The 288,358-nt window shown below is 38.9% G+C and overlaps 8 protein-coding genes and 2 long non-coding RNA genes across 11 annotated transcripts; 4 read left to right on the forward strand and 6 right to left on the reverse strand.

Moving 5' to 3' along the window:
- Window positions 1-209: 209 nt before the first annotated feature.
- On the forward strand, window positions 210-23,134 carry LOC135084615 (thioredoxin-2). 2 transcript variants are annotated; one of them, XM_063979387.1, is made up of 3 exons: window positions 210-299; window positions 6,396-6,571; window positions 22,230-23,134. In XM_063979387.1, the coding sequence occupies exons 2-3, from the start codon at window positions 6,401-6,403 to the stop codon at window positions 22,377-22,379; spliced, it is 321 nt and encodes a 106-aa protein (XP_063835457.1). In that variant the 5' UTR covers window positions 210-299; window positions 6,396-6,400; the 3' UTR covers window positions 22,380-23,134. The 2 variants fall into 2 exon arrangements, with proteins under 2 accessions (XP_063835457.1, XP_063835455.1); XM_063979385.1 differs by lacking the exon at window positions 210-299 and adding an exon at window positions 4,070-4,180.
- On the reverse strand, window positions 22,550-26,017 carry LOC135084621 (uncharacterized). The gene is made up of 2 exons (XR_010259906.1): window positions 25,785-26,017; window positions 22,550-24,159 (listed from the first exon to the last, which is right to left on the reverse strand). It is a non-coding gene; the product is annotated as an uncharacterized LOC135084621 (long non-coding RNA).
- A 1,137-nt stretch (window positions 26,018-27,154) lies between these two features.
- Window positions 27,155-44,100, reverse strand: LOC135084618 (puff-specific protein Bx42). Its single transcript, XM_063979390.1, has 12 exons — window positions 44,031-44,100; window positions 43,560-43,711; window positions 42,909-43,066; window positions 41,878-42,060; window positions 41,184-41,263; window positions 39,262-39,443; window positions 32,884-33,117; window positions 32,142-32,286; window positions 30,699-30,832; window positions 29,995-30,136; window positions 29,313-29,412; window positions 27,155-27,331 (listed from the first exon to the last, which is right to left on the reverse strand). Exons 1-12 carry the CDS (start codon window positions 44,045-44,047, stop codon window positions 27,191-27,193), a joined length of 1,668 nt encoding a protein of 555 aa, XP_063835460.1. The 5' UTR covers window positions 44,048-44,100; the 3' UTR covers window positions 27,155-27,190.
- A 392-nt stretch (window positions 44,101-44,492) lies between these two features.
- LOC135084600 (uncharacterized) lies at window positions 44,493-57,451 on the forward strand. The gene is made up of 5 exons (XM_063979372.1): window positions 44,493-44,663; window positions 44,771-44,843; window positions 53,408-53,550; window positions 54,045-54,121; window positions 54,784-57,451. Exons 1-5 carry the CDS (start codon window positions 44,622-44,624, stop codon window positions 55,481-55,483), a joined length of 1,035 nt encoding a protein of 344 aa, XP_063835442.1. The 5' UTR covers window positions 44,493-44,621; the 3' UTR covers window positions 55,484-57,451.
- A 7,046-nt stretch (window positions 57,452-64,497) lies between these two features.
- On the reverse strand, window positions 64,498-67,702 carry LOC135084623 (protein lines-like). The gene is made up of 2 exons (XM_063979391.1): window positions 67,528-67,702; window positions 64,498-67,295 (listed from the first exon to the last, which is right to left on the reverse strand). The coding sequence occupies exon 2, from the start codon at window positions 67,208-67,210 to the stop codon at window positions 64,742-64,744; it is 2,469 nt and encodes an 822-aa protein (XP_063835461.1). The 5' UTR covers window positions 67,211-67,295; window positions 67,528-67,702; the 3' UTR covers window positions 64,498-64,741.
- A 607-nt stretch (window positions 67,703-68,309) lies between these two features.
- LOC135084438 (serine/threonine-protein kinase MRCK alpha) lies at window positions 68,310-159,777 on the forward strand. The gene is made up of 58 exons (XM_063979221.1): window positions 68,310-68,412; window positions 69,894-70,138; window positions 81,496-81,672; window positions 83,392-83,517; window positions 84,296-84,336; window positions 84,849-84,953; window positions 86,128-86,276; window positions 87,381-87,474; window positions 87,965-88,021; window positions 88,106-88,160; window positions 88,518-88,648; window positions 89,239-89,325; window positions 89,642-89,763; window positions 90,537-90,685; window positions 90,776-90,822; window positions 92,023-92,140; window positions 92,920-93,029; window positions 93,679-93,810; window positions 94,585-94,698; window positions 96,943-97,077; window positions 98,260-98,367; window positions 99,272-99,385; window positions 99,941-100,054; window positions 100,706-100,810; window positions 107,556-107,658; window positions 111,454-111,649; window positions 115,701-115,819; window positions 116,814-116,909; window positions 119,837-119,890; window positions 123,228-123,334; window positions 123,911-123,961; window positions 124,462-124,581; window positions 125,574-125,678; window positions 126,434-126,604; window positions 126,949-127,043; window positions 129,903-130,029; window positions 130,508-130,648; window positions 132,227-132,440; window positions 132,732-132,869; window positions 136,271-136,437; window positions 136,491-136,577; window positions 136,627-136,713; window positions 136,767-136,853; window positions 136,907-136,993; window positions 137,047-137,133; window positions 137,187-137,273; window positions 137,327-137,413; window positions 138,445-140,047; window positions 140,984-141,175; window positions 141,278-141,406; window positions 147,085-147,177; window positions 148,280-148,405; window positions 152,822-152,924; window positions 153,922-154,060; window positions 154,517-154,589; window positions 156,367-156,460; window positions 159,247-159,346; window positions 159,739-159,777. Exons 2-58 carry the CDS (start codon window positions 70,078-70,080, stop codon window positions 159,775-159,777), a joined length of 7,755 nt encoding a protein of 2,584 aa, XP_063835291.1. The 5' UTR covers window positions 68,310-68,412; window positions 69,894-70,077.
- On the forward strand, window positions 107,959-109,596 carry LOC135084576 (uncharacterized). Its single transcript, XM_063979347.1, has 4 exons — window positions 107,959-108,420; window positions 108,519-108,605; window positions 108,775-108,894; window positions 109,190-109,596. The coding sequence occupies exons 1-4, from the start codon at window positions 108,024-108,026 to the stop codon at window positions 109,492-109,494; spliced, it is 909 nt and encodes a 302-aa protein (XP_063835417.1). The 5' UTR covers window positions 107,959-108,023; the 3' UTR covers window positions 109,495-109,596.
- LOC135084580 (uncharacterized) lies at window positions 149,854-150,722 on the reverse strand. The gene is made up of 2 exons (XR_010259895.1): window positions 150,339-150,722; window positions 149,854-150,070 (listed from the first exon to the last, which is right to left on the reverse strand). It is a non-coding gene; the product is annotated as an uncharacterized LOC135084580 (long non-coding RNA).
- Window positions 159,778-168,376: 8,599 nt separating the features above from the next.
- Window positions 168,377-179,844, reverse strand: LOC135084608 (thioredoxin-related transmembrane protein 1-like). Its single transcript, XM_063979377.1, has 7 exons — window positions 179,675-179,844; window positions 177,540-177,707; window positions 173,307-173,481; window positions 171,863-171,964; window positions 170,633-170,752; window positions 170,098-170,172; window positions 168,377-168,732 (listed from the first exon to the last, which is right to left on the reverse strand). Exons 1-7 carry the CDS (start codon window positions 179,824-179,826, stop codon window positions 168,643-168,645), a joined length of 882 nt encoding a protein of 293 aa, XP_063835447.1. The 5' UTR covers window positions 179,827-179,844; the 3' UTR covers window positions 168,377-168,642.
- Window positions 179,845-215,996: 36,152 nt separating this feature from the next.
- Window positions 215,997-283,446, reverse strand: LOC135084565 (homeobox protein OTX1). Its single transcript, XM_063979327.1, has 5 exons — window positions 283,151-283,446; window positions 252,111-252,476; window positions 225,038-225,192; window positions 218,179-218,964; window positions 215,997-217,765 (listed from the first exon to the last, which is right to left on the reverse strand). The coding sequence occupies exons 2-5, from the start codon at window positions 252,361-252,363 to the stop codon at window positions 217,475-217,477; spliced, it is 1,485 nt and encodes a 494-aa protein (XP_063835397.1). The 5' UTR covers window positions 252,364-252,476; window positions 283,151-283,446; the 3' UTR covers window positions 215,997-217,474.
- Window positions 283,447-288,358: the final 4,912 nt, after the last annotated feature.

Consider the following 288,358-nt stretch of genomic DNA (forward strand, 5'->3'; position numbering starts at 1 on the left):
CGACTTCAAGAAACAACTGCTTGAAATGAAACGTGTTTTTTCTCTGATTGGGCAATACTTGACATTCAAAATAACCTTGAAATTATCTGTTCACTGATTGGCTGAAATAAAGATGCCTTGTGTTTGTTGACCAATCCGAATCATGAACGACGATTACAACGGCAGAGAAAATACATCATTCATTCGTTCGTTGTGTCATTTTTGGTGTAAGTAACAGTAAGTGTGTAACTTAAAACTTTGCTTGCCGCGTGCTCTGCCGGTTTCGTGAATCGTGATTGATTTATTCATCTTCTAATCACGTAAGTAATTTTCTTTTACGTATTTTGCATTTATCAATGTCTTATGCACAAATTTCATCCAATACAGTATGCAATAATGGCAAATAAGCCATGGTTCACATCGACTCTTCGAGTGTCATTGATTTTTCAAGTACGCTTAACTCAATATTTTTTTGCGTTTCACATCATTTACCTACCATTCACTGGTTATAAATCGTGTTTTAGTCGTCAGAATGATGGATGAGTCATTGTAGGTGGTAATTTATTGATTATTGGTGCATAATTAGTATAGTATGTACCTATGTTTTGAGTAGATTGTTACGCTATGTTCCACGTTTGTAGATGTTAATCTGTAATTACTAACCTACTGCACTACTAAGTGCCGTTGAAAACGCGCAAATGTCTGGAAAACGACGCATTATGATAAGTATAAGTACATTAGTAGGTACACCATTGGAATTTAGGTCGCCAGGGTCCAGTGGGCCCGGTACTTAGGTATTAGGGGGGATTACAGAGTTCAATGACTTTTGGTTTGGACTACATTATTAACAAGTTGCTAGGCCTTGAGTGAGTTTATTAATAATTATTCTTCATAAATGGAATTAAATTATTATACATGTATTATAGTATTTTCCGTATCTAATTTGATCTACCGTCTAACCTTGATAATCCTACATAGGTAATGTGTCAATTTTCTTAGCTGTATTTCATTCTTTAAAGCTTTAAATTATGATGATTATTGTCATAGGCAAATGCAGTAATTTCTTCATAAAATCAGTAGGTAGGTATGTTGCTTTTCTATATCACCCAATTTTTCAGCAAAGATAATAAAAAAAACTAGAGAAAAAAGGATTCTACATCAGCTGTTCAGTAAAATAATGTATAAATAAATAAAATAAAAATGATAAAATAAAGATAATAAAATTGACCAAGTAAGTAATGACTGTAAAATCATTGCTCAATTTAGCTTTAGGTAACAGTTATTAAGTTAATAAAAATATTCAATGTTTCTTACCAGTTACTATGTTTGTGGATTGTGAAAGTTATAGAAATATTAATTGTCCTGAGAATCTAGTAGTTAGTACAAGTACCAATTAAAACTTTTTTATTAGATATAAAACCTATTTAACCTAATTTTTTCCTTCATTAAACTCTTAAAACCCTTATGTTAAGGCAATAAAGCACAGAGTTGAAGCTATTACTGATAACAATTTTATCCAGTACAAGAAGTATAGCCAAAATTTTCTCATGTCTACTGTTATTAATTTTATTGTGGGAGTTAATCTTAATTTAAAATTCAAGGCCATAAAGTGTACAGACAACATGCACATTAGACTACAAATGTATGTTGCAAAATCGTCCTTATTGAATGGACATAAGATGCTACAGTGTTGGTTTAGCTTGTACAGTCAGCACACAAGACGTTTTTGCTGTAAAATCGCACTTATAACAACTTGAGCACTTATGCGTGGGATAAAAACTGTCACAAAACAGACCGACATTTGACCGACACGCGGGAAAAGCCACCCCATAGACAATAAGAGGCACTTTTTGGTCGCTCCGAAAATCCTATCCCTTCGAAGTTCTTTCGTTTCAGTGACGTCCACTGCTGGACAAAAGCCTCCCCCAAGGATTTCCACAACAACCGGTCCTGCGCTGCCCGCATCGTCGGTTCACCTGGTGGAGGCACACTACGTTTTCCGGCCCGTGGTCGCCACTCGAGAACTTTTCTGCCCCAGCGGCCATCAGCTCTGCGAGCTATGTGCCCCCTGCCCCGCCCACTGCCACTTGATTTTAGCAATTCTTCGGGCTATGTCGGTCATTTTGGTTCTCCTGCGGATCCCCGCATTTCTGATTCGATCACAGCATATCACGCTGCATCGAACTTTGGGTGACCTTGAGCCTTCTTAAGAGGCCCATATTAAGCAACCACCTCTCAGAAGTCAGAACTTGCCCCGGAGCGAAGTCCTTTTGAAATTACAGGTGTCAAGTTTTGCCACTTGTCTAAGGAAGATACTTAGTCGAATATACCTCGATCGGGAACATCAGTCCAACACTCCTTCTAGGCCAGTAGAATTAAACACAAAAATGAATTAAATCGGAAATAATTCCAACTAAAGATTTTAGTGTTTTAATGGCTTCATTAGTTGCCCATAAAGATTCTCCTAGGTTTTCGACTTCGACGGAGTTGTGCTTAAGTGGTGGGGGCCCTCGAAAGGGGCGCTTTTTCGGTTTTCCGGTTATACCGCGTAAAGGACTTAACCTATCGAAAAGTGGTCTTTCTGAAGGTTGAAGGGCATTTAATCCTGCATTAAATAAGACCAAATTCATATGTTTTGAACAAACCGTTCTCGTGCAAATGTTCGGCAAAGTAGAAAACATGTGTATAATTAATGACCCTCTCCACGTCCAATGGCTCGTTACCCGCAGGCTTCCAAGTCTTGAAAAGGAGCGCCTCAACTAGTGTAACCCTATCAAAGCTTACGAGCTGGATGCGCCTATCTTTGTTCGTCCCAGCCGTTCCTTAACTGCGGTTGCTGCACCTCTTCCTGGCACTCACCTGAACGACTCTGTGTTACCTACTGTGGCTGTCCCTCTTCCTTGTATCCTCCTGCACGACTACGTTTCCTAGCAGTATGCCTGGTCTAAGGTTCGACGCCAAAAATCAACAACAACAAGTTCATATTAAAACGCTGAAGAGTTTTTTGTTTGTTTGTTTGAACGCGCTAATCTCAAGAATTACTAGTTTGATTGAAATAATTATTTTTGTGTTGAATAGCTTATAAATTGAGGAAGGCTATAGGATATATACAATCACTCTACGACTAATAGAGGCGAAGCAGTAAAGAAAAATGTTGCAAGCACGGAAAATAGTATTTAAACTATTTTCACGCGTACGAAGTTGATTTTGTGGCGTCGAACCTTGGACCAGGCATATGGCTAAGCAATGCAATCGTACAGGAGGGTACAAGAAAGAGGGGCAGCCACATTAGGTAACACAGAGTCGTTCAGGAGAGTGCCAGGAAGAGGTGCAGCAACCGCAGTTTAGGAATGGCTGGGACGAACAAACATAAGCGAATCCTACTCGTGAGCCTTGACAGGGATACGCTGGTTAAGGCGACCCTTTAGAAGGCTTGGGAGCCTACGGGTGACGAGCTATTGGACGTGGAGAGGGTCATTAATTATACACATATTTTCTACTTTGCCGAACATTTGCACGAGAACGGTTTGTCCAAAACATATGAATTTGGTCTTATTTAATGCAGGATTAAATGCCCTTCAACCGTCACGAAGACCACTTTTCGATAGGGTAAGTCCTTCACGCGGTATAACCGGAAAACCTAAAAAGCGCCCCTCTCGGGGGCCCCCACCACTTAAGCACAACTCCGTCGAAGTCGAAAACCTAGGAGAGTCTTAATGGGCAACCAATGAAGCCATTAAAGCAATAAAATCTTTTGTAGGAATTATTTCCGATTTAAAATCTAATTCTACTGGACTATTCAGTTGCTGTCTACATGAGCACCTTCCTAGGGCCTACCAAATACAAATTTTGGGCATATTGACTCGGCTAGTTTCGCAGCGACACGTCATAGTCAAATGGGTATTTTACTCAATGAAACAACTAGGAAGTTATTTAGCTCCTTCATCAATTGTATCACGATTAATTCAGTATAGGAATCTACGAAATCATCGTTACGATTCTTGGATATCTCGTCACCGCGACGATTGTGATTCACAAGTCATGTCGTGCATGACGTCATGGCTCCATAATGGCCGTGTGCCAAGTCAACATTGAACAGAGTCGAGTTGTTTGGTGCCGGCAGTCATAGGCGGAACGTCGTTGCCTCAACACGTTAAAAAGTTAACGTATTGTCTGTGATATTTTTTAGTTTTAAATACCGGTAAGTGTTGTGCTAATCATTTTTTTACGGTCGCATAAAACCTTGACTTTTTTTGCGAACTGGCTGGTGAGATTCGTTGAATTCTTTTTTATGTTTTTTTATTGTTTATTATCTCGTTCTTTCGCTAATGTAGGACAGAGAGGTGTATTGATTACTCGGTTTCGCTGTTTGTTGTAAGTCATTACAAGAAACAAGGAAAAATCTTTACCGCGCGTTAGTTTCTTTGGATACCTAACCATAAATAATATTCCTCGATAGAGTTGTAACTCAAACAATACAGAATTTACTCAATAGATTGCTTCAAACTTCTTGTTTTAGGTATTTAATCTTCTAAAAGAGTTCCAAACTTCCACATTAGCAATTGTAATCTATTATAATAAGAATATAAATTGACTTGAACTACTATTTTTTTTCGTGTATGTATGTTGAATAACCGGTAAATCATCTGATTGTGTAGATATTTCCTCCAATTGTGAAACAATAATTTTCTCATACCTACTTTATGCGGAAAAAGTACAGTTATTTATAATTTATTTTCCCTGTAATATTATTACAGATGACAGAAAATACTTTTAATATCCTATCTTTGGATCTTGAATCGTATTATCGTGACATTGAAACATGTTAAAGAAATAAAAACTATGTTATAAACAAGGCAAACAAAAACTTTAATTAGGTAGGTCACTTTGCTTATAATCTACTAGCTTTTGCCCGCGTGAAATTTAGTGCCACAGATTCGCATAAATTATATCCTATAATATGTTAATCTGGGTTACAAATAATAATACTGTAAAGTTTCAACCCAATCCATTCAGTAGTTTTTGCATGAAAGAGTAACAAACATCCACACAAACTTTCACCTTTATAATATTAGTAGGATTTTATTCTCTACACAGCTATGTGATGATTAATAGCTTAATTTACTTCATTTAAGTTCAATTCTAAATAACACAATAAATTCAATTAGTTCAGAATACCTACCTAAAGAAACATACCAATCTAATCTACTAGTATAAAAAATTGTAGTAGGTACCTATAATAAAATCAGACAGTATCGTAGTTGCTATGATAGGATACCTTCAAACGCCAAAGTTCCAGGTTTGATACCCTGTAGGGTCTGTCAACTTGACACTTGACAGTTCCAAGTGTCTGGATAGGTACAGTCAGCGTCAAATAGTTCGTGACACCCAAAGTGGCCGAAAAGTTGACAACACAAGCTTAATCCAACTTGGTACCCCTGGCGATTGACAGGACCTTACTCTACAGTGGCGCCATCTTGATGAGTGCAAATGCGATAGTCCTCCTACCACTTTAGCGCTCACCAGTTGGCGCTACTGTCTTCGCTACTAGCAAGTGACAGGACCTTACTCTACAGTGGCGCTAACTGGTGAGCGCTAAAACGATAGCCCTCATTGCAATAAAGTCGTGTTGCGAACTTTCTGGCTACTTTGGGTGTCACGAACTATTTGACGCTAACTGTACCTACTTTGAAATGGAAAATTCTCGATGTTGTTGGTGTTTTTCGTGCGTGTATTTATGTTGATAATTAATTATGTTAAACAGACGTAGTTTTACCATAATTAGTACAAACAAGCCATGACATCATAAAACTAGTAGATGTATTCTGTAAGAACATTCATAGCTATAAACTTTGAGTACTCCAGTGACTTGCGACAAAAGATTTCAACCTTAAGTCCTGAGTAATAACGGTCAATTGGAACCGTTGATCTTGTATTGTATCGATTTCCCATTATCGTTTTGTTATCAACACACGCCAGTCCTGCCCCATAGACCACAGTACATAACGGGTTTATGGCAGTAACTCAACTTTGTATTTGTCACCATAAAGTTGTAAATTCCGTCAGATGAAATCTGTAGTTAGATTACAATGTAACCTAATCCACTGATAGTTTACAATAATGACGCGATGTATTATAAACTGACCGAGTTCACAATTTCACGTTGACATAATTCACTTCGATCGATTTTGTCAAATAGAGATTTATTTATCGTACCTGCCTGTTTTCATGGTGTCGCTATATCTGAGGATTTTTTTTTTCAAAGTCAAAGTCAAATTCCCTTAGAACTGAAGAGTCTAAACCTTTTCATTGAAAGAGTCGCAGATTGGTGATCCCAGCTGCTGCTAGCCTTTATGCCTACCATTATATCGTTTTATCCAGGCATTGTATCCTAAATAAAGTATTTTTAATTCCAGTAAACATGTCGATCCACATCAAGGACTCCGAAGACCTAAAGAACAGGCTGGCCGAGGCTGGCGAGAAGCTGGTGGTGATCGACTTCATGGCCACCTGGTGCGGGCCGTGCAAGATGATCGGGCCCAAACTAGACGAGATGGCTACGGAAATGGCTGACAGCCTGGTCGTCCTCAAGGTAAGCCTTCTTCCCTACATTTTTTTGCAGGAAAATGCTATAAAATTATTTAAATGAGCACTTTTATTGCGTGTATTTGTAATAATACACATGCACTGTTGAAAACTAGGGATTTGACCTACACTCCTCCGCGTTGACCAGACGGCTTCATGAGATCTAATGTACGCATAGTCCCTTAGGCCCATTTTCCACCAAAGTGAAGAGAGGACAGATGTACATATTTGAATGACCAACTAGTTCTCGTTACCAGGTAATGTGGAAATCCACATTACCTCTCCTCTTAGTTTCGGTTCTGAAATCAAATTGATGAACACACATCTCTTCGCTTTGGTAAAAAATGGGTCTCAGTCGTCTTTTACGACATCCAGATCGGTCACTGATCTACCAATTTTACTGTCTCAATCTCCAAAAGTGGCCAAGCATAATATAACACGAATGATAGACAATCAAGATAATTATACAGTCGTGTCTTAGGGGCTTCGAACTGGTTATCTAACAGAAATAACTTGAAAATTACTATAATAGCTTGGACCTTGCGTAGGAAGATCGTCACAGTTCACACGTACTCGTTTTAACATAAAACTCGTTTAGTTCGCTATATCTATTTGTCATACTTGTTATTACATTTGAAATACTTGGATGTCACTATTTTTACATGTTTAGGTAAATATTCAAATATTAATACTGCTAACGCTCAACAATTAATTAACAAAAGTTGAACATCTTTAAGTAAATATCATTTTAAAATAGTGTTCAACGTGCGTCTAACGGAAATTTTACTCTATAGGTCTAGCGCTTAAATGAGTCTAGAGCAGCGGTTCCCGAATGGTGGTCCGCGGAACCCTGGGGTTCCGTGGAAAGGCCGCAAGGGTTCCGTAAAAAATATTATCCCACGTTTCGTGACCGACGTTGTCCGCTCGCACCGACTTGTTTACGCACAAGGGAGGGGCAGGGCGTGCGGGCGGAGTAGTACGGGGGTTCCGCTAGGAAAAGTATAATCAATTAGGGTTCCTTGGCAAAAAAAAATTGGTAAACCCTGGTCTAGAGAATGGGAATGGCACGAGAGGGGTGACATTGACATTATTATTTCGTGACTGAACATATAGTTCCAAAATACTGGACTGTCCTGTCGATGACATTGACAGTGGGGCGCCACCGTCAATACCGGATCGCTGGTTCAGATTTTTGCCATGTTGGAAACCATATAGTTGAACGATGGTAGCGCCCCCCTGTCATTGAGTTTGGTGGGACAGTTCAGCGTGGGTCATCTATACAAATCTGAAAAATCTGAAGTCTCGTTGACATTTGACGTCTCAAAAACACCCTCTCGTGCCGCTCCCATACCTCAAGCACTGTCCCAGTTAAGCGCAGATCTATAATATCACCATAGATTTGTGTAATAGAAATGGGACAAATGTCAATAGGTGACTAATGCCCGTTTTCACCATCAATTCCTAATTTTTAAGTGAACCCTATGGTAACAAATAACAGGAATTTTGTTTACATAGGGGTCACTTAAAAATTAGGGATTGATGGTGAAAACGGGCATAATTCTTATATGCGTTTAAATAGGTCACTAATTTGTAAGATAAGCACTTACTGACATACCGGATCTATACGTTCTCTTCTACAAATTATCCAATTTACATAGTTGGTGCGATGCGTATGCGCACGATTATGATTTATCTTTTGTAAGAATATTTAATTTTTATCTAAAACATCCAAATACCACGAACCTATGCTACTCATTTCACTGTATCTATTTGAATAACAAAATCAATATTAAAAATAATCTCGGTTATGTTTTTGTATAAAATTATGTGCCATGTAACATCATCTTCCATTTGCCTCTGGTAAACTAGAGGGTCGTGCTCCTTCACTGGAGACTAAATGACCTGATGAGGATAATAAGTTTAATTTTAGAACCAAATCCCAAAGTAAATAAAATAGTAGATGTCATTCTGCTAAATATTTACTAGGTATGCTATGACCAACGACCGTATTTAGGCAACTTCGTAGACATGACGTCACTAACCGCAGTGTACAGTCAGCATCAAATCGTTCGTGACACCCAAAGTAGCCAATAAGTTCCCAACACGTTTTTGTTATAATTGGAATAAGGTTGTGTTGTCACCTTTTTGGCCACTTTAGGTGTCTCGAACTATTTGACGCTGACTGTCTACACTCAACCTACAGACATAAAATGAAACAAATGTAATAATAACCTTATCAAAGTTATCCTTATCAAACGCATGGGGAGTGTTATCAACACGTTTGCTAATTGTGGTTTGCTATCACAACTTGTGGTACATAATTTTGTTGGCAAACTTAAAATAAATATGTTGTCATATTTTATTGACACAAAACCATACCGATGGCTCCTACGTATACTGGCGTAAGTGAAAAAAGTAAATTTTACAGGAGAGCCATTTTAGTGGCCAGAACCATATTTTTGGGTCATATCTTCTGACCTACTAAAACGAATTTAATGAAATTTCACATTTAGCCTTAACATGTAATGCTTTTGCTACTGCTGTTATCAATTTTTATATTTTTCTTATATATTTTGAGATTTTACGCATTGCCCTTTTACGTCGGCATATTTCTATAATTTCATGTATATTGTTCAACGTAAAGAGACTTAAATGACAACGTAAATATAATATTTTAAGCGATTACTCTCTTTATTTATGCATGTAATTATTATAATTGTTATCATGTGCTATATCAATAATAAATCAGTTAGAAAAAGTCGTTTAATGTACCGTTTTACGTGTTAACGCAAATACGCCCATATACTGTGCTCGAGATTTAGTTAGGTCTTTTAACATGATGTGTCATATTTTTAAAAAATATAAATAACTTGAAAAAATCGAATTGCCTAAGGCGGGAATTGAACCCACGATGCCTTAGGCAGTTCGATTTTTTCAAGTTATTTATAATTTTCAAATTAGTTTGAGTTGCGACTCTTAACGCTAAAAATTAAATAACTATATAATGTGTCATAATTTATAAATAAAACAATTTGCTAAATATTTTCATGGCTTTATTTAAGATTTGGATTATAAAAAATATATGTTTATGTAAGCAACTACTCGTATAGATTGACGAATCGTATGATTGGGCTTTATACGTGGCGTAGTTTTGCACATACGCCTATTTGCCTAAAATTTTATTTTGTATCGAATGGAAAAAAAATTTTTTTTTCTTACTGATGTTATAGATTAGAGCAAAGTGAAATCATTGCTTAAATAATTGGAAAAAGGCGTAAGCGGCAGTTTCGCCCTTATACGTAGGAGCCATCGATACTGGTTTGTTGCAAGTTCGATCTTATTACAATACAGCAACCCCAGAGAGATCTTGATGTGCTCTCGTCTACGGGATGATAAACATGCAGTAGAGTGCAGGTTGTTGCAATATAGCACCTATTACTAGGTAGCTAAAGTAGCGTCAGTGAGCAGGATGCTGGATGACGCTTAAAAACAAACCTATTGCTCTAAAAATTACCCCTATTAATTGACTTGCATAAAACATGACTGCCATACCCTGCATGTATCAATGGGTAATCCCTGGCCATTCCCCCACACCTGTTTGTACGCAACAGCACATCAAGCTGAACATAGTGGCACAAGTGTCTTATCTCCTTGTAATACAGGCTATTTTTCAACCAAAATGATGTTGGTGACTATGCAATCTTATTCGCTGATAAGTTGCTCATATCAGCAGACAGAACTGTGTTTGTCTAACGATTATGCCGTGTGTAATGTCGGCAAGTCCTTAGATTACACGCTTTTCACACTATTATTAAATACTACAAAACTGTCATTCAAGTATCTACCTAATTTAGAGATAATCTAGTTTCAAAATCCGTCATAGTCTGCAGCATTGCCGAACTCAAGAGGGAATAGCTCGTAGAACTGTTGACCGTTCTCGAAAAGATCTTAGTGGCAACCACGAGCGGAGACGAATTGTAGGTGTGCCACTGGATAGTTGGGGGAACAACTAGCCTTTGTCCTAACTAACTAACCCCAACCAATAAAGGGCTTGAACTTTTGTTCAGTTGTGAACATGTTTTAGTTGGAAGGCGTTGAAACTGATTTAAAACCAGCCAGTTTTTTCACTCACAAACTTGAATTTTTGATGGTTAGATGACCACACCAGAACCCAAGTAGCGTCTTTGAAAATCACTAAACTACTTCATAAATAAGTGTCCCCACATCAGCTGTTTACTCATATATCACGGGTACTAGCCAAAGTGTAACTCGAAGATGATATTGGTTCCAAAAATAAACGTGAAAAAAACAGTGCTACATTATGCACTACTAAATGACATAAAAGTCAGGTATTTCACAAATATGTTCACTATTATGCGGGTCATATTGTTAAAATATAGAAGCTGAGTTTGTTTTAGTCATTATTTCGATTCAGCCAAGTCCATGGTAGACTCGTGGGAAATAAAATAAATCACAGTGATAAATGACGTAAGATATAGAGAGAATGAGGACAATAGAAAGAAAAATATCGCTAGATACAACCCGTGCCATCACATTGTTGTTGAAAAATCTCTCTTATAGATGTCCTACACTGAACCGTTCCAGCCCAGCTATGACAATGTCAGGAGGGAGCTGTTATCAATACTGGATTCTTTCTGGCCACTTTGTGTTACGAACTATTTTTACTGTAGTAGTAGGTACTTTAGTATAATCTCGAACTATGTTTTTCCATCTAGGCTAAATAAAATACTGAAACTAGGACAATTCCCTTATTATTGTAAGTACCTAGAGTCCTAGACTGTCGGCGACTGCTTATTATACAAGTCAAATTATCATGACCAGAATAAATTTCAACAACCATTACTACGATAACCGAATAGAAAATATTTTATTTTCAGCTCAAAACAACATGATAAATGATATTTTTGTCCCAATGACATCATTCGCGATAGTTTGTAATTAATTACTTAAGCCTGCAGTATGAAATGGGCGTCTATATTTGGGTCATTTTAGTGCCCTAAAAAGACCTAGGTATCAAAAGCAGGGCCACAGATTACCGTTGTTACTGCCACTGACCTGTATTATGCTGGTGGACTGGCTGCTGTCATAATATTTCTGTGCCTATTCGAGTTTCGCCATTTTAGCGCTGTAGGCCATACTGTAGGCTGTACGTTTTTTCATGGAACTAAAATTAGCGATGTCTTACTCGCTTACTCCTATGCTCACTCCTTGCAACGTACGTTAAAATTAGTTCTCGGGACAATCGTAGAGGCGCTTCAAAATTAGCTGTCATTTGTATGGACTTATGGAGACAGCCTGACCAGTGTGTAATAATACAGGTCAGTGGTTACTGCTCGAACTTTTTTTTACTGTGACGTGACGCCCTTCTGAACTTGCCATCTTTGCGGCTTTTAATTTTGATTTTTTTTACGACTGACTGGTATAATGGTGGTTCGCGTGCAGACGGTGACCACAACGTCTGGCGATTCGAATCCCACCGGGTTCATGTTAATTTATTCACTTTGCAATGTAACAGTTCAAATGTGCGTTTGCATAGTATAGTATTTCTATGTTTTATTCGCCGTTGAACCAGCTCTACTTAATTTTTTTCACTATGACGGACATTAGAAATATGTTCCATCAAAACAATATCCAGTTATCGCATTGTAAAAGTTGGCACAAACAATAGGCTTTTCGCCCAAATTTCAATAATTAGTTAATAATATACCTTGATGCCTATTTTATACAAATGCGCTCTTATTTTGGAAAAAAATCTCATCTCCAAGGATTATTTTGCATTTTCAATAATATTTGACACTAGCTTTCCGCCCGCGGCTTCGCCCGCGTGGAATTTTGTCTGTCACAGAAAAACTTTATCGCGCGCGTCCCTGTTTCAAAAACCGGGATAAAAACTATCCTATGTTCTTTCCCGGGACTCAAACTATCTCTATGCCAAATTTCATCAAAATCGGTTGCGAGGTTTAAGCGGGAAAGCGTAACAGACAGACAGACAGACAGAGTTACTTTCGCATTTATAATATTAGTTGGGATATAGCCCTTAAAAACGCTCACGACCGTCATGGCGTCTTGAATGACGTCACGCCTTGCAAAACACAGCTGTTTTAGTACGGAAATTGTAAAGTTAAATTAATTACAAATGGATCCATCGTATTTCAAGTCCTGTATAGTGCCCCAATGTACATGCACAAGAATAAAAACGCCAAACAAGTTATTTATAGGTATACGTACCAAACAATCAGCAGATACGTAAAATATGATGTCCATTGTTTATCAACAAAATCAAGGATGTATTTTTGTGAAGATCATTTCAATGTAAGTTAGATATTTCACACAACATAATCTGATATCATGTACCTACATATTATAATGAAATTGTTGAACTTTGTTTAAGAATAATGATAACAACAAAATGAGGTTAGGAACTATTCATGACATATTTACCAACAAACTTCACATTTTTTTTTAATATAGAAATTCACGGCTCTGGGTGTCTGGGTCAAGACTTCACATGAAGAAAAGTGTTGCCAGTCGGGTCTTGTCAGAAATTACCAGAAATATAAAAAAATGTAACCTATTTTTAAAATGTACTCTCTCATCTTATTCATAAATGGGAAACTATAGTATTATTATATTATTTATATCACTTAGTTGTATTGTACAGTACCTATATCTAACATTATTTGCCAAAACTCGAGACATAATGTAAAATTATTTGTTGAGCCCTATAAAGGAAAAATATCTACAAATTTCGAAAAATCACCTAAAAGGTTACAAATATAACCTTCTAGCAACACTCAAATGTTGGCAATTACAATCTGGCCTAAAAGGGCTTGCACCCAGAGCCGTAAAAAACTATATTTAAAAAGATAGAAAAAATGACGTAACGCTTTCTGATTGGTGTTTGCTGTCACGTGACTTATGGGCCATTTTTTCCGAATTTATTTGCTAAAAATATAAATAATCTATAATTATTATTTTATGTAGTTTCGTTTTTCATTAATTATACGACTATCTTAATAGTTATACAATCTTATACTGCAGATTTATTCACTGTGGATACAAGCCTATTCAAAGAAGTACAGATGAGCACATCAAGCTTCACACTGCAGCTTCTTATGCAGTTGTAATAGATGTTAGTTTGCTTTCATCAAAATGTGTACTCTGATTTGCTGTTTTCTGTACATATTTTTTCCCAGTCTATTTTAATAATTTATATCATATTATTCGTAAGAAGTAAGCGTGTCGGTCGTTGGAAATCCCATCTGCTATGACTGTCAAGTAAAAATACATCTTTATAGTACTTTTAATCAACAGTAGTGAAGTGATTTGATTGAAGCTATAAGTGCCTAATTCCGTGATGATGCGGATTTAGGCATGACGCGTGCGGATCAGAGGTGAAATTGTGTAAAACAATCGTAATCATTTGACAGTTCATAACGTACGATTATTCTGTCAAACGCTTTGTTTAACTGACTTTATCGTAGGTACGTTATGAACTGTCAAATGATTACGATTGCTATACACAATTCCACCTCTGGTCCGAATTTCATTATTTCATACAAACAAGACATGTTTTTCCTATTACACGGGATACACGCACGCAACTCAAACCTTAAAATAATAAATCCTAGATGGATAGTCTTCACACAAACGCTTCGTCAAAAGTGAGGCAAAAATCTTATTTACTATCAAAACGGTGTTAACGTGTAGCGATTTTTACGAAATTCAGAGGTTTTTATTCACATTTATCGTAATAAAATGACATAATTTGTTATTTAATAATTGTTTAATAAGACATTTGATTAAAACAAAAAAGTTTCAATTTTCAAGTGGACCAGAATGGTCTACTAAAAGTTGCCTCACTTTTCGTGCGCTTACTATCTGTCTAGGTTTTATTATGACTCAAACATAGATTAGAGATAAAGAAACAAGATCCGCACGAGAAAAAGGCACTAAAGTTGGGTTGCACCATCTTACTTTATCTTTAACAAACGTCAAAAATCTGTCAAACTTCATCCAAAAAACGCCGGTTATCGTTAAAGTTAGGTGGTGCAACTCAGCCGTTTTAACGGCATTTTCACGCCGCCATATTACGTCAGCCGTCCTATATGTAACCTTGGCTTCATTGCGGATTCCTATGACATGACCTTGAGGGCACGGTCACCTCAGTCACATTGCGGTCAACCAAAATAAGATTTATTTAGGCATCAGGCAAGTAAATTAAATCAAAATCACTAGCACTAGTTGTCTTTTCGTTACGACAGAGTAAAATAAGACCACTTTCACCCTTCTCGTAGATGTCGTAAAGGCGACTAAGAGCCAAACAGACAGTGGTGCCTGAGTTTGTTGCGGCGCTTATTCTCAGTACTTGCTAAATGTGTGTCTCGAAGCGCTGGTAGAGCAAAAAGTATGAGACATGTATAGGCTCCTTAAGAGCGTTTGATGATTTGTAAGTATTAATTTAATTAGTCTATACAAATAAAGATAATTTAGATTTTGAAAATGCGGACATCAGGCTTCCTGAACCCGTCTGGCCAGCGTGGGGAGTGTAGACCAAATCCCCCATTTGCCTCTGGTAAATTAGAGAGGGTCGTGCTCCTGCATTGGAGACTAAATGACCTGACGATGATGAACTAGCACTGACTGGTTCATATTTGATATTAGTTCAATCGGCCGTTTGGTGTAGTGGTTCGAAACGGACTACTATTCCGGAGGTTGCGGGTTCGATTCCCGCTCAGTACAAACATTTGTGTGCAAGAACATATTTGTTTGTATTGGACTGGGTGTTTTCTATGTATAATATGTATGTATTTACAAAAAAAAAAGTATTTAAGTATGTTTATATCCGTTGTCTAGTACCCATAGTACAAGCTTTGCTTAGTTTGGGACTAGAAGCGCAGTGTAAAATGTCAAAGGATATTTATTATTTATATTTATTTATATAGTTTACAGAAATGGATGGTACAGCAATGGTTGTACAATATATTTCAAAGTCTTGCGATATTCACAACCCCACTTCTAACGCCCATATTCACAAACGATGCCTGCTTAAGTGAAGCAGCAAATCGAACGCACAGCGTTGAATAGAGCTTTTTGATTAGTTCGTGTGTCACCCTGTGCGTCCACCTCCACGCGCAGTGAGACCTCATAGTAATGTTTGTGAATACGGACGTTAGTTAACAGGAGCTAAAACTTGATTGTCGATAAAAAACTGAAGGCTAACATTACACTTGAGTCATACTATGAAATTGCTTAGTTAGAAGGATCTGAATTCTTTAAACCCGTACTGATACAGGTTTGTAAGCGCATTTTGCTTTTGCTCTACCTATTAATATCATACTCCTAGCGGCCGCCCGCGACTTCGTACGCGTGGATCCCGTTTTACCCCCTTAGGGGTGGAGTTTCGTAAAATCCGTTCTTAGTGAGCACCTACGTTCTAAAAGGAACCCCCATGCAAAATTTGAGACTCTTAGCACTTGTAGTTTCTGAGATTTTTTGATGAGTGAGTCAGTCAATGAGTGACCTTTCGCTTTTTTTTCATATAGATTTAAATTATTTCAAATATTATTTCATTTTCCTGTTTCAATATCCTTTCCCTGTTCTTTCCTGTTAGTCATACTATTAAGAGCCTAAATTAAACATGACCAACGAGTTAATAAATCATACTGCATCGGTTTCTAAATGAGGATAAAACTTTTATAAGCTTGTTTTCAATTTAATTTAGCTTCAGTGCTAACAAGTGTGGCGTTTTCCCATCCTCTGAATAACATAAGATGTAATATGACGTAATCATTTGATGGTAGATAAGTCTTAGAATCAGACGTTTTATAAAGTTTACCTTTTATAGTTAGGTTCTTGTCCATTACTTTTTTATGAATACGAGCCAGTTATGGGATAAGTACTTTTATTTATTTTTTCATCTATACTAATACATATTATAAAGCTGAAGAGTTTGTTTGTTTACTTGAACGCGCTAATCTCCGGAACTACTGGTCCGATTTAAAAAATTCTTTCAGTGTTAGATAGCCCATTTATCGCGGAAGGCTAACATTATGGCTAGGCAAGGCTAAATGTTGCGAAAACGGGTTTTCACGCGTACGAAGTCGCGGGCACAGCTAGTTTGTTATATTATGGGCTACTTTTATTTATTTGTATTTCAATGCTCCTGCATTTAACTTTTTTCCTTTTTAATCTACTAATATCTTTACAATCTTTGGTAACCCGTAAGTCTTCTTAAGTAGAAAATATTACCTACTGCTTACTTGGAACGACCCTGAAAAAGTTCAAATATTATCACTTAAAAGACCTCGCTTACGTAACTCAGCCCTATGATAACATTATGAATATAAATAAAGCAGTCTCGATTCCACATTTGAACATTCAAATCGATTAAATGACGCATCGGTAACAACAGCGAATCGATAAGCTGCAATCGATTATGGTTCACAAGGGCATGTCTGTTGTCCATTGCATTGTATTGAACATTTGTATGGACGACGTCATATCAAACTGAACACTGGACTTTATCTAGTTGTGATTAGTGCTTTTTTTTATTTACTGTACTTTAATGACATAAAAAACGGGACTATTCCCACCTCTCGTTGCCACCACTGCAACTCCTGTGTGGCCAGGATCTACAGCTTGACCGCCACAAAAACCCAACCAATGAAGGTCATAATGACAGAATGGTTGGGTGCTGGGTACATAGATAAATCTAAAATGGATTGGAAATCAAAATTAAAAATAATGTATATTGATGTAGGTTGAGTCTGAGTTGCAACTAAAAAGTTTCATTATTTCTGTGAGAATCGTTATGAATTATCTCAGCAATATAAAAGTTTGTTATAAAATAACATGTAACCTTTTTATCACAGTATTACAATAACATAACTTATCAAATAGACCAAGTTTATAATTACATAATAGTTACACGAAGGAACATAGAGGAAACTGGATCCGACCTTCAAGGATTGCGGTTTATGTAACTTGTCTGAGTAGACTATAACTAAAGTAACGTATGATAATGTAAAGCACATACAATGTTAAAAGATGTCATACATTGTGTCCCGTAAAGGGCGTGCCAGCCGAACTTATGGAGATAACTAGCTTGTGCCCGCGGCTTCACCCGCGTGAAATTTTGTTTGTCACAAATCGTCATAAATTATGGCCTATATGTTATTCTGGGTTATAAACAATAATACTGTAAAGTTTCATCAAAATCCGTTCAGTAGTTTTTGCGTGAAAGAGTAACAAACATCCAGACATCCAAACTTTCGAATTTATAATATTAGTAGGATAGATAAAAAAAATACGGGACAGCCTGTATATATCATCATCATATCATATAATCGCTAAATCGTCTCGACTCTCTGGATTTGTCAATCGTCAGATGAAGTTGTTCAACCAGCCTTCTCTGACGATTAAGATATTCGTCGCCCTGATACGAGGTATTCTTGAATATTGCAGTGTTGTCTGGAGCCCCTGTTATCAAGTCCATATTGATCGATTGGAAAGAGTTCAAAGACGTTTTCTATACCACCTTGCGTATTCTGACAACAAATGCCGTAATTTAACGTCCTACACTCAACGCCTTTCGCACTATAAATTGGAGCCACTGTACATTCGACGTAAGAAGTCTGACGTAGTTTTTGCCTGCAAGTTGCTTCGTGGATCTTTGGAGTCTTCTTGCACCCTCGAGCGACTGTCACTCTCCGTCCCACGCCCAAGCAGCCGCCTACTGAATCGGAAAACTTTCGAAAATCCTCTATGCAAAACCAATCTCGGTCAGCATTCACCACTCTATCGCATTGCGTCGGGCTGTAATTCTGTTCGCACCGAAGTTGATATTTTTCACGGTTCTATCGCCTCTATCAAAAACAACCTAAGTAAATTTTATTGCTGCTCTAATGTTAAATGAAACTTTAGGTACTATCGGGGACTCGGACGCCTTGACACCTTAAGGGCCTAAATTGTTTGCACACACACGCTCGATTATGCTACGCCCCCATTCATTCATGTTTCGGGTCTAAGCAGCGTCGGCGCACCACTGTAGATGTTTGCCCTAGCAAACCAAGCTCTATGTAAAGCGTTTAGGATTGAGTATTGCTTAGCTTACCCGCATCCGTAGCGCTCGTTTGGCAACGTCGCATTTTAGTAAATTTGAAACCAGGGTTCGAAAATATCCTTATGATATATATCCGATATATATCGGATATATATCTGATATTATGATATATATCCGATATATATCGGATATATATCATAAATATCGGATATATATCGGATATTTTCGAACCTAGGGTTCGAAAATATCCTTATGATATATATCAGATATGTATCTGATAAATATCATAAATATCGGATATTTATGATATATATCCGATATATATCGGATATATATCATAAATATCGGATATTTTCGAACCCTGTTTGAAACCCAATAAAGAATCGCTACAAAATATTATATGGGGCTTCGTGTAAAAATTGAACTAGCGATTGCCCGCTCGGGTCACAAAATTGCTATCGCACATTCCGAGGTAACTGTGCAATTTCCTGAGAAAAAAGTAGCCCTTTCTATAATTATTGTTGATATTAAGATTGTAAATCTCATGATATTAGTTTAGCTAGTTAAGGCGAGAAATGCAAAATCATACAGTCACTTTCGAATTTTACTTGTTTAATAGGTATTTAATTTATTCGGAACTTATAATTTATAAACTATATGTTATTGAATTAATTAGGAAATAGTTAAGGAATATTTGTGGCTTAAAAACAATTATTGTAAGATCTGGCTACATAATAACTTTCTTAAATCCTTGAATGTAAATAAAAACCTATAATAGGTTTCTATTTATTTTTAATACATTAGCAACTTTTGTTTTCCGTTTAAAAGAAACACTTATCTACGTTATTACAATTTAATACAAATATTGTAACTAGGTAGCAATGATCCAGGTAATTGGTTATTATAAATATTATAATATTAAGTTAGTTTTATTTCAAATTAATTTTTTTATTGCACATTAAGTGTCTTTACACAAGGTTTTAAATCAATAAAAATTAAACTTCAAACTAAATAATACTTAAACAGTTAACAATGTATAGATAGATAAGTTTGTAATTAAATATAAGAATTAAGAATTATTTTGAAAGGCCATGATTCAGTAATCGCGCGGAGGTCAATAAAAAGGCAATCAAACAGTCCAATTACTAGCACGGGTCAACACAAAACAAAATCAATCGGTTAGGGATCACAAAACTTCACAAAAAACAAAGGAGAGAATATGTCGACAGTTCGCCAAAGCAAAAAGCAGACAGACCTCGTATAAAAATACAATATTAAAAAAATACATATTGTCTATTTGTTTGTAACCAAATTCTATTATTAAAATTCTAAAGCTGAGTTGCACCATCTTACTTTAACTTTGACAAACGTCAAAAATCTGTTAAACTCCATACAAAAAGCACCGGTTACCGTTATAGCTACGGTCAAAGTTAGGTGGTGCAACTCAGCCTAAAACTAAGAAAGATTGAAGAAAAAGAAAAATTTCGTTTTAAACCTTAACCGTATGACAATAAAGTGCACAATGGTATTTCGTATTGCAACCTAAGCCCTGATTGTCTCTTATTGGTCGTAGTAAAAATATAGTAAAATGCGTAACCAATTAGAGACGGGGTGAGCACGTGACCGGAGCGATGCGCTTACGCTAAAATTTCTACAAAGTGGTCAGGCGGAAGAGTCCCCGATAGTACATAGGCTAATAACTTTTTTGCTAACATTTTCTGTTTACACAATATTATTATATGCATGCGGTGTTTGCATCTAGGAGGTTTTACATTATTAATGCCAACTAAGTTAAGTTTATTATATGTATGTAACTTTGTAAAACCAGTTTTGCAGACCTAATAAAAAAATAAAAAAAAATTTTTTTTTTTCGGCGCCAATAGAATTTGTAAATCTTGTTATGAGTATCATCTCAACAAAAACAAGATATTTCAAAGTAATCAAACGAGTGACAACTAAGTTAAACGATTTCACTTGAAAGCCCGCGTACGACGAGGAAAATGTTAATCGATATTAGTCAACTTTACTTGTTTATTTGTGAAAGATGCCGGTTTTTATAGGAGTCGGCTTAAGGCCACTATCACACTGGTGCTTATTAAGTACTTGTTGTATAAATTGTCAGCAGTCTTTTCCGAACACTATAACGCGGACCTTTTCAAGGCGAGAGTGAATAGGCACTTACAGGACAGATTTATGTGCCATCCTAGACTGCATCTCACTTAACATCAGGTGCGATAAGGGTCATATACCTTCCCTTAGCCTTTAGCTTGACATGCTATCATCTGTTCTCTGTGTTGCGTCTGTCTCACACTTAAGTGAAATGTCTATATTCAATATTTTGTGATGTCCACTGTAATAAATGTATCTTTCTTTCTTTCTTTTCTTTCAATATTCACCAAGATTTGGCCCTTCAAAAAAAGTGGCCCTTAGGTTATAAACTCTTTACATGTCTTAGAAAAGGGACTTGTAAAAAAATGTCATTTAAGTATTGCCTTGATCACACGTACCGAGCAAACGGGCTAAACAGTGCTCTCGTCCGAGTACTCGGTGTGTATGAACATTACGCCGAGTGCTCGGCCGAGCGCTCGAGTATGTGACTCGCTCACCCAACTGTCTCGACCGAGTAAACATTTTACTGACTCGCCCGTTTACTCGGTACGTGTGATCAAGGCTTTAGTGTGAGTTTATATCAAACGTATTCGAAATTGACTGCGTAAAAAAATGGCATTAAATGTATGACGCATTGTACACACAAGCGTTGTGCGTTTTCTAAAACATAAGGTTTTAGAAAACGCACAACGCTTGTGTGACCAGGGCCTTACAGAGTGGGCGGCCCGTCTGTAATCACATTAGTGCCAGACAGTGTGATAGGCGCCTGACAGGCTGATGTGACGCAATTTATCTAAGTACCTAATCAATTAGGGAAAAGATGGTGCTACAGTTTGATTAACTACGGAATTTATTGTGGTGTCTGTATTTTATTGTCTTTTATGTTACACACACAATAAAGACTTACTTTTAGACTTTTTGAGGAACCAAAAACTTAAGAAAACAATGTTACAGGATTATTATTGTTTTTAGTATCTCACTGTTTAGTCGGTTATAAATTTATTCAAATTCATTATTACTTTTATGTGCCTTTGCAATCAGTTCCCAAATATACCAATAACTTGCTCCCACCACTTTGTAGGCACACACAGATGTGGTGCTTATGACATTAATGTCCGTTTTCAACATCAATCCCTAATTTTTAAGTGACCCCTATGAAAACAAAATTCCTGATAAGTGTTACCATAGGGGTCACTTAAAAATTAGGGATTGATGGTGAAGACGGGCGTAAGTAGTCTTAATCCGGCACTGATTAGGCTTTGATGGAAGAGCAGTCGCCCGGCAAGCAAACTTACAAGGCAGATATTTTATGTACCATCCTAGACTGCATCCCACTTAACATCAGGTGCGATTGTGGGCAAATACCTTGATTTTTGAGGCCTTGTTATGCATAAAAAAGGGTCGTGGCTTCGATTCCCTCTTAGGCAACTCTTAAGATATTTAAAACTTATATTTTTCTCATTCTTTCCAGGTCGACGTGGACGAGTGCGAGGACATCGCCACCGAATACAACATCAACTCGATGCCCACCTTCGTCTTCGTCAAGAGCAGCAAGAAACTCGAGGAGTTCTCCGGAGCGAACGTGGACAAGCTCAGAAACACCATCCTCAAGCACAAGTAGACGTTTGGTGTACAACGCGCTGCCCCAGGCGTATGACACCACCATCAATGGGACTTGAAAGCATTTAACATGACTGGTTCATTCCCCTAATGTCCCCAGGTACAGCCAGCGTCAAATAATTCCTGACACCCAAAGCAGCCAAAAAGTTCGCAACACGTCCTTGTTGCAAATGGAATAAGGTTGTGTTGACTTTCTGGCCACTTTAGGTGTCACGAACTTTTTGACGCTGACTGTAAAACTGCACGTAACAACAGTCGATGGGTGGTGTCATATTCCAATATACGTCATAATAAATAATACTAGTACATCATGCTGGCATATACTGTAATAAATTTAACATTTTTATCTCCTTAAATTATTAACTATTCAAGTTCAGTATTTATTACACTGTAACGACGTTTTGTATGGAAAACTTGTGTTCAGATCAGCCTTCTCACTATGGGTTTTGATGACACTAACGCACTTATTGAAATTTAATGAAGATGTATATTTTTAGCAACGTTTTTGGTGTGTGGTGTCCTTCGTCACGGTGTGACACTTGAGTATTGGCCTAGGATTCCAATGAAGGTTCACAATTTTTGTTGTCACCGTAGAAGCGTATTTTTGTATGTCCAACGGGTGTCCAAAAGTAGTTGTCGCCTGCCTAGATAGTTGGTGGCGCGCGTACAGCCTTCTCGTATTAATTTTCGCATATTTTTCACATTTATGTATGTTACGAAGTATTGTTATTCCAATAAATATTGTCAAAATGTAAACCTGCCTTTTTATTAAAAAACCACTGACACACTACAAATTGCTATGGGAATTTACACTTTTATAGGAAAAGTTGAGCAATAAAATACAATATTGATTACACATAACTTTATTAACTAAAATTATTCTTACAAGCTCTTTTCAGCTGAAACGCATATAGTACAAAATACCTAGACATCATATACCTACTATACATTTAATTATATCCTAAGGAAAAACAACCTACCATTCACAATTTCATTCCGCTCACTCCATTATTGTTCTGTACGTTAGCAACAATAAAATAGTAACTGTAATAGTAGCTTGTAATAAATTGTAATTATTAATGTATTGTAGTACAGTTGAGTGCTGTCAGCCGTTATGGTGTAATGGAGTTTAGGAAAATGAACAATACATTTTTTCAGAGAAAATCTTAAGAAACAAATATTTACAATTAACAAGGCATGTAAAAGACTGCACAGTTCTTTAAATTAAAATTAATTAACTATGTCTAAAGAAACTTGGATTTATTAACGTCATTCTTATTTTATCATAACCTTAAACCTTCGCCTCATGCAGTTTATGTCATTTTTATTGATAAGCGTATTCTAAATAAATTATTGAATACAATATTAGTTAAATATCGAATACCTTCAATTGAAATAAGTTTATCCTTATTACAAAGTTTCATAACATTTTGTAATTTGTTTATTCCAAAAAACATCATCTAACTGTTCTAAAATGTGCTGTCATTGTTTAAATTTTTACTTGTTCCCAAAAAGTCACACCAAAACGAGTAACACTGTTTGTTACCCGTTAGGAAAAAAAATACCATCAAGTCACACTGCAATTAACTCTTTAGGACATTTCTTTATCTTTACTCATTTACCTTTTTACGAATGAGTAAATAATTCTTTAACGTCTATCTTATACTGTCTTTCAATTCCTAGAATTTGTAACACGCTTTCAAATTTATAAAGAAACACTTATGAATAAAGTAACAAACGTTGTGCGAGACGATAAGGCAAACAATGATTCTGTACACCATCTGAAACAAAAAGAAAACATTTCATTATTATCAAACGAGACTCGTTATTTGACCGCAGAAATCAGTTAGAATAAATTATTTGTAGGAATGATGATAAGTAGATGACTGGTGTAACCTATCGACCGCTTGGGATCTCTAGTTTCTACTGAAAATTGTTTATGATCCGCGCTAATAGACAATAGCAATTTTTCAAACCAATCGGTCAATACGGAAATCAGCAGTGGATGTCCTGTGGCTGAAATGATGATGATTAATTTTTCAAACATATTTAATTTTTGAGATTGGCCGGTAGATAGGGGCCTGCGTCCAGCGCCTTCCTGCTACCTTTTTGAGGTACATAGTCTATCCTCCTTGTTGATGAACGTCACACGCTGCGCTCGTAATAGGCCTCCATACCAGAACCTTACTGCCCCTTTGACCGTCAGTTCGTTTCGTTCGTCAGTCATTGGCTAGAACGCTGCAGGACTACTTCAAAACTCTATTTACGTAGTTACGGATCTGTCTGTTACTGTCGCACCGGCGAGATGCCAACCATCTCGCTCTGCGTGAAAGGGATGACAATATCTCGAATCTACGGATAACGTTTTTAGGTGTTACTCAGCTGATGCTCGCTTCTTGCTGTGGTGGTCGTTTCTTAGTTAGTGCCTGAGGTATGGAAGAGGCACGGGAGGGGAGGAGCATACAAGTATGAAGGAAGCACATCTGAAGTCTTGCTCACGTTTGACGTCACAAAAACACCCGCCCTTGCTGTTCCCATACCTCAGGCATTGCCTCGGTTATCTAGACCTAGTCTACATCAGGGATGGCGAACCAATGGCACGCGTGCCATCGATGGCACGCGCCACAATATTGAGGGCACGCCACCAATCACAAAATTCACTATAAAATAAAATAGTAAATAAGTCGTCCGTTAGTGCCACTGTAAAGTAAGGCTGTGGTAAGGCCTTGTCACTCGCCAGTGGCGCCACTTGTACTATACTCCTCATTGATAGCATTAGGTGTTATTTGATGGCACGTCTATGACTATATCAAACATTTTTTTCTGAAAAGTGGCACGTTGAGATATAAAGGTTCGCCATCCCTGGTCTACATTAAAAGATGAAGCTTACCTTAGTATCCGTTGCTAGTCGCGTCGCTTCTTGTTGAGATAGTCGTGGTATTACCCATAAGATAGGAAACGCTGGTCTAGCTAGAATAATGTGGCCCTGTAGGCCGTCTTTAATTTACTGGGGTCCTCTTGAGTGCCCAGTGAGAAAAGGAGCCTAGTGCCCGTTTTCACCATTAATACGTAATTTTTAAGTGATCCCTTTGAAAACAAAATTCCTGCTAGACGTTACCATAGGGGTCACTTAAAAATTAGGGATTGATCGCGCCGCTTTTATTACGGTGGTCGTGTCGATCATGACTTGATGGCCCGGTACCATATCGCTACCTGTCAGATAGGTACCTAACGCTGATCTAGATTCATTGTGCTTGCTTAGTTCACCTCAGTAGCTGCTGCTAGTCGCGGCGCTTCTTGTAATGGTGCGTCCACACGTCAAATCTGGACGCACCATTATATTATTAGATGAAATTCTATCCGCTCGGCGACCGGACTTTAGCAGATCATACCTCTAGAAACTCACCCAGTTATTATCCTCTGCTAGTCGCGTCGCTTCTTGTTGTGGTGGTCGTGGCGGTCGTGGTGGTCGCGCTTGCGGCCCGACTTGTCGGCGCGCTTGGTCTTGCTCAAGAACCGATCGTGTTTTAGGCGATAAGCCCATACATTTGTCGTCTGACATCGACGATAAGATTATATCGTGGCGCACGTTCTAGGTATATCATTCTAGATGCTCCCTTCACCTTGCTGCTCCATCGGCTGTCAGGTCTACGTGCGTGCTATTCAAGCAAGATGATATCCCATTGGTAGTGGTCATAGCGCTTGTGATATTTTTACTCACCAGATGGGAAACGTTGGAGTAAAATGATAGTGCTTATAGGGACGTCTTTAACTTACTGGCCCTGGACCTTGCGTGGCTTGCGAGTGAGATAAACACCCAGTTTATCTCACCTTAGTAGCCGTAGCTATAGTCTCAGCTCACCATGAGACAATGGTTGAAAACGCTGGTCTAGAATGATAGTGCCTTGCTCACCTCGCTAATCGCGCCGCATTTTGTTGTGGTCGATCATAATATGGCCTGATACCGGATCGGTATCCACCTGGTGAGACAAGCTAGACTAGAATCTTGGTCGTTAACTCACCTTATCGGCTGCTACTAATTACGCCGCTTCTTGTAATGGTGGTTGTGGCGATCATGATGGGAAACGCTGGTCTAGAATGATAGTGCCTAGTTTACCTCATAAGCCGCTTCTTATTACGGTGTTTATTATGGGAAAGATGGTACCAGGTCGCTACCTATCAGATGAGAAATGCTCAGCAGATGGAATTTCGTCCAATGACCCCAAGCTACCCATCCTTATCGCTCGCGCGTAATTATATTGCTGTCGCGACTGTGCGACGGGCGCCCGCAGTGAGTGTGCGAGCGCGAGCGATAAGGATGGGTAGCTTAGGGTCATTGGACGAAATTCTATGTGCTCGGCGACCGGATTTTAGCAGATCATACCTCTAGAAACTCACCCAGTTATTATCCTCTGCTAGTCGCGTCGCTTCTTGTTGTGGTGGTCGTGGCGTCAATCAAGACTTGATGGCCCAGTATCATGTCGCCATTTATCAAATAGGTAAAACTAGTCTATAATCTTGGTTATTAACTCACCCAGTTATTATCCTCCGCTAGTCGCGCCGCTTCTTGTTGTGGTGGTAGTGGCGTCAATCAAGACTTGATGGCCCAGTTTCATGTCGCCATTTATCAAATAGGTAAAACTAATCTATAATCTTGGTTATTAACTCACCCAGTTATGATTATCCTCTGTTAGTCGCGTCGCTTCTTGTTGTCGTGGTCGTGGCGTCAATCAAGACTCATGGCGCCATTTATCAAATAGGTAAAACTAGTCTATAATCTTGGTTATTAACTCACCCAATCAGTATCCTCCGCTAGTCGCGGCGCTTCTTGTTGTGGTGGTCGTGGCGGTCGTGGTGGTCGCGCTTGCGGCCCGACTTGTCGGCGCGCTTGGCCTCGCTCAGGAACCGGTCCAGACCGAACGGGTCGAAGTCTGCGTCGGGTTGGGTTCGGGACTGTGGACAAATATAGTCACGTTAATAAATACATAGTTACGCATAACCGATTTAATTAAACCCGCTTATTAATAAATACATAGTTACGCATAACCTTCAGTGATTTCATTAAACCGCTTAGGCCCAATTCGACCAAACTTTTATCCGAGAATAACTCCAAGTGACCATACGTCTACACTTAAGTGACCATACGTCCCGCTTTGGGCGGGACTGTCCCGCTTTCAGACTGTCTGTCCCGCTGTCCCCCGCAAGAGCAAAAACGTCCCGATTTAGCTTTAAGAATGCATCTATCGTTTTTAAATGTAACAACAGCGGGGGCGACACAGGGAAGAGGTACAAAAAGTGCTGCATTTACTGATCACGCAAGGGTTTATTAGCAGTGGTCAAGATACGAAAGTCTTTGACGAGTTTGCACTTATTTCTAACTTTATAACAGACGAAAAGATCTCTGGCTGGAATGTCGAGAATGTTTCTACTGAAAACCGTTGGCTCGAATTATTCCAGCACTTTAGTACCAACACTCTTGATGTAACAAACTTTTCCATACGACTTATCGAGTACGTTATGTGTCTGCCAGGAAGTAACGCACCAATCGAAAGAGCTTTTTCTCAAATGAACAAAATGTGGACGAGTGATAAAACCCAGCTAAGTGTAGCAGTACTAATGAAAGCTATGTTGATTACGAAAATAAATATAAATAAATCATGCACTTCCATAGTTATCTAAAAACAAGATACGATATTCTAAAACAAATTTGTTCCGCCGAAAAATACAAAAATACGACTTAGAAGTCACCCCACTACATAACTGTTTTGTGTTTAGTGCTTTGATTTGTGTTATTCAATCTTCTATAAACTTGTAAAACTCCAAAAACTTTGTTTTGTTTTATTTTATAATTCCGCAGGTTTTTTTTAGAACTATTCCTCAGTTGTCCCGCTCTGGCACAAAAAATAAATGGTCACGTTAGGTATATAGTTCCAAAATACTGGACTGTCCTGTCGATGACATTGACAGTGGGGCGCCACCGTCAATACCGGATCGCTGGTTCAGATTTTTGCCATGTTGGAAACCATATAGTTGAACGATGGTAGCGCCCCCCTGTCATTGAGTTTGGCGGGACAGTTCAGCGTGGGTCATCATCATGGGCACATTGACAGTTTCAGTATGGTAAATATGTCAAAATGTAAAATAACGAACGATTTATTCTGAGATTAATATTTACTCTTGATTGGTCGAATCCACCCTTAATAGAGCAACGAAACTGCAACTTTTTGATGATTCTGATGAATGAAACTGAAACTGAAAGTTTCAAACTGGTCGCGTCATGTGTGGTCTCTTAACGGACGCTATGGCAGAAACTTAGATGCAACTCAAAAGTAACAAGCAGTTGCAGTTTCGTTTCACCGTCTGTTCTGGGCCTTAGTTACAGGATGTGGTATAATGTAGTTACTTAAACCTATCACGAATGTTATTTTGCAGACAGCCTTAGTCAAAAATCAAAATGTCATACTTGTGTTATTTTGTGTTCAAAAGTGTAGTGAAGTGATATTTATAAAAACATTTCATAAACACTTCACTACACTTTTAAACACAAACAGCTTTGGCGGCTCCAAAGCGTCTTGAAACCTTACGGGAACACTTGTTTTCATGAATTCCATGAAAAATCAATAGAATTATAAAACATCTGTGTTCTATTGTTCGAGTTATATCAATTTTCCACTTGACAAAGGCACAAATAAACCTTACGGCCGGTTCACACACTGTTCTCCGTTTTACTGTTCCGTTTTATCGTATACGTTTTTTTTCGTCGATGGCGTGTAGTTGTATGAGCGACTTCACACATGACACAGTATTCTGTTTACAGTAATACATACATCGACGAAAAAAAAACGTACACGATAAAACGGAACAGTAAAACGGAGACATGTGTGAACCGGCCGTTAGAGGTATGTTTCCCATTAAATAAAAGAACTATACAGACCGGTTCTTCCCTCGGCGCGGGCGCGTCTTTCTCAAACTGCACGGGCCCGGCGCGAGCGTTTCCACTGCTGGTGCCCGCAAACTCTTTGTCTGCCACGAACCTGTAGCAAAAGTTAACTAAATTAGACAGATAAATAAATGTCCATTTAATGTGGATGACTCTCTTGATTGGCAATAATATTTAAGGCGAATTGGCATCCAAGAAATATGAAATGTTACTACTATTGGAATGGGACCCAAGTAGGTTAGTTTTTATCCCGTTTTTGGAAGGGTGCGATAAAGAACTTCTGTGAGAAACAGAAAAAATATCAAATAATAATATTCTTTCTGGATCTTTAATTTTGGGCACGAAATTAGTCCATCATATAAGTTTAGCTTCACGGCGCAACTATATGATGATTATTGTCAGGTATAACTGGTAGTAGAAATATTTTCTCAGAAAATATAGATCCTTTACCCAATACCGGACAGAACAAACGATCCACGAAACAATAATCTAAGTACGTCTAATTTATGTAAAAACTAGCCTGAAAGAAGCAAGCCAAAGGTAATATTAAATAATTCTGTTGTCTTGAAAACAGTCTATACGAAGACTAGTCCAATACGGTACCCCTGTTAAAAAGGTGGGAACTAGAGGTAAGATTAGTTCTATCAACAAAAACAAATACAATAAAAATACAAACCTTCTAGTATTGACAATAGAGTCGATATCTCCATAGTTGTCCTTGTCAGCATTCCGCGACGGCCGGTAGATGTGCGAGCCCACGTTGTCCTGGTTGCGCCAAGGCTTATCGTACACGTTGTACGCTTCGTCGTCGCCGTAACCTGGAAATTTAAGTAAATAATAAATTATACAGCTTAAAGTATCAGTGTGGAATGGATCTACACTGGACTTAAGGTCGTGTAAAGTTTAGTCAAAGTGAAAGAGATTAGCCAAGGATCGGGCTGTGGCATGATGCATAAACTGGGCTGATAAATAAATAAAGTAGTACACAACATCAATAAATCATTTCGAATTTTCGAAGCACGATTTCTCAAAACACATAAACAATTTTTTTTTTACAATTTTTGCTTTCTGCTACAATCTACAATTTGAAGTAAGAAAAACGACTAAACCATGGGAATTATAAAGATTCAAAGATCTTAAATATTTGCGGAAACAAGTTGGTACGAAAGTTGTGTTACAATAGAGAAAGGTGCAGCTTATCACATGGTATAATAGTGCATGATGTCGGAACCCTCGTACAGTCAGTGTCAACTAGTTCATGACACCAAAAGTGACCAAAAAGTTCGCAACACGTCTTTGTTACAATTGGAATGAGGTTGTGTTGTCGACTTTTGATTCTGACTGTACAAGCCGACTCACGCTTGACCAGTATTTACTCACCGCTGTCCATGCCCTTGCTGTTGTTAAACAGGCGCTGGTCGAACATGCCCTCGCCGCCTTGTGTGTTCTTGGCCGGGAGCCCTAGAGCGATCTGTTCAGAGATGTCACGTTCGCGGTCCTTGGCCATTTTGTTTCTGGAAGGAATATAAAATTATGGTTAGAGAGGTGGAAATATGGAAATACGGCTAATCATGAGTTCCTAAAAGTATGGAAGATTACGAAGAAAAAAAATGCCAGAAGTCTAGAAATGCAACCAAGATGGCAAGTTGGTTATGTGGGAATCTCCCCGCCAGAAAATCAGAACCTACCCAATAAAAACCGTCTGTGTCCTCCTGAGACCAATGAAACGGAGCCGCGAGTTAATGTGCTAACCTAGACATTTGTCTGCGGCTACCTATGGCTCCATCTGGAGCGGTGAACATCTCTGGCTTCGAGGAGAATAGTGGAACTGCTTTCTTTCTTTCTTCTCTTATCTCTTATTTGCTCGGCACGCAACATGGTCCTTCGAGCCGGATATTTTCTCATCTTACCTCTTGTCCGGCGCAGCCCTAGCCAGATTTCGCTCTCGCTGTCTCTCTTTATGCCGCTCAGCACGCAGTTTGTCTCTCTCTGCCACGGTGAGGCCGAATACAGAAAGAAAGCTGGAAACTTACCAGCGCTTGTCAGCGCTGGTCCGTTCGTTAACAAAGGAAGCAAGTTGAATGGCATTTTATACAGCAGCGTCCAGCGCTGACCAGCGCGTGTTGAAACTTTTTGGCGCCGTTCAGTGCTTATCGGCGCGCGTTCATATATTTTCCTGCGCGGGTTAGCGCTGTCAAGCGCCAGTAAGCGCTTATAAGTTTTCAGCTTTCTTTCTGTATACGGCCTTAGGCCGGACTCGTGCACTTCTGGGTATTCTGGTTAAAATGGTCCTTCGAGCCTTATTTTCAAATTTTGTCTGATCTTACCTCTTGTCTGGGCAGCTCTAGCCAAGTTCCTTTCTCGCTGTCTCTCTTTATGCCGCTCAGCTCGCAGTTTGTCTCTCTGCCACGGTGAGGCCGGACTCGTCGACTTCTGGTCTAGTCAGCATGGTCCTTCGAGCCGGTTTTTCCAATTTTGTCTGATCTTACCTCTTGTCCGGCGCAGCTCTAGCCAGATTCCACTCACGCTGTCTCTCTTTATGCCGCTCAGCACGCAATCTGTCTCTCTCTGCCACGGTGAGGCCGGACTCGTCTACTTCTGGTCTAGTCAGCATGGTCCTTCGAGCCGGATTTTCGAATTTTGTCTGATCTTACCTCTTGTCCGGCGCAGCCCTAGCCAGGTTCCTTTCTCGCCGTCTTTCTTTATGCCGCTCAGTACGTAGTTTGTCTCTCTCTGCCACAGTGAGGCCGGACTCTTCGACTCCTGGCTGTCCTGGTTAACATGGTCCTTCGAGCCGGATTTTCGAATTTTGTCTGATCTTACCTCTTGTCCGGCGCAGCTCTAGCCAGGTTCCTTTCTCGCTGTCTCTCTTTATGCCGCTCAGCACGCAGTTTGTCTCTCTCTGCCACGGTGAGGCCGGACTCGTCGACTTCTGGTGGTGCTTCCTCGTCCTCCGGCGCTCGGATACCTGGATAGAGGACGCTGTTAGACTAGGGTAGAATATGTTCCTTTTCTTGATGAAAAGGTTGCTCTTATTCTTACTGTTATTAAAATGTCCCCTAATGCTGGTAATATGGTCTACCTACAGTGAAGCGATTATGCTCAGTAGATGCTCTGTCTAATAAAAATTAAAAAGCAATCAAATGAATGTGTAAAATTGAAACGAGATTTTTACGCGTGGTCTTAGAAGTGAGTTAACATTTTCTTGAACTACTTTTCTATACCTAATCCTGTAACGCTTTGTAGGTCTGTATAAATATAGTTGCTACAATATTTTTATGTGACTCATTTAGTGTCTCAATGCAGTTCACCCTGACTAAATAGTATCTGAATAAGCTCTGTGGTCTCTGGTCTTTTAGCAATTGTTAGGATCCCATACACAAAGGGTAAAAACGGGACCCTAATATTAACGTCGCTCTGTTTGTCGCCAGGCTGTATCTCATAAACCGTGATAACTACACAGTTGAAATTTTCACAGATGATGTATTTCTGTTGCCGCTATAACAAAAACTAAGCCCTGTGTGCCCTATAGCTGCTTTCAGACGATAACATAACAAATTCTCACCAGCTCTGTGATCCCTGGCCCTCTGCGCGAGAACCCTCAAATGTTCTTCTTTTTTCTCCTTCTCTCTTTGCGCTAATCTCCTTTCCAGCTGTGCTCTGGCTTCCACAGCTTCCCTGGCCTTTCTGTCAGCGATGTACAACGCATCGGCGAGCTTGGAGAAGTTCTCGTTGATTCGCACTTGCTGTAACCCTCGGCCGTCCGCTGCGAGCCGCTTGTCGAGCGGGATTGTGTAACCTGGGAGCAATGAGCACTGATTAAGACATTGGATAAGTAGACTTGGTGATTAGTAATCATACCCGTTGGTAACCATACTAACCATCGTCGGCGATGGAGTTTTCCTGCGTGAGCAAATCAAAAATATAGACCAGGTTATCAGATATATCGCGCAGAATTCGGTATTTGACAACATTCCCCAATAATTCTAAAGCACAACTTTTATAGAAATATACTTTATTCTGATCATAAAAACTTAATTTATTTAAATTACCAGTAAAGGATGATGGGCACTTTTCTATGGAATCTGGGCGTAAAACCAACAGAAACGTAACTACTATTATTTGTTAGGACTTAATAATAACTACCAAAAACTCCCGGGTTTGCTTGGAAATTGACATAATGTGTAATAGTAATAGGTGCTTTATTGCGATAGATAAAAACTTTATAGATATTTTGAAAGCATGTCCCATATAAATGAATCAGACATTTATACATCCGAAACAAACAAATAAACGTTTGTTTATGTAAAAAAAAATATTAATATACTTATCTACTTACATTTTAAATACATTAAGTTATTTATCCATTATTATGTCCAACAGTTCAGGAGTGGGGCCAACAAATGGTATATTTAAACCATGTTCTACATTATAAGCGTAGGACCATAATACCTAGGTAGGTACCATTTAGAGAAGGGACATGAACACAGTCATGTTTCAAGAGGATTTCTACCAGTTAAGTTGTAGTGTTGTCGCATAATCGATCACGGATCGATTATTAATCGATATTGCCAAATATCGATGTATCGATTAACAATTCGATTAATCGATTTTATTGATTACCATCATTACTATCATTTGATTGTTAATTCAATTCCTTATTTTCAGAAATATAATCGATTATTGCAATCGAATAATCGATTATAATTTATTCGGTATACATACTTACTAAATCGATAGAATCGATAGTAAGATATGATACAATACTCTCAATATGATCGATAAAAGCAATCTAATTGACCTAATACTATTTTTATTACCCTAATGTGATGTGAAATACTATGGAAACTTTGCATATTCAACGACCTCTATCTCCGTATCCCCGCGTATTTCAGGTTTGTTGTCATACTATGTAATGAAGTACTAGTATTAAGCTTTAATTTAGTATACTTTTTGTTTCTGTTGGTTTAACCTTAATCCTTTAGATTTTTAGTTGCATTGTAATTGAAAAAAGTAGTTTAACCCACTTACTCCTACCAGGCGTTATAACACCGCTAAAAAGTAGTTCGGAATATTCTCAGATAAATTATAAAAATATCGAGAATTTGTTTACTGTTCCTTGTATTTTCTTTTCATTACGAATCAAGCTGTAATTGAGTATGTTCGATATCGCATATTTGCTTTATTTTGTTAGTTTTTTATTATTTTGAATTCTGTTGTTTAGTTTTGTGCAAAAACGTCTAATAAAAGGTAAGATATTTCATAAACTTGCTAGTAATGCCTCAGATTATACTAGTTATTATTTTGTGTACTACTGTTAGCTATAAAACTATAAACATATGTTTTTGAAAAGTTTTACATTTTTGAGACTTTTTATGACAAAATTACAATCGGTGTTTTAACACCTGGTCGCATAATCGACGTCTAACCTGTATATTAATTAAAAGTTTAGGCCACGATATAAAAGACCGCTGAATTAAAAAATTAAAAGACGAATTGTAGACGTATTAGAAAACATTGACGACGATGCTCAGATACCGAATTACATAGCAATTTTACCACCAGAAAATGCTAATATAGAACCAACGGATGAATATTCTGGTGAAGAAGACCACGTTACCTTACAAAATCTTCCAGGTTAGCCTGGTTCCGTTTATCTAACCTGGAAGATTTTGTAAGGTAACGTGGTCTTCTTCACCAGAATATTCATCCGTTGCTTCTGCATTACTACTTATAGCGTGTAAGTTTTCTATTGCTATTTTTCGTGAACTCCAAGTTTTCAACTTAGAGCCGAGGCAGAAGTACAGTACGACAAGTCTTCTTCAGATAAAGATGATAACAGTCCGATCTCTGAATTTTTTAAAGTAAGACGAAATGAATCTAATGATGTCACCAATGCAATTAGTTTTTCTGCCATGAAAGTAACTACCGCAATCACAATTACAACAATGAAATATAGTGCAAGTATCTTCTGTGAAAGTTCTGTGCCAAAGTCATACTCCAAAACAATATTTATGAAGAATGGCGCCACAACCAGGGTCCACGTAGCTTACATCCCTATGTACTACTTTACTTACAAGTACTACACGCAACTGACATGTAAAATTCGCAAGAAAAAATCAATTTGGTGTAAAATATGCGCCACGTATTAAAGCATCCTAGGCTATGATTTATGTCTCTACCATCCTCCTACCTCCTCTGAATAAGATTTTGGTATTTTTTTAATAAATGAGTATAACTTACAACTCGTTTTTAACTCTTGAACCTAACAAAATCATAGTATAATTTTTTGTCGTAGTAGTAGTCCATTCTCCGACCAGGTGATAAAACACCACCCATTTTCCGGCTTTTCCAGTTGACCAAGAATTTTTCTAATATTTTTCTGTGGACACTTGACCTCTATTTAGAAACATACTAAAAATTTATAAAAATTGACAAGTATAAAAAGTTTCAGGAGTATCTGGGTTAAATTGCATTGACAAAGGCTAGTCAAACAAAATCTATAGGAGTCTCGTTTTGACAGTTTTAGTACGTTAATCGTGTCAAATAACCCTATTGAAGAGGATCGTATGACTTGCCCTCCTCCCCCTAGTTAGTCCAGAAGCTAGGTATGACTTGCCCCCCCCCCCCTCCCTATAGAAGTCGCTTTGAAGGATCTAAGTCACTTGAGGGCATCGAATCAAGGACTCACCTTTAGCGTTCTTTCTTCCTTCGATCTCTCTTCCTATCCTTCCTTTGATCTTTACTGTCAATGTGTCACTTTAAAGGAGCTGTCCCTTGAAGCATCGAATCAAGGACTCACCTTTAGCGTTCTTCCAGTGGCTGTGGCGGCACCTTACAGTTCCGCTGCTGCTTCTTATCGACCTATACACTGTCAACGTGTCACAAGCGGGCATCTTTTTTCCTTCGAGTCTTCCTGTCCTTCTTTTATTCTTCACTGTCAATGTATCACTTTAAAGGAGCTGTCCCTTGAAGGCACTTACCTTTAGCGTTCTTCCAGTGGCTGACACACGGCGGCACCTTCCAGTCGCGCTGCTGCTTGACGGACACGCGGCGCGGCGGCGAGTGCAGCACGGGCGCGGGCGGCGACGGCGCCGCGCGCGGGATCTTCTTGTTGGGGGACGAGGCTCTCTTATGATCCCTTATAACGTAGCCATTGAGGCAGAAGTTCTTAAGATTGGAGCAAGCAGTATTGATGGACCTCTCGGTGGACCGACTAAATCTTTGGGGAAGTCTTTATCCTACAGTCTTTTGGTTGGAACAGCGAAATAGGGAAGGTCGCGTTCCTGCCGCGCCAGAAACTAAAATGACCTGATGATATGGGCGTACCCAAGGAGAGGAACCCTGAAATTCGCTTTGAAGGATCTAAAGCATCGAACCAGGAACTCGCCTTTAACATTCTTCCAGTGACTGTGGCACCTTACAGTTCCGCTGCTGCTTCTTATCGACCTGTCAATATCTCACTTGAAGGCATCGAATCAAGGACCCACCTTTAGCGTTCTTCCAGTAACTGACGCACGATGACACCTTCGAATCCCGCTGCTGCTTCTTATCGACCTATACACTGTCATTTGAGGGCATTCTATGTTCAACAGTGGACGTCCTTTCGCTGAAATGATGATTTTCTTCTTGGTCTCTTCGCTGCGCCTCGTCAGGAATGCGCTGGCCTGCCTGTCACTATCGGGCATCGAATCAAGGACTTACCTTTAGCGTTCTTCCTTCCTTCGATCTGTCTTCTTGTCTTTCCCTTGATCTACACTGTCAATGTCAACTCACCTTTGGCGTTCTTCCAGTGGCTGACACACGGCGGCACCTTCCAGTCGCGCTGCTGCTTGACGGACACGCGGCGCGGCGGCGAGTGCAGCACGGGCGCGGGCGGCGACGGCGCCGCGCGCGGGATCTTCTTGTTGGGGGCGAGGGGCTCTCTTATGATCCCTTATAACGTAGCCATTGAGGCAGAAGTTCTTAAGATTGGAGCAAGCAGTATTGACAGACCTCTCGGTGGACCGACTAAATCTTTGGGGAAGCCTTTATCCTACAGTCTTTTGGTTGGAACAGCGAAATAGGGAAGGTCATGTTCCTGCAGCGCCAGACACTAAAATGACCTGATGACATGGGTGTACCCAAAGGGGGGCAGGGGCGATAGGAGGGGAAGTCGCTTTGAAGGAGCTAAATCACTTGAAGGTGTCGAATCAGGGACTAACAGAAAGGCCGCATTCCTGCCGCGCCAGAAACCTAAAATGACCTGATGATATAGGCGTACCCAAGGAGAGGAACCCACGAAGAAGTCGCTTTGAAGGAGCTAAAGCATCGAACCAGGAACTTGCCTTTAGCATTCTTCCAGTGACTGTGGCACCTTACAGTTCCGCTGCTGCTTCTTATCGACCTGTCAATATCTCACTTGAAGGCATCGAATCAAGGACCCACCTTTAGCGTTCTTCCAGTGGCTGACACACGGCGGCACCTTCCAGTCGCGCTGCTGCTTGACGGACACGCGGCGCGGCGGCGAGTGCAGCACGGGCGCGGGCGGCGACGGCGCCGCGCGCGGGATCTTCTTGTTGGGGGACGAGGCTCTCTTATGATCCCTTATAACGTAGCCATTGAGGCAGAAGTTCTTAAGATTGGAGCAAGCAGTATTGACAGACCTCTCGGTGGACCGACTAAATCTTTGGGGAAGCCTTTATCCTACAGTCTTTTGGTTGGAACAGCGAAATAGGGAAGGTCATGTTCCTGCAGCGCCAGACACTAAAATGACCTGATGACATGGGCGTACCTAAAGGGGAGCAGGGAGCGGCAGGAAGGGAAGTCGCTTTGAAGGAGCTATATCAAACTATCTGACCTCGAAACCTGACTTACCCCTCCCTAGTCTAGAAGCTAGATATGACTGCCCCCACCCCCCCTTCCTAGTTAGTCCAGATGCTAGATATGACCTCCCCCTTCTTGGAAGTCGCTTTGAAGGACTTAAGTCACTTGAGGGCATCGAATCAAGGACTCACCTTTAGCATTCTTCCAGTGACTGTGGCACCTTACAGTTCCGCTGCTGCTTCTTATCGGCCTGTCAATATGTCACTATCGGACATCGAATCAAGGACTTACCTTTAGCATTCTTCCAATGACTGACACACGGTGGCACATTCCAATCCCGCTGCTGCTTCTTATCGACCTATACACTGTCATTTGAGGGCATTCTATGTTCAACACTGGACGTCCTATCGCTGAAATGATGATGATTTTCTTCTTGGTCTCTTCGCCGCCTCGTCAGGACTGTGTTGGACCTACAACCTGTCACCATCGGGCATCGAATCAAGGACTTACCTTTGGCGTTCTTCCAGTGGCTGACGCAGGGCGGCACCTTCCAATCCCGCTGCTGCTTGACGGACACGCGGCGCGGCGGCGAGTGCAGCACGGGCGCGGGCGGCGACGGCGCCGCGCGCGGGATCTTCTTGTTGGGAGACGAGGCTCTCTGATGAGCCTTTATGAACTGATGGCCGTTGGGGCAGAAGTTCTTAAGAGGCGACCACGGATTGTCGCTTTGAAGGAGAAAGAGTCGCTTAGAAGGATCAAACTATTTGTCCAAAAAACCGGATTTGCCCCCCCCCCCCCCCATCCTAGGCCAGAAGCTAGGTATAACTTGCCCCCCTCTCTTAGTGCAGAAGCCAGGTATGACTGCCCCCCCCCCCCTTTCCTGGAAGTCGCTTTGAAGGATCTAAGTCACTTGAGGGCATCGAATCAAGGACTTACCTTTAGCATTCTTCCAGGCACATTCCAATTCCGCTGTTGCTTCTTATCGACCTATACACTGTCATTTGAGGGCATGCTATGTTCAACAGTGGACGTCCTGTCGCTGAAATGATGATGACTTTCTTCTGGTCTCTTCTCCACGCCTTGTCAAGACTGCGCTGGCCCTATAACTGTCACTATCGGGCATCGAACCCGCACTCACCCTTGGCGTTCTTCCAGTGGCTGACGCAGGGCGGCACCTTCCAATCCCGCTGCTGCTTGACGGACACGCGGCGCGGCGGCGAGTGCAGCACGGGCGCGGGCGGCGACGGCGCCGCGCGCGGGATCTTCTTGTTGATTTGGAAACGCGGCGGCTCCATCGGGTCCGATTGGGCTTCTACCATCCTGGAGGAGAAGAACGATGGTTATGAAGTCTTAGGCCTCAGCCTCGAGTTTAGCGGGCAGCGGCGCGGGAGCGGCAGGATCTTATGCGTAAAATCAAATAAATAAATAAATAAATAAATCTTTGGACAATTTCACACAGCGCCAGCTAGCCCCAAAGTAAGCAACTCAATGCTTGTGTTATGGGTGCTAGCTTAACGGATATACTACTTATATACTTTTTTTTTTTATTAAATACATACATATTATAAATATTTACACCCAGACCCGTCACAGAAATTAAAATTCATAATTTCAATTTCTGTCCGGCCGGGAATCGAACCCGGGACCTCTCGGCATAGTAGTCCGTTCTGAACCACTACACCAAACGGCCGACTAAATAGATAGACCGGTTCTCGAAAACAGCGGCGCGGGAGCGGGCAACGAGCGGGCAGCGCACTCCTTCTTTTGCCCACAATAAATCGAGCGTTAGGAATAAATTTGAATCGAAATAAAATTGTCGCCGTTGTTCAGACATTTCGTTTGCGAATAAAAACAAATATCTCGACAACACAACCCCGAACACAACACTTCGCCGCTAAAGCGCCGCGCGAGCTGCCCGCTTGTTTCGAGAACGGGTCTGCGTTGCCCGCCCCGCTCCCGCGCCGCCGCCGCTCCCACGCCGCTGCCCGCTAAATTCGAGACTGTACCGGTCAATGTGAATCCTGCCTAAGGTTGTAACCTTAAGTAAGTAAGTGTAAGGCGCGAGTCGGCGCCTAGCGCAGCGTAAAAATGCAGTGGAATGCGCGCATCTGAGCGCGTATCCGCTGAAATACGCTCGGAGCTGACCGGCTTCCGACGCGTGCTCGCGCATCCATCCAGATTAAAATATCAGTTAATCAGTTGTAAACAATGAGGGTTTTGGCGAATGAAAAATCCGCCAGATGGCAACACGTAGACGCGAGGTCCAAATGCTGCACGATTGGTTATTTTTGACATGACATTGACAGATATGTCAAAATCCACCAATCACGCAGCAGTCAGACCCCACATCCACGTCCCGCCATCTAGCGGATCTTTCATTCGCGAAAACCCTCATTACGACTCTAAGAACTGTTAATAAAATACTATTTTCTTTAGGCCGTATAAGTGCGTTAATCATAACAGGGAAGTTTTTGCCCAGTGGCGTAACTATACCATCCGAGCCCCGTGGCAAATTCTAGGGTTTTTTTCAGGGCAAGACCATCGCCCTGAAAAACGGTGAGGGGGGAGGGTGCGATTAGGAACTTGGGCCGAGCCCCCTCAGATCGGGGCCCGTGGCATTTTGCCAGCCCTGCCACCCTGTAGTTACGCCACTGCTTTTGCCCTGTATCTCACTTAATAAGATGACCAGACTGAAAGTAGAAGCACAGAGGAACTGGCCACTTAGATAGGTAATACAACAATGCTGTTCAAATAAGATTGTTGTTATGGCCACAAACTTATATCATTATGTAAGATACTTAACACAGAGGTGGATCGTAATAAAATCAATGGTTGTCAACCTCTGATGTTTTCCAAATCATATCTGTTAACCTAGAACACACCATTATATCGTTTTACCGAGAGATTTTATCGATTTTGAACAATATACCCAAACATTTATCGTCGTAAATAGACGATAAGATTATATTGCAGCGCGAATCCGTTTGCAAGAAAATATAAGGTTACAAATATATTAAATAATACTAATATAATAATTATTTTTATTACTCCATAACATACCTAATGACCCGCTGCTTAGCTCCGGAGTTGAAAGCGCCGCCTTGCTGCGCGGGCGTGTAGCGGATGTATTGCGCGGGCGCCTGCCAAGGAAAGGTACTATCAACGCGCGTAAATAATGGCTGTTCTCCGCTTATAGCAGAGATGGACTTACATCTAAACCCTCACTAATAAAAGGGCCGAATGATTTTTATTGGATGGGGGAACACGGACGGGAAGAGAAGAAATCCCCTCTTAAAAAAGGCAACAATAGCCCAAAGATGTCAAAGATGCCCAAATTACAAAACTTATTTGGTTAGGCCATATTCTGCTTAGAGCCCAAGTTTAACGGATCTTTTTTTTTGTCAAGAAATGCATGAATTTGCATACCCACTGGCCCGGGGGAACCAGTGGGTTATGTGAGGCTCTCCCTGCCAGATGGGCAGGGCCTACACACTAAAACCTGACGGTGTCCTCCTGAAGTCTTTGGGACAGAGCCGCGAGTTATTGTCCGAGCTAGACGGCCTAGAAATTCTTGGGCCCAGACACAGTAAGCTTAAAAAAAAAACTTATTTCAGTATCATCATCATTTCAGTCACAGGACGTCCAACTGTTGAACATATAAATAAATAATAATAAAGCACTATTTCAGTATGGTAACTGGTAAGTATTAAATATCTAGATTAATTAAAAATCTAACTCAAAATATCCAACTCACAGCTTTAGGGGCAGCTTTCACGGGCATAGCAGCAGATATCTTAGCGTTTGTCAACTTCTCCAGGGCAAGCTTGGTCTTCTCCGTAATATCTTGTATGTCATCATCGGTCGGTTTCTGGAGCGTGGGGTCATCTTCCGCCAGTACCTCGGACGGCAGCAGGTCCGTAAGTTTGGAGTAGATTATCTGTTGACAAATAAAAATGTTATTTTTTTAAAGATAAAGATAAATTTATTTGTTCAAACATGTGTACATAAGGTGTCAAGTCAGCATTTCAAATGGTATCAACATGTTGTACCTTTGCGGTGTACAAATTAAATTAAAATTTAATTTATTAAACAAATGTCTTAGGAAAAGCTATTAGTCTCCACAATTAATTGGCTACATAAAATGAAAATGCACAAGATTATGAGGATCTAAGCCATTGGCATATTTATTTATACTTCTTGCAGATAAGTACTGTACAGTGGCGGACTTAATACCAGGTGACATTCTCTGCTAGCCAACCACAGGTCAAGCTGAGAAAGTAAGGAAGTGCAAATTATAATATCTATGGTTATTTTACAGAGGAGCCATGATCCTCACATGAAGCAGCACTGGGGTTTAGTAACGTAGTGGTGGGCAAAACATAAACTTTAAATTAAGATTGACTTGTCTGTAATATCTGTTTTAAATAATCCCACCTGTTCGCGCCTTGCAGACGCGATGGAATTTTATAAATAAAACTCGGAAACTGCTTACTTCGTTGTATTCTTGAGACGTTACAATTTTGATGTTGTTCAAAACAAAAGTTATGTGACATTTACATTTGAAGTAGGTAGATATTGATATTGGAAAATGATTAGGCGCGAGTAGGGCCGCAACACCACCAATCATTTATTTGTATTTATAATTTATTTGCATAATATATTAGCAATATACAATTTCCTAACAGCTAACTACAACACAAACTACTAAACACATAGATTATGCATCATAATTACATTGATTGATTAAGTCATTACTACTTGTTAGATGCACATTCCAATACCAACCTTATCAGCGCTATGCCCCTGCCTAGCAATAGCAGAGTACTTGACGCGGCCCGTCTCATCCAGCTGCACGGCCAGGGCGTTTGACGTGCTTTCCTTGCCTCGCGCACCCATGCCCAGGGGATACTGGGCCACATGGATCTCGGGGAACGCACCTCCATCTAGAATTAGAACAAAAAATTCTTGTTTAATTTTTAATTTGCAAATATTATGGCACTTTTATAACACATTTGAGTGTCATGCGATTCATTGGTGAACCTCAAATAATAATCTATTATGCCTAGTGTCTAGGCAGTCAACGACTCAATAACGTAAGTATGCTCATATAAAAGTAACATTCAAAATTGAATGTATAAGTTTGTTTACTGTTTAGGTGATGTAAAAAGAGTATCTAGTTATTAGAAATGGCTTTTATTAATATACTTAAATAGTACAATCAACGGCACATCAGACTATAGAATAAGTTGCAAAATTTCAGCTATTGCAACTTATGAAGTCAGTGTTTAGATGTGCTGTTATTTGCAATTTACAACTGCAATCACTGCTATTTGTCGATACACAACTTTGTCTTTGAATTAACTGGTATTTTGGTGAAAATATAAGCATCGTACTTGGAACCAATAGAGTTCCTAACCCTTGAAATTGCTAAATTACCTCCAAAGTCCTCCTCTGCCCGCGGCACCCATCCTTTCCTCTGTCCATAAGGTGGCACACTTGTTTGGGACACAACCAACGCGCTGCCGACTCGTTTTGCCTTCAATTCATCATCTCGATCCCACACTTGCTGTGTCGGAGCTGGCAATAAGCTGAAATATAAAGTTTCTTAAGATTATATTTCAGTGCGCCAGTTTAGTAAATCCTTTATCACTGAACTTGTTACTCTTTATTATGACGGGTTATCGTCACATGAAAAGAGATAAACAAGGATAAAAGCTAATAAATTCAGAAGAACAACAATGTGATGCATGGTGATTTCCAGGTTTTATCTGCAGAGCTTGTGCTCTAAATCGTTTACCGAAACTATTACCAAATTTTCATATACAAATAAAGTAACTCAAAACCAATTTATTTAAAGCAAATAATGGTTAAAATTAAAACAATTTACAGAAAATAAAATACACACACCTCGTCAACGACGCCATTTTGGTGACTGCCGTATTGTCGTTCAGAAACTTTACAAAATTTTGATAATTGGTGTTCTGTGGGTGGACGAATGAAATTAATAAAAATTAAATCTCATATTTACCCTAGCATTTTGTTAGGTTAGTGAAAAGAGGAATTAATAGACTATTAATTAGCGACAAGAGATTTATTATAACATTTTTTTCAGCCATGGCCATAATTTTAATGATTGATTTCTAAACGAATGTAGATTTTTAAATAATACCGAAGAGCAAAGAAAACAAGAAATATACATCCTTTTCATAATGTTTTTAAAAAAAATATTATTTTATCATAAATTATTGAATTATTTTAAAAACCCTTCATTATCATCTAAATTTTATTTCAAATATTTTTTAAATTTATTTTCATAATAATTGAGGTGTTAATTGGCGTGTGAAAATGAAAGAGAAATTGACAGATTCGTATATAAATGAAGTAGGCTGCGAACGTCCCCCTTTTATAACCTCAAAAATGCGCGAGAAGTACCAAGTCTGATGGTGTAGGAAGCTAATTTAATATTTTAATTGGTGATAAAGTGCACAGTATTCCGCCATGCCGTCAAAAAAGAGAAAATACAACGCCAGATTCCCAGCGGTAAGCCGAAATTTGCATTTGAATGTTTGCAAAATTGTCAAAATTATTGTTGTTTTCATGTAGGATTTTGAGGGGATTGGTGATATCATGACATTGTTTATTTGTAGGGGCGAATCAAGAAGATCATGCAGACTGACGAGGAAGTGGGGAAAGTGGCGCAGGCGGTGCCTATCATAATTTATATCCTTTTCAATGTACACCTAATAATAGAATGCATAAAATGATTTGACAATGCCAAACAATCAGCAATACTGATACATCCCGTCCAATAAGAACTCTAGGTCTTATTAATTAGCCAATATATACCAGTTTTGGTTTTCTACCTGAGCCAATCTTCTGTTTGCCTTATAAACATCACCAAGTTTGTTATGTAAAAGCTCTTAGTTTTTTGTTTATGTAATATCCAATGGCATCTTTTTGATTATTTCAATTTCATGTTATTGCCATTAGCACTAAACTTGCCCCTAGATTAACTAAGAATAGATTCTTTAAATTGAAGTGATTTTAAGTTATCTTAAAATTCAGACATACAACACTCTTTCTTGGTACTACTATTTCAACTATACAAAAGTAAATTTTGTTAAAGTTAATAATGACAATTGAAGGTAGAATGGAAAATATTAGAACCAATTGTCTGGAAATTAAAATGTTTTTAAACAGTTAATTAACTTGCCCGCAGGGCAATGCCCTAGGCTGTTTGTTTATTATTTATTGACTTATGTTTTATTGAATAAGGAATACAATACAACAAGTAAGATAGAAAATTAACATAAATATTCAATGTTTTCATCCAAAACAATACAAATTTGCACATTTTTACATAGAGATTCTATTGAATTGGATAATGCAAATTTTTACTTTGTTGTTTTTAATAATTCCTAACAAGTTAATGTCAAGTTTTATCAGTTATGATTATAATGTTGTTAACTATTTCATTAATGTTGGAATGAGTTATGTTTGGAAATTACAAAATGTTGAGTAGATATTTTATTTGTTATCACAATGAAGAAAACCCAAATTAACATGTCATTTATCAAAACCAATGACATGTTTGTTGAGACTATTCAGTATTTATTAGTAAAAGAATTTTATAAACAGAAATAAGTCTAACTTATTTAAAGTTGACATTATTGAAGCTTAAAGTATTTACCAAAAAGAATTCTGAAAAGAAGTTGATTATTATTACAGTTTTATCAGGATTAACTTAACCATAGTGAATTATCCCTAAACTACAGTTTTACTTATCTAAATACACAAAATTAAATCTGGGTTATCTTATCTCTGATAAATGGACAGATACATCTTCCGCTCCAAAGTCCTCATGTACTAGTTTCTTGACCTGGCTTGACATGGATTTATGATCAATCTTTATTACAGGGCTTCGTACCATTTTGTGGTCATGGACCATAATAGGTTTTGAAAAAGACTTATTTATTACTCACAGAGATTGTTTCTAGCAATAAGACTGCCCAAATTGTGCTTTTTATCTTATGGTTTACTGGTAATTGACATTTTTAAGTAAACAATAAAAAGTGTCTTTGAAGACAAAGGACAGACACACACAATGCAGCTACTTCAGTCCAGTAGAAATCATTACATATTATGTGACATGGACTTCTAGTACTCATTCTATGGGGTTCCATGAATATGTAAATTCTATATAATAAACCATGCTTCTTTAGTTAAGCAGTCAAAGCAGAATGAAAACCTGTTTGTGCAGTGTCACAATGTATTTTTAACTAAAGCATTATGTTCTAGGCTGGCTAAAAATATTTTCAGTACCTAATTGTTAAAAAGTTTCACTTCTGAAGGATAATTTAATAGGTATGTGTTGTTTATTATGATAACATTATGATTATTTTTGCAGTGTTTAAACTTAATTGATTAACACGCAATTTTGTGAACGTATTTCGAGTATTTACAATATAATAATAATTTGTATCATATTTATTACTCTTCTGACTCCTTTCACTTCTAATTCAGCTAGGTCAAAATTTTTTGTAAAGAATATTATTATTAACAGTTCCGTTAACCCCTCGTGGTAAGCTAAAAATGCTTGTGTTACGAGTGGATCCACCGCAATAGTCCATGGGGGTTCGAATCCGCGTTCATCGGATCTCGATTCGAACAGTCCGGCATGCACCCACACCATTGGGTTATTGTTGCTTCAAAATTAGTTTCACGATAAACTAATTTTACTTAAAAGGATTTTGGGTCGAAACAGCTTCATTAGATGTCTAGTTCTGGACTAAATCCCGGTTTCCACCAAAGTATAGAAGAGAGAAGATGTGTTTCCCTTAGATTAGGTGTTTCCTATTTATGGCCAGCGAGCCGGGGGCGTGGGGGCACCCTCGCCTGCATTGCACAGGCCACCACCACTGTCGGACGGGAACAGATGTGTGCTCCTAGCTGCTGCTCCCGTCGCCCCCCGTCCTGGGGGGCCTGTAGGGCCCGCCGTGTAGGCGGGCAATCGCCGGGAGAGACTGTGGTAGTGAAGGCTTTGTCCGGAATCCCACAGTTCCTTCCCACTTAAGGAGAATGACGGAGCACCGGGGTCTTTTTAGTGGGTATGCCTTTGTCCTTCTGACTTGGTGAGCCCCACATAACCTACCCTGTCCCCACAGGTAGGTATGCAATTCAATGCATTTTTTCTCCGAAAAAATAAAAGTGTTTCCTATTTCCACAACACCTCTCCGCTCATCTTCGGAGCGGATATCTGATTGGTTATTCCATCTCCTCTTCTCTCCGCTTTGGTGGAAACCGGCCTTAGATGCATAATAGTTGCCGACTAAAATAGTCTGTTGATATGATAATAAACCAATGATAATAATTTTGACTCATGTTCTCAATAACGTTATCGGAATGAGATGAAATACGTACAGACAGGCGATAGAACATCAGAGCAAATACTATGACTCTTATGCTAGTCGAAATAGGCGCTGTTTTGCAACAAAAATGTTTAGTCTGACGTGCTGTAGACTGTCTACAACCTGATAAGTTAACAGATTCGCCTTTGTGCTCGACTTATTTATATTTATGATTTTTGTGTGCGTCAGAGCAGAGCTAATATTGGAGAGATGCGTTTGCGCAAAATTGCGTAGAGATCTTTGGTATAATACAAGTGGATGTAGTAGGCTAACTTTGATAATAATGCAACATACATCTTACATAATAATAGATAGATACTCTTTATTAAACACGCCCCGGCTTTTTCTGATGAACATTATCATCAGAAAAAAATTGTGAAAGAATTTTTCAAATCGGTCCAATCGTTTTTGAGTTTATTAGTTACAAACATACAAAAATAGAAATCTTTGGTCTTTACAATATTAAGTCTACACAAAACTGACAAATAAAAGAAACATTATATTGAAACACTGCACAATATATTTTAACCTCGTAAGTCCTGTGTTTTTTCAACAGCAGTATTCATATCTGCCGAATGTACTATACCAAGTACAAACTAAGAAATGTGCTTCAGACCGAGAGAAAATGTTGACGGTTTTACATAGTTTTTTAAGTGTTACTTTATGTTTTGTATTTTTTACTGTAAGTTTAGCATCTTTAGCACCTGTTTTAAAAGAAAAATATTGAAAATAGTTTGTACTCCTGTAAGTACGTTAGGCTTTTTATACAGTGTAAAAAAATAATATTATTAAGATAAAGGTTTTATTAATGTATTAAAAATAAATCACATTTTTCTTCTAAACGTCACTTAAGTAAGCAATAATTATAAAATTCAGTCTTTAAGACAAAATTATTTAGCTTTAGCGTTTTGTATGGAGAATTTCACCAAAATTATTTTTTCCATACTAATATTTTTGTGATTTTCTAAAAAGCCATAAATTCAAATTTTATGAAATTTTGTAGGTAGATTGAAACAACATTAAAATATAAAAAAAAATAGGATTTTTTTTGAAAATTAGTATCTGTATAAAAATATATTTATTTTTGTTTAATGGAAACTGACGACAATTAGGACGAGCTGTCTTTGAAGATTAAATTCTAATTAAAAAAATAAAATTATGTTTAACATTTTATACGTAAAAGTAAGCCCTTGAAGTCCAATTCCAAATAAAAAAATAAAGATGAACATAGCTATACTATGAAAGAAATTACATAGTAATGAGCATTGAAGAACAAAAAAAGCGCTAATTTCATACCTAATACAAATTTCATACAATTATTTGTGTAACAAACGCCTAACGTACTATATCAAGTACAAATTATTTTGACCGATCATGAACCTCCTAAAATACTAAGTTTCTTTTTAAATTTTGTTTAATTTACAAAAACTATAATTTATATTTACTGATACATTTAAAAAACAAGACAAAAAACAAAAGATTACTTTGATATAAACAGATAAACTATCCTCGTGCCGGCCGGCAATCCGACCGCGTAACCATTTTGAAAAAAAATTACACTGACACTGACAGTTGACGTTACCTGTCTAACATCACGGAATTGACCATAGAGTATTGAATGAGTATGGTCGTATCATTTTTGCCATTGTAAAAAAACTACCCGGTAAATGGGGAAAGAAAAATTTGTACTTGGGTAAGTACATTAGGCAGTTACTCTTGCTATGTAGTTTAAATGTCAGGTCTGAACTACTATGCTTAATATGTACTTGTACAAGTACGCGGGGACTTACGAGGATAGGCGATCTTATCGCTAGGAAGCGATGTCATCCGGGAGAGGATAGTTGTCGTAGATAAATGGAAAAGGAAATAAATATGTGAATTTACAGAATTTTTTTAATTCGTGCATATTTATTTTGTTGAAACAAAAATGGGATTAGACGAATGGTTATAATTTCTCAATCTCTCCTAGTAACTTCTATTCTAACAAAGGTTATGGAACATGCAATAGGTTGAGTTCGAGTTCGCCTTATGTACCCTGTTTATTGTGCAAATAAGTTAAATTAAATGAAAAAAGATAATGTCTATCTTTTATCGACTCTACTTCTAAGCTTGCAGCGGTCTTACTGCATTTTTCTCCGCTGTGCAGTGTCATTGATGATCAATGCAATGACTGAGACTCATTGTATTATGATTTAAACGATTGAGAGACCCACTTTGTTGGTTTTATGGCGGTGCTACATCGAGGTTGAATTTTAATAGGTTTATTACAATTTATAAAGCCAACGAGTGCGAATAAATCCATGCACAAGAGGTTTGGTGGTACTATGATCTCATTTTGTCTAAATTATTTATCATATGTTTGGTTTTTTTAAACTCTGATGTGATTGTCGGCCGATAGTTGGGACCGATTCTAATTTTATGTAGAATCGGCCGATACCAAAACATTCGTGATAATCATTATATTTCGTCGCTTCATTCTTTGATATAATTATTTACAAAGTAGTCCCTTTATCCTACAGGCAACATCGCACGACTTTAGAGAATATCTCAATTGACTTAAAAAACATCATTCGTTCGGTTCACTCGTTCGGCCGTTAGCGCCCAGGTTCTCATAAGTATCTGCTCCAATCCGCTTTCAGGAAGCACCATCCGCTGCATCCAAAACTTACCCTGGGTGCCGCGAGGCTCTGCGGGCGGCGTTCGCACGCCGCGGCGCACCATCAAATGCTCTCCAATTAATGCTCGCGTCACTGTCAGACAATACCATCAAACAGTACAGCGTCACTTTGAAGCTTTGGTGGGAATTTTGTACGCTTAATAACATTCCGGTTTTCGAAAATTCCAAAACATTAGTTCTGTCTTTTCTAACACAACAATTCAATTCTGGTTGCTCTTATGGCTCTCTTAACAGCCACCGTTCAGCATTGTCACTTTTCTTAGACGACAATATAGGCTCTGATGAATGTATTAGACGTTTATTAAAAGGGGCATACAAACTTAACCCAAGTCGCCCTAAATATACCACAACTTGGGACCCACAATTGGTCCTTAATCACATTTCTAATTGGTACCCTAACTTAGAACTGAACATGGAAAAAATAACTAAAAAACTTACCATTTTACTAGCACTCTGTACGGCACATAGGGTTCAAACCCTTTCTCTTATTAAAATCGACAATATTTCTATAACTCAGACCGGTGTTAAGATAGCCATAACTGATATAATTAAGACTTCCGGCCCCGGCCGGGATCAACCCATCTTATTCTTACCATATTTCCAAGAGAATATAAACATATGCCCTGCTTCAGCCCTCAAAGATTACATTTTTGTCACAAAAAATATGAGGACCTCGAACGCAGACAAATTGTTATTAACGTACAAAAAGCCCCACAAAGCTGCAAGTTCCCAATCCATCAGTAGATGGATCAAGCAGTTATTAGCCGAATGTGGTATTGACGTGAACACGTTCACCGCGCATAACACGCGTCACGCCGCTTCCTCGACCGCCCGCGCCGCGGGGCTCAGTATAGACACGATTTGTAAGACGGCTGGCTGGACCAGTACTTCTACGGCGTTTGCTCGCTTCTATAATAGACCAATCTCAGATCATAGAAGGGAATAGATGTGAAACGGGGGCGTGGCGCGTGTCTCCGCGATATGCCCAGAAACGAACATCGGCCGCGTAGCTAGGTTAGTCGCGATTCAGTCGTACTAAGGAAATGTTCTCCGAATTTTTTGGATAATGCGTCGTTACGTGCAATAAAACAAGTGAAACGAAGAACTACAGGAACAATGGAGTCATTTACTACATGTAAGTATTGCAAATCCATTGGTATTTTGGTTATAAATAAAAAAAACTTAACATTTTTACGAACGAATTCAGTGCCGTAACAGTTACTGCGATATCGAAATTAGTGGTGATAAAAATTCTAACACACTTGTACATTGACGATTTAGTTAGCAACCACTTTATGTCATGCTCAACAACTGCGCGATGTATTTAATTTCTTCCGATATCCACTGTCGTGTGAAAATACACAGTACGGCCGCATGTGCCGGTCGTAACATAGTGCCGTGCTCGTGTTCTAATGCGGTTTCCTATTATCGATAAATAGAAGTAAATTATAATTTTCTATTTTGTAATTTTACATAAAAAAATTATGTGTTACTTGCGATTATAAGATTTTACAAAAAAAATAATAACAGTAGAAGTAATTAGTAACTGTCAACTATGTAATTACTATAAGAGCTAGTTGAAAGCCTAATATAGGCATTATTTTTGATAAACATATGCGGTACGCAGATCGCCATAATAAATCCTTCAAGGCCCGCGAATCTAGACACAATAGATAATCAATTGTTATGACATTAATTAATGCCGTCTGGCACTCAAGCGGTTAAAAAGTAAATGCGTGATAGTAGTTAATAATAACGTATAATAATAAAAAGATTTTCATACATAAGCATTTTGTGAAACCAGTTTCGAGCCTTGCCCCAAGCGATTTAAAGTATCGATATCTTGTCGACTTCATTTTATCTTTGTTCTCTCACTAGTTTTCAAAGTGTGCGTCACGTCACGCGGCCATTGATTGGCCATAAGGCACGCCTTCTGGCCAATCACAGCACTTTTAAGCCGGTTGCACATGTTGTCGTAGACTCTCAGTCGCTTTGTTTTTACACAGTTGAATGTGTGTGTGGGAGCTGTGGTGGGGGAAATGTGGGGACACTGGTTCTCGTTGTAGTTACGCGCGACTTCATATCTATTCTCTTTCTATGATCTGAGAGACCAATATTAAGCGAAGGTGATTTTGCAAACGCCGTAATGCGGCATACATATAGTAATTAGTCATATAATACTGAAGTCTTATTTATTATTTTTGGTTTTCATTGTATGGATACAATATTTTTTGTTAGTTAAATTATCACAAATATAGTAAGTACTTAATTTAATTTAAGTTTGGTTATTATTTTAGAAACTTACCTTGCACTTTATTAGAACAAAACTTTTGTCTCTGAACATCTACTTTGTAAATAATTATATCAAAGAATGAAGCGACGAAATATAATAGATGATCAAACTAACTTGCAAGTGAAGTTCGATCGCTATTATATGAGTCGCTTCATTCGAAGATATACGAACCCTCCCACCCGTTAACCACACACGCAAGTGTGGTGTAACCCAAGGAAAAGTTTTGTTCTTTATTTACACTCTAAACATAATGAGAACCTGGGCGCTAACGGCCGAACGAGTGAACCGAACGAATGATGTTTTTTAAGTCAATTGAGATATTCTCTAAAGTCGTGCGATGTTGCCTGTAGGATAAAGGGACTACTTTGTAAATAATTATATCTTCGAATGAAGCGACTCATATAATAGCGATCGAACTTCACTTGCAAGTTCGTTTGATCATCTATAAAACTCATTTATTTTTGCAAGTAGGCTTTTAAAAAGCCCTTTACACTTCCCAGTATTAACCCTACCACTGCTTCGGGACAATAAATGGGCCAGTGCTGAAAAGAAGCAGCGCAAGAAACTCAGTCACTATTGTCTACAAACGAACGTAGTTATCACATTACCCATGCCCCTTTTCGCACGGGACTAGGCACGTGCCTTTTTGAGAGGTGCCCTGACAGCTGTATGTAATCCTTTCTTATTTTAGCGTAGAGTCTCCTTGATCCTTAAGTGTCCAGGGCCCTTAATACGTAAAAACGGCCCTGACATTTAAGGTACGACCAAACCAACGCGTGCAGCCCGCTTGCACGATGGTGATAGCAATCCTACTGATTTTTACTGATCGCCATCGCCGCCGAACCTTTAGACATATACAGACTTTAGACTTTTAAGTTCCTTAACTCAGAGCTGTTCGATGGTACACCGCGAACCCTGGAGCTCTTCGTGGAGTCGCTCCTCAGCAAGGCGATGCAAGTCACGATGGCGCGCAACGCCAAGACGCTCAGCCCGAGCCACGTCAAGCAGTGCATCCTGGGCGAGTCGCGGTTCGACTTCCTGAGGGATCTGGTGAGTTAATTCACAGGTTTTGTAGCTGATCCAAGTGGAGAAACAATCTTACAAAGCCTGAAGGAACGTTAACCACCCCAACCATGTTGAACAGTGCATCCTGGATAAGCCAACTTCTTTCTCTCTCTCTGGTAAGCATCTAAATCATTACAGGTCAGGTCTCTTAATACGTTGCATAAAACGTCACTTCATCTTCTTGGATCAGATAAAAATCCAAGTGACGTTGCAACCTGATGGAATCATACTCATTTAAACTCTCTAGTTACGTCAAGCAGTGCCATTGTATAGTATAGTTCACAAGTCTTTATTAGAGACTTAATTTGGTTTTAATCCCTCCGTAATCATGGAGGGATTATAACCATTTAAAGCCTCCAAAACGTCAAGCAGTACATCGTAGCAGAGACTTCGAGGGTTGAGAAAGAACTTATGGACTTAAAAAATGTAGACGAAAGTATTCTGTAAAGAAATGTCATGTGTTTTGTTTCTTATTTCAGGTTAAGAACATCCCCGATGTGTCAGTGGCTGAAGAGAAAGAAATGATGAGTGCAGAAAGCTCACCCAATTCTTCAAGGTATTTGTGCAAATTATCGTTCGTCTACCTACACTAATATTATAAAGAGGAAAACTTTGTTTGTTTGTTTGGTTGTAATGAATAGGCTTAAAAACTACTGGACCGTTTTTAAAAATTCTTTCACCATTCGAAAGCTACATTATCCACGAGTAACATATAGGCTAAATTTTATTTTGGAAAAAAATAGGGTTCCGTAAATTATGTAGATAACGTAGTCCACGCGCGCGAAGCCGCAGGCGGAAAGCTAGTCTATTATAAAGCCTTAAGGTCCATAGTAAATTTCACTCTTAATATGTTCAATTACACTCGAAATATTTAGTTTTTTTTCTTATAGTCGAGATTTCCTTATGATCTACAGGGTGTTAGGTAAATGGGTATATCAAGCCGACACTAGCCCATGTTAACATGGTCATATAAATGGTATGGTGAAGTCAGAAAATTGATATCTTAATTTTAATTATTTTAATTTTCATACAAATCGGATTTTATAAAAAATATTTTGTATGAAAATTAAAATAATTAAAATTAAGATATCAATTTTCTAACTTCACCATACCATTTATATGCCCATGTTAACATGGGCTAGTGTCGGCTCATATACCCATTTACCTAACACCCTGTATATGACATCATAAAATTAATTCCATCTATCTCTTCACCAGATTTTCAGACGCATCAGTGCCACCCCGCAGGGTAGTGAGAGAAGACTCAAACAGTTCCAGCAGCTGTGATACCAGGGTGCCGCCCCCTCTCGTGCCCCCCCCAAACCCCCTCCGACGGGGCTTGTCTTCAGAAACCGAACTACCTCACAGAACGCACCGGACCGAGACCGTTACTTCAACCATAGTCTCCTCTGACACCGCCATAGACCTAACCAAACGACACGTCGAGGAAAAACCGGTCAGAACGGCCAACTTCTACCAAGAAACCTTCTTAACAGACGATGCTACGCACAGAACGGTCATTACCGTTAACCCCACGTATGCTAGCCCTCAACCTTCAACCAGCTACACTGATATGACCCCTGTGGAGCCTTTACATAGACTAGAAATTCCAGTGCCAAAACCGTCGACGGAATTCGTCGACGTGACTCCCACTCCACCCCCTAGGACGCCGTCGACGCCTATCCTAAATATAGACTTCTCGAAAAATCTCACCAAACCAGAGATACGCGTTTTAGACACGGCGATCGCTGGCATCGTGACCGTTCCGCCGAAGAACGCTCCAAAGTTACAGAGGCAGAACTCGAAACCTCATAAGCCTGAAAGTAAGAAAATCGACGTCAAACCTGTCAGTCAGCCGGTTGACATAGACCATTTAAATTCTGGTAACCTACAAATAGATGAGGATTACGATACCTGAGCATTTTAGGGTTATTGTTTTGTTTCTATTATTTAATACACGGCAGTTGTTATTCAACTTTAATGTACATAACGTGTGTTTGTTGGAAATTGTTTATGTAAGTACCATCATTATTAAATTAACTGTCTTTAATTTTCATGCATTCACAAAAATTTTGAGATTAATCATATTTCGGTAAGCTGTTTATAAATTCGATTAAAATAAGCCAAATCATGTTGATGATATCGACGAATTATAACTTTGTATAGCGAACTAATTAGAATAAAAGTAAAGACCAGACACAATTACTACTGCAGTGTGGTGGTTGGAATGAAGAAATTATTCATACCACAGAAAGGAATGACAGTATTAACGACGTCATTATTAAAACCCGATCGGCTACCTGCGCACCTCTTTGGTATGCGACTTTCCCCCTCACTTACCCGCACACCTCGTCGATGTGACGTCACGGCCACCAGGTGTGCAGTTAACCCGACCGGGTTGTACGGGGCTTAAGCCTTGATCACACGTACCGAGCAAACGGGCGAGACAGTGCTCTCGTCCGAGTACTCGGTGTGTATGAACATTTCGCCGAGTGCTCGGCCGAGCGCTCGAGTATGTGACTCGCTCACCCAACTGTCTCGACCGAGTAAACATTTTACTGTCTCGCCCGTGTACTCGGTACGTGTGATCAAGGCTTTAGTGTGAGTTTATATCAAATGTATTCGATATTGACTGCGTAAATAAGTGTCATTTAAATGTATGACGGATTGTACAGCGTCCCTAGTGGATACTTTCAAGAACTAAAATCTTCATAGATTTTTTTGACGCATTCGATATCGAATACGTTTGATGTAAACTCACACTTAGCCCCCTGATAGTGTCCAAAAGCCTTTAGGAAACATGTTAACACAAATGTCGTCTGAATGAATAGCTTGTATAATACTATAGAAGTCTTGTATAGATCGTGCCATCCACTCGGACGCGCCCCACCAATATTTGGTCTCGGTCGCGCGGGGTGCGGGGAGTTTGATCCGAGCGGCATTATAGACATGTTGACACCACAGTCAATTGACGTACTTTTTAAAACTGTCAAAACGAAACTCTCCCATAGATTTTGTATGGCACTACAAGCAAGTGACGTCACTATTTTGTCAACTCAATTAAACTACTTTTTTCAATTACAATGCGACCAAAAATCGTAATTTACAGGTAATTTAAAATAAATTAAGTTTTTAAGACCAGAATTAAGGGTCTTTTTAAAACAGTTGTGGTTTCGAATTATTGGGGTTTGGTGTCAAACTGTCTATTGTAGTGTGCGTGTGCACTCATGGATGATTTAGTTAGCGTGTACCGATAACACTCAAACATTAGCGGAAGAATGGTGGGGCGCGTCTTCGTGGATGAAACGCTCTATAGTGTAAAAGTCTTATGTTTAGTTGAATAACAGCTGTCGTGGTGTTGTTTACCAGCTAGGTATATTGGTTAATTAGTTATGTCGTAATTTGTTTTTGTACCGTGAAGTTTAATTGTGTGTGAGTTTTTTTTTTGTTTTTGTTTATGCACTAAATTGGTGTTTAATTTAAGGATTCGTGTGACTAAAATAACTTCAGATCTTTGTTTGTTACAGTCTCATAATACAGATTAACGCCCGTATTCACAAACATTACTATGAGGTCTCACAGTGCGCGTGGACGCACAGGGTGACACATGAACCAATCACAGAGCTCTATTCAACGCTGTGCGTTCGATTTTCTGCTTCACTTAAGCAAGCATTGTTTGTGAATACGGGCGGAAGTAACTTTTAACATGCTGAATTGAACTTTAAAGTTAGAAAATAAGACGCCTTTTTGAAATCTCAAACGACATCCTAACTTCAAATAAATATCTGAAGTTATTTTGGTCACATATTAAATTAGTATTTTTATAAAAAGTATGACAGTCTGTCAGTTAATGTTGCGTAAAATATAACTTAGATCCATTAAAATAACTCTCATCGCTATAAATTGACTGTTTCTGAAGGTAGTTATCTTATTTGTTGACAGTGAATTTTTAAACTACCCTCAACGTTTACTAAGCCCGTAGTCCCCTAGAAATATTCGTGACAATTAATTTCGGAATAACAGCACGGATCGAAGTGAATGTACAAATAAACGCCGGAGCGAAGCGATTTCGAAGTTACGACTGTCACTTTGTCTAGGTTCTGTCGTTCATTGATGTAGTAGGTACAAAGATATCTTTGTTGCTTGTTCAATTGTTTGTTATACAAATAGGCATTTCGCTCGATTTATGCTAATTTTATAAGTCCAGTCAGAATTGAGCTTTGATGTGTTTGATAGTCTAGAATACGGCACAGTACCTGGAGCACGAATAGTAATCGGCCTCGATAGAAATAGTATTTTTTGTTTGAAAAACAAAACAGCGCCGCTGCAGTTCTATGTAGAATACAATTATACGACTAAGGCCTCAGCCTCGAACTTAGCGGGCAGCGGGGCGGCGGCGGCGGCGGCGCGGGAGCGGCAGGATCTTATGCGTAAAATCAAATAGACCGGTTCTCGAAAACAGCGGCGCGGCAGCGGGCAACGAGCGGGCAGCGGCGAGGGAGCGGGCAACGAGCGGGCAGCGCACTCCTTCTTTTGCCCACAATAAATCGAGCGTTAGGAATAAATTTGAATCGAAATAAAATTGTCGCCGTTGTTCAGACATTTCGTTTGCGAATAAAAACAAATATCTCGACAACACAACCCCGAACACAACACTTCGCCGCTAAAGCGCCGCGCGAGCTGCCCGCTTGTTTCGAGAACGGGTCTGCGTTGCCCGCCCCGCTCCCGCGCCGCCGCCGCTCCCGCCCCGCTGCCCGCTAAGTTCGAGGCTGAGGCCTAAGAGTCATTCGTGCTCAGGACATTGATTAACAGTGGACAACACTTAGGCTGAGTTGCACCATCTTACTTTAACTTTGACAAACGTCAAAAATCTGTCAAACTCCATACAAAATACACCGGTTATCGTTATAGTTACGGTCAAAGTTAGGTGGTGCAACTTAGCCTTAGGGTGGATTCGACCAAACAAGAGTAAATATTGATCTTAGAATAAATCGTCAGTTATTCGACATTTTGTAATATTTCGCATACTGAAACTGTCAATGTGCCAGTTATACCAGGAGTAGTTATGTATTAGTATTCTCGGATTAAAGTTTTTGCGAATCGGACCTTAGACACTTTTATTGCGAAATAGCGCTCTATTGCAACTAAGTAAGATGCCAGTGTTCACCTTAATGTGCTATCGTCTCAGTCACTCATACCATCCAATGGATTCTGGACTTTATATCTCATACTTCAAGGTTCACTTTTTCATTTCAATCAATAATATGCCATTTAGACCATCATCATGGAACTCTCGTCAAAAGTCAACATACCACGATATCGTGAATTTCACAATGTGTTTTGAATTGTAGTCCTACAGCTTAAGGTCCAAAATCAATTGAGGAAATTTGACGTTTAGCTATCCTTGATGTTCTGACGTATGTGACAATAGAAATAATTGAATTATTAAACCATAATAATTATGTAGACAAATTGTGGTTTATTCCACATGTTATTAACTACTATCCCAAGTTTCTATGAAACCAAGTCTTTTACTACCTCGCTCTCACCTATGTCAAAAGAGTGAGATGACACATGTTATTGTAACTTATTGAGTTAGAAGATGTAAAAAAACCTAACTAAAAATGATTGGAAATAATCACAAAATTATATTTAAGTCGAATGAAACTAAAATTAGTTTTAAATTGGTATTACCGTTTTTAGATTCGATCGGCTCTACTCAGAAATTTTAAATGTTTGTATTTTGTAATTGTGTAATAGATTTTTTTTAATCAGTATTGGTTTTATTGTGGGCTGACTAAGTAAGTTAATTAGTACCAATTTGGTTTATTATTTTTGGGCATAATTATTCTACTGTAGGTATACCACAGTTGTCATTTGGACACAAAAACTCTTTTTGTAAGTTTCATGCATCATCATGAATTACAGTAGTCTATCTAAACTTTTCGATAAAAGTTGAGAAGAAAAAAAAGGTTACTTTACCTGTTATACATGATTAATGTGTGTTCTCAAAAGTGTTATTAAAAAATCTAAAAATGACCCTCCAAAATACCGATTCTGATAATAAATAATGCATTTAACTTAGTACGTATTCTTTTGTATTTTTCTAGCTCACTAGAAATAACGATTGTGTTGAAATAAGAGTCGATCCTTGATTAAAAAATACATGTTTTCGAATGTAATGTAAATAAATTAGGTACATAATATTCCAGATTTGACTTCTGATAAATGTAAAATTGTGTGAACGTTGCGTTGGCAATATAGTCTTTAAATACAGAGTAGGAAGAGACAGGTTGCTCGTGCAGGAAAGTTGAAAATTGTTTGTGACTTACCACTAGGAGGCGCCACTATGATGGCAGATTTCTTGGATATTTTACTTACCCTATTCTTAGTGGATCCTGAACCATCATAATCTATTTTTTCTGGAATGTTTAGTCTGTATATTCAGTGCAAGCTAATTTGTGTCTTATAATTTCTAATTTAGGGCACAATTTGGTTTGCGGTAAATCTTTTGTTATTAATTTAAAATACTGGAAAAATAATGCAAAAGGATCGAATAGGAGTTTATTAACTATGTTAATTATGGACATAAAGTTTCTTTAAAACGAGTTTAAATTATTTTAAGATAAACTCCTTGAAAACCTTTGTTCAGTAGATGCTTATATTGACTCTTAGCATAAACCAAAGGTGATTCTAAACTATTTATCGGCCTAACAGATTTTAAAGGTTTTTGGGCCTTTGTTACACTAGACCAGAGCCCCGATTACGGTAACTTTTAACGTTTCCAATCCAGACGCGCTTCTGATTCTGCGATACGATTGGTCAAAACAGCTGACGTACGCTGTTGAACGACCAATCGTATCGCAGAATCGAGAAGCGTGTCTGGATTGTAGACGTTAAAAATTACCGTAATCGGGGCTCTGAGTACAATCAAGTGCAAAATGCGTATCTTTTACATTAGAAATCAATTTGTTCAAACCATTTTAGACTTGACTGTACCTTATCTTAGATTCATAGTAAAAATGTGTTTTGTTGTATTTCTGAAATGTTTCTCTTTATGTATTAGACTATACTTGTGTTGAGGTCTTTGCGCATAGCATTGCTTAGCATTACCATCGCGCTACCTGTCCCAGTTTGTTTAGTGTTAGAGCGAGAGAAGAATACAGGTCGCCATATTATGGATCCTATACATAAGCCCTAACTAAAAAATAATATGATAACTCTGTAAACTAGATCAATTTCAACAAGGTCTATTATCTGTTAGAGATGAGACGTATTTACTAGAACAGATCCACACACTAGGTATTTTACAGTACTAGGCGGCACCTATTCCAATTTTTAAAATACTTGATCCACCTAGTATTTTATAAATTACACGATTTCCGACCCTACCATCAAAGTAATAGAGGTTATTATTGCGTAATCCGTAGTCGTGTATTACGCGCACCTAGTATTTCTCGCTAAGCTTAATATGTGCGAACGTAGAGATTCACTCCGTCTCTGTCTGACCAAACAAATTTGAGCGCGACGAAGCAAACGCACACAAACGTAGTCAAACCATTTATATTTTTATGAAATTGATATTTTTTAAATACGCCATTTAAGCCTGTTGAAGTATGAAGGGAGGATATCAATCAATCAACAGCCAGCAAAAACATTATTATTCAATTTCAAATTGCATTATTCATACTACGGTTGTATCTTTTCAAAGAAAATTGTATTTTAAAGTCATACTTGACGCGTCAAGTATGCTAAATTACTACGTACTAGGTGGAATAGGTATTTGGATCGAGTATTAATAAATACTAGGAATAGGTGCACCTAGTATCAAATTTACCTAGTATAACCCATCTCTATTATCTGTCACTGTTACACATACTAGCACCTCTTTGCGTGAGAGGGATGAAACATTCGAAACTTCGGTTTGACTGAGAATAGCCCTGCAGGATAATTCTCGAGTGTCGTTTCATAACGGACAATATAAATATGTGCGTAAAGACCGATTTTGTGTATTGCCAATGCATGGAAGACTGTCAAATAACTCAAAGCAATAAGAGTTAGAATACCTGTATACAAGTTAGACTACCGTGTACAATGCTATTATGTATGTTTATATGTTGTAAAGATAGAAATACAGATTGGTGATACGTACAATTGCATTTTATTTGTGACTATCTAGAGGTCTATAGTCTGGTCGCCGAGCACGTAGAATTTCGTCCAATCACCTCAAAGCTACCTATCCTTATCGCTCGCGCGTAATTATATGGCGCGCGCCCGCAGTGAGTGTGCGAGCGCGACAGCAACATAATTACACGCGAGCAGAATGCAGATGGGTAGCTTGGGGTCATGGGACAAAATTACTTATCTAGTCAGCGTCACATAGTTCGTGAGTGACAACTTTGAGTTCGTTCGTTCGTTTCAGCCGAAAGACATCCACTGCTGGTCCTGCGCCGCTCGCATTCAGGCACCTCCCGCGACCTTCACCAGATCGTCGGTCCACCTAGTGGGAGGCCTGCCCACGCTACGTCTTCCAGCTCGTGGTCGCCACTCAAGAACTTTCCTGCCCCAGCGGCCATCAGCTCTACGAGCTATGTGCCCCGCCCACTGCCACTTGATTTTAGCTATTCTGCGGGCTATGTCAAGTCACTTTGGTACTCCTGCGGATCTCATTTCTGATTCGATCACGCAGGGAAACTAACTTTGGGTGTCGTGAACTATATTTGAGGCTGACTGTACCTTCCTACATAATTATTATGATATTGAAGTCGAAACAAGTCAATTATTGAAAGTCGGCGACTGACCTTGCAATTTCCCATGGTATTGTGGTATAACTTCATAAGAGAAAAGCCAGTCTTGAAAAATATGAGAAAAATGAAACAAACAAATGTCATCATGTACAAAAATATTTCATTTTATTGTTGTTAAATTAATTTATTGTTACTTAATTAACAATAACAAGTACATAAGGTTTACCTTAACTACTTACGGCCATAACACTATAATTTCAGAACGAAATCCGCAAACGGACATCGTAAAAAAAATTATGGCCAAAATAATAATAAACTGAATCAATTTTAGATTTTAAAATTTATATTTTTTTATCATTTTCTCTAATCAAGACAAAATAAACTTACACGAATTTAGCCAAACGTTACTAAAATTAATGCCAAATAGATAATAATAATTTTGATAATCAGTAATAAAAAGTATTTTGAACTACCTACATAAAAACATCTTACAATCAAGTTGAAAAAACATCGTACAATAAACAATCATCGGTGAATAAAAAATGGTTGGCAAGATTAATCGGTCATTCATAACTCGGAACAAGTGGCACTGCCCTTAAAATTATAGGCTGCGGTTTAAATTTGAGATTCAGTACAGCGAAAGAGTAGAAATAGAAAATTTTACAACAGCTTACAAAATAATAAAATGGACATCCTATAATAACAGTCTGTTGTGAATCCCTAACTTAAAGCTAAGATAGTAATCAGAAGATCCTGTAGTTATTATGATTACTTTCACTTTGCAATTATAAAGACCGTTTAATTTAATTTGCAATTAATAAACTAGAGTAAAATAAGTACACATTTGACATAGATTTCATAAATAAATTATAAAAAGAAAGCTAAAATTATTTACGTAAAAAAAAATATGAAAATGTTAAATGTCTGCAAGTTGTACATATTTTTTTTAACATATTAGGTCTTTATAGATTGACAAAGAAGCTGTATTTACTAAATAATAATGTTTACATAAATTATGATATTGTTATTAATACTGTTACAGTTACTTACAATAACTATGGTAATTGATGGCCATATTTACAACGCTGTGGCATGGAAAATAATTTAGTAAGAAAAAGTAAGACCCGCATAATATAAACGAAACGTAAAATTAAGTTATATTTATACAACCTTCACTAAAATAAATTATATCTAAATCTCGCCTAGTTATTATTACTATTGTATATTCTGCATTGATTTAATTTATGCAAAATAGTTGCCATATTATTATACGATTATTTATAAATATTTGTGCAAAAACACGTATAAATCTAGTATTTTTTATCAAGCACCTTTTTAGCATGGTAAGGCACAAACTTCATAAGAATATATCAAGTTATGGGCTAAACACATAATTAAGTATACTTTACAGAGCCACAAAATAATATTATTGAATACCAGTTGCATTTACATGGATTGTATTATTGCTATTAATTCATTCTATGTTAAAAAAATCATTTTTCCAGTATAAAAAGGAAGACTGCATTACACCTTAAATAACTTACAAATAAAAAATAATTACATCATTATGTTAAATAGAATATAACTAAAACTAATTAATATAAATAGAAAACTAACTTTAATTATTATAAATCGTAAATGAACAAGAAATTTTGGAATGTAAAATAAGTTGGCAGTCTTTTTTATTGATGAAATGTACACAATATTTTCTGAGAAAAGTTGACTGAGTTGTTAAAAACTTAATTTATATCGTAAATACATAACGGAGTCGAGTATTAAATTAAAATCTATTCAAGTTATAGTGTAACTATTTCTGGATAAAATAAGTCTACCATTTTAGTAATCACCTCTCCGTGCCATTTAATAAAAGACAATGCCGGAAATTGGCGTCTTTTTTTTTTTCGCGAGGCCATCGACCAAACTTTGTTTTTTGATTACAAAATAGTGTAATAAACCAAACTTACTATGACATGTATACCTCTAAACTCAGTCTGAACTGAGTTACAAGCATTAGAAGTTTGATGATTTTCATACTAGATTTGCTTTTTGCGCGGAAAGTTTTGTAAGAAATTGCAACAAAATAGTGAGATTGTATGTGTAAACAAACAATACCATCCATTAAAGGCTCCAGACATCAATATGGAGCAGAATCAGCGCAATATTTTATTGCAATTTCTTACAAAACTTGCGCACAAAAAGCAAATCTAGTATGAAAATCATCAAACTTCTAATGCTCGTAACTCAGTTCAGACTGAGTTTAGAGGTATACATGCCATATTAAGTTTGGTTTATTACACTATTTTGTAATCAAAAAACAAAGTTTGGTCGATGGCCGCGCGAAAAAAAAAAGACGCCACTTTCCATACTAAATCTGGCATTGCCATTTATGGCAAATCATGGTATTGTCTAGCATCTATAACATTTTAACTTCAGCTAAATTCATTGCCTTCATACAAGCTCTCACATACTTCCAGCAATCTTAGGACTGGCCCAATATTGTACGGGAAAAGAGACTTTGATACCAGTCTGCTGATTTGTAATCGTAGTCGAATCAACACTCTCATTGTGTCATCAAGTCCTCTTGAGCCACCTAGATCAGTTTGCTGGCACGTTTCAAGGAATTTAGGCCAGTTCCTCCTCACGTACTTTAAAAATCTGAGCAAATATAGCAAAAAGCATGTTTCGTTACTCACCAGGTAATCCAGCAAGACATCACTGTCATGGGAAACCACTTTTAGGAATTCTATAAATGAAGCAATTGGATTCAACATGGGAATGAGGTCTGGATACATAGAATTTCTGTATACAATACCAACGGTTATGTCCAGTGTGCATACCATGGATTCAATAAGATAGTCATCCTGTTCACTGAAAAGATGTATTAACATTTTTGTAAATGGTGTTTCTGGGTGGAACTCTAGGCTGTTTCTAATAAAAACATCAAGCTTTTTCAACACATCTCTGATGGATCGCTCCACGATCTGCATGTCTTGTATCGCGTTATAATCTGACGAATCAATAGAACTGTCAGAGGAATCGCAACGCATTTCTTTCACAGTTACAGCAACCGACTTGAGTACTAGCAGAGACATTCTTTGCAACATTGTCTTGTCCACTTCACTTCTTGTGTGATTTGAATGATCATTTTCGTCCTCTCCGTAACTTTGATCGACCAATTGAATTGTGGTGGACAATGGGCTTACTGCAGGCCCTAAAGAATAGTTACAGATTACTGTGCATTCGGGACCTAAGAAACCAAGGCCACTTCTGCTGTTTTGTACTCGCACATCGTTTAGCAGCCTAAAATCCTTGACAAATCTTACTATAGAGTGAGCTAGACAGCAAATCTCCTCAGGCAAGATATCTTGTAAAGCCAAAGTGGAACCATAACATAAAACTTCATTGAATAAACTAAGCAAATGAGTATAAATGAGACTTGGCAGCATTGTATTTCGTAGTAAGTCCACAAAACCTTGCAAGTCAGCATAGAAAGGTTTCGTGTCTATAACGGAGAGATTCGCTTTCACACTAATTATGTTCTCCCACAGAGAGAAAAATGTAAGTATACAGTTTTCAGCATTTGCTAAATTCAGGTACCTCAGGAGTAGCAGTTTCATGTTTTTCACCAGGACTGGCCAATGGTGTTCTAACGTTTTAATTGTTAGGCATTTTATGTGCGATGTGTCAAAGGATTCTGAATCGGTGAGGATTACAGTGACACAACCATTTTCATTTACCCTTTCTATCCTCGACTGTGGTGGTTCAGGGGATATTGACTCCTCCAAGTCATTTGTAGGCGGTTCAGAGTGCAATTTCAATACTGGCTCATGCAATTTGAATGTTGTTGGCCTCTCTTCTGTTGGTTTATCATCTGATGATGTTGATGAAGTGGAAGGGGCATTATGCGTTTGCAAATTAGAAAAGGCATTGTGTAAGTTATTACTCTGTGTGGTTGAGGACGGCAATTCTGAACTACTGCTGCTCGTGCCGTATCCCACACTACTCCTGAAAGGGTTATCTTCTTGGACCTGCAAGGTTCCAGCTGAGTTTATGTAATTACTGTCTTCTAGAGGATGTTGCTCAACATCCTTCCATTCAACTATCCTCTTGATTATGTCAAGACTGAAATTTATCTTTTGTACTGTTATCCTGTTGATTCTATCAAACAGGTAAATATTCTCAGCTATTTGCTGCAGCCAGTTCTCATCTACTGTATCCTTTGAAACAATTAGAAAGCTGGCGAGAACTCTGCTCGCAACAAAAGTAACTATCTTACTCTTATGATCAGCCAATTCAACAACTTCGGTAATCCAATCATGCCTGTTCCTGACGAAAATATCACACGCCTGCATTACCTTTGAGCAAATAGTACCAGTACTGTTTTGTTTCAAATAAATATCGAACATCAGCTGCATTGTGGATAAATATGTTAACGAACAAGTCAACGGCCAAGAAACTATATTGAGTTGTCTATCAAAAAGTTGAATAACTGTGTTCTCATCAAAACTACACAAACATTGTCCAACAAGAGCATCTTGGAGTACCCTGAGCTCGGATAGCAGCTTGTCATCCTGAGAATTCCAATGCGGTGTGGAATTTGAGCAGGAGGGTATTATGTCTATGCTGGAATCGTTAGGTAGCCTCAAGATGGCCGAGCAGTCAACTGCATCCTCACTCACTGTCCCGCTGTCTGGTGATCCGCCGTTGCGTGTGGGAAACTCTTCCGACGTTTCGGCGGGAGTCTCCGAGTCAAATATCTCCGTGAGCACATCCTCAGCGGACTTGTCGCTGCCTTCGTCGATATCAGGAGCATCGATTCGCTGTTTCTTCTTCACGGGTTGATCAGAAGCCATACCTTCATTTGCTGGTCCACAGTGCAAGTGTCCTCTCCAAACCATTAACTTGCTCTTGCAAACACTCCCAGGTATGTCTTACTCGTTATTTTCCCATAAACAAACGGGCTTTTACGTCGCCACAGCCGTTCTGGAAAGAATAAAGCTAATATGAATGCATGACCTTTCCGATCAGCTACCTAATTACGCGGACGACAAAGCCTTCGAATAATTCATGTAATACGACATTCCACATAACATTTTACGTTAAAAACGTTTGAATTAACGCCTAAACTAGATTATTTCAGTCAAATAACGTGGTAATTGTGCCAGTATTACAGATTTATGAAGAACTTTCCAAAATATTTTGATGGCATACATACCAGTAACAGAACGAGGTTGTTTATGCACTTTATTTTGTATAAGGTATCCATAAATTACTTCAGATCAATCACTGCAATCCAATTGCGCACAATAACACACAGTTTTAGGTAATAATTAGTCAAAATTCGATATTTATTTCACTGAACGAAAGATCATCGCCTCCATTACGTACATGACGCTCTGTCAAATGATGTACTTTTTACATTGGAATTTACGTGCTATCAGACAAAATAATAGATGATTGTCATATTAAGCGTTATGATAATTAGTGTCTAAAAATAATAATATACCTAGATTCAAAAAAATATATAATTGTGCTCAGAATATAATATTCTAATTAATAGTTTTCTAACTGATTCCTACTAGTACTACCGTTTCCGGTAAAGACGTTGCCAGTCAGACGACTTCCGAATTTAGCAATTTTATTTCGGTAGCCGTGTATTTTTTTGGGATAGGTAGGTATTTCAAATGTGATAAGTTATCAAATGAATATAATAAAGAAAGAAAAATTGTATTTGTCTATTAATTCTACCAGTAATACTACTGATTTCTTGGATTAAAGCTAAAATGAAAATAGTTGTTTAAAAATAAAAAAACTAAAAATGATTGGAATATTTCAAAAACTTTTAAAATTGAAAACACTTCAAAAACATTTAAAATTTTTAACTCAAGTTATGAGAGGTTTATGGCCAAATCTACCTATAAAATTATTAATTTTTATTTATTTGGTAATTTTATTACCTAATTATTTCTTATGGCAGCACTGTCAGTGTTCCCCTCCCCCGCCAAGTAAAAATGTCTGCTCCGAAAGACTCGAAAATTAAGTTTTGTAGAAAGAAATACTATTTGTAGTTAAAATCAATTAATTATACTGCTCTAAACAGGTGAATATATATTTAATGTGTGTGTGATAAGTGCGTCAAGTATTCAACGATGAGTCACCTCAGTGTTTTTGCATAACAATCGATAGAAAAATTTAGGTTAAGATCTTTGGTATTGTATTTGGAACAATTTAATATTAACTGGAGCCGTAAACCCTGGAGTGGGTGGTATTTTCGTCTCACGCAAGTACATGTTATTGTTTATTTATAGTTTCGATACGGAAACGCATCGATATGTCATTGGGTCTCATAGTTTTTTTTGGTGTGAAAATATAAGTTCAGTCTTGGGCTTGCGAAAGCATCGCCTCGATACTGGAGTATTGAATGACACCCGCAACCTTGTGCAGAACGAATAGAAAGCAAATTGTCGCTATTTCAATCGTTAGACAATAGAGAAATTGTTAAATTTCCTGTTTGCGACGGTCTAAGGTCGACTAGGCCTTACGATCAGTCGATTTTGGGTTTACCTTATCTTCAGTCACGATTTATTTACACTTATTTTCCTTTAAATTACCTAAGGTGCGTCAATACCCGTAATTTCTTAGTCCATTTCACTGTAGCTAAGCCTTGTTAGTTATCTCAGACCCTATTGTTAATGATTGCAATTAAAGTATTATTATCATCATTTATACGGTAATTAAGGCGTCGAAAGACATGTTCTAATGTTTACGTGCGCATTTTTTGCATTCACATAATTTACACAATATATGAGAGAGTATACTGTTATTTTCAATTAAAAAGACAGCAAAAACCATCAGTAGTGCTGTATTGCTGATAGAAGGCTAGGCCTCATCAAGTTTTGAAAGCACTTAATTAACTAATGATTTCTTAATTGAAAATTATCGCAATCAATTAGGAAAAAGAAATATGATTGTCTATTATTCATCCCATGAACTCACATGACTCATATTCTCACCAAACCTCTCTAAAAATTTTTATAATGCCTTTCATGATACACATAAAAAAAAAAAAGTACTATTTCTTATTCCATCAGCTAGTATTTGATAGGTGAACATAGTCCTCTCCCAATGATAATAATTGTAAATAAATAAATTGACCAATCAGATGATTATCTAATTGCTACTGCTTTGTAAACAACAGGTATTGTCAATGTTAAACACAATTTCTGTTGTTAATTAAAATGCAACTGATTTTTAATTTCATGGGGTATTTTTATTGGGGTACTTTTGCCCTGGAATTTGACTGAAACCAAATTTCTAATATAAATCTTCTTTATAACAAAAACAGCTATTCAAAGCTTTAATTACCTAATACTTTTTAAAAACACTATGCATGTAATTTGACAAGTGTAATTCTAAACATAGGATATATTAGGTAATTCAGTTTCTTTTATAATTTAAGAATGTCGCACTAACTGTACCCTCATTGCACTCTTTGTACCCTTTTCTGGCTTCTGTCCCTACTCTTTCATCATAACCTAAGGTGTAACTGTATAATCTTTAACATTATTTTCTTTCTTTCAGATATTAAAATCGACAATGGAACATGAATTGGTGACGGTCACAATAAAAAACTGCATGCCTTAAAATTTTAAACGTAGATTTTTTACGAGAATCTCATAGGACTAATAGTGTAGTGTACAGGACATGTGCGGTCCAAAGGTCCATTGACATTGTAGTTTGAACGAAGCTACGCAGCGGAGCCAGAATGTCTGACGACGAGGACTCGTCCCCTGACCGGGCGTTGGTCCCGATAAACAATGTTCCTGGTAAGTTATTTATTTAAGTATAGAAATATTTAATAGTGAATAAACTTCCTTCTCCCATCAACGAGGAATGTATAAAAATAAACTGTTTTGTAGAAGATATTTTTGTCAAGGTCAATCACTTTTATATTGGCTGTGACACATAAAAAATATAAACAAATAACATATTTTTATGAGGAAAAATTTTTATCATCTTTTCTAATTAGAAAATATAAACAGTTTATTTTTAGAAAGGTGGAAATCTTAATTGATGAGAAGCTATGCAGTTCTTTATTAACATGCATGGTTACTGTTATCAACTCATAGAATAAACACTAAAGTGCATATTATAGAGAAAACTCAAAACTTGGTATAATTTCAAGCATTGTTTTTGATTGTTGGAATTCAACATTTCAACCAATCTTATATCACTTTATAACTGAAATTGAAAAGAGTTTTGAGCATTGTGTCATAATAAGGACATAAGTGGGTCATAGTAAGATCCTTGAAGAATCCCATATGAATAGATAGTGAACCAATTAAGGCACCTTTGTTCAAAACTATGTTACTAATTGAAAGAATGGTTGATTATGCCTACAATTTGCACCTAAACTGGCTCAAGGTTGCCCTATTAGTGTAATTAACGGGCAATAAATCGCACCTATTAATTATCATTATTAGGATGTTATGACTTATGACACAGTGCCATATTAAGTGAAAGTAACTCATGTTCCAAGTAAGGGCCTCTGCTAAACGCAGGCGCTCAGTCAGTATCGAAAATGATTTGTGCTCGTCGCGAGTTTTAGCGGAGGTCCTAAGATATCCATGTAGATTTATTGCAAATTAAAGAGTAATATTTATCATTATGTCATTTAGTCTCCACTGCAGGCAGGAGCACCCAATCTATTTTACCAGAGGCAGGTGGAGATTTTGGCCCTTTCCATGCTGGCCAGACGAATTAGAGAGGCTTGATGTTCGCGTGTTTGTCCCTTATTCTCCTTTTACGACGTGTACTGGAAAACTGGGATGTTTAATTCGATTATTATGTAGATTCTACCATATTGTCTTGTAAATTCTAATAATAGAATAAAAACATGAATAAATGATTTATACGTAAAAAAAGATAATAAAAACAAAAAGAACGTAAATCTATTTTCGATGAATCAAGATTATGTCAGTTAAATCTGAATTACTTGTTGTTTATACTTATCTATTAAATGCATTGTAATCGCTATGATAAAGAAAAACATTCAAAGATAATGCAAGTGTACAGATTAGAAGTCGTGAAGTACGTACATGACAACTTGAGAGTAGTTCTTGAGTGGCGAGCACCGATAGGGAAACGTAGCGTAGGTAGGCCTCCCACTCGGTGGATCGACTCTGATGAGTGTCGCGGTATGCGCCCTATTGCAGTCAGCGTGGGACTCTATAGACCTCTTTGGACTCTTCTGTCATAGTGGAAATCTTTAAGCTTCAACCACACAAACGCGTGCAGATCGCCATCGCGCGATCAAAGGCCAATGACAGGACGCGCGACCCATGACAGTTCACCCGACCTGTCATTTTCCTATGATCGCGCTGGAGATGGCGATCTGCACGCGTTGGTGTGGTTGAAGCATTAGGGGATTAGGGGGACCTTTGTCCAGCAGTGGATGACACTTGGTTAAGACAACATAGGCTAAGAACTCACGGCGCGATTATTTTCACCCGCGTCCGCAGCGGTTGCGGGCCCGCAGCTTCTGTAGAATGTAGATACTTATGTAAAAAACTAATGCACAACTCACGACGCGGTTTTCCACCATTTTGTACCAGTGACTTGATCGGCGCGATTTTTACACGCGCCCGCGGCGGCTGCGGGTGAAAATCGAGCCATGAGTTCTTAGCCTAACCGCGCAAATAACCGCTCCCGTGAGTTTTGAAATAAAACCGCCAATTCCACAACCGCCGCGGGCGCGGGTGAAAATCGCGCCGTGAGTTTTTAGCCATAGAGTTACTACCGCTCGTCTGCACTGTGGCACGGCACCATTACAAATTTACATCGCGGCTACGATATGCACCACATGCTGTGTTATTGTCCTACGGCTATAGGATATCCTCTTTATTTTAGCCACAGTTTCCTGTTTATTGTTTCTGTCGAACAAGTGGCGGCTACAATGAAATTATTTGCGATTCGCACCGATTTCGATCGAGTAATGGTTTTTTTTTGTAATTAGGAACTACATATTTGTCTGTAATTAAACTGGTTACATCGAATACAATGTATTATAACTTTCTGTGACGTAATGTAATGTACCTACTTAATAGTCACTTCCAAATACATTCTCGTGTTTACGCTAATCTTTTCCACTCGCAGGATTCGAGGAGCTTGTTTTTTTGTCCAGTACAAGAGCTATTAGATGAAACCTTATGGTTATGAACATAGGTCGCTTACAACCTTTTTTTAAAGTCCAAGCTTTGCAAAAAAGGTCATCGCACTTTGTATTTAATATGCACTTACTTACATGGACAGTTAAATTGCTTAATTCGAAGCAATTTTGTTAAATTGATGTCACATATTATGTCACAAAGAGTTATTTATATTGCTCTATATTGCTCATTTAATTGCCACAGATTGATCTGGATTCTTAGAGTAATAAACGATCGGTTACCGAATCGATTACGAGATCTTTTCTGTCTAATTTGAATACAAAGTTATCTACATAACGCTTTAATAAATTCGTCATATAACGCGATTTATACATAAGATTAGTCTAAAAATAAACGCAGAGTCAGATGTAGGGACGACACAGTTTTCAAGTCACTGGATAACTGAAAGCCTGTAGTCATTGAACCGGAAAGTTTAGAGAACTAGACTCGCTATAGTTTGCTGAAGTTCTATCGAGCACTATACAGGGTGGAATTTTGTAATGCCATCTGGAGGGAAAGTACTCTTAATAATGTAGATAGAAAATTTTACTCAAAGAAAACATTTCTTTATTTTTCAAAAGAAATAGAATTGCATTCAAAGATTTCCATAAATTTGCATGCCACAGCCGGGAATCGAATCAACTAAAATTTGTTAAAAATTATACCCTGTATTTTTATTACATCGATCGTTAGGGTTAAGTTTATGGATGAAATCTCTCTAACAAACTTGATAAATTAAATGAAAGGAAAACCATGAAATCTTAAATTATTTTAATTAAAAATTGTATGGTATGATAGTGAATTTTCGTAAAATTTTCAAAAATCTTTGAATGGAGTTCTCTTTGTTTTCAAAAATAAAGGAATGTTTTCTTTGAGTAAAATTTTCTATCTACAATATTAAGAGTACTTTCCCTCCAGGTGGCATTACAAAATTCCACCCTGTATGTCTAGCGTATAACTCTATACCTGAGGTATGGGAGCGTTCTGTCGTGCAATCGTTTGTCGAGCCTAAGTAACGTCGCGCTAGGGTTTGTCGCTCCAAAGTCTCGTGTTTTCGTTTGTCGCCCCATCGTTCTGTTGCGCTAACGTTCAATACTTTATTGCTTCACCACATTACAATTTAAGCAGATCAATGTGGACCCAGTTAGGGCACAGCAACCTTTGGAAGGAGGCAGTTTGTTCGTCGAGCTAATGTGCAGTCGCGCCATTGATTGTTGGCATAACCAGGCCTGTTCATCTCCGCGAGTTTACATCGAAAACAAAACACGCACGATGGCCCACCTACAGGATACTATTCGACAAGGCCTCACATACGAGCGAACATTGACTCACGCACGCGTATTCTTGTGTATGATGGAAGAAAATAAAGAAAATGGTGTACTAAATACTGTGCAGTATTTAACTGCCTAAATAATAATAAAAACACAGAATGTACTTTTTTAAGTTGCCTCAAGCAGGCCTGGCTCACTCCGCGCGGTACATCCGATAATTACCTACAGCGAAGCGCCCCGCCGGCGGGTATTATATCAGTCGAGTGTCACGCGCGCGCCCGTCAGGACGCTGGCGTGCGTTGTAGTAACTAATTCTATGATCGAAGTATTATTTAAAAATTGACATAAAGAGAAAGAAATATTATTGTGCGGCGTTCGGGTGTTTAAATTCGAAAAGAAATCTACCGGATTTATCATTTTTTTCGCCTCCCAAAGATGCTGAAAGGTATGTTGACCATGCAGGTAATCAATAATTCTTAGGATAGTATAGGAACCTAACCTACCATGACTACTGCTCAGAATGCGTTCGTTCGTTTCAGCCAAAATAAATGACGTCCACTGCTGGGCAAAGGCCTCTCCCAAGGTTTTCCATAATGAATGCGTACTTACCTACATACGTACCTCATAACAAATAAGTAGATTAATTATTTTTTTACTAGACACTACTAGACAGCAACCCTAACAGCGTAAGAAGAGTTCAGAGGCACGCGATAGAAAGAGACAAAACTTGTAGGTGAATAAAATTGTAGGTACGTAGTGCTGTGCGAGCTGAATTCCACTGTATCGCATCGTAGCAAGACTCGCATTTATTTAAATCGTCTTGCGGAGTAATCCTTCTGTACCTGTACTATTACTTATTCTGTGCCTCAAGACACTGAGAGGTAAATAAGTAGTTAATATAATTCATGATAATTCATGCTAAATCATGTATTTACTAAATATTTTTGAAAAGACCTACTAAATATTTTTGATAGCTTATGTTTACTTAATGAAGATAAAATAATTTTGTTCACATTCCCCTACAGTAGAAGCTTGCCACAGGAGGAAAATAATTTAAGATATAAATTGAATTTGACATTGAATACACTGACATATAATCAATGCAAATTCCATGTAATTGACATTAACAATTATTTAAAAAATAAATGTTTATTGACAATAGATAAATATAATTATCTAAATAAATATTGTAAAAGACGAATAGCGAATTCGCTATCATATTTTATTAAATATTTAGCCATTAATTTGGCTAGCCAAACTGCTTTTATTGAGCAGACCATGGATGTTCGACCCTTGGAATCTGTTCCAAATCATAATTTAAATTACATCGTAAGACAATAGAGGATAACTCTGGCATACAAAATTCGGGTACAAAGAAATTTAACGGTTTTAATTTAGTGCATCAAAATGTACAAGGCTTCTCCGGCAAAGACTTGGAAATTGAGTTATTTATCCAAGAATTGAATATTCATGTCTTATGTTTAACGGAACATTGGCTCAGGCAATATGAACTAATGCTGAGCATTAATATTTATAAGCTTATTAGTTCATTCACTAGAGAGTTAGCTATTCGTGGAGGGTCACTAATATTAATCAATGATAAATTAAAATGTAAAGAGCGTAAAGATATAGTATCTCTCTCTGTTGAGCGAACTATTGAGCTGTCATGTGCAGAACTGGACGACTATGTTATTGTATGTGTATATAGACCCCCATCTAGTAACTATGAATTATTTGAAACCACAATGGAAGAGGTACTTAGAAGAGTGTGTAATAGTTCAAAGAAAGTAGTTGTATGTGGAGACTTTAATATCAATATAATAGAAGATTCCTCTCTTTCAATACGGTTTTTAAATTTATTCAAATCTTTTAACTTGTTAAATCTTTTCTCTGAACCAACTAGGGTGACTCCAACATCAGCTACTTGCTTAGACAATATATTCTGTAACTGCTTAGTGCTAGAGAAATCAATAATAAATTTTGTTAATTCTGATCATTGCGGTCAAATAGCGTCATTTCAACACCATTTTGCGCCATCGAGCAAGGAAATAGAATATAGACCAGTCACTGCATCCCAGAAAGACAAAGGAGAATGCCCAAGTGACTATGGGAGTTGGTATCGCTATCAAATTCATTGTACATTAATCGAATAAAGCTTAATTTATAGTATGCATACAGGACTATTTGGCACAGTTTTTTTTTTTTTTATAAAACTCCGGACTTTGATGTAATTTTGGTTTAAGTGAAATGAATGGTGTCCATTGGCATAGCTACAGGTTTTACCTTAGAATACTTGTTTTATATTTGTGGATAGTTACCCTGCCTAAAAAAAACCCTAGCTACGCCAAAGCTAGCGTTATTTGATAAGGATCAGATATAAACACAAAATAATCTTGCGTGCATACCAATGTTATTTATACCATTTTGCAAGGGAAAAGGGATTCGTGGTTAGCCCTGACTACTTAAGGACAGGAAAAAATCAAATGATATCGCGAGCTAACTACGAACAGCGCCATCTATTGACAACCGTGCGAACTACGTAGTGTCGTTGCTCGGTGATAGCTGTTGCTGATTGCAGCTCATTGTTACAATACTTTTTATTAAAATCGGATTTTATTCCGGAGGTTTTACAATTTCTTACTACTTTCGCAAATCATTACAAATGAAGAAAGGAATTTACGGTGTGGTACCCTCAATGTACAATTAGATTTCGAGCGATACCACTTTTGGGCAATCTCCTTTAAATCTCAAATATCTAATAAGGTCCCACTTTTGCATTACTTTAACTGTAGTATAAATATTTTATATGAGCAATTATTTGAATTAATTAAAAATGAGTTCAATAAAATTTTTCCTAAGAAAACAATTATTATTAAAAACAATAAAACTAAATTCAGTGACTGGGCTACAGTAGGTATTTATATAAGTAGGAAAAAAATGTTTGAATTATATGGTAGAAAAGCCTATAGTAGCGACCCGGACTTTATAGAATATGTAAAAAAATACTCAAAAGTTTTTAAACAAGTTTGTACTATGGCAAAATCTATTTACATACGTGACAAAATTAAAAACTCTGGCAACAAAATTAAAGCTACTTGGAATTGTATTAATAAAGAAACTTGTAGAATTATATCTCGGGATGACACATTCGCGTTAAAAATTGATAATAAGTATATTAAATGCAATGATAAGGTAGCAAACGCATTCGAAGGTTACTTCTCAAATGTACCAATCATAACAACAAGCAATCTTAATTCATGTTCATATCAGGCAATGTCTCTTCTCGAGGATTGTGTTGATGTTTGCAATAGCCCATTAAAATTTAGACAAATAGACCCCATAGTTATTATAAAAACTTTCAAAGAACTAAATATAAAAAAGACAGAGGATATATGGGGCATATCAACAGACATAATAAAACCCATCATTCCTCTTATAGCTCCCCATTTAGCTCATATCTTTAATGAATGTATTAACGAAGGTCAGTTCCCTACCCTGATGAAACATTGTAAAATCATACCATTATTTAAAGCAGGAGACAAAAGTGACCCATCCAACTTTAGACCTATATCGATACTACCTGCGCTCAGTAAAATATTTGAAAAAATTATTTTCAATCAACTACTGTCTCATTTTAACTTAAATAAACTGTTTCATGAAAAACAATATGGGTTCACAAAAGGGAAAAGTACGACCGATGCAGGGGTTGCTCTTATCAAACACATTTTCGATGCTTGGCAGGAGAAAAAAGATGCTATTGGTGTATTTTGTGACTTATCGAAGGCGTTTGACTGTGTTGATCATCAAACTCTGTTATTTAAGCTAGAACATTATGGTGTATCAGGCAAGGCCTTAAGCCTATTACACTCTTACCTCTCAGACAGATTACAAAAAGTAAATATTCACGGAACTAACTCTTCGGGCGCCCCCCTAAAAATGGGAGTGCCCCAAGGCTCAATACTGGGACCATTGCTCTTTCTGATTTATATAAATGATCTACCTTTTTATTCAAAGGACCTTTGTGAGATAGTATTATTTGCTGATGACACTTCTTTAATTTTTAAAACTGACAGGCGTCAGGAAATATTTGACGACGTGAATAATGCTCTTTCCAAAGTATTAGACTGGTTTACAACTAATAATTTGCTATTAAACGCAAAAAAAACCAAATGTTTAAAATTCACTATGCCTAATGTCAAACAAGTTAATACTAATATTACAGTAAATAATGAACGCATTGAACTGATAAACTCTACTGTCTTTCTAGGTATTACCCTAGACTGTAAATTACAATGGGGCCCCCATATTGCTGCCTTGGCGGGAAGACTTAGTTCAGCTGCCTTTGCGGTGAGAAAGATCAGAAACTTGACTGATGTTGAAACAGCAAGGCTTGTATATTTTAGTTATTTTCATAGTATTATGTCTTATGGTCTTTTACTGTGGGGCTCAGCAGCAGACATAGAATCAATTTTCATTTTACAGAAAAGAGCTGTTCGGGCAATATACGGTCTTAAACCACGTGACTCGCTTAGAGAAGTTTTTAAAGAAATCAATATACTGACTGTGGCTTCGCAATACATATTTGATAACATTATGTATGTCCGTAAACATATACATTTATTTACTAAGAAAAGTGACGTCCACTCATTTAACACGAGACATAAGAATAAACTTGCTGTTCCATCATTTAGGTTGCATAAGATAGGTAATTCATTCTTGGGGAAATGTATTACCATATTTAACAAAATACCACACAACCTTGTCGAATTGCCAATAAACAAATTTAAGATACATATAAAAAATACCCTTATGTCCAAAGGGTACTACAAGGTTCGAGACTATATTGATGACAAGGATGCGTGGTCAGTTCAGTCTGCACATATTTGATGTACTTAAATTTGACTATTCTTACCGTTAGATAATTCCTGGCAATAAGTGGTGACTGAGTTTGTTCCGGCGTTTCTTCTCAGCACTTGCCATATGTTTGTCTCGAAGCGCTGGTAGGGCCCAAAAGATAAGGAGACATGTGAAGTGCCCCATAAGGGCTACCTTTTTCTTTTTTTATTATTTTCTATTGACGTTCATAAGTGCCACTTGTGGTCTAAACTGAATAAATATTTTTGATTTTGATTTTGATTTTTTGATTTTGATTTCCTCCGCCATTTTCCGCAGTTTGGCACCTCACGTCACATCATTTTACCGAAGTCAGCCCTATAACACACCTATAGCTGCGGCGCAGTGCCGATCACTGACGTTTCTCAACAAAATGGTGCTTGACGAGACAGGCTAAATTACACCATATTGTTAATGACATTGAGCATACATTTTTTAAATACCTTCGCGAAGTAAAACTTCTGTACGTAGTACTTATTATTATTCTGTGGCATAACGTACTGTCGCCACTACGTTTGTAGCACCTTTGTTTGTCGCAACTATGAGAGTCTGGAACTGGTCGCCGACATTCGTTTCTTCACATGACTGCCCGCCGACACAACATTTCGTATATCGCCGCTTCGCCAACAGAACCTTTCACCAGCGTACGATTCGTCGACAGCACAAGTCATCATTAGATATCGTATTTCGCCTACGAACGATTCACTAAACTGATACTTCGTCAATTAACTATTCATCTTAGAACTATTCAAATAAAGTTCTTTCGGATTTATGAAATTCAGCATGAGGGATATATAAAATAAAAAGTCGATGAAAATAGAAAAAAATAAAAGAAGATAGGAAAAAAACATTTATTTAAAGAATACAAGTTCGCCCATTTGACCCTAAGTGAGCTAATTTTTTTTAAATTGATATTTTTTTTTGTTTAATTTTTTCCAAAATTTGACTTAAAAACTGCTTAATTTTTTTTTCTCGTGTGTTTTAAACCGCTTTTATTATTTGATATTAATATCTAATATGTCTTCAGTCAAATAAAATAAAAAAATCAGATCCAGGTAATGATTGGATAGCTAGTTACGAGCCGCCAAAGTTTAACAAAAGTATGAACCACGATAAAAAATTCAACTAGGAATTCGATTTAAAAAAAAATTAAAGGTGATAGTGGATAGCCAATGATCTTAAAAACATCTCTAGCTTCTCTACTTTTTAATGGTATATCACATGCAGTAATTAGATATTGAAATTCGTCAAAAATCCATACAAAGTAAATTTTTTCTTCATAATGTGGTTATTATCATAAATCCGAAATCCTCCCTCATGCTGAATTTCATAAATCCGAAAGTAACTTTATTTAAATAGTTCTAAGATGAATAGTTAATTGACGAAGTATCAGTTTAGTGAATCGTTCGTAGGCGAAATACGATATCTAATGATGACTTGTGCTGTCGACGAATCGTACGCCGGTGAAATATCTAATGACGACTTGTGCTGTCGACGAATCGTACGCTGGTGAAAGGTTCTGTTTGCGAAGCGGCGATATACGAAATGTTGTGTCGGCGGGCAGTCATGTGAAGAAACGAATGTCGGCGACCAGTTCCAGACTCTTTCTTTTTTTCTTTGCGGCACGGGATATCCTCCCTTTTGCTAGGTCAAATGTCAAAGAGACTTCAAATTTGTATGTTCTGTAACGTTGTAATATGTCAAAAAGGGTGGCGAAGGGTTCTTCCGTGCCGCTCCTATTCCTCAAGCACTGACTGAGTTTAGCACTAGTCCTTGTCTTTTCCAGCGGATCTGTTCGGAATATCACAACACGTCTCTTGTTTTGTGGACTTTTTGTCTCGAAATATTTTTTAATCCTTCAAGGCTCGCGAATCTAGACACAATAGATAATCAATTGTTATGGCATTAATGTATGCCGTCTGGGACTTTAAAGGTATCGACTGAGTATAAAATAATATGTTAATTAGATTGACATGTAAACGAGTTAACTATTTTATTGACTGTTTATCCAATGACTAATGGTTACAGGAAGTTATTTCATTAAATATTGTATTGTTTTTAATCGTGCCTAATCATTATGTCACGAAGTGTAAAACTGAATTGTTTCTACTATATTTATTTATTTATGGCCTTGCTCTTGACCCAAATACAACTGGTATATCGTAACTGGTTACAAACAATAATGTTATCTAGGATGTAGATTTATAGCACTGAATTGCAATTTAATTGAATTGCATGTCGTAAAAATCGCGTTTTACTAACTATTAACGAATATGTAAACATCAGGCCTCCTCCACCAGTCTTGTGTGCGAATCCTAAATTCGCCTCTAGTAAATTAGATAAAGTTTCCTCCTGGCTGAGTGGAGCGACACATAGGAAGTGAGTGAAACAGGGGACGGGAGCCATGCATCTTATGTCTATCGTTCGTTTCAGCCAAATGACGTCCACTGCTGGACAAAAACCTCCTCCAAGGTTTTCCACAATGCGCGGTCCTGCACTGCCCGCATCCAGGCTCTTCCCGCGACCTTTTCCAGATCGTCGGTCCACCTAGTAGGAGGCCTGCCCAAGTGCCCACGCTACGTCTTCCAGTCCGTGGTCGCCACTTGAGAACTTTTCTGCCCTATGTCTATAGCTAGGTACTATTTATGAGGGTAGGAGTAGAATAATTCCCACCCATCCCATGAGTGATGTATGTAAGTGAGAATAGTATCACTCCCACTCTTTCCGTAGATATCGTAACAGACAAATATGCGAACATTTGCAACATATTAGGAATTATGCTTGCGTAGAGTAACCAATATTCTTTTCCAGTGCTGGGCATCAAGCGTCTCAAGCAGATCGAGACAATGTTCGTGTCTCGACGCGCTACCGGTCGTTCCGCCGGTCTCAGCGTGGAGACTCTTCTAGACGTCCTGCTCGTACTATATGACGAATGCTGCAACAGCAGTCTGCGCAGAGAGAAGGCCGTCGCCGACTTCATACACTACAGTGAGTCTTACGCCGGTTGTAATAGAGTCCAGTGTCCCGCGCCGCCGGTCTCAGCTTGGAGACTCTTCTAGACGTCCTGCTCGTACTATATGACAAATGCTGCAACAGCAGTCTTCGCAGAGAGAAGGCCGTCGCCGACTTCATACACTACAGTGAGTCTTACGCCGGTAGTAATAGAGTCCAGTGTCCCGCGCCGCCGGTCTCAGCGTGGAGACTTCTAGACGTCCTGCTCGTACTATATGACGAATGCTGCAACAGCAGTCTGCGCAGAGAGAAGGCCGTCGCCGACTTCATACACTACAGTGAGTCTTACGCCGGTTGTAATAGAGTCCAGTGTCCCGCGCCGCCGGTCTCAGCTTGGAGACTCTTCTAGACGTCCTGCTCGTACTATATGACAAATGCTGCAACAGCAGTCTTCGCAGAGAGAAGGCCGTCGCCGACTTCATACACTACAGTGAGTCTTACGCCGGTAGTAATAGAGTCCAGTGTCCCGCGCCGCCGGTCTCAGCGTGGAGACTCTTCTAGACGTCCTGCTCGTACTATATGACGAATGCTGCAACAGCAGTCTACGCAGAGAGAAGGCTGTCGCCGACTTCATACACTACAGTGAGTCCTGTGCCGTTGTAGTAATAGAGTCCAGTGTCCCGCGCCGCCGGTCTCAGCGTGGAGACTACTGGACGTCCTGCTCGTGCTATATGACGAATGCTGCAACAGCAGTCTGAGCAGAGAGAAGGCCGTCGCCGACTTCATACACTACAGTGAGTCCTATGCCGGTAGCAATAGAGTCCAGTGTCCCGCGCCGCCGGTCTCAGCGTGGAGACTTTACTGGACGTCCTGCTCGTACTATATGACGAATGCTGCAACAGCAGTCTGCGCAGAGAGAAGGCCGTCGCCGACTTCATACACTACAGTGAGTCCTATGCCGGTAGTAATAGAGTCCAGTTTCCCGCGCTGCCGGTCTTAGCGTGGAGACTTTACTGGACGTCCTGCTCGTACTATATGACGAATGCCGCAACAGCAGTCTACGCAGAGAGAAGGCCGTCGCCGACTTCATACACTACAGTGAGTCCTGTGCCGGTTGTAATAGAGTCCAGTGTCCCGCGCCGCCGGTCTCAGCGTGGAGACTTCTAGACGTCCTGCTCGTACTATATGACGAATGCTGCAACAGCAGTCTGCGCAGAGAGAAGGCCGTCGCCGACTTCATACACTACAGTGAGTCGTGTGCTGTTTGGAATAGAGGCTAATTTGCAACAACACGTCTCAGCGTGGATACCCTGCAAGCAACTCTGGTTGCATAGGACCCACATTGAGCCGTATAACCGTCCTGTATAACCTGGTCTAGTGGTTTGACCACTTGCTTCAGAACCAGAGATCCCGGGTTCGATTCCCTGTAGGGGCAACATGTACTGCTGTGTTCTACCACTATCTTACCGCAGTTTGCAGCTATCACAACGACGTTAACGGCGTTGTTGTGCTACGGCAGTTGAACGTAAAATAGCCAGTTCCCCTGTAGTTGAGGAACCCGAGTGAAGCTCGCTTTCACCAGGTTTACAACAGGTAAGGCCAAGAGCTTCCTTGTTGTGGATAAAAAAATGTTAGAACGAGAGGTGGGAATAGTCTCTTATCGTTAACATACTCATATACATTCCCTAAATAGTCCCGAACTGTCTATTTATACACTTTCCTTGTCTATGTTCTTTATGTCAACTTTTTTTGCAGTAAAACCGGTGGCGACGGCTTTGAAGAGGTTCCGTCTATCAAGGGATGACTTTGAGCTGGTGAAGGTCATAGGACGTGGTGCCTTTGGAGAAGTATGCGTCGTGAGAGCCTCTTTTATGCAGGTATGTTAAACTTCCTATCATCATTCATTTAACCTTTCTTATGCCTAAGCGCTGATCAGGATAAGACAATGACTTACATTGTTGTCTGCAAACCCGGGATACGACCAGTTGATCTCCACTACGTGAGGACGACTTTTTTTTATGCAAAACAAGGCAGGTATTTGACCACAATCGCACCTGATGTTAAGTGGGATGCAGTCTAGGATGGTACATAATATCTGCCCAACATGCAACGAATTCCAGTTCCTAGCTGTTCGCATTATAAAAGAGTCATCGAAACGCTTAGTGTGAGCTGGTGGAATGTCAACAATATAGGGATGGTACGCTAACCTGCGTCTGGTTCCTCGATGATGACTGTCTCTAAATTGCCAGAGGATGCTTGATGTTCATTTTTCAGCCTGACCAGACGGACTGGGGAGGCCTGATGTTTGCATATTTTCCCTAAGTCGTCTCTTAAGACTTTTGCGGAAAGAGTGGGGATGTTCACATTCTACAGTGCCTGAACCACATGGTTATTCTCTTTTTTTACGTCAGCAAGTGCTTTGCGCATATGCTGAGCGATGGGAATGGCCAGTGGGTTATGTGGGACTCTCCCTGCTAGATAGAGTCTATCCACTAAAACCCGATGGTGTCCTCCGGAGCCCAATGAAACAACCACGAGAACCTCCCTTCATAACATGTAGTCATATTTATATGTACTTGTATCACCCAGGGCACAGATGGCGGCGCAAATCTGGCGGCGGCGACTGGTGGCACGGTGTCCACCACCACCGGAGAACGAGTGTACGCTATGAAGATCCTCAACAAGTGGGAGATGCTTAAGGTATACTAGCTCTTTACATAAGTATGTAAAATGTATGTTTATCCATTCGTTTTTTCTACATGTTTTACTTAGTGCCAATAATTTATCCCTCCAGCGTTTGCTAGTCAAATTATGCACTATATGCACTCTCTAAAAATGATAATTCACATGTTTCACACCTTCACACTTAAACAGCGCTAAGATCAGTTGTCAAAATACGGATATCCGAAGCGCGGAACGTTTAGAAGTGTAACCACTACGGTATAAAGCGTACGGGAACGTCCGATCAAAAACAAATCTCTTAAAACTGCCTAGGACAATGTCCGCTAAATGTTCTCGCATATCGCAATCGTAAGCAATCTCCCACACCTTATGCCGACACCACACATTTGGTACATTGGCTTCAAGTCTTGGGTCCAAAGTCCGCTCTACACATTGGTGTATTGGCCAAGATGCTAGCATTACATGTAGGCCAATACAACCAATGACCTAACCTGAACCTTTTCATAATTGTCTAATTTTATTTTTCACAGAGAGCAGAGACAGCATGCTTCCAGGAAGAGCGTGACGTGCTAGTCTATGGCGACAGGAGGTGGATAACGAATCTGCACTATGCGTTCCAGGATGAACACAATTTGGTGAGTCCATAAGTCTTTGGTTGAAATCCGGCTCGAAGGACCATTTTTAATGTTGTGAATTTGACGTAACTGACTTGAGGAATACCTAAGAACACAAGAACATTTTTAGTGTCCCGCAAAAAACTGATCCGTTTTAATTTGGATTTATTTTTTTGTAAAACTGTTTTGTCATTAAACTGGAAAGGACTGAAAGCACACTAAAGATTTTTGTATTTGTTTATGGATCAAACTGGACTAGCATAAAACGGGATTCTGTAGTGTGTACACACAAGTCCAGTTTTGAGTGTTGTCGGTACACGCTTAGTTATCCATGAGTGCACACGCACACTACAATAATGCCGCTCGGATCAAACTCCCCGCACCCCGCGCGACTGAGACCAAACATTGGCGGGGCGCGTCTTCGTGGATTAAACGATCTATACCGTGGGAAAGTGGACGTCCTATGGCTGAAATGATGATGATGTTGATGACCGTGGGAAAGGCCCTAAGGTAGTCGATATTTCTAAGTTCTAAATTAGTTTAACCTAATCTGCTATCTCTGTACTTGTTGATGTACACTTGAATTTGGTTATTCATCTTACCGTTAGATAATTCCTGGCAATTAGTGGTGACTGAGTTTGTTCCGGCGTTTCTTCTCAGCACTTGCCATATGTTTGTCTCGAAGTGCTGGTAGGGCCCAAAAGATAAGGAGACATGTAAAGTGCCCCATAAGGGCTACCTTTTCTTTTTTATTATTTACTCAAAGTCAAAATTTCTTTATTTGTTTAGACTAATAAATAGTTCTTACAAATCGTCATTTTGCTCTTAAGGAGCCTCTACATGTCTCATAATCTTTTTACCCTACCAGCGCTTCGAGACCAACATTTGGCAAGTGCTGAGAAGAAGCGCCGCAACAAACTCAGTCACCACTGCCTGCCGGTTAATATAAATAAATAGAAATAGTAGTAGTAGGTACATTCGATTCAGGAGCAGTTCACTGAATTTACCATGCATTCTTGTATGGTGTATCTTATAAGAATGGGTATACAAAATTGCGTGGTATATTAAACAAGGTAGTGACGTGCTAATATCTAGACTTACATATTAAGATATTTTAACGTTCATAAGTGCCACTTGTGGGCTAAACTGAATAGGTACATATTTTTGATTTAGATTTTTTGATTTTGTCTTCCAGTACCTAGTGATGGACTACTACTGCGGCGGGGACCTCCTGACTCTCCTGTCCAAGTTCGAGGACCGGCTGCCCGAGGACATGGCCAAGTTCTACATCGCCGAGATGGTGCTGGCCATACAGAGCGTGCACGAGCTACGATACGTGCACAGGTAAAGTCATCATCATCATCATCATCATCATTTCAGCCACAGGACGTCCAATGCTGAACATAGGCCTCCCCCAATGACTTCCACATCGCACGGTTGGTAGCGACCTGCATCCAGCGCTTTTATGCTACCTTTATCAGGTCGTCGGTCCACCTTGTGGGTGGACCACGCTGCGTTTTCCGGTACGCGGCCTCCATTCCAGAACCTTGCTGCCCCATCGGCCGTCAGTTCTGCGTACTATGTGCCCTGCCCACTGCCACTTCAGCTTGCTAATCCGTCGGGCTATCTTAGCGACTTTAGTTCGTTTACGGGGGCACAGGTAAAGTAATATTCTTAAAATCCGGTCACCGAGCACGTAGAATTTCGTCCAATGACCCCAAGCTACCCCTCCTTATCACTCGCGTAATTATATTGCTGTCGCGACTGTGCGATGGGCGGCCGCAGTGAGTGTGCGAGCATGGGTATGGGTAGCTTGGGGTCATTGGACGAAATTCTACGTGCTCGGCGACCGGACTTTAGAACCTGCTCGATGAACCGACGACTTCAATAAGATATCAGGACTATTCCACCTCTCGTTCCCACCGCTGCAACTCCTGTATAGCCATGATCCTCAGCTTGACCACCAACCAATGCAGGTCAAGTTTGTCCCGGGGGAAAGTTAAACTGTCATTGGACCTGCAATCAGAAGATTTTAGGAGGAGTTCGAATGGTGTTGGCCATACAGAGCGTGCACGAGCTCCGATACGTGCACAGGTAAAGTAATATTCTTACCGGCTCGATGGACCGACGACCTCAACACAGCCGCCAGTGGCTGGATGGAGAAACGCGAGAGAACAGTTGTACTATTCTGTGTTTATTATAGGTCCAGCGCTTAACTAGGTCAGTGGCTGAGGGGAGGGTGATTTTGTGACGGTCAAACGTCAGCGAGACTTCAGATTTGTATTCCTTGTCACGCCATATTATCAACGACTGTGAAACGTCAAGTGGCAAAAATAAAAAACTAACAACCCAGTATTGAACGCGTGTGTAGCCAGGATCTACAGCTTGACCGCCCAAAACTCAACCAACAAAAACTCATTTTACTAATAAACTTATTTTATTTTCCAGGGATATAAAGCCAGACAACGTGCTACTAGACGCGAGCGGGCACATCAGACTAGCGGACTTCGGCTCCTGTTTGCGGTTAGGGGATGACGGCAAGGTAAACTAATTGTCTTCATTTAACTAACATTATTTACAGTCAATTTAGGTAGCATAACAGCCTATAGTCTGGTCTGTGAGCACGTAGAATTTTGTCCAATGACCCCAAGCTACCCATCCTTATCGCTCGCGCGTAATTATATTGCTGTCGTGCTCGCACACTCGCTGCGGGTGCCAGTCGCACAGTCGCGACAGCAATATAATTACGCGCGAGCGATAAGGATGGGTAGCTTGGGGTCATTGGACAAAATTCTACGTGCTCACAGACCGGGCTTAGCAGAAATGAAATAATCCTCAATCAATTTTTAAACTAAAGCTTAGCTACACATTAAAAGTAGACATGTTTATAAACAGGCTGACCGCACATAACATTGAAATGGGAAAATATTTTGGTCATCATTTTGTGACATTACTTCTCAGTGAATCCTCAAGTTAAGTTGAATGTGGTGTCCAATGGCGGATGATGTTTGATTGTTTTTGTTTGTTTTCAGGTACAAAGTAACGTGGCGGTGGGGACCCCAGACTATATTTCGCCTGAAATTCTAAGAGTGAGTAGCAATTTCTTGTTTTATTTAACAGCCAAAATTCGCCTGCTTATGCAATCATTGTAATGTAACCACTTATTTTTACAGGCGATGGAAGACGGGCAGGGTCGATATGGACCGGAGTGCGATTGGTGGTCGTTAGGTAAGATTCACTCATAATATACTCATAGACTTTTTATCTCCCTATAGTTGTCAGCTTCTAATTTTATGAGGTTTTGTCCTCCAAAGTGACCAATCCCTCTAACTTCTGTAGAGTTTTGTTAAAGCATATCTTATTAAAGTCCGGTTGCCGAGCATGTAGAATTTCGTTCATTGACCTTAAGCTACCCATCCTTATCTCTCGCGCGTAATTAAATTGCTGTCGCGACTGTGCGACGCGCGGCTGCAGTGAGTGTGCGAACACGACAGCAATATAAAGGGTAGCTTGGGGTCATTGGACGAAATTCTACGTGCTCGGCGACCGGACTTTATTAATGTTGATACTTATTATATTCCCCAGGCGTGTGCATGTACGAGATGCTATTCGGCGAGACGCCGTTCTACGCGGAGTCGCTTGTAGAGACGTACGGCAAGATCATGAACCACGCGCGATCGTTCCTCTGTCCACCGCCCGATGAACACGCCGCACAGGTATGTAACTATTTATGTCGTTAACGCCCGTATTCACAAACGATGCTTGCTTAATGAGGGCTATCGTTTTAGCGCTCACCAGTTAGCGCCACTGTAGAGTAAGGTCCTGTCACTTGCTAGTAGCGAAGACAGTGGCGCCAACTTGTGAGCGCTAAAGTGGTAGGAGGACTATCGCATTTGCACTCATCAAGATGGCGCCACTGTAGAGTAAGGTCCTGTCAATCGCCAGGGGTGCCAACTGTTAAGTATAAAAACGATAGCCCTGATTGAAGCAGCAAATCGAACGCACAGCGTTGATATAATAGTATCTGTGATTGATTCGCGTGTCACGAGAACTCATAGTAAAGTTTGTGAATACGGGCGCCAAAGCTTTTGCCCGAGGCTTCAGCTAAATTCAAGTTACAACAGACAGACCGATTTTTTGATCTCCTCTTTTGATTAATTTAGATGAGGGACCAATGACAGCCTAATTTTCCCCCGGAACAAACCAAATGACACTTTAATATCAACTTTTTTCTTGTTTATTATGACTTCGTAAAAATTATTGAATATTTTTTTGTAATGCCTATGCATTTTTATCTGTTTTTCAGGTGTCCGAAGAAGCCAAAGATTTAATACGACAGCTCATTTGCTCATCAGAAAACAGACTGGGGAAGAACGGACTACAAGACTTCAAGGTATGCCAATTAAAAATATAAAAAATATTTCAGATCGATTAAAATGTCTTCATTGAACAGTTAAGGCTCGCCGTACACGGCTTGGCGCAGCTAGTATCTGATACAGTATTCTACGTACACACAACCTCTCGAGCAGTTACAACTGCTTCCGTAGTTTGTCATGCAGTCGCAACTTGAATGAAGCTGTAGACTAGCTGCTTCAAGTATGGTTGGTCTAAGTCTCGAGTACAATATTTTATAACATTTTTTTAATTTCAAACATGGTAATCATCATTCTCTTTATCAACTTTCAATCTTAATAAATCGCTCGTTCCAGAATCATCCCTGGTTCGCGGGTCTCGACTGGGAGAATCTCCGCGAGATGCAAGCGCCGTTTGTGCCTGACGTGTCGTCTCCTACTGACACCTCCAACTTTGACGTTGATGACACGGATATTAGGTGAGTTGTTATTGATTTGAAGTAGTAAGTAAAGTATTTTAAGGCGATTATTATCCACAACGATGAAACTTGGCGTGCGTCTCGTCTGATGAATAGTGATGATCAGGTCAAAAGTGGAAGCGATCTTTACTCGGAATTTTCTTGTATCCATCTTACCTCCAACTGTCGGAACACAACAATACTATTGTTATGGCGTTATGTTCATCTCGAAGTGGTGATTGGGTTAGTGGGAGTTGCCCTTAAAACAGGGTTCGAAATTATCAAGATAATTACGCTCCATAATAATTATCAGATAAGATAATTATCAACAGTATAGGATACATTTGTCATATTGTTTCATAAGAAATTCTGATTGCGAATGTTGCTTTATGTTTTTGGTTGCAATCAGCAACCAAAAACATAAAGTCAAATGTCAAATTATCCATCGCTAGGTCACATAAAAAAAAGCTTGGAAAATAGATAACCATTAACCATTAGACGCAAGTGCGGAAATACACGTTCGAAAACTTCGAATACAGTGCGTGAATAATGCTCGCTTGTATGTGAGGCCTTGTCGAATAGTAATCCTGTAGGGGGCCATTGTGCGTGTTTTGTTTTCGATGTAAACTCGCGGAAATGAACAGGCCTGGTAGAGGTTACACATTGTGTCTACATGAAAATTCACGTTTTGTCTATAACCCCATCGTAAAAACGCGTCACCTGGACCAGCTCTTTGTACGTGCCAATAAATATTTAACCTATCCACCTACAACATAAGACTGTTTATCCCTCAGGCTATCCGAAGCGGTCCCGCCGCCGCAAGCGTCGTCTGCTTTCTCAGGGCTGCACCTGCCATTCGTGGGCTTTACATTCACGGCCGGGTCCCGCCTGTCCGACCTGGGCGCGCCCGCCGGCCCGCTCAGCCCCGCCAAGAATGCTCCCAGCCAGGTACAACTTGTGAAGAAATAAGCCTTAACATAGTGGATGTGACGTAAAGATAAGCTCTAAAGGAGCACTATGTGACGCTCTAAAGGCCCTAAAGACACATCTCTCAGCCCCGCCAAGAATGCTCCTAGCCAGGTAACACTTGTAGACAGATATAGTCTGGTCTGTGAGCACGTAGAATTTTGTCCAATGACCCCAAGCTACCCATCCTTGTCGCTCGCGCGTAATTATGTTGCTATCGCGCTCGCACACTCACTGCGGGCGCCCGTAGCTTGGGGTCATTGGACAAAATTCTACGTGCTCGGAGACCGGGCTTTAGACAGACATACAGGGTGTCCCACCAAACTCATTGACAGGGAGGCGCCACCATCGTTCAACTAGTATAGTTTCCAACACAGATGTAGAGTTTCCACAATGGCAAAAATCGGAACCAGCGATCTGGTGTTGACGGTTGCGCCCCCTGTCAATGTTACGGGTGTGACAGTTCAGTGTATTGGGTCTATAGGCAGATGTATCAGCGGTTGCAGGAACCAAGACGCAAGAATAGCCTGACTGACCGCATAATCCCGCCAAGAATGCTCCCAGCTAGGTGACAATTGTAATCAGGCGTATAAATAGCTCAAATGTCCCTATTAACGGAAAACGTGATAATTGGACAACCCTAATGCAGAAGACGTGGACATAGATTGCTGAGTTCCGTTAAAAAGCGCCATGCCAGATCGGTAATAGTCGTAGCCTGAAGTATAATAGATGAAATGCACTGAACTGTCCCACCAAACTCTTTGACAGGGAGGCGCCACCATCTTATAACTATATAGTTTCCAACATAGCAAAAATCGGAACCAGCGATCCGGTATTGACGGTGGCGCCCCCTGTCAATGTCACTGATGGGACGGTTCGTTGTAGTTGAACAATATAGGTGGTTAATAACCACTGACGTGACAGTTTTACAACATTATCAAGACCAGGCAACCTCACATCTATTACAGAACATGACGATTTGGTAATCCTGTCTGACAGTTGGACTACCCTAGCGCATAACGTGACATCTATCAATCCCATAAAAAATACATAAAGTATGAGACATACCTACATATATAATTTAACTAGCGGCCGCCCGCGACTTCGTACGCGTGGATCCCGTTTTACCCCCTTCCCGCTTTTCTGTTGAAATTTATCCTGAATTTTCTTTGCTATAAACCTCACGGAGCCCGAGACCTTTCCAACGAATGCAAAACCGTGGAAATCGGTTCGTGCGTTCTGGAGTTATAGCGTCAGGGAGGAAAACCCGACTTATTTTTATGTAGTAGATTAACCTTAAATTATTTATTTCAGGCGCCATCCAACGCAGGCGACCGCGCCGCCCTGAAAGCCTTAGAGCGGGAGAACGTCCTATTAGCCCAGACCATCGCAGAGCTTAGGGCGGGCGGCGCCGCCCTCGACGCCGGTGGTGGTAAGTACATAGCACTTTGACATATTTTGCAATGAGGGCTATCGTTTTAGCGCTCACCAGTTAGCGCCACTGTAGAGTAAGGTCCTGTCACTTGCTAGTAGCGAAGACAGTGGCACCAACTGGTGAGGGCTAAAGTGGTAGGAGGACTATCGCATTTGCACTCATCAAGATGGCGCCACTGTAGAGTAAGGTCCTGTCAATCGCCAGGGGTGCCAACTGTTAAGTATAAAAACGATAGCCCTCATTGTAATTGGTGATAAAGTGCTTTAAAAGTAGTGGGATATGATATCGCTCTCTTTTGTAGTTGTAATACGTGCTATAATGCTTCAAAAGTACTGGGATATGATGTCCTTCATCATCATCATTTCAGCCACATGACGTCCACTGCTGTACATAGGCCTCCCCCAATGATTTCCATATTGAACGGTTGGTAGCAGCCTGCATCCAACGCCTTCCTGCTGCCTTGACTTCCTTACCTTATAGTTAAGAATCTCGAATCAGAATCGAATTGAGTTTTACTTGTATCAAATATGTCAATGGGGCATTATATTTTGAACTAACTGGTCACTTAAAAAATTCACAGATTATATTTTAGTCTCCACCGCAGGAGGACGATCCTTTCTAATTTAACCAGAGGCAAATGGAGACTTTAGCATACACTCCCCACACTGGCTAGATGGGTTGAAGAAGCCTGATTTTCGCAGTACATAACACTCGCCAAGTAGGACCTTCGTAACTGTACCCTGAACACCTTTAAATTGATGTTATGTTTCTTACAGAAGAGCTAATACAGTTGAAAGAAGAATTGGCGACACTGTCGAAGCGAAACGCGGATCTCGAGGCGCAGTTGCGATGCTACGAACAACTTAACAGCGGAATGACAGCGCAGGTATTTATTACAATTATTACTAGCTTCTTTTATATTTGAACAATTTTGAAACGTCACGTGGCAAAAATCGGAACTAATAACCCAGCATTGATAGTAGCGCCCTCTGACAATGTCATAGCTGGGACGGTTCAGTGTTGGACGAATATACCCGTATTGGTAGGTTTGTCCAAGGTATCCACAGTCAGTGCCTGCAAATTGATACGATTCTTAAGGCCATTTTCCTCCAAAGCGGAGACAAGGCGAGATGTGCGGAGACGACCGAAATATCGGGTTATATCTACCAAACCAATCTAACATACTGAAGAGAGCGGAGCTCTGTATGAAAAACTATTATAGGGCTAACGATTAAACGGGTAACTCAGTAACTGAGATACGGGAGTATTTCTGTAATGTCAAACGTCAGCGAGGCTTCTCTGCTTCAGAATTATATGCTTGGTCACGTCACAATATGTCAATGTCACCCCTTCCGTACCGCTTCCATACCTCAGGCACTGATTAAGTTAAGCGCTAGACCGTATTCTTTAGTTAAAACACGTTTCGTCTCATTTTGTATAAAATCGTTGCTTCATAAAAAACGCGATTGTTTTTCAACTTATACGATTTTCTTGTGTTCATCTGTAAATTAACCATTTTAATTTCTCAATCCCAGGATATGGCGTCGTGTCCGCCAGAGATAGGCGCCCGTCTCAGAGAGCTGGAAGCCAGTGTTGCCAACCTAACGCAAGAGAAGGAGGAGCTGGCCAAAGACAAGGCCGATATGAGCGAGAAACTGAGGCTACAGGTGCGTGTGTTGTTTATGGTCGTCGATTTGGTTTTTCGTACTTACACATAATTGATATAACATCGACTTTCGATACTGAATTACACTCAGGCTTAGTTGCACCATCTTACTTTGACTTTAACAAACGTCAAACTTCATACAAAAACACCGGTGATTGTTAAAGTTTGGTGCAATTTAGCCTAAGATGGTACGATAATCACCTCTGTTAATTAATTTGAGTTTTATGTGTTTGTGTGATCTGACATTGATGTTACATTTTTGAGGGTGGGTTGCACCATCATACTTTAACTGTGACAAACGTCAAAAATCTGTCAAACTCCATACAAAAATCACCGGTTATCGTCATAGTTACCGTCAAAATTAGGTGGTGCAACCCACCCTTGTCAACGTGCCAAATAGTTCCTGAGACCCAAAGTATAGTCCAACGATTTTGAAACGTCAAGTGGCAAAAATCTAAAACTGATATTTATAGTAGCGCCCACCCGTAAATGTCATAATTATGGTTGTCAAACGTGGCAATAATAGGAACTAATAATTCAGTATTGATGTACCGCCTTCCTCACAATGTCATAGCTGGGACGGTTCAGTGTAGGACATCTTTAGCCAAAAACTCTTTGTTTACTATTGGAACAAGGTTGTGTTGTCAACTTTTTGGCCACTTTTGGTGTCACGAACTATTCGACGCTGACTGTACGCTACGGCCATAGACAATAGCACGAAGTGTGGTTAACATAAGCGTGATTAACACGGCGTGTTGCTAACCTATCCCGACAGGACAAGGAGCTTCAGGACGCTTTGGAACAGCGGCGATTGGCCATGGCCGAGTACAAGGAGGTCGCCGACAAGCTGGCCGACCTAAGGCAGCAGAAACACAAGCTGTCGCGACAGGTGACTATACTTCACTCATCATCATCATGTCATTTAGTCCCCGCTGTTGCTAACGCGTCCCGACAGGACAAGGAGTTGCAGGACGCTTTGGAACAGCGGCGATTGGCCATGGCCGAGTACAAGGAGGTCGCCGACAAGCTGGCCGACCTAAGGCAGCAGAAACACAAGCTGTCGCGACAGGTGACTATACTTCACTCATCATCATCATGTCATTTAGTCCCCGCTGTTGCTAACGCGTCCCGACAGGACAAGGAGTTGCAGGACGCTTTGGAACAGCGGCGATTGGCCATGGCCGAGTACAAGGAGGTCGCCGACAAGCTGGCCGACCTAAGGCAGCAGAAACACAAGCTGTCGCGACAGGTGACTATACTTCACTCATCATCATCATGTCATTTAGTCCCCGCTGTTGCTAACGCGTCCCGACAGGACAAGGAGTTGCAGGACGCTTTGGAACAGCGGCGATTGGCCATGGCCGAGTACAAGGAGGTCGCCGACAAGCTGGCCGACCTAAGGCAGCAGAAACACAAGCTGTCGCGACAGGTGACTATACTTCACTCATCATCATCATGTCATTTAGTCCCCGCTGTTGCTAACGCGTCCCGACAGGACAAGGAGTTGCAGGACGCTTTGGAACAGCGGCGATTGGCCATGGCCGAGTACAAGGAGGTCGCCGACAAGCTGGCCGACCTAAGGCAGCAGAAACACAAGCTGTCGCGACAGGTGACTATACTTCACTCATCATCATCATGTCATTTAGTCCCCGCTGTTGCTAACGCGTCCCGACAGGACAAGGAGTTGCAGGACGCTTTGGAACAGCGGCGATTGGCCATGGCCGAGTACAAGGAGGTCGCCGACAAGCTGGCCGACCTAAGGCAGCAGAAACACAAGCTGTCGCGACAGGTGACTATACTTCACTCATCATCATCATGTCATTTAGTCCCCGCTGTTGCTAACGCGTCCCGACAGGACAAGGAGTTGCAGGACGCTTTGGAACAGCGGCGATTGGCCATGGCCGAGTACAAGGAGGTCGCCGACAAGCTGGCTGACCTAAGGCAGCAGAAACACAAGCTGTCGCGACAGGTGACTGTATACTTCACTCATCATCATCAGGCCAGTGTCCACTTTAGAGAACGACCCTCATAGAAGGTCTGAAGGGCCATCCTTAAGGGGGGTTTTAGAATCGCGCTGACCGCTCGCTGATCGTCGGCGCTGACAGATCAATATGTATGTAATGAGGGCTATCGTTTTAGCGCTCACCAGTTAGCGCCATTGTAGAGTAAGGTCCTGTCACTTGCTAGTAGCGAAGACAGTGGCACCAACTGGTGAGCGCTAAAGTGGTAGAAGGACTATCGCATTTGCACTCATCAAGATGGCGCCACTGTAGAGTAAGGTCCTGTTAATCGCCAGGGGTGCCAACTGTTAAGTATAAAAACGATAGCCCTCATTGAAGAGAACGTTCCTGAGTGACGCTGATCGCTCGGCACCGACGCTTCATACATTTCGGCTGTCAGCGCTGATGGTCAGCGTGACTCTAAAACCAGCCTTACTAACGTCTTCCGTGGTCGCCACGGAATGTGTTTCATCATCAAGTCATTTAGTCTACATTGCAGGAGCGTGCTCCTCTCAATAATTTACCAGAGGCAAATGGATGATTTGGCCCACATATCCCCACTCTGACCAGACGGATTTGGGAGGTCTGTTATGCGTATATTTTTCTCTTAGTCCCCTCTTACGACATTCACGGAAAGAATTTTATGCCCTACTGTACTCTGCCAGAACCACTGTCCACCTCCCACGACCATCATAAGATCGTTAGTGTACCGATTGGAAGGTATATGGAAGGTAAATATGTTAATTTCTCATGTAAGTGACTGTAATGTTTTTAATGAGAAATAAATTTTCTTTAAACCTATCTACACTATCGTGATCGTTACTTGAGAACTTTCAACAAGCTCCAGTTTAGGATCAGTTCTACGAGGTATTTGGCCCCAACCACTGCCGCTTGTGACGGCTACATCATTTGGACACTCATAAACGTCATCATTCCCATAGCCGTGATAGTAAATTGTTTTTGTGTTAATAACTTTCATAATTTCCACATCCCTTAGAACACACGTCAAACTATAACTTATTTTTTTTAATTATTTTTTTTATGCTAGACAAGGCATGTTTTTGACCGCAATCGCACCTGGTGTTAAGTGAGATAATTAATTATTAGTCAATAATAATAACGTTCGTCATCAGGTGCGGGACAAAGAGCAAGAGCTCGAGAAAGAGATGCAAAAGATCGACGCTCTCCGCCAGGACATCCGGCGCTCCGATAAAGGCCGCCGCGAGCTGGAAGCGAGGCTGGATATGGCCATCGCTGAAGCTACTAAGGTAATTCTCTTGATTCATTATGAGCTCCTTTAGTGTCCACTGCAGGAGGAAGTCTTCTATAGTTATCTAGAGGCGAATTGAGGACCTGTAGACCTAAGATGCGCGCCGTGATAACTTTTATCGACGTCAAAATGTATGGCCAAAATCAATAAAATGGCGTGATAACCGCTATCCGCGGCGCGCATCTTAGGCCTACTGTATAGGCTTAGGATGCAAGCGTTTCGTCGTTTCAGCCGAAAGACGTCCACTGCTGGACAAAGGCCTCCCCCAAGGATTTCCACAAAGACCGGTCCTGCGCCGCTTGCATTTTTGTACCTCCCGCGACCTTCACCAGATCGTCGGTCCACCTGGTGGGAGGCCTGCCCACGCTACGTCTTCCAGCTCGTGGTCGCCACTCAAGAACTTTATCAGCTCCTTTAGTTTCCACTGCAGGAGAATGTCTTCTATAGTTAAATATAGGCGAATTGAGGACCTGTAGTAGACCTAAGATGCGCCCCGTGATAACTTTTATCGACGTCAAAATGTATGGACAAAATCGATAAAATGGCGTGATAACCGCTATCCGCGGCGCGCATCTTAGGCCTACTGTATAGGCTTAGGATGCACGCCGCGATAAGTAATGGCGTTTATCGCGCCATTTTATCGATTTTACGTGATAGGCCCATACATTTCCCGTCTGAAATCATCGATAAAATTTTATCACGGCGCGCATCCTAGCCCGGCTGGCTTACCTACTCTATTCTAGACGACTAACGAACTAAACTCCGACAAACGTTTCTTCGACATATGTTACTCCGACACCATTTAATTTCGATCCATGATCCTTTGATTTAATTCTTAATCATTGATTGCTGTCATTATGAATGCAAAGAGAAATGGACCGTTGTAAATTAGCAAAAAGACTTATTTTTATCAAATTTTGCTATTCCAGCCCTACTACCTAAGTAATAGCTTAAAGAATGTTTGTGATGCGCGTCAGAGCGTTTAAATGCTGCGTTCTAGTCCTATAACCGCGACCATCACAGCACAGAACAGCTTAACGCTATAACGTTAGTATAATAGTTATAACGTGTAGTTATACGTTATAACGTGGCTATTAAACGCAGTGCTTTGTCCCTTTCACGCGCGCTAGAATCGCATTATTTTCGACAAATCCTCTATAGCTGATTTCTATTTCTTCAGGAGCGCAAACTTCGTGAAGAGACGCTTCGCTCGCAGCGCGGCGAGACAGTTAGCGCCGGGCCCGCCGCAGATGTAGCGCGTTTGCAGCACGAAGTGGAGGCTTTGGAGGTCAGTACTAAGGAGTTGACAGGCCCCATTCGGTGGACCGACGATCTGGTGTTTGTCGCGGGAAACAATGAACTGCCGTATTTGCGCTTTCCGATAGGCGTCACTGGCGAGTCACTCGCTTGTGGCTCAGACAGTGGCGCCAACTAGTGAGTTCTAAAGCAGTAGGAGAACTGTCTGATTTGCAAGCACTAGTTAGGGGACTATTCCCACCTCTCGTTCCCACCGCTGCAACTCCTGTGTAGCCAGGATCTACAGCTTGACCGCCAATAAAAACCCCAACCAGTGAACGTCAAGTTAAAGGCACCAGTTAACGCCACTGTAAATAAGGTCTTGTCACTCGTCAGTGACACTAACTGTAGAGCATAAAAACGGTAGCCCTCGTTGAATGCGGACATTGCAGGACCTTTCGTTGTGAAAACGTTGTTGCTTTTATCCAACACTAGAAAGGATTGAACGGTGAAATTACAACTCACCACTATTGTTCACCGGATGCCGGCAGTGCAGGACCTTTTGTTATGGAAATCCTTGGGGGGAGGCCTACTTTGTCCAGCAGAAGACGGGATTCGGTGAAACTACAGCTCACCACTAGTGGTCATTTGACAAATAATTTTTCATCATCACTAAGCAGTTTAGTCTACATTGCAAAAATACAACCTTCTAATTTACCAGAAGAAAATGGAAGATGTACTTTTTATTTCACCCTTGATCCCCTATGTGTTAACCAGTTTAATCAACATCATCTCAGCCATAGGACGTCCACCGCTGAACATAGACCTCCCCCAATGCTTTCCGTGTTACCCGGTAGGTAGCGGCCTGCGTCCAGCGCTTTCCTGCTACCTTTATGATGTCATCGGTGGACCAGTTTAATAAGCAGTTTAAAAACCGTTTTTGTCTGTTCCAACAGCTGCAATACAAGGAATCTCTAGCGCAGCAGCAGGCCCGGTATAACTCCGAAATAGCCGCGCTCCGCGACCAACTGCAAGAGACTGACGCCATGCGGAATGTGCTCAACCGAGAGGTGAGTGAGAAAACAACTCTATGTGGTTGCAATAGATTCTATTTCTCAACAAAATTGAGCAGGAAAAAACTCACGATGCATGGTTTTTTGCAGCCACATTTTTATGTGATCGACTGTATAAAAACTCATCAGGGAGGTTAGGTACTTTTATAAATTCTCATTTCTTACGTCGTGAACTATTATTTTCACCGAGAGAATGAGTTGTTCATTAATCACTTTTTAACTGTGATAAAGTACTAAATATTATTGGACAGTTAAAAATAGTAACCATTCCAAGCTAGCAAATTGGTTTTATTGAAAGAAAGAAAGACAAGCTGTCATTTAATTCACTTGATTGAACTGCAACTTGTTTTCAAAGAAATGTTGTTCTGAACTAATTACAAAAAAGTTGAACCAGGAACGAACTCTGGGTTAAAATAACCTTTCCATACTAAATGTCAATTTAAGCCAGAGTTCAACCAGATCAACTTTTTATAATAAGGGTGCAAATATTGAATTAATTTCCCGTTATAATATCTCTTGTGCCAAAGAACTAATAAAAACAATCTGTTTCAGCTGCAAACTTCAAAGGAAAAACTGGAAAGTCGCCGCCTGGAACAACTTAGCGACAGCGAAGACAAGCAGATGCTCATTAACGAGAACAGGAAACTGGCCAAAGACTTGGACGCGGTATGTGTATTTTGAACTTTATGCCCTAGTGTTAGTCGAAAATCAATTAAAAATCTCATACTGCCCGTTGTAAATATATTATTCTGTAGGTGTAGTGTGAGTTTATATCAAATGCATCAACTGCGTTAAAAATATGTATAAAAATTTTAGTTAGGGGTGCTGTACAATCCGTCATACACTTAATGTCACTTTTTTACGCAGTCACTAGTGAAGACGTTTGATGTAAAGTCACATTAAGGCCCAGAACAGACGGTGAAACGCAACTGCAACGAAACTGCAACTGCTAGTTACTTTTGAGTTGCATCTAAGTTTCTGCCATAGCGTCCGTTGAGAGACCACACACGACGCGACCAGTTTGAAACTTTCAGTTTCATTCATCAGAATGATCAGAGAGTTGCAGTTTCGTTGCAGTTGCGTTTCACCATCTGTTCTGGGTCTAAGCCCTCTTATCAGTAATTAGTAATTGTCTAATTGACATTAAGTATATTGACATCAGAATCAACAAAATAGGGCAGCTAGTATGTGACCTTATTGACTACGCTACGTTGTGAGGGATGTACTAATGAATTTCAAATGGAACTTAAAGTGGTAACTTTGAAAAAGAACCTGCGGTAATATTAGAATTACCTATTTGAATTATATCATAAACAGATGGCAGAGAACGGCAGGCGGTGGCATGCGGAAAGGCGGCAGTTGGAAATGGAATTGGAAGAGTATAGAGCGAAACGCGACACCATGCAGCATTGGGAGATTCAGGTTCGAACACTACACTCGTGTGTTAAGTTTGTTTTATTGCTAAATTAATACACAATATCTAAATGAGTAAAGTAACACATTTTCAAATGCTGTTTTTTGTCCATTGACTTGTGAAAAGGGTACTAGCACATTGTAACTGACAAATTAATGTCAAAAGTTTTTAGAAAACAATACATTATGTTGGGCACCGGGTGTGCCCGTTACTATACCTATATAAATTTAATTGATTTGGAGATATTCACTTTTACTATATTGAAACACGTCTTTGTCTAATGGTGTTTAATGAACAACTGCAGTAAAAAAGTAAAAAAACAAAGCGTCAAAATATAAAAAACATTCCAAAAGAAAAAATACAAAAAACGCATATAAAAAAGGTCTGTCGCCAACATGGCGCCCCGCGGTGTGAAGCAACCATAAAGCAGTCAGGCGACAGTCGGCAGCAGCACCAGCTTCCTGACGGGGCGACGTAATGTGCCTCCTTTCGTGGCAACGTCAGCGCATCTGACGACTCCCCTTGATCCAGGCCACACGGCGGTCACTCTGCCTCGGGGCCAGGTTCCTCTAGGAAGAGCTCCATCACCAATTAGGACAAGGTCGCCAACTTTCAGCTCAACCTTTGGCTGCGGGGGTATGCTGCGCCTTGGTACGAGTGTTGGAAGGTACTCATCAACCCATCGCTTCCAGAAATGGTCAGCTAACCTTAACCCTTTCTTCCACTGGGTGCGTCCCCAAAGGTCTGTGTCTGAAACAGGACGCAGGACTGGTTCGTTCGTGGCTGTTCCAATAAGGAAATGGAATGGTGTTAGGGCCTGATCTTCGTGCGGCGCCACGGGAACATGAGTAAGTGGACGCGAATTGACCAACGCTTCTGCTTCCAGTAAAAGCGTGTGCAGCGTCTCCTCGCGGGGTGATCGTTCTTTTAGGGTTACCGATAGCGCAGTCTTGACGGACCTCACCAGCCGTTCCCACGCTCCTCCCATCGATGGAGTTATTGGTGGTATAAACTTCCATACGATTTTATTGCTAGCAGCGAAGTCGTATATTTCTGTTAGCTTGTTGTTAGTTCCAACAAAAGCAGTCCCATTATCGGAGTAGATGAGCGAGGGGGTACCTCTTCTAGCTATAAATCGCCTCAAAGCCATGATAGCGGAATCAGAAGTGAGACTTGCGACTATTTCTAGATGCACCGCTCGAACAGTTAAACACGTGAACAGCGCGACGTATCTTTTTTCAGTTCTTCTTCCGATGCTGACAGAAACTGGACCAAAATAATCAAGCCCCACATTCGAGAATGGCCTTTGATGATGTGCAAGCCTTGCCTCAGGTAAGTCACCAGTCAGAGGTATAAGTGGCTGAGCCTTTCTAATTCGGCAGTAGAGACAAGAGCTGGCAGCTTTCTTCACGGAAGGTCTCAGGTGAAGGATAAAGTATTCACGTCTCAGTTGGTTTACGACGGTCTCATTATTAGCGTGGGCGGCTCGCTTATGAAAGTGCATGATCATGAGTTGCACGATATGATGTTTTCCGTCCAAGATTATGGGGTTAGGCTCCGTATCTACATCTTGAGCACGGAGAATCCTCCCGACGAGGCGAAGAAGACTATCTGATGAACGACGTATATCAAGATGCTTTAATCTCGAGTGAGGTGAAAGATGACCAGGTTGTATTAACTCATCAGGGAAGCTGTCAATTTGACTCTTTAACAACAGCCTCTTCTCAGCTTCTTCGATAAGCTCCGCCGACAAAGGATGAAAGTTCTTCGTTCTTGAGAGTTCTTTCTTCAAAGTTAATTTAGAATTTTGACGTCTCAAATTTAAACGCAACCGAACCAAATTAATAAATTGTTGAACGCGGGCCGTACTACGAACTAAACGCAACCATTCAGAAAACCTTGAATGGTCCGCAACGACCGGTGAAGGTAGTTCATGCGGTTGAACATTGATTTGTCCCACTATTTCTGATGTAGCGGAACGTTTGACTTCGTCATCACGAGATAATGGGACCTCACTCGACGGTTCACAAGGCCAATGACATGATGGTTCTAAGAGAAACGAAGGTCCGGTGAACCAGCGAGCGGACGTGTCGAATTTAGAAGTGCTAGGGCGCGTGGCGTCATCCGCAACATTATCAGAGGAGGGCACGTACCGCCAATTAGAAACGTCTGAAATTTCCGTAATCTCGCCAACCCTATGCGCCACAAAAGGTTTAAAAGTGCGGGCGTCACTTCGCAACCATCTAAGCACTGTCATGGAATCGGACCAAAAGGTAACACGACATGGTTTATGTTTATGAGCTTGAATGATGAAACTTGCAAACCTCGCAGCTATCAAGGCAGCTTGTAGCTCGAGTCTGGGCATAGACACAGGCTTTAATGGTGCAAGTCGAGCTTTCCCACCAATTAGGGTGAGTTGAACGCTGTCATTGCCAAGACTCAAACGCCAATATGCAACGCACGCGTATGCATACTCACTCGCATCAGCGAAAACGTGCAACTCCAAGTCGGGTTTCTGGTGATGATGGAAAGCCTGATACCAACGTGGAATTGAACAGGTTTTAACTTCAACGAGCCTTTGAAGCCATGATGACCAGCTGGCTACGATAGAAGCAGAAGTTGATTCGTCCCATGAAACCCCTTTTCTCCATAAGTCTTGGAACATTATACGCCCTTGGACTACGATCGGAGCTAAAAACCCAAGAGGATCGTACACTCGCATTAGTAATGAGAGAGCTGCTCTCTTCGTAAGTGGCGATGAGATTTCCTCGGGCACGTCAATCCGAAAATATAGGTTGTCTTCTACAATGTTCCAAGACAACCCCAAAATTCTAATGCAGTCTGATGATGATGAAACGCTAGATGAGGAAGATGATGGACCTAAGCCTACTTGTGGTGTGGTAAGGTTACACAGCTCAGGCGGCAGCAAGGACAACGCCTCCGGTTTATTAGATACCCACGATCTCATCTCAAAGCCAGCTAAGCTATGTACCTTCACTATATCGGCTGCCAGACGAGCGGCGCCGTCGACGTCGTCCAGGCTTCCCAAATAGTCATCCATATAATGATTATTTACAATGGCTTGTGCAGCATCAGGATACAGGTGCTGATGATCAAGTGCATTTTTATTTTTTAAATACAGTGCAGTGCACGGACTGGAAGTGGCCCCAAAAATCATTGAGGACATTCTATATACTTCGATTGGTGAAGAAGGGTCGCTGCGCCACAAGAAGCGCTGCGCGTCGCGATCGTTTTCTCGAATTTTTATCTGAGGGAACATTTCCCGGATATCCGCGTTTAACGCTACGCAGCCTTCTCTAAAACGCATTAGAATCGCGACTAAATTTTGAAGCAAGTCAGGACCTGACAGAAGCATAGAGTTAAAGCTTATTCCCAGAAACTTAGCTGCAGCATCGTGAACAATCCTTAACTTACGCTTCTGGGGGTGAAAGACTCCGAAATGAGGCAAATACCAAGTGATGCCGCTTGGCGGCTTAGTACAAATTTCCGCGTAACCTTTATCTATAGTAGCCTGCATATTCAGACGGTAAGCTTCTGCGAACTCGGGTTCTTTTTGAAATTTCCGTTCCAGGCTCTTAAAACGCGACAAGGCTATCTCAAAATTATTTGGTACATCTTTTAAGTCATCTCGCCACAAAAGACCAGTTTCAAAGCGACCTCCGGGAAGACGCCGAGTTGTATTTTCCAAAATGTCCAAAGCGCGAGCCTGACTTTTAGTACGATAATCTTTTTTCTCAATTCCAATTGAGTCTAGCTTGTAATTTTCTTTTATCAGTGTCTCCACGGATTCGCTTTCGCCAAAATTGCAATGGTTAACAAATTCAACCGGTTTTGTTTTACTGGAAGAGAATCCATACAGAACCCAACCCAAAGGCGTACGAGTGGCAACCGGCTGACACCTAGAACCGTGACGTACTGCGAGCGGAACACTCAAGTGCCAGTTGTCAACTCCGATGATCAATGCGGGCTTTGCTTGTTCGTAACACAGCTCTTCCGTCAAATCACGTAAATAGTCAAAGCGCGAAATGTCATCCGCCGACACCGATTGACAATTGGTTAAATTTAATTTTGGCATGGCACGAACATTAGAAATATCGAAAGATTTTTGACCATGTTTACCTTTTATATTAATATTTACAAATGTGACTTCCGAACTTTTAGAAAGCCCACCTATACAATTTACCGTAATGTTCCCCTTAGGCCCCACAGCGCCGATGTCTTCAGTCACTTTTGAATCGATAATGGTAGCCGTTGAGCCATCATCGAGGAGAGCATATATGTCCGCCGAGCCCAGAGGGCCGCTGACCGACACAGGAATCACCTTGAGCAGCGGACGACGACCCGCTCCATCCACATGCTGCTGCGATGTTGTATGCGCGACCACCTCGACGTCGTCGGAGCTCGAGTCGTGTGCGACATCGTTATTTTTAGGGTGTTCAGGAACAATGTCAACATTCGCCTCCAACGAAATGAGATTGTTAGGCTCCGGTGCTATCGGGGAATGAAGCAAAGTGTGGTGGCTAAAACTACGACTGCATGTAGGAATGTCACATTTAGCTTTACACAGCTTGTATAAGTGCGAACCCTTTCGCAAACATTTTCTACAAAATTTATTTTCTATTACCCACTGCCATCTGTCGTCCACATGAAGTACTTGAAACTCCTTGCACCCTACTAATTCGTGGTTACTTTTTTGACAGAATTTGCAAGGAAGTTGTTTCTCGCCAACTAAATTAGATGGCGCTGGCTTAGTTGTCTGTTTTTTAGACAAAGAGTTTTTAGCCGAGGAATAATCATTAGTCGTATAGGAACTCTCTTCGTTGTCAATGTCATCTGTACAGGCCGCATACAATTGCTCTCTGACCGGTCTATCTGACAATGACAATTTCATGTCGGGAATGAAACCAAATTTTGAATGAATTTCATTTTCATGAGACAGAAAATCTGCGAGAAGTTCGAGCCTGTATTTAGTATGACAACGAGAGAATGCAAAATCTGCCCATCGTGCTCGCAAGAGCGCGCTTAGTTTACTCACGATAGTATTACACAATTCCGGGGAAGCCAAGTACTCGGCCTGGTTGAGTACGCGAATTGTTTCTACGCACCGGCGGACTCGACAGGCAAATTGGCACATTTCCCTACCACCATCAATGCTACTAAGCCTGGGCAAAGCCTTGACCTGGGCTATCTCGTTCAACACAATATGCTCGGGGCGGCCGAATCTAGCCTCCAAGGCGCTCATGACCACGTCTGGGTCTCGCGCAGAGGCTAGAAGCGCGCCTACTTCGTCTCTAGCAACGCCTCGCAAAGCAAAATTTAGCCGAGCTTGGTTTTCTAGCGGAGAAAACCCAGCTTTGGTTAGATCAAACGTACGTTTAAATAGTAGCCAGTCCTGGATTCGCCCATCAAACAAAGGAAGCTTTAGGTCACTCACCCGCGGCGACTGCTGCTTCGACGCGGCCAGGCTCGTGATGGCTTCAGCTAATTGTTGTATATCAGTAGGTGTATCCTGGCTAATAGCAACTTTATTAAAATTGTTACATAAATCGCGTTGTGTATGTGTACCTAAACCTAAGTAATGTGCATGTCTAGTAGGTAATGCTTGAGGCTGACGTAGCGGCTTAGCTGGGGCAGGTCCGGCAGGCGCGGGCGGCTCCGGCCGCACGGTAGCCGGCGCGGCAACGCTTTTCGTTGCCTCAATAAGCGACGGCTGCCCTTGGTGCGGCGTTGGGAAAGCCACTGACGATGAAGGCGCATCCGTGGTAGCAGCGCCGGGAAATAGTACCGCCAAGGGTACCGACACTGACGGTTTACGCACATATTCTTTGTCATCGTCATTGACGAGCATAGGCACCTGCAAATTAGGATCATTGTTACATGAAGCCACCCAATCAGCTGTTCTACTGTACCGGCTACTAGAACCACTATGCGCATCGATCGCAGCTAGTTCGGCTTGCAGTTCCAACTCAGCTGCAACTCGCTCCTTCTCCAACACGGCGCGCTCGAGCTCGGCGACGCGGCGTGCGTGCTCGGCCTGCGCCGCGAGCTTCTGCGCCACCACGGTGGCGCTGGAACGGCTAGAACGGCCTGAGCGGCCCGAAGGGCACGAGGCGGATGATGGTTGTGTCGTGTGGGGCAATTGCGGCAAAGCCGATGACGAGCATGAACTCATTGGTTCCATAGTAGTAGCGGTAGGTTGCTCACTTTGCTCAGCCATTTTCCTCTTGCTTCTAGTAAGCATAATAGGGAAAATTGAAGGCAACACTATAAAGTAAATAAGCTAGTACTTACCGCGAAGGACCATTTGTTGGGCACCGGGTGTGCCCGTTACTATACCTATATAAATTTAATTGATTTGGAGATATTCACTTTTACTATATTGAAACACGTCTTTGTCTAATGGTGTTTAATGAACAACTGCAGTAAAAAAGTAAAAAAACAAAGCGTCAAAATATAAAAAACATTCCAAAAGAAAAAATACAAAAAACGCATATAAAAAAGGTCTGTCGCCAACACATTAGATGTCTCAAATAAAATATTGAAGTTGTCTTTTGGCATTCATATCGCTGTTAAGCCGTTTATACTATTCTACTATCAAGAGATTTGTTCCAATTTTATTTTCGTGTATATGGATGACATCTTTATGAATGCAAAATCTAAAGCAGATCATTCTTCATTTGTGTACGGATATTAATGTCTAGATTGTAAACTAGCTCTATTTTTAACCTACAGATAGCAGATATAATTCGATGGGTGGCAGACGAGAAAGAGGCTAGAGGCTACTTGCAAGCGCTCGCGACTAAGATGACTGAAGAGTTGGAGTATCTCAAACATGGTGAGATTTAGTTTTCTAAGGGCCGATTTTTCAATCATTGAATAACTTGACAAATAACTAACTAGCGAATAAAAATATCTGACTGTTTATCGGACGAATAACATTAGTTGTATTTTTCAATGGTTAGGTAACGGTCCGGCAGCTATCTGGGATTTAAGTTGCTAAGTTCACTTCAATCCTCTGCGAAGCGAGAAGCACTTATACGTTGTTACGTGTGTTAGAAGAAGACAGAAATGACTTGACATTTGTTTATTTGACGATCTGTGATTTGATTGACGTTCGTCATTCGTGGTATTTTCTTTCGTGATTTTGTTTGTTGTTGGGTTTTCAAATTTTATTATTGACTCTTTATTGCAATATTCGCAATGGAATCAAAAAAGAGAGAACGTGCAGCAAATTTTAATAATGCTGAAGTGCAGTTGCTTGTAAGTTTAGTAGACAAACACAAACAAGTTATTGAGAACAAGAAGACTGATGCAGTGACTAACAAAGACAAAGATGCGGTATGGAAAAAAATTGAAACTTCCTTCAATTCGTGTGGTATATCAACGAGTATCCGCACATGGAAAACATTAAAATTAAAATATGAAGGTATAAAAAAAGTTACCAAGAAAAAGTCTTCACTGCAACGGCAGGAAATGTACCGAACTGGAGGAGGACCATCAAATGCTCCCGATTTCAACGACGTTGAGGAAAAGGTGCTTAGTATTTGCACCAATATCACAGGGTTGGAAGCACGTCACGACAGTGATACTATTATGAGTAGGTATTAGTTGAGATAATCTCTGACCGAGACTTGAAAAAATATAAGAATAATTCCTAATGTATTAATGCCTGTTATCGTCTCTTACATTTTTCAGTACCTATAACCTATGATGAAAGTGTGGACGCAACGGAGATGAACTGTGAAAATCAAAATGATGTAGAGAATGTTAACAAAATACCAGGTATGTACGGTATACCATCCAGTATTCCAGTTGAGCTGGTTGTGCTTAGTGACAGTCGGATGGACAGTGTTTTTATAATATACATAAAATCTACAATAAAGCTGTCAATAACAGGTACACATTAATGATTGCAAGTAACTAATTCATATTATACTTTTTATCATTTTAGATATGGACCAGTCATTGACCCCGAAAAGAAATGTAGAGGGCAATGAATTTATAAACGATATAATGGACCACTCAGTTATCCTAGAAATAAATAAAGAAGAAGACAATGAATCTCAAAAAGGTAATTACTGTTTAATTTTTTTAAATAAACATTAAGCTGTTTTTAGCAAAATTATGGACACTAGTTCATAATTTTGCTAATAACAGCCTAACAGACAATAGTCTCTGTAGGAAGTAAATAATAGACTTGTACATACATACTATTACATACATACATTATCATGTCTTAATCCCTTATAGAGCAGACAGAGTCCAAAGCCGCAAGACCCAAAGGTCATTAATGTGATATTGATAATAAATAAATAACATAATATTATTTAATGTGTAGTTTGATGTTTTAAAACTTTTGCTTTCAGAAAACAAATGGGTAAATTGGCATCCAAAGGATCTCAAAACAAAGATGTCAAATATTATAAAAATAGACAAAGTCTCCAAAGCGAGTGTAACTGGCAGACTGGATAAGTTAAGTGCAGCCCGATTGGAACTCGTACAGCTGCAAATCGAAACAACAAGGCAGCAACATCAGTTCACAGAAGATGAACACAGACTGAAAATGTTGCATCTTGCTAATGATGAGGCAAGAAAGCAAAAAATTCATGAATTGCTTGTACTACAATTAAAAAATAACAGTAGCGGACCCGTTTTAAATGACATGGTATAGGGATACCCATGCTTACCTAGACAGTCATTATAATATTGCATATTTCTGTACGGTTTAAGTTCCTACCTAATTATAATTATTATTAAAATAAAAATATTCATTAATAAAGAAGAAATAAAAAATTGTTTACAGTAAAAATGTTTTTATTTAATTATTACTATTATCCAAGGAATTAAAATATTCTAACACTATATTTCTAGTTAAGTACCTTTCTTGTCCAGTGGGATTGGCAATGATGGGGTCAAATATTGGTGGTGGTGGAATGTGTACTTCTGGATCGTTTGGTGGTTCCTCTTCATTTTTCATTCTTGCTAAGTTGTGCAATATTGCACAGGCTACAATTACATCTTGAGCAAGTGGCAACTTACATCTTAATCCAATGCCTAACACTGGGAAGCGTCGCTTCCATACACCAAAACATCTCTCTATTACATTCCTTGTTCTTATTTGTGATTCATTATACAAACTCTGAGCTGGCGTATTTGGGTTTTGAAAAGGAATCAATAGGTAATTGGTTTGTTCATAACCACTATCACCAAGTACAATGCCATTGCCAAATTCACCATTCTCAAAATGGAATTTTGCCGATGAATTTGCAAATATCATACTGTCATGGCTCGAGCCAGGCCAACGAGCTACTATGTCTTGAAATATCAAATCTGACGAACACATTGCTTGGACATTAAATGAGAAAAAGCCTTTCCTATTTCTAAATACCTCTGCTGTGTTTCCACCAGGCGATTGAATCCTAATGTGGGTGCCATCTATGGCTGAAATCACTCTAGGGAATCTAGCTATTTTATAAAATTCTTCCTGGGTTTTTCTTATTGCTTCACTGCCTCTTGGCAATTGAATGAATGTTGGCCTCAAAGTTGCTATAGCTTGTGTAACTTTTTTTATTATATGGCACATAGTGGAGCTATGAATGCCACCAAAATCTCCAACAGTGATATAGAAACTCCCAGTGGCATAAAATCGTAGCGAAATAAGTAGTTGCATCATGGGTGATATACACTGATTCCTGAAAAATAAATTAAGTCATTAGTATGTATGATATTACATTGGGACCTAGGTAGGTAGGTACATAATTTATAAGTAGTATTTATTGTAAAAACTATCTACAACTTACCTTTCTGTTTCGTGTTTGATTTTATCGTTTACCAGGGAAAGCAAATAAATTACAGTTTCTTTTAAAAGCCTGAATCGACGATGAAATTCTTTGGAATCCCACATAGTAAAGTGATCGGGCCTTGGTCTGACAACTCGTGTTTTTCTTTCAGGAGGGTTTAAATATTCATAATAAATAGCCTCTTCTTCAATTGCCAGGTCGTCAATAGTGTCGAAAATATCCATTATATTGATAACAGTTTAATAACAAAAAATAACCTTAAAATAAACGTCAATGAAACCTTGACTTATCTAATGAATAAACGTTTATCTGGCCATCAAAGAGGCAAATACATTTATTCCTCAGATACGGTCGTTATTCGTCAAATAGAGCCTATTTGACGATTGAAAAATGCAATATTTTGTTATCTGTCAAATAAACACTATCTGACTGTTTATCTGAAGATTGAAAAATCGGCCCTTAATGATGTAGTTAATAAATGGGTGATATTTTATGAGTGAGTTTTTACGATACATATAACATAATCTGTTTCAACGCGTACGATCCTTCGTCTCCTGCTCTCAACAGTTCTATCAAGCTACGATTTTTGATTCCCTTCTCTTTAGTAATAAATCTCATACTAGATGCAAGAAAAGTCCACTTGTAGAGCGAAGAAAAGTGTATAATTTGACATGAAAAAGCCCGAAGACTCGCGCTATCGCGATTTATGTGCATGCTATTCGCGTGTACTTTGTTTTTTTTTTTTTTACATAGTCAAAAGACTTCACTACGTTGTCACCCGAATGTTATAGCGATGTGTGTAGTTAAAGAAACATTTATCTGTGTTGCAGCGAGTGCATCCCGTGGCATGGCGCCATCGTCGCCTCCGGGCGCCGCACCGGGCGGCTGGCGGAACCGTCGTTCCCAGAAACTGGACAAGATGGAGATCCTCACGCTGCAGTCGTCGCTCCACTCAGAGATCCAGGCCAAGCAGGCTGTTGGCGAGGAGCTGAGCCGCACGCGAGCCGAGCTACTGGCTAGCCAGAGGTCAGTCCCCATCACCATCATCATCATCATCATCATCACCAGGTGGAGAGCCTCACGCTGCAGTCGTCGCTCCACTCCGAGATCCAGGCCAAGCAGGCTGTTGGCGAGGAGCTCAGCCGCACGCGAGCCGAGCTACTGGCTAGCCAGAGGTCAGTCCCCATCACCATCATCAGGACAGGTGGAGAGCCTCAAGCTGCAGTCGCTCTCACCCTGTGGGGAGCCTCACGCTGCAGTCGCTCCACTCCGAGATCCAGGCCAAGCAGGCTGTTGGCGAGGAGCTCAGCCGCACGCGCGCCGAGCTACTGGCTAGCCAGAGGTCAGTCCCCATCACCATCATCAGGACAGGTGGAGAGCCTCAAGCTGCAGTCGCTCTCACCCTGTGGGGAGCCTCACGCTGCAGTCGCTCCACTCCGAGATCCAGGCCAAGCAGGCTGTTGGCGAGGAGCTCAGCCGCACGCGAGCCGAGCTACTGGCTAGCCAGAGGTCAGTCCCCGTCACCATCATCATCATCATCATCATCAGGACGCTGCAGTATCACCCTGTGGAGAGCCTCACGCTGCAGTCTCACCCTGTGGAGAGCCTTACGCTGCAGTCTCACCCTGTGGGGAGCCTCACGCTGCAGTCTCACCCTGTGGGGAGCCTCACGCTGCAGTCTCACCCTGTGGGGAGCCTCACGCTGCAGTCTCACCCTGTGGAGAGCCTCACGCTGCAGTCTCACCCTGTGGAGAGCCTCACGCTGCAGTCTCACCATGTGGAGAGCCTCACGCTGCAGTCTCACCATGTGGAGAGCCTCACGCTGCAGTCTCACCCTGTGGAGAGCCTCACGCTGCAGTCTCACCCTGTGGAGAGCCTCACGCTGCAGTCTCACCATGTGGAGAGCCTCACGCTGCCAGCCAGAAGTCAGTCCCCATCATCATCATCATCATCATCAGGACAGATGGAGATCCCCACGCTGCAGTCGTCGCTCCACTCAGAGATCCAGGCCAAGCAGGCTGTTGGCGAGGAGCTCAGCCACACGCGAGCCGAGCTACTGGCTAGCCAGAGGTCAGTCCCCATCACCATCATCATCATCATCATCATCATCATCATCATCATCACCAGGACAGGTGGAGAGCCTCACGCTGCAGTCGTCGCTCCACTCCGAGATCCAGGCCAAGCAGGCTGTTGGCGAGGAGCTGAGCCGCACGCGAGCCGAGCTACTGGCTAGCCAGAGGTCAGTCCCCATCACCACCATCATCTCATCATCATCAGGACAGGTGGAGATCCTCACGCTGCAAGTCGCTTCATTCCGAGACCCAGGCCAAGCAGCTGCTGTTGGCCAGCCAGAGGTCAGTCCCCGTCACCGTCATCATCATCATCATCATCAGGAAAGGTGGAGAGCCTCACGCTGCAGTCTCACCCTGTGGAGAGCCTCAACCTCTCTTTTTTTATGTGACAGGATGCAAACGAGCGGACGGATCACCTGATGGTAAGTGATTACCGTCGCCCATAGACACCCGGTGCCCGGGCCACATGTATCGGGTGCGGTTCGATCGTGACAACGGTGACTGATACTCATTCCTTACTTAAACGTCTGGGATCCGGCTCGAAGGACCATATTTGCCCCATATTTTTGCCGCTTGCCGCTACCAACCGGTCAATTTGGATATCATTGTTGGAGGTCTATGTTCCTCAGTGGACGTCCTGTGGCTGAAATACTGATGATACAAAGGGAGAATTTGGCCTATCCTCCCTACGCTAGCCAGACGAGTTGAGGAGGCCTGATGTTCGCATATTTATCCCTTAGTCGCCTTTGACGACATTTTCAGGATTGGTTTTATTCTATTCTGCAGGAACTAATAATAACATGAAGCTCACGCAGCACAGTATGTTATGAGACTGTATAATCGGACATTCTCATTTATTTGATGAACCGTATAGAGCTCAGTTATAGAAACATGATAGTAAAACTCCCGTTTGAAAATTCCAAGTAGTTTACGCGGTATAAAAATTCAAAGTTACCTATTTTTTTACTTCAAAATTATGCAAAAATATTCTCACTCGTTAACTAATTACATTTAATTCAGAATTGTTATAATACTTCATAGAGCTCTTAAAACTACACGTAATAAGCGTATTAAGTGCTTCGTAAACGCATTCAGTTAATTAGGAAAAATGATTTTTGTGATTTTTGTTTTTATTTTTTTTCTCAATTATACCTTAATATATGCAAACATTTTTAATTGCAAGATATAGTTTGATATTTAATCTAATTGTATAAAAAAAAATCAACTTTAAATTCCGTGATATATTTGAGGAAAATCAAATTGAAAATATGCGCCATATAGAATTGAGAATGTTACTAGGTATGCAAAATCACTTGAAACCTTTGTTACAGTTAAGCTTTAACATATACAAATACATTGGATTTTATTTCATTCAAAAATACCAAGTAGTTATGATTTTATAGGCATTCAAAGTTCGCTTAAATATCGAGTGCCGCCGACGGTCACGTGACCCCGCGTGACGTACATTCACAGTGTCCGCTCACTAGACAACGGATATAAACATACTTAAATAATTTTTTTTTTGGAAATACATACATATTATACATATTAACACCCAGACCCATCACAGAAATTAAAATTGAACCAAACCCAAACTTGATGCGATTGTGTCGTTTTATTGCGAAGTACCTTCCAGCTCCATCATCAGACCCTGATTACTATTTAGAATTGAAGTACTCGTCAATACAAAACGAACGAGCCCAAACTCGATGGAGTTAAGTCGTTTTATAATGGAGTTCCTATGGCCACCTTCCAGCTCTATCATCAGATCAGCTCCATGTCATCATAATATTGCATGGTCATCCAAATTACATGTGTATGCGAAATTTCAGCTTAATCGGTTGTCCGGAAGTGGGTCTTAATTCAGCTTGCAAGATTCCACCCATACAAATTTGAGCCAGTCACTGTAATATGACGTCACGCGTAGAAAATGGCGGGCCGGCCGCCGCCCGCACCTTTAAAATTCAATATCATGGAAACTAATGGACGTATCGAAATAATTCTTTCACGTGTATTTTTTATTTTTAACAGAGAATACAGAAAGCTAAAAAACAAAATTAGTGAACATTCTTCATTGTAAATTTCCCATCACTTTTTAATAGCAATATTTCTTTTGGATGTTTAAATATCATCAGCTCGATTGTACCAAATTATTGTATTGACATTCGATTTACATTAGGTTTCAAATCGATGAGAAAATTATTAAAGGTAGGCTAAATTCGACTTCCTAGATTTGTTTACATACTTTTTTAGTTAGTTACTTACATACAACTTAAGTTAATATAAGAGTGTTAAAAAAGAAAAAAGACTCGACTTGAGAACCTCCTCCTTTTTTTGAAGTCGGTTAAAAACAATGTGAATGTGACTTTTTAGAACCTTCAACACTATACACATAACAGGCGGGATTTGAAACTTTTTAGACATGAATTATTCCTTCCAAAATTGTCGACCCTAGACGCGTAAAAATTTTACTAAGACGTTTTATGTTTTTTCTCAAATATATCACGGAGTTTAAAGCTGATTTTATTAATACAATTAGATTAAATACCAGACTATATCTTGCAATTAAAAATGTTTGCATATATTAAGGTATAATTGAGAAAAAAAATAAAAACAAAAATCACTAAAATCATTTTTCCTAATTAACTGAATGCGTTCACGAAGCACTTAATACGCTTATTACGTGTAGTTTTAAGAGCTCTATGAAGTATTATAACAATTCTGAATTAAATGTTATAAGTTAACGAGTGAGAATATTTTTGCATAATTTTGAAGTTAAAACATAGGTAACTTTGAATTTTCATACCGCGAAAACTACGTGGAATTTTCAAACGGGAGTTTTACTATCATGTTTGTATAACTGAGCTCTATACGTTTCATCAAATCAATGAGAATGTCTGATTATACAGTCCCATAACACACTGTGCGCAGGCGAAAAGCTGGTTATTAATTTGTATAACTGTATGAATTCTGAGTAAATAAATAATGACATCCGCTACCCGCAGGGAGCTGATGGAGACCCGCCAGAGGCTGGACTCTTTAGCGCGCGATATGAAGCACAAGGAGCAACATATCCGCGACATGCAAGCGCGCCTCGACGCGCCGCACCAGCCCGCCAGCTCCTGTGAGTATGCCACGCTATATTACTCACACATACGCGTTAGGGCAAGTGCTAGAGCGTGAGAGGTGAACTGAGATGATAAGACAGACAAGGAAAGCATATTAAAAGGATCCCGTTGGTATACCTCAGTTACGAAACCTAAGTATTAAGGCCGAGTCCGCACTACGGCTAAACCGTTTTTAACCACGGGATTTTATAACCAAGTAAAACCAAATAAGCGTCCGCACTGCGGCTTTTTCCCGCGTATACGTTTCGGGCAGTTTCGCAGTTTGGCGGTTTACCGCGTGCGGGAAAAAACCGTAGTGCGGACTCAGCCTAACTTCCACACGCGATATTTTTTTCCATACGTTTTCTTACGGGCTCACAAACGATATTCTTTCTTTCTTTTAATAATTTAAAAGGTCTTAATTTTACATTTTGAACACAAGAGACCCAATGCTTTTAGCACTGTAGCAGTTGAAATCAACTGCTAGGTCACAAAAGATGTGTTTTTATTTTGTTCTTATATTTATATGTATTTATTAATATTTTACTAATTATTTATATATTTCACATATACACACAATCTATAATATGTTTATTTAGTGCACCATTTCTTTTTGTTTTCGTTACATGTTACCGCACATTCCCATCCCATAAACGAACGCCGTATGGCACCGTCCGCCCCAATATCATGGAAACTTGGGCTCCCATCACAAAGTCCAACGTCGTCCGCGACGGAAAAAACGAAAATAAACTCTATGGTCAACGGATGCCATACTCTATGGACTCTAAATCGTGTGTGAAAATCCGAACTGTGATGTGAATATTGGCTGTTTTAAATTTGGAATATCACTTGTGTTGTGATGATTGGCTGTTGAATTCCGAACGTCGTTTTTGTTACCCGTGACGCAACGATCATGTATTATCTGTGGCATTTATTTAAACCGCGTTTGACGCGTTCTATTTTTGTTTTTTCTCTTTTTTGTTTTTTTCTGCATTGTGTTTTTGATGCCAGTTCGCGCGTGGCTAAGACCGTACATCCCGTTGTTCATAGGCGTGACGTCATGTTTATGGGGCGTGGCGATTCTTGTATACCATCAAATATACGATTAATTTTGTTTCTATAGTCCCAACATTTCACTTTTGTATATGGGTTTATTGAACTGATTGCTTATTTTCACCTTTTCAACCTAAGATTTTATTTTATACCAACTGTAAAAATAATGTTGAGACCATAGAATAAATGCAACTGTAAATATTATACAAAATGTTTTAAATATTGATATTAAATTCGCTTTAATTTTTAATGAACTTTTTAAGTTCGGAAATTGGTAGAAATACACCAAAGGTGTGCGCGATAGTTTTTTCTAGTCCTTGAAATTTAGTCTAGTCGAAAAGATTTGCCAAAGATAATTGATTTTTAAATTATATTTTATTTTAAAATTTTATAAGTTACGGTCGAACTAGTCATTCACCTCGAATTGGTATTAAGGGTAATGTACAAATCATTATTTTGCAATACTTTTACTTATGTGTGTTTTATGCGTCTGAAATCAATCAAATTCGAGTAAGTATTAAAGGGCTGACATTTATTTTATTTCTCTTAAGTTAATTCATTCTTATAAATATTTTATTTGACTCACTAGATTCCCTTAATTTTAAAATATTCCTATAATAAAAATGGCAACTGTTGGTGAAGTCCTCTTTTAAAACTTAGAGAAAGAATGTGAGGGTAGTATAATGTTAGACATTCCTTACACAAACTCCACTGTTTTTAAGATTTATTTAAACTTTATTTATTATTAATAATGAATTGTATGTTGCCCTTAAAATATTAAATTGACAACACAATGCAGAATTTATTTATTATTTTAGATAGGTTTAAGTTCTCTATTTAGATCAGATATCGAATCTCAATGAGTTCTGTATCAATAAATTTTAAAACTATGGTTTCTAGCACTGGTCTAATAAACATAAAGTACAATTTAATTAAAAAAAAAACACTTCCAATAAATAGACAAGGCAGCTAGATCAAGCAGTATCAAAATGGCGTGTTCCTTAGTTATTTTGGAGACTCTTGATCCACAAATTAAAAAAAGCTAACCCAAAAATATAAAATAAGCTAACGATGAGACTTCGTTTATTATGCCTTTTAACAAGTGTCCCGTGACACGTGTCTAATGTCAATTTGTAGTAACAATGACGTAGCACGTCAATTTGTAGTAACAGATGACGTAACACGGCAATTTTTAGTAACAGATGACGTAACACGGCAATTTAAGTAACAGATGACGTAACACTTCAATTCGTGTTAACAGATGACGTAACAAGGTTTCCGGCGACGTCACACATTCTGTATTTCTTGACTCGACTCGATTGTGCAGAACTCGACAAAATTAGAGTTGTATTCTGAAACCACGCTTAAAATTTGACTCAATTTTAAGAACAGATTAAAATTAAGTGTTGGTTGTCCTAATAAATAAAATAAAATAAATAAAATAAAATAAGTGATTCAAGCCACTTAAAAGACTTGAGTTCCACCTTAAGCTACAATTAATTATTACCTAGTAATTAGAATTATTTTATAAGTATAGCCTGACCAGGAACATAAAAACCCTGGCATAGAGGCGCGTCAATTGCATTTGATAGTGCAACACTGAGTACAGTCGTACCTGTGTTAAATTAATAGGCTAACTTTATGTATCAGGATTCAGGATTACGGGCTAATTTGATATTTTCATAAATTAACGAAAAAAGATTATATTATAGGTGACCTGGTTTAAATAAATTAAATGAAACCATCAATCGAGGATTTATTTTATTATTCATCAATAATCAAATTCAGAACTTGAATATTCAACTGCAATGTCTGCTCATGAAGGCTTCAAACTCGGTACTTCTTTCCCAATTATTCCAGAAAATTCAACACTTACAAAGTGACAAAAAACTTTAAAATAGGTAGTTGAAACAAACCACAGCTACTTTTCATAGTGGACTGTACTACACGCTAAACATGTCAGTCAATTTGACAACCTTTGTCGGAAACATTATTCAATGAAAATATTGTTCGAACCCTTAGTATTTCTCTTCGACAAATACTTTAACACATTGTGAAGTTTTTAACGATTTAATTCACAAAATCAATTGCACGCATTTAAAATAAAGTTTGTTTACACTTTGACAGCAATTTATTGACATGCAAGATGACATGTCGATGAAGTTTTCAGTTACTGTTGCCATTAAAAGAAATTAGTACCATTAGTTTTCCGCAACATGGCGAGGGTTTTTATGTTCCTGGTCGGGCTATAACACGAGTCTCATTATAATGGCTTAAAGTGATCAACCAAAAACACGATTCACTGTAAAGAGCCCATAGTTTTAAAATTTATAACTTTCTTTTCATTTACTGTATTTAAGTTACTATCGACACATTTACTCTGCATTTATGTTTTTTGTCTTGCAGTAAGATATTATGTTGTACTTAACGGTGTAATACTGTGTCGGATGACTTGTACATAATTTATTAAAGTTCTGTTGTAATATGTTGTTATTATTTATTTACTTTTATTTTATTTGTGTGTGACTCGACTCCCGACTATAGTATATGGGTTGAAATTTTTTTGATTGATTTTAAACCACATTGATAACAATCAATGATTATTATAGGTATAGCGATTAACTGAGTCAGTGCCTAAGGTATGGGAGTGGCACGGGAGGAGTAACTGACATAATTATGATGTGACAGATCAGATCATACAAATCTGAAAGAGATCTGAAGTTTCGCTGACGTTCAACTGTCACAAAAACACTCTCCCGTGCCGCTCCCATACATCTGTCACTGACTCACTTAAGCTAGACCTAGATAACATTAGTATTTTTATTAAATCGAGCTTAATGCATTTCATTGCTACATACCGTTTATACAATAGTAAATAATTTGAATGGAATCAAAAATGTGAAAATAATACTAAACCCATGTTTATTTGTAATTTGAACCTTAAATCCACACAATTAAAGTCGTAAGTTATGCGCAAGCAGCGAGGCAGGGATCGGCCAAGTCGTCGACGTACTGGAGCGGCAAAGAAGAGAATGGTTCGTTGCAATATAATAGATAATAGAAGTAGATTTATCGTATGTGATTGTGCATTGTTTGTCCTGGCAATGATTGTTGTTATATCTTTGACTATAGTCTGGTCTGCGGGCACGTAGAATTTTGTACAATGACCCCAAGCTTCCCATCCTTATCGCTCGCGCGTAATTATGTTGCTGTCGCGCTCGCACACTCACTGCAGGCGCCCGTCGCACAGTCGCAACAGCAATAGTCATTGGACAAAATTCTACGTGCTCACAGACCGGGCTTTAGCTGTGCCCGCAACTTCGTACGCGTGAAAATAGTTTTAATAATTTTTCCCGTTTTTTTATAGGGTGTAGGGTGATGTTATATTGCCCAAAGCCTTTCTCAATAAATGGTCTATTAGTCCAGTCATTTGGTACAAATTACCTGCAGTTTTCAGGTAAAACTACCAAATGACTGGACTATATTCATTATTCAACACAAGAAGAAATTTGGTCAATTACTACAGAATATTAATCGTGTGCGTGTCCCCTTTCCAAAAATGATGATCTATCCCAAACCTTATCTGAACCAAATTTCATCTAAATCGGTTCAGTGGTTGACGTGTGAAAATGTAACAAACATACAGACAAGGAAACTTTCGTATTAGTGTGGATTTGAATTTGATATAACAGCAGTCAATGCAAAAACAACTTAAAGGTGTAAGTTTGATTTACTTCCCGTACTTGTGCTGCGTTTTTTAGTTTTAATTTTAGTTATCTGTACCATTTTATTGTAAATACGAGCAAGTGTCAAGGAAAAATTTATTATTTTCATTAAATAATGCGATATCACTGTTTTGTGGGTTTGCTAATGAAGTGACAGTACTAAAGTGTAAATAAGTATCTTATTAAAGTAATCAAAAAAGATGGATCCATGAAATTACTAAAAACTCATCTTAGTACTTAAATAAATTTAATTATATCCATTGTATGCTCTGCTTATTAAGAAATTTATTCAAAAGAATCCATAAAAAGAGCGAGCAATAATACAGTACCAAAATAATGAACTGTCCTATGCATGACATTGACAGTGGGGCGCCACCGTCAATACCGGATCGCTGGTTCTGATTTTTGCCATGTTGGAAACCATATAGTCGAACGATGGTAGCGCCCCCCTGTCATTGAGTTTGGTGGGACAGTTCAGCGTGGGTCATCTATATTAGCAATTGACAGTACTGTCAAATATCTTTTTTTTTTAATAATTCGGGTTATCGTTTTGACTTTCCAACTCGTCTGGCCTTTGTTAAATGGCAGAGGTTCGTCCTCCTGCAGTGGAGTCTAAATAACCGATGACGATGATGATTCTCATGACATTAAATGGGCTGTGTAAACTGCGTTTCGTGATTAATATCTCTCGTTAAATGACGGACAGTATCGTGTGATTTGTTATAATTTAGAAAGTTTTTAATAAAACCCCAAAACACTGATGTTCGCTACCAATCAGGCAAAATTATATTCCGCTTCGCTTTTGCTTGCGCTTGTTGCGGTGGCGTGGATACGGAATCGGCCACTCGTCTTCCGATCGCCGCGACTGTGTGATCCTGTACATCCTTGAAGATATTCCTTAAAACGTCCACATAACACCACATAACGCTAAGCGACATGGTTTTCGTTAACACTTGTTTGTATCACATAGGTTTGTTTCTTGCGGTTTGCGAGCGTCTGATTTTGACGGTAGAGGGAGCCACTTTTGTGGTTAGACGTTGCCAAGATATGCTGTGTATAGTCATTGACGAAACGTTGGGATTTCAAAAAACGATGCCTCGAGATGTTATTTATTTTATTATACAAACAAAAAGTTGCGTATAAAACGTAAACATTCGCGTGAAAGTCAATTGAGGGTTACCGTATTTTGTGTTCACGAATTGACGCCTCTGATGCTAGATCGAAGGCGCCATCTAGTGAGCGCAAATCGGTATCCTATAGTGTAGCTAACATAGCAGTATACCGAGTTTTAGCGGTTAAACTTTAGTTTTTGAGTTTAATTATGGTGGCGCTCGTGGATTGCAAGAAATATTTTGACTAATACAGTTTAATGTAATCAATTTTATATCAATTTCGTTATCCTTTAGACGTGAGTCAACATCCATGCAAATACAAACGATTATTCCATATTACTATTTAATTTATGGTTAGTAATTAAAATGTTTAATTATTTCAAAATAGAGGTAATTTTAAATACACAAGCCAAATGATTATTGATTTTCACAAAATATTATTCGTATCCATCTCCTTATAAAAGACGCTTTTATTTTCTGTATACTTATTTACAATGTTCTGGTATTTATACATTGCAATAGTATTTATCACATAGCCAGTGTGTATGTTGGCTCAAGGCGCGGGGCATAGTAAGTCGTCTTGTGTTAGGATGCGCGTACGCTGGGTACAGAGCAAAGGAAATAAAGCTCTAATTCCGTGGACGTAAAGTGTATATTTCATCTACACAGATTAAGTCGATAGACTGCTCACGTAAATCAATATGTCGGCTCAGGTCAATGAAATATACACTGTATTCTCATGTATGTTAGATCTATACTCGGTTGATGCAATTCGTACACTTTTCTCAGCTCACGCGGCATCCTAATGGCGTAGTTACACTATTAGCGAAATTGATCCAATTAGATCACTTTCGCGCATAGTGTAACTAAGCCATAAGTCCATTGTGCATGTCATATTCCCGGTTTTTTTCTTGACTAAACTGTGCTTTATGTGCAGTCGGGTGCAAAAGTGCTAAAATTATTAAAAACAGACTAAATGTAGTCTTATTTTGTTGGTATCAAAGCGCTTTTTCATTTGACTAAATTGTAATGTGTATTCACTTTCACGATTTGTATTTGTATCATCGTTTTGTGACGTTTGGTTTCGGTTGGGATTGGTTTATGTTCCTTTTTATTCAATACACATATTAATGCACACATCCAAAACACACATATTCACCAGTGTACCGTATCTCATATTTTTGACGTGTATTCTTCTTTTATTAAAAAATACATACTCAATTAAAATCTTTTAAAAGATATTGGTACAATTTAGTGCAAAAAAAAGAAAAAAAATGTATTACAAATTAAAAAATAAATTTAAATCGACATACATAGTTCACTTTGTACCCTGTTGAATTGTTGAATTAAAACACCGGTCCTAAAGACCGTCATTGAGACCTAAAAACTGCTATCCGCGAAATACAACAATATTTTTCCCAAATTATAATCACTTATCCTCGTGGTACGGTACACCTCACTCATTTATACACTTAACCAAAACTCAACACTCACACATAATCTTCCAATTTCTAATTTATCTTTTTTCGTTTCAGTCTTGGATCGGCCTCCTTCACAAATGAGCTATCTGGATCAGTTTTTGAAGGAAGCGCCCACGGAAAGGCATTACGACAATGTGCCCTCTATCAACAACGAGCAGAAGGTTGGTTTTGCTTTGGCAAGTTTTTTATTTACTGTGAATAACGCTTGTATTGGATCGGAATTTCAATGGATAGAGTGAAAGGGCCTTAATGTCAAGCAGTTAAAGTCTAAAATTGTTTGAAATGTATTTGACATCCATTGAAGTTTCGATACAATGCAATAAATCATCTACACGTATCATTCATATTAATTGTTTTACATATCACCGAAATAATTTGTGACTAATTCTAGGTGACTGCTTTTATTTACCTTTACTTGGCAAAGACTAAAACCTCATTATTAAAATCTAATTTAATCCAAAATGATAACAATTTGAAATTTTGTAAATTCAAACCTTAACACTTTGTAGTAAGGGGGGCTACTCCGAAACGCTGTTTACATAGTTTCGGTCATATCTGTCACCGTCGCTCATGCTGGCATCTCGCTTTGTGTGAGAAGGATGGCAACATTCGAAATTTCGGATAACGTTTTTCGTAGTAGCCCCGAAGTTTCACAATCTTATATTCCACGGTCTTTGCTAATACCCATCATGCTTATGTTTTGTGTTGCAATTTTAGTTTCGTTTATTCCCGCACAGATGTCGCCGCAGTACCGTTACAGAAATAACCAGTACTGTTGTAACTCAAAGGTATTTTTGTTTTTATTTTTTGCATTTTTGTTTCATATTTGTGGTGTTTGTATTTTATTTCATGCTTTATTTATGCTTCTTTTTAACTATAGACTACGTCAGTCTCGTTTAAACCATATTTATTGGAACTAGACTAGTATAACACATCATAGTACTAAATTGGAGCAAAGATGATTGAACAGGGTTGATCATTACATTATAATTATTGCTATGCTTACATACATCTCACTTAAAATGTTTGTTACTTAAAAAAAGGCATGTTATGTGCGGTGGTGTCTACCACAACCAAACTCAATATCCTCTTTCAATTATTATTATATATTTGATATAATTCAACATCCCTATTATACATTTTCCTCTTTCCAAACTAATTTCGTAATTTAAACTAATCGTGTTTTCGACAACGGAATGGTGTTACTTCTTTTTTTTTTCGTATTATTTTCTATTTAAAAAATACATTATCCTTTCAACAGAGGTATTAACACTCAAACTGTTTCCAGGTGATGTACGGATCTCAACAGTCGGCAGTGTTGAGTGGGTCGATAGACTCGCAAGACTCGATAGAACCACGCGCCGCGTCGCCCGCGTCGAGCAAGAGCTCGCCTAGTGAAATGTCTACGGTATGTTAATTCATTTTATCAATCTACAACAATCTGCAACGCACCTGTAACGCCCCTGGGTCTGCGGGTGTCTATGGGCGACGGTAATCACTTACCATTAGGTGATCCGTTTGCCTCCTGCCACATAAAAAAAATCTTACATGCACTACACTATTCATAGTGTATTTATTTATTTCAAAATACTTACAGTGGGCTTAGTACGAGCTTATATCAAACGTCTTCACTAGCGACTGCGTAAAAAATGACATTAAATGTATGACGGATTGTACCGAGCGAATGTGAGACCCTAGCGGATATTTTCAAGAACTAAAATCTTCATCAAATTTTTAAATGCGCTCATTAGTGACGACGTTTGATGTAATATCACACTAAGGCCCAGAACAGACGGTGAAACGCAACTGCAACGAAACTGCAACTGCAACGAAATTGCAACTGCTAGTTACTTTTGAGTTGCATCTAAGTTTCTGCCATAGCGTCCGTTGAGAGACCACACATGACGCGACCAGTTTGAAACTTTCAGTTTCAGTTTCATTCATCAGAATGATCAGAAAGTTGCAGTTTCGTTGCAGTTGCGTTTCACCGTCTGTTCTGGGCCTAAGCCCTCAGGTCTAGCGCATAAACTGAGTCAATGTCTGATGAAGTGTGGAAGCGGAACGGGAGGGTGTTTTTGTGACGTCAAACGTAAGCGAGACTGCTTCAGACTTGGAAACTCTGTTACGTCATATGTCACTTCTCTCGTGCCGCTCCCATGCCTCAGGCACTGATGTTATACGCTAGATTCAAAATTTATAATTAAAGAAAAGAGAGTACAATATTTTGAAGCAATGGCTCACGCCATTGCTATGTGACCATAGCAATGATAAATTCCCAAGGACTTCACAGTAAACAAAAGTTTGGGTTGCCCTGGAATAGTGTTACTCTATGATTTTAAAAGTTTGTCAAAGAATAATATAGTAATATTTTCATATCAAAACGTGTGTTTTTGTTTGCAGGACCCGTCAATAGGTCCCGCGGTGCCAGGCAAGCAGAAAGTCCACCAGTTCCTCGTCCGAACGTTCAGCAGTCCCACCAAATGTAACCACTGTACTTCTCTCATGGTGAGTCTAGTATCTTTTTCTATAAAAGCTGCTACTATGATGTTTACGGGTACCATGTATTTTTATTTTTTTATGATGTCAGGTTGTAGTTGACCTTTTAACAGGCGTGGTAAGTTATATGTCATGGTTTTATAGAAGAAAAATACAAATATTTTTATTTAATCTTGTTTTCAGGAGAAAACAAGGACAATGGATAGGTTGTATGTATCAGATAATTAGTGTGTTGATTTCTAGTGTGTTATCCAATCATGTTCAATTTCGATTTACTTGTGAAATCATATTCACTTACTAACAAATATCCTTAGTGTGATTTCTAATTGATGTTACAATACCAGCCGATTTAAACTGTTTTTGATTTATATTTGTCTCTTTTCAATACAAATACAGCGAATTTGTGTGTTTTTTTGTTTATGTCATAATCGTTTCTACATTTGTCCCACGACACCGGCAATTATCAGAATCGATTTGTGAACGAAATATTTTGTTTGTGTTTTTATAACAGCCTTGGTGTTGATGAAAGGTGTTAAATGAATTTTATATGAACCACTGTTGGAAATAGTCATTCATTCTGCATTACGTCGGAGTTTTTGTGAACTAGAGTGACAGATATGCAACTAATTAGAACTCTCATTACTTCTGCCACTTGTCAGCACCAGCCGATATGTGCTCCCAAAAGGGTGTTAAACAAGCTATATTCGGTACGTATGTTAGTGCTCTAAGGGCCTGCGTATAAATCATTTGAATTTCCCTTCCAGATCGGCCTAACCCGTCAAGGCGTGGTATGCGAGACGTGCGGCCTAGCGGTCCACACTCGGTGCTGTGCGCGAGTTGCGGCGCGTTGTCCGCTACCGCCTGAGCGATCGCGGCGCCCGCTGGGGATCGACCCCGCTCGTGGACAGGGCACTGCCTACGAGGGATACGTCAAGGTACGCAATTACGTATAGGTGTATAGTACACATTGGCGTATAGGTTACAGTGCTCAGTGCCCGATGGATATTGAATGCCTGTGGCCAGGGCACGGCCTACGAGAGTTACGTCAAGGTACGCAATGACGTAAAAGCTATAGTACACAATGACGTATAGGTAACAGGGCACAGTGCCCCCTGGATATTGAGCTGCTCTTGGCCAGGGCACGGCCTACGAGGGCTAGGTCAAGGTACGGCGAGGGTGACGTATACGTTATTGTGTACAATGACGTATAGGCTACATACAGTACACGAATAATTTTAGGCTATCTATTCACTTCATTATACTGCTATCTTTGTTCCAGGTTCCCAAGCCGGGCGGGGTGAAGAAAGGTTGGATGCGACAGTTTGTGGTCGTGTGCGATTTCAAGTTGTTCCTCTACGATATTTCACAAGACAGGTATATTTGAAATATTTTTTACGTTAATTTTAGTTTTTATATCCTCACAGTGTTTCATAGAGTTCTAAGTATGATTAAAGACAGTACGATTCAGATAGTCTTAATAGGTTTGTTTTGGATATACGAGGGCTGCACTAAAAGTATCGGGAATAGAATATTTCAACTGTTCCTGTCATATTAAAATGTTTTTGGTTGCAGTCCTTGGTTTTAAAAATCGAATACTATTTATTTCTTTAAAAAAAGATTCTCGGTCTTATCACAAGGTCTTGTCAAACTTGTTTAGTCGTTGAGAAAATGGAATTGACTCGAGAAAATTCAAGAGCGATGATTTATTATGACTTTCGAAGTGGTTTAACACAAAAACAATGTGTTGACCGGATGATTTCTGCATTTGGTAATGAAGCCCCATCCAAAATCACAATTTATCGCTGGTTTGCTGAATTTCAACGTGGACGTGTCAAGCTCAGTGATGATCCCCGTCAAGGTCGTCCAAAAACTGCAGTCACCCAAGAAAACGTTGATGCTGTGCGTAAGCTGATTGAAGAAGATCGACATGTGACATACCGCGAAATTCAGGCAACTTTAGACATTGGCATGAGTCAAATACAAATAATCTTGCATGAACAATTAGGTGTAAAAAAGTTGTTTTTCCGATGGATACCGCATTCGCTCTGTGAAGAGCAAAAAGCGGCTCGCGTTACTTGGTGCGTCAGAACTCTCGAAAGATTACACGCAGGATCCTCAAATGCTGTATACAACATCGTATCAGGTGACGAATCCTGGATATACGCTTACGAACCCGAAACAAAAACCCAGTCACGAGTTTGGGTGTTCGAAAATGAGTTAAAGCCAACAAAAATTTTTCGTTAACGGAGTGTTGCAAAAAAAATGGTGGCCACGTTTGTCTCCAAAACCGGCCATGTTGCAACTATTCCTCTTGAGGGACAAAGAACGGTTAATGCAGAATGGTATGGTAGCATTTGTTTGCCACAGGTCGTTTCTGAACTCCGTAAAGAGAACTGCAACCGCCGCATCATCCTCCATCACGACAATGCGAGTTCTCACACCGCGCACAGAACAAAAGAGTTTTTAGAGCAAGAAAACATAGAATTATTAGACCATCTGCCATACAGCCTCGACCTAAGCCTTAATGATTTCTATACTTTCCTTAAAATAAAGAATAAATTGCGTGGTCAGAGATTTTCATCACCTGAAGAAGCTGTGGACGCCTACAAAACGGCAATTTTTAGACCCAAACTTCCGAATGGAATGGTTGCTTCAATGATTGGTTCCGTCGTATGGAAAATGTGTCAAATTTCGCGGAGAATACTTTGAAAAGCAATAAATACATTTTTAAATAGTAATGTTGTTTCACTTTCTTGATTCCCGAAATTTTCAGTGCCGCCCTCGTAGATGTAGCAAAAGGAGGATTTTTTGGGCTTGTAATTATTAGGCCACGATAATGATTATCACTTACCATCAGGTGAGATACAGGCCAAGAGCTTCCTCATTGTGGATAAAAATAGCCAAACATTTTGTGTGGGGGTTATTATTTGCAAAAAATGCATGTCCGCGCTGAATGTTGCTACGCCACTTTCCGCTAGCAAATACCAAATGCCAAAGCACTATTAGGCCGCTTCTTACGATTTTTTTGTTAATGAACTCTTATTCTAAGTCTCTATTTCATGCGCTTACTTCCTAAGGAACTGTACATAAAGTTCTCTCCATTGGACTAGGATGATTATTTGTTTGATATCACTGAGTCAGTATTTTATTTATTGATTTATTTATAAATCACAAAACAAGTTACAGTAATATTTAGGCACTGATAACAATCCATAGATTAATGTAATCCGCATCTCTTAACATTTTTTACATTTATTTATTTTAAATTCGCGTTCACCAGTTGTCGCCACTGGCGATTAAAGTTCTGTTAATCGTTAGTGGCGCCCTCTCATTTATTTCATGTACAGTCAGCGTCAAATATTTCGTGACATCTAAATTGACCAAAAAGTTGATAACACCACCTTAATCCTGTTGTGACAAAGACGTGTTGCGAACTTTTTGGCTACTTGGGGTGTCACGAACTACATATTTGACGCTGACTGTACCAAATTCTAATAGTGTGGACTGTAATTATGAACACTGTTGCTTGCATCTTTATATTTATATCCTTTCACCTTCTCTTTTGTGCTTCAATGCTTTGATGGAGATCGATTATTGCATAAAATCAGAGAATGCCTTGTTGCAGCTATTTAAAAAACAGGTTAAGTGGGATAAACTTAGAAGAAAACTTTTTCTCAATAGGTCTTACATTGGAAGACACCAACGGTAAACGTCGTCGTATACTGCTAGTTAGATAACCACGTTAATAACTATTATACTCATGTTGCCAGAATTCAAGAGCCAGACAACTCACGAAAAAAGTATAGAAGCAAACCATAGTTTTACTGTTAGTACTGTTCATTATCGTAATAATCCAATTTGTGATATTAAATTGTAACTCTAACCCCCAGTTTCTGGTTAGAAATTTTGACTGGCTTGAGCGCGCCTATTTTCTATATAAGCCTATTTTTGTAGGCTTAAATTCATACTTAAGCAGAAAATGAGTACACTCATGTTAAAAATGTCCATTCAGAAACTGGAGGTAAAAATTGTCGTTTTCCTACTGATATGTTCATTATTCGAGCTACTCCATACTCATAAGTACTTAGTTTATTTTCAAAGTGCTATTTTGTATGAATTTGTGATATAAACATTTATCAACTTGTAAATTGTGTACGTTTTTGCTTCTATACTATTTTCGTTGTTGTTATAAAATGTTCTAACCATTTATTAACATACTATTTACCTTCCCAGGAATGCCTTACCGTCAGTGTGCGTCAGTCAAGTGCTAGACATGCGAGACCCAGAGTTCAGTGTGACGTCAGTCAAGGACTCTGACGTCATACACGCCAGCAAGAGGGATATACCGTGTATATTTAGGGTAAGTCTAAAATAAAGTTTGTTTTAGTGTTAGTAAGTCTGAGACTGTTTAGTGTAAGTTTTGACGCAAACATATGCGTGTATAGTTTTAAGTCCCTTTGTTCTATTTTTTCCTTTTTCTTTTTGTGTCAAATAAAGTTTTTCTTATCTTATCTTATCTTAAAAAAAATCTGATTTGTGTCTACTTAAAGTGATGCCTCCTTGAAGGACGATTTGAGGACTTTGTTTACAATATAAAGTTTGTGTACCAGAGAAAACCTGGTACACAATGACTTGCTATAATTTTTTGCATCCTTATCAACTTGCTTTTTTATCATTTGTTTCTTCATATTTTCTGATTTTACCAACGTCACTGCGAACAAAGTATATTTAAAGCAAAGCATTATTAGATGACACGTCTTGACCATACAATCATGCATTAATTTCCAAGCTGCCCTACACACAGGTATTTTGAAACATAAGTATATTTTTGTCCACAGATATCAACGTCACAACTAGAAGGAGGGAAGCGATCTCATACATTAATGTTAGCGGAATCCGAGTCTGAGAAGACGAAGTGGGTGGTCGCCCTTAGCGAATTACATAGGATATTGAAAAGAAACAATTTACCGGACAAATATGTAAGTACTTATAGTTCAGTCATAAACCGTAAACATCGCAATTGTACATATATCAGCGATTTTTTTATTGTTTTTAGGTTCCTTGAGAGAAGTTTAGTCCCAAGTTTCCCATGGTGCCCAAAAAACTGAGAAATTTTGCCACTTTTTTCACTTTTTCTTCTAACTCACAACTATGCATTTTACACCTAAGGTAGCTAAAAAGTTCGCAACACGTCTTTGTTATAAATGGAATAAAGTTGTTTTTCAACTTTTTGGCTACTTTAAGGCGGTGGCGGTTCGTATTGCGACCGTTACTTGAATTTAGGCAATGTCTCGGATGTGTCATGAACTATTTGACGCTGACTGAACCTGTTACGTGTTGGATCTGTTCTGAATATACACATGATAGTTTCGCGGTTCCTTGGCAGGTGTACAGCGCATGCGTCCTAGTAGACGGCGCGGGCGCTGCAGCGACTGCACTTTTGTCTATAGTCGTGATAGGTTTGACTTTGTCCCGAATCCGTGTGTATATTTCGGGTCCTTTCCAGGTGTACAGCGCATGCGTCCTAGTCGACGGCGCAGGCGCCGCGGCGACTGCACTTTTGTCTATAGTCGTGATAGGTTTGACTTTGTCCCGAATCCGTGTGTATATTCTGCGGTTTCTAAACAGGTGTACAGCGCTTGCGTTTTGGTCGACGGCGCGGGCGCCGCGGCGGTTGCACTTTTGTCTATAGTCGTCATAGGTTTGACTTTTTCCCGAATCCGTGTGTATATTCCGCGGTTTCTTAACAGGTGTACAGCGCTTGCGTTTTGGTCGACGGCGCGGGCACCGCGGCGATTGCACTTTTGTCTATAGTCGTGATTGGTTTGACTTTGTCCCGAATCCGTGTGTATACAGTGTGAGTCACGTTAAAGTGTACGTATGAAAATAGATGAAACTAGACCTATTTTTATCGACAAAAAAGAGGTCAAATTTTTTTTGAGTTTTTTTATTTTTTATATAATTTTTTTTCTTCCAATTACTTATTGTAAAGAAAACATAATAACTTTTAAACTAAGAGGTATATCCTGATAAAAACCTTTTTTGTGTATTTTATGTACCTATTTTTTTAGTATCGCCTGTTATTTAGCATTATTACTGTTTTTATTTTATCAGGATATACCTCTTAGTTTAAAAGTTATTACGTTTTCTTTACAATAAGTAATTGAAAGAAAAAAATTCTATAAAAAATTAAAAAAAAAACAACAAAATTTTTACCTCTTTTTTGTCGATAAAAATAGGTCTAGTTTCATCTATTTTCATATGTTCACTTTAACGTGACTCACACAGCTGTGCGACGGGCGCCCGCAGTGAGTGTGCGAGCGCGACAGCAATATACGCGCGAGCTATAAAGATGGGTAGCTTGGGGTCATTGAACGAAATTCTACGTGCTCGGCGACCAGACTTTAGTCGTGATAGGTTTGACTTTGTCCCGAATCCGTGTGTATATTTCGGGTCCTTTCCAGGTGTACAGCGCTTGCGTTTTGGTCGACGGCGCGGGCACCGCGGCGGTTGCACTTTTGTCTATAGTCGTGATAGGTTTGACTTTGTCTTAACAGGTGTATAGCGCTTGCGTTTTGGTCGACGGCGCGGGCGCTGCGGCGACTGCACTCCGCGGCGCGCTATGCGCGTGCGTGCTGGAAGGCGGCCGCGTGTGCGTGGGCGGCGACGGCGGCCTGGCGCTGCTGGACCTGGAGCGCGCCGAGCTCACGCCGCGCCGGCAGCACGCGCCCGTGGCCAAGCTGCTGCACGTGCCCGCCGAGCAGCTGCTGGGTGAGTCAGCAGGGCCTGCACTGTGCGCCGCGCTGTGCGTGCGCGGGCGGCGCTGCTGGACCTGGAGCGCGCCGAGCTCACGCCGCGCCGGCAGCACGCGCCCGTGGCCAAGCTGCTGCACGTGCCCGCCGAGCAGCTGCTGGGTGAGTCAGCAGGGCCTGCACTGTGCGCCGCGCTGTGCGTGCGCGGGCGGCGCTGCTGGACCTGGAGCGCGCCGAGCTCACGCCGCGCCGGCAGCACGCGCCCGTGGCCAAGCTGCTGCACGTGCCCGCCGAGCAGCTGCTGGGTGAGTCAGCAGGGCCTGCACTGTGCGCCGCGCTGTGCGTGCGCGGGCGGCGCTGCTGGACCTGGAGCGCGCCGAGCTCACGCCGCGCCGGCAGCACGCGCCCGTGGCCAAGCTGCTGCACGTGCCCGCCGAGCAGCTGCTGGGTGAGTCAGCAGGGCCTGCACTGTGCGCCGCGCTGTGCGTGCGCGGGCGGCGACGGCGGCCTGGCGCTGCTGGACCTGGAGCGCGCGCGAGTAGCCTTATTCATGTAACAAAACTTCAACGACAACAAATCGCCGAGTTGCGATCCTATCGAGTAATCGTTCTATCAAAATGACTCTTGTGAATAGGAATTTTGAACTGTTTTTAATGGGACGACGCACAGTAGTTTGATTTTAAAAATAGGTGGACATACGATCGAAAGTCATAATTTCACCGAAACAAAAATTGTTTTGGATAGCATTTTGAATGCTGATCAACATTTGTCATTATGCATTTTTCGATAAAACGAGCCTTTCATGCTTAAAAAAAATATGATAAGAAAATTTGTATGGAGAAAAATCTTTTTTATTTTTTTTCTGGCTACTGTTGCAAACTGTAGCGGTCAAACCTTATGTAATCGTAAGTACCTATGGTGCCTAACATTACTACATAAATACTTTTTGCGGGCACGCGCGGCCAAGCGAGTAATGGACATGCAAAATTTTAAATATTTTTATTTATTCATTATTGATTTTAATGCACTTAAAGTAATTATTAATAGATAAATATACTTAGTCTAACTTACTACAGCCCCCTATTACCTCATTTCACGCTAAAACCTTTCAAACTAGAACCTAAGTTTGTAGGTACTAGGTAGTCTAAGTTGTTTTTATTGTCATTATAATATTCACTACTGGTCTACTGGTTATCGTGTAAGATAGATTAGGTAGATATCAAGCCTTTACCTAGGTATATACCTACTTCTTGGCACTTACTAATAATACCGACATACATGATTAAAAAAAAGTCTTCAAGCAAGAACCCTTGACTTCAATGGTTATGAAAGATTTTTAACTTTCTAGAGTAGTCCTGAATAGATCCTTAAATCATTTTGACTGTCATAATCGATTACAGTAGGTAGTGGGTTCAGTAAGGGTTTCAAACCATATAGTAAACAATACATTTTTATGGCTCTCCATTCAGTTAGTCAAATAATTCCATCATAAATGGAAATATTCGTAACCCTCTTCTACACATTATTCATCATCCATCATCATTTCAACCATAGAACGTCCACTGCTGAACATAGGCCTCCCCCAATGATTTCCACAATGGCCGCTTGGTGGTGCCCTGCATCCAGCGCCTTCCTGCTACCTTTATGAGGTCGTCGGTCCACCTTGTGGGTGGACGTCCTACGCTGCGCTTTCCGGTACGTGGCCTCCACTCCAGAACCTTGCTGCCCCATCGGCCATTAGTTCTGCGTACTATGTGCCCTGCCCATTGTCACTTTAGCTTGCTAATCCGTTAGGCTATGTCAACGACTTTGGTTCGTTTACGGATGTCCTCCTCATTTCTGATTCGATTTTGTACAGAAACACCGAGCATAGCCCTGTCCATAGCACGTTGTGCAATTTTGAGCTTATTTATAAGGCCTATATTGAGAGGCCACGTTTCCGAGCCGTATTGCCACACATTATTGCAGATCCATTATGTACACCTATAGTTTTATATGCCAGCTAACGTACACAAAAACTGCTGTTACATGGTGCAGATAATGTGATAACATTTTGGTGTACTGCAAACCTGCCTATTGGATTCTTTCGGAAAAAGTAAGTATGTGAGTGACTTTGATTATTTTGAACAATCTGATCAAGATAAGTGAATAGGCTAAAATATATTTTTTGATTGTTTTTCGAACGAAGATAATAATTGAAGACATGAATGAAAGAAGGTGATAAATGTCGGATTTCAGATTTTTCTCAGTTCGATGATTGGGTAAAGGTATGCTTTATGTTTGAGGCTACTTATAAAGGTGTTATGTACGTTATCTTTTTAGACGAAGGGAAAGAAACTTACACGCTTACACCTCTTTAAAGGAGCCAAAAAAAAAAGAATGTTTTTGCGAAAGTATAAGACTATTCAACAGTAGAACTGGAAATTACAGTTCCGCTACCTACTGTAATCGATTATGACAGTCAAAATGATTTAAAGATCTATTCAGGACTACTCTAGAAAGTTAAAAAATCTTTCATAACCATTGAAGTCAAGGGTTCTTGCTTGAAGACTTTTTTTAATCATGTATGTCGGTATTATAAGTGCCAAGAAGTAGGTATATACCTAGGTAAAGGGTTGATATCTACCTAATCTATCTTACACGATAACCAGTAGACCAGTAGTGAATATTATAATGACAATAAAAACAACTTAGACTACCTAGTACCTACAAACTTAGGTTCTAGTTTGAAAGGTTTTAGCGTGAAATGAGGTAATAGGGGGCTGTAGTAAGTTAGACTAAGTATATTTATCTATTAATAATTACTTTAAGTGCATTAAAATCAATAATGAATAAATAAAAATATTTAAAATTTTGCATGTCCATTACTCGCTTGGCCGCGCGTGCCCGCAAAAAGTATTTATGTAGTAATGTTAGGCACCATAGGTACTTACGATTACATAAGGTTTGACCGCTACAGTTTGCAACAGTAGCCAGAAAAAAAATAAAAAAGATTTTTCTCCATACAAATTTTCTTATCATATTTTTTTTAAGCATGAAAGGCTCGTTTTATCGAAAAATGCATAATGACAAATGTTGATCAGCATTCAAAATGCTATCCAAAACAATTTTTGTTTCGGTGAAATTATGACTTTCGATCGTATGTCCACCTATTTTTAAAATCAAACTACTGTGCGACGTAACAAAACTGCAACGACAACAAATCGCTGTGTTGCGATTCTATCAAGTAATCGTTCTGTCAAAATGACCCTTGTCAATACGAATTTAGTACTGTTTTTCAATGGCCCGATTTCTGAACGTCAGCGAGATCTTGACTGTCAAAATATGTGAATTATGCCACAGGAGTAAATTAACAGCTACGGGAGTAATCTCACCTTTTAGTCCAACCACTACAGTTTCTTTACAGTCAGAATTTTCTTTAGCACTGTAAAACTCGTACGAGTTGTCTTTTTATGCTTTATCATCAACGTCGATACTTACCCATCAATTTGTCAAAGTCAAAATTTCTTTATTTGTATAGACTATTAAATAGTTCTTACAAATCGTCAAATATTTTGCTCTTAAGGAGCCTCTACATGTCTCATAATCTTTTTACCCTACCAGCGCTTCGAGGCCAACATTTGGCAAGTGCTGAGAAGAAGCGCCGCAACAAACTCAGTCACCACTGTCTGCCGGTTTATATAAATAAATAGAAAAAGCAGTAGAAGGTACATTTGATTCAGGAGCAGTTCACTGAATTTACCACGCAATTTTGTATGGTGTATTTTATAAGAATGGGTATACAAAATTGCGTGGTATATTAAACAAGGCAGTAACGTGCTAATATCTGAATTTTCAATCTTATTGCAGTGGTGATAGCGGGCCGAGGCCGGCACGTGCGTCTGGTCCCGATTCGCGCGCTGGAATGCAGCGAAGTGGAATGCGTGAAGCTGGCTGAGACCAAAGGCGCGGTCGACATCGCTGCAGGAGACTTGCACGCTCACGCTAAAGGCTTCGCTGTGGTCTGCAAGCGACAGGTATGTCCATTCGTTCAACGTTCACTCACTCATTCGTTTTGAAATGCGTGAAGCTGGCTGAGACCAAAGGCGCGGTCGACATCGCTGCAGGAGATTTGCACGCTCACGCTAAAGGCTTCGCTGTGGTCTGCAAGCGACAGGTATGTTCATTCATTTAACGTTCACTCATTCGTTCTGGAATGCGTGAAGCTGGCTGAGACCAAAGGCGCGGTCGACATCGCTGCAGGAGACTTGCACGCTCACGCTAAAGGCTTCGCTGTGGTCTGCAAGCGACAGGTATGTTCATTCGTTCAACGTGAACTCACTCATTCGTTTTGGAATGCGTGAAGCTGGCTGAGACCAAAGGCGCGGTCGACATCGCTGCAGGAGACTTGCACGCTCACGCTAAAGGCTTCGCTGTGGTCTGCAAGCGACAGGTATGTTCATTCGTTCAACGTGAACTCACTCATTCGTTTTGGAATGCGTGAAGCTGGCTGAAACCAAAGGCGCGGTCGACATCGCTGCAGGAGACTTGCACGCTCACGCTAAAGGCTTCGCTGTGGTCTGCAAGCGACAGGTATGTCCATTCATTCAACGTTCACTCACTCATTCGTTCTGAAATGCGTGAAGCTGGCTGAGACCAAAGGCGCGGTCGACATCGCTGCAGGAGACTTGCACGCTCACGCTAAAGGCTTCGCTGTGGTCTGCAAGCGACAGGTATGTCCATTCGTTCAACGTTCACTCACTCATTCGTTCTGAAATGCGTGAAGCTGGCTGAGACCAAAGGCGCGGTCGACATCGCTGCAGGAGACTTGCACGCTCACGCTAAAGGCTTCGCTGTGGTCTGCAAGCGACAGGTATGTCCATTCGTTCAACGTTCACTCACTCATTCGTTCTGAAATGCGTGAAGCTGGCTGAGACCAAAGGCGCGGTCGACATCGCTGCAGGAGACTTGCACGCTCACGCTAAAGGCTTCGCTGTGGTCTGCAAGCGACAGGTATGTCCATTCGTTCAACGTTCACTCACTCATTCGTTCTGAAATGCGTGAAGCTGGCTGAGACCAAAGGCGCGGTCGACATCGCTGCAGGAGACTTGCACGCTCACGCTAAAGGCTTCGCTGTGGTCTGCAAGCGACAGGTATGTTCATTCGTTCAACATTCACTCACTCATTGATTCTATAGTGCTTGAAGCTTCCCGGGACTAACTGGAGAGACCGGGGGACCTCCCAGTCTCATTCATTTAATGTTCACTCACTCATTCGTTCTGAAATGCGTGAAGCTGGCGGAGACTAAGGGCGCAGTCGAAATCGAATCGAGGCGAATATACGGAAGGATAGAATTTAAGAGGAATACGACATTTTTCTGTTAAGTATTTAGTGAAATTTTAATTGTCTCTGTAGTTTAAGCCTAGGCGCAGACTACCAACTTTTAGTCGGCCGATAGTTGGGCCCGATTTTAATTTGTATGAAAATTAAATCCGCATAATGTGCGCACTTCCATGCATGCCCATACTGATTAACTGCTCGACTAAACGATCGGCGGATAAAAAATTGGTGGTCTGTGCATTTTTTTTCTTTTGGGGAAAAAATGCATTGAATTGCATACCTACCCTGCGGGGACAGGGTAGGTTATGTGGGGCTCACCAAGTCAGAAGGACAAAGGCATATCCACTAAAAAGACCCCGGTGCTCCGTCATTCGCCTTAAGCGGGAAGGAACTGTGGGATTCCGGACTAAGCCTTCACTACCATAGTCCCTTCCGGCGATTGCCCACAGCTGTTCCCGTCCGACCGGTGGTCTGCGCCTACGCTAAGCGTTCTACATTTCGTTTCATAACAATGTGAGATGCGTTGTTCTTGAAAGTGAAGTTTATCTGTTTTCCAGAACACGTACGTAGTGAACGTGTACGAGATAACGCGCACGGCAGCGCGCCGCTGCCGCGTGGCCGAGCTCCGCGCGCCCGGCGCCGTGCTCAGCGTGCAGCTGGCGCGCGGCCGCCTGCTGCTGGGCTACCGCGGCGGCTTCGCGCAGCACCAGCTGCCCGACCCGCGCCGCGCCCAGCCCGACCAGCCCGCCGTCTGTGAGTGTCGCACGAGCTGTAGCACAGCACAGCGCGGCCGCCTGCTGCTGGGCTACCGCCAGCACCAGCTGCCCGACCCGCGCCGCGCCCAGCCCGACCAGCCCGCCGTCTGTGAGTGTCTCACGAGCTGTAGCACAGCACAGCGCGGCCGCCTGCTGCTGGGCTACCGCCAGCACCAGCTGCCCGACCCGCGCCGCGCCCAGCCCGACCAGCCCGCCGTCTGTGAGTGTCTCACGAGCTGTAGCACAGCACAGCGCGGCCGCCTGCTGCTGGGCTACCGCCAGCACCAGCTGCCCGACCCGCGCCGCGCCCAGGCCGACCAGCCCGCCGTCTGTGAGTGTCTCACGAGCTGTAGCACAGCACAGCGCGGCCGCCTGCTGCTGGGCTACCGCCAGCACCAGCTGCCCGACCCGCGCCGCGCCCAGCCCGACCAGCCCGCCGTCTGTGAGTGTCTCACGAGCTGTAGCACAGCACAGCGCGGCCGCCTGCTGCTGGGCTACCGCCAGCACCAGCTGCCCGACCCGCGCCGCGCCCAGGCCGACCAGCCCGCCGTCTGTGAGTGTCGCACGAGCTGTAGCACAGCACAGCGCGGCCGCCTGCTGCTGGGCTACCGCCAGCACCAGCTGCCCGACCCGCGCCGCGCCCAGCCCGACCAGCCCGCCGTCTGTGAGTGTCTCACGAGCTGTAGCACAGCACAGCGCGGCCGCCTGCTGCTGGGCTACCGCCAGCACCAGCTGCCCGACCCGCGCCGCGCCCAGCCCGACCAGCCCGCCGTCTGTGAGTGTCTCACGAGCTGTAGCACAGCACAGCGCGGCCGCCTGCTGCTGGGCTACCGCCAGCACCAGCTGCCCGACCCGCGCCGCGCCCAGGCCGACCAGCCCGCCGTCTGTGAGTGTCTCACGAGCTGTAGCACAGCACAGCGCGGCCGCCTGCTGCTGGGCTACCGCCAGCACCAGCTGCCCGACCCGCGCCGCGCCCAGGCCGACCAGCCCGCCGTCTGTGAGTGTCGCACGAGCTGTAGCACAGCACAGCGCGGCCGCCTGCTGCTGGGCTACCGCCAGCACCAGCTGCCCGACCCGCGCCGCGCCCAGGCCGACCAGCCCGCCGTCTGTGAGTGTCGCACGAGCTGTAGCACAGCACAGCGCGGCCGCCTGCTGCTGGGCTACCGCCAGCACCAGCTGCCCGACCCGCGCCGCGCCCAGCCCGACCAGCCCGCCGTCTGTGAGTGTCTCACGAGCTGTAGCACAGCACAGCGCGGCCGCCTGCTGCTGGGCTACCGCCAGCACCAGCTGCCCGACCCGCGCCGCGCCCAGCCCGACCAGCCCGCCGTCTGTGAGTGTCTCACGAGCTGTAGCACAGCACAGCGCGGCCGCCTGCTGCTGGGGTACCGCCAGCACCAGCTACCCGACCCGCGCCGCGCCCAGGCCGACCAGCCCGCCGTCTGTGAGTGTCGCACGAGCTGTAGCACAGCACAGCGCGGCCGCCTGCTGCTGGGCTACCGCCAGCACCAGCTGCCCGACCCGCGCCGCGCCCAGGCCGACCAGCCCGCCGTCTGTGAGTGTCTCACGAGCTGTAGCACAGCACAGCGCGGCCGCCTGCTGCTGGGGTACCCAAGCCGACCAGCCTGCCGTCTGTGAGTTGGAAAATAACGCTTATTACAACAGCAGAAGATGGCAAAATAACTGGCCCAAGGTCCAAGGCCCAGTCGACCACCGTATATGAGTGTGCATTGCAAAATAACACCTGTTACAAGTGCAAAAGATGCCAAAATGACCCGCGTCGGGCTGCAGTCGACCACCCCGCCGTCTGTGAGTAGTAAAATATCGCTTATTAGTCTTATTACAACTGCAAAATATGCCCAAATGGTTGACTTCAGGTGCTATTTCAATGCCAATTTAGCGAGGAAAGTCATATCAGCCAATGACGAGATTTTTTACGCTGAATTCGTATTACAAGCCATCATTCATTTCTAGCCATCACAAAAATCTGAAGAAAATTGGGCAGATAGCTTAATTGTTTACTAGAAACTGGTAAAAAGTACATTTAAGTTCACCATTGCGTTTAAGAATTACATTCATCCAAACGCGACCAGTCTAAATATGAGTTTCAACTTAATAGCGTTCACGAGTTAGCGCCTCTGACGAATAAATTTATGTGGTTTACCAGTGCGCAGTGGCGCTAACTCGTGAATATCAATATGATATTCTTCTCCCTTCCTCCTTTTGTTGCCAGATAGCATATTGTACAGCAGAGCTGTATTAGATGCCTAATGTCTACGATAACCTGCCATCGCCCGTGCTTCAATAAATTCTAAGTCACATTGAACAGTTTTGATAAGTGTACGACTGACATATTTGATTTGTTTGGTCATCACTCTTGTTGATTAGTATTTTCAACTAATTTCTCTTAATGTATGTAACTGTGATTCTATTCGACACACAGCTGTGTTATCGCGACTGACTTTAATCAAAACCATGTTTCTGTTCACAGCTCTAGTCCACCCCGAGAACCAAGTGAACATGTTCTTATCTCACTCCGGCGCGCGGCCGCTGGCCTGCGCTCCCGTGCCTCGCTCGTCCGACACGCTACTCGTGTTCAGTTCCCTGGCATTGTACGTGGACCGCGCCGGACATCGGGCGAGGGACACCGAGCTCATGTATACGCAGCACCCGGCCCATCATGGTGAGTGAGCTAACTTACCGTCGCTGCGAGCTAGGTATTCCTGCGAGCTACACGCTCCTGCGAGTAACATGTTCTTATCTCACTCCGGCGCGCGGCCATTAGCCTGCGCTCCCGTGCCTCGCTCGTCCGACACGCTACTCGTGTTCAGTTCCCTGGCATTGTACGTGGACCGCGCCGGACATCGGGCGAGGGACACCGAGCTCATGTATACGCAGCACCCGGCCCATCATGGTGAGTGAGCTAACTTACCGTCGCTGCGAGCTAGGTATTCCTGCGAGCTACACGCTCCTGCGAGTAACATGTTCTTATCTCACTCCGGCGCGCGGCCATTAGCCTGCGCTCCCGTGCCTCGCTCGTCCGACACGCTTCTCGTGTTCAGTTCCTTGGCACTATACGTGGACCGCGCCGGACATCGGGCGAGGGACACTGAGCTCATGTATACGCAGCATCCAGCCTATCATGGTGAGTGACTACGCTGTGAGCTAGCGAGTGAGTGAGTAACTGTGACTGTCGCAGCGAGATACACGCTCCGGCGCTGCGAGCTACGCGCTCTGACACTGTGAGCTACACGCAAGGTCGCTGCGAGCTACACGCTCTGTCGCTGCGAGCTACCTACTCGCTCTTCCGACACGCTACTTGTGTTCGGTTCACTGGCGTTAGACATCGGATCTTGCCGGACATCTGGCAAGGGACACCGAACTAATGTGTACGCAGCACCCAGCATACCATGGTGAGTAACTGCGCTGTGAGCTAGTGAGTGAGTAACTGTGACTATCGCAGCGAGCTACACGTTCTGACGCTGTGATCGCTGCGAGCTAGATATTCCTACGAGCTACACGCTCCCGCGAGCTACACGCTCCTGCGAGCTACTTGTTCTTGCGAGCTACACACTCCTGCGAGCAACATGTTCTTATCTCACTCCGGCGCGCGGCCACTCGCCTGCGCTCCCGTGCCTCGCTCGTCCGACACGCTACTCGTGTTCAGTTCCTTGGCGCTATACGTGGACCGCGCCGGACATCGGGCAAGGGACACCGAGTTCATGTATACGCAGCACCCAGCATACCATGGTGAGTGAGCTATAAAGTACGTAGCTAAGAGCTACACGCTTCTACAAGCTAGATAGTAGATATTACTGCGAGCTACATGCTCCTGTGAGCTAGATATGCCTGTGAGCTACACGCTCCTGCGAGTTACATTCTTCGGCGCTGTGAGCTACACGCTCGAGCTACTTACTCCTTCGATATGCTACTCGTGTTCAGTTCCTACCATGGTGAGTGCCACTACGTAGCTGCGAGCTACACGCTTCTGTGAGCTACACGCTCCTGCGAGCTACACGCTCCTGCGAGCAACATGCTCCGTCGAGCTAGATATTCCTGCGAGCTACATGCTCTTGTGAGCTACACGCTCCTGCGAGCAACATGCTCCGTCGAGCTAGATATTCCTGCGAGCTACATGCTCCCGCGAGCTACATGCTCTTGTGAGCTACACGCTCCTGCGAGCTACATGTTCCGTCGAGCTAGATATTCCTGCGAGCTACATGATCCCGCGAGCTACATGCTCTTGTGAGCTACACGCTCCTGCGAGCAACATGCTCCGTCGAGCTAGATATTCCTGCGAGCTACATGCTCCCGCGAGCTACATGCTCTTGTGAGCTACACGCTCCTGCGAGCAACATGTTTCTATCTCACTCCGGCGCGCGGCCGCTAGCCTGCGCTCCCGTGCCTCGCTCGTCCGACACGCTACTCGTGTTCAGTTCATTGGCACTATACGTGGACCGCGCTGGACATCGGGCAAGGGATACTGAGCTCATGTATACACAGCATCCAGCCTACCATGGTGAGTGACTACGCTGTGAGCTAGCGAGTGAGTGAGTAACTGTGACTGTCGCAGCGAGATACACGCTCCGGCGCTGCGAGCTACGCGCTCTGACACTGTGAGCTACACGCTCTGTCGCTGCGAGCTACCTACTCGCTCTTCCAACACGCTACTTGTGTTCGGTTCACTGGCGTTAGACATCGGACCGCGCGCGACATCTAGCAAGGGACACCGAACTAATGTGTACGCAGCACCCGGCATATCATGGTGAGTGAGTTAGACACTACGTAACTGCGAACTACGCTCTCTGTCGCTGCGAGCTACACGCTCAGGCGCTGCGAGCTAGACGCTCCTGCGAGCTACACGCTCAGGCGCTGCGAGCTATATGCTCCGCTACATGCTCCTGAGAGCTACATGATACGCCACGAGGCCGCTGGCCTGCGCTCCCGTGCCTCGCTCGTCCGACACGCTACTCGTGTTCAGTTCCCTGGCGTTGTACGTGGACCGCGCCGGACATCGGGCGAGGAATACTGAGCTCATGTATACGCAGCACCCGGCATACCATGGTGAGTGAGCTACACACTACGTAGCGATAGCACACTGCGAGCTACACGCTCCTGCGAGCTACATGCTCCTGCGAGCTACACGATCCTGCGAGCTACATGCTCCCGTTATGCTAGTTTGCGCTCCAGTTCCTCGGTCGGTGGTGAGTGAACTACATATTACTGCGAGCTACGATCTCTGTCACTGCGAGCTACACGCTCCGGCGCTGCGAGCTACGCGCTCTGACACTGTGAGCTACACGCAAGGTCGCTGCGAGCTACACGCTCTGTCGCTGCGAGCTACCTACTCGCTCTTCCAACACGCTACTTGTGTTCGGTTCACTGGCGTTAGACATCGGACCGCGCGCGACATCTAGCAAGGGACACCGAACTAATGTGTACGCAGCACCCAGCATACCATGGTGAGTGAGTTAGCTCTTCGTCGCTGCGAGCTAGATATTCCTGCGAGCTACACGCTCCCGCGAGCTACAAACTCCGGCGCGCGGCCACTCGCCTGCGCTCCCGTGCCTCGGTCGTCCGACACGCTACTCGTGTTCAGTTCCTTGGCGTTATACGTGGACCGCGCCGGACATCGGGCGATAATGTATACCCAGCACCCAGCATACCATGGTAAGTTAGATATATGTTACTGCGAGCTACATGCTCTTGCGAGCTACACGCTCCAGCGAGCTACATGCTCCTGCGAGCTACACGCTCCCGCGAGCTACATGCTCCTGCGAGCTACTTGTTGTGGCTGCTGGCTTGTGCTCCCGTGCCTCGGTCGTCCGACACGCTACTCGTGTTCAGTTCCTTGGCGCTATACGTGGACCGCGCCGGACATCGGGCGATAATGTATACCCAGCACCCAGCATACCATGGTAAGTTAGATATATGTTACTGCGAGCTACATGCTCTTGCGAGCTACACGCTCCTGCGAGCTACACGCTCCTGCGAGCTACATGCTCCTTCGAGCTACATGCTCCGTCGAGCTAGATATTCCTGCGAGCTAAATGCTCCTGCGAGGTACTTGCTCCGGCGCGCGGCCGCTGGCCTGCGCTCCCGTGCCTCGCTCGTCTGACACGCTACTCGTGTTCAGTTCCTTGGCACTATACGTGGACCGCGCCGGACATCGGGCAAGGGACACTGAGCTCATGTATACGCAGCATCCAGCCTATCATGGTGAGTGAGTTAGCTCTTCGTCGCTGCGAGCTAGATATTCCTGCGAGCTAGATATTCCTGCGAGCTACATGCTCCTGCGAGCTACATGCTCCTTCGAACTAGATATTCCTGCGAGCTACATGCTCCTGCGAGCTACATGCTCCTTCGAACTAGATATTCCTGCGAGCTACATGCTCCTGCGAGCTACACGCTCCTGCGAGCTACATGCTCCTTCGAGCTAGATATTCCTGCGAGCTACATGCTCCGTCGAGCTAGATATTCCTGCGAGCTACATGCTCCTGCGAGCTACACGCTCCAGCGAGCTACATGCTCCGTCGAGCTAGATATTCCTGCGAGCTACATGCTCCTGCGAGCTACACGCTCCAGCGAGCTACATGCTCCGTCGAGCTAGATATTCCTGCGAGCTACATGCTCCCGCGAGCTACATGCTCTTATGAGCTACACGCTCCTGCGAGCAACATGTTCTTATCTCACTCCGGCGCGCGGCCATTAGCCTGCGCTCCCGTGCCTCGCTCGTCCGACACGCTACTCGTGTTCAGTTCCCTGGCGTTGTACGTGGACCGCGCCGGACATCGGGCGAGGGACACCGAGCTCATGTATACACAGCATCCGGCATATCATGGTAAGTGAGCTAACTTACCGTCGCTGAGAGCTACACGCTTCTGCGAGCTAGATATTTCTACGAGCCACATGCTCCTGCGAGCTACACACTCCTGCGAGCTACACGCTCCTGCGAGCTACACGCTCCTGCGAGCTACAAGCTCCTGCGAGCTACTTGTTCTTGCGAACTACACACTCGTGCGAGCTACATGCTCTTGCGAGCTTCACACTCGTGCGAGCTACACACTCGTGCGAGCTACATGCTCCTGCGAGCTAGATATTACTGCGAGCTACACGCTCCTGCGAGCTACACGCTCCTGCGAGCTACACACTTCTGCGAGCAACATGTTCTTATCTCACTCCGGCGCGCGGCCACTCGCCTGCGCTCCCGTGCCTCGCTCGTCCGACACGCTACTCGTGTTCAGTTCCTTGGCACTGTACGTGGACCGCGCCGGACATCGGGCAAGGGACACGGAGTTAATGTATACCCAGCACCCGGCCTACCATGGTGAGTAACTGCGCTGTGAGCTAGTGAGTGAGTTAGTGAGTAACTGTGACTGTCGCAGCGAGCTACACGCTCCGGGGCTGCGAGCTATATGCTCCGACGCTGTGAGCTACATGCTGTGAGCTAAACGATCCTGTGAGCTACATGCTCCGACGCTGTGAGCTACATGCTCCTGCGAGCTACATGCTCCTTCGAACTAGATATTCCTGTGAGCTACATGCTCCGACGCTGTGAGCTACATGCTCCTGCGAGCTACATGCTCCTTCGAACTAGATATTCCTGTGAGCTACATGCTCCGACGCTGTGAGCTACATGCTCCTGCGAGCTACATGCTCCTTCGAACTAGATATTCCTGCGAGCTACATGTTCTTATGAGCTACACGCTCCTGCGAGTAACATGTTCTTATCTCACTCCGGCGCGCGGCCGCTAGCCTGCGCTCCCGTGCCTCGGTCGTCCGACACGCTACTCGTGTTCAGTTCCTTGGCACTGTACGTGGACCGCGCCGGACATCGGGCAAGGGACACCGAGCTAATGTATACGCAGCATCCGGCTTATCATGGTGAGCGAATTAGACACTACGTAACTGCGAACTACGCTCTCTGTCGCTGCGAGCTACACGCTCAGGCGCTGCGAATTACGCGCTCTGACGCTGCGAGCTACATATTACGGCGCTGCGAGCTACACGCTCTCGCTGCGAGCTACACGCTCTCGCTGCGAGCTACACGCTCTCGCTGCGAGCTACACGCTCTCGCTGCGAGCTATACGCTCTCGCTGCGAGCTCACACGCTCCGTCGGCACACTATACGGCTCGTGTTTAGATCGCTAGCACCATACGTGGACCGCGCCGGACATCGGGCAAGGGACACGGAGTTAATGTATACCCAGCACCCAGTATACCATGGTGAGTGAGCTATATGATGATGTGAGCTAGATATTCCTGCGAGCTACATGCTCTCCTGTGCTCTTTTACGACGACCGGCCCTGTTCTGCCCGCATCCAGGTACTTACCAGATACGAGTACGCTACACGCTCCTTTTCTGTGAGATACACGCTCCGGCGCCGCGAGCTAGCGTTTAAAAAACAAAGTAGCATCGCTTAAATTATGCCGTCATTTGATACCAGCTATCCTGATAACATAATTTATAGGGATTAGCTTATTCTCGAGTTTCAGCTGAAAAATATTTAAAGATACCATCTTTATTGTTCGAAAATGACTGATTTATTCTATTTTGAACTGTTTAAATACTTACTTTATTTTCTTCCACAGCGATAAACGAAACGCACCTGCTGATCTTCACGACGACGCACATCGACATCTACGACATCGAGTCGGGCGAGTGGGTGCAGACCATCAATATACGTGAGTTGTTGTTGCCAGTATTAAAAGGACCAGTTGGCGCCGCCGACTAGTGAAGTCCCGCCACTCGTTAGTGCCGCCAACTGGTGAAAACTAATTGGTATTGCCATAAATAAAATGCTCAATTTCTAGTAATTTTTGATTTGTCAACTCCACAAATTCCACGATGGCAATTGAAACCTGTAAATCCATAAATTCAGAAAAATATTACTTAAATTGTGAAAAACATTTATGGTTGTAAATTTAAAATTACTTATTAAAATCCGCTTATCACCAAAGTAATTGTGTCAATGTAAAGTGCAATTTTAATTGTCTATAAAAGTCGGGCAAGAACTAGCAAGAAAGATCTTGCAAGCCATCTGCGAACTTGAATTGCGCTACAAATATTATTGCATGTAATGTAAACAACCAGCAAGAACTCGCTCAAGAAATTGCAGAAAGAACTTGCTAGTCAAAACCTTTATGTAATATCTTTGATACCAAATAAATATTTTTTTCTTCTTCTTCTTAAACCTTGCTGTTAACGATGGCCACCAGAAGTAGGTACTTAGGCTTTCAACATACCTACCTAGACTCATTTCATTTATCATCTGCCGTTCACCCATCGACCTCCATCGTCTACACTTGCCTTGCTTTTAGGTTGTCTTCTCCTTCGTCACTACCTACTGCCGTCGCCGACACCTAGTTTGGTGAACAGTTTCACAATGCGTCGCCATTTCTCTCGAATTGCAGCCTTTCTTGTGCATTCGTGGAGTGGACCATTTAAGGCTGTCATCATCATCATCAACAGACCTTTACAGTCCACTGCTGGACTATGAGCCTCCGCCATTATAGTGGAGGGTATTGCCATAATCCCCACGCTTGGCAGGCCGGTTGGAGATCGCAGTTTAAAAGATTGATGTTTGTCAGAGAGCGCTGCTGCCCGTTCTCTGTTTGATGTGTAGTCCCTAAGTCGCCTCTTACGACACCCGCGGGAAGAGTAGGGGTTGGTGACAAATGTATTCTACTCTGCCGTCACCACACGGCTTTATTCTGTATCATTTAGGAAATAGAAATATTATTGTGATAAGCTCTCGTAATACTAATATTTATTTTCCTTCGACAGCAAACGCCAGGCCACTAGACGAGTGCGGTTGGATATGCGCCGTGGGCGGCGGCAACGGAGGCAACGGATTCCCCTTCGGAAGCGAGGCGGCGCCTTATATCATCTATCTGAGGCCGCTGTTAGCACGTACGTATATCATATCATTCCTACCGAATTCAGTAAAGTTTTGAACAATTCGTCCACTGCTGGACGTAAGCCTTCCCAAACCAAGGAACGCATCCAGGTCGTCAGTTCATCGAGTAGAACAACGCTACTTTTCTCGCGACGTGGTCCCATTTTGAGGGTTCACCTGGGTGAACAAAGTATATTTTTTAGTGTCCTCATTTCACCTCGGAACCATTTCACCCAGGTGATATCACCCAGCAGGGCTAAGATGCGCGCCGTGATAAACTGCTATCGCGGCGTTATATCGATTTTGACGTCACTATATCGTTTTATCTACCGGCGCTAACATGGCACCCCGAAAATTATCATGTCATCTGTCAAAATGTGATAGTGATAGATTTGTTTTTTTTTTTTGTGATAAACCTGGCAAGCCCTAACATGAAGCGCTAACTATATCATATTTTGACATCACGATAGGATAGGATGTGGTGTTTTTATCGTCCTCGATCCTTGCCCACGATAGCAAGACGATAGGAGATTAACTTTTTTGCAAGCTACTTAAACTCTATTTATTTATCATTTACAATGGTAAATGACATTTTACGATTAATTTGAGGCTAGAAAAATTCAAAGAAAGGAATCTAGCACCTTTGTGATACTTTTACTTCTAGGTGGAGATTGAGTTTTAGTTCAAGAGTTTATCAGAAGCAGCATTTTGTAATTATTGCAATGGATGTGAGGCGAATCTTGCGACAGTTTATAATCATTAACTGCAAAATCTAAGTGCTCCCACAGTCCCACCCACATTTAATTATTACATTACCTACCTTGTAAAATAACCATTACTTACTTACCTACTTAGGTAGGCAGTCAACAACAGTACATCAGACAAATATTAAGTTGCAAATGACGTGAGATACCCCATATGGTTTAGCTTGATTTAAGTACCTACTGTCATCTGTACATTTATTGAAAATGGGGCGGAATGTGGTGACCGAGCTTCTTATGTCTACATTATTTTCAAACAGTGGCAAGGTCATTGTCAGAAATTAGCATTGGGTGGGATATGTAATCAATAAAAAATTGCTATAATAACAATGAGAATAAATGAATTTTTACTAATTTTATAACTTGACTGTGATACCATACATACATTCCACATTACTATAAATCTAATTCCTCCGTTTGGACTTTTTTAAGGGCTTTAATGTGACAGGATGATAATCTTGTACAATTTATTCCATTATAATAAATTCATTCATCATCATCTCAGCCATAGGACGTCCACTGCTGTAATGCTTTCCATGTTGCCCGATGGGGCAGCAAGGTTCTGGAGTGGAGGCCGGGTACTGGAATACGCAGCGTGGCACGTCCACCCACAAGGTGGACCGACAACATCACGAAGGCCGCTAGGTACCAACCAGGCAATAAATTCATTATTGCAGTGTAATTTCAAAATAATTCAACCATTATTTACAAAATCTTTATTTGGAAAACTTTTGTTTTACAATAGCTATTGATAATTTCAAACACTAACAGAATTCCATGAATTGGTTAGCCTAGCCAGTATCCTTGAAGTTTTTTGCTGATTGTTATTGTGAATTTTCATGACAGTGAGCGAGACTTGCTTATGTCTGCTTTAGAATGAAACAATCACTCATAATCCCACACTTCTTCATCCACTGTCTGAAAAAAGAAAGAATATTATTTAAACACAATTATTAAAATTACATAAACAGTTCATAAATAGAAACATTTACTTAATCCTATTTGTATTTTAAGTTTACATACAAAATATTATTACACAGTGAAAGAACTATGTGAAATAAATATAGGAAAGAAGGTGAAAGCTTATTTGTAGGAATAAAGATATTTTTCCTTTTATCAGGTGCTATTACTTATGAAAATCAAGATGTGCGGAGTATAGCTAATATTTTAGACTTTAGGTACTTACTTTGCTACTTATGAGTGTAACTTTATTTCTCAAATCTCAATAAACTTTCTGACTGCTTCATGTACGTTGAATACCTAATTACTGTAAACCTCGCATTATGGGATAGGTAGTGGAGTTCGGTTATTCTGTTAGTTTTGAAGACTTCATTCTTTAATACTATCGGTATGATTAGGAATTCTTCATTGTTTTTCTTTAACTTGGTTATCTCTTCGTTTGATATTTTCCGTACTTTAGAAATATTAAAAATAAGACTGGAAACATAAAAATACAATTTTAAAAACACAAATACAATCAAGCAGTCATGTAATGTCAACAAAATTGACATAACTTTTTTTTAATGACGTTCTCACTGCTTTAAGATATGTGTTTTAGCCGAATTAATAGCAGAAATGAACGATATTGAACGAATGAGCTAAAATATTTCAAGGTTGGCCAACATAATAACGCAAATTTTTCTTAATATGGCAACAATTGGGTTATCACGCGATAGCGGGTCCATAGACTTTTCTATCGATGGTCCCATGTTAGGGAAAATGATAAAATTATCTACGTGATCGAAAATTGTCTTATCATATCATGTCATTGTCGATGCGCGCATCTTAGGCCTACAGGTAAAGAAAGTGGGATAAACCATTTTAAGAACTCACTTACTCTACCTTTCGTCAGATCTCCGACGAATATGGTCGGCCTATTTCTGATTTTCTAATTCTTTATTCATAACTAGCGATCCGCCCCAGCTTCGCTCGGGTGCAATCTATCTATACAAATATTATAAATGCGAAAGGAACTCTGTCTGTCTGGCTTTCACGCCTAAACCACTGAACCGATTTTGATGATATTTGACATAGAGATAGTTTGGGTCCCGGGAAAGGACTTAGGATAGTTTTTATCCCGGTTTTTGAAACAGAGACGCGCGCGATAAAGTTTTTCTGTGACAGACAAAATTCCACGCGGGCGAAGCCGCGGGCGGAAAGCTGTACTATATGTGTAAAGTTTACACATATACAGTGTGTCCGGGCATGTAGTGATCAAACTTTAAATGCGTAATCTATGGACAATTTTATCGATGAAAATACTTCAAATTTGGGGCCTGACCCATTTCTCGAAAAATTACATCGATTTAAGTTTTTAATTTTTAGTTTACACCTCTTCTTTAAAAAACAAGTGAAAGCGTGGGTAGCTTAACATTAATAGGCAAATATTTTATATCATGCGATAGCCAATAAAATTATCTATTAGTAGAAGAAGAAAGCAGACACAAGTTTCATACATTTTATGGGAGTAAGAATGGATTTAATAAGAAAAATACATTACTTTTTTCACTTCTTTTTCAGTTATTTTCCAACACAAGAAAAACCAGGTCGTTAAGGTATGTTTTATTTGCATTGTATTATTAGTATTTGAGCTATTCTACAAAACGAATGTAAATTTATTAGTCTACGTCTATTAGTTTCGACGTAATTGTTGAACAAAGATACCCCTTCCCAGCGGTTTCCATAGTAATCGGAGTAGGTTGTATGATTCTTTCAGGCAGTGTATTTTCGCATGTCGCGTGCGCTATGGAAACCGCTGGGAAGGGGTATCTTTGTTCAACAATTACGTCGAAACTAATAGACGTAGACTAATAAATTTACATTCGTTTTGTAAAATAGCTCAAATACTAATAATACAATGCAAATAAAACATACCTCAACGACCTGGTTTTTCTTGTGTTGGAAAATAACTGAAAAAGAAGTGAAAAAAGTAATGTATTTTTCTTATTAAATCCATTCTTACTCCCATAAAATGTATGAAACTTGTGTCTGCTTTCTTCTTCTACTAATAGATAATTTTATTGGCTATCGCATGATATAAAATATTTGCCTATTAATGTTAAGCTACCCACGCTTTCACTTGTTTTTTAAAGAAGAGGTGTAAACTAAAAATTAAAAACTTAAATCGATGTAATTTTTCGAGAAATGGGTCAGGCCCCAAATTTGAAGTATTTTCATCGATAAAATTGTCCATAGATTACTCCCTTAAAGTTTGATCACTACAAGCCCGGACACACTGTATACATTGTATATCATTAAATCATTTCCACTGAATTCCGTAAAGTTTTGAACAATTTGTCCACTGCTAGACGTAAACCTTCCCAAGCGAACGAACGCCTTTCTCATCCAGGTCGTCAGTTCATCGAGTAGGATAACTCTATGCGACGTGGTTCCATTTTGAAAACCCACTTCGTACGCGTGGACCCAGTTTTACCCCCTTAGGGGTGAAGTTTCAAGTTATCCCGGAAATTATTCCAACTTTTCTCGCCGTAAAAACCATCTTTGGACTTAACGAACATTTTGCGATTCATTTTTGTATTATAGACTAGCTATCCGTCCCAGCTTCGCACGGGTACTATACATGTAAACCTTCCTCTAGAATCACTCTATTTACTGTTGAAAAATGTATTATAATGCAAATAATATATCATTAGTTTTATTTCTTTACAGAGGGGCCACTAAGCGTAGAGGCTTTAGGCGCGTGGGGCGCGCACAAGAGGCGTTACTCTGTGAGAGAACAATCCCACCAGGCCATCGAGGCGCATAACCGGCTGTGAGTAGTTACCCTTTTGATTAATAAGGTATTGTTAAGCGGCCCCGAGACGATCAATCGCGATTGTCGATTCTACGTGTATGACAATTGACATTGATCGTTTACAAAAGCCATTGAAGCTTTATTGATCGCTTAGCTGAGCGATTGACAATCGTTTCCATCTATTGGAATTGTCAATAGCGTAAATTTTATACAGACACCACTGGCGATTGACATGACCTTGACTCTACAGTGGCGCCACCTGGTGGGCGCTAAATGTATAGCTCTCATCATAGCGATTGTCAATGTATTAAATACATTGACAATCGCGATTGATTGATACATTTAGCGCCCACCAGTTGGCGCCACTGTAGAATAAGGTCATGTCATCGCCAGTGGTGCCAACTGTTACGTATAAAAACGATAGCACTAACGATATTCCTTGTGAGCTTTCAAAACGCCACGTTTTATCATTCTCTCAACATTCAGGCAGTTCATAAATTTGGCAAGGCGTCTCATCACGTTTATTTCGCCAGGTCTTACTTATATCTACTGGGTGTTAGGTAAATGGGTATATGAGCCGACACGAGCCCATGTTAACATGGTCATATAAATGGTATGGTGAAGTCAGAAAATTGATATCTTCATTTTAATTATTTTATTTTTCATACAAATCGGATTTTATAAAAATTAATTTTGTATGAAAATTTAAAAAAATAAAATGATGATATCAAAATTCTGACTTCACCATACCATTTATATGACCATGTTAACATGGGCTAGTGTCGGCTCATATACCCATTTACCTAACAACCTGTATACATTTAGTCATTCTAGGTGCCTTTTTCCTATGATGCGTATTTCGGCAGGCGTACGGATCTGGTCCGCATTTTATTATTTCATACATGTTTTGCCTATTTCCGTGGCGGTGTGTTAACGACGTTATCTTTAACTTTTCCGTTACCGTTATTTTTATAAACATACGTCTTTCTTAACTGTATTCACTCTATACCCTCAGATCCCAGGGCCGGTCGCGCCTGATCTCAGCGCCCACCAACTTCGCGCACCTATCACACATGGGTCCCGGCGACGGCATCCGCTCGCAGCGTCTACTTGATCTACCTACCACCGTGGAAACAGCCGACGAGCAGCAGCAGGTATACAGAATACAGAATGGAATTTCGTAATGCCATCTGAAGGGAAAGTACTCTTAAGAATATACAGGATGGAATTGATAAGAGATCTCACTCGATTACTTCTAAACAATACTAGATATCGAAAAATTGGGTACTGATCCTGAAAGTGCTCCACGTGCTTTAACGATATCAATAAATATGTTACAGAATAAACTGGATTTAAAAAAAAAACTATGTTTCCAGCTTCCATACTAAATGTATGCCAGCATTAGAATGAGGTCTAGGTAGATAGAAATTGTCCCTAAAGAAAAAAAATCTTTGTTTTTGAAAAGAAAGAAAACTGCATTCAAAGATTTCCGATAATTCGCTTGCCACACCCGGAAATAGAACGGATTAAAATCTACTAAAATTTCATCCTTATAATAATTGACCCTAACGGTAATGTTACAAATATTTTGAACTGTATGTTTGTTACAGATGTACAGCAGTCGAGAGAGCAGTAAGCGAACGTCACCGCTAACGATATCGCACGGGACGGGTTCTTATAATGGTGAGTTGTTTGTGGTTTTGGTTCCTTTTAACCCACTTAAAATTGATTTGAAGGTTCAAAATATTTTTCCCGTCAGTAATTTGATAAATATTTTGATAAACTCTAATATGTATAATGAAAGTTTCATTCGGATCATAAGAGATATTATGTTTCTGATGTGAGTTGAGATACTTTTTATTAGTTTAGCTATCAATTTTGTTTTCAATCATACAATTTTTCATGGGTATATGCATGAAGTAATTTATAACATATGTTTTTTAAGTCAATTGATTGAATGATACTAATTTAAAATAAAACAAAAAGCTTTTAATCTTGTTTTGAGTCACTTCAAGTAATTATTTAAGAATAAACACTTTACAAAAGCCTATTTGCAAGAAAAAAACGAGTTTTAATAGTATCCGATGTAGTATTGTTACGAATTGTCTACAACTAGTAAAAAAAACTATTGACTGGTTACTATTACCACAGAATAATAATAAGTACTACGTACAGAAGTTTTACTTCGCGAAGGTATTTAAAAAAATGTATGCTCAATGTCATTAACAATATGGTGTAATTTAGCTTGTCTCAAGAGTCAAGCAAGTTTGTCAGAAGTTTTGTTGACAAACGTCAGTGATCGGTACTGCGCCGAAGCTATAGGGCTGACTTCGGTAAAATGATGTGACGTGAGGTGCCAATCTGCAGAAAATGGCGGAGGAAATACATGATTTAGCATGAATTATCATGAATAATATTAACTACTTATTTACCTCTCAGTGTCTTCAGGCAACTTAAAAAAGTACATTCTGTGTTTTTATTATTATTTAGGCAGTTAAATACTGCACAGTATTTAGTACACCATTTTCTTTATTTTTTTCCATCATACACAAGAATACGCGTGCGTGAGTCAATGTTCGCTCGTATGTGAGGCCTTGTCGAATAGTACTCTTGTAGGGGGCAATCGTGCGTGTTTTGTTTTCGATGTAAACTCGCGGAGATGAACAGGCCTGCTATTACTAAAGTGCGATCGCTGAGCACGTAGAATTTTGTCCAATGACCCCAAGCTACTTATCCTTATCGCTCGCGCGTAATTATGTTGCTGTCGCGCTCGCACACTCACTGCGGGCGCCCGTCGCACAGTCGCGACAGCAATATAATTACGCGCGAGCGATAAGGATGGGTAGCTTGGGGTCATTGGACGAAATTCTATCTGCTCCGCGATCAGACTATACTATTGTGTAAGGACCTTAACTGTTTAGACTACTCAATAGAAGGTTTATTGCTTGGGACTCACCGATGACCCCCACGGCGTTGAATGCCTCTACAGGGTGGAATTTTGTAATGCCACCTGAAGGGAAAGTACTCTTAATACTGTAGATAGAAAATTTTACTCAAAGAAAACATTTCTTAATTTTTGAATAGAAATAGAACTGCATTCAAAGATTTTCAAAAAATTGCTTGCTACACTTGGGAATCGAACCAACTAAAATCTGTTAAAAATTACACCCTGTATTTTTATTGCATCGATCGTTAGGGTTAAGTATAAGGATGAAATCTCTCAAACAAACTTGATAAATCAAATGAAAGGAAAACCATGAAATCTTAAATTATTGTAATTATTTACAGAAAATTGTGGTGGTAAATTTTCGAAAATCTTTGAATGCAGTTCTCTTTCTTTTCAAAAATAAAGGAATGTTTTCTTTGAGTAAACTTTTCTATCTACAGTATTAAGGGTACTTTCCCTCCAGGTGGCATTACAAAATTCCATCCTGTATAATAATGTTGTGTAACTCCCCAGGCTCGTGGCGAGGCGCGCGCCCGCGAGAGTTGCCGCCGGCCGCGCCCGACGCGCCGCCCTCGCCGCCGCTGTCCATCCACCGCCCCATGGAGAGGTCAGTACAAACAACTTGTTGATATTATTCGGCATGTGACTATGCACAGCATCTGGTGAGAGATGCGTCTACTTCCGGTGTAGTTTTTCACCATTTTATACCTTAAATGACGTCATTTCCGCAATTATTTAATAGGAATTGATTTGACTTACGTACTATGTGCCCTGCCCACTGCCACTTCAGCTTACTGATCCGTCGGGCTATGTCAGCGACTTTAGTTCGTTTACGGATCTCCTCATTTCTGATTCGATCTCGTAAAGAAACACCGAGCATAGCCCTCTCCATAGCACGCTGTGCAACTTTGAGCTTCTGTTTAAGGCCTATAGTGAGGGGCCACGTTTCCGAACCATAAGTCATCACAGGTATTACACACATTGGTCTGACTGACGGCCGATGGGGCAGCAAGGTTCTGGAATGGAGGCCACGTACCGGAAAACGCAGAGTAGGACGTCCACCCACAAGGTGGACCGACGACCTGATAAAGGTAGCGGGAAGGCGCTGGATGCAGGCCTCTACCAACCGTGCGATGTGGAAGTCATTGGGGGAGGCCTATGTTCAGCAGTGGACGTCCTGTGGCTGAAATGATGATGATGATTTGACTTACTTCCGTTTGCCGCCATTTTAGTCACCTGGGGGCGAGCTTGCTCAGAGTTCTTCATTCGCATCGTCTCTGCTCAATAATACAAGTTTTGTTGTTTTGTAAAACTTGTACTATTTATTGTAGAACCACTCCAGTTACCACGATGTAAGATGCCAACAGACAGCTAAACCAAGTGACCGAGGTAGTAGCCCGAAGAATTGCATAAATATGGCAGTGAGCGGGGCACAGAACTCGTAGAGATGATGATGAAGTTATCGAGTGGCGACCAAGGACCAGAAGACTTAGGGCCCTCGCCCATGGTAACTTTTTACAAAACGCGCGACAGCATCGCTTTTAACGCGCGTTAGTCGCATTTGCAACGTACTACAGAAGCACTGTATCGCTACAAAAAGTTGCCGTGGGCAAGAGCCTTTAGTGTGGGCAGGTCCTATTACTAGGTGGACCGACGATCTGGTGAAAATCAGTAGCGTAATCTGCAGGAAGTACAGTCACCGTCAAATAGTTCGTGACACCCAAAAGGATGACAAAACAACCTTATTCTAATAGGGATGTTTCCTGGGTCAAAAAGCAGGAGTTTTAATTAGTCCGTCAGTTAACTTATCAAAAAATACTCAACACGTATTTTTCACTTTTTCAAACTAATGAAAATTTAAAGAGATAAAGCGCGCCAAAGTTCATAAGAAGAGGCCCGTGACGTCAATGCGTGCATAAAAGTGCCGCACGTTGTGACGTCGTGCGGAACTTCAACGCACCATAACTATGTAATTATTTGTTAGATTGACAAATAAAAATATATGTGTCCAATATTTTTTGATATTAAACATGACGGACTAAAAAAATTTTTTTAGGAAACTAGCCTATTATCGTGATAATAACAGATGGATAATTATCGGTTGATAATAACAAAAAAATGCGCTCGTGAAAATGAACTGTATTCGAAGTTTCCGAACGTGTATTTCCGCACTTGCGTCTAGTGGTGGCCGTTAATCAACATAGATAGTTATAAATCCTAACTATTTAGCTTCACAATGATCACTATAGTTATCTAGCGTCGCTATTTATCTATTTTCCAAGCTTTATGCGACTAGCGATGGATAACTTGACAACAATCAGCAACCAAAAACATAAAGCAACATTTGCAATCAGAATTTCTCATGAATCAATATGACAAATGTATCTTATGCTGTTGATAATTATCATGAAGCGTAATTATCTTGATAATTTCGAACCCTGGTTACCACGGTGTAAGATGCCAACAGACAGGAAAAGCAAAGTGTCCGACGTAGCCCGCATATTTGCAAAAATCAAGTGGCAGTGGGCAGGGCACAGAACTCGTAGAGATGATGACCGCTGGGGCAGAAAAATTCTTGAGTGCCGACCACGAACCGAAAGACTTAATGTGGACAGGCCCTTTTACTAGGTGGACCGACAATCTGGTGAAAATCAGTAGCGTAATCAGCAGGAAGTACAGTCACCGTCAAATAGTTCGTGACACCCAAAAGAATGTCAACACGACCTTATTCCAATTGTAACAAAGACGTGTTACGAACTTTTTGGCATCTTTAGATGTCAAGAACTATTTGATGCTGACTACCTGGCTACAAGGAAATCCTTCCACTAAGCTGTGCCCTGTCGTTCTGCCCAGTTTATAGATGTCCTTAGCTATACAGGGTGTTGATTTCAAACCTCGCTATATTTAGAGAGTTGATTAAGTAGCTTATTCTGATCACGAAGCAGTAAAAAAAATTAAAATAATAATAATAATAATAATAAACGTTTATTTGGCACAACACAATAAAACGAACTTTAACTTTAGTTAGTTAAAGAAAAATACCTATTTACACTACTTACTTTTCGTGGCTTCCTTCAGTAGGCCATCCGACATGATAAGCGAGCGATCCGCGTAGCTCGATGGCTGCCGCAGTATAAACGTATTGCATTATTGCGAGCCACAGTACAGTTGATGTCGCACGGTAAATATTCGCTAAAATTCCACTTTCGTTTGTAATTTTTTTTGGTGTAAAATGCGTTTATAAGTCATAATAGATCACCTAAATAAATATGGCGAGGATTGAAATCAACAGCCTGTAAGTGTATACATTCGTGACCTTGATTGGTTTTATGGATTTACTAGCCTTGACAATAAACCCGAAATACCTCGCTGAGCTAACAATTCCTCCCGCAGGTCAATCGGTGGTGGTTCCGCTGGCAGCGGCTCGCTCCTCGAGCGCTCCATTACGCCGCTCAGTCTCGGCTCCATGAGCTCGCTGCACGACGTACTAAAGGTAATTATTATCATCATCGTCCATCATCATTATCAATCATTTAGTTAGACGCTATTGCAGGAACACGACATTCTAATTTAACAGAGGCAAATGAACGATTTGGTCTACACTTCTTATTTAATTTATTACTATAGCCTTTATACAGTTAAATACCTTGTTTTCATTATTGACGGTCCTAAAATCGATTGCGAAATGAAATTAATTTTTTGTTTTTAAATTTTTCAAGAATTTTAATGATCAATTAATTTAATTTTTCTCGAGTGTATAGTTATACTTTTACCATAAACAGGCGTCAATCTGTTTTATTTATTTATTTAAAAATCTTTATTGCACACACATAATAAATATAGGTACAACAGGCGAGCTTAATGCCATGCGGCATTCTCTTTCAGCTAACCAAAAAGCTAGGCCAAACAGAGAATTTCGAGTAGGCGATCAATCTACAAAGAATAAAGTTTGAAATTTAAAACATGATTCAAAGTAGATTGACGCCTGTGTATGACCTGCATCTAATAATACTGTATGATTTTTGAGAGTAATTTTATCATATTCACTCACCTTACTGTCATGGGACCCTAAGCTGTGACTAATAAAAGATAACTCATCAGATCGCCTAAAACTTATATATAATTTTATTAAGTTTAATTTTATCGTACATCGTCTTTAACTTAGAAACTAGATAGAAAAGAAAATCTATCGTTTGGGGCGCACTGGTAAACTCCCATGGCGTTCAATATTCGAGGTTCAAAACTTAATGCCTTAGGCTGGTTTTAGTGTCACGCGGACTGTCAGTGCGGATCGCTCCGCACAGCCGATCTGTTTGAACTGCTAGGGAGCGAGCGGTTCCTCCGGACCGCATTACTCTAAAGCTAAGCGTCCACTTGTCGGTATCGTACGCAACGGACGCATCGTACAAAACACATCGTATCGGATGTGCGATGCGTACGATGCGGACAGGTGGACGCACTTATATGAGTTTCCATATAAATAATACTACGATCCGTTGCGTGCGATACGTCCGATGCGTACGATACCGACATGTGGACGCTTAGCTTTATACGCTCCCTAGAAGTTCATACAGATTAGCAGTGCGGAGCGGGTCCGCACCGGACGGTCCGCGTGACACTAAAACCAGTCTTAGCATTCCCTTCAAACAATGAACAGAGTGATGCGGCAGGTACAAAAGACACTTAACTTCAGTGATATTCTATTTATTGCGAAGATAATTTACAACCATGTGCACACACTTGAATGGTAGGAAAAAGAGACCAAAGAGAGGGGCCATAGAACATACAACGCTTCTGGGTTGCCAGATATCGTTATTAAATTTTTACCAAACAACATGCTGATCAGTTATCTCTCACCAAACATCACCCCTCTCGCTCGCTCGCACTCACTACCCCCTCTGTCACGTGATTGCGTCAGCTTTGCCCACAGGTGGGCGAGGGCGAGCCGCACTCGGAGGGAAGCAGCTGCGGCGCCTCTCCGCCGCATCCGCTTGACCCCTGATGGTGAGTTATGTTACTACATTTATTTTTATACTTTACTTTTATACGTTTTAAGTTCAGTTTGTCAAACACACCAACTTACTTGACAGTACGGCTGAGTTGCACCACCTAAAGTCCGGTCGCCGTGCACGTAGAATTTCGTCCAATGACCCCAAGCTACCCATCCTTATCGCTCGCGCGTAATTATATTGCTGTCGCGCTCGCACACTCACTGCGGGCGCGCGTCGCACAGTCGCGTCAGCAATATAATTACGCGCGAGCGATAAGGATGGGTAGCTACCCGTCATTGGACAAAATTCTACGTGCTCACGGACCGGGCTTTACATTTATTTGTTTGTTTATTAGCTTTTAGCCTAGGCGCAGACCATCGATTTTTCGTCGGCCAATAGTTTAGTCGGGCAGTTGATCAGTATGCATGTATGGAAGTACGCACATTACGCCGATTCGATTTGGCCGATTCTTCATACAAATTAAAAATATGTTTTGTTTATTTCTCCCTAATTCATTGTTAAAAGTATACACTACATAGTAAAGTTTGTCACGTTACACGCCTCTACGGCTATTTTCATTGCACATAATTGTATAATGCTAGATTTCTGCACAAAAGCCTCATTGACAATATTAGTGAACGTGTCCTAATAATACCTATCTATATTTCAGAAACCAACTCAATTCGTCATGGAATATCGACATGTCCCGTTTTTACGCTTGCTTCTGTTGAGCGACCGCGCTCGACGCCTGCGAGACGCGAAAGCCGACCTTATCGCGACGGCGTAACGCATAATTTATTCACGAATTTGGTTCCTATATATAAATGAAATTATTTGCAATATTTATTATATAAAAACGGAGATATTAACATGACAGATAACACAATACCTTCCAATATATGATAATAAAATAGTTGGATTAGTTAATACCCGATGTGGCTTGTAGGTCAATTAGAAACAGTTTGGGACGTCCCAATGTAATCTCATGCTAACATACGTGTGTATGTGCGTTTGTAAATAATAGAATTGACACGATTTCGGACAGAAATTAACGATATTTTTAAATGACCATTGAAATTAATGGAGATATTATTTATTCAAGATTTTATTTCGTTCGGTGATATAACGAATCGTCAAAACTACTATTTATGAACTGTTTCATAGCCTTCTCGTGTTCATTGAAATCAAACACGATTTGTAAATAACTGAAATGTAGAATATTAATTTTGTAAACACTACAAAATAGTCTCTTTTCCACAGTTTGTCTTCAAAATCCCTAATGCAACCGCGGAGTTCGCATTTGACCAAATGTATTGTAAGTTGATAAACTTAGTGATTTTATATTTTACCACCCGGTATTATTGACGATTTCCAATGACACCGTCAAGGCTATTTGTATATCGTATTTTATATGAATTAACAAATATTATAAATAAATAATAGGTGTAGATTTTATTAACCAAATTGTATTTATTTGCTTCTAAGGCCCTAAGAATACTCTGTACGCCATTTTGTTACCATTCTTGCACCGCCGATTTTATTTAATTTAATCAAACGAAATGGCGTTGTTTTTAGTTTTAGTTTAACATTGACGGCTAGCGTGAACAAATATCACTGCCAACTTACAGGTCTACCTAATAATACGATGAAATCTATGACATAATATTTCGAATAGTTTTTTCGACAACGTATACCTACATTTTATTTTCGTTTGACTAAAATATATCCAAAATATCTCGAATACAAAATCTCGTATGATAATAAAATAGGTTTGCCTTGTAATTTAAGAGTGTTACAAACATGTATTTTCATTTGGAAAATAAAGTTTTTTAAATGAAAATGTATGAAGTAGGAGGATTAGATCGGTTCCATGTTTGCGCTAGATAGTTTAGCTAACAAATAAATTATATAAATAACATGAAATCGCTTCCAGGTTTCTCTAATGCTAAGCTCGTTTTGATGGAAATATTACATAGATTTTTTAATTTCAGAGTATAATAAAGTTGGTCAATTTCATTGAATGGTCGTATTTTTTTAAAAGGGCATAAAAAATTGACTGTTAAATGAGATGAAAAACTACACAAATTAAATGAGGCTACCTTTAATAAGACCGTTTCAATGAAATTAGCAACGTGATTATTTTATAATTACTTTACCAAAATAATTGTCACATTTTTACCTTAAGTGGAGTATGTATATCTGTTAACACAATGTCGCTTGTCACATTTTTACTTTGTTAACGTTTCTGCGGGGCTAACAGTCTCGAGATTTGAGTAATTGTGAATATGTTTTTATAAAAAATAAAAAAAATATCTCAGTAGTCAGTACATAATCATTATCCAAATACAAAAAAAAATTCTTACAGTTCGTAGAATTTTGTCTATGGTTTCGAAGCATAGCCATAGCTAATAGAGCAACCTTTGGTTGATAAAGGGCGAAGTTTGTAATTCTTTTGTACAAACAACAACTCGTGAAATATTTTAAAATACAGATGAATCTATTCTTTTTTTGACGATTATTCACAACTACCACAGGGTCCAAAAGTTTGGAGTTTTATTCACTGATTGATAAAAAGAGATATTTAATCAGAAAATGGGCTCTATTGATATTAATTGTAATATCAAAAAGCCAGCCCACGAATATTGCATTTTGTATCCCGGATACAGAAGCAAAACTATATTTTTTGCATTAATTTCCTCCAGTTTTGGCCCTGTCTCCGAGACTGCCCGATTTAATTTGCGAACCCTTCGACGTTCTTATCTCATTATATTATGTGATTATATATTTAAATTTAAGTCAATGAATAATTAATAATTGTTATTTTTAACAATCTAGTCTTTTTGTTTGTTTATATTATGACCATAATGTATTATTATGATTTTTGTATCTTCGCTGTATGTTGTAAGCGTAATATTAGTTTCGTTTAGATGAACACTGAAATTTTTAGAATAATTGATATTGGATGGTCGTCTGGTGACTAGAACAACATCATTTTTGGTCGAGCAAATTGATTTAAAGCAAAATGTTTGGATATTTATAGCCTTATGATTATAACGAGACTTAAAAGGATACTAGACGTAAAGTTTTGCTCAATCAAAAATGACTTCCATAAATATTTTTTAAACAGTGTAATTAGCAATTTTTTATTTTATTTTTTACGTTTAAAACATCGATTTTATAAGTTATCCAAAGATCTGTCTGTCAGACTTAAAAGATCGTGTGTCGGTAATTTAGTAAAATAATTAGCTTTTTTATATGAAATTGAAATTTAATAAATTTTGTACGAGAACTGAATTTTATAATTATTGCTTTAATTGGCAGAAATTGACTTATTTACGGCTTGGATTGTATGACGCCTAGTTTGATAATTGAATGGCTATTAAAGGAGACGTATTTTCGAAGCATTTGAATTGTGAATCGCGTACAAAATGTATACGATTTTTATGTGAATTAGAATGATTCAAAAATAGGTTCCCAGTTCTTATTGCGTGAAGCGAGTTGAAATTATGTATCTTATTTCGACATATAAAATGTAATCAAAATTTTTGGGTACCAATGTGTATTATGAACGCGAAACACCAAATTTAAAAAAATAAGCTGTTTTAATATTACGTCAAGTTAAAATGGATTTCTCAATGAGTTGTATTTTCCACATATTATTCTCGCGAAACCTGTTATGTATGATATAATGTATGTCACTTACAATGAAATAGTAACTAGCATAATCTATTTTCTAATACCGTTTTATTTTGTATTTTGCAAATTTTAACTCTTCCATTATGTCCACCCATATGTAATGATAGTCAATTGATGAAATTATAAAATATTTACAGTGACTTAAAAATTGGCAATTGTGATTTTGTAACCTAATAAATGTGAAAACGAAAATTTGTTGAATTATGACCCCATACGGGGGGTATTGTTGAACATTGTAATTAATAAAATAAAGGTGAGCGTACAACTGCGGGCGACTTGGATATTTGTGAATTTTTACAAAGATTGCACATTGTCGTTGTTTGCACACTACATTATTCATATCTGTAACGAAAAATATATAACACAGTTTTTTTTTAAATAATACGTACCCTTAAAAGTAGGATTTTGATTTTTTTCCGCAAGATGTTGCCCACGGTTGTACACTAGACTTTATATAATGTAGATTTTGCTAAAATTAATATAAAGAGTTATGCATTTTATAATCGAGAACACATATATTGCGAAAACGTAAGCTTTCCACTATCATTTGTTAATTATTGGACAATATACTAGTAAAGCGAAAGTAGTTATATCTCTATGTACCTCTTAGTCTGTAACGCTCCTGTTTTGCGCTATAGCAAAGTATTGTTCTTCTAATAACCCTCTCAGTATTTACAGAAAAAGCAAGTTTTTAGAGTAATATTTTGCTATAAATAATATAAACTGTATTCAATTTAAGTACGACATTAATCTGAAGTGCTTTTTGAAATAGGTGCCATCAATTTTGATCATTTCTCAGACTTGAAAAGTATGTGTTTATATTGAATGAGTTGGTAAATGTAGCTCTCTAGTTCAGTATACGCACAGCCTATTTCAGCTCTGATGAATCGATCATTCAGGAAAATAAAGTGAAATCCGAAATCGATATATGCGATTTAAGATCGCTTACGCGGGCGTTGAAACTAATCGGTTATCCAATCGTTTGCAGTTTTCACACGTCCGCCATTTACGAACAAAGTTGCGTAGTTTTATTGCAAGAAATAGTATTATAGCCTTCGCGGATATCTTCCTTGTATCTAACGGTTCATACACTATATTATAATTTGTATGTAAATCTAAATTATTGACTAATATTAATTGCAATTACATGAAATTCAATACTTAATTATTTTATGTAAATACCTAAATAAAGAAACATTTGAATGAATCTGTATTGTTTTATTGAAGGATTCCTTTTTAAATAAATAAAACGCAAATGTATAAATACACTTTTATTCAGCAAGTCACTACGGTCAATAGTTAATATAAACGCAACACTTAAAACAATCTTAAGTCTTTGTACAAGGCAATTTTGTATCAACAATATTCACAATCAATGGGAAGCAAAAATTCATCAATAATGTTATAAATAAAAGGCGAATAAACAAAATAATTGCAGAACACAACGATTACATCGATCGGATAAAATTGAGTTGATTTTATCGAACCCAAGTGTACAAAATGTTAGTATTGCACGAATAAAATGGTTCAAAAATAGTATATTTTGCTTCCCGCTGACGCCGCAACCTCGTAGTTAAACATTTACTACACTACATATTTATTAATTGCTGCAGATTGACAAGCCTAAACATGAAGTGACCACAACACAACAATTTGAGTATTTCAACATAAATAAAAAAATCTCGTAAGTACGTATGGAAATTTATTCACTGTCAGTTTGAGCTTTCGGTTACAAAGAGGAATGTGCAGTTATAAAGCGAATCGACCATGACTTCGGCGTCGCTTCTTCGAATTTTTCGTATTATTTCTGTAAGAAAACTTAAAATTATGAAGAGTTAATTTAAATTATAAAATGACGAATAATACTTTTAATTACATAATGGACGATACACCTAAAATTAATTGTAAGATACGCTAGAATTTGGTGCGAGAAACAAAACACTAGTGAACGGTAAATGCTATGAATATACGGTTAGAATGAGATTGTTCCGACGTTCTAGGGGACACGGGTCTTATGACCGTGCGGACCTTTTATATTGCATTATATTTTGAAGGTGCAAGCATGGTGATTCAGAGCCGTGTCCCGTAAAATGCATATTTTGAGCTAGCTCACAAAATAAATGCCAGTCTTACGTCCGTACCTAAATTTTGACACGGTTTTGGACACTGCCACGTGACGAGCTGGATACGACGTGCGCAGACGTCATACGACGTCCTGTCACATTGCATTTGCATCGGTACAGTCGGTGTCAAATAGTTCGTGACACCCAAAGTGGGCAATAAGTTCGCAACACGTCTTTGTTACAATTTGGAATAAGGTTGTGTTGTCAATTTTTTGACCACTTTCGGTGTCTCGCACTATTTGACGCTGACTGTGTGCCACACTCGTTGTCGCACTATTCAGGAGCGTGTTTAGCAAAATTGATAACATATTGGGTTGATATGTTTATCAGATACATAGCATTGGCTAAAAGAAAAGTTACTGGCACAAACTAAATATTTGATGTGACACTTCGAATTAATAAACATATCAAACCAATAATATTACAATACAATCGTTTATAATCCATCATGTCTCTGGTATACATAATGTGTACCAGAGAAATGTAGGTTTATTACATTTGAATTTTTCGATTTTTTTTCATAAGAACTCAATGGGTTCAGCTTTTACATTTCTAGTCCCAGCCCAGTAATATTTGAGACTAAAATTCTTTAGGACAAGTTACAATATTTTTTTGTGTGATTTCGACAAATCGTTTGTGATTTTTTTGTCCTGCAGAACTGATGTTATAGCTGTCGATTTAAATCGGAAATTTTTAAACGACAAGCTGACTAAGATCCTTGTAGACGAACAACTTTTGACGTGTTTTTGGGAAGCAAAGATGAAAAAGTAGGCTTTAAATGTCCAGACCTAAGCTGGCAGAACAGCACTAATGTAGGTGTTTTATTTTAACGTGTAGGCGTTCCCGACAAGGATGTGATATTGACGAAGTTTATTAAAGATCTGAAAAACATTATTACATGATATAATGCTAAGCTATTGTTGTAGGTAAATGGTGTATCAAAACACTAGTATCGAAGGAGTAGCAGATTTTCAATAATTATTGATATTTTCCTACAGTTGAGGATTCCGGTCAATACGGAAACCATTGGGGGAGGCCTATGTTCAGCAATGGACGTCCTATGGCTGAAATGATGAGGATTCCGAGTGAAGCTCGCTTCCTTCAGCCTGATCGAAGATACAGGCTAGGAGTTTCCCAGTGTGGTTAACGTAAAGCTATCGATAACTGTAGCCTTATTCACGTAACAAAACTTCAACGATAACAAATCGTCGAGTTGCGATCCTATCGAGTAATCGTTCTATTGAAATGACCCTTGTGAATACGGATTTAGAACTGTTTTTCAATGGGACTTCTGAACGTCAGCGAGATCTCAACTGTCAAAATACGTGAATAGGCTAGTTTCCTAAAAAAATTTTTTTAGTCCGTCAATTTTAATATAAAAAAATATTGGACACGTATATTTTGAATTGTCAATCAAACAAATAATTACAAAGTTATAGTGCGTTGAAGTTCCGCGCGACGTCACAAAGTGCTGCACTTTTACGCACGCACTTTCGTCACGGGCCTTTTCTTTAGAACTTTGCCACGCTTTATCTCTTTACATTTTCATTAGCTTTAAAAAGTGAAAAATACGTGTCGAGTAGTTTTTGATGGGCTAACTCAGTCTTTCCCAAAGTGGGCGATAACGCCCCCTTGTGGGCGCTGCAGGCTTAAAGGGGGGCGGTAAGAGACCCCGGAAAAAATCGGGGCATTGTGTAGAGGCTTGGTAGGCCATTTGTAATTTCATCTACTTAGGAGGTCTCTTAGACACCGACTGAGCATTTGATTCTTGAAAATTTAATGGGGGCGCTCAAAAGAATTTATTCTCAAAGTGGGCAGTAGACAAAATAAGTTTGGGAACCGCTGGGCCAACTGACGGACTAATTAAAACTTGCTTTTTTACTCAGGAAACATCCCTATTAGGCTACTGGCAACACTAGAAAGCGGTCAACATGGTTGTTCGTGTACAAGGAGTGAGGAGTGAGGAGTGACGCGCGCGCTCAGTCGGCCTTGCGCGCGCGCCGCCGCCGCACCTCGCGCCGCGCGTCGCCCGCCGCCGCGCCCGCGCCCGCCGCTTCGGAACCAGACGACTGGAATGTAGAAAAGTACAAATTAGTGCCCCGATTACGCTATTTTTTAACGTCCATACGCGCTTCTTCTCCAGTTGCGCTCCGTTTTTCATTCCAGCTGAGGTGTAAATTCGGTATCACGGTATAGGTGTACCAGAATCTCATGGCAAATAGGGAAAATAAACTTTGTTGAGAGCAATACTGGGGAAATTGGAATAAACGATCTTGATACTGTTTAATTTTTTACTTTTATGACTAATATTAATGAACATGAAGTACGAATATACATTTTAGGTAGGTATGTGTATGAAGAATGTTGTTATACATCAGGTTTTTAACATAGGAAAATGTCTTGGTAATTAAATAAATCGTCTGTGAGAAAAGAAATGTCTGAGAAATTAATTATTTAAATTACCTACATATTTTCGCGTGGAACTGAAACATAGGCGGTGCCGTTCTTTTTGTATATGGCCAGGTCTGGGATATTTAAAAAAAAGGTTACAAAATTTTACTAAGAAAAAATCTTGAGTGACTCTAGTTGAAAAATTAAAAACTGCTCGATGTAAAAAAAAAATGAACTGGCTGGATCAGCGGTGATTTACTGTTTGTACTCCGAATGACTGTATGAATACACCGATCAAAATGGCGTGAATAGTTATGCGCAACTTTAGGGCCCTGTAACTTATTTATTTGTAGAGATATTTTCATGATTATTTCACAATTATTATTAGTTCTACTTATATTTATTTCAAGTTTATTTCAAAGAAAAAAATTGGAGACTTCTCCATTATTCAATCTTGCTTTATGAAATCTTTTTAAATTTTCTTTACATGGTCATAACATCTGCACCAATTTGTGAGATCTACCTGAAAACCCCGATAAAGCAGCTATTAAGTAAGAATAATATAAAAAAACACAACCCTCCTTCTGACACAGTTGGGTAATAAACTAAATGTATCAAAACATTTCAGTCCAACTTACTGTCAACTCGACGACGCGCTTTAGAATCAAAGATCGACTTTGAATTATGCCTTATTTTACAATTCACATTGAAAACAATATGCCTTGCTTGAACTTTTTCGACTTTTTCACAAAAATAACAAATAGTCAAGAAGAGATTACAAAATTTTTGCAGCGGCTGACAGATTTCATAATTTTCTTTGACAGGTGACAATTAAACCATAGACAATTGCCATATGAAAAACACACTTTTCCAATATTTTTGTTTGCCATGAGATTCTGGTACACCTATAATGGACGTACCTTCCTAGTATTTTCATTGTCACATGAGATATTTAGCTTTACGTTTACGTCTATGCTTTGTTTCAACTAGCTGTAAAAACGACACCGCGATACGGATTTGTGAGTCTAAAAAAATATACTTACGTCGCTCGGGGAGTTCTTCTCGGCGTCACTGTTGGCGTTATCGGCGTCATCCACTATATCGTCGTTCAGAAGTTCCTGCAATTATAAATAATATATGATGATGATCCATCCGACCGATTTCAGCCATGGCGACCACTCCGACTCCTAGTTGTCTATTTATAAAATAATAATTTATATGAGTTTCATGGACGCTATATAGCAACTAAATAAAGAATGAACAGTATCCACTTGGTACAATTTCAGCTCAATTTACAGGCTAATCGGACAAATTTTGTCACATATGGAAGAATCAATAATTTTAAATCTACCTTTTCCGTAAATGTACCTTTTCATTTTGGTGTGGGAATTAGTTTTTTTTTCAGATTCAGTAACTGTACAGTACAGCAAATCAAGTCAAAAACTCAAATATTTTATTTGTTCAAAAACGGACACAACTTTACGTCGAAAATGTTGGAGTGGTGTAGATCTCCTCATTTCTAATTGACCACGTAGGGAAACTCCATATCTTGGTGTTTCATCTGTTTATGTATCCTACCTGGTCGTCGGGCTTCTTGCCCTGGTCGCCCTTGGCCAGGCGGTCGAGCTCGGCGCGCGTCACCAGCACTTTGTCGGAGCGTCTGACTGGATATAGCAGGTCGATCACGCACACCAACACCTGGGTAAGGGAAAATTATATTAAAAACTTGAAAATAGCCTGAAGGTATCTTGTAAGGAAGGCCCTTCGAGTATCAATAAGAAGGACAGATGCAAAATTTCAAATGTCAAGTACTTTTTCAATGGCCGCCGATAATGTAAACGAGATAACGCGACAAAAAATCGCTTGTTCCCAACAAGTGATATTGTTTCTTTCGCATTAACGAAATCTCTTTATCCTGTTTTAAAATTAAGGAGTGACCCGTTGGGAAATAATCGTAATGAAAGAAGTCTTAACAAGTAACAGTGCAGCCAGTAGCAGTGTGACTTGACGGGACAAAACATTGTAAAGAGATGTCCCATCGAGTAATGGTGTGACTGGATGAGAACAAGCGCAAAAAATAATGTAAAAACATAAGAAAACAACTCCAAGATTTAAAAGCGGACCTTTCTGCAACCTTCATACGGTCACCTGCCCACCTTAAAGGACCTCCACGTAATGCAAGCCAGTACGTGGTAAAGGTGTATGAGTCAAACCGATTTCAAACTGGTCGCGTCATGTGTGGTCTCTCAACGGAATCTATGGCAGAAACTTAGATGCAACTCAAAAGCAGGGTTCGAAAATATCCGATATTTATTATAAATATCAAAATATCGGATATTTATGATATATATCCGATATAAAATATATCAACTTTGATATATATCAAATTTGTATGAAAGCTATACTATTATTTTATTGTATTATTTATGAATACCATTGCATATGTGTTACATAAACATGTTTTTAATGTTTTTAAAACTTACAATCAGACAAATAAAGCAAAAACATAAAATCTTCTTGTAAATACGGCAAAATCAACTAAAAAACAAAAATCTTATGTGAAAAAGTACAAATATAGTTACAAATTTTAAAAATTGATATATATCATCAAAACAGGCTGGATATATATCGGATATATATCGGATATATATCCGATATATATCAAGATATATATCCCTTGATATATATCCTCGAACCCTGCTCAAAAGTAACTTGAAGTTGCAGTTTCGTTGCAATTGCGTTTCACCGTGTGTTCTGGGCCAGTGGGCCTAACTAAAATGTATACATGTATTATGTTTATGTCCTCACCAGTCCGAGCAGCGCGCCGATGAAGATGGTGGCGATGGCGAAGATCAGGTACGAGCCCCACGTGGGCAGCCCGTACGTCTCCATCAAAGTATTGTGCACGCTCTACAAGGGATAGATACATAATCGTTACAAAAGAATATAAAAAAATTCATCATTTCAATTTCTCCGGGGCCGGGAACCGAACCCGGGACCTCTCGGCATAGTAGTCCGTTCCGAACCACTACACCAAACGGCCGGCAATAACGCCTAATATTTCCAAATCGCGGCGGGGCACATAGCTTGTAGAGACGATGGCCGTTGGGGCAGAAAAGTTCTCGAGTGGCGACCACGGGCTGGAGGACGAAGCGTGGGCAGGCCTCCTACTCGGACCGACAATCTGGTGAAGGTCGCGGTAAGAGCCTTGATGCGGGCAGCGCAGGACCATTCATTGTGGAAAACCTTGGGAGAGGCCTTTGTCCAGCAGTGGACGTCATTTGGCTGAAACGAACGATTTCGAAATCATAAGCGGCTGCTTCCAGCCGGGGATAGGCTCTGTCTGTTTCCACCGCTGTTCTAAATAATCCTTAGATGCTTCTACGGACAAGTCTCAAGCTACTTCTCAGAGCCTCGATGATGAAACGAGGCAAATAAAGTCAGTGCACTCTTATCACAAAAGCTTTAAGATTTGATGTTCCAAGACGGCGTATTTGATGTTTCTTCCATCTGTTACTAGCGCTGAAATTGTTTTTGAATGCTTCGTTAGACAAGTGTTAAGCTACTCACCCTCAAAGCCTGGCTGAGTTCTTTAAGCTTAGGATTAGGTGCTTCCAAGATGATCTATTTCTTGCTTAGACAAGTCTTAAGTCACTCACCCTAAGAACCTGGCTGGGCTGAAATAGCTTCTCTCTGCTTCCATTACTGCTGCCTAAGAGTAGGCGCACACCGTTGATTTTTAGTTGGCTGATAGTTGTGCCCGATTTTAAATTGTATGAAGAATCGGCCAAATCGAATCGGCGTAGTGTGCGCACTCCCATACATGCCCATACTGATCAACTGCCCGACTAAACTATCGGCCGACGAAAAAACGGTGTGCGCCTACTCTAAGGTTTCTTTAAAACCTGTCTCAAGTCACTCACCCTTAAAGCCTGACTGAGTTTAAAGAACTCAGCCACCAGCGTCATCTGCAGCGAGTTAGGCGCCTTCCAGCCGGGGATTGGTTCCGTCTGCTTCCATCGCTGTTGCCTCAATAATCCTTAGATGCTTCTATGGAGCAATCATCGAGCTACTCACCCTTACAAGTCAGGCTGAGTTTAAAGAAACAAGGCAAGCAATATCCATGTACTCTTTGTCATAAGAGTCTTAAGTTTTGGTGTCCCAAGACGATCTATTTGTTGCTTCTACGGACAAGTTCTGCTGCGAAAGGTGCTACATAAACATTTATGTTTTAATCAAAAAAGTCTCTTACCCTCAAAGCTTGGCTCAGTTTAAAGAACTCAGCCACCAGGGTCATCTGCAGCGAGTTAGGCGCCTTCCAGCCGGGGATTGGTTCGGTTTGTTTCCACCGCTGCTGCTGCACGAAGCCGAGCATTGAATCCGCGTCGCGCGGGCCTTTGTACTGGCGGAACTCGCCGTCTTTTACGCTGGGGAAGAACAAGAGATTAATGTTAGAATTAATAGATAGTGTTAATAGGGCTAAGAATTAGGCCCAGAACAGACAATGAAACGCAATTGCAACGTAACTGCAACTGCTAGTTACTTTTGAGTTGCATCAAGTTTCTGCCATAGCGTCCGTTGAGAGATCACGCATGACGCAACCAGTTTGAAACTTGCAGTTTCAGTTTCGTTCATCAGAATGATCAGAAAGTTGCAGTTGCATTTCACCATTTGTTCTGGGCCTTCGTCATAATTTAGTCAGGCAGGATTCATGATGATAAATAAATATTACCACCAGGCACTGAGCCTTGCTGAATAAACTTATTTCATTTTTAGTTTCATCATTTAAGCCATAATAGGACATCCATTGCTGAACATAAACCTTCCTCAATGATAAAGAGAATGGAGGGTTGGGAGTAGCTGGCTTCTTACCACCTTTATGATGTTATCTACACACCTTGGTGGTGGACATACCCTGCTGCTCTATCAGGTACGTGGATTACTTGACTTCTCGCAAATAATATCTTTAGCAATGATGAAATCTTCGTCCTGTTTTATTAAGTTACTCTTTTTAAATTAATTCTTTGCCTTGCTCATTTGAAAACATTTCTTCTTGTCTCTGCTTTACTTAGGCTGAGTTGCACCCCCAAACTTTAACGGTAACTATGACGATAACTGTGCTTTTTGTATGGAGTTTACAGATTTTTGACGTATGTCAAAGTTAAAGTAAGATGGTGCAACTCAGCCTAAAATAAGTCCACTCACTGGAAGATCGTAGGCAGCGCGGTGACCACGAATCTCCCAACTCAGCCCCGGCAACTTAGTGATGTCTCCAGCCTAGCTCTGTTAGTCTTTTTAAGTAACCTCTCTTAGTCTTTTTAAGTACCTCTTCTTGCTTGAAAACCTAGTCTTATTAGCTAGAAGATAGTAAGCCTACTCACTGGAAGATCGTAGGCAGCGCGGTGACCACGAATCTCCCAACTCAGCCCCGGCAACTTAGTGATGTCTCCAGCCTAGCTCTGTTAGTCTTTTTAAGTAACCTCTCTTAGTCTTTTTAAGTACCTCTTCTTGCTTGAAAACCTAGTCTTATTAGCTAGAAGATAGTAAGCCTACTCACTGGAAGATCGTAGGCAGCGCGGTGACCACGAATCTCCCAACTCAGCCCCGGCAACTTAGTGATGTCTCCAGCCTAGCTCTGTTAGTCTTTTTAAGTAACCTCTCTTAGTCTTTTTAAGTACCTCTTCTTGCTTGAAAACCTAGTCTTATTAGCTAGAAGATAGTAAGCCTACTCACTGGAAGATCGTAGGCAGCGCGGTGACCACGAATCTCCCAACTCAGCCCCGGCAACTTAGTGATGTCTCCAGCCTAGCTCTGTTAGTCTTTTTAAGTAACCTCTCTTAGTCTTTTTAAGTACCTCTTCTTGCTTGAAAACCTAGTCTTATTAGAATAAAAATAAAATAAAAAAATAAAAAATGTATTTATTGCCTTCGAACCATTAGACATAGGTAGGTACAGGTAGTTAGACTTACAACTAATAAGTACACTGAAGGCAATTGGACCTGGCTCAGTATACGTTGTAAGGACAGATCCTTGCAACACTGGTTTTCAGCCATGCCCAATTCTCTAGGATGTTGAGCGAGAATAAAGTTATGAGGGCTTAAGAAATAATTATAAACTTTGAAACAATTATAAACTTTAAAGGAAAAAAAAAATGTTTGCAATCTAAATTTACTATTTATACATAAGCATACCTATAAGAAAACGAAAATGTACGCCTTCTGTGCCATTACCCAATACACTATAACCGTGTGTGTGTGTGTTTGTGTGTGTGGGTGTCTGTGTGTTTGTGTGTGTGTGTGTGTGTGTGTGTGTAGTGTGTAGACTATTTGAAAAAATCCTTAAGGGGCAATAATTTGGAATATCCACTAATTAAGCTCTCTGCTGCCAATTGTCTTTCTTTTAGAGCCACTTTGTATTTCATTTTAAAGGTAGCAATACTCATTTTTACTTTCATAGGCGGCGGTAAGTCATTCCATATATTAGCAGCAGCGAACTTAAAAGAGCCACGAAATCGAGAAGAACAATGTTGAGGTATTTTTAATCTATTTTGAATAGCTGTTCGAAGACTTCTTAGTGCACTGTCTTTTACCCAGTGAAGTTTTTCGTACAGATATTCAGGCTTTTTGTTCCATATTGTCCTGTGGACCATGCAGGCAAACTGCAGTTCCCTACGAGCCTTCATATTTAGTATCCCTTTACTGTTTAGGTATGGGGTTATATGCTCCCTTCGAGGTACATCAAAACAAAACCGTATACAAGCGTTTTGTACCCTTTGAATATCTTTTTCAGTGCTGACATTTAGTTTGGGACCAATTACTGAGCCGCAATAGTTAAAAGGGGAGAGCACGAGTAAGTCAGTGAGCATTAAGCGCAGCTCTTCTTTTAGAAATGGTCTTATTTTATAAAGAGTCTTGAGTTTAAAGAAGGCATTCCTGATTTTTCCGTTTACGTGTTCATGTCCGGCGCTATTTTATCAAAATTTCACTGTAAGTTTGATGAATTGTTTCCTGCCTACACTTGTGAGACGAATTTGAAGCACTATGTTCCCGGATATATCACTATTGACACTAATAAGTACTTTAAACTATGTAAATAAAATATTTTCACTCAGATCATTGTTTACTTGCGCGCAGCAGCGCCTTCTCCTTAGCTAGAAGATAGTAAGCCTACTCACTGGAAGATCGTAGGCAGCGCGGTGACCACGAATCTCCCGCTCAGCCCCGGCGACTTGGTGACGTCGACCGCAGCCGCACGCATTCCCAGCTCTTTGCGCGTCGCCTGCGCCGATAGTTCGCGCCACGCCGGCGCGAGCGCATTGCACGCCGGGCACCAGGGGGCGTGGCCTTAACAAACCTACTTACTAACGGGTTCATTTCCACCTCTCGCTCTCGCCGCTGCAACTCCTGTGTGGCCAGGATCTACAGCTTAACTGCCTCTATAAACCTACTTACTGAACGATGGTAGGTAACTCTGTGCCCACTACATAATACCTTCCATCATTTCAGCCACGAGATGTCCACTGCTAAACAAAGGTTTTCTCCAATGATTTCCAGATTGTAGATAAAAAGCGGCCTACCTGCATTCAACAGGTTCCTGCAAGCTTAAAAAGGACCAGAACACTTTTTGGTTCGACGTTCCACGTTGCGTTAGCTGGTACGTGGTGGATTTAGCAACTTTTAGGTAGCCAACCTTTAGCAATCGTCAAACAATAATTTTTCTAAGTATCTCTTTACTCACTGGAAGATCGTAGGCAGCGCGGTGACCACGAATCTCCCGCTCAACCCCGGCGACTTGGTGACGTCTCCAGCTTAGCTCTGTTAGTCCTTTTAAGTACCTCTTTTTATTAAGATTTTGGCCTTGCTTAATAAAGCTACTCCCATTAGCTCCTAGAGGGTAATAAGTCAGTAAGTCTACTCACTGGAAGATCGTAGGCAGCGCGGTGACCACGAATCTCCCGCTCAGCCCCGGCGACTTGGTGACGTCGACCGCAGCCGCACGCACGCCCAGCTCTTTGCGCGTCGCCTGCGCGGATAGCGAGCGCATTGCACATAGGGCACCAGGGGGCGTGGCCTTAACAAACGGGTACCTACTTACTAACGGGTTTATTTCCACCTCTCGCTCTCGCCGCTGCAACTCCTGTGTGGCCAGGATCTACAGCTTGACCGCCTACAACAACCTACTTACTATAAGACGATGGTACGTAACAGGGTGACCACGAGAAAATTTTTCATCATTTTAGCCATGGGATGTTCTCTGCTGAACATAATGCCTTCCCCAATGATTTCCAGATTATAAATAAATAAATTTCCAGATAAGCTTCCCGAAATCATCTGTCTACCTTGATGGTGGATGTCCCACGCTCCTACTTGATTTACAACCTTTAGCAATCAAGAAACCAGCTTCATTTGTTTTTAGTCTCCTCTTTATTGAATTTGACTATTTGTCATGCTTAATAAATAGACCTATTCATTAGAAGTCCACTCACTGGAATATCGTAGGCAGCGCAGTGACCACGAATCTCCCGCTCAACCCCGGCGACTTGGTGACGTCGACCGCAGCCGCACGCATTCCCAGCTCTTTGCGCGTCGCCTGCGCCGATAGTTCACGCCACGCCGGCGCGAGCGCATTGCACGCCGGGCACCAGGGGGCGTAGCTGTGGAATATAAGTATTACTTAGTAAAGGGCTCAGTCTTATTTGAAATAGCCTAAAAAATCAATTTACTACACATACAAATTATACTGTATAAGATTGTTAACAATCATTATGATGCCATGGATTTATTGAGCCATTTATCACTTAAGACGAGCGGAAGTAAGAGAAGGTTGAAATTATTCTGTATTCCTGTTTGCAGCAACAATGTAGCATATAATAACCCTCTGTTTCGAATGTGCAGATTATATAATGATAATGCCACCAATTTAGATATATATTTTCAAAATTTTTACTCATTTAAAAATTCAATTGAATTATGCATTAAGTAAGTAAACGTAGCCACTGATATTTAACCTGTTCAAGCTCCATATCTTAATTATTCTTATATAAATGTTGTGTGCAACATTCATAGGAATATAATTTAAATGTGAAACCTAGTTAAGTTATCATTGTAATTTTATTGAATTGTATTCTGTGGTTGTGCCTTTAAATAAATAAATAAATAAATAAATAAATCAGTAGGGCCGTGTTTTGGAATGGAATACGGCCACTCTCACTCTGTAAATGTAGTGAGCCTTAGGACCTCCCTCACGACGTAAGGGTGACGGTGGGGGAGGTCGGTCCGCCCAGGGTGCCAACTCATGCTACGCCGCCACTGCCCCCGTCTGCTCTCAAAGAAAACCTTTTTCAAGATGAAAAGGGCCCCGTTGATCCTGAAGTGCCCCCCTAGTAGGTTAAAGACGGCCCTGGTTAAAAGCTATCCGACGATTGAAAAATCAGCCCTAAATCAGCTGGTCCCAGCATAATGATCTAGTCATCATTTCATTTATTTCTTAAGTTAGGGAATGATTCACTAGTGACTAGAATATTGTTTGCATTAGTCAATAATGTAACGCATCATCTTATTTTCACGATTATCTGTGTTTATGGCATTGTCTGTATGATGTCATAGATTAAATTAGTTGGTATCATATCCTGAAACCTTCTAAGGAAACACAACTGTTCTTGATGTAGAGAATCAAATGAGGGAGTCATTTACATATTTGATTCCCAGAAACAAACCTACTAACTTGGATGATTAAAATGAAATAAAAAGTTATGATCGTTTATATTGACCTTGTGAAAATATTATACAATTTTATACATATAAACACTAGAAAAGTACAGAGAATGTAGTATAAATTTGTGTGAAAATAATCAAAGTTTATGTGAGTGAAGTTTTGGGTATAAGGTAGTTCAGCTATGTTGGACTATCAGGTATCCGCATACATTATGGAAGCAATGAAGTATTGAGCGTCATGGCCATTCCTAAAATATAAAAATAGATCACTATTTATCAATGTTTACAAACCATTTAACATCTACCAGAGTTGCCTCTAACTATTGGTAATTGATTCCAAGGAAAGGTCATGTCATATTTTTGATGATTGTTATTCAAATAAATGGTTTGTTAAATTGTAAACTGTAATCTTATTAAAGAACTTGTGTAATAAGAAAACCTCTGTGCATAAGTTTATTAACAACAACTTAATAATGTTTTCTGCACCAATTCATAGAAACTTGTAACAGCAACAACAATAATACTCTAGCTAGATGTGAAACGATCTAATTAGAATTAATTTTCATTAAAATTGGATCCTTTTGTTGCCCTGTGTCACATGAAAAGCATCCAGTTATGGAGACAATAGTAAAAAAGTATGCGTCACGGTTTTCGAAACGGTTCTTCGGTCGGACCCTAGCTAGGCACGACCTTGTCGTGGTTTATTGAACCCGATGTGGGATGCTTGATTTTCACACCAATACCACCACCATTTATGCCAAAAACCATGCTAGATATCCATAAAAATAGTCCACCCTGGGCGTAGGTGGCTAAAAATAAGCTCTAAACAAACTAATTACATCGAAAACCGCAGCAAAACTTACATGACACGTTTTTACAACGAAACCGGTGGTGAAAAAATACTCACAATTCCACCATCCATTCTCCTTCAAGGATGTCCCTCCAATTATCTTCATCTAGCTCACGATTTGCACATACTGAACTGGTTAGAAAACATAAAATAACAGAGAAACAAAGGGAAAAATGTAAAAATTTCGGTGCCGTGTGTACGCGCGCCATGTTTGATTATGTTGTAATGTTGCCAGAAGTAAAGACTGAAAATGTACCAAATAAAACGTAAATTTTTTACTAAAATATTATTTGAAAGAAAAATAATAATAATAATAAATACTCTTTATTGTACACCACATAAAAAGAAATAGAAAGAAAAGGAACACATAAGGTACAATTAGGCGGTCTTATCGCTATGAAGCGATCTCTTCCAGACAACCTATAGAGAGGACAGTTACTTAAAACAAATGAAGGGGAAGGCGGTGTCGACACTAATGAAATAAATAATAATAAACACAAGTGTAAAATTTAACCAAAAATAATACATACAGATAATACATAAAATATATTAATATATATGTTACGGTCAAAGTGATAAATGTGAAAATTATGAATAATCGCCGGTTATTATGAATAATTACCGCATGACTTGGTAAATGTGATTAATATGAGGTCATTTATGTGTGTATAAAACTAAATAGGCGGCTTAGGGGTGGCCCAAGGGCCACTCCCGCCGCACCTTAACCTATTTTTCACATTAAATCAAAACATTATGTTATAAGCATTGTGGGATATGATGCTCAACCACAATAAGGAAGCTAGATGTTAGTGCTTCCTTCCGAGCGGGTGTTATGCTCGGGGACCAAGGTCCAATTTACACCATCTTGGTTTGTCTATATATACTTGGCAGGTTATAAAACTCCGTCACCGCGATGCAGGTTTGTATGAGAGGCGGAGTGTGCCATAGTGTAGTAGTGACAGCGCCATCTGTAGGTACACAGTTTGTAGTGGCGTATCGTCGGTGTCGCCACACCACTCCCCCCGGAAGAACCGGAGGTGGATGACGTCAGGATGAGCTCAGCAGTCTGTGCGTGATGAGCTTACAAGTGCCAGTGTGCTCAAGTCTGCGGTGAGTCGAGACGAGCAGGTTGCGGTGCTCTATCCACGGTGAGTCGGGATAGTGAGCGGAGGCGTCTTCGATGGTCGGGCGTGGAGCTGGGCCAGAGCTGTACCCGTGACCAGTGAAGTGACGGTTGCTTGCTGCCGAGGAACCAGGAAGGTCGGTTGCGATCTGCGATGGTCCCTGAAGGCTGGATGCTGGCTTGTTGAAGACTGGAGCTGATGACGGAGTGGCGGAGATGGTGAGGATGGCGGAGGCTGATGCCGAAGATGGTGGTGATGGAGGTTGCGTCTCACATCACGTCGGGGTCACCAATGTGGGATATGATGCTCAACCACAATAAGGAAGCTAGATGTTAGTGCTTCCTTCCGAGCGGGTGTTATGCTCGGGGACCAAGGTCCAATTTACACCATCTTGGTTTGTCTATATATACTTGGCAGGTTATAAAACTCCGTCACCGCGATGCAGGTTTGTATGAGAGGCGGAGTGTGCCATAGTGTAGTAGTGACAGCGCCATCTGTAGGTACACAGTTTGTAGTGGCGTATCGTCGGTGTCGCCACAGCATCATGGAAAAGTAATATTATGCAAGAAACATTCCAAACTCATTATGCCAAATTATATTAATATATGATATCAAAACGTTCAAAAGTTTGGCTGTACACGAGCACGTACACAAGATGTTGTTCTCCTTTATGAAATTTGTTAGTACTAAGGTTGAATTATTAAATAATCACTGTTAAATGTGATTAATTTATCACTTTTACCGCGACTGTCGGTAATTATTCATAATAACCGGTTATTATTAATAATTTTCAATTTATCACATTAACCGTAACATATACATACATATATAGCATATAATATATACATACACATACAATTCTTGATACGAACCAAAGATAGAACTAGATAGCCAACAGAAAATAGATAGGAATTTTAAGAAGCTAAAAGGAATAGAGATTAAAATAAAATAAATGAAAGACAACATAAAGTAAAAACAAGTTTTACAAAACTAAAAGTGTTAAAAACTTAAAACCCAGTTCTTTCACAAACAACAAAGCAATAAACAACAAACAAATCAAATTGTTTCATAATTAACGTTTTTTAGTTTTTGAAACCTTGCAAAATCTCTCTTTTTTTTTAAAGATTATTAGCAATTTGTATTGCACAAATTATTAATAGTCCCGTTGGCCTCTCTTGTTAAGCTAAATAAGCTTGTGCTACGAGTGGGCTCACCACAATAGTCGAGCGGCGCGGGTGGGATTCGAACCGGCGTTCCTTCGGATCTCGAGTCGGCCAGTCCAACCACTTCACCGTTGGGCTATTGTGGCTATAAAATCATTGAATTAGCTTCTCAGTTAGATTGGGGTATTCTTTGTAACATAAATACATACATAAATAATATAATAAATCCAACCAATAGAAAAAAATCTAGAAAAATCTAAGTATTTTTGGATTTTATTTCATATTGTTAAGTGTTACATTTATGTAAAAGTTTATATAATGTTTATGGTGAAATGCCAATGTATAATGCGTCTCTGGCGACGCTCTTTTCAAAATGGTCCCTACAGAATACCAGCATCATGTTCTTTACGGAATATGATACAAGCTTAGTAGGAGCCATTTTGGTTAAACAATTTATTCATATTATGAATATTATTATTAATTTTAATTATTATTATATTATTATTATTAATTATTATCCAAATTGTGTAAAATTAGTATGTTTGAACGAAATAAAAATTTTTTCTTTCTTTCTTTCTTTCAATAGCATTATTTTTTATCAAAAGTATATTTTCACACAAATAAATCAGATCACTAATGTGATGTGTTTAAAGGCACTGGGTCTCTATCAGAAGGAACTCAAGGGGTGGAATCTCCATTGGCGTGGGTTAACGGGCAAGGAGATAATATCTTGGATGGTAGACAACCACTTTTCCTACAATTTAACGTTCCACCAAACTCAACACGCTTTCAAAGATAACCTCGCAGCCGCCTGCTCACACTTGACATGACACAACTGAATGACAGTTATCTTTTTCTGCGCATCAGTTGGGTGTTACGTTTAGGAATCACAAACCTTCTGCTCTACAGATTTCTACAGATAACATAATATTAAGATTGGTACTATTAATCATCAATAATAATTTGCAGCATCTGTGTCCGGCGCCGACACGGCCAGCCTGACTATCGCACGGCCTCGTGCGCTTAGTCCAGGGTTTGTCCATCTGTAAACATTCAATTTCTTATTATCACAGCTCGTCCATTCCTGACTACAGAGTGTGTGAATATCAGATCGTAGAATCACAATAAATACAGCTGATCAGGGCGTGATGACCCTGGATCAGGAAACCAAACCATTACAGCTGGCCCGGGCGTCAGGCCCGTCCAGGAAACCAAAACATTACAGCTGGCCCGGGGTGAGGCCCCGCCGACCAGGAAACCAAAACATTACAGCTGGCCCGGGGTGAGGCCCCGCCGACCAGGAAACCAAAACATTACAGCTGGCCCGGGGTGAGGCCCCGCCGACCAGGAAACCAAAACATTGCAGCTGGCCCGGGGTGAGGCCCCGCCGACCAGGAAACCAAAACATTACAGCTGGCCCGGGGTGAGGCCCCGCCGACCAGGAAACCAAAACATTACAGCTGGCCCGACCAGGAAACCAACACATTACAGCTGGCCGACCAGGAAACCAGAGTTTAGGTAACATGGCCCGATGCGCAAGGCTTAAGCCAAGGCTCCTTCAACCAGTTACCTCAAACCCAACTACCACTATTACTGCTGATCCAGGCATGCAGCCGTGCGATCAGGAAACCAACATTACACCAGCGTGGCCCGGGCGTAAACAGCCCCTTCAACCACGGCAACAGGGTGGCCCGGGCGCCCTTGGCCCGGCCCCCTCAACTCACTCACTCACAAAGGCCCTTCCAGTTTACGTCAATCACAATAATTTCCGTCAACCTGCACCAACTCTCAATGTCTGAGCCAGCATCCTCCATGTAAAACTTGATCAGTTGCGTAGCGTAGGTGTGCATGCTGAAAGATTTATCTCCTTTGAATAGTGCCCTTCGAATCCCACTTCTGATAAAGGCACTGGGTCTCTATCAGAAGGAACTCAAGGGGTGGAATCTCCATTGGCGTGGGTTAACGGGCAAGGAGATAATATCTTGGATGGTAGACAACCACTTTTCCTACAATTTAACGTTCCACCAAACTCAACACGCTTTCAAAGATAACCTCGCAGCCGCCTGCTCACACTTGACATGACACAACTGAATGACAGTTATCTTTTTCTGCGCATCAGTTGGGTGTTACGTTTAGGAATCACAAACCTTCTGCTCTACAGATTTCTACAGATAACATAATATTAAGATTGGTACTATTAATCATCAATAATAATTTGCAGCATCTGTGTCCGGCGCCGACATGTTTATTAATATAAACATTCATCTTGGAGATTGAACTTTTTTCACTAAGTAGTTACTTTTTCGGGTTCTACTTAAATAGTAGTATTCTCCCTAAACTGGCAGCATTTATTTGCGATAATGTTTCTTTTTTAATTTTTAAATGAATGCATTGTAATACAAAACAATCATTCTGTTACGATATAAAGCAAACATAGGTATTTGCCTAATTTTAGTTTTTGATAGGTATTATTAATTCGAAGATTCTTTTTTTTTTTAAATATTGAATACTAACCCCATCTAGTAGTCTTTACGGTTTATTTTTTCTTCAAAAGCCTGCTAGATGGCGGCACTTGCATTCTCAATCAACAACCAAACAATGGTCTGGTAGATGTGAGGTTGAAGAAACTAGCCTCGTGTTCGAATCCCAGGTGAGCCACTCAAATTAGAGCGTAAAATAATAAGTTAATACTTTTAATAAGGTTAGGTGTTGCCTCAGAATATTACCCATTATCATTGGCATTCTTAATGATTTTCTTATTCGTCTTTATCCTACAGATTTTTTTTAATGCTAGACTACTTAGGCAGGTATTTGACCGCAATCGCACCTGGTGTTAAGTGAGATGCAGTCTAGGATGGTACATATCTGCCCTGTAAGTGCCTATTGGTACTACAAGTAGGTACATTACTAGTTTTGAAATACTGATGTAACAAGATAAGTAACTAAATTACTCAGGGACCTAAGTACTGAGAGTTGACACTTTGGGCCTTGTCCAGAGGAGGATGAATAATAATTAATCTCTACTACTTCTTATCAAACTTTGTCGAGGCAAATCCAATTTCTAATGGCCCGAACTGGAAAACCGGAAAGAATGAAGTAAAGTTCTAAATTTGAAACTAAGGCTGGGTTGCACCATCTTACTTTAACTTTAACAAACGTCAAAAATCTGTCAAACTTCATACAAAAAGCACCGGTTATCGTTATAGTTACGGTCAAAGTTAGGTGGTGCAACTCAGCCTTAGATGCTTCACTGAATCGTACCTAATTTTCGCATTTTTGAAAACTCGTCGTCAATAGACAAAAAAAAACTTTTGAAAATTCAAACCCGTCTTCAGAACGCAAAGGAATAGTGAGGTGTCACGTCACCGTGCGGGTAGGGCTTCCCTGGCTTCGTGTGACTCGCCTTCTAATGTGATTACAGGGAAGGACGCGTTTGGAGGTTAGAAGGCAACGAAAAATATTTATTTACTCATGGCCACGAGCTGGCTGGTACATTTCCTAGGATTTTAACAGTTAATAAAACGTGTATTATGTAATATAAACTAAAAATACCTATTTCTGTAATTATTAATTCGTTAACAAAAAAGAAAGACTATTACTTGTTAACCGCCTCTATGGTCTAGTGGTAAACCACCTGCTTCAGACCCAGAGATCCCGGGTTCGATTCCTAGTGGGGACAGAATTTTCTGTTCTGTTCGGTTAGTGGTTAAGACTCGTCAGTTCGCCTGGTTAGCTACCATCTTATCTTAGGCTGTCGCAATAATAACAATGTCAATAGCATTGTTGTGTTCCGGCAGTTGGTAAGAGAGTCGGTCGGTTCCCTTGTGGTTTAGGATTCCGGGTAAAGCTCGCTTCCACCTTCGGCCTGATTATCACTTTCCATCAGGTGAGATGCAGGCCAAGAGCTTCCTCTTTGTGTTTTTTTATTATTGTAATCAAACCAGCCTAGTCCAGCTCCAGTTTTTAATTCCTGACGAACCCCTGATGACCTTTCTCTCATTTTTTGCCAATTGATATCAATCGCTCAAGTGTCATTCATTTCTCTCACCGAATCGAATTAAAAACTAGACTTATAAACATGGCGGCCAACATCAAGAAGTCATTGTTTATAATAACATTTGGGTACACGACAGGCGTGCAGTTACAAAAAGCGTCAATGTGCTGCGCTTGAGCATTTAAATAAATAAATAGATACCGATCGAAGTGTGACAGTTGTCAAACATCAAAATATTTTACGCGCGCTTTCTGTGACACAACACCGTTGTCTATGGAGTGAACAGGGTTGGCGACTGTAAGTGATCAAAGTTCATATTATTATTTTTTCTTAAGATTTAGGTGCACCATCTATACTCTGAAAAAAACATAAACTTCCTTCTAGTGCAATCAAGTAAAAACTCTACAATCATTGGAGATTTTAAGTAAGTAAGTTAAGGTAATCAGAAGGGTGGACCACCACGATCTGGTGAAGGTTTCGTGAAGCCATGGCACCTTGATGCGGGCAGCACAGGACCAGTCATTGAGTGAGGCCTTGGTCCAGCAGTAGATGTCATTCTACTGAAACGAACGAACTCACTAGGTTGGTAGAGTCAAATTATTCTTATCAGATTTTTTATATACCATGCCTCTGACAGCGCCTAACTAGCATACGCTATCCTGTACATTCAGAAGATACCCTCTGAATCAATTTCAGAGCAATAATTTAAGAGACGGGTTACCATACCACAGCACAAGTTAGTGATCCACCTGGGAATGAAACCTTCGAGATTTTCTCTGGTTTACTTTCAACTCTTCGAATAAGGTACGAAGAAAAGTGTCCACCACATTTTCTTATATTATGCGACAGCCCTACATTGCCCCAGTTTCAAAACTCGAACACTGGCGATGGTATTTTGTTTTTTCAATTTCAAATATCGAACCGAAGGAGCTCGCTTGTTTATTTTCACAAGAATAGCATTGTTTGTGGACAAGATCCCCGTATCTAGATCAATGGATACCAATGGATACCTCGATGCGTTTCGTTTTTGTGCGTGACTGTGCGTTTCGTTTTGTCACTGGAGCTGATAAGGTGATAAGTGTTACGCATTTTTTCTTTTGTGAAATTCGAACTTTGGTATTCGGGATGGTTGAATGGTGAGTAATGTGTTGTTTTTTTGACATAAACATGGTTAGGTGGTTTTGACTGTTCCACTCAACGTCATCTCATCAGGTAATCGTGATTCCAAGCTTTAAAGTTAAAGGGAACTCTTGTTAAAACAACAAGAAACTCTACCTTACAAATGTTACCTTTTCATTTCATTTTCGTTATCTGCTCGATTCAATACAACGCAATGTAGAGACAAGAGCTTAAAATAGTGGCATCTTAATTTGTTACAAAGAGGTTCGATTTTCATATAATAGGTATCCGTATGTATGATAAAGTCTTTTCTTTCACCCAAAATTTTTCAGATGATTTTCCAATCTTGGCGTTAGATTGACTGAATTTCATCCACCAAAATAAAGCTTTTCAAGTCCTATCCCATAAAGTAATGTCTAGGCACTACCTACGGCCCTATGCCAAACGTTTAGATAGATATAGAGATAGATTAAAAACGGAATAGCTGTAAAACTGTTGATATACAAAAACTTGACGATTCAGAGACAAAAACAATCAGGAAGATCAAAAGCTCTTTCATAAGAGTCTAATTCAATAAGTAAATGCTTAAGTAACTACATACGTAGAAAATAGCATCCAGTTAATTAAAATTTTATCTTCGCACTAGCTAATGGTAAGGTAGGTTTCATTAAATTATCTTTATGATATTCGCACTTAATCCTAACGCGACCTGTGTGGCTCTATGATGTTAGATATCACCGGACTTTTATGAATCAGTTGAAAGTAATCTCGAAACAGGTCCAGCTTAGTAATTAATAATGAAATTTTAATCGTCAATTTTGTTGAAAAACACAAACATTAAGCCATCCGCCATCAGACGGCGACATACCTTCCAATCGAGCTGTCAAACCTCCACCAACGAATACGACACAGCTGTCAAATTACACTTTTTTAATTTATATTTTTTTTACGACGGCCTCGAATTTTTCGGCCAGCTTCAGTTGTCAAATTAGACGCCGTGTGTTCGATATTTAACACTTTGACACTGGCAGCTAATCCCCAACAATTATTTTTCTTTTTCGACGCGCCAAGCAAGATGGCCGCGTAATCCTTTTAAACGTGGTCTCTTGGTAAATAACTTGCATCGTATTTCTCAACTTAGGTCCTCGCTTGAAAAAATGTAATCGGAAACTTGGCGATCGGAATACTTTACTTGTCCACATTAAAAGGGTGGAAGAATTTCAGGAAAACGACGATTTTATTCTCACATTTCAAATTGGCGTTACTTTTTAAAAGGTCTATTAGTTGGATGACGGATTTAAAAAGTTAAAAGTTACTTACTACTACCACTATTACTTAATGCTGAAAAAAAAACGCGTGGCATCAGAATCATTTGAAGCTTACCTTTTACACTTATAAAGCTTTTGCAATTATTACAGCTTACAACTTTTTCTCAACATGTGGAATAGGATTTTATTTATCTTTTAGGTTTTTTATCTTAGTAAAGAAGCAAGGAAACCAAATTATCATCATTTCAGTCACAGGACGTTCACTGCTGTACAAAGGCCTCTGCCAATGATATCCACATCGCCCGGTTGGTAGCGGCCTACATCCAGCGCCTTCCTGCAAAGGAAAAATGATTTTTAAAATATAGTCGTAGTAAAATACAACCGCTCGCATTTTTTTAATCTTTCCTTGTTTGTTGTCGCACATTTCACACGCCATTACCTTCATTGTCAGACGTCATGTCCTTTATTCATCTACCCACGTCACCCGCACCAGCTACCCAAGTAGTTCTGTCGATATTCTGCTAAATCATCAATCGGTGATCAATACAGATCTATGGATCATTCACACGCTAGATCGCGACAGGTGGCAGCACTTGCTAGTAACGTCACAGTGACGTTTGAATCGATCGAATCAAAAAAGGCGTTTTTTGGTAAATTCGTATTTTATAAGATATTTGGGTTCTGTAGGTGTAAGAGTCAATATTGACTTCCTATTCAAGTCATGTAGATACTGAGAATATTTATAGAGTCGATATGAAAAAAGTGAAATGTTTCAAGAGAAAAAATACTTCTATTTTACATAATAAAACTGGCCCTTCAAATTAATACAATTTATTTAGAAATGACTGAGTAAGACGCCATTGGCCAAGTCGCTTCAGTATTTCTAAAGGAACTTCTAACTGAAAGGAATCGAAGTTATTGAACTGTTGTTTGGAGGACAGTACCCCAGTAAGTAATAGACAAAAAAACAATTTAAATAAAAAATATAGCCTACGTAGGCGTTCCTTTTTCAAAATTCAAATTTGGAAGCCGTTCGGTGTGGCCACACGTCGAAATGCGTTTGTTGTGTAATCCTCTAGGGACGTGGATTATTCACCGGTTTTTTTACTTCTATCAATTATTTTTTAAACATTGTCACCGTGGGATATGGTATTTCGGCCAGTGAGTTTTACGAATACAGTTTATTAAATTTTATTTAGTCATTGTGGCATCAGGTAGGTGGCGTGATTGACAGGACGGGCATCTGCCTAATCTGAGCAACAATTTGATATCGAAGGTTATTGAATATGGATCTCGATTGTAGACAAAATGTAAAGGTAGAGACGTTTTCGTTAAAATATCTCAAATAGGTAGATAGTTTTTACTAAAGTTTTGTATTTTTTTATATGTAATTTGTATTCTTCTGGGTCTGGAAATATTCCATTTCATCCATTCCTTTCAATGTTATTGCCTGAAAATCTAGCGTGCAAAGTTGTTGGTTTTTTCCGCAATTATTACTTATTCTATCTTTCTACAAAAATATTCGTTGGAGAGTTTTCTATAGTTAGTAAAGTCTTACCCTAAAACTTTTTTGAGTTTTGCAGTCAAAATAACTTTTAGGTAATCCGAAATCCGAGTACCTAAATATAGCAAAGTAAATAATTCAACAGGTCGGTCAATAGTTACACTAATTGATTTTCGTTTTCATTCGAGTACTCTGAAATGAACAAAGCATCAATGGTATCCCTATTCGTATTGAAATATAGGACACGAAAACGAGTGAAAAACTACAGACGACCGATATCAAGGATACGTTGTGACATCTCGCGTCGCTTTTAGCAACAAAAATGTAGAGCGTAAATGGGTTGCACTGTGAAAAAGTTATTAGATCTTATGTAGGGCCAAGATTTTAGATCTACACCCTCTAACTCCTAAACACATTCTACCTACACCTTATTCAAAATTTTATTTGTGGTACGGTCGTTTCACTATTGTCACATGGGCGTAAAGTGAAAAAATGTATTCACTGTTCATTAAATTACTTTTCTGCTAAAAAATGGTTCTTGTCGTGACTGTTCTCCCCGCAGACTACAAAATTTCAGTCGGCCGATATTTAGGCCCGATTCTAATTTGTATGAAGAATCGGCCGATACTAATGTGCGCACTTTCATACATGTCCGTACTGATTAACAGCTCGACCCAACTATTGGCCGGCAAAAAGACTGTAGTCTGCGGCTAGGCTAAATTGTTCGCCATGGTAGGATTAAATGATTGAACATTGATGATTGAAAATTATAAATAACTTGAAAAAATCAAACTGCCTAAGGCGGGAATTGAACCCACGACCATTCGCTTTGAGATGCAACTCTTAATGCTAAAAATCAAATAGCAATAATGATTGATTGAGGAATTTATCCCTGAAAAACTAGGAGTCCACACGCCTCCAGTCTCGTGGTCACCCTGTCGATCCTGTGTGGGCCAGTTCCCCAGGGATAATCGGGATACATTATTTGGAGCGTATTGTGTTTCGTTTGTTTTGCCCAGTAATAGCCCTTCAATTATTTAAGTAATGCCCTCTGACGAGTGATTGATGTATCGCGAAAGGTTTCGATCTTTTGAAAGCTGAAAACTATTTTGAAGAGAGCTTCAGACTGTTATGTCCGCGTGGATCAATAATTAAAGACGATTACTAAATCCAAATCCTTAAAAATAAATAAGGAATAGTGTACAATTAACTCCGTTTTCTATTTTTGTTGCAACGCTCTAACATGGTTTGTGTAAAAAGCCCCTATGTAAAGAACTAAGCGTTTCGATTACTCTTTTATAATGCGAACAGCTAGGGACTGGGATTCGTTGCCTGCTGCTGTCTTTCCCGAAGATTATAATCCGGGCCTTTTCAAGGCGAGAGTGAATAGGCACTAGGCACTTACAGGGTAGATATGTACCATCCTAGACTGCATCCAACTTAACATCAGGTGCGATTGTGGTCAAATACCTGCCTTGTTTTGCATAAAAAAAAACTATTTTAAATATGTCTATGTATTTTTTCAAGTTTAAGATGCAGCTATAATCTTAATAACAATGTCTAGGTAATCTATTCTATGTAAGCAATACGGATTAAGGATAAATTAAAGTGAAAATTGTTAAAATGCACTGAAATCATTATACTTACCACCACAATTATGGTAGCATTTTGCTATTATTATTGATTTATTACATCAGTAAAAAGGTGGTAACAGAAATTACGACCTTGTTAATTGCTTCCCTATTGTTATAACCTGCATTGGGCAACCTTTTTGCAACACCATAAATCTTTGCCTCGGCCAGTAAAAAAAACGTGGGAAGCTCTATGGTCCATTGTCGGAAAATGGAGTCACTTCCGTTTCTTATGAAAGGGGCCTTTTGTAGCGTGACAAGGCGTTCCTGTATGCACAGGTGTATTTATTTTGATTTGTATAGCGATCTATCAAAGTTTTGGAAATGTTTATTTTGGAATGTAATGCATTGTGGGCTTGCATGTTAATTGAAAAGGATCGACAGAGGCTATGTATGGTATTCAAAATAATATCAAGTATTTTTTGTATGTCGCCGAAACATAGAATAAAATATGAACTTAAAAAACACCTTGTGTAATTTTCATTTATCGTGTGAATTTTTTCGATTGTCACACATATTTTTTCAAATAACTACGTTCCCAAGAAACTGAAAATATTTCGATATAGCAAGAAGCTCCTCAAGAAAGGACGTCCATTCGATAGAAGATTAGAAACTTAACTAACCGACTCTACATGTGAAGAGTGACGCTAGTTTTTCGAACTTCAAGAATATAGGACACTATAATGACTGATCAAACCAAAGCCTAAGGTCGCATGTCAAGCTCCTCGGCCTCTTTGTGTTTAATCCTCCTACCTATTTATGTCACTGATCCCTCCGAGACAATATTACCAGTAAACTAGATAAGCCGCCATCGCTGCCAGCATAAAAGTTAGGATTCCAAATTTAAACGCGAGCGTTGGCGGCAAAATGACCATAAACAAGTTTTATTTTTTCCCCGCGCGGCCGAGGCGTCTTTTGTGCCAGTATCCTGCTCTTTTCAGTGAGACCTTTTTAAGGTAGAAATTTATTATCTATATTCGGGCATGACCAGTAGCGTTCTAATTGTGAGTTATGAGGTTATATTTTTGTTATTTTTACAAGGGTAGTTTGAAGTTTCCTGGCCGATCGGAAGGTCACCTTTGTGTTTTTTATACGCCAGGAATTATTTATAGGGGTTTTTTAATTGAATCTGTTACGGATTAATCGGATTGTGCGTTTTATTCGTCCTAGCATAATGCAACGGATGTTCTTCCTGAATTAGCGATGTTGGTATTTCAATAGTATTCGGACAGGAAGCGTTTGTTTTTTATTTAAAACATTCGAATATAGAACTATTTTTTAAACAATTGGTTATATAGGTAATTTTAATTTTCAGTGTTTTAAAACACTCGAAAGATTTTAAACTGCAATGATCTGGCTTGGCTGAAAATTGTGGATCATAATAGTTCTATTTAAAACGTACTTACATCGTTTGCATCGTCAAAATAATAAAAAGAGAGCTTAAAACACAACTAAAGGCGGTATAAAAATGCAATACAATCGCTATCACAGTCAATAGTTTACCCCCCACCGTTACGATGCTACCAACTTAGTAAACAAAACCTTTTTTCTGAAAGGAGGTTGAAGCTTAGAAGGGTTGTACATACGAGTAAGACCAAGGAGTTTATTATATAAAAATTGGGCTCTTCTACGTCAAAGGCCAATTATTATGTCGCTGGCCTGCACCTGGGTGAGTTAAAAAAGTAAAAAAAGCGCGCCACGGGATGGCAGGCGAAAATTATAATCGGCAATGGAGCGTGCTCTTTAATCCATTGATTCTGCGTTTTGGAGATCCGCATGTTGATAGTTTTAGGGACGATAGATTTTATAACAGTTTTGTCTTAAAAATATTCTATAATTTAAGCACATAAAAAATTAGAGGAAGGTGTCTCTTGATTGAAGAATTTTGAGAATAATTAGGCAGTAGATCTTTTTAAACGATAAATGACAGAAGTACCTACTTATTTCACACAGACATAAATAAAATTTACTAATGTTTATATAGGCAACAAGGTTCTGGAGTGGAGGCCACGTACAGGAAAACGCAGCATGGGACGTCCACTCACAAGGTAGACCGGCGAGACCTTATAATAAAGGTATGAAAGGGAGTTCAGGAATAATATTACGAGTGAAACAACTACGGTGTAAACAATAAGTATTTATTAATAAAAACGCCAATGATTACAAAATCGATCAATATATTTTCCTAATAAAAACGTAAATGACACGAAAATCAACCAGGCACTAATATTACTTATTTTATATTAATATACATGAACAAAATAACTAACCTGGGTCTGCTCGAACAGTATTTCACCACTTAAACACTTTCACAACACTTCACTTGCTCTCCTTAAAACGTCCGTTCACCACGGTAGTTGGATAGCGACTGACTGTCCGGTGCTCGAATTACAATAAAGTGAACGACCAAGTGAGTAATAGAACTTGAATGAATGAGTGAATCGACGAAGCGAGCTGCCGGATCTGACGTCAGTCGATATTCAATACTTATAAAAGTTTTAATTAATTTATTATTGTTTGATATTATTCATTAATTATTATTAAATACAAGCAATTTTATAAATTATCCTAACAGCTCGGCCATCCTGCTAGAGCAAGTCCCTTGCTCCTAAACATCATGAGTGTTGTCATTCTTACAAATCATAATATGAGTACATCTGTTCTTAGTATACATATATATTTTTATATTTATATAAAAGCGCATTTACATTATACATAATATAAACATTTCATAAATCATCTATTAGGTATTGATTACCTTTACCAAAGAAATTATTTCATTTTATTAAAAGAAAATAATAAAACAATAATTTGTAAAATAAAACTAATTTTACATTACGTTTTAATAATATAATTAATAACGCAACGTGAGAATTTTAATACGGACGACGGCACACCAAGTGTAATATTCTCATAAGTAAATGATGTTATAATTTTACGACAGAACGAATAATGCCGTTGTGCTGGCGACCGTACTATAAGCTATATTATATTATTACATTACAATAATAAATATACTATATATGAATATTACATAATCAATCATGCAATTATGGGTACAAGACTTAATCTAGGGTTCGTCTGGACTGCCATTATTAGAATCAGAATCTGAACTTTCAAAATTCTTATCAAAGTTAAGCCACGGTTTCATTTTGTCAACCGCTATGACGTTTTCATAACGGCGACCCTTTTTACGCGAGATGGGTGTGTCTTCCACTAGATAGCGGTCATTAGGCAGAACTTTTATGACCTTATAAGGGCCTTGGTATTTAGCGACTAATTTTTTTGATTTACCATCGCTCGGTATTTCCCTTTTTATGCTAACTAAGTCTCCGACAGAGAAGGATACACTGGTAATACGATGAGTATCGTAATTACGTTTATCTTTTATTTGTTGATTGGATATTAGAGCTCCGGCTTCGCGCCTAACTTCGTCAAGACTTTCAGGTGCTATAGAGTCGAGCGTTTCATCAATGACTTCGCTTAATAAGTTTTCGGTATTACTTTTTAGCCGGATACCAAATAAAAGCTCAGATGGGCTTTTTCCCGTAGTCTTATGAACGGTGGTATTTAAACCGATTTGCACGTCCGGTATGTATTCGTCCCAATTTCTATCGTCCTGACCATGACACTTTGTGGAGAGTGCATCTAAAATGGTTCGATTAAACCTCTCCACCTGACCATTGGCTCGGGGAGTAGCCACTGCGTTAAGAACGTGTTTTATTCCGAACGATTTTGTGAAAGAGCGAAAACTGTTACTCGTGAATGAAGTCCCCTGGTCCGTGATTAATCTGACCGGGGTGCCAAAGATACTTATGTGTTGTTTGAATACTCTCAATGTCGTTGAGGTTTTAGTGTCTCTTACAGCGGTAATGTTTATAAACTTAGTAAAACCGTCTATGATGACTAGTAAATAAACATTTCCTCTTTTACTGCGCACGAAGGGCCCCAAATGGTCCGCATGGATCGTATGAAAAGGGATTTCTGTTTTTTGAATAGGGTGGAGCTCTCCTTGCTGTTTTCCTGAGGTGCCTTTATGGTGAGCGCACTCTAAACAAGAGCGAACGTATTTTTTAACAAAACGCCGCATTTTTGGGAACCAAAATGTTTGTTTAATTCTTTGAAGAGTTTTTTCAAACCCGAAATGCCCGATGTCATCGTGGTTCATTTTGGTAACTTGCCATCGAACGCCCTTCGGCACAACCCAACGCATGCTTTCGTCTCCCTCGGATCCTATTAATCGATAAACCTTTCCGTTTTTGATTTTGTAGTTTTTAACGATATCTACTACCTGTTCAGTGTTATTATCGGTAAGAATTTGTTTGATACGAGCTATTTCTTGATCACCAGATTGCACGGTGGCAATCCAATCTTCTGTTTCAGTCGTTAATACGTCCAAAATGTGATCTTCTGAGACGGCTTCGTTTACCGGATTTCTACTTAATGCGTCAGCGTGCAACATACTAGAACCTGGACGGTATTCGATTTCACAGTCATACTCAGTAAGTTGTATCCACCAGCGTGCAATCCGGGGGATCAAATCGCGTTTAGTCATAGTCGTTCGCAAGGCATTGCAGTCAGTTATGATTTTAAACGGGATTCCGAGAAGGTAAACGCGGAATTTACTCAACGAAGCTACAACGGCAAGAGTTTCCAGCTCAAAAGAATGAAGACGTTGCTCTTCAGGGGTAGTTTTTCGACTAAAATAGGAAACTGGTTTGAATAAGCCTTCATCACCCTTCTGAAGCAAGATTCCCGCGACACCGTGCTTTGACGCGTCCGTGTGCAATTGCGTTTCGCGTTTCGGGTCGTAGAGAGCTAAGATCGGTCTGGAAACTAAAGTCTTTTTTATGGAATTGAAGGCATTTTCCTGTTCACCTGACCATGTCCATGGACAATCCTTTTTTAAGAGATCCGTTAAAGGTTTACAGATGATTGCGAAGCCACGAACAAATCTTCTAAAAAAACTTGCGAGACCTATGAACTGTCTCAGTTCATGTTGATTATTTGGAGTCGGAAATTTGGCTACAGCGTCGGTTTTCCTTATGCCGGGTTTGATGCCCTGAGAACTTACTTCAAAGCCTAGGAATTCTATTTCCTTAAAGAAAAAATTACATTTTGCAAGATTCAAAGTTAGCCCACCACTTCTAAGGAGACCCAACACCTCCTCTAATCTATTGAGTCCTTCTTCAAACGAGCTAGCTGGAATCAGGACATCGTCCATATAGATAAGAGCGTATTTGATCTTAGCTTCAGAAAGGATTTTGTTCATTGTCCTTTGAAACACAGACGGCGCATTTACTAACCCGAAAGGCATACGTGTATATTCATACTGTCCATCAGGTGTTATAAACGCGGTTTTATCCTGGGATGACTCTGCTATTGGGATTTGGTAATATCCTGACGCTAAATCCAGAGATATGAATAAATCGTTGCCGGCAAGTTGATCTAATTGATCCTCGACACGTGGTAATGGATAGTGGTCTTTCTTAGTGCGTTTATTAAGAGCGCGATAGTCCACACATAGCCTTTTTTCACCGGTCTTTTTCTTTACTAATACAATGGGACTTGCATATGGGGAAGAAGATTCCCGTACAATGCCTGCATCTAGCATTTCATCTACCATATCCCGTACAAGATTCCTTTCCGGTAATGACATTCGATACGGCCTATAAACAACTGGGTCAGCATTTTCGAGTTCTATCACCATTTCACTCGCCGTAGTTAGTCCTAGGTCTTTTAATCCGGATGAAAAACAATCATTATATTTGGATAATAAATTGAATAATTGTTGACGTTGTTCAACGGTTACATCCGCCCCGCAATGTATATTACTATCTGAATCGGTATTATCAAATCTCACGGCGAACGAGTCTTTACGACCTAATACAGGAACAGCCCTAGTCAGTAACACATCTTTATTAAAAGTTAAATCCTGATCACCCATGTTTAATACCATTATTTGTCCTAACCCATTTTTGATTGTATATTCGCCCGGCAGCAAATAATACTCGTGGTTAGCAAAGCCCCTGATTGATCCGCTAACGTAAACACTCCCTTCAAAATTATCGCACGATGCTACTGGAATAGCTTTAAATTCGCGCGATTTTAACGTGGCTTCTTCGCATACTCTCAAAAATAACTTGACGCAATCATTTTTCTCAAAAATTAATCGGCTAGGTGTTTTCGTGATGGTAATTCTTGGCAACTCCGTAAAAGTGTGTCCTAATAGTACTGGGTACTTCAAAACATGATTTTCAACTATCAATACTTCGACGCTTTCTTTGATACCTTGTATAGTAATATCAACCCTCGATCTACCTAGTGGTTTTACATGATGACCCCCTAAGGCTTTCATTAGCGGCAAGTTATCAGTATAAATCAGCAAATTTAATGTTTTGGCCTCATTTTCTCTGATAAGGGTGCACTGACTACCTAAGTCAACATGACAAAGGAAAGTGGCGTTATTGACCAAAATATCAAAAACATATTTGTCGTTCGACTTTTCCGATGAGTCTAATTCGCATACTTGTTTTTCGTCTTTAGTGTTATTATGAGTTTTTTGAGTTTCGTCCTGCGTATTATTTTTAACCGACCTACAGAAATCGCTATGATGTCCCGGTTTCCCACACGTGGAGCATTTGACTGGAGGTTTTTGACATCTGAAACTCTTATGTCCAATCTCGCGGCAGTTATGACATACAATTTTACTATTGAAATCAGAACGCCTGGCGTTTGAAATCGCCGCTACAGAATCCTTTCTATCTCGCCTTTGCTTATCACCTAAGTCTCTACTAGACCCAGCTTTAACCGTCTTTAGATACATTAGCGCTTGCTCAGGTTCACGAAATTGCGCGGCCTGTGCACCTACTCTAACAGCACGATCCTCTATACCGTTAAGAATACAATCGACCGCTTTTCGACCTTTGATATCACATCTATTTAGGAGATTCATTTTTTCATAATAATAGCTTTCCAGAGATTCACCGTATCGCGCTCGCTTAGCTAACATGATTGTTAAAAGTTCCGCGTAATCTTCCCGACAAGGAAACGACTCCAACAGCTTTTTCTTCCATTCACTCCATGAGTAGAGGACTGTGCTTAGGCCCTGGTACCATGATTTCGCAACACCCATGAGTTTTGGTAGAGCAAAATGTATGATTTCCTTTTCCTCCCAACCATAGATCTCAGCACACTCCTCCACTTTTGTAAGCCAAGTTAATATAGTTTGATCCTTTGATATTGGATCGAATTCAGGGATAACGTTGTTGTGCGAAAGCTTAGAAACTGATTGAGATTTCACATCCTTTAAGATGTCTAAAAATTTATCCAACATACGAGTTGCCGCGGTATCATCATCGGTATTATGAGATGACTTAATTTTGCGTCGAATGTTATCGAGATTAGGGGAACGAGTAAACAGCCTACTTCGTTTCCTTATCGGGGAGCGAACGTCATCGGAGTCACTGCTACTGGTACTACGACGTTTACGCGATCTGCGAGTTCTCCGCATTTCGTCATCGGTTGAACTTTCGTCGTGTACTTGTCCTTTGGACTTACTAAACACACGACGCTCGTACTTATTACTCCCGTACGCTTTACGTTGCTTACGTCGCGAAGCCCCAATATGAGATTGACTTCGATCACGCGACTCCCGTACAGGTTTAGGATTTAATATTAATGATCTACTTCTTGAGCGTTGCCGCCGAGACTCCCCGCCATTATGGCGTTGCCTCGTCGACTCCCCGCTCGAGCTTCGAGATCTACGTACTCTTAAGCGTGATGGTCTCTCATTAGTAGACCTCCGAGGGATGTTATCCTCTTTATGAGTTAAAGCGCGGCTTTGCCTACTATAACGGCGCCCTTCCGCTAGCTTACTTGTTAAATGACGCTGCACAGGCTGCTCCTGGTCTTCGTCAGTGGCTGCGTAGTCACCACCAGCAAGGTTAACTCTCTCAGCACTGCCACCTCCATCTCGACCAGCAGTAGACAGCCTTTCACTCGAGCGCTCCATTACTGAAACTCGCAAACAGGACAATGGTTAATTTCTGAAATTGTAACCCCAGCTGCTCCTGGTCTCATATTTTCTCATATAATTATAATCAAAGTAAAATATGTGGTTGTATGTATTTATGTAAAATCAATGCAGTGAATATAACATTAACGATCATTTTTGAACGGTCGTATGATACCGGGATTCTATACGACGACGCAAAAGTTATTGCGTTTCATCCTGATCAGAGCTTAGTTAGACAAACGAAAGTTTAACGGTGAACTAATTCCAAGTGTTAGAATATACTATAGGTACCGAAAGCCTTTTTAAATTCTATAATATTATTGACGAAGATTTACTTACACTTTAAAATGTAAAAGGAATTCGATACTTACCCAGTTTAAAAAAAATATCCTCTTATATAGAGTCGATTTGCAAGCATAAGTTTAAAATTATTTAACAAAAAAAAAATGTTTTAAAAAAATATATTGATCGAATTCCCCGTAATGGCTCGCTTAGAATCAATTTAGCATACTTATATTATTCATTTATGTATTTTAAACAAATGCAAGTAACAATTAGAAAATAATATATATTTTATCGATTGTATATAAAATATTGATGTGGGCAGGATAAGCGAATAGTTTGGTGTATACTCGCCTATCCCACTTCTGAACTGAAAGGGAGTTCAGGAATAATATTACGAGTGAAACAACTACGGTGTAAACAATAAGTATTTATTAATAAAAACGCCAATGATTACAAAATCGATCAATATATTTTCCTAATAAAAACGTAAATGACACGAAAATCAACCAGGCACTAATATTACTTATTTTATATTAATATACATGAACAAAATAACTAACCTGGGTCTGCTCGAACAGTATTTCACCACTTAAACACTTTCACAACACTTCACTTGCTCTCCTTAAAACGTCCGTTCACCACGGTAGTTGGATAGCGACTGACTGTCCGGTGCTCGAATTACAATAAAGTGAACGACCAAGTGAGTAATAGAACTTGAATGAATGAGTGAATCGACGAAGCGAGCTGCCGGATCTGACGTCAGTCGATATTCAATACTTATAAAAGTTTTAATTAATTTATTATTGTTTGATATTATTCATTAATTATTATTAAATACAAGCAATTTTATAAATTATCCTAACAGGTAGCAGGAAGGAAGGCGCTGGAAGCAGGCCGCTACCAACCGGGCGATGTGGAAGTGAAAGTCATTGGGGGAGGCCTATGTTCAGCAGTGGACGTCCTGTGGCTGAAATGATGATGATGATGAATGCTTATCATGAATGGAATGGAATAATGTTTAGTGAAAATCAACCATTGAAACTTTTACAAAAAAAAAGCTGTTTAGGATTAAGAACCCATTGTTTTTTTAGATAAAAAATACCATTTTAGCACCATTTCCAAGGAACTTTCCGTAAAAAGAACCTAATAAAGAACTCTAACTCAGGAACGGGTGACGCCTGGCTCATTTTTTGCGAGTTATTTTTTATGACCCAGCTTAGGGCCGCGAAGAGTCGCCCAAAAAATGGTCTGAAGTCCACAATAGGGACGCTTGACTTCTTACAAAGGGGTGAGGACAATCATCGTAGGTACATCTATACTAAGTATATGTTTGTTGCAATATAACACTTATTACAACTAACTTAGGTGCTACAGTGTTTTAGCTTGATGTGCTGTCTGCACACTTATTGTTGAAGGAAGGCTCGTAGAAATCTCTGTAGTGTGTAGGAAGTGATTTAAAAACACTTGCGTTACTTTTAGAATGTCTTTTATAAAATATCTGGCTCGAAGGACCACACCAATATCTGCATAGTAATTTAAAAACCTTTCCTGGGTAACTTTTAACTCTTATGTAAGTAGCTAAAATAAGAAAGTTGAATAGTGTAATTAAAGTCATTATCATCAGGTCGCATTTTATTTTTAGTGTCCACTGCAGGAACACGGAAATAATAAGTATTACCTACTTATTACTGAATTGAAAATGAAATTAATCTACGGATGGGCCATTGTGTTTTTTTATTTTATAACTCTATCTGTGGACACGCGGCTATTGTTTATTTCTCTATGGTAGAGGCGGTGTAAAGGGAGCCATAGATAAAACGCTTGATTGTACTTGCGATAAACACATCAGGGTTGTGCAGAGCGAAATGATTACATCGTGAGTATGAGTTAATTTTATGTTTGTATTGATATAACATTAAATATTTGGTAATTGTGAAAGAAGATAAGAAGATGCCTGTAAACATTAAAATTAGTAATTGAAACAATAAAGTAATTAAATGTATTAATTCAATTAGCAGACTGCTTTTTTTTTTTCAAGATAATATCACTCAATATTGAGACATCATCATTTGGAGTTAGTATATACCACAATGAGTTCTAATCAGTTATAGTCCAGTCAATGATTAGAGAACCGTTTGAGGTATATTTATGAAATTTGAAGCTGATGTTTATCTTGCAAGTCTCAACATATGAGCCAAATTTGAAGAGTTAATGCACAGTACTTTTTGAGTGATGAGGAGTCAAAAGTGGCTCCAAATGGTTCGTCTAAATATACGCACGATACAGTCCCCTCCCTAGAACTAGGCTTAACATGCTCTCGCATGTCTATAATGTTTGCTTAATGTTGATTTAGTAGATTTTCTCCTGATGGGAACATGTAAGACAAAAATAAAATTTTCAATATTACAGACCTTCTAGAGCAAATGCCGCGAAAACTATACAAGATATAGAAAAACTTGACTATCTCACCTGTAGCAAATTGAATAAGCTTTTTTTGGTTCATAGTAGTCATGTCACTAGGACGCATAGTTTCCGAGGATTAAGCGAAAAACCGAAAAGTGGTACCTTTAAACCCCCCTCTCCCCGCCGGCTCAAGGGCTAAGGGCGGGGACTTTTGCTATGTTCACCTCCTAACTAGTCTAAATAAAGTCCCGAAGTCAAAAATTGTGTTTCACGGATTAATGCTTTATTGACTGGACTATATTGTAGAACTTTGAAACCAATATAAAATAAAAGTTTATGTATCATTTTTAGTCCTTTAATTAAAATAATAAAGTAATGAAATGTGTTACATAATTTAATTCGTAGATTTTGCTTTTTTTCAGATAGTATCTCAACACTGAGACATCATCATTTGAAGTTAATAGGTATCTACCACAATGAGTTCTAATCAGTTATTGTAGAACTATGAAATCAATATAATATAAAAAGTTTATGTGTTATTTTTATTCCTTTAGTATCTATTTTGATGTGAATAAATTCCAAAATCGATGATATGCAGGTATGTAAACCTATTCCAAAAAATTATGGAGACCACAATCGGCACAAGAGCTAGGGCTAATTTCACTATACCCTGTAGAGAAACGTGCGAGTAATTTAGCAAATAAAACCAATACTGGCAACCCTGAGCATAGACAAGGAACCGCGTAGCCGGCACGCGGCGCGCGCGCGTCCTCCGCAAATTGAGTGCTCCAATTACGCACTCCTGTTTCTTATACAGGGTATTGATATTTTGAAGCATTTTTAAATTTTATTTTTAAGTAAAAAAAGAATGGTTAATGTAGCATAATACTGGCTTTATGTTACATCTACTTCTTTCACGTTTCTATTATAATTCTAACAACATATTACACAACAGCTGATTTTTTATTCATTAGTATTACTAGATTTTTTTTCAATTCTGGCATGTGTATTCAATGTAGAGTTCTTACTTCATTTACATGAATTTTCAGAATTAATCAAACAGTAGGTAATAAATAACTCACATAAACATAACACTTGAAGAGCCTCTGTTAAGTAGCCCCACAGACTACAGACTTTTTGTCGACTGATAGTTTGGTCTCGGCTTCATATTTGTGACAAATCGGCCGATACCAAATCGATGTAATGCATTTCTAAAACTTCCATACAGTTCATGTCCATACTGATTAACAGCTCGACCAAAGACTAAAAGAAGTGTCTAAGGCTGAGTTGCACCAACTTACTTTAACCGTAATTATAACAATAACCAATATTTTTTGTACGGAATTTGACAGATTTGACGTTTTTTACAGTTAAAGAAAGATGGTGCAACTTAGCCTAACAGTTCTAAATAAGTTCACACCCTGTATATCAGCACTATCACCATCCCGCACGCTTAGCGCGCACGCGACCCAAAATGGCGTTGAAATTTGAACGAGTCAAGCGGACGGCGGTAAACTGATGGGGTCAAGGGCCAATGTTATTGTTCTTCTAATAGCTAATGTATTAATTTGTGTTTTCTTTAATGATATAGACTTCCTGATATTCCGAATCAGATGACTGGAAAATTTACCTAGGTTTTTTATAAATGAGACATACATAACACCAGAGTAAAGACAACTAACGCGTTACTCAACCGGTTAAATTCAATCTATAAACTACTGAGATCGTTCTGCCTCCTTCCAAAGGTTGCTGTGCTCTAACTGTGTCCACATTGATTTGCTTGAATTGTAAGACCTAAATGGTAATGTGGTGAAGCAATAAAGTATCGAGTATTGAGTACGCGTCTGGCCAGCGTGCAATGTGGAGAGTGTAGGTTAAATCCTCCATTTGCCTCTGGTAAAACCGAGAGGGCAGGCCTCCAACTAGGTGGGCCAACGATCTGGTAAAGGTCGCGGGAAGAGCCTGGATGTGGGCAGCGCAGGACCGTTCATTATGGAAAACCTTGGGGGAGGCCTTTGTCCAGCAGTGGACGTCATTTGGCTGAAACGAACGAACGAACGAAAACCGAGAGGGTCGTGCTCTTGCAGTTGTTGTTACTAAAGACCTGATAAAACGAGAAAGTAATTCTGTCTTCTATCGGTTAAATGGTTTCATGTACGACTGTTATTCATTTTGATACATTTTGGTACAGCGATTGGCAGGACCTAGGAAAAGCACAATCTTAATCGCCTTTTGCCTTAACTAGGTCATCGGTCCACCGAGTTACCCACGCTTCGTTTCTCAGCTTGAAAATTTCAGGCCATGGTCGCTTCTTGAGAAGTCTTTTTCCTAGAAATGGATGCCATAATTTATGTTCCTAGAAAAAGAAAGCGAGTGGCCTTTGCTACTTCAAGAATCTATTCTAAATTTAAAAAGGCCTAACGCCCGTATTCACAAACGATGCAGAAAATCGAACGCACAGCGTTGAATAGAGCTCTGTGATTGGTTCGTGTGTCACCCTGTGCGTCCACGCGCACTGTGAGACCTTATTTGTGAATACGGGCGTAACTTTGCTTTTTTATCTGTTTAAATTAAGAATTGTTTTATAGCCAGTTTATTTAAATCAACCAAATCAAAATCAAATCTAGAACGAATTGAACGGAAACTTATATTTCGTTCATTTCGCGACCCCTCAGAACACGAAATATTGTAACATCGACAAATTCGCCCCGAACCAGACTAATTCTACAGTAGAGGAATATACAGCAAGCTCAATACTAAGTACTTACCATATTGCTTTATAGTTCTTGTAGGCGAGTGAGCTTTACTTGTATGTGTACGTGTACACGCACATAACGATCGTGTAATGTCTATCAAAACGTTTGAAAAACGAACAGTAGCGAGCCACCACACATGTAAAGCTCACTCGCCTTCGTGAATTGCAACAACTATACCAAAAACACGCATTCACATCATCACAACACAACGCACCTGTAACGCCCCAGGGTCTGCGGGTGTCTATGGGCGACGGTAATCACTTACCATCAGGTGATCCGTCTGCTCGTCTGCCACCAGTTACATAAAAAAAACCATCATCATTTCAGCTATAGGATGTCTACTGCTGAGTGCTGAACATAGGCCTCCCAATGATTTCCATAAAGCTGGGTTGGTAGCGGCCTGCATCCATTACGTCTTACAATTCAGTCAGTTAATATGGAGTCAGTTCAGACACAGCTCTCTTTTCTCTTGCACCTAAGAATCAGAAGATTTGTTCAATTGACGTCAGCAAGTTACTGTTGTCATCATCATGTCATTTAGTCTCCACTGCAGCATGACGCTGTAGTTTACCACAGGCAAATGGAGGATTTGGCGTAGACACTCTCCATCCTGGTCAGATCAGATCATTTTCCCTCGCCATAATCTTATCAAAAACGCTATTAAACAAGTAGGTAATTTTCGAGTTATAATTTTGACTTTGATTGCTGATAAACATAGCGAAACTATAAAGTTCCAAGTTTTTTTTAAATTCAATAATCGACTCTAAGAAGAAAGAAGAAGTTTACTGGCTGTATGCCTTTGCCATTTCCCGCTTAGAAAAACTGGTAAAAACGAAAGTGATCTTTCTGTACCACTCATACATTGTGCTATTCCCATCCTGCTTACACCAATAATTTCTTTCACATAAAAGATAAAAGCTCCCAAATTGAAAAGTCGAGTAGCGCATAATCGAATATTCCCGATTCGCTCAATATCTACCCACATCAAAGTATTTTACAATTTAATTCGATAAATCGTTTGAAAATCACCAAACAAGCGAAAATTGAGACGCCATTACACGGAAACGTCATTTGGTTGTTTTTGGAGGGAACGGAAAGCGTTCGAATTTTAAATGGTTATTATTTTTTAAAGATTAGACCGCGATTTGAATGATTGAAACATGACTTAATTAACTAGAAGATAGGTTATTGGGTTAATTAAATCGTAATTATTATGTTACACGGAAAATCTCAATTTTACTTGTTCGTACCTAAATGGAAAATTGACTCCGATTGACCTGATTTCAGGCATAATGAAATTATGAATTAAATGGTAATATTATGAAATCTATACTTCTATTATAAACGCGAAAGTAACTCTGTCTTAAGTCTGTCTTGCTTTCACGCCTAAACCACTGAACCGATTTTGAAGAAATTTGGCATAGAGATAGTTTGAGTCCCGAGAAAGGACATAGGATAGTTTTTATCCCGGTTTTTAAAACAGGGACACGCGCGTGATAAAGTTTTTCTGTGACAGACAAAATTCCACGCGGGCAAAGCTGCGGGCGGAAAACTAGTTGACAATATTTTTGAACAATTTGTTTCTATTTCATGATATTTTACTAAAACAAAGTTGTTTGCTCCCGAAATTTTGTAGAGAGTACCATTAGAAAATCATCGTAATAAATAACGAAAAAATATGATGACAAACGGCAAAATCGGCCATTACTGAATTCCGTCTGGCTCGCTGATTGTAATAAGAAATTGAATTTTGTAAATTTCAAAGAGGCACCTTTCTCAACTCAATTTTTCGGTGAGTTACTCGCGGGGCGGGAGGGGGTTATTAAATTTGAACCGCGTTCCATTTCGCTTTTGATGTTTCTTGTCTTAGCAGCGCCACTTAAATGTGTGGCGGTAATTGGAACTAGATGTTTTCGTTATTATTCTTTTTTGGTTTAATGGTTTTCATGTCTATTGCCAGTTAGTAGTCTTTCTATTTATGATAGAAAGACTGTTTTAAAAAAGTTAGTAATATGACACAATATTGTGTGATTTATGAAGAAAATTCGCAATGGAAGAAAATTCGTGAAAAGTCTTAGGAATTGTGTTTCAATAGGATCTCTACATTCTTCTAAAGAAGAATCCTTTATTTATCTTAAATAATTCATAGTTTTTGAAATTTTCAAATTCAAATTCAAATTTTTTATTGCATATTAAGTGTTTTATTTTATTAATTTTAACGATATTGAGTTATATTATTATGTTATATTGAGTGTTGTGTTGTTTAGTTTTTCTTTCTGCTATAATTTGGAATATCTACATCCAACGAATTATGCTCAATGACATTCATGAATAGTCTTCTCAATATACATTACAACTATATTATTTTACAAACAAACAAAACATGTCATAATGTAACCACTTCGCACTTCTAAGTCTCATTATCACCACCTGCCACAAAATATATCCAGAAACTATTTCAAAGCACAAGTACCGATCGAGAGCCCCTCCCTGCCCACCGAGGCATAGACATTACCTCACCAAATGTCCGATATTTGCCTTCGACACCCCCATTCGAAAGCTCTTACATGTTAAAGAATCCATAAATAATAAAGTTGACGTGGATTCTGTAACCGGACCCCACCCTCGTCTATGGTGCGGCTAATGCTTCTATTGTCTGTGGTACGGATTTATTATTCATTCAACTAATACATCTGATGGTTATAAACTTTGTATGTAAGATTTCGTACAGTTGGATTGCTTTTAGATGAGTGTTTAATGGATTTCTTAAACAAACAGTTGTGTGTCTTATCCTTTATTATTTGAAACCTTATGTGTAAGTGTGTATAGTGCTCTACATCTATCATGTAGGAAAATTTTTAGGACATTTTCGTGAGAAAAGTCTTAATAAAATTACTTAAGTCAAGTTTGACTGACTAATTTTAAGTTAATTTGTTGTAAAACGAACGTTATGTTGTAGTATGAATAGCTGTATTGACGATTATGTGCCTAATAATTTAAAAAAAAGTATTAAAATTGTGTAGCTTGACTTTTTTGATGCAACCTTTCTTTGATAAATCGTGAAATCCAATAAAAAAAGAAATCTGACTCAAGTTTCCCGCTTGAACTTGAAAATTTGAAAACCGAATTCCAAATTCAAAAGGCCGATTCACAGGGGCATCGAGCATTTGTTTGAATTAGTCTCATGGCGTTCAAGTGGCCACATGCTGGCACGTTTATTGCTGGCCAGTGCGGTAAGTTTATTGTTTTTAACGCAAGTAGACAAAGGCAATAGGCATTATTGCTTTCTGACCAGTTGTTGACGGGTCACGGTTGAGCGATTCTTGAAGTTGTTGACTCTAGTTTTCAAGTATTGAGCTTTTCGAAACGTAAGATTGGAGATCCTAAAATTTTATTGAACTTAACTTTATGTTACTCCTTTAAGTTTTTGATAAATAAGTAATAATTACCATACTTTTTAGATAATAACAAAACGTAGAATAAAGTGATGGAAGTAAATGCATATTAAACACAAAACCTTTTGCTGTTTAATGTTCTTCAAATAGCATTGCAATTCTTGCTTTATAAAAAAAGCCTCTGAATTTTAAACAATAACCAAAGATCAACAAGACGTTTAACGTCAACATGCTAACGTTAAGTGTTTATAAGTAAGCTTAGGTAAGCTTATTGAATAATAGGTTACTCTTTAGACTCTAAATACAATAAAACTCTAAAGTTTAGAATTTTGAAAGAAACACAATAGCAGAAAGGAAAGAAATACACAAGAGAGACGGCACAATTTAAGCGGTCTTATCGCTATGAAGCAATCTCTTCCAAACAACCTAGTTTAACATCATAATAATATTAAATTAAGCAAGAATTGTAAACCTTAACGTTTAAATTCACATAAATTTCAGTAGAATCATGTACCGAAGGATTCCAAACACAAAAATTCACTTTCCAAGTCAAAAATCTTAATATCACATTCTAAGCATTGTAGTATTCGTAGAAAAGGTAGTAATATTTTCCTGTCACAGGGTAGGCCTTTGAAACCAGTAGGCTATAATATTGTAGCTACGGGAGTGCGCAGATATACGTATACGGCGTACGACGGCTTGAGACATTCTCGTACGACGTCGATTCTGCAATTTTTTGATGCTTTAAAAAGTCCCAAATCTAGGCATTCTGGAGTTTTTGGCGCTTTTTGATGCTTTCAAAAAATTCTAAATCTGCGTATTCTGGTATTTTTGGCGCTATTTTTGAAGTTTTTTCAAATTGATTTTTTGAGGAGTTATATGTAGTAGTATGAGAAATTGGTGAAACACTGTTTTATTTTGGATTCAATTAAGTTTTTTTTCTAAATATGTTCACATATTAAACAGAGCAAACATTTGTGTACCTATTGAATAGGCTCCGAAACACTGGACCGAAAAAGTATTTTTGTGCTAACATTAACATTGATGATTGATTACCAATCTTGGACTAATCATGAATGAATGATTGATCATTTGTGCATTAACTAGAGTTACAAATGGATCTATCTTTTTCGTCCTAGAATACTAGATATACCATACGGATGTAATTCGAAAGGCTGAAACTGAAAAGAAGAAAGAAAATAAACTTAAACGAACAATATTATGTTGAAAAGGTGCTTCACTGTTCTTAAAATAGCTATATTATAAACAGTTTGGGTAGTTTGAAACTAATCAAATGAAATATGATACGAATATCCAATACAAAATAGAAAATCGCTTCTGTTACCGTCTAAAATCTTTATCCGACACTTGACAACGCAAAATCCATAACGAATCCATATCCCGCATTTTTCCGATACCGATCAAAATGTAAACTATAACAAATCTACCATTTTTATTCGTTTGTACCGGACAAAATGCAAACCGTCGTTTTAAATTGTTAAAACAAAAATAACGAAACTTTTGCAGAATCGCGCTGTTACGCAGCAGCCGGGAGGGGCGTGCGGGCGCAAGATAAGCGGCTTAGAGCGGGACGGATGCACGCAGCGTCTGCCTGAGTTAGAGCGAGACGGCAACACATCCCTATATACAGCTGCGAACATTACTGCGTACGATCTGAGTGAGCGTTCTGCGTTTAAATGTTCTATGATCCAGATGAGCGCGCTCGAATTTGTGCTTTATCTTTAAGTGTGTTAAGGTTGGGATTGTATTGCTGGGGATACGTGGGTTATTCTCGAAAAATAACCGGGGTAAAATAAAAATACATTTTCCAGCGAATATCTACGATGGTACAAGTAAAGTTTGCGTTGAGCGTATAGTTATGGCGGCACACGGCACAATTTAGCGTCGTCTAAACAGCTAATTTTAAAAGAACTCTAACAGAGTTTGTCGGAGACAAATTTGAGTTTTTTATTTCGTTCTGTCTCAATAATGGAGAGGTTTTGCGGTTGTTTTATTCATTGATAATTAAATTGTTTGGAAGATTTTCTCTTTTGCTCTCATTCGTTCAAGATGGCGGACAGTTCTTGAGAATTAATCAATCAAAAGGATCTGTTTCTCTAGTTTTCATTTCTTAGATTAAGCCAAGGGCCTTTTTGGATGAACTGATGAACATGGACAAAACGAAGGTTTAATGCCCATGTTATGCTCTATCTAAAATATAGTATCATTTGGAAGTTCTATCCTTGAAAATTGTTGACAAATAATGATGTAGGTATATCCCTAAAATTACTGTTTTGCAAAAGTACAAAGGCAAAGAAACGATTACGAAAGCAAATCTAATAGTTTACATGGCTTCTACACCAAAAACATCCTAATTCGTGTAGCCCACGTGTTATTCTGATAAAATTCTGAAGTTATGATTAACTTTTTAACATTATATTAGTGTCATTAAAATTAATTCCATATAAAGAATAACAAACATTCATCCACCCAATTTATCCATCTCAAAAACTTTTGATTTTTTTAAAATACTGACGTGTACTTAGCACAGATTTCATTTTGCGATTGCTTTGTTACCTACATGTTTCTTCAGTCAAGTAGGTACGTAGAAAACGCTAGATATCATGAGATATCATCTATGCTATGTCATTAAGCTATAATAAGTATTGGTTTGATCAAATCGATTAACGAACGTAAAGTCTACAAGTTAAGTCCCAGAATAATTTGAGAACTGAAATGTCAATAAATAACCATCACTTTACTTCCCGCACTTTCACGCATATTTTATAAATCGATCACACCGAGAATCGAACCCGGCTCCTCTTATCAATGCCAGCTTTATCAATATTATCAGTCGTTCGTGTTAATTTTAACCGCCTCTATGGTCTAGTGATAAAAGACAACCTCACCCAGAGGTATCGGGTTCAATTTCCACTGGAAATTTTCCAGTGAAGGAAAATTTTCTTCTCGGTTTGGTTGGTGGTAGGGCTTGATCTGAGTCCGCCTGCTGGCTAGCTACCACAACTTTAGGCCAGGTTTCCATCAATGCGGAGCGGAGTCTAGAAGTGTCTCGAATAACATAATGAGGGCTATCGTTTTTATACTTAACAGTTGGCACCCCTGGCGATTGACAGGACCTTACTCTACAGTGGCGCCATCTTGATGAGTGCAAATGCGATGGTCCTCCTACCACTTTAGCGCTCACCAGTTGGTGCCACTGTCTTCGCTACTAGCAAGTGACAGGACCTTACTCTACAGTGGCGCTAACTGGTGAGCGCTAAAACGATAGCCCTCATTAGATTTAGTTGGCCGATAGTTTGGTCGGGCTGATAATTCAGTGTGGAGATGTATGAAAGTGCGCACATTACACCGATTTGCTATCGGCCGATTCTTCATACAAATTAAAATTGGGCCCAACCATCGGCCAACTAAAAGTCGGTGGTCTACGCCTAGGGTTCATTATTTCTACATCTCATCTCCGTTTCGCACAACTCCGCTCCACGCAACCTTGGTGGAAACCGAGCCATACTTATGATGTGAGTACAACGCCACATCACTAATGACACCTCACTAAGAGTAGGCGCACACCGTTGATTTTTCGTCGGCCGATAGTTTAGTCGGGCAGTTGATCAGTATGGGCATGTATGGGAGTGCGCACACTACGCCGATTCAATTTGGCCGATTCTTCATACAATTTAAAATCGGGCACAACTATCGGCCAACTAAAAATCAACAATGTGCGCCTACTCTAAGGATACGGAATTGATTGTTTTTTTTCCTCCACTGTCATGGAGGCCGGCCGGTGTTGTGGTCTATTGTTATAGAAGAGAAGACGTGAAATACAGTTTATTTGTGCTAAAGTACTTCTTTCCTTTAAACTCCCATATTCCGCAATTACCAGTAGGTAAGTATAGCCCGTTGTTCTATGTAGAACGTCCCTCACAGGGTTCAAACCTGAGACCGCTAGACAAGCCGAGTGAGCTAGTATCAAGTGTATCGATGTCCCGCGGGGCTTCAGTCGTCGAACCCGCACTATCGGGTTACCGCCACTGAGCCAGACCACAGAATAAGTAATAGTACAGGTACAGAAGGATTACTCCGCAAGACGATTTAAATAAATGCGAGTCTTGCTACGACGCGATACAGTGGAATTCAGCTCGCACAGCACTACGTACCTACAATTTTATTCACCTACAAGTTTTGTCTCTTTCTATCGCGTGCCTCTGAACCCTTCTTACGCTGTTAGGGTTGCTGTCTAGTGAAAAAATAATTAATCCACTTATAATTATGTCATGAGGTACGTATGTAGGTAAGTACGCATTCATTATGGAAAACCTTGGGAGAGGCCTTTGTCCAGCAGTGGACGTCATTTGGCTGAAACGAACGAACGCATTCTGAGCAGTAGTCATGGTAGGTTAGGTTCCTATACTATCCTAAGAATTATTGATTACCTACATGGCCAACATACCTTTCAGCATTTTTGGGAAGCGAAAAAAAAGATAAATGCGGTAGATTTCTTTTCGAATTTAAACACCCGAACGCCGCACAATATTTCTTTCTCTTTATGTCCATTTTTAAATAATACTTCGATCATAGAATTAGGTAGGTACTACAACGCACGCCAACGTCCTGACGGGCGCGCGCGTGACACTCGACTGATATAATACCCGCCGGCGGGGCGCTTCGCTGTAGGTAATTATCGGATGTACCGCGCGGAGTGAGCCAGGCCTGGCCAGACGTTCTGTGGTACAGTCAGTTGAATAAATAACTTTCTAATTAAAATCTTACGTTCAAATTTTTTGAGGCATTCCTCGAAGCGCACCCGTTTTGTGGCGCACCTAATGAAGCGCACCTAAACTATTCTTCGATGCCTCGCGCACCTTTGTTATTGTTTCCCTGGTACCTTTTACCTATTAATCTTAGTACACAAACTTCGAGCAATAGTTTTGAATATTATGTACCTCAATTTTTTTTAACTGAAACATTTTTTGCAACTTTCTTTCTTTAAAAAGCTTTAATAATATTTTATTACACTGCTTTCTCAATACTAAAACCATGTATTCATTAGGCAACATTTGTTGATTAACTGTTTATGACTAGTGTGAAACAAGTCTATATACAGGGTGTTAGGTAAATGGGTATATGAGCCGGCACTAGCCCATGTTAACATGGTCATATAAATGGTACGGTGAAGTCAGAAAATTGATATTTTCATTTTAATTATTTTAATTTTCATACAAATCGGATTTCATAAAATTTATTTTGTATGAAAATTAAAAAAATTCAAATGATGATATCAAATTTCTGACTTCACCATACCATTTATATGACCATGTTAACATGGGCTAGTGTCGGCTCATATACCCATTTACCTAACACCCTGTATATAAAAGAAAGTCGTGTTAGTTACTCCACTTATAACTCAAGAACGGCTGAACCGATTTAGCTGAAAATTGTCAGGGAGGTAGTTTAGAGTCAGGAGAAGGACATAGGATACTTTTTATCCCGTTCGAAATAAAAAAAGTCTGCTTATTTATTGTCATTAAGGCGGAACAAAGTTCGCCGGGTCAGCTAGTTTACCATAAACACAGGTTTCTGAAACTTGGCCGTCCACACTTGCTCTGAACAGCTGCAGCTTGTTTATGAACAGTTTATAAACAGTGTTTATCAACAAATGTTGCCTAATGAATACATGGCTTAAGAATTCATAGATGTTTATGTGAATAACTTGCGGTTACTTACTGTTCATTCGTTTCAGCCAAATGACGTACACTGCTGGACAAAGGCCTCCCTCAAAGATTTCGATTATGACCGCTGCAGGCTACAGTCATCCAGGTGCTTCCCGCGATCATTAACTCAATTATTGTTTAGTGTTCTTTTACTAACTATTGGTTTGTGTTCTGTTAGTTTGAACTTGCGCTACCTAGGAATCGAACCCAGGACTTACGTGCTGGCGTGACCCTTGGTTGGATAACTTTCAGCGCCTATAGGATTTTTAGAGTTGTTTGTTTTACAACTTTTGTTTGTTAAAGCGCGTGACGCAATCTCATTTTATTTTAAAAACACTGGAGAAAGGAAGCGATGTCCAACGCTTTGTATGCGCTCGATTCTGTGTGAAGCGTAGAAACATTTGAGACACAATTTTCTGCTGTCAACTGTACCAGCAACACTAAGGACAAAAATATTGATTTGTAACGTGAGTGTGATTATATAAATTATACAGTGTGAGTCACGTTAAAGTGTACATATGAAAATATATGAAACTATACCTATTTTTATCGATAAAAAAGAGGTCAAAAAATTTTTGAGATTTTTTTTTAATTTTTAATGATTTTTTTTTCTTCTAATTACTTATTGTAAAGAAAACGTAATAACTTTTAAACTAAGCGGTATATCCTGATAAAACAAAAACAGTAATAATGCTAAATAACAGGCGATACTAAAAAAATACATAAAATACCTAGAAAATGCCAAAAAAATAATAAAAAATGATACTTTTTGAAAAAAATCTGCTTAAAAATTCGTATTTTTTTGGTAATTTGATAAATTTCTCCAAAAAATGCCCCTATAACAGGTGGTTTTTATTACTTTTTATTATTCTCTATCGTATTACTTTTGTAAAACCAAAAATCGCATGTCTCTATCCCTATCACAACGTTTGCAATGATCGTTTTAGTATTATTATAACCTATTATTTAGCATTATTACTGTTTTTATTTTATCAGGATATACCGCTTAGTTTTAAAGTTATTACGTTTTCTTTACAATAAGTAAGTGGAAGAAAAAAAATTCTATAAAAAATTTAAAAAAAATCTCAAAAAAACTCTTTTTTGTCGATAAAAATAGGTCTAGTTTCATCTATTTTCATATGTACACTTTAACGTGACTCACACTGTATTTTAATGATGAAGCTACGAGTACTGGACTTGTAGACGATGATGGCTAAAAAGTAATCAATGAATGGAAAAATGTTCTTTAAGCTTCAAATCTGGAAGAAAATCCAGTCGTTTTATACAGGGTGTTAGGTAAATGGGTATATGAGCCGACACAGATCAGAAAATTGATATCTTCATTTTAATTATTTTAATTTTCATACTAATCGGATTTTATAAAATTTATTTTGTATGAAAATTAAAAAAAAATAAAATTATGATATCTCTGACTTCTTCACCATACCATTTATATGCCCATGTTAACATGGACTAGTGTCGGCTCATATACCCATTTACCTAACACCCTGTATAAATTACAGAACTGTGTGCTTTTTTCACGGTAGGTATTTCTACATTTCTGACGCATACAGGTACCAATTGAAGTCGGTAAATAAGTCTAGTAAAACTGTAAATAATCAAATTCTACTGCTTTTGAAGCTTTTCCTTATATTTCAATTCAAAATATTCTGCTTCTGTCATTGCCATAATGCTTCAAATTTTTTGCTATTGGGCTTTAGAAAAGCTTATAAAATATGTATTTTCACTGCTACTTTGTTTATTCTAGTGTTAGTGAGAAGAAGCAGCACACAACATTCACTATTATTACCCAACTAATATTAATGTATCTTTTTTTACATGTAAATTAGGTTAGTTTTTTTATTTATGACTGCCGTCAAGTTCTCAAAGTCTAAAATCCTCACTGAAGCTTTTGATATCTAATTTCATCCAAAGTTTTGATATCTTACCTTTCGAAGGAATAAAGTATTAAAAATAAAACACACCACAAATGTATTTTATATGTATATATTCGGATTCAATATTTCAATAGCTATCAATTAATAATTAATACAACTTAACTTAAAAAAAATACACTGACTCTTCATCCAACGCATAGGTACAGTAAGTACTTACTTAAAACTAACTTAGCTATGTCCAAGCTTAAAATGTACTATAAATTACAAATTTCATTACATTTAAATACTACGATTTGAAAAATAAAAATATAAATTAACTAATAATCTCTTGTAAATCTTCAAACTTTATTACACTTACGTCCCCTTTAAGAAATCAGGGAAAAGTTTTTTGGCGAGTTTACATTCTGTTTTCAATGTAAATACAATGTAAACAAGATAAAAAACGTTGTAAGCATGAGGTTTATTTAGCTACAAGAATGTATTGCTTGCACTTCTGTGCCATCAACTGGTAAAAATAATTACACCCCCTTTTGTTTCGAATTATAATTTAATTCAAAATATACTCTAATTTTAAATTTGTAAACACAAAGTTAACTTTGTAATTGAATGTTTACATCGCAAAGTCACTGGTCTAAAACGGGGAAGGTATACCTTAAAATTACTCGTACGATATAATCACATATACATCGGAGCACACACATTTACAAATTGTCTTTAAAAATAAAAACTCTTAAACACAACTATTTACAATAATAAAACTATGGTATATTTTACGCTTTATTTTAGCGAATTTCGTCACTAAACATAGCCTAATTATTTCATTTAAATATAAGTGATATGACTCAGGTAGGTATTTATACACAGGAGTTATAAAGCAAATATGAAAGTAATTTTCTATATTACACCAACTTAACATTGCGGGTTTACAATTTTTTTGGCAAATAGGTTTCGCCATTCGATTCTGATTTAGGCCCTATGAAAATATTAATAAATTAATGTTCGTTGATTCTTGAAGTTAAAACAATGTCCCTTGTTAATAAATGCAGCACTTTGTTTTGTATTTTATCAGTACTTAGTAAATTAACAAATCTAGCAAGGTTTAATTTCATACAAGGGTAAAACGGTAAGGCGAAAAAACCAAATGTTTACATCTAGTTTACATTAGGTGAAGCTGTTAACAAAAAAAGTATTGTCTACGAAGAATCACAGTATGACCTTAAGTCTTGCTCAAAAGATTAATTTACTTTTAGTACAATCCCTTCGTCGTGCGTATGATCGGTTTACACTGAATTTGGTTGTTTGTGAAAAAGACGTCGAAATTAAAGCAAAAAAATTCATGATATGTACTTAGATCGCAGTGTTACCGACTCTCCGTCTAATCCCGTATATTTTGTGAAAGCATGGCGTTCGAAAAGTACAAAAAATATTCGGCTACCATCCGGAGAGTAGATCGGACTGCGAATCGTCAATTGGAAGCTCTAAAACAAGCAAACTCTTTGTAAACCGACCAAGGATCGTTACACGGCCAAAATTTACACTCTATTTACAACCTAAATTAAAAGACTAGAACACTACACCATGTTTATGCCGTATTTTTCTGGTGCAAAGTAACTGTTGCCGGAGTTCGAAAAGTTCGTGATTTGCGATGCTTGGAGCATGCTTAGATGGGGGGAGTTCTGGGACTGATTCTCTGGCGACTCCGGGCCTGATGATAGGATGTTGTGGTGGGAGGGCCAGGCGGCTGGTGGCGAGGGGTTCCCGAAGGACACCTGGTTGTAGAGCTGGTTCCCGTTGGCAGTTAAGTTGTGGCCGTGGTGGCTGCCGTGCGCTTGGTTCACCGCTGAACCGTTGAAGTATTCCATCTGCGGGAGAAATTGATGGTTAGTGTCATGTTTTAATTTCTAGAGCTTTAAGAGAATGAGGAGAACAGTGGTGCCTCTAATTTTGTGATGTTTGTGGTGGCTGATATAGTCCAGCCAGTGCCTTGTTTATTGTGAAAACGCGGGCAAAACGCGAGTATAACGTATGAACGCCGCTTTAGAATTTGATAATAGTTACCTATTACGGAAATTAACAAGGTAATCCCGGTATTAATAATCCGGATATTGCTTAAAGGTCTGAAAACCATTACAGCGAAATAATCATGAAGGATGTGAACTGTTAAACTAGTAAAATAACAAAGGAGATACGATCTAGATACTGTTCTTATAAAGGTCCTAATATAACAAGAAAAGCAATAAAGAATTTGAATTTGTATTTAATCATACTTTCTTACCTGACTGGGATAATATGGCGAATTATACGCGCTTTGCCCGTAGCCCTGGTGATGGTGCGATGAGGAGTAGCTCCTGATGTAGTCCGAGCTACCAGGCCAGTGGAAGCTGTTGTAGCTATCAGGGTGGTACACGTTCCCTGGCCCGTTCAGGCTCTGAGGCGTTATAGGGGGAGACGGCGTCGTCATTATCGAAGAATTCGACCCCAGAGGAGTCAGATTCCCCGTGAGCCGAGAACTGTACTGATCCTTCACCAGACTACTCCCGAAGGACTTCTCTGAGTAATCCAGTTTACTCGCATAGTCTATTCTTTTAGGACTGCTATAAAGCTCTTGTTTTGGGGTCACACCGTACCCGTGGACGTTGGAAAGCGCCTCTGAAGGCGAAGACTCCTTTCCACTCAATCTTAGAGCTTCGGAGTTGTAGTGGTGTGACAGTGAGGTTAGGCTGTTGTTTTTGTTTAAAGGGGAGGAATCGTAGTTGGAAGGTGCTGATTCTTTCTTGCAAATGACATTGATTGGGGGACTGACCGAAGTTGTTGGTGTTATTGGAAGATTTGGCGACGAAGTCGTGATGCTAGAGTTCGTCGTGGTTAGGCTGTTAGCGGAACTCGTTAAGGTTTTCGAAGTGGTTATTTTCGAGGTAGAAGATGTGGAGCCTTTCAGGCTGGAGCTGGAGGTGATGGACGACCCGGTTTTCGAGCTGGAGGTAGACTTGCTGGATATCTGGGTGTTGGTTTGCTGCTGCAGCTGCTGCCTGCATTTCGCCCTTCGGTTCTTGAACCAGACCTGTTGAAGAAAGGATATGGTTATTAGTTTCTATGTCTATGTTATAAAAGTATTAAAATCAATGTTAAATTATAAGGTTAAGGCACACTTATCAACCCGGAAAGGGATCAACACCGTATCGCCTTTTGCGGGACAAAACGGTGCGCTATAAAAATGTCCAAGGATATTATTATATAGTTACATTATAAAAAAAATAACTAGGTAGGTAGGACGAAATGAAGTAACAGTCACCTAGGTGGCTTACGTGTGCTTTTAATTTATGCAGTAGATGTAGCAGGTTCGATTCCCGTTTGGACCTAAGAAGGAAATGAACTCTGACATTTTAGTCATGAAGTGAAAATAATTGTAAACAATATGAACTCTGCAGAATTTAGTATGACAGATGCAATTTCAACTTCCTAGCGTTTAGAATAAGTATCTCCTTCCATTAAGGATGTACATTATACAATAGTAATTATGATTGAAATGACCATAATTTTGACCCTATAATAGGTTCTATAAGCACTAATTTTGTTTCTGAAAGTAATTACAGTAATAACTGCAATCTTGTCAGTACTTTAGTGTGTGTGTGAGCTAAGTTTATTAGCTACCCGACTGTGCCTGGAGGAGGGTTAGGTTTTTCGAGTGTATGTATTTATAAAATGCTATTTACGTAACTAATACTGTTGTTTATTAAATAAAATGTTATGTCAGAAGTCAGAATCCCTTGATGATTTTGGATCTACTTATCTCTATCCAAAAATCATGAAAATTGGTAGGTACAGGACGATTGGAAAAGTATTGAGAACGAATAATTTCACAATTTAATAATCCGAAAATTACAAGAAGTTGAAAATGTTGCGTGACGTCTCACTTTTGTAGATTTTTTACTAAGAAGTAACATCATGTGACATTGCAAGTCAATGTTTCACTGTAATTATTTGATTAAGTATGAAAAAAATTAAAAAAATAGCTGTCCATTATTTTTTATTATCTCTCTAGTTTTTCCGCCATTTGTGCATAATTAGTTGTTTCGTTTAACAACAGCTACTGCATTTATCCATTCGTCCGACAAATTATTTTCCTGGCCCTCATTCATATCAGTAACCTCTTTCAAATAACGCATCTGTTGCAAATAGGGGCCATTTATTGCTCTTTTTGGGGTTCCGTACAAGCAACTGGGTGTAATGAATTAATATTTTTTGGTTGCAAGTTCGTTACATAAAATCTATAGGTACTAATACATATTAGTTTGAACGCTCTAATCTCAAGAACTGCTAGACGGATTTCAAAAATTCTTTTACTGTTGGATATGTACGAGATCCCTGAGTGCTATAAGTAGGCTATGTACCACGGGCGAAGCCGGGGCGGACCGCTAGTTTATAATATAGCTTCTGCCCGCGGCTTCGCCAGCGTGAATTTCGTTATATCCTAGAAAGTTAATTTTACCGGTAATATTTTTAGATTTGTCTCATATTTCAGGAATGTACTATGTTGATACATAGTACCACAGAATAAGTAATAGTACAGGTACAGAAGGATTACTCCGCAAGACGATTTAAATAAATGCGAGTCTTGCTACGACGCGATACAGTGGAATTCAGCTCGCACAGCACTAAGTACCTACAATTTTATTCACCTACAAGTTTTGTCTCTTTCTATCGCGTGCCTCTGAACTCTTCTTACGCTGTTAGGGTTGCTGTCTAGTAGTGTCTAGTAAAAAAATAATTAATCTACTTATTTGTAATGAGGTACGTATGTAGGTAAGTACGCATTGATTATGGAAAACCTTGGGAGAGGCCTTTGTCCAGCAGTGGACGTCATTTTTGGCTGAAACGAACGAACGCATTCTGAGCAGTAGTCATGGTAGGTGAGGTTCCTATACTATCCTAAGAATTATTGATTACCTACATGGCCAACATACCTTTCAGCATCTTTGGGAAGCGAAAAAAAAGATAAATCCGGTAGATTTCTTTTCGAATTTAAACACCCGAACGCCGCACAATAATATTTCTTTCTCTTTATGTCCATTTTTAAATAATACTTCGATCATAGAATTAGGTACTACAACGCACGCCAGCGTCCTGACGGGCGCGCGCGTGACACTCGACTGATATAATACCCGCCGGCGGGGCGCTTCGCTGTAGGTAATTATCGGATGTACCGCGCGGAGTGAGCCAGGCCTGATAGTACATTCCAACTCATGATTGAGTAGTCTTATTTTAAAAGGAAGCCAACGATTTAATTTCACCCTGTATAGCACCTACTTAGGGGTAAATTCACCCCGTCGCGGGAGATAACAGAATGCACAGATAACGTCAATTAGGGTACTGACCGGGCGGTTAAAACTAACAGAGGATCAAAGATAAGTTTGTTTGTTTGTTGGCAGTAATTGGCAATTAAAAAAGTTTGCGAATTAAGACATTATGCTAGTTTATTCATAGTGGGGCAAGCATTCTTTCTTTTTGGGAAAACGTGTAACATGAGTTGATTTCTTTTTAGTTAATTAATGAATGGGTTGTAGAACTTGTAGAAGTTCTCAACTATCTTGCAAGACTACGAAATATATAAAAAATGAAATAAAGGTTTCTATGTCATTGTGGTCTCTATACATCTATTTTGGACTATTACGAGCATTTTTTAGTTATTTAACTTGAATTTGGGCAAAAATTAAACAAAACTAACGGATAGAATTGTTAATAATAAAGCTTCTGTAGCTTTTTTTTGTTTTTGCAGGAAAGGAAATTTAATAATGTCTGTTAATCTGTAGCTTGACTGCATAGTAATATGCCTTTGCCTTGTCTAATTGAAATAAAACAATATCTATGGTAAGGGTATTCTCCAAAAATACCCAGCTTTTGACAATTTTGCTTGTATTCCCAATAATAATCATAAAACTACTAAAAATATAACATTATAGTTATAGTTTTAAATTCATGACCCCCTGCCGACTCACGCTTGCCCAACTTTTTCCATACCGTATTAACTCATTATTCGTCCCCACAATGGACCATTCTGCCAATTGCTAATCCTCCTACAGCGTGTCCCGGCACGAAGTCTCGTCAAAACACCCTGTATATCATCCCTAAGGTCATAGAAATAGGGTCGAGAATCAAATTTGCATGTGTGGAGTGATGACTGTTGTTTTTCATTGTTGTTTGTTATTGTGCGAGCTTTGGAAGTAGGTATTAGAAAGCAGTGCTAAGTGGTTGGGCGAAAATGTGCATACGTTATGGACAGTGCTTAATTTACACTGGCGCCCGTATTCACAAACGATGCTTGCTTAAGTGAAGCAGCAAATCGAACGCACTGCGTTGAATAGAGCTCTGTGGTTCGTGTGTGACCCAGTGCGTCCACGCACTGTGAGACCTCATAGTAATGTTTGTGAATACGAGCGTATTGTTGTGATAAGTGCGACAAGATGTTTTTGAGGTGTTGGTGACTCTACATGTTTTTATAGTCTAAAAATATTGAAGAAATTTTGATGTTGTCGGTTTTTAGGGCACAGACATCTTGATGATACTAAAACGTTTCATAATAATAAAAAAACCTAAATACTTTTTTGCTCAGCAGGCAGATGATTTACAAAGGGAATTTTTTGACAGTTTTGTCGTTAATGTTGCAAAAACTATAACATTTAAGTTATTATGTTTCACACTATGGAATAATCTACACGTAAGCTACTATTTTCAATGCGAAAGTAACCCTGTATGTCTGTTACGTTTTCAGGCCTAGACGGATTTTAAGTACTTGATGCTGATCATTTGCAAGATAATCAGGAAGATGAACATATTCTACTTTCTTTCGCAAAAATAAGTGAACAAGGAATCAAGATTTGAGCAAAGGAAATACGGCAAGTGCAGTAAGACCGGTGCATCCGATGACGTCAAAATTATAGAGCTATCCTTGTTGTAATTTTAGATCTTCTATCTTGGTAGGCCTACCTAAAAGTTCTAAAATGTGCTTGAAGTATTAATTATACATACACCCAAATCTAACAAAAAACCCTGCCTTGTCCCCAGAACTTGGAATCTTAAAATCAAGGGCATCCTCGTCGGCACCCAGCCGTCACAATCTCGTTACGTTAACGGCCCAACAAAGGAGATTCGATTTTCAAATTCGAATTTGGAACGCTAATTCGATTGGCGCACTAATGCGGGAGTCGTGTCGGTATAAATAGGAGGCTGAACGAATTAGGACCCAGTCGAGCGGGCAGTGTTGCCATTGCTATGGCAATTGCCGTGTTTTAGGGAAAGATATAAGGAAGTCTACGGACTACGGCAGCAATTTTTACGTTAATTTTGAAAGGTCGTATTTTGGAAAGAGTTACGGAAAAATAACGTACCAATCTCTGACAAAAGAAACCTCATTTGTAGTTTTATGACTAACATTTTTTTAAATATCATATTTGCAATGATCATTTTTAGAAACCCTTTATTCATTGACTTTCTTTCAATTCAAAATGCCCCCTCAAAATTTTGATGCGTGGTTGTCTAAGGCATGCAATGTTACTGATTTTAATGCTACGGCAGCCGGAGATAGCTTTTCCTTATAAACACGGCATTTTTCCCACCAAACACGGCAATAAAAATTTGCTTTTCTTTATAAAGACGGCATTTTCCCACCAAACACGGTAAAATAAAATCGCTGGCAACACTGGACCCAGTCGAGCGGCGGACTTCGGACGGGGTGCATGCGTCTTAATGGCGTGGATTACTTTAAGTGCGCGCTTTGTAATCTTCGATCGATCATTTCTGGGTGATCTGGTATGATACTCAAATTGTCTTATATGAGTGTCATAGTTAATGAGGCCTCATAGTGCGCGTGAACGCACACGCTGACACACGAACCAATCACAGAGCTCTATTCAACGCTGTGCGTTCGATTTTCTGATTCGCTTAAGAGATCGTAGCCTTAACGTTTCATAGTCAAAAATTTAAAATATTTAGGATAATTACGTACACGTTAAACCTTTTGATCTAAACTGGTCATAAACCAGGAGCCACATTCTACTATAAATAAACTAATATCAAGTTTATTTGTTTTGTCTTAACTTAAACTTTATATCGGACAATTCTGAGAGAAATAAGCACATGAAACGACACTCATGGCGGCATTGGCATCTTAAATCAAATGATTATTCTAATGTGATGGCACTGTAAGTAAAAGTAGACTTTGCATCAACATTTCTTCTACCTACCTTACCTACTCGTGTGTTTCTTCAGGGTGTTATCAAAATAAGATTTTGTGATATTCTTGTACATTTTAAGCACAGAAGATCGTATTAGTTAAAGAGTACTGTACCTACATTCCTACAGAGTATCCAAGCGTTGGGTCCAAGACGGTTTAAACTTTTAATCCCGGGTGGCGAGGTGGATTATTTTAATGTGCTCTTAAGACGTTCCGGGTGGTAATGGGGTGCTTAGAATGGTTCAACAATCTGTCTGTTTGATCGTAGCTACATACATCATCGATGATGATGTAGTAGAGATACTTAATGATGAGATTGTATTGGTTTAATTTTGATGAAATGGTTTGTCATATCAATCATTTATTTGACGGAGGTCCTAGCGGCGTTGAGAACTTTTAAAATCCAATGATTTCCAATCAGTCTGTTAGAACTTAGAAGTAGTTCGCATTGAGCAACCTCCTGAAACTTTTATAAGGTCATTTGTCCACTGAACAGACGGTGAAACGCAACTGCAATGAAACTGCAACTTTCTTATCATTCTGATGAATGAAACTGAAACTGAAAGTTTCAAACTGGTCGCGTCATGTGTGGTCTCTCAACGGACGCTATGGCAGAAACTTAGATGTAACTCAAATTTCGTTGCAGTTGCGTTTCACCGTCTGTTCTGGGCCCTAGTGGGTGGACCATAATATGTAGAAACCCTTCTGGTCTCCTTCATGAAAATAAAATGGTATGTCAATTTGACAGAATTTGGCATTGAACGTCAAAAAATCATAATAAATGGAGCTCTCTAATTTTGTCTAGGCATATGGAGGATTTGGCCTCCTACCTACACCCCTCATGCTGATACAAAAATAAATCCCTAGGAAAGTAAAAATGATGGTAGTTTTGAATGTATCTTACCTGTACCCTGGATTCAGGGAGGTTGATCTTCAGCGCGACCTCCTCCCGCATAAAGATGTCGGGGTACCGCGTTTTCCCGAATAAAGCTTCTAGCACATCGAGCTGCGCGCGAGTGAACGTCGTACGCTCGCGTCGCTGCTTGCGCGGGTTCACGCCTGTGGACAAGGAAATAAAGGCTATTAAAATATTAATATAAATTAATACAAACGCACCTATTGCACCGATTGATTTTCTGGAAAACAGTACTCGGGAATACAATCCCGCAAGAAAATCAGAGACTCAAGTCCTCACTACAGTCGATCTCACACGTGTTAAAAAAAAGGATATCGAAATTGTGGTTGTTATTTATCGTTATTTTATATCGGTATTTAATTAGTTATTATAAGCACGTATCCAAACGTAGTTAGTTTCTAAGCATGATTCAGGATGTGTATCCGAGATTCCTTCTTCTTGATTCGCAAGGCAAAATGGCGATAGGCAATCTTGTAAGTTCTGTGTTTAATCGAAAATAAAAGACAGTATCTTCACATAGAAACAACTTTTATTTACGTCTCCAAGGCGGAGACACCACAGTGGTATTATGAAAATAAAATGTTGGAAACATCCTGTTTTAATTGATAGATTGCGCAAACGCCTACTGTGTTACTAAGACGGCGCACCATCGGCATCACAAGAAACCGAATCATTGTACGATGACATAGGCAGAGGGATATAGTCCCACAAACATTTTCGACTACGAGTATAGTTGTCTATTCACATCACTGAAAATTTTGCTTCCCATGGTTTTAATTATGCCTGTCAATTGAATCAATAATTCCCAATAAATTGTGTAAAAAATTAATGAAATTTTAAGCGACATTGATTGTCATGTCGTCAAGCTTGTTATGACTCGACTGGATATGATTAGGAACGGTTTACAAACGGATTAAAAGATAAATATTAATAATAATGACATAGTAGAAGTAGAGACAGAGGCTTCATCCTTCTTTAGCGATTTAGAATTAGGACTCTCGATCTAGAGAAGTCCATTAATTTAAAACCAAAATCTACTGCTTAAAATCAACTTCCGAAAAAAATACGTAAGATGCAAATTCTAGTAAATTATCAAGTAGTTTATTTGGTACATAGGCCCTTTCTAGGGCACTTATACACGTCCCAAATACATATAGCTTGCCCTACCACCACTTCGGGACAACATATGGGCTGATGCTGGAAGAAGTGGCGGAAGAAACTCAGTCACTTTTGTCAAATACTTTATTGCACAACAAGTGTACATTAGTGTATTAAGTACATATGTATGTGTTACGATTTATTCAAAATGTTTTACTCTACATTAGTCGTCAAATTATAATAAATTATTATGAGAAGAAGCAATGCAAGAATCTCAATGTTTCTTGCACTGCTTTTTCTCAGCACTGCCCACATTATTGAAAAGTGGTAGAGTTAAATGGGAAGTAAAAGCGCTTTTTAAAAGCTTTTTCTTAAAAGATCAATTACTTTAAATAGGAACTAATTGGCCTACCTTACTGATTAAGCTTCCATTATAACCAACTAAGCCGAACGTGCGAATATAATCATAAAAATGCAAATCAAATCAAATAGATACCAAAACCTGATTTGGGCACTCAAATACTAGAGACTGTTGTTTCGAATTGAGTTTTGGAAAAGTTTTTCGGGCACGTAGGAGGCCGTAGCGTGGGCAGGCCTCCCACAAGATGAACCGACGATCTGGTGAAGGTCGCGGGAAGAACCTGGACCCGGGCAGCGTAGGACCGTTCGTTGTGGAAACCCTTGGGGGACCATAAACCTTTGTCCAGCAGTGGACGTCATTTGGCTGAAATAAAAAGTTTTTAAACTATACCCGAGTTTAGCTGCTTAAAGAGTTTGATTTTGAAAATTAAATACCAATATGTGACATTGTAAAGGAAGGAATACAAAATATGGTTTTATAATAATATGATGGTAATGAATAGCTATCATTAATAAATAGATCAAAATTTTGCACCATTTTTTGTTTTTGGACTGGATGTCGTGTTTGCTAAAGTATAATAGGAATAAAGATACTTTCACAATACATATAGCATAGGTACATGTACTCGTATGTAATACCAAGAGCTATTGTAGAGCTTTAATATTAGAATCAAGGAGATTTAGCAAAATCAGATCGCCTTAATTTTATTTGGTAGAGTCGATCATTGCGTTGCTGGATATAGGCCTATGTTCAGCAGGACGTCCCTGTGGCTGAAATGATGATCATTGCAATTATAATATGTATAAGTTACTTCATATTTTATTTAAGACGCGAACAAGCTTTTGACAAAATGTAGTCTAGTAACTTTATCACTATCAAATTAAACATTCTTTTAACCATAACTATTGTAGGTATGCTACAGTCAGTCTCACTGTAAACCAGCGCTATGAGAGTGTTTAATGTTAAGCAATAAATTAATGTTAATTTTATGATAAACGAACTGTTACAAATTATAATTAATTTATGGATAGCTCTGATAATATTAATATCGGTATTTTGCATTTAATACGTTGACGTATGAATGAACGGTAGTAAATAAAACGAGTTATTGATTTAACTCATTTATAGTTGTTGGTTAAATATTACTGTTTTTTCCGTGGTTCCATCCTTTCGTAGTTACTTTTGGACTGTTAAGAGACGTGAACTGGTATTTGCAAAAGAAGAAATGAAAGAGGTAAGTAAAGTTCGTTAGTTTCAGTTTGAATGCAAGGCAGTTTGAAAAGCAGTAATTAAAAAGAAAAGCAATTAGGCAATATCTAGAAGGTCGTAGACTTTTCGCCAGACGTTTTTAATTCTGACCTAGATAGACAGACTTTCTACCTTCAGTGACAACTAAGGGACTAAGGCTGATGTGCACCATCTTACTTTTTTAACAAACGTCAAATCTGTCAAACTCATACAAAAGACACTGGTTATTGTTTTAGTTACGGTTCAAGTTACGCGGCGCAACTCGCCTTATAGAATAAATGAAAGAAATGATGGCAACTGAGCTTAGATTTCTAATAATATTGTAGCATTGTTCTGCATTATTTTTAGAATAAAACTCTTTGGTTACTTACTGAGCCAGAGCTTCTTATTTAAAAGTATAGTTGCAAAAACAAAAAAAAACGACATTTACCTTATGCGCTAATAAGATTGATTCTTCGCTCTTCCCGGGTATTTTCCTTTAAAATCCGTTTCCCAACCTTTACACCTCGTCATTGGCAAATGCACAAGCCGTGTGTGCCACAAAAAAAAGATTGATTCTTTTTAATTTGAATGCAAGTCAAAGCCAACATCTTGGGGTCATCCTCATAATTTTTTTTCTTTCTTTAAAAAGTTTTTACAAAAAATAGATGTAATACATTTAAAATTATTTCTACAACGTTTAAAAATAGACTGCTCACTTGCCTTGCTCTATATTGAAACTTAAGCTCATGTTAACACAACTAACACGCTTGAAAGTTTCTTTGAACAAAAACTTCTTTCTCTAGAAGAATTTGGGGCCATTACTCATTTCTTAATTCGTTAAACAAACAGACAGACCTCGTGTCAAACATGTAATCCTGGTTTAGAATATTAAATCATTAGTAGAGACTTTACTGTATTCATACGTGACATCTCTATTTAACGCCACAGGCTTGCGACAGACGATTTCTTCAAGCAGAATGATGAATTAAAATTGATACTTGAATAAGTTTACTTTTATCTATCGTACTAGCTTTTCTCCGCAGTTTTGCCCGAGTGAATTTCAGTCTGCCTATGTTACTCAAAGTCGTGACTAGGCATATTGATAAAATATTTTAAGAATTTTGACATATTGGTCAAAATGACTGGTTTTTGAGCTTTATTCGTTACAAACATACAAAATACTTATAAATCTTTCATTTTATATTTTGTATAAATTTATTTCGCCGAAACTATAGTTTTTCTATCAACATCCTACCTACTTCAGGTTGCCAATTTACCAGTAGCTCTACTAAAAGTATCTTTAAAATTGTAGTTCAATACGAGTACATTATGTACTTATTGCTGAAAGAAGCAATTAAAAGCACTGGTTATATGAACACAATAAGCATTTCTTTGATTAGAAGAAAATTGGCTTAAAGATAGCATAGAAAACAAGAATGGTTCACATTTTATTTACGAGTATATTTATCCCGCGAGTTACATACTAAGCTTCTTACCTTTACTACAGTTAACGATACCGTATTATTTATATTTAAGTACTATTTATATTACACTAATAATAAACTAGCGGTTATTCCTGAATTTACCGCGAGTTCAATTTACAACTTTGTTGTTTTAACTGTTTATGTAATGGACAACATAAACTGGCTTTAGCGCGATGTATCGTAAACTTTAGTTTATTTAGTAAACAGTATTGCGTATAACATAAGTATATTGGTTAAATTTATGATGAGTGTAGTTGTAGGCTCTAAACTAAAAATATAACAACTCGGTTCAAACTTACAGACTAACGCCCGTATTCACAAACATTACTATGAGGTCTCACAGTGCACGTGGACGCACAGGGTCACACACGAACCAATCACAGAGCTTTATTTAACGCTGTGCGTTCGATTTGCTGCTTCACTTAAGCAAGCATCGTTTGTGAATACGGGCATAAAAGCTAGTGAACGCCAGACCTACGTTACTTTATAAGAGCTGAAAGTTTGTCAGCGCATGCTCTCAACATAGGTAAGGACATTGGTGCATCATGAAGTTTGGGTCATCGTGGCTTTGGCAGCTATGTCAAAATGATTGACTGGCAAGGGACGGTCAAAACTCTGGCTGATGGGGAAACAACTTCTAATTATTGCCCAAAAACAAATATTATAACAAATTCAGCTTTTATGGTATAACGTAAGTAAAATTACAGTCTAATGAATATACCGTAAAAGTTAGGCTTACAATAATTAGGCTTTAAGATTGGTTGAATTTCAATGTTTGTTAACTAGTAGTTAGTTCTGAATATAACGTTCCAAAAGTTCATATAGTTCTGTCGCTTGTTGCATCTTTGTGGCAGTTCCATAGAGCACATAACACGAATCGTAGACAAAACTCTATGACAAATGTACATGAAAACTTTTTCTATTAAACCTTGTCTATGAATGGTCAGAACAGACTGCGTGTCTCGTCGAGCTTTGTCTATGACGAGAGTAGAGCTTTTATTTTTGTCTATGGAATGTTTTTGTCTATGCCTAAGTGAGTTACAAGCATGTCTAATGAATTGGTAGCGATCTTCTTATTTTGTTTTCATGAAATATTGTGCCCCCAATACGTCACGTGCGTGTCAAAGGTTTGAAAGAAATACCTACTGTTGTTCATCTACCCACCTTTTTAAGAGAAAGTCGTTCTATACTACCACGCGACTTCTCGGCTATTTTTCAATACATAGTAATTAGGCCATGTTATTGGTATTGGAAAATGCTGAGTTGAACCTCAACTATACAAACTATAACAAACGTCAAGTCTGTAAAAAAAACATCGGTTACAGTATAGTTAAGGTGCCATGGAGGCTAAGCCTGAGTTGCACCACCAAACTTTGACCGTAACTATAACGATAACCCGTGATTTTTGTATGGAGTTTGACAGACAGATTTTTGACGTTTCTTACAGTCAAAGTAAGATGGTGCAACCCAGCCTAAATGTAAGCTTGATTCGATATTATTCTTTCGCTGAAAACATTGTTATTATAATACCAAAAGCATTTTACGTCATTATCGAAGCAGAAACTTGCAACCAAAACATCAATCCAAATTGTTGCCAGGCTTTCCGATCTTACGGATTATAAATGAAATAATACTACGACCATTCCCCTCTGGAAGGCCAAACAAATACGAAAACTGTCACGTTACCTTGCCATAGAAAAGTGAAAATAAATAGAACGACATCTGTCCCTTTCCCTCCTAAATAGAAATGGGGTACGCGAGTGGGACGGATAGATTTCAATTGTTATGCCCACAATGGGCCCGGGCATAATCCGTACGACACGCGGGACTTTTTTCAGAGTGCGCTCGATATTATCTGTGGCTGATTTTTGATAGCTACCGAGTAGGTAATACTTGTTTATGGTCGTGGTTGTCTATGCCCGCTAATGGTGTATTCTTGTAGACCTCGTTACGGGCTATCGAAGATCCGAAGGTTTTAGATGTGGTCGATAATAGTCCACTCCATCGGTTCAACTGTACTTACACGACAGAAATGCGTAAGCCGTCTGATACACCTTATTTGTTGGCTTTGGGACATAATTTTTGTTTAGATTTGACTTTGAATGAGCAGAAAATGAAAATCTTGTTTACGTTTGACTGGAATATTGACAAATCTAAAAGGAAAACCGACCAAGAGCTGAGCTAGTTAGTTTAGCTTCGCTCGCATAGCTGACATAGTCTTCCATAGTGTTTCTATAGTTTGCACACAACTATGGAAAACTGCGACAGCTATGCGAGTTAAGCTAGATGAACATAGCTTAGATTTTGGTCTACAACCTGCATTATACATGTTATATTTTTAAAGACAATTTTGTGATTTTAATTTAATATTTGTATGAAGAATCTGCCGATACCAATGTGTGTCCCAACTATCGGTCGACTAAAAGTCTGTGGCTAAGCTAAATATCGAAGGGGTTTGAAATAGAATTTAATAAAATCCTAACATTTCAGTTTTTCCTGTTTCAGTAGTTATTTATGGTGTTCAACTAAGTCGATTTTTACAAATAGCGATAAATACAGATAAGATAAATAATCAATTATATTTGGCATTGAGCTATCACGATAAGTACCTGCAATTACATAGGATTTAAACGATTATTTCTCGAACACTGATTTTGTACTTTGAGCTACTGAAAATGTTGTAGGTACCTACATAAATAATATAAATATCACATACTTTGGTTAGGTACCTGAAATAAATAGTAACTAACTATACTTGAAAGAAACAAAAAAAGGCTATCTTTGAAATCCTGGCTGAAAAATTTAAAAGTAAATCTCTACCAGACGAGTTCTTTTTCTTCTAAAATTGCCAAGGCTTTGAACAATGTATTTTATGTTTCATTTCCCGCTCATGCCATTTCATTTATAAGCAAACCCTCATAGCGAATGTGACAACAAATTATTTTCCCGTTTTTCACGGTGTTTGACCCCTGAGCATCCCTCGCTTCTTTTTTAATGACCTGTAAAATACTTAGGGGAGACACACAGCTGCGGGCAAAACAATACAACTTCAAGCATTTTGGATTTTATGCCTTTGCTTTAGGTGCGTTTAAGAAGTGCGGACAGAAATGGCGGGCTGTCAACTGTCACTTTGACAGTCCTCGAGGGGCGTTAATGGCGGCGTTCGGATTTTAAACCGGATTGTTGTTTTAGATCAGCGGTTGCGTTGCGCCTGAGGGGCAAACTTTCAATTAGATGAACTGATTCCGGAGCTACAGTTTCTTGGGGGAAACGTTGTTAGGAAAATTAGTTTTCTGGTTCGATTACGTTGTATTGTAGCGATTTGATGTACGTATTAAGTTGTTTTGGATAAGAAAAGGGGGCAATGCAGCATTTAATGAATTTATCCTTACAAGCTTAAAGGACTTATCATAGTAATATTGATCTGTCCATCTTAGTCTTGCTGATTAATAAGGCCTCCTCAGGGCATGCTACTGAGCCCATTTTTTAACAGCATTCTTTGGCATGGCAAATTGCCACAAAGACCACCTCTAGAAGGTAGCTATCAGAGACTGGATGAAAAAGCGGGATATCATTGTCTTCTTAACTCCTTAATCTTCTAACTTCTAGTCTTTTTTAGTCAGCTTTAGTCTAGCAATGATTAGTAGGACTTCTACTGGCTAAAGTAAAGATTAATACAGAAAAGTTTAACTAAAAGAAGGCAGTTGGTTATAGAATGAGAGTGTAAGAGATTCTCTCGTGTATTGACATAGTTTTAATGGCAAGGCTGGGTCCCAACGACCCTCCCACATAGTGAGGGTAAACAACACTAATTTATTTCATTGATACGTTCTTCACGCCTCAGGAGCTAGTTGAACAAATAAAATTAACACTTACTGGGGTTGCCATCCACATAGCGCAAGCCCGCGTCCCTCTATAAATCATGTTAACACATAAATTGCTGGCAACACTGGGGGAAGACTCGCCACAGATTAGCGTGGAAAAGTTGCCAAGTTTGTGCTTTTCAAACTAAGTTGTACCGTAAACTTATAGAATTTGGGTGCATTCTTGTTTGAATAGAGTTGGCCATAGACAGTGACGGTTGTGACATAGCAACTTCGCCTTTAAAATCATAGATTGTGGGTGCAATTTTGATTGATAGTTGGCATGCAATGAGTTTTTATTACCACGATAATGTTGCCAGAACTGTCGCAGGGGTGCTAACCGAGTTGTCAGTAAATTGAAATTTATCTAATAAATTATTGTTCGTTTGCTACATTGGGCAATATAATGCTAGGGCGTTTGGTTTGACATCAATAGGGTATTTTAGATTCATGTGTATTTTTGATTATTTAACTCAATTTGACATGGTATACAGACAATATTTGTAGTACAGTAACATACATAAGTATTTATCATAAAATTTACACGATATAGTATAACTAATATTGTATTTAGCTCAGCAAATTTGTCATTTGTCTATGTCTAGCTATTTGCAAATCGAAAAATATGACTTTAAATTTGTCTATTTTTTAAAGAAGAACGGTCATCTGTGACCCAGACCCGACAGAAACGAGACATACCTCAGTTTTTTTGTCATGTCTTAATTAGTTAAATTATATATTTTTTATATTCGAAATTATTACCCTTTGTTTTTGTTCAGGCGTCATACAAAAACTAATACAAAATGCCTATTTATCATACATTTACCAATTTTGGTGATAAATAGGCATTTTGTATTAGTTTTTGTATAACGCCTGAACAAAAACAAAGGGTAATATTTTGGTATTATACATAGATTTCGAATATAAAAAATATATAATTTAACTAATTAAGACATGACAAAAAAACTGAGGTATGTCTCGTTTCTGTCGGGTCTGGGTTTTTTTTGTATGGGGCGAGACCGTTCTTCTTTAAAATTATTACTATTTCTTTATTTCCTTTTATTTTACAGAAAAAGCAAAGGTTGTAAACATAGAGTCCATTGTAAGTACAATAGGTACCAAAGTTTTTTAATCTACAGACAAAAGAAAGTGCCCAATCACTGTTTAGTTGGCGCGATAAGGACAGCCTGTCGCGCTATCTCTGTCACGGATTAACTTATCACGAGCTACCGTAGGACTGGGCGAGAGAGATAAGCATTCGGTTCTCGGGTAGGTTCTTTTGTTGGTTTTATTGTTAATTATTATTTTATGATCGGTAAAATATTGTTTAAAATGGATAAGTTCTTTGTAAGCTTATTTTTAAGCGAGAAAAACTTTGGTATCATCGTTTTGCAAACAATGGAACGACTTAGTGATGAAAAGGAATTTTGATGATGATGCCATTTTATGGAGCCCAATGCTCAAAAGGTCATTATCATCATTGTGTCATTTATTCTCCACTGCAGGAGAACGAATCTTTCTAATTTCTAAGAGGCAAATGGAGGACTTGGCCTACACTCCCCACGCTGGCCAGACGGGTCTTGTCCCTCAATCATTTTGGTCTTCCAGAAATAAAGAAGAATCTTTAGATACTTTGATAGATCGTATTTGGTTTGTTTGGGTTTTTATTGGCGGTCAAGCTGTAGATCCTGGCTACACAGGAGTTGCAGCGGTGGGAACGAGAGGTGGGAATCTTTTATAGAGCATTGTCTATTCCCACGAGATTAAGACTGGGTTCCACCATCTTACTTTAACAGAAGTCAAACGTCTGTCAAACTCCACACAAAAAATCAGTTGCAACTGCTCGAGCGGTTCGTGTATGTGCGTCCATAGAACTCTGCAGTTCACTGTGCAGTCGCAGCTTGAAGCTGTCGACCCTGATTGCTTCAAGCGGTCCTTGTATTGCCGGCCTAAGTGTGACTTTTATAAACGAGCTGCAAGTGTCTTCAACTCCTCAACAACTTAAGTGCGTAATAATATTTATCCTTCTAATATATTCCCAATTAATCTAATACTAATACTTCCGACCCACTCCCTCCAGCGGGCGCGAAGTGCACCACAAATGTGACCGACACGTGCGTCTCACGGTGGGTGAGGACTGATAACTGTATTGGTGGCTTTTGGATTAGATGTTGCTATGGCAACGGGAGGTAGGGAAGATTTGACTGAAAAGAGATGCTCCCAAATAAATTAATAGTCCAAAAAACTAAAAACACGCTTTTAATTACTGCACTAAAGTGCTCGAAAAGACAAATCCAATGAACCCAAACTCGATGCGATTCCGCCGTTTCGTTAAAGAGTTCCTATGGCCACCTTCCAGTCCCATCATTAGACCAGCTCGATGGTACCATAATATTGTATTGTCAATCATCTAATCTACACACAATTGCCAAGTTTCATGATGATATAAGAATTAGAAGTGCGTGTAATTCAGATTCTTAGATTCCATTACATATTTACATACACGACGACCTAATAAAAGCGTGTTAAAAAGTGGTTTTTAACTGGTGAAAATCACAAGTAACCCATGGTTTTTATACAAATTCTGTCAGTCTATAACTTCTATACCCCGTTGGTTTCGACTTTGAGCTTTCGGTGGGGTAAAATGTGCATTATAAGAAAACTACTGATACCCAATTTAGTTCCAATCGATTTTAGGGTTTTCGTCCATAGCTAGATTATGGACCTTCTCCTTTTAATTTTTTTTATGAGCTAGGTACGAGTATCCTCATTAAAAAATCAATCTTTATACTTGCTCCTATGCTATCATATCAACTCTAGGCAGTTGTACTAATAAGTAAGGGAATTGATGAAAATCAGCAGTTAAATGAGAAATACTTGCTTTTCTACCTCTATTTAAAATGGGGATTGAACTTGAATAAAACGCAAACTTAGAGAGCAACTCACGAAAGAAAATGACTGAAATTAACCATCATCATCATCATTTTGTTTCCCCTGTAGGAGCATGACTCATGATCTCTAATAGGCAAATGGTACTCTGTAGATGCAAGATCACGTTTCACTTCAGAAGCAAAACAGGGTAATGATTTGAAGGTAATTCATAAATTGGTTGAACTAGTCGCAACTCTAACCATTTTCACTCAATATTGTGATAGCAATTTGAAATACAAACAAAAGTTCGGTGTCAAACATAAGCACTCGTTTCAAATGAACGTGGGAGATGTCGCCACGTGTTCGACCCCAGTTCAATGAATAAACAATTACATTTTGGCGCGAAGTTGCTTTTGACTGTGGGTACTTATTCTCTATGGTAAGGGCTTGTGTTGCTACACTACAAAAAGCTTCTTGAAATGTGAAAATAATACTGAGTTATGGGAGCGACACGGAGAAGTGACATTGACATGTTATGACGTGACAGAACATACAAATCCCGTTGAGTTTGAAGTCCCAAAAATACTCTCCCATTCTGCTCCCGTACCTCAGGCACTCACTGAGTAAAGCGAGAGACCTATAATAACTATTTAAATTCTAACCCCCTTACTTTTTATTAAAAGTTACACCGTTGTTGAACACTGTTCTAAAATGACATTTCCACTAAACGTCACTTTAAAACACTGTTCAACGAGCGTGTAAGTTTTATTAGTAAGGGGGTAATTATATTGTTTGCTTAACACTAACGCCCGTTTTCACCATCAATTCCTAATTTTTAAGTGACCCCTATGACAACAAAATTCTTGTTATTTGTTACCATAGGGGTCACTTAAAAATTAGGGATTGATGGTGAAAACGTAACATAAGTTACCTTAAATTGAGATTTTTGTCTAGCTGCGTGCATAAAATTTTGATAGGTCTTTTTCCAGTAATTTTTCATATTTTTAAATATTTTATCGGAACTCCAGGGAGGGTTACTCGTGCCCTCTAGCGATGCACTCACCAAAAAACACAAATAAACAACAAAACGTGTTGACTTTGCAATTAGGCGGGCGTGTGCCGCCCCGGGCAGTGCAAATGTATTTGCCTGTTGTTGTAGGGGTAAAGGGCGGAGTGGAGAAAATTTTTGATTTTCACACCTCAGGAAAACACTCTTTATTAAATCTAAATATATAAAAGGAGAAACTGACTGACTTAGTGACATATCAACGCCCAGCCTAAACGGCTAAACGTAGGCACTTGAAATTTGGAAGGGACGTAGCTTAGGTACCGTAGAGGTGCACTAAGAAAGGAATTCCCGAAATTCCCGCGGGAATGGGAATTAGCGGGAAAATCCTTTTGTATGAAAAATCTAAACCGCTTAAGTTAGACGCTTGAAATTAGGCATGCAGGTACCTTAGTAAACTTAAAGCTTAGTTACAACAGGATATTGCAAAATTCCCACGGGAACGGGAGTTAGCGGGAAAAATCATTTGTATGAAAAAATCTAAACCGCGTAAGATAGATGAGGGGGTAAAACGGGATCCACGCGTACGAAGTCGCGGGCGGCCTCTAGTATTGTATATGAAACAATAAATTGTTGCGGAAAATGAAAAAATTGTCTATCTGCTCTTTGATTTTTGCATCGCTGCGGCACACATCATCTTTATTTGGCAGCTGCGATACAAGCGTGAGCTTAGTGCAGAAGCCGCTGAAAATGTTTTATCTGTACTACTTCTTAGAAATAAAGCTATTATTTATTTATTTAATTAAGCATTTATCCAATTTTGTTCTATACGTGCTTAGCTTTGTCACCTGCTGTTTTCCCATTATTGTTAAGCTGCTACCCTATTAACTGTATATAGTGATTGCAAATAAAAGATTTATCTATCTATCTGTTTAAATACACTGCACGCCCTTGATGTTGACTTCTAAAACACTTAGCTAAATGTTTCTGATGATGTTATCGTGATTTTTATTGTAATGTGCACTGATTGTAATCATTGATTTCACAATGTCTACACTTCTTTTCTCAATATTCAAGTGATTACTTTTAAGGTATTAAGTTGTTCTTTAGAATGATTGGTAAATGATGTAAAATATCCAATTGATGACCATGACGGTCGGTGGCACTGCCAATCAAATACATTACTTTAAAAAACTTTCTCATTACCAAAACACTAAACTCGATAAAGCTGTATTCTTACCCAAAGATTAATCCAGCACTTGTAAACCGTGGATTTGCTTGGATTAACCTAGTTATTGTGTAATACCCTGTATTTAGTACGTAGTTCCTACCCTGCTACGAGAACATGACTTCAAGCTAGTAGTGAAAAGGTTTAGAAGTGATTAATTTCTTCAAGTTTCACTGATTGTGACTTAAAGAAAACAGTTTAATCGTGGAAAGTGAAAAGACCTTAAAATTCAAAGGCTTTTCTACTTTATTTTTATTTTAAATCAGGCTTGTCAACTTTAATCAAAAACCATTCAGTAGATTAATCATTTTTCACCACTGGTAACGAATGGGATTTTTTCTCATTCGTAACCAGTGGAAACTACACTAGTGGCGACGACTGGGAAGAACCGATATTCTTGAGACACTTTCCCTATTTATAAATGACTGAAGACTTTCATCAAAAAAAAGCATTTTAGTTTGCGCCAGTGCCACACAATTTAAGCTGAAACACTCAAAATAGTGATTTTCATGAAAAGATCATTGTTTACGACGACAGATAGGAATTGCTTATTGCTTACACTCCCTCGCTTAAACACTTAACTCTACATCATGTTTTAAACTCATTTAACATTATTCGCTTCTAAACCTCCTAACACGCAATGTTTCATCTAACCCTATACCTACCCCTGGTCTCACAGGCCCATCGCATAAATAAACAACTGCAATACGCCCGTTCACACGGCGACACAAGTGTTGTTACACACGGTGACAATTTCGCCACGTAAACAACGGGGGGGTTTTGATTTTTTAGACGAGCAAAATAAACTTTGATGTTTATGTAGGTGCGGACGTGATGGTGTTGTTTGTTTTTGTTTTGTGGTACGAATAAAATAAACAGTTGTATAATGTTGTTGGTTAAGCATAAAGGAAGTTAAAAGTGTAAAAACATGTCAATTTTCATAAACATTTGCCACTTATTATTTAAAAAAAACCTTATTAAAATAAATATAAATCTTAAAAAATAAAAACCCAACAAATACTAATACAAATAATGGGAAAATCCAACCCCATTTTGTAAAATTTTCATGATCAAGAAATATTTCTTTAATATTTGTACAAACAGTGTGCAGGTAAACAGTATAATTAGTTGTAAATTATATTGAAATTTAACTGTAATTAACTATCGAACATTATATTCCAAGTTTCCACGAAAATCACAAAATTTTCACCGAATCGACAACTTTAAAAACACTGGTGACATCCTGCAAAATTCCCAAACAGTTTGCAAATCAGCCGTGCGCAATCCGAACTCAATAAACCAGCGGGGGTCTAACGGACCAACACTGACACAAGTGTCGGATTTCTCACGCTGTTTAGTTAATCAATTAGGGCGTTGTTCTCGAGTTTGCACCCTGATGGTTGGCTTTCTTGGGAAAATGTTGGGGGTGTTTGGTTTTTATTGGAGACACTGAGAGTGTAATGCTCGTTTTCACCATCAATCCCTAATTTTGAAGTGACCCCTATGGTAACACGTAACAGGAATTTTGTTTTCATAGGGGTCACTTAAAAAATAGGGATTGATGGTAAAAACGGGCATAAGTGCCTTAAGCATTGCGAAACTTTTCTGACTGTGAAAAACGGAATTTTTGTTTTTTCTTTTTTTTGTACCGCCAGAAAACCAGTGTCTTGGCACTTGGCAGTTAAATGTCAACTGTCAAGATGATACTGAGTGGGTGAACTCTTTGACAGATTTTTTTTCTTTTTCTTTCCATTGTATTTTGTATTTATTAGTAGTCAAATAAATTTTTTTTCTTTCTTTCTTTCTTTTTGTAAGGTGTCGACACTGTATTTAAAATTAAAGTTGTTAATTTCTAAGTAAATTGTGAACTTTAATCATAAGCAGGTAATTAGATATGTTTTTTAATAACTAAAATGCTGAAAATACAAAGAAACTAGTTTTATTTTGATTTTCATACAAAAGACATAAACGCGTCAGATGAATTCGTAGTCAGTAGTGTTAATTTAACTTTTATTTAGATTAATGTTTGCATTTTTTCTATAACTATTGTTAAAGTGTTACTTAATAATTGTTGACTTAGTTATCTTCGATTTTTGATAGATGACGGTACTAAATACTAATCAAGATCTAAATCCATTATTTAGCATTCATTTATACAAATCCATTTTATTTCTGTAACTACCTACTTATCTTTTGTCTTGTAAACTAAAGTTTCTATCAAAAAAGATTCCCTATACTCACAGTAAGCTAGAAAACATATCCAAACCCACCATAAATGTTTCATCAAAAAACCTGTCACCATAGACAAAAACCCATTAACGTACGACAAACCATAGATAATTGTGAAAGCTCAATACGGTTATCTGTGGTAGCGAAATTTAAAAATTTCAATGACGTACCACAGATAACGGCTGACGGTGACAAGAGCATTGCATTAAGTTGAGAAAAAAAAAACAAATACGACCTCAAGATGGCGGCGCGACAAAGGAACCGACGGTAGCAACTCTGGGACTTGGTATTCATAAATGATAAATTTAATATAATTTATGGAGGCAGAAGTATTAAGAGCTGTAATTTGTGGCTGGTTATTTATTTTTCTGTTTGCTTTTTGAAATGGTAGCGGGCTATTTTTAGACGGAAAAGATGGAACTTGTTGTTAAGATGGGAGTCGACTTGTCGTAATCAGGGGTTATTTGAAACGTTGCTCAATCTTCTTTACTCTACAATATGACTTTGGATGAACATTTTTTATACAGGGTGTCCCAAAAATTAGTGTCAAGCCGAAGCCCAGAGGTAGAGCATCACTAGGGCTACCCAAATCACCGAGACTTTTGATAGTTATCGAGTTGTGATTTTTTTTTACAACATACAGGATTTTAGTTTACATTCGTGTTATATGGATGTACCTAAATACTTCTGAATCAGCTATGCTTAGTATTCATTTAATAATCATAAAAAAAACAGGCATGTAACTTAACTATTCGCACCACAGTGACCAAAAAAATGCCTAAGCACAGAAATTTAAAACAATCATAACTCGAAAACTATCAAAAATTGCGGAACATACATGGGGGTGATTCGGGTAGCCCTAGTGATGCTCTACCTCTGAGCTTCGGCTTGACACTACTTTTTGGGACACCCTGTACAAACACATGACGATACAGGATGTCCTTTTATGTAAGCACGAAACAAAAAGGATTCACTGTTCAAATGAACAATTTTCCCCAAGAGAAGAAAGTTCAAATCTTATTATGCTTAATTAAATAATATCTAATAGCGGTTAGCTGTGTGTCAGGAAAAATTCATTGTAATTCCACAATTTTAAGCTCAGTTAAAATAACTTTTCGTCAATTTTCATTTTAAAATATCATCATGGTCAATAATACGTTAATTATGTCACTAGAGGTGGTATTATCGGCTCTGAACAATCACCAGAGCGGCTGATAAAATATGATAGTTAATTTATACAAGACTCGTTCTGGCCCCGATTTCACGCGCCCGACGTATATTTATATCAGGAGTATACGTACAGTTGATTTAAAATGAAGTGGCGCGTTGAAAACGTTGTGCAAGACAATTATTATGTTTGTTGTAGGAGTTGCGACCAAAATTGTTACGAAATCTTCGCAAAGATATGGTGATTGTTTTGGCAGTCTTCTAGTCAAAGTAGCATCGATAGATCAATTTTGTGATGTTTTCGTTACATCTTATTTAAAAAAATATATGTAGAGTTTAAGTAGGAAAACTGGGGAAGGGAAATAATACAGTTTGAAGAAGGAAACGGCAAATAAGACCTTATTACGACGACATAATGATGGTACAGTGATTTGAAGATGTGCTGTCGTCCGTACAAAAGTAATTTCATATAGCTCTGACATCCCTGTTTCAGATCTGAAAATATAAAAAATATGAATTTGAACACTTTTGCGGAATAGAGGCGACAGCATATGACGCTATACCATCTATCTAAATCTATACTAATATTATAAATGCAAAAGTATCTCTGTCTGTCTTGCTTTCACGCCTAAACCACTGAACCGATTTTGATGAAATTTGAGATAGTTTGAGTCCCGGTTTTTGAAACAGGAACCCGCGCGATAAAGTTTTTCTGTGACAGACAAAATACCACGCGGGCGAAGCCGCGGGCGGAAAGCTACTCTTATCTATAAGTTGATGCAAATTTGTAACAAAATATCCAGTACAATCATATTTTCTGACCCTTTACGTACAAGGTGTGCCAAAGTATGATTCTGACTCAGAAGTGAGTGCCTCATAATTTCTGAGGCACTCGTTTCGTATCACTTGTGAGTCATCCATCATGCAAGTCAAAGACCGCCGACTGGCTGATGACGTAATACTTGGTAGTGTAGACAGGAGTCGGAATAGGTACTATTAGAGTAGGCGCACACCGTTGATTTTTCGTCGGCCGATAGTTTAGTCGGGCAGTTGATCAGTATGGGCATGTATGGGAGTGCGCACACTACGCCGATTCGATTTGGCCGATTCTTCATACAATTTAAAATCGGGCACAACTATCGGCCAACTAAAAATCAACGGTGTGCGCGCCTACTAAATGCAGCTTTCGATTGACCACTACTTTTAGAGACCTAAATCAAGTATTACGGAACTACTTGGTGTATCAAAGTGAACTAATTACAAAATAAAAATAGAAATTATCTTTATTTGCATAGAGTAACTGAATTAGTTTTTACAAATTGTCAAATGCTCTTAAGGAGCTTTTGTCTCATTCTTTTTTTGCTTTATAAGCGCTTCGAGACAAACATATTTCGGCGTGTGCTGAGAAGAAGCGCCGCAACAAACTCAGTCACCACTGTCTGCCGGTTTAATAATAGAAAAACAAGGAACTATAGTAAGTTCCATAGTTAGAAAGTTGGAGGTAATAACTACTGAAAGTAAGGTACACCACTAACGGGATCATTCCCACCGCTGCAACTCCTGTGTAGCCAGGATCTACAGCTTGACCGCCAATAAAGACCCAACTATTGGAGGCCAAGTTTGTCCCGGGGGAAAGTTAAACTGTCATTGGACCCGCAACGAAATTAATCAGAAGAACAGAGGAGTTCGAAGTTATGGTTCGACTTTCCTTCCAGTGCAAAGAATGACAGGTGACGAAACAAAGGTACTCCACCAGATAGGTATTTTGGTGGCGAAATCACACCTATTAAAAGTACTTAGAATGCCACAGTGTTTATTTCATCATGCCATCATCTGTGCCCAGTACCAGGCCTGGCTCACTCCGCGCGGTACATCCGATAATTACCTACAGCGAAGCGCCCCGCCGGCGGGTATTATATCAGTCGAGTGTCATGCGCGCGCTCGTCAGGACGCTGGCGTGCGTTGTAGTATGATTATAATTCTATGATCGAAGTATTATTTAAAAATGGACATAAAGAGAAAGAAATATTGTGCGGCGTTCGGGTGTTAAAATTCGAAAAGAAATCTACCGGATTTATCTTTTTTTTTCGCTTCCCAAAGATGCTGAAAGGTATGTTGGCCATGTAGGTAATCAATAATTCTTAGGATAGTATAGGAACCTAACCTACCATGACTACTGCTCAGAATTCGTTCGTTCGTTTCAGCCAAATGACGTCCACTGCTGGACAAAGGCCTCTCCCAAGGTTTTCCATAATGAATGCATAGGTACTTACCTTCATACGTACCTCATTACAAATAAGTAGATTAATTATTTTTTCACTAGACAGCAACCCTAACAGTGTAAGAAGAGTTCAGAGGCACGCGATAGAAAGAGACAAAACTTGTAGGTGAATAAAATTGTAGGTACGTAGTGCTGTGCGAGCTGAATTCCACTGTATCGCGTCGTAGCAAGACTCGCATTTATTTAAATCGTCTTGCGGAGTAATCCTTCTGTACCTGTACTATTACTTATTCTGTGCCAGTACATACTTGTGTCCAACTAACGAATCTATTACCCAACTTTTGTCTACGATTGCAACAATCGAGAAGCCACCGGCATCGTATCGATTATAGAGCCCTCACATCGTAATCCGGTGTCGGGTGTCTGTTTGTTTGTCCAGCCCGACACCTTCTAACGACGCATTTGGTATTAGTTTATTTGTATTATCTAAACATATGACTGTATTCGAATTTGCTCTATGTTAAAGGCCTATTGACATATAGCAAGTTTGAGGCTGAGTTGCGCCACCTTACTTTAACCATAACTGGTGTTTTTTGTATGGAGTTTGACAGACTTTTGTTAAAGTAGGATGGTGCAACCTAGCCTAATAATTGTCCAGGCCAACACCTAACGACGCATTTGGTATTAACGTATTTGGATTATCTAAACATACGACTTTAATTATAGTTTGCATCAATAGAAGCCGACAACATTATGAAAGTCGACTCAAAGATAGATTGAACTGTCTCACTATCCGTAACAATATTTTACTTTGTAACTAAAGATAGGTTTACTTGTATCATAGATGATATTAGGTTTTATTTTTTAGAAGAGTTGGAAGAGGATTAGGAAGCAATATTTTTATTGTAGATAACTAGTGTGAAATAAATAGCTCGTAGAGACGAAGGCCGTTGGGGCAGGAAAGTTCTCGAGTGGCGACCACGGGCTGGAAGACGTAGCGTGGGCAGGCCTCCTAGTAGGTGGACCGACGATCTGGTAAAGGTCGCGGGAAGAGCCTGGATGCGGGCAGCGCAGGACCGTGCATTGTGGAAAACCTTGGAGGAGGCCTTTGTCCAGCAGTGGACGTCATTTGGCTGAAACGAGTGTGAAATAACGAATTTCTATGACAAATCGAAGTATACGCGGGCGTAGCCTCGGGCAAAGGCTAGTTTCACAAAAATGTAAAGATTTTTCATACAGTTATTTTATTTTATGGTACAGCTATACTCTAACATGCTACACAGTCATGTCAATAGATCGATGCATATCAGCTGAGCCGTCGAAAATCGATATTGATTAAGGTCATTGTGCCAGGGAAGCCTTGCAAGGCCCACAAAAATGAGGAGAGCTTACGGAACAAAGTTCTGTAATAAACAACATTAAACTGCAATAAATAGTAACGGAATTAATTCCACAAACAAATAAAAACTACTAGCTTTTGCCCGCGGCTTCATCCGCGTGATATTTAGTGTCACAGATCGGTTTAAATTATAGCCTATATGTTAATCTGGGTTACAAACAATAATACTGTAAAGTTTCAACAAAATCCGTTCAGTAGTTTTTGCGTGAAAGAGTAACAAACATCCAGACATCCAAACTTTCGCATTTATAATATTAGTAGGATAATATAAGTAACTAGCTTTTGGCCACGGCTTTCGTCGCGTGGATTTAATGTCTATCACAGAAATAAAGGAATATGTTTATAAGTTTCCCAAAGGCTTCCTAAAGTCTCAAGAAAACTACTTTTCACTTGTGTGTGTAAAAAAGTAATATTCACCTCCGTTCGTTCGTTCGTTTATTCGTTTCTGCCAAATGACGTCCACTGCTGGACAAAGGCCTCACCCAAGGTTTTCCATAATGAACGGTCCTGCGCTGCCCGCATCCAGGATTCAATATTTATAATATTAGCATGTATGGATTTTCTTTATATTGTTTTATAAGATCCAGTATTAAGCGAGTTCGGAATTCAATATAGAGGTGTTAGATTCGACGTTGAGTTACACAAATTGGAAATTCACTGCACTATTATGTGGCTTTATTTTCGTTAAGATAGTCAGGATTTAATCATTCTGAGATTCTGAAATGAATCATGAATCATTTATCAAGTCAATTCCATTGAGAATTCTCTAGTAATCCATACAGTTCTGAAAAGGTTAGAGGTTTGACATTTCAGTGGTTTGAAACCACACAGTAAAAACAGAATTAATTAATTAAAGAAGCGTTATTTTACTAGTCACGAATATACCACTTAATTTTGCTCAGTGCAGAAATAATTGAGTTTTAATCCGTATTTAAGAGGTGTCAAGTTAGGCTTTATATCTACATAGGTATGGGGTGTCAAATTGTCTTTCATTTAAAACACATTCCGTAACACTATGACATGCAGTTTTTTGCTATAGTTTATGATAAGCACCTTCACGTTTTGAAAACAAAAAGTCAAGGTTTCTTGCCTAGTAAAAAAAACAAAATGTAGGCTGCTACGAGCATAGTTAAGGCTTTAAGATATCTTTTAAGTATTGTTGATTGCCTGGTTTTTGTATTTTGATACTATGACAAGACAACTTAGGCTGATGCACCACGTAACTTTGGCCGGAATTTTAACGTTAACCGGTGATTTTTGTAAAGAGTTTGACAGATTTTTGTCGTTTGTCAAAGTTAAAGTAAAATGGTGCAACCCAGCCTTAATGTCCAATCTACCTAAACAAAAAATCAGTCAAATCATTAAATATGTAGTAAATAAATATACCAACCGAATTGAGAACCTCCTCCTTTTTGAAGTCGGTTAAAAACAAACAGTATACTTTGGTATAAAAACATAATTTATAAAAAAAAAACAACCACTTTATTAGAGCATGTGTGAAGAATAAGGTCGTAAAGGTCAACCGTTCATTTTAGACGTAAACTGTTACAAGTTTTTGCCACAGATCCGGCTTCCTTATTCCGTGCAACGCAAATAGATTAAAAAATAAGAGAGAACAAAAAATCAATTAATTATACCGTCGACAGATTAAAAAAGCAACTGGCCGTATAAAATTCTAAGGGATGCCAATAAAAAGTGAAACACAATGAAAAAAATAAATTTCAAAAAACGAACGCCCAGCTGCCATGTTACGCGCTGCGAGGGAGCGGGACCGCGTTAGCCGGTTGATAAACGAGTGGGAGCGAGACGGATATAGGGATTAAAAATGGAAGTCGCGGATTAATTTTATTCCCGTATTAAATGCGTATTGGACTTTAAATCTAATAGGTTGCGAGCCGTTAATTTTGTTTGGTATTGGTTTGCTGGAACGCTGGATGCAGTTATTTCGGTCTGATTCCAAAAATCAAACGAAAATGTTGATACGTACGGAAAATGCCAATCTGCTTACGACAACGCAAGGAACCTAAGTAAGTTTCAGGCCTGTGTAATCGATACTGTCCAGCAGAACGGCCTCCTTGATCAAGTTTAGAATTAAGATTTTGATTGTTTCTCTTGATTATTTTTTGTTTTTTTTAGGCCATCGGCTTCAGTTTCATACAATCCACTCCATAAAAGCCTGTATTCTGAAACGACCTCAAAACTTGATACAGACTTAGGTATAGGCAGTTTATGTAAAGAAATTCACCCAATCAAATGCTTTTATAGGCCTGATTTCGAATCGAGCTTTTCAGTGTTGTTTTGAGTATTTGATGATAAACGCGGTTTTCTTGATATCGGGGTGCAAAACTATAGGAAAAGGAAAATGTAATTTCATAACTAAACCAGGAAAACAAGGACTTCTGGTAAATCCAAAACTAAAGAAGGATGTGATTCATATCCTTTGCTGCTGTATTCAAACAAACTATAAACGTCACATAGACAGCTTTAGGAGGCTACCTGAAGGTTTCCGTACAACTGGCAGACATTCTAACCTTTAAAACTAAGAGCATAAGGTACACAGGAAACCTCCGCTCCAGACTGTTCAAATATTGCAGACTTTTGTGCCAAACGAGTACCAACCCTTTTGCGGATTATTATTTTTTTATAAGAAAGGACAGGGCAACGGCCCGAGCCCAACGTATTTTGCCAAAAATAATATGGTTTTGGTTTACCTTTTAAAAGTAAAATTAGCAGGCAATCCTTGTTGAGGTGTAAACCTAGAAATGGCACGTTTTAACGTTTTTATCGCCCGTATTCACACACGAACACGATGCTTGCAGCAAATCGAACGCACAACATTAAATAGAGCTCTGTGATTGGTTCATATTATTATGTTACTCTGTACGTCCACGTCCACGCGCACTGTGAGACCTCATAGTAATGTTTGTGAATACGGCATACGCCCGTATAATTAAACCTTAAATAGAAGCAGGTATGAAGTCTATGTACAATAAAACCATCAGTCCTCTACACTGTAGAGTAGAGTCTACAGGATACTACTCTTTATCTCACATCTCTACACGCCAATAGGCCTAAGATGCGCGCTGCGGTAAATGTTTATTCTAACATTTTATCGATAACCCATACACACATTTTGACGTCTAAAATCATCGAGAAGATTTTATATCACGGAGAGCACAGCTCTTCTAAATGCTACTGAGACTGTGTGTCGTTATTTATTTATTTATTTATTTATTATTACATTATTTAGCAATTACATCTTTGATTTAAAGTTGCTCTATCTACCTGTAGGATGTTCTACTGCGTATACCAAACCCTGTTTCCTGATAGGTCATTGTGTTAATATTAGTATAAAATTTCAGTATATTCATCGTTATTTCGATATATTTCTAAAAGCTCTACTTAAGGTTAATGTAGTTTATGCAGCTTAGGTATTTTAACAAGATTATATGTACTTAGTAGGTACTTGTACTAACTGTGATGACCTGATTTTTGGACTAACTAACTAACAGTAGATGTGTATTTGCTTCAAGTACTCATTAATACTAGGACGCCCCTAAGTGTAAGATAGAGAATCTTGGTCAGTCTAGAACTCTAGACTAGACCCTGTCCGCATAATAACTTTACCAAAGTTCGATACAATGTAGTATTTAGTAGTATTTCAAAGCTAAAGTGAAGAATTTTACGCTGAAATGAGGTCTTCTCGAATGGAAAATGTCATCAATCTTTTTTATTTCAATTCAGCGGTATGTCAAACTATCTTTTTTAATTTCGATTTGGCGGTAAAAAAAACGTCAAACTATTTTTTTAATTTCGTTTCAGCACACGATATCTGTGGCCGTATCTATGGCCCCACTACTCGGTTTCCGAACGTCTGCCTTACAAGGGCTCTAATCCGGCCTCTTCGGAGAAAAACTCCCCTTTTGATTTCAGAACGGGGATTCCATTTTTGAAAATGCAATGCGTGCTCTTTACAAAGGGCTAAGAAAGTAACCATGCGTTGTTAAAACGATTAATGTATCGTTTTTTGGATGAATAAAAAACATTTCATTGATATTTCTTTAAAGTTTTATACATAACTAGCTTTCCGCCCGCGGCTTCGCCCGCGTGGAATTTTGTCTGTCACAGAAAAACTTTATCGCGCGCGTCCCTGTTTCAAAAACCGGGATAAAAACTATCCTATGTTCTTTCCCGGGACTCAAACTATCTCTATGCCAAATTTCATCAAAATCGGTTGCGAGGTTTAAGCGGGAAAGCGTAACAGACAGACAGACAGACAGACAGACAGACAGACAGAGTTACTTTCGCATTTATAATATTAGTTGGGATGTAGTAAACACAGACGATATTTAAGTATAAATAAACTAAAGAAATATTTGAATTTATTGTAAAGTTGCGTTATACTTAATTAAATGGAAGAAAAAAGTTTTGTCATGGAAATTTCAAGACTACTGGTTTTTAAACTTTAATGGATGGCGAAGGAAATGTAAATGAGGATATTACCATGAAAAGTGGACAGAGGTGTTTTATTTTTGTCCATAATCAGCTACCTTTATGCACATTTATTTTTAACCAACTTTAACAAAAGAAAGAGGTTCTCAATTCGGTTGGTATTTTTTCGTTTTAGGGCTCTTTGCCACGAGACATCCCGTTTTTAGCAGAATCCATTCCAATTTGGAATTCGAATTTCAAACACACACCTGTCTTGTCCACGACAGTTCAGTTTTGCTGTATTCTGGATTACTGGGTCCCGCAAAACTAAATTACCATGGGGAAGGGTCGTTAGTTTTGTTTGAAAATAGTCTTTGTAGATTAAAAATGCGTTTAAAAATCGAAACCACATGCGAAACATCAAAACTCGAGCGTACTAATTAGAACAACTAACAAGCGTCGACTTCCGATTCTCCCGCGTTTTGGGGTAGCATGGCAACACTGGAGGGGGAATAAGCCGCTTACCGGGGTGGTTGGGATGTTTTGATTATTTCCAAGGATGTCTTCTTGGTACGTAAATTATGCAATGCTTTTCGCCGTTGTTTTGTTAGTTGCGTCAGGTTGGTACTCCCGATTCCATTTTCGAAATGGAGTCGTTTGGGCGTTTAATGGATGAAGAAGAATATTCGCGAAGTTTTCCTGTGTAATTAACCGTTTTTTGTGGTTCATTTTTGTTTTGTGTTGTTTTATATTTGTCAGTTATGTCGCAAATGTAAAAGATTTTATGACAAAGAGATCTTACGCTATAGAACGGGAATGAACTTAACACAATTATACGTTTCAAAATTAGTTAAGTAAGTTTTTTTTTTACACGTCATGTTCTTTCGTCAATGTTTCAATGTTGGCTTAAAAGAACTTGAAGCATCTGATATTAATTTTGACTCAAGGTCTTCAATCTTCATTCTTGAACGAATATTCATGACTGTACAGCCTTAAGCGAAAACAATCTTGGTTGTGTAGAATATTAATAGGTCTCTACTCTAAGCCTCAGAGGCCCGAGGAGCCTGTGAGGCCTGAGGACTGAGTTAGCAGATTACATGCCTTAAGTGCCAAATCGTACGTTTATGGTCAAAATATTGGCTAAATACACACGAACTGTGTGCTTTGTGCAAGTTTGCATTAAGCACCGTCACTAGCGAGTATGTCAAAAAATCTATGAAGATTTTCATTCTTGATATCCGCTAGGGAAGCGTTCCTAGCAGATTCTTTCTGTGGTCCGAGTGTGAGTTTACATCAAACCTTCTCCTCAATAGTGAGCGCGAAAAAATGACATTTAATGTATGACGGATTGTACAGCGTTCTTAGCGGAAACGTTCAAGAACTAAAATTTTCATACATTTTTTTAAAGCGCTCACTAGTGAGCAATCTGCTGTACATTTCATGTTTTTTACGCAGTCGCTAACGATGACTTTTGGTGTAGACTCGCACTAAGCACACTGATTTTATAATCTAAACTTACTCGTAGGGACATACACTAACCTTGGAACAAAAGTTCATAATTTCATAATAATGTTTGGTATCTATACTTTTTTACCTTGAAAGTGTGTCTGTTCTTTTCACTGTGTGCGTTTTTCTTTAAGTATTACAAAAGCAAAATAGTTCTACTATTCATAATGTTCTCTAACATAAGACCGATAGTACCTTTAACTAGTTATTAGTGTTGTAAAGATCAGAGAAACTGCTACAAACTTTCACATTAATTACAACATCGAAGTATGAATAAACGTGCTTGCTGTTATTGAAAACTTGCACCAATATAGTTATTCGCTCAATTGATTTCCAGGAGTGCAGGTAAGTATGACTTAGAGTCTCTATTACGATCCGATTCAATATGACAGTCTGTGTATAGTAATAAAGATATTGTGTTGAATCAGCGATGAATAAAGGTAGTCATGATTTGTATGCCTCAGCAATGAAACTAGGCTTGCAGTGCGTTTGAGAATGATTGATGACTGATTGACTCAGCAGTTCAGAATCACTGCTGATTCGAGTTACACAAATAAGTATTTTATTGCAATACAAATGAAACTAGTTACATAAACTGCATGGCGACTGTCCGTCCCTTTCTTCAAGAAGTGTCATAAAGCTTTCCCTTGTAGAAAAGGACCAGATAGAATGCCTTCTTGAAGCAGAATCTAGTTATTAAATGCACAGTTAGCATAAGATCTTCACAATTTGTCGAAATTATTGTACCTAATAAGGTTATAGCACACTTATCAACCCGGAAAGGGATCAACACCGTATCGCCTTTCGCAGCGAGGCGAGGCGTTTAGGTTACGGTGCGGATAAGTGTGCGTTGCAGTACAGACTTTCATACAAAGAATACTGACCGCCTCGAGTTGATACGGTTACGATCCGTTGATAAGTGTGCATCGTCCTATAAAATTCAAAGATAATGAAAGAAAAGGCTTACCTTGCGGGAATCCGACCGCCTCCAACCCGTGGTGGGTCAACCCGAAGGGGCCCAGGCCCCCCAACGGGCCCGGCCCCATGCCCATGTGGTGGGCGCTCGAATGATGCGCATAGGGGTTCTGCGCAAGCGGCGAGGGCTGCTTCAAATAGTGAAAATAGTGATGTAGCGGCGTGGTGGAATGGTGGGCCTGTGGGGCCGCGGGCCCAGTGGCCGTGGGCCCCGTCGCCGACGCCGAGTTCGTCAGTAACGCCATCGCGAAGCGTAGTCACCGTGTACACCTTTTGCGTGTGTGTATTGACATTTTGGAGGCCGGTCGTTATTGTGCCGAGGGAGGAGCGGGCAGCGAACGATGCATGGTGGGTTGGTCTGGAACAATTAAAAACATTCATTAATTATTTAATGCTGAAAGCGCAGCGTGGAACGTCCACCTGCAAGATGGATCTCAAAAAGGTAGCAGGAAGGTGCTGGATGCAATAGACATGCAACGGGTTAATCTGAAAATCATTGGGGGAGGCCTATGTTCAGCAGTGGACGCCCTGTGGCTGAAATGACGATGATAATTAAAAAATGTTGGCGTTAAGAGTTGCCTAGGTTTTTTCAAGTGTATTATGCTGAACATGTTTACAGGACGAATGAACATTATTTGTGTTTGAATAATATAATATGGTTAATAATATTACAAACATGTGACTAATAATATTGCCTTTTTTGGGTAAGTTATCGACTGTAGAGTCATTTTCGGTTACATAAAAGTAATTGTAATAAAGTTATAAGAAACGTATTAACAAAAATGTTAAAACATCGTTAACAACGCATTGTTTTCATAAGCGACCTCTTCAGTGTATTTCTCTATTGATTCTATTGTAATTTACGTGTAACATAGCTCGTAAAAAGTATCTTATCGGGCTCAATATCATAATTATCCACGCCTCATTCAGTCCATAATAATTCTGCATTCAATTGCACGCGCGTCGGTTCACATTACAAGCAATGGATATCATTTTTTGCCTCAATCATAAACTATTTTACAATTACCCGGTTCGAAGGCAATTTTACGGGCTGTTGCAACACTGAAAAAAAAGCGAAGTCAAACGCGCGGAACGCCTTCCAAATTTGAAAACTGAATGAACGTTCTATTCGTCACAAACGATTCGAAATTCGTATTGCAAAATTCGGATACCTTTTTTTAGGTGTAGGTACGTGTTTACAGACATTCTGTCACGTTTGTTTTTTTGTTGGCTGTTACCTGTACCTCTAGTAGGAAAAACTTTCGAGTTCGTTTCGTTGCGTATTCAAAGTGTCATCGAAAAATTTTGTATGAAAAATTAAACAGCGCCCCCTAGGGCGGCTATAATATAGGGGGCGCTGTTTAATTTTTCATACAAAATTTTTCGATGACACTTTGAATACGCAACGAAACGAACTCGAAAGTTTTTCCTACTAGAGGTACTGAGATTCCTTTGCCAATCGAGGGGCTGGGGCTTTGTGCACGAAAAAATTGACGAGCAATATCAAAGTGATGACATTTGAGGAGGCGAAAAAATTGGCATGATACGCAACGGACAGTGTGGTACGGGTGGTTTAAAAAATAATACTTATTTTTGAATAGAGAACATTTTCCATTGGAAATTAAACAGGCCAATTGAATTCTCTGAGAATTTTATTTAACTCTACATTTTTCAATAATAAAAGTGAACGTGATTGTGAGTTAAATAAATAATTTAAATCCCCATCATACAGTTATAAATACGTTTCAGGAGAAAGATCATGAAAAAATGATACTTACAAACTCAAAAATAGCTGGCACGAATGAGTCACTTGTATTTGAGAAAAATATTAAAGTAAAACTTTTTTCGATAACTTCAGTCTGCTTTTCATTGCACGTATTTTTTTTAATATAAAAAAATCGTCACTTTCTTCGAGTCAGTTCCAAGAAACCACATTTTGTACTTCTCTGCGCACCTTGATTCTGTCAACAAAAGATTATCCTAAACCTCAGATAGTATCTATGTTCAAACCCAAAAAACGCCACTCAAGTCACACTTGTAACTCCATGGAGTAAGGCACAAATTCGCAAGGTTGATCCACGAAGGATTTTCGCTCGAGTAAAATTCTCAGATTTTGGCGGCAAAATTTTTGAAAAGGCGTTCGATTGTGTAACCAAGAGACGTGTCCCTTTTACTTTTTCTCTGCAGCGGCATTATTGAAGTGTTTTCGCGTCAATACTCTTTCCACGGACGGGAATATGTTTTTAATTTGGCACAGATAAAGCAATGTTGGCTTTTGTTAAACTTTACATCTTCTGTTTTCTTTAAAAAGAAAAAAAATTGTGAAGAAACTCGTATAGTTAGTTGTTGACTAAAAAGGGAAATGAAAATCCACATGGAATAAAACCAGACAATTATCAGTAGTTTTACTATGAGTTTACATAAACGTCATCGTCAACGTTAACGAGTGCATCAAACCTTTTATGAAAATTTTAGTTTTTGACAGAAACTGCTAGGGGCTTTGAACAATCTGTACAATACATCATCATCATCATCATCATCATTTTAACCATAGGACGTCCACTGCTGAACGTAGGCCTCCCCCAATGATTTTCACGATGGCTGGTTGGTGGCGGCCTGCATCCAGCGCCTTCCCAACCTTTATGACGTCGTGGGTCCACCTTGTGGGTGGACGTCCTAGGCTGCGCTTTCCGGTACGTGGCCTGCATATCTGTCTTACATTTAAAAATTACATAAAAATGTAATTTTTAATGAAGTCGCTATCGAGCACGCCTTATGTAAAATCATGAACAGTACACACTGTCCTGTAAACAGTTTTTATGTCTTGTCTCGCAAATAGAGAACTTAAATTAAACCTATAAATTTCTAAAAAATTAAAGCTACAAAACTAGCAGCCACCCTCATAAACGATGGTGTCAATAACTCCCGAAATCTATTTGCACAGCAATGAACGCCATAAATAACGTTCGCAAACACCGCCATATTGTTCGCGCGCAAACATTCGCGCCCTTCAATTATTTTGTTTGCGCAGTTGGCTGCGGTGGCTGTCAGTGACAAATTGGCGGGACGTGAGATGTTTGGATTTGGAATTTTTAAGGCACACGTTAGAGATTTTCTTCGAGGCAGAAAATACATCAAATGACCAGTGTTTAGTTAACGTTAAGAAGATACATAAAATTAAAAGGATTGCATTCTCAAAAGTTTCGCAGATCTCATCACATAGTATGTGTGGTAATTAAGAAGAACATATTGACGTCATTTTCTAGTAAACTAAGTTGTCTAACTATTCATTGATTTCGTCGCTAATCGAATAGTTCATTGATATCCTAATGGGTCCGTGGCCGAGTCCCCCTGTGTTCGACGCACCCGTGGTTGACGCCCCCGGTCAGGTAGAAGCAATTTTTAATCAAATGTACAGTCAGTCACAAAAATATTTATAAACGAATAAATATTTATACTGATCGTACAAATAAATGTTTAATATTATTTTACCATAGTGATACCTAAAAATATTTTAACCTATCATATTTTATCATAGGTTTTATTTACCTATAATAACATGTAAATCGTTTTACTTAATCAAAATAATTGTAACAATCAGTCTTTAAAATAACTCTACTCTCTCTACATTTAACTAACTACAAATAAAAGTTTTAATTATGAAAGTTTTAAGTATTTTTAACAAAAAATTAAATACATGATTTTAAATAGCGTCAAACATGCATGGTTTTCGTTGACTGTACTTAGTGCAAAAGCCGAAAAAAATATGATATTAAATTTATTTAAATCGGGGGCTTCAACCACGGGTGCGTCGGATACTGGGGGACTCGGCCACGGACCCATCCTAATTTGCTAGATTGAATGTTGTTTTCAGAGTTCTGGTCGTCCGTCTATCATTCCTTTATGTCTATCAGAGGAGTTTAAAAGTATCAACCTTTTCCTACTCATGAGCAAGATATTTAATTAATAATTTATGGTAAGCAGTTAAAGAAAGTAGACTATGATCAGAAGTCTATTTAATATTATAGCTGAAAGATGGAAACTGAAAATGTAGAGACGGCGGCATCAAATCATCATCAATACAAACTTTTTTATCTTTGCTCTTATAGTCAAATTCAAAATTTCTTTATTTGCATAGACTATTATATAGTGCTTACAAATCGTATTTTATAGTACTTACTCTTATTACAACTACATAAGATGCTGTAATATTTAGTTAGGTGTGCGTAATACTTTAATAGTATCAGCATTATTGCAGTGTATTAAATACCGACTCATAAAAATATTTTCAATAAATTGTTCTTGTTAGCAGTTACATCTTTCATTTCACGTACAGTTCCCACCTGCCACCCATTTTCCCTATCACTCACTCAACAACTAATTTCAGCACCGTCCCACTATAATTTCGTCCATATTTGCAAACATTCCCAACTGCGACATCCCAACAAAGACCTACACAAAAAGTGCCGACAACGTCAGTCTGCGGTGTCGACAAATGGTTACTCGGAAATTTCGGAAAAAATCACAACAGGGGCGTATAGAATAGTTAATAGTGTGAGGTGAAGCGAGGAATCCAGGACAATGCGACCCGGCCAACAATTATCACGCCTTGAATTAGCGTCTTTGTCGCAATTTTAGGGTTAGATCCTCAATGGAGTTTTTGTGAATGATTTTCAGTGATTGGAAACGGCCGGGTTTTAGACGTCTACGAACGCGAATAGAGGGAACAGCGAGCTTAGTGTGAGTTCACATCATCGTCACTAGTGAGCTCGTCAAAAATATATGAAACTAGCGGCCGCCCGCGACTTCGTACGCGTGGATCCCGTTTTACCCCCTTCCCGTTTTTCTGTTGAAATTTTTCCTGAATTTTCTTTGCTATAAACCTCACGGAGCCCGAGACCTTTCCAACGAATGCAAAACCGTGGAAATCGGTTCGTGCGTTCTGGAGTTATAGCGTCAGGGAGGAAAACCCGACTTATTTTTATATAGTAGATTTTAGTTCTTGAAAGTTTCCGCTGGGGTCGCTGTACAATCCGTCAAACATTTAATGTCACTTTTATACGCAGTCGACATCGAATGCGTTTGACGTAAACTCACATTCAGAATCAGAATCAGAATCAGAATCATCATTGATTTGCTATAAATGTGGTACAGGAGATGGATACAGTTAATGGTTAGGCCCCCAAAGTTCTGGGAGAGTGAATTTTCATTTGACTTTGTTTCATTTCATTTATGTATTGGGTACACCTACGATAGTTACAAAAATACTATTTAAATATGTAAAATATTAAGCTAATTACACTATCATACTTTACACAGCTTGTTATAGCTGCTCAGTAGCGTGGCTTGATGATGAACAGTAAAATATCTAGAAATTGTTTTTAAAATTATGTTGGAAAATGTATATCAGTGTTTTTGTTCAATATTTGTGATGATAAATAAAATCTTGATTCAGATAAAATTATGTGCAAATTAATACTTCCTAGAACACACGTGTGATAATAAAATGATAACAGTTTTTACTTGGAATTGTTGTAAAAAGTATATGATTTTTTTATATCAACATTTTTCATCAAAACTGTAAAAAAAGCTTTAAAATTTTATACAAATTACGCGTAACGTCTCTCTTACAAAAGAAACATATTAGAGTCCCCATCAAATATTTACTTTGTCCAAAAAAATATAATTTGTTATTGGACACGCATGTTTAGGCCGATGGGGCAACATCCTCCTTTGTCCAATGTGACAGTTCACCAAATACAGTTGGCAGCACCGGAGAACTTTTTTCGGGTGTCTTTGAAATTGGAACGTCTCTATTTCGAATTTTAAATGTAGCTCGTATTGTTGGGCTAGCATTGTGTGTGACTGGCAGCTTGTAACTGGTATGCATGGGGGTAATAGAAAAAGTAAAGTAGGTATTAATAAAGAAAATACGTTTTGTTCTTGGTCTATCTTTTCCAATCAAATTACTACATGTATCACATTATTTTAATTAAATAAGATTTAGGAATGACAAAAACAAGTCAATATCTAAAACAATCATTTTAAAGTACCTGCATAGGTAACATCTCATTGATTTAAAAAAATAATAATAATTAAACCTAAAAAAAATGTGACAGGGCAATTGTAACGTGCTGTAAGCCTGTCAAACTTACAGTAAAATACATATAATTTGTTCTTTTATCGTACTGTAATTGTGTCACTATTAGCATTACTAGCTGTCCCAAGCACTTCTTTCTCTTCGAGGATCAAATAGGAGCAAAACAAAGTGACCTAAAAATACATTTTTGTCATCAAAGACTAAACCACAATTTAAATATTGAGCCACGTCAATTTAATACTAATCCTCAAATTCAACATCTCCCAACAATGCTAGACATTCGTGGAACTTTTCTCTCGAAACTAAATACCGTATAAGAGTCCCTACAGGCCGCCAAACAATTACGCCCTCTCACTCCCGGAGGAGTAACTTGATACGCTCATTAAGGGGGAATGGGTTTTTGATGGGGTAGGGATTAAGGGTATTTGATTTGATAGTGTAAGAAAGTGCAAGAATTCGCTGTTGGTGGTGATTTTTGTGGGTAAATTCAAAAGGGGTTTTAATTGAAATGGCACCTTTTAATTTGTGTGTAGTGCTTAACGCCCGTCACATGCCTGCTAAAGTGAAGCAGCAAATCGAACGCACAGCGTTGAATAGAGCTCCGTGATTGGTTCGTGTGTCACCTTGTGCGTCCACGCGCACTGTGAGACCTCATAGTAATGTTTGTACGGGCGTAAGTGTCAAGCGTTGCCTCGTCTATTTTAATTGTTAAAAGCCAGATTAACTAGTAAAGAGCAAACTTAATACTCAGTTCGTTCGTTCGTTCTTTTCAGCCGAAAGACGTCCACTGCTGGACAAAGGCCTCCCCCAAGGATTTCCACAAAGACCGGTCCTGCGCCGCTCGCATCCAGGTGCCTCCCGCTACCTTCACCAGATCGTCGGTCCACCTCGTGGTCGCCACTCAAGAACTCAGAATACTTAGTACCTAAAGCATAAGGCCTGGTTTCCAATTCAAAACCGACCTAAGTCTGGGAATCTATATTTTCTATTTTTATTATTTTTTTCGCCCTTTGGTGTACAGACACAGACCATACTTATTAGGTTCCTGGTGGCTTAGTAAGTAGAAGTAATATTTTGAAAAATTACTGCAGAAATTACAACTACCAAAACAAGAGTCCTAGAATAACGGTTGAATTACAATTTAAAATCAGTTTAAATTTTCTTTTTCTTATAGGTCTATTTTTGAAATAAAAGCAGTTTTCGTCTTAGTTTAGAAACCTATCAACCGTGATACGAGGGCGTGGTCCCACGGGACCGCTAATGGCCCACTGGTGGGCCTGTAACCCGACACTTGTCTTGGGGATTTGTTTGTTGTGATCTTCGTTGATGGGCTCATTTGGATTTTTCTTTTTATGCAAATGGCTGCAGCTTTGGACAGATGTAGAGTTCACCATTAACTTGCCTGTTCCTGTGACTAAGTTAATTTATCTATAATAGCGGAAGGTCACTAACTGACTCACTCACTTATTACGAAATCTCAGAAACTACAAGTGCTAGGAGTTACGAATTTTGCATGAACGTAGGTGCTCACTAAGACGGGATTTTGCAAAATTCAAACCCTAAGGGGGTAAAACGGGATCCACTCATACGAAGTCGCGGGCGGCCGCTAGTGAAGAATGATACTAGTTTATAGTCAACTAACCTCTCAGTCTAAGAAACTGCTTCTATTATTCTAGTAGTGTCTTCACAAGTTGTACACAGAAGAAAGTACGTAAGTATCCTAGAGTTTAAGGTGGTTTAATTTATTAAAGTACTTATAATAAATCCGGTCAGTAGTTTCGAAGCTAAATATTTTAACTTTAAAACTGACCGTATAATTGAAAACACTTATTAGTTGTAGGCACGACCGCACGAGTAAACGGGCTACCAAAATGAATTACTTTCTTTTAATTATAATGAAGATACATATAACTACATCGAATCGAAATTGTAGAATAGACGATCAATCTAACCTCCATTTTCCCAAACAAATCCCCGCAAACCCATCTCGATAATCAAAATTAGCGTTCCAAGATCGCTATCGAATATGGTTTCCCATACAATCTGCTATCAATTCAATTTCTAATTCATTTCACATTGCACTCCCTTGCGTGCTGCACAATGGGCACGCGCCGCTCATTGTGGGCCCAAATTACTGTGCAAATTGATAGTTTCTACCCATGGATACGATTCCTGTTACATTTATGATATTAATTTGATGGTTTTAGATGGGGTTGGAGAGGATTTTGTATCGATTTTCGCTGGTGTGAAGTTTCTTTATGTTAAGTATTTATAGTTACTTCTTTGGCCGATAGATGGCGTGAATTTTGTAAACCGCGGTGTCCACATTTTTCAGCAACCAATTATCTAATTGTAGGCTTTATTTCCTCTTCAAGCTATCGTGGATAGGTTAAAGTTTAACTGTTAAACGGTTGATTTGATAGAAAATGACAAATAATTTCATTAGTTACGATTATTAAACGTTTAATTTAATATTTTGAGTGCTGTTGATGGCCAATAACAGCACTTACTTAGGTCCCTATACTAAATAAATAACAGCACTTACTTATAATAAATAATTTCGCATACTAGAAAGGTCGATATTACCGGCTTGACTTAAGTGAGTAGGCGCTTAAGTAGAGGAATTACTGTTAAGTGTACTTAATTGTGTTTTTAAGAGGTAAGTACCTACTTGATATAGCTGTAACCGTTACGCGAAGGTATTTGTTGATAGTAACATAAATTAGCTACATAATATGCCTTATTTATTTTCGTTATTTTCAACTGAAAGTTTTTCAATTGAAAAAGTATTTTGAATCTTTGTCCAAGTAATGATCTTATGAACAAAGCCAGCTTTGTATTTGTAGGTAAATAGTACCAAAAAATTTCAATACTGTTTCTAAACAAACTATGTTATTGATTTACTGCTTTCAGGCAGGACCTTAAATTCAAGAGAAAAGTACTCAGTGAAATGAAACCCCGACATTATTATGAAATTGAAGCAATAAACTGCGACTTCATAAAACATCGGACTTAACTGACGCGTAAACTTAAATCTCGAAATTAAAAGTCGAAAGATAAATGAAACTTCATACGATCGCAAGTGCTCAGAATTATTTCACGTGTTTTATTACATTTTGTCCTCAGTGAATTACTGGCACATAAAATACGTCTATACCGCCGCAATATACGACCACGGTAAGTCAACAGCAGTTATTACGACCTATCGTACAAACTCATACCAACAGAACTCAGCCGGGTAAACAAGCGAGCAGTTAAGAAAATCGATAGCTGAAGAGCGAGCGAGACGCCGGATTAGGCTCGCGTAAGAAAGAAAAGGATGGGCGGCGGAGGGATCGTTACAAGGCGTGGCTAAAACCCGCCTATGAAAAAGGAAGAGGCGATACGATCGGCTATACGAGTGAGCTGGACAGATATAGTTTGGTTATTCCGCTTTAGTGGTGGAATTTCTACTTGGCACATGTAAATAATGCAAGCGCTGTCTATAAGTAGGTACTGTAGACGAATCATTTATTAACTACATCAGAGTTGGTTTATTATGAACAATAATGCGGTTAGCAGAGACTGGAGAGGTTCGGGATTACACGCGTGCTGAATACCTTTTAAATAAGTTAATTATGCATGTGGAACAAAGGTAAGGTAACTAAATGTTTGAAGCGTCGATGGAACGATCTATTTATACCTACTATCAAATTGGAGCAACACATAAAAACTGCACAGTGGGAAAAATACAGGCCAGTAGACAGTTTTGAAGCGTGTCAAAAGACTATCAACATCCTTAGATTTTAGACAAAATGGGAAATCATGTAGGTAAAATTACATATTATATTATATTACATAATTGTTTCAGCTGCAGCCCTAATAAAAAATAATCAGTACCTACCTACTTATTCATTTTTTTTTTAATTCTAAGTAACCAAATGGCACACTTTGTCATTAAGGAAAATAAAAACCGCACTTGTATTAGTACAAATACAACCAATAGGTAACATGTTTGCAACCGACGCGGGCGGCGACACGTTTGATATGGTTTTAAAAATTTAATGGAATAATATCAATCATTCAGCATTTGAACTTCGAATTTGGAATAAAAATACATTTAAATTGATAACTTCCTCTATACGTGACTTTTAAAAAAGGTTATAGCACAAAAGGTAATTTATGGTGTCAGTTTCGCGCACCAATGAATGCAGTACGTGATAGCAACAAACAAATACGCTGGATTGTGTTGATATGAAAGAACCTATTTTTGTGCGCGACTTCGCGTGTGGGCGGGAAACTTTAAAAAAAGCTGAATCACCAGCCAGGGTAGAAAGAAGGTGGATCAAATCGTTAGCGATGCTACTTTTTGTTCAATTAAGCCAAGGCGCAGGCCACCGACTTTTAGTTGGCCGATAGTTGGGTCGAGCTGTTAATCAGTATGGAGATGTATAGAAGTACGCACATTACACCGATTTGGTATCGGCCGATTCTACATACAAATTAGAATCGGGCCCAACTATCGGCTAACTAAAAGGTGGTCTGCGCCTAGGCTAAAAATTATGGTCTGACAATAACTAGGAAATTAAGTTTAAAAATTTTGTTGGTTACAGAGATGGTGGTTTGTAAATCTATCACTAGGCTATAAATCGCCTTTTTTAAATTTTGTTAAGGAAAGCCTCCTAGGTTTGGTCTACTGACAATTATTCCACATGTCCATAGCATCCAAAGTCAGCCTAGTATGTAACTAGTCTCACTGCATAGTTATTGCTTCCATCGTTTTATATTTCAACGAAACCCTAACTTGGTAGCATCAGAATTCGAAATCATAAATCAGTACTACGCCATTTAAAACGATTTTGAATAAAATGACAGTTCAAAAATGATAAATATCGTCATTAAATGCATACTCTTAATCCTCAAAGGTCGAGGTCAAAAGTAAGCAGGTTAATCAACTGAGGTCAAGACCAAGGTCGTATCACGCATGGTAATAAGCTATTGTTTTATTTCGAAAGCGAAACGAGTCGAAATCCAGCTCAATGCATACAGTTATTTAATGAGACTGAATAACGGGTGCCATTTTGGTAGTTTCAGCCAAACTTCATTGCTGGACAACACTTGCCTCCAGAAGGATTTCCACCACGAAGGTTCCGCGACCTTCACCAGCCGGGCTAGGATGTGCACTGTGGATGTTGATAAAATCATATCGCCGATTTTAGACGACAAATGTATGGGTTTATCGCGTAAAAACGATAAAATATAGCGATAGCTTATCGCTGCGCGCATCCTAGGCCTACAGATCGTCGGTCCACTATTTTTAAGACCATTGGAAGTATAGGAACCTTTGCAATTAGACTGTTAAATGTTAAGAAAAAATTAAGAAATCTGTTGCCTATTCGCTCTTTGATAGGTTTTTAAAAACTAACCTTGGAAGATAATCAAAAATATCTAAAAACGCACAGTAAACTTTATGAAACCTTAGTCCAAAATTAAAAATTACCCAAAAATGTCTCCAATATAGCGATATTCCATCCAAAACGCATCCATTCAAAATACCAAACTACATTGGCCATATCACTGCGTTTCATTTTCATTCCACTAATAACTATTATTATACCAAGTTTTTGCCCGAACGAAGGGTGGTGCGACCCACTGGGGCTGTAGTTTGTTCATTACATAATGTAGAGAACATCTGCCTTTAGGTATAGTGGGATGCCACCTTTGTTTCGGTTCTTTTGTCATAGTTTGGTAGATAAGCGAAAGCTTTTTAACCGACTTCAAAAAGGAGGAGGTATGTTTTTTGGTTGGTAAAATACTTAGATTTTTAGGACTATTTTAATAGCTCTGATAAAGTTTGTGTTTGATAACACAAGTAAGTACCTTTATTGAATAACTAGCTGTGCCCGCGACTTCGTCCGCGGTGAAGTCGAAAACGTTCTCATACGATTTTTAAATGTTTTTAACGTTATTATCTAAATGTTTGAATACTTATAAAATATAAAAATCTTAAAGGTTAAATAAACATGAAAATAAATTTTTCTTATATTTTATGAATATGCAGCTCGGCCTTTGATTTAAGGAGCTTTTCCTCAAGACTACTCCCACGACCTCAAGGGCCTCCGCCAAAACTCTCGCGCGAAAATGAGTTTTTGTATTCGCTGGGTGCGAAGTACTAGGTGGGGGTAACATAATCTATCGCAGCGCTCATGGTGGTCAAAAGTAGAAATAATGTAAGCTCTATCATCATATGTATCTGTCAATGGCAAAGCGATTCTACATAATACATTTTAATATCATTAATTAGTCGCATGAAAAGGGTCCTACTGGGAACTAAATAAAAGAGTGGACTGTATTTCGATAGGGCTGGTTTAATAGCCGTTTACAATTTGGAAATAACTAGACTATACAACGTGGTAGTACAAAAATGAGTCACAGTAGTTGTTGTCCACAGATGTTTGCCTTATGATGAGAGCGTGAATTATTGAACTCTGCCCTTGTTTTGTTCTTAATTCTTCTACATCTCGGACTTGTCCAGCCAATATCAACAACTTTCCTTTAAATACGGTTTGTGGTTGGAATTTGATATTGTAACACTCACAAACCCGGTCTTCAAAACAATACTCATTTCGATCTGAAAACGATATTTAATTTATTACTAGTGATACAGGAATATTTAAATATATTTACTGTTATATAATGAAACCGTTAAAGTAGCTTTTTCTTTTTGTTTTACTGTAAAACTACAACTATAATTGAAGTAAACAAACCCTGACACAATCAAAATTAAACACACTTTTCGGACTTACCTCATTTGATTTGAATGACCAAAATGATTTCAAAACCTTTTTTCCACCCAAATCGTGGTATCACAACAATTTATTAGTCGAAAATATTCGTTATTTTTTCATTTCGATATTTTTTCACAAATAAACGACCTAAATGTCAATGTGACAGAGCCCACAAAGTTGTGGACGCTAGTTGGCGCTGTAATCGTGCACAGAGCCAATAGATATACAGCGCAAGCAGGTGCCCGCGGTATGACCGTCATGCATTACTATGCATTGTTAGGCGAGCGCACGCAGCGGGCACCCACTCCGAGGTTAAGTGGAGGCCCCTAGAGTATGATAGTCTGTAACATGACATGATTGTAAAAAAAAATACACTAATGAGTAGGTAATTAATATCAACTTTGAAGCAAATCACCACTAAAATAACTTTCTACCCCTTTTTAACATAGTTAGGGGGTGCATTTCACTAAAATACGAAACACATCTTCCATTAATTCTGTTATAGAATGCTTATGCGAAATTTGAAGTAGATTAAACGAAGGAATCTCGTTATCCCATACAAACTTTGCCACCCCTTTTTACCTCCTTAGAGGGGTAGAATTTTGGAAAATCCTTTGTTATCAGATACTTACGTCTTACAAAGAACACACCGTCCAAGTTTCAGGACTCTACGATCAGCGATTTAGGCTGTGCATTATCCATCAGTGGCGCGCGCAGTACTTGATCATTATTTTGCTGCGATGATATTTTAAAACTGCGATATCTCCTAAGATATTTATTGAAATCGAATGGTGTAAAGGCCAAGTATGTTTAAAATTAAATACTTGTGATGAATAACTTATTTATTTGGATAAGGATTAATATCATGTTTATGAAAAAACCTCCGCAAATAATGCGTTAATATAAAACAGATTTCTTTTTGCATAAAAAGGGTTACTATGAGCCAACCTTAAAAGATAGACATATACTATCGCGGACTTTTTTTTAGAACTTTTAAAGGGGAACAATCCTGTCGTACATGATTTTTGCGAAACTTTAACCGTTTACGCAGCGTCATCTCTCAAAAGGAAAAAAATCGCTGATTTGAAACATTCTTCATTGGTGTTCCGCTCCTATTGGTCTTAGCGTGATGATATATAGCCTAAAGCCTTCAGGAACTAACGGGCTATCCAACACAAAAAGAATTTTTCAAATCGGTCCAGTAGTTCCTGAGATTAGCGCGTTCAACCAAACAAACAAACAAACAAACAAACAAACAAACAAACTCTTCAGCTTTATAATATTAGTATAGATAATATTGTGAGAAATGTGTAAAATAAAAATTTGTAGCAAAGTAGCGCTTTTGCTGAAAATCCGTCACGCAGAGCGAGCTTTGGCGCTTTTGCTGAAAATCCGTTTGCTTTGAGCTTTCATTATGGTAACTAACTGATAACACACTTCTTCAGGAAAATTCGAAAGATTTAATTATTTTATTAAATGCGTCCGTTTGTAAAACTGTTTAAAAAATACGAAAATCACCGGGGTGTCTTTAGGTATTAGACACAAAGTATTGCCTATCGCTCTCCAAAAACCCAAAACTTCGTAAATGTCGGCAACTTGCAAAAGATACAACAAAAGTAACTGTGTTACAGTTAAACAATACAGTAGGTTTTCTATACCAAAAAGTTTACAGCAAAACGGTAACTATATTTCTGCAAATTATTTTATTAGCCCCCATTGTAAATCCATGAGTAAGTTTTTATAATTTCAAACAATTGTTTTACAATGTCAGCCTTTAGTGACGTGCCGCCAAGGGTCATTAACAAAGTAGGTTGTATTCGTTTGCTTTTTAAACAATGAAGTAAAGGTTGCAGGTGATTTCAAAGGAATATGGGTAATTGGATTGATGTAACCGCCTCAATGGAAAGTTGACATTTTGACTGAAGGAAATTAGACATCAGTGAGAACAACATCAAACTTCTATGCTATGGCTACAAATTGGTAAAAGCTTTTAGACGAACATCTTAACTTTTTTGAGTGTTATGAATGTTAGTTTTTACCTAACCTAGCTTCGCGATACAGCTCGAATTCGATTAAAATAAAGATTCATCATCATCATCAACAGCCCTTTACAGTCCACTGCTGGATTATTAGCCTCCTCCACATTAGTGGAGGGTTTTGCCATTCAATAAAGATTACTTACATTGAAATGAATTTTGAGTTACGAGACTAGATACTAGAACGATTATAAATTTACAAAAATGTCCCACGAACTAGAAACTAGTAGTGCGTATTACATTCTTGTAAACATCATAATTGGTCAATTCGGAAAAACGAGAATTTGTTATTTTTACAATGCAATTCTTGCTGTCACGTATAGACTGAGAATTTTGTTGGGTTTACCAGAATTCTAGAATCACTACGAGGTATTTTTTCCGTGTATGATAGCAATCACAAGCTTTTCGAGCAGTAAATATTAGTTCAGTACAGGCTATCTTATGATCGATACAAGAGTCTTTTAACCACAACGGGGCCTGCATCTCATCTGATGGAAAGTGATGATCAGGCCCAAGGTGGAAGCGAGCTCCGAAATCCTCAACCACAGAGGAACTGGCCACCGTACCTCCAAAACAACATTAGAAGGTGGATTCGGTGGCGGTGGTCCGTTTGAATTTGTAATTCGAATCTCAAATAGGTACACATAGGCCGTTTATAGACATCCGTTTTTTCACCGGACGACGGACCGTCAAAAAACTGATATCCTTTGTTTGCTGTCAATTTTCTCGCCGGACCTATGTCCGATGAATGTGCACACGTTCATTATAAATATAAATCATACGCCACCGCTAAATCCGGTGAAAAAATCGGGCCGTTGTCCGGTCAAAAAAACGGATGTTTACAAGCGGCCATAATGTGTGTTCACACGATACTCCAGTTTGCAGTAATGCTGGATTCCACAAACTGGACTGCCGTGGGAACGAACCCTTATTCTGCTCTGCCGGAACCACACGGCCAGTAACCAGTATTTCAGTGAATAGTAAAACCCAAGCGTCTGACATATCTAATTACCCACTGGCGCCATACTACATAAATGTATATCTGTATACGCTAGCTGCGTAACACGGTAGCACAAAAGAAGCGCTTCGTCAGCATCGATGCCCAATTATCTCGAATGAGACTTAGAATCGAATGAATCGAATAAACAAACTCGATAATCATTGATCATTCGGACATAGGCGCGGAGGCGTAATGATTGTTGTTTTTGCGATTGAATAAAAATGGAAGCGATATAAGTTACCTATCTGAATCTGTTACGTGGAATTGATTTTATATGATAATGAGCGTTTCTTTTGCTACTGGATAGGTATTTATCAAAACGGTAGATCGTTTTGAACTAAGTTTTAAAGTATTTTCCTCACTGGATGCGGTCTGCGGTCAGGTCAAAGTAATCATAATACAGGGTGGAAACGATAAGTTCGAAACATTGAATTTTCGGATAGATCCAGTTTATTCTGTAACCTATGATTGGTACCGTTTGAAAGAGCTCGTGAAGGACTTTCAGGATAAGTAACCAGTTTTTCGATAATTATCTTGTAAAGTTTAGAAATAATCGAGTGATATCACTTATCGTTTCCACCCTGTATATTATGCGGGCTGCATTTACTTTAAACTGACCGTAGACCGCATCCAGTGGGGCAAATTCTTTAAGGTTAATTTTGCATGGATATTATAATTTTGATATACCTACTTTGAAAGTTTAATTAATCCGCCATTTTTATGAATAATTTCACAACTTATGGATCTGTTGTTTTCTAGCCCTGTGTAAACGTTTTGATTCCATATCAGCCTGAAATCCAAAAGATTTACACACAGACAGTTGAAGATCGATCGACGTCTATAGTAACTAGTATAAAATAATTAGATTTTAGTATCACCTTTGTTCAGAAACTGAAGCGAATAACGCTTACTCGGCGTAGGTACGGTAGTTAATTATTTTTTTTGAATAATTTCATAAAAAATGTTCTTAATTAGGTAGACCTTTTTGAAGGCACTTTATATGTCCCAAATATAGTATTACCATACATAAAGTATTACAATCACCCGCAAGAATACCATATGTAATGTAGTCACGTGTATAATGTCACGTTATTTCGACATCATTATTTGGGCAATTACGTATCTAGCTATATCTACTGATAATAATTACTACTATTTCTAGATATTTAGATAGCAATTATTACCTATTAGCGTAATAATAATGTGTAGTAAGTTTTTAATTTTTATTTTTTATCGACTATCATAGTGTATTTTTGCCATTGTTAGAAAAAAATGAACCCTTTAAATTGGGAGTTAATTTGTTAAGAGGTTTTTGATGCTTACTTATAAGTGTGTATAAGTTATCATGTTTATCAATTGTTTCTAATTTCTATACTATCCTCATGGACCTATAAAAAAAGGCGGACGGAACTCGCGCTACAACAAAACTGTGACGCAAAATTTTGGCGTTTGTCTATTGTGTGAGTGAATTTAGGGATGCCATGTTAGCCAAAACATTTTACCCATTTATTTTAAGAAAAACATAGATCGGCAGATGTTACTTGGAAATGTAGACAGAATTATTCCGTGACATTTTAAAAGGATGAAAGGTGAATGCGTTGAGGTAGGCGCGAAATTTTCAATGTTCAAATTTTCTTACATTGTTTGCAAGTCAGTGTGTCAGGGTATGTAGTTATGTACATAATGTTGATCAAAAATGATTCACGCAGTTACAAATTACGAATCTTGTGTACATTATAATCATAATCTTATGCATCATCAATATATTTTATTATTATTATCTCTGATAGATTTTTTTTAACATACAACCTGACACTGACTTGAAATCAATGTAAGAAAATTTGAATTTTTCAGTTCCACATTTTTGGGAAGGATCAAATTTGCCTATGAAAATATATCCCATTAAAACACAATTATTATGATAAATTATTTTATTTCCATAGTATGCGTAATAAATAACTAAAAAGTCCTAAAATTATTATTAATTTCCCATATTTCGGGTAATTTTCCCACGTAAATAACTGAGAACACTGATCTTTGACGTATTATTTTTTCGAGTGAATGACGTTTGATTTCAATTAATTTCAATATTTTAATGTCGGGAAATAAGTGATTGGATTATTATTTTGCCTGTGAAATGTGATTCCTTAATTTTTGTTTGTTCGAACAGAACGGTTTTTACACAATTTCATCACACAAGACATGTCGTATTCGTGTTGTTTTTTCGCTGCTTAAATGTGTCAACTGTGTGAAGTTTGCACTCGAAGTGGTGTAACAGGGTGTGAATGTGTGCGTGCCGGCCTGTACGTACAGGCAAGCTGGTGTATCCTAATGTCACAGTATTTTGTTGATGAGAATCCGTCCGACTTTTTTTATAGGTCCATGACTATCCTACATTCTTGACGAGACATTTTGACACATTTAATAGTACTAGATTACCAATTAATTGGTGAAATTCCGTATTTAAAACCTATAGTACCTATCTACTGTTGCGAAATGTACTTAAATGTAACTTATTTACGGAAATTCCAAAAAAGATATTTAATCCCAATGTTATTACATGATATCAAAATAAATATAAATGTGAGTTTATCTATCTTTAGGACTATTTCTTATCACTGAGATTTATGCAGGTGTTAAGGGATTACGCAACTAAAATAAAGGTATTTGTTGATAAACTGGTCTGTAAATATTATATGTTATTCTAACACAATACTCTTTCATTGAGTATCATTATCAGGTCATTTAGTCTCCAGCGCAGGAGCATGAGACTAATTGATCAGAAGGAAATAGATTAGAGGATATGATATACTTAACCATATCCACCGTTGAACAAATATTATTATTATCTGAAATATTTACGTAGTTTACCCATTATTTTTTTAAACAATGGTATATTATCTTGTCTTTTAATAAAGAGAGGTGTCAGTGCTGCTTACAATAGACCACAAACTATAACCCGAACGCATATTAAGAAGATAGTGAACTTAAAATTACGAACAAGTTAGAAAACTCTTATTTTTGTAGTTGGGGCCTTTTCCTTCTCCTCGACTTTTTTACAAAAAATATTTCAAAATGATATCACAATCCAAAATTAAATCAGAATGATTTCGTAAATCGATTAAAGCCACATCGATCTATTATCTGACAGCTGTTATCGAGTTATCATCGGAATTTTTCGGTAATTACCGATAATTCGTGATTTCATTTCTAAAATAACACGCGTAATTCGAATGTATTGCAGATTATAGGTCGTTTTGGGTATTTACAACGTACTCTTAGTAAAATCTTTTGTATCTGTCAAATCAATGAATTTCCTCAGTAGGTATTATAACGTGGTTTCTAATAATCCACCGATTTTTAGTCGACCGATAGTTGGGCCCGATTCTAATTTGTATGAAGAATCAATCGGTGTAATGTGCGCAATTCCATACATGCCCATACTGATTAACTGTCCGAATAGGCCGATAAAAAATCGGTGGTCTGCGCCTAGGCTAAAGGTCGCGCGCTTTTTACCCGTTGGACAGATGAACTTTAGGTTCAACCTATGATGGTTCATAAATACGCTACGTGTAACTTTTCAGTTAACTGCAATATTGTAGGTTTTCATATAAGTTAATTTTAATAAATTATTACATAATTAGTAAATAATAATGTTTAACTAACAGTTTATTAACAACCGTTTTTTGCTGTCTTCGAAGGAGGGGCGTGAAATGTGATGTTTTATTACAGAAAAACTAATTTCCATTTAAAGTCTGCACTATCATTATGTTTTTGCAAGAAAAATTATAAATTCTCAGTTAATTTAGATTCCATTATATTCTTAACACTAGAATTAAACTTTAAATCATTATTAGATTCAGTAGCCAACAAGATGCGACGAAATATTCATCAGTTCGATACTCATGCATTGATTAACTTATAATTAAGCTTCAAATATCAATTCCATTGCAAATCTATTTACCATTTGCTATAATCCTAACTTTACGCCATTTCTAATTAAATACCTAAACTCATAGCAATACGACTGAAAATTGAATAACAGAGGCGCTTCTAATTAGCAGATTTTGCGTACACATTTGGTATAGTTAACGAATGTAGATATCACAAAAGAGTATCACACAAAGGGTAGGCTGTTTGCTTTGATGCCTTTGCCTGATATTAAGGCCGGGTAACAGAGAAAATGGCGAAAATGAGGTTTTCATTTTTCATTTTTGAGGTACTAAACAGTAAAATAAAAGGCTAAGATTTTTTTAGGGCATAGTTGAGGATATTTTCTAGGGCTATTAACGGATGGAAACACGATTTGATGAAGTTGACTCGATAGAATAAATTCCCAAAGTTACCTCTATTCGTTTTCTAATTATGGTTTTATTTTTAAAATAAGCGATTTGAGATTCTGAATCTTTTACTAAACTAAAGTTCAGAAATAACTTGAGGGCTTTTAACGGATGAAATTTTTATATTGCGTCTTATTTAGTTACTATGTTAAAAATTTGGAAAAAATCGCCCATGACGGCTTTGGACAATCTCAATCAGTCGCGCGGTGGCGCTTACGGAGGACGGACGCGTGCCAGTTTTTTGGCCGTGACAGTTCTCGATTTGTCAATATTTTTGACAATGATGACTTTGATGAGTCACAGTATAATAATACCAGTGTTACTGGAGAAAGCTAAAATTTTTGATAATTAAGAATTCTGAATTTTGTCTACCTATTGAAATTTAAATCGTTGGCATCCTTTTAAACTAAGACTCTACTCATGATACATTCCTCAAATATGAGACAAAACCAATGAGTTAAAATTACATTTTAATAGTACCTACATACAATCGTCTTCACTCTTTAGAAGAGCACACTGACACAAATAAATAATAAAAAATTAGGTCAGTGGGTCAAATATAGGGGCAGCTGCACGTCACTGAAAGACGATTCTGTTTACTCGGCATCTGGGCTGGAGAACATGAATCCTTGCTTACAGATGCAGATGTAAATAGAGTTATAATTGAACAAATTTTACATGAAATGTTTAACAGAACTCAGTTAAAAGACACATACATGGAATACCAATAAGGTTGCGGAGGGAAAGCTACCTATTATAAACTAGCGGCCGCCCGCGACTTCGTTCGCGTGGACCTCGTTTTACCCCCGTTAGATATGATGTTTTACCTCATTTTACCCATGTTGATAGATGGCGTTTCACGGTTTCCCCCGAATGAATATTTACGAACGTCATACCGTAGTTTGTCCAGTGCTGTAGATTTTAACCAATGCCGATAGATGACGCTTTTAGACACGTCTTATTTATTTATTGAAATTTATTTGCCACATATCGTCATAATGCTAATACTGTAAAGTTTCAACAAAATCCGTTCAGTAGTTTTTGCGTGAAAGAGTAACAAACATCCAGACATCCAGACATCATGATATCCAAACTTTCGCCTTTATAATATTAGTAGGATATTTCACAATCCAAACTAATATTTACTATTTAGCATTTACTTACAGTAAATATTAGTTTGGATCGTGAAATATTTAAAATAAAAAAAAGAATAAAACAAAATAGGGTTTCAAATTACCTATCTTTAATCTAATATTATAAAGAGGTAAAGTTTGTGTGTTTGTATATTTGTTAAATTGTAAGGGGTAATCTCGGGATCTACTGAACTGATTTTAAAAAATCTTTCACCAATAGAAAGCCACATTATATCTGAGTGTAATAATAGGTTATATAAAAACCAAAAAATTCCACGCGGGCGAAGCGGCGGGCGGAAAGCTAGTTTATTTATAAATGTAAGAGCATAATTATTAAAGTCGAAGTCAAACATTCTTTATTTGTGTGGACCTATATTAACGAGAGATTACAAGGCGTCAAATATTTCAAGAAAAAAATTAAAAACTATTATATGGCTAAATTTTGCTCTTATGGAGCCTTTACCTACTCTGACAAATTAAGACTTAGAGAAGAAACTAATAATAAAACTATTTAACTGTCCTGCAATGAAAAGCTTGATCGGGTACAACACCTCAAGTTAATTCAGAACTTGATTTCATTATAAGACTCCGAATATCAAATCGCTTAGGTATCTAAAGTCAAACGATTCTGAAATGTCAAGTGGACTAATGAATAACCCATTAAGATAGTAGCGCCCTCCTGTCAATGACATACCTGGAACGATAGAGTTTTGAACAACTAATAAAAATGCTTTGTCCTAACTGACTGACGGATATCGTAGAGACCTGAAAGTTGGAAGGTGTGTTCTTTTTATGACGTAGACATCTCATAAGAAAAGATTTTCCGAAATGGGGTCATGAAATGAAGGGGGTGAAAAAAGGGGGCAAAGTTTGTATGGGACAAAGTGATTCCTTGGTTCAATCTACTTGAAATTTAGTTTAACAATACCTTAATATAATTCATAAAAGACGTGTGGAACGGGTAGAAAGTAATTTTGGCAGTCATTTTCTTCGAAGTTGATATCAATACTACTTAGTGCCTTTGATTTAATTACTTTTTATTTTTACAAGTGTTTGAAAACTCCATTTCAGATTGTGTTCAATGTCAAGTGAAATCTCAAATTGAAATGTCTCAATCTCAATGAGGAGACTCTGTATTTATTCCTAGAATTCCCCAAACACCGTCAAATTACCCTTTCGAATTCAAGACAGTGCAGTTTCCCATCAGTCTGCTTCGTAATGACTATAAACAAAGCTCAAAGTCAAACTCTAGGGACCTCTGCTTAAACTCCCATGAGTGCACAGAGGTACGCAGGTAACCGCGTGTGATGCTCATAGCAATTTTCGATAGGTACAGAACCCCGAACATACGTCATACATATTATAGAAAGAAAACACCCAGACCAAAACAAACAAATATGTTTCTGCAATTTTAGTATGATATTTTTATTTATTAATAAACAAAGAGACTGAACAAAATTGATGCGTACCTATACTGATTAATGTTATTAACCACATGCAAAGCTTCGTGAATTGCAACAACTATAATTAAATTTATTATCCAAGCTCTAAATAATCGCTACTAAGAGTAACTTATCATAAAAAAAAATCCAATCGCTCAAGCTCCCAAGGGCCTACCGATAGGTCGGGTGACGTAATCTTGAAATTCTTTAAGCCGGCGCAGCACTTCCAGAAGGTCGGGCGACGCCACGGCCACTTTGAACCGTGTTTACTTCTGCAGTTATATTTTATATTTATTCGATTCTAGAATATATTCCCAAAAAGTCTGAAAGGTGTTTTAATTTGTATCACTTGGATATGATTTGTATTAGAAAGTGTTGTGAGTGTGACGCTTGAAGGGAAGGAAGTCAACCTAACCTAACCAACTGCGTATTTCTATACTGTGTAGCTGGAAATTGTGGCGGGAGCTCTTTGACGCGCTGTTTTCGGCGAAGAATTGCGCGCGCAGATTTTGACAGCGCGAAATACCTACTTTAGAAGAAATACCAAGCCTTAAGATAAAAAGAATATTTTGCCGCCGAAAAACGGAACGCTTTTACGCGGGAAATTGTTCGTTCTATTTTTGAACATATAAAATTAAAACGCAACTGATAGGTGAACCAACTCTTTCATTCATATTTTTTATCCGATGTTTAATTTATACGTTGTTTACTGCCAGCTTTTATTTATCGACTTTTTCAGTTCGATTCTTTTCTTTTGCAGGAAAAGTTCGTGTTTTTTTATCTTTTCTTGTTTCTTCCCGCTCTGGCAGAATCATTTTTGAGACCAATTTTTTGGGTAATTATGGGTCATTCCACAAAAATATGTCAACTCTTAGTCCGCGCCACATTTCACATGAAATATTTGTTAATATTTTATTCCAAAATTGTTAAATAACAGCTCGCAATGTGCTTTATTTATCACCCATTTATATTTTTTGAAACTATTTTTAAAACATCTTAAATTCCTTTTGAATGACCCAAAACGTCATTCCCTAGCATGTCCGTACTCCAAAAGTTTGTGTTTTGGGACCCACATTTATAAAAACATCAACTTTATCCTTTGTTTTAATTAACGTATAATCTATTTAAATGTATATTACACCAAATTCTATTAATATTTTGCGGTTTCAATAAACAATAATTTGATTTTCTTTAGTTGAAAAAGAGTCTACAGTTTTTAGCGTCATTCCCTCGCCACGCACAGATTTTATAATTTTGCGCTTTAATATGTAATTAGAGTGAATGACATTTAGTTGAGTTTAAAGTACGATACGAAGTTATCCTCAGACCATACTGGCTTTGCGGTAGCCGTTTTTTGAATTAGTGCAAACGTGCCAGTTGTTACCGAAACGAATTAGTGCAAACGTGCCAGTTGTTACCGAAACATGTGTTAATCCAGTCACTTCGTCAGTCCCTAGTTGAGTAGCTTTATTGATTATAATAGGAAATTGCATATAATTTAATAGTATTTACGTGTGGTTTTTTGGCTATTTTCGGCACATCGTATTAATCATCTTATAATATAAAGTTAATCTGCATTTGTGTTAAGTTTTACTCCAAATCGTCAGTCCCTAGAGCGTCAGGCCCTAGCTTTAAACGGCACTTGGGACTAAATTACTAGTTAGGGAATGATGTTTTTTATATAGTGATAATAACAAAACAACTACATTATGTGTATTAACTTATCTATAAATGTTAAGGTTAAAAGTTTTATACTTTATTAGAAGTCATATAGGAGTAATGTAGTATGAAAAAATTGAAAATTATGATTTCTCCTAAAAGAAAGCATAAAGTGACTGGCCCTTTTAGACATAACATAATTAATTAATAAACAATAATTTACACTAATAAAGTATTCAAAAGCATCTTAAAAAAGTTACGGACAAAATGACGTCGAAAATATACAGATTTTTATGGAATGACCCTTATAACAAATACAGAAAAAAATGTTAAAAAGTTACACCGCATATTTTCTCTCTTTAAATATTTCAACATCATTAATTTTTACCCCTCGCAAAATGAAGTTAAACTATCACCGATTAGATCTGCCCAATTAGTTTCAGTTTGTTTGTTTGTGATGGAGGGATGGCCCTCTCTAATGAGGGCCAATTAAAATGTATGCCTTTTGACTTCAATGGATGCATCCAGGATTTAGCCATCAGGGCGGCGCTACTGTGATGTTTTACCCGGTTTTTTTTTCATAGCACCATTAAAATATGGAAAATTTAGAGTTAATACTTGAATGGGTGCATCCAGGATTTAGCCACCAAGGCAGCGCTAGAAATTTAGAATATTGAGATGCACCAGTGTGACGAATATTTCCCCGTTGTAAAAAAAAGGCATGAATTACTTAGGAAAACATGTCTGAAGTTGTGAAAAAGAGAAATGAATGAAAGTTCATGTAGGATTTAGTAGATACGAGTAATTATGTTTTCACTAGGCAATTCATAAAAAAAATAACTTGTGTCAAAAAAAGAGACTTTAAAGTTAGTTAATAGGTGTCTATGGTTTATATAAGTAAATTCCTTTTAAATGGCAAGGGAAAATAAACCTAAATCCTAGGATAATATTCTGTGTAGACAAAGCCGCGGGTAATAGCTGGTTAAGCCTTATTATTGAGTAAAAGTTACCGAAACATGTTTATGTTAATGTTTAGGTATTTTATAAGTACATACACTTAGAAATAATGCTGTTACATAATAGCTTAACAAAGTCAAGTACACGCTTATTACACTCACAATGGAAAATTATTTATCATGAAAACCTGTAGGTTTTAAAAGGATTAACATTTTGTAAACAGTTGTCTATGGGCGGTAAACACTTGTCTATGGGCGGTAAACATCTGATCGTGAGACGAAGTCGAGGGCTGTTGCAGCCCACGCTAAGATTAATAAATACGAAGTTAAGCCGAAAATTTTCCATTTATTTCAGCTACAAGGTTTGTTTTTCAGTCAAAGTTTCCTCTGATATTTTTCAAGCGTATTTTTTAAATCGGTTATTTACTTAGAAGCTTCTGGAAAATTTTAAGTGTTCCAGTACTTATTAAATACAAGTAGGTACTTACTGGATAGCCTCCTTTACAATACAAGCCAATTACAAATAGGTATAATATGTCTAAGTAATTGTCTTTTTAACCGACTTCAATAAAAGGAGGAGGTTCTCAATCGGTTGGTTTTTTTATTTTCTTTTGCTTTACCAGAGCTTGGAAAAGCTCTTTAGTTATTTGGTAACTTTTCAGGGAAAAAGGCTGCAAATTACCAAATTATCTTTCAGTGCTTGGTTTGTTATATTTTTGTTACGTAACTAAGAACCTAAATAAAAATGTTGTTTTTCTAATGATTTTATTGCTAGTTATTTGCCGTAACTGTTCTTATTTTTACTACATAATAATGTACTTTTGAACTATGAATCGAAAATAACCAAACAGACAAGAAAAGAAGTATTTGAAGTTGAAGTACTTTTACGCAGTGGTTCGTTTGGACGTAAGTGCCAAGATAAAAACGCCGAAAGTGCATTTATTCATTTTTTGCGTTCGAAATTAGAAATCGACCGCACTTACTACCCTGTACTTTAACCGTTACCAGGCCTGGCTCACTCCGCGCGGTACATCCGATAATTACCTACAGCGAAGCGCCCCGCCGGCGGGTATTATATCAGTCGAGTGTCACGCACGCGCTCGTCAGGACGCTGGCGTGCATTGTAGTATGATTATAATTCTATGATCGAAGTATTATCACAGAATACATAATAGTAGCAACAGAAATTGCACTCCTTTGTGTAGGATCAGATGCCGACATTTTAACGGTAATAATAATAATGCAAAATATCCAACGCACATGGTGCATTCGAAATCGCACCTTACTACTACGCTCACAAGAGCGCATTTTTTTTGTGTTTAGAATTGATCTACGTCACCGCTCAAGCGTCAGGGTTGTATGAGCAAAGTAAAATAAATAAATAAAAACTTAATTTTAAGAAGCATTTATTGTATTTACGATTAGAAAACTTTAATCTAGTGGAGTTTGTATAATCGTACCATCTCTAAAGTACCTATTAATAAACTTCAGTGTTGCGATAATTCGAAATTAAACAAACAGTTTTAAAAGGTGTAGTGTCGGAAAATAGACACGGTGAAGTAAAGTTAATGTTTTTATTAGCTAAAATAATTTTTTTGCTATAGTTTTTTGTCATAAGTATTTCAAAATAATTTATTATTTAAAAAGTGTAGTTTTTTTTTATTATTTAAATCACTACAGTTAATTATTATTCCTAAATATTACAATTTTTCATTAAAGAAGAATAACAGTGCTGTTGGAACAATAAACCTTGATTGCGACGATGATCGACCGAGCGTGTATAGAAATACGCGTGTGCAAACAGGCGCGTGGCGGCCCGGACTGATTTGCAACTTGAAGTTGTCGCGCGCTGTAGGTAATTATCTCGGCCGGCATAGGCGAGTGACGGAGGCCTGGTATTATTTAAAAATGGACATAAAGAGAAAGAAATATTGTGCGGCGTTCGGGTGTTTAAATTCGAAAAGTAATCTACCGGATTCATCTTTTTTTTTCGCTTCCCAAAGATGCTGAAAGGTATGTTGGCCATGTAGGTAATCAATAATTCTTAGGATAGTATAGGAACCTAACCTACTATGACTACTGCTCAGAATGCGTTCGTTCGTTTCAGCCAAATGACGTCCACTGCTGGACAAAGGCCTCTCCCAAGGTTTACCATAATGAATGCATACTTACCTACATACGTAGGTAAGTATGCATACATATACACAAATAAGTAGATAAATTATTTTTTCACTAGACAGCAACCCTAATAGCGTAAGAAGAGTTCAGAGGCACGCGATAGAAAGAGACAAAACTTGTAGGTGAATAAAATTGTAGGTACGTAGTGCTGTGCGAGCTGAATTCCACTGTATCGCGTCGTAGCAAGACTCGCATTTATTTAAATCGTCTTGCGGAGTAATCCTTCTGTACCTGTACTATTACTTATTCTGTGCCGTTACGCCCTAAAGCCGCGTCGCAGAGCGTCCTAAGTGGAAACATCGCAAATTGCAGGGCGTGTCGCCACCACGCCTAGGGTAGGGGTGTATCATCATAAATATACAATAGTGTGCTGTGGATGTGTTTTTGTTGAATAATATTCTGTATGAATGTTTTTTTTTGGGTCGCTGAATTTGGAAAAAAACAGTTTCATAAAATTATACCAATTAGAGACCATGTTTGATAGTTTTTAACGTGAATTTTGAAGTATGAATGGCTATTTTAGCAAACTATGTTAATATTTGGTGCTTTGTAACAAAATCTAGATTCTTATAAAAAATGTTGGAACAAACTATCCGTTTAAAAATCAGTAATTAGTAAATCTGTCGGCATCTGACATATTTTTAAAAGAAATATTATTAAAAGGAGTACAAAATAAGTCTACTCTCGTCTTTTACTATATTTATGGTGCAATAAAACTATAATCTCACTCGTTAGTACTTTCATACACATCCTTAGGACGGTTTTCATTGTTAACAAAATGCATTGTCCAGTGTTTTCGGGGGCAATAAATGTATTTTATTACTACAAGTGTTTAGACAATACTTTGGCGAATCCGTTCTTTATTTTTTGCGAATCACAAATACATTTTTGCCGAAAACGGCTTGTGATGTTTTGCGCGCAACTGTAAGTTTTATTTTTATTGTCCTTAAAAGAAAGGTTTTTTTTAATAGTTTTTATTAGCACGTGGTATTAAAATGGCCAATAGGGTTGACATTTCTGATTGTAATCGAACTCAACTAACTCTTTATAAGTTTATGTGTATTCAAAATAATGGTATAGGATAGACAAAACCTAAAAGACACAATTAAGACAAAACAAAATAGATTTAGGTAGGTAGTATTTATTACTTGATGCATTAATTGCTAGATAGTAGCTATTTCTAGTTATTATGATCAATGATGATTATACAATACAATACAATTTTTCACATTAGAGCATTTCGCAATGTTGCAATAATTAATTAATTTATGATTATTTTTATATAAAACAAGGACGAAATCAAATGGTATGCCGTAAATAAAATTTAAATCAAACCAAATAATTAATAGGAATTACAACAATATGTGGATTACGCGCTTATTTTATCATAATTATAGTTTTTATCTTTGTATTCGAAATCAGGAACTAATCCATTATATTCTGACAAGATACCTACTGTACCTACGTACTGTGTAATTCACAAGGATTTTGGATAAGAAATAACTTTTTTGTGATTTAGTAATCTAACAGAGTATTTTGCGTGCCGTGATTGGAAGTTCTAATTAATTTATTAATACTAAAAAGTTAGATTTATAACTTAAATTTTCAAAAGATAACAGTTTTGTATCTACCTATCTATACTAATATTATTTTAAAGCTGAAGAGTTTGTTTGTTTGTTTACTTGAACGCGCTAATTTCAGGAACTACCGGTACGATTTGAAAAATTCTTTCAGTGTTAGATAGCCCATTTATCGAGGAAGGCTATAGGCTATATACCATCACGCTACGAGTAATAGGTGCAGAGCAAAAATGATTTTCACGCGTACGAAGTCGCGGGCACTGCTAATAATAAACCAGAAATTATACTTGTAGAAAATACAGGTAGCTTAAAGTAAAATAAAATAATAGATTTATAACTTTTACTAGTCGCCAACTTGCTTTTATTATTTACCTCAATTATTATACTCAAATAACACACAATTTTATCATTATATCGCATTTCATTTGCTTTGAATCTGCAATCAAAAATGTAATAAGTGCAAAAAAATTATATTAGGCGCGTCACTGCCAGCAGCGTTACCCCATGTAACGGATAGGCCAATGTAATAGAAATTATATACCAATCAACAATTCACACCCCAGAAATGAGCATTTATTTCCCTTCCCCTCACAGTGAATACAAAAGTATAAAATTATTATTAACGAAACCATAGGGGCGTGCGCAATTGAATTTTAAAATATATTTTTTGGCAGGCTATTCAATAATAATACGGCGATGCTCAATCAAAAATTATATAATTTTTAGTATAATAAACAATATCATTCGTAATCAAAATTAAATAATATGGCAAGACTAATGTAAAATATATTTCTCGATGGTTTTCATTAAGTCGTATTTAATTTACTTATTTAATTTGAATTAAATTAATTTCACTGAGGAATAATAGATTGAAATATGATATGATTAATCTGATGTTTTTGGGACAAATTGAATTCTATTTTAAGTCATTCTTTGAAGCTTAAGTAGAGTTATGATTAATAGTAATAATACCTATCTTCTTGTACTAAAAAATAATAGTCTGACTGATTTTTTTCACGTTCCTTAGGTGTCACTGATAACCTGATAAGCTGTAATTAATGATGTGTGTAATTACATTTTATTAAAAGTTTTGCTTGTCATTTTATTAACACACCTAAAATTTGGAAATTTTAGATACGCTACTGCAAGCCTTTTAAAATAAACTAAAGACACTCATTTTGTTTTATAAGTGTTTAAGTTTAATTTTCTCAATAGTACCAAACCATGTTACAAAACTAAAAATATTTATAAAGTACCTACTTACAATTCCCTTCTATAATATAATCCTAAAACTTAAAAAAATATTAATTACACTTACGCCCTTTTTCACTTCAACCTGTTTATTAAAAAATAGCAAAAAAACAGGCAGCTGTTTTTTGTTAATCTTATTTATAAGTAATTGATAATGTACGGCATTAATCATAGATACAAGAACTGATTACAAATTGTTATCACCGCGCCATTGCAAGATAGTCAGACTTCCACGGTTCTTAAAAAGTATTAAGGATAATAATTAAACTTATTTAATTTACTACTATGTTTATTTCGTATGTTTTTTTTTGTTATAAAAAACTACGTTCCTATTCAGGCAGTAATTTTTCACGTCTACCGCAAAGAAAAAATGTTCCGCTGACGTAGTACGAGCTTTTGACGTATTAAAAATAGACGCATAGTTTTTCAACAAAAACAAAGAAGATTTTTGTGCGTAAACTATTTTATAAAGTTATCTTGTTTTTTTGTTTGTTGAAATTGGAACACGGTTTTTTATTTCAAGGCAGTGCGCAGTGCCAGCTTTGCTCGAGTTTCCGTCGCTTTTCACGTAAAAAAAAAAAAAAACTCACCTCAGAAAATGAAAATCCAATCTGTCCTGTGGCAATTCGCACAGAGTGTAAAACTCGATACAATATCACAATCAGCGGAGTTAATGACTGACGATCTATCACTTCTCACGGCACTGCACGAATGCGATGTTTCTACCGAATTATCTTATCTTAAAAACACTAATCAGCGACTTTCGACTCGATATAAGTCAATTAAAAAAACTTCGTTGTAGGTTAGGCCGTTTGAAAAAAGAAACCACAAACACTGTCCGTAAACAAAATTCGAATTTCGAATGTCTTTGTCCGGAGCGCGCGCGTGACGTTCAGCCGGGAGGTTGGGCCCAGACTGCCGCATAGCGCCCCTCACTCGCCCCACCCCTGTCGCGACACAATTTTCAGGTACGAAAAAACGAAAAAGCGTCACTTTTTCGAGTATTTGGCAATACCTGACGATATTTAGCGGTGTTTAGTAGTTTCGGTGGAGCGATATAGGTGGTCTCTTTTGTGTGGGTATAGGCTTTGTTTAAGAGGCGTGTCTTCGTACCACGTGCTGGCCTGGATCGATATTGATTGTTTTGATACATCGGTTTTGGGGTTGTTGTTTGAATCCGGTCTAAACAAATGTCAGGGTCTACATGTTAACGTTATCAAATTGCGAGTTCCAGATAGTACATATTTGATTACACTTAAATGTTATTCAGTAAAAATACATAATCTAGGAAAACACTTATTTTTATTAATACTTAGGTGTGAAGCAGCTACATAATAATTATCTTCTTTCCTGAAGGACTAATGGATAAGCTATGACTAGAAAGATGAGGTTTTAAAAAGACATCAACGATTAATATCCTTAAAAAGAATATTAACGGACTTCCGAAGTCTTATTTTTGAACTGAAGCTAAATTTATATTCTGATTTCGAAATAAAAAAAAATATTTTTTGAATTCAAGCAAAATGTTTCGACATAAAAAAAAAACATTTTCTAAATTATACCCTTTTGCTTTCTAGACGCCTAAATTAGGGATTTATTAATGGGATAAAACACTCAACTATAGTCAAAAACGGATTAATGCACTAGTATCGTGAAACAAACTTGATTTTTACTTTAAATAACGTTTTAAAGTATAGCCTGACCAGGAACATAAAAACCCTGGCATAGAGGCGCTTCAATTGTATTTGATAGTGCAACACTGAGTACAGTCGTACATGTGTTAAATTAATAGGCTAAATTTATGTATCAGGATTCAGGATTACGGGCTAATTTGATATTTTCATAAATGAACGAAAAATATTATTAAAGGTAACCTGGTTTAAATAAATTAAATGAAACCATCAATAGAGCTAGTAGGATTTATTTTATTATTCATCAATAATCAAATTCAGAACTTGAATATTCAACTGCAATGTCTGCTCATGAACGCTTCAAACTCGGTACTTCTTTCCCAATTCCATAAAATTCAAAACTTAGAAAGTGACAAAAAACTTTAAAATAGGTAGTTGAAACAGACTACAGCAAATTTTCATAGTGGACTGTACTATACCATAAACATGTCAGTCAATTTGACAGCATTTGTCGGAAACATTATTCAATGAAAATATTGTCCGAACCCTTAGTATTTCTCTTCGACAAATACATTAACACATCGTGAACCACTTTTCTTTCACGACTATAAAAATATTTTAGCAATTTAATTCACAAAATCAATTGCACACATTTAAAATAAAGTTTGTTTACACTTTGACAACAATAGACTGACATGCAAGGTGACATATCAATGAAGTTTTCAGTTACTGTTGCCATTAAAAGAAATTAGTACCATTAGTTTTCCGCAACATGGCGAGGGTTTTTATGTTCTTGGTCAGGCATAAAAACCTTATTATAATTTGCAAAATCCTTTTTTTGGCAAATAACAAAATCTGTTCCCACAGTATAAAAATATGACACAAGGGTGACAACAATCCAAAGACAATCCGTCCATTCTTTTGTTTTCAAACAAAGAAATCTCAAGAACGACACAAACAGACAGAAGTTAATACTGGAAATGAGTATTTAATCCGCTTTTTGTCTAAAAATTAGACAATAGTGTTACGGTGGCGTCTCCAAAAAATTTAGGTTTTTTATTTGCATGGTATTTATTTTTCATACAAATTGCTTTCAGTTTTTTAAACTTTTTCTGTGTAAGTTAAATAGTGTCCACTAGTATAAATAAGTTTTGGTTAGGTACTTTATTGGGTTTCTTTTATAAAAATAATATAGTATTTAATATGTTTTATATGGTAAGTGGATAGCACACCAGGACCGACAACCTCATAAAGGTAGCAGGAAGGCGCTGGATGCAGGCCGCTACCAACCAGTCAATTTAAAAAATATCATTGGGGGAGGCCTATGTTCAGCAGTGGACATCCTGTGAAATGATGATGATGTTGAATAGTATAGAGCTCGACTCTTAACCTAGAAGTCTTGGGTTCAAATCTCATATTATACAACAGAAAAGTTGAAAAAAAAAGCTTAATTAATTTATTTTAAAGTTTAGGACATTATAGCCTACGAGAGGCTTAATAAAATTGATTGTGAAAGAGATGTACCTATTCCATGCTTCATAGAATGTACTTAAGCCGTCGGTCTTTGAGCCACCTATGAGTCAGTCAGGACGCAGGCCGCTACCAATCGATCAACGTGCAAAGCATTGGGGGAGGCCTATGTTCAGCAATGGACGTCCTATGACTGAAATGATGATGATGATAATGAATCAGTTGCCAATGGAGAGCCAAAGCTTTTAACTCAGAGTACCCTAAAATAAAACAAGAATGTTTAGGAAGTACTTTTTTAATTAACTATTTTCTTTTAATTCACCCCGAAGCTTTTGCCTTTATTTTACAAGAACGAATACAAAAATAAATGAACTATTCGCACCTTCGGTAGAACAAGGGCACAATTGTCAAAAATTGCAAAAATGAGTTAAGTATGCAGAAATACTTTAAAAATGTGTAGCTAATAATTAATAGCTCTCCTGTAAAATTGCAAAAAGTGCAATTGTGCCCTTGTTCTACCGAAGGTGCGATTTGTACTTACTGCCTTTTGCGCCTCGCACCGCCCGACCCCGGAATTGAACTGTGTCACCACGTTCGGAAACCGGTATTGATTCCAACAATTGTCGTCAAGTTGTTTTGTAAGAACTTTCAAATCTTTAACCGGGGACCAGTGGATGGAAGTCGGTGCAGTGTATGTATAGTATGACGCATTCGATTCCCAGCGAGAGCATATATCCGTAGATGAATGTTAGCTATGCTACTAGTTGTGTGAAATTCGTAAAGGTAAATAATTTATGCAAAATTACTGTATGGATTTGGGTGAAACTTTACAAAGCTTAAGTTACATGAGAGATGCAAAAATCCTAATATACGTTTTGTGTATTTTGCAACAAAAATTAATAGTATCATCCTACTAATTAATAGTCCTAAAAATGATATAAATTCGAAAGTTTGTAAAAATTATGTTTTTTACTTTTTCACGCAAAATCTACTAAACGGATTTTTTTTTTTTTCACATTACTTAATTACGTTTATTAGAGAATAAATTTATTTATTTATTTTATTTAATTACACAGGTTTTGTACCTTATGATGAAGCTTTACAGTATTATTGTTTGATTAGAATAACATAATAGGCTATAATTATTTATAGTGATCTGTGAGAAATTCAATTTCACGCGGGCGGAGCCGTGGGCAAAAGCTAGTATTTAATATCTGAAAATATTAACTATCCGATTGTTCAGTCATAAATGTAATATGCAAGTTCAATTAAAATTCATGTACATTTTAACTTCAACAATTTCTCCATTCTCGTAGCATTGCCAATATTAAATAACATACAAAATTTTTACAGTATTTATATTTAACATTCTACCTGCGGCTTTACCTGTGTGAGTTTCATTCGTTACGTTTTTCAGGTATTTTTTCCAATATTACGATTTTTCAGGTTACTCAATTTTTTCTTCTTACGAACCTTTTTCAGCGTACTTCAACAAATAATATGAAAGCAGCAATATTTTGTTTCATATTACCGACAAGAGCAAAGGACGTCCAGCCCACAAGGTGGACTGACGACATCATAAAGGCAGCAGAAAGGCGCTGGATGACGCTACCAACCGGCCAAAGTGGAAATCATTGGGGGAGGCCTATGTTCAGCAGTGGACGTCCTGTGGCTGAAATGATGATGATGATTAATATTTTGTTCCGGCTGTTTTCAAGTGGGCCTGCATCTAGTAGGTAAGTACTTAACACTGTGTGTCTATTGCCCGTATTTACCAATGAAAGCAGCAAATAGAACGCACAACGTTGAATAGAGCTCTGTGATTAGTTCGTCTGTCACCCTGTGCGTCCACGCGCACTGTGAGACCTCATAGTAATGTTTGTGAATACGAGCGTAAGTTCTTCAGGAGAGATCCGCGGGACAGATTTTTCACGTTTGTTAATGTTAGTAAGATGGTGCAACCCAGTACTCTAACATAAACACCGGTTGTCGTTATACTTACGGTTAATGTTAGGTGGCCTAACAGCCTTATTGTCAGCCTCTTTTCAAGTTAAAGTTAACCTTTCTATTTCAAAACAACAACAGTCATCCAATCAAACGACAAGGTCATCCCAAGATATAAAATATCACCATCGTCAGTGCCCAGTTCAAACATTCCAATAAATAACGTTTGTTTCGTAACGGAGCGTAATTTAATTGATATGGCCCTATAAAGTATAAACCGTTCGGCTACCGAATGCGGCGGCCATGTTTGATATCAAGATGCTCGGAAATATTAAGATTTGGGAAGGCTTTGGTTTAATAAGGCTGAGTTGCACCAGCTTTTAACCGTGACTATAAAATAATATCCGATGTTTTTTGTATGCAGTTTGACAGACTATTGACGTTTGTTAAAGTTAAAGTAAGATGGTGCAACTCAGCCTAAGGTTAGTGGTGATATTTTTTGATACCAAAAAAGTTAGTAAGAGTACCTACCTAGTACCAACTGTTACTAGTTAAAAACAGAATTCAGGAATAGAGAACGCGTATGCGTAGACCAGCTGTTTTTTTCGTATGTTTTTTTAATAATTAGAAAACAAAACACAACTTTACTGTCATATTACACGTTCCAAATTTGAATTTGAAATATCTAGGCACTTGCAGTGGCGACGAGAAGATATTATGACGCAGCTTCCCAAAAGCTCAGCTGTACAGTCA

Source organism: Ostrinia nubilalis, chromosome 26 (genome assembly GCF_963855985.1).
Source record: "Ostrinia nubilalis chromosome 26, ilOstNubi1.1, whole genome shotgun sequence".
NCBI lineage: Eukaryota > Metazoa > Arthropoda > Insecta > Lepidoptera > Crambidae > Ostrinia > Ostrinia nubilalis.

Coding starts and splice junctions, on each gene's coding strand:
- LOC135084608 (XM_063979377.1), bottom strand. CDS start 179,826: ATGGCGCGCGTACACACGGCACCGAAATTTTTACATTTTTCCCTTTGT. Junction 177,708..179,674: donor GGAGAATGGATGGTGGAATT/GTGAGTATTTTT, acceptor TATATTCCACAG/CTACGCCCCCTGGTGCCCGG. Junction 171,965..173,306: donor AACTGAGCCAAGCTTTGAGG/GTAAGAGACTTT, acceptor TATCCCTTGTAG/AGCGTGCACAATACTTTGAT.
- LOC135084623 (XM_063979391.1), bottom strand. CDS start 67,210: ATGGTTTGGAGAGGACACTTGCACTGTGGACCAGCAAATGAAGGTATG.
- LOC135084600 (XM_063979372.1), top strand. CDS start 44,622: ATGCCGTCAAAAAAGAGAAAATACAACGCCAGATTCCCAGCG. Junction 44,844..53,407: donor GGCGGTGCCTATCATAATTT/ATATCCTTTTCA, acceptor TCGATGGTACAC/CGCGAACCCTGGAGCTCTTC. Junction 54,122..54,783: donor AGCTCACCCAATTCTTCAAG/GTATTTGTGCAA, acceptor TCTCTTCACCAG/ATTTTCAGACGCATCAGTGC.
- LOC135084576 (XM_063979347.1), top strand. CDS start 108,024: ATGGAATCAAAAAAGAGAGAACGTGCAGCAAATTTTAATAATGCTGAA. Junction 108,421..108,518: donor CGACAGTGATACTATTATGA/GTAGGTATTAGT, acceptor TACATTTTTCAG/TACCTATAACCTATGATGAA. Junction 108,895..109,189: donor AGACAATGAATCTCAAAAAG/GTAATTACTGTT, acceptor TTTTGCTTTCAG/AAAACAAATGGGTAAATTGG.
- LOC135084438 (XM_063979221.1), top strand. CDS start 70,078: ATGTCTGACGACGAGGACTCGTCCCCTGACCGGGCGTTGGTCCCGATA. Junction 93,811..94,584: donor GCGAGAAACTGAGGCTACAG/GTGCGTGTGTTG, acceptor CTATCCCGACAG/GACAAGGAGCTTCAGGACGC. Junction 123,962..124,461: donor AGTACTGTTGTAACTCAAAG/GTATTTTTGTTT, acceptor AACTGTTTCCAG/GTGATGTACGGATCTCAACA.
- LOC135084615 (XM_063979387.1), top strand. CDS start 6,401: ATGTCGATCCACATCAAGGACTCCGAAGACCTAAAGAACAGGCTGGCC. Junction 6,572..22,229: donor ACAGCCTGGTCGTCCTCAAG/GTAAGCCTTCTT, acceptor CATTCTTTCCAG/GTCGACGTGGACGAGTGCGA.
- LOC135084618 (XM_063979390.1), bottom strand. Junction 43,067..43,559: donor GGCAGAGGAGGACTTTGGAG/GTAATTTAGCAA, acceptor TTCTAATTCTAG/ATGGAGGTGCGTTCCCCGAG. Junction 30,137..30,698: donor CAGCAAGGGCATGGACAGCG/GTGAGTAAATAC, acceptor TTAAATTTCCAG/GTTACGGCGACGACGAAGCG.
- LOC135084565 (XM_063979327.1), bottom strand. CDS start 252,363: ATGGCGTTACTGACGAACTCGGCGTCGGCGACGGGGCCCACGGCCACT. Junction 218,965..225,037: donor TCCCTGAATCCAGGGTACAG/GTAAGATACATT, acceptor TTTCTTCAACAG/GTCTGGTTCAAGAACCGAAG. Junction 217,766..218,178: donor CGCCATATTATCCCAGTCAG/GTAAGAAAGTAT, acceptor TTTCTCCCGCAG/ATGGAATACTTCAACGGTTC.